This window comes from Pan paniscus, chromosome 13 (genome assembly GCF_029289425.2).
Source record: "Pan paniscus chromosome 13, NHGRI_mPanPan1-v2.0_pri, whole genome shotgun sequence".
Lineage (NCBI taxonomy): Eukaryota > Metazoa > Chordata > Mammalia > Primates > Hominidae > Pan > Pan paniscus.
In genome coordinates this window covers 135,582,853-135,826,645 of record NC_073262.2, presented here as the reverse complement: position 1 = coordinate 135,826,645, position 243,793 = coordinate 135,582,853, and the positions used below count along the sequence as shown (strand labels likewise).

The 243,793-nt window shown below is 48.6% G+C and overlaps 2 protein-coding genes and 1 long non-coding RNA gene across 4 annotated transcripts; all 3 read right to left on the bottom strand.

Annotated features, from left to right (window-relative positions):
- Positions 1-16,219: 16,219 nt before the first annotated feature.
- INPP5D (inositol polyphosphate-5-phosphatase D) lies at positions 16,220-165,187 on the bottom strand. Of its 2 annotated transcripts, none has more exons than XM_003813132.4 (27): positions 164,519-165,187; positions 145,798-145,861; positions 102,754-102,904; positions 99,081-99,252; positions 94,343-94,483; positions 85,096-85,183; positions 78,442-78,522; positions 78,246-78,317; positions 77,093-77,216; positions 66,229-66,335; positions 62,830-62,932; positions 60,730-60,926; positions 60,209-60,326; positions 55,244-55,340; positions 54,481-54,619; positions 54,041-54,149; positions 53,484-53,572; positions 46,681-46,762; positions 41,668-41,757; positions 39,671-39,784; positions 38,260-38,342; positions 34,278-34,365; positions 30,217-30,366; positions 28,695-28,791; positions 25,593-25,874; positions 19,431-20,022; positions 16,220-17,417 (listed from the first exon to the last, which is right to left on the bottom strand). In XM_003813132.4, exons 1-27 carry the CDS (start codon positions 164,650-164,652, stop codon positions 17,415-17,417), a joined length of 3,567 nt encoding a protein of 1,188 aa, XP_003813180.1. In that variant the 5' UTR covers positions 164,653-165,187; the 3' UTR covers positions 16,220-17,414. The 2 variants fall into 2 exon arrangements, with proteins under 2 accessions (XP_003813180.1, XP_008963974.1); XM_008965726.4 differs by having other exon boundaries at positions 99,081-99,255; positions 164,519-165,186.
- Positions 165,188-170,698: 5,511 nt separating this feature from the next.
- Positions 170,699-179,687, bottom strand: LOC134728778 (uncharacterized). Its single transcript, XR_010109578.1, has 3 exons — positions 179,541-179,687; positions 173,420-173,556; positions 170,699-171,093 (listed from the first exon to the last, which is right to left on the bottom strand). It is a non-coding gene; the product is annotated as an uncharacterized LOC134728778 (long non-coding RNA).
- A 10,229-nt stretch (positions 179,688-189,916) lies between these two features.
- On the bottom strand, positions 189,917-192,427 carry NEU2 (neuraminidase 2). Its single transcript, XM_003813133.3, has 2 exons — positions 192,102-192,427; positions 189,917-190,858 (listed from the first exon to the last, which is right to left on the bottom strand). The coding sequence occupies exons 1-2, from the start codon at positions 192,369-192,371 to the stop codon at positions 189,917-189,919; spliced, it is 1,212 nt and encodes a 403-aa protein (XP_003813181.3). The 5' UTR covers positions 192,372-192,427.
- Between the last annotated feature and the right edge of the window lie 51,366 nt (positions 192,428-243,793).

The following is a 243,793-nucleotide window of genomic DNA, read 5'->3' as shown; positions in this document are numbered from 1 at the left end:
GGGGGAGCTCAAATAAAGTAGATCAGAGAGAAATTTCTGATGGCCGGTGACTGAAGAATTCTAAAAACAAAGATTTCTTTAGCTGGGTATGGTAGCATGCCTGTAGTCCTTGCTACTTGGGAGGCTGAGGGAGAAGAATCATTTGACCCCAGGAGTTTGAGGCTGCAGTGAGCTATGATCGCACAACTACCCTCCAGCCTGAGTGACAGTGAGACCCTGTCTTTATTATTATTATTATTATTTGCTTTGAGACAGGGTCTCACTGCCATCCAGACTGGGGGCAGTGGTGTGATCATAGCTCACTGCAACCTCGACCTCCCTGGGCTCAGGTGATCCTCCCAGCTCAGCCTCCTGAGTAGCTGGAACAACAAGCACGTGCCACCATGCTCAGCTAATTTTTTTTTTGTGGTTTTTGTAGAGACAGGGTTTTGCCATGTTGCCCAGGCTTCTCTTGAACTCCTGGGCTCAATTGATATGCCTGTTTTGGCCTCCCAAAGTGCTGGGATTACAGGTGTGAGCCACGGCACACAGCTGACTCTGTCTCTTAAAAAAAAAAGGAAAAGAAAAAGATTTCTAATTGTTGTTTGTAAGTTGTTGACTATGTGGTCTGTGATGAATCATCCATTGCCCCCCACTTTCAGTGAAGTCTGCCTTACACATAGCCTTTCGTTGGTGGTATTTTAGGGAGTAAAGGAATCAGGGCAGGGTCTAGCATGGGACAGAAAACGGTCAGACTAGAAATACGGATGTGAAACTAGAAGCTACTGAAAGACGCATAGCTCCCCCCAAAATCCCCTTTGAGTGGTTGCTCTAGAGATTTAAATATATATATCAGTCTATTTAGAGTTAATATTGTACCATTTTATGTAAAATGTATAAACCTTGGCTGGGCACGGTGGCTCACACTTATAATCCCAGCATTTTGGGAGGCTGAGGCGGGAGGATCACTTGAGGTCAGGAGTTCGAGATCAGCCTGGCCAGCATGGTGAAACCCCATCTGTACTAGAAATACAAAAATTAGCTGGGCATGGTGATGCGTGGCTGTAGTCCCAGCTACTGGGGAGGCTGAGGCAGGAGAATCACTTGAACCAGGGAGGTGGAGGTTGCAGTGAGCCAAGATCATGCCACTGCGCTCCAGGAGCCTGGGCGACAGAGCAAGACTCCATCTCAAAAACAAAAAAACAAAAAAACAACAAAAAATACGTGTAAATCTTGCAATCGTATAGCTCCATTTACCAGTCTCCCCGCTTCAATTGTCGTAAGTATTACATTGGTATCATTCTAAACTCTATAATAAAATGTTATAATCATTTCTTCACACAGTTATATTTTAAAGAAATTAAGAAAATTAAGATAAAAAGTATTTTATATTTACCCATGTATTTACCATTTTCAATCCTTTCCATTCCTTCCTGAAGATCTGAGTTTTCCCCTATTATCATATCCTATCAGCCTGAAGAAATTCCTTTAGGATTGTTTATAGTAGATCTGATAGCAACAAATTCTGTCAGTTTTCTTTAATCTGAAGATGTTTTCACTTCATTCTTAAGGAGATCATCACTGGTACTAGAATTCTGGGTTGACTTTTTAAAATGTCTATTTCTCTCTTGAGATTTATATCATTTTGCTTGTTTCAAGACTATTTTATTGGCTGGGCGCGGTGGCTCACGCCTGTAATCCAGCACTTTGGGAGGTCGAGGCAGGCGGATCATGAGGTCAGGAGATCGAGACCACGGTGAAACCCCGTCTCTACTAAAAATACAAAAAATTAGCCGGGCGTGATGGTGGGCGCCTGTAGTCCCAGCTACTGGGAAAGCTGAGGCAGGAGAATGGCGTGAACCCGAGAGGCGGAGCTTGCAGTGAGCCAAGATTGTGCCACTGCACTCCAGCCTGGGCGACAGAGCGAGACTCCGTCTCAAAAAAAAAAAAAAAAAAAAGAGTATTTTCTTTTATGTCCCTGAGTATAGTTATAGTAGCTGCTTCAACATCTTTGCTAATTCCAGCATCTGGAATGGGGTTGATCATGGCTGTTTGTTTTTTCTCTTGAGATGGGTCACGTTTTGTGGATTCTTGTTATGAAACAATTTTGAATGGTGTTTGGACATTAAGAAAGATTATGGATTTTCAGAATTCTATTGCATTCTTCTGAACATTATTGACTTATTAAGGGCAATTAATCTGGCTCAACACAAATCGCAAATTCTGTCTTCTCTAAGATGTTAAATAATTTGTCCAGTCACACAGTTAATAGATAACTAACTTCAGATAACTTATAGGTGAGACTTTGGCAGGAATTATTTACTTCTCTAAGTTTTCATCTAGGTTTAAAAATTTTGTGCTAAAAATGGGCACTCTCTCAGCTTCCGCTGGGTTCTCGTTGATGTGAAGTCAGTACTTGCAGCCCTGTCTGCAGTCTGTGCTGTTTACTGTCATTGCTCCTTGCTTGCCTCAGGCTTGTGTCTTATAGATCCTGAGTGGCAGTGACTCATTTCAGCGGTGTCAACTTGATTAGATTGAAGGATGCAAAGTATTGTTCCTGGATGTGTCTGTGAGGGTGCTGCCAAAGGAGATTAGCATTTGAGTCAGTGGACTGAAGAGGCAGACCCACACTCACTGTGGGTGGGCACCAATTTAATCAACTGCCAGTACAGCTAGAATAAAGCAGGCAGAGGAGATGGGAGAAGGGGACTTGCTGAGTCTTCCAGTCTTCATCTTTCCCCCATGCTGGATGCTTCCTGCCCTCCAACATCAGACTCCACATTCTTTAGCCTTTGGACTCTTGGACATACACCAGTGGTTTGCCAGGGGCTCTTGGGCCTTCAGCCACAGACTGAAGGCTGCACTGTTGGCTTCCCTACTTTTCAAGTTTTGGGACTTGGACTGGCTTCCTTGTTTCTCCACTTGCAGACGGCTTATCGTGGGACTTCACCTTGTGATCTTGTGAGTCAGCTCTCCCTAATAAACTCCCCTTCATATATACATCTGTCCTATTAGGTCTTTTCCTCTAGAGAACCCTGACTAATGCAGCAGCCCTCCAACAGGGAATGGAGCCTTTTTCTACATCCTTAGATAGATAGAGCAGGGCTAGGGTGGCCAGATAAAATACAGGAAGTCCCGTCAAATTTGAATTTCAGATACAAACCTTGAATTTTCTTAGTATATTTTAGATATAATATTTGGGACTATACTTACACTAAAAATTATTGTTTCTTTGAAATTCAAACTTAACGAGGCATCTTATATTTTATTTTTTATTTTTAAAATTTTTTTTACTATTCATCTCATCAAGAAGCAAGGCATCTTAAATTTCTATTTGCTAAATCTTTGACAGTTGGGCCCTGAAGTATTATTGCTTGTGCTCCTGCTTGTGTCTGGCAAAGTTCATCCCAGAAGCTGCAGCAGCCCCTCTTCCCATGGGGCCCTGGGGGAGTGTTTGCCAGGCTCTTGTTCTGTGCCAAGCACCTGGGGACAGAGTGGAGAGGCCATGCCTTGCCATGGGCCTCGGTGGTCTCTCCTTTTCTTTTGTTACCCAACATAGCCTCTCACAAATACCCTCCCTCTTCCTTCAGCTATCGAAGTGCCGTGCCTCATCCCTATTACCTTCAATAGGGATGGTACCAGGTTCAAGAGGCTGAAGAAGAGATGCAGTGCCGGCAAATGGGACATAGGATTTACTGGGAACTTACATACAGGGATGGTCCATTTGGGCTCAAGACAGAGTGGCAGCAGGCAGACAGGAGAACTGCCACCACTTGCAAAAAGCATGTAGTTTATATAACACCTTCACTTAGCAACTTCTACCTGGCAACCTTCCTTTAACCCAAAACAAAGGGCCTTCATGCTCTCTATGGACCACATTCCACAGGATGTGCTGGGGGCTCAGATGTTCCTCAGAGTTAAGGAATGAATCTTCAGATTGGCCATGCTGGAAACTCCAAACACACATTCAGGTGCGTCTGCCATGCAGGGTTGTTCTCACGGTATGCTTCAGTTATTGCTGTCAGGTGCAGCCACCATGCACAAGAGACATCATCAAGCAGATCAACTCTGGCTCATGGACTCCTCTCGGGCTCACCTACCACTTCATGGATTGTGTGACTCTCCGTTTGGGCTCAAGACAGAGTGTCTGTCCTATTGAGGAGCCTGTGAATGTGTCTGCCCCCTGCCCCCACCCCACCACCCCTGGCCCCCTACTGCTCTAACTTCACCCTACTCACTCTCATTCATGTAACAGTGTACATGTAACTCTATTTTGCTCCTAACCCCTCACCCCTACTGCTATGGTATCTCTGCACATAGGCAAGCTAACTATGGGAGAAATTTAGAGTTTAACCTTAAAGCAAGGATGATAACAGCCACTTCCCAAAACTAGCCCCCAAAGAGATAAGGAGGGTGTGCATACAAGTAACAATATTATGTTAAAAATGTATAAGAGCATTGTGACCTGACCAGGGACAAAGAAGTTTACCCTTGCTGCCACTCAGTTGTCTGTGGTCATAGATCACCTTTTGATCTCAACCCCTCTTTCTCCCCTTTTTCCCTAATATAAAAGGATTCTGAAATTCATATTCGCTATAGATGTTACTTTCTTTTTTTTTTTTTTCTTTGAGACAGAGTCTCCCTCTGTTGCCCAAGCTGGAGGGCAGTGGCATGATCTTGGCTCACTGCAACTTCCACCTCCTAGGTTCAAGCAATTCTTGTGCCTCAGCCTCCCGAGTAGCTGGGGTTACAGGCGTGTGCCACCATGCCCAGCTAATTTTTGTATTTTTAGTAGAGACAGAGTTTCACCATGTTGGCCAGGCTGGTCTTGAACTCCCAACCTCCAGTAATCTGCCCACCTCAGCCTCCCAAATTGCTGGGATTACAGGCATGAGCCACTATGCCTGGCCCAAGATGGTTCTTTAGGGCATTAGTCCATTATCTTCTCTGTTTTGCTGGCTTTCTAAAATAAAGTCTTCTTCCTTGCCCCCATACCTTGTCTCTTGACTTACTGGCTGTTGTGTGGAGAACAGTACAAGCTTTGGCCTTGACTGCATTCCACCACACTGCAGCACACCAGTTCTTTCCCGTTCTTGAACACACCAAGCTGTTTCTCCAGGCCTACACATCTCCTTCTGTCTGGAATGTTTTCTCCTCATTCTTTGACACTGGACCATCCCACATTACAGAACTCCCCCAAGTGAGGTGTCCCTCTTCAGCAATGACTCGCCGAGCACCCAGGAATGTCAACCCAAAGGCACAGAGTAGGCATCAGAGAGGCCAGGGGCCTGCAGGATGGCCGGGCAGTAGAACTCTGTCGGGTGTTGTGACCCATGTCATGTGCAGCAGTCTGCTCTCAGCTGCCTGAAGGCTCTCTGGCCTTGGGAGTTGGCTTTGCTGCATAGGCCAGAAGAGCTAAGGAGTTAACGCCCCTCCCAGAGGCAGCCCTTCACTGTGACTCAGAGTTGGCATGGTAGCACCCAACTTCCTCCTCTTTGGGTTTTTTAGAGACAGGTCTCCCTTTGCCACCCAGGCTGGAGTACAGTGGCACAATAATGTCTCACTACAAGCTTGAACTCCAGGGCTCAAGAGATCCTCCTTCCTCAGCCTCCCAAGTGGCTGGGATTACAGGTACGTGCCACCACACCCAGCTAGTTTTTTTCTTTGTTTTTTTGTAGAGACGGGGTTTCACTATGTTGCCCAGGCTGGTCTTGAACTCTTGGCCTCACAGGATCCTCCTACCTCACCCTCCCAAATTACTGGGATTACGGGCGTGAGCTACCATGCCTGGATCCTGCTTGCTCCTCTTTGCATGGGGTGACACAGGCATGTGTTCCCAACAGTGCCTGCAGGGTAAGCCCAGGTGGCCACAGTGGCTCCCTGCCCATAGAACGTTCTGAAGCAGCTATATTGTCTGGGGTAAATACCTGGGGTTCACTGTCTTGCCAGGAAAATTTAGGACATGGACACACACAAGGAGTTTAGGAGCGGAGGTTTAATAGATAAAAGAGAGACAGAAAGAGAAAGAAAAACAGCTCTCTCTCTAGTGAGAGAGATGGGACTTCCAAGAGGAAAAAGATAGGAGGCTGAGGCAGGAGAATGGCATGAACCCGGGAGGTGGAGCTTGCAGTGAGCCTAGATGGCACAGGTCACTGGGGTATGATGGCTTAGCTTGGGCTCTGAGCTCTGACACTTAGGCAGATAGTGGGGATACAGAAGTCCCCGGTAAGGTTGTCCTTTTAATGAAGAGCAACCCCAAATTATTTTCCTTTCTAACAAAAAGCAGCCTGTAAAATCAAGCTGCAGACATAGACACCAGCTGTTGTGCCAATCATGTTCAAGATGGCAGCTCCATCTTCCCTTATCTCTGTCAGCCACGTGTACAGTAAGGAGCAGACAAGATGGCCGCCAGCCAAGGGGAAAGTTCATTGCATAATAAGATTAGGGTGGGGCAACCAGCATTCCCCTTGCTATGTAAACGTCATACCTGATGGAACCAATCTGTGAGCCCTGTGTAAATCAGGAACTGCCTCCTCAAGCCTGACTATAAAGTCCGGTGCATCCCCCACTAGCCCATCTTTTTTTTTTTTTTTTTGAGATGGAGTCTCCCTCTGTCGCCCAGGCTGGAGTGCCGTGGTAATCCCATCAGTTTGCTGACTCCTTTTTTGGACTCAGCCCGCCTGCACCCAGGTGAAATAAACAGCCTTGTTGCTCACACAAAGCCTATTTGATGGTCTCTTCACACGGACATGTGAGACATTTGGTGCCCTCAAAATCACAAACTATGCTCAACTCACTCTCTACAGTTCTCATAACTTCCAAAATCTATTTTCTTCCTCACACCTGACACATACTTTCTGCTCCCCAGCTCCTTCAGCTATATTCACTCTTTGTTGAGTCTCCCACAATTACCATTGTTCCTGGCCCGGACTTCAATCTGGCCTTCCACGTTATTCCGGATACCACACCTGACCCCTATGACTGTATCTCTCTGATCCACCTGGCATTCATTCCATTTCCCCATATTTCCTTCTTTCCTGTTCCTCACTCTGATCACATTTGGTTTATTGATCACATTTGGTTTATTCCATCAGGCCTAATCGCCACTCACTAGCAAAGGCAGGCTATGCTATAGAATCTTCCACATCTATCATTGAGGCTACCGCTCTGCCTCCCTCCACTACCTCTCAGGAAGCCGAACTCATTGCCTTAATTCGAGCCCTCACTCTTGCAAAGGGACTACACGTCGATATTTATACTGACCCCATATCCTGCACCACCATGATGTTTTATGGGCTGAAAAGTTTCCTCACCACACAAGGGTCCTGCATCATTAACGCCTCTTTAATAAAAACTCTTCTCAAGGCCGCTTTACTTCCAAAGGAAGCTGGAGTCATACACTGCAAAGGCCATCAAAAGGCATCAGATCCCATCGCTCAGGACAATGCTTATGCTGATAAGGTAGCTAAAAAAGCAGCTAGCTTTCAACTTCTATCCCTCACAGCAGTTTTTCTCCTTCTCATCTGGCCACTCCCACCTACTCCCCCACTGAAACTTCCACCTATCAATCTCTTCCCACACAAGGCAAATGGTTCTTGGACCAAGGAAAATATCTCCTTCCAGGCTTACAGGCCCATTCTATTCTATCGTCATTTCATAACCTCTTCCATGTAGGTTACAAGCTGCTAGCCCGCCTCTTAGAACCTCTCATTTCCTTTCCATCGTGGAAATCTATCCTCAAGAAAATCACTTCTCAATGTTCCACCTGCTATTCTACTACTCCTCAAGAATTTCTCAGGCCCCCTCTCTTCCCTACACCTCAAGCTCGGGGATTTGCCCCCGCTCAGGATTAGCAAATTGACTTTACTCACATGCCTCGAGTCAGGAAACTAAAATACCTCTTGGTCTGGGTAGACACTTTCACTGGGTGGGTAGAGGCCTTTCCCACAGGGTCTGAGAAGGCCACCGTTGTTATTTCTTCCCTTCTGTCAGACATAATTCCTCAGTTTGGCCTTCCCACCTCTATACAGTCAGATAATGGACCGGCCTTTACTAGTCAAATCACCTGAGCAGTTTCTCAGGCTCTTGGTATTCAGTGGCACCTGGTTTTACCTCAAACTGCCACCCTTAGGTCTCTCTTTAAGTGGATAGAAGATCTTCAGTGACAAAGTGCACTTCAATACTTTCACCCTGATGAAGTCCTATTCTTTGCTTTTATACTTACTCTTATTCTCGTTCCCGTTCTTATGCCACCTTCCACCTTTCCCCAGCTATCTCCACCACACTATCAATCTCAGTCACTCTCTCCTAGCCGTTTCTAATCCTTCTTTAACAAACAGTTGCTGGCTTTGCATTTCTCTTTCCTCCAAAATCACTGAGGCCTTGATTTACTTACTGCTAAAAAAGAGGACTGTATATTTTTAAATGAAGAGTGTTGTTTTTACCTAAATCAATCTGGCCTGGTATATGACAACATAAAAAAACTCAAGGATAGAGCCCAAAAACTTGCCAACCAAGCAAACAATAACGTTGAACCCCCTTGGACACTCTCTAATTGGACATCCTGAGTACTCCCAATTCTTAGTCCTTTAAACCTATCTTTCTCCTTCTTTTATTCGGACCTTGTGTCTTTCATTTAGTTTCTCAATTCATACAAAACCGCATCCAGTCCAACCAATAATTCTATATGGCAAATGCTCCTTCTAACAACCCTACAATATCACCCCTTACCCCAAAATCTTTCTTCAGTTGAATCTCTCTCACTGTAGGTTCCCACGCCACCCCTAATCCCTCTCGAAGCAGCCCTGAGAAACATCGCCCATTATCTCTCCATACCACCCCCCAAAATTTTCGCCACCCCAACACTTTACCACTATTTTATTTTTCTTATTAATATAAGAAGACAGGAATGTCAGGCCTCTGAGCCCAAGCTAAGCCATCATATCCCCAGTGACCTGCACGTATACATCCAGATGGCCTGAATCAACTGAAGATCCACAGGAGTGAAAACAGCCTTAACTGATGACATTCCACCATTGGGATATGTTTCTGCCCCACCCTAACTGATCAATGTACTCTGTAATCTCCCCCACCCTTAATAAGGTTCTTTATAATCTTCCCCACCCTTAACAAGGTTCTTCATAATTCTCCCCACCCTTGAGAATGTACTTTGTGAGATCCACCCCCTGCCCCCAAAACATTGCTCCAAACTCCACTGCCTATCCCAAAACCTATAAGAACTAATGATAATCCTACCACCCTTTGCTGACTCCCTTTTGGAACCCAGCCCACCTGCACCCAGGTGAAATAAACAGCCTCGTTGCTGGTCTCTTCACACGGACACGTGAGACACTAAGTAATCTCTCTCTTTTTTTTTTAGATGGAGTCTCTCTGTCACCCAGGCTGGAGTGCAGTGGTGCGAACCTGGCTCACCACAACCTCTGCCTCCCAGATTCAGGCAATTCTCCTGCCTCAGCCTCTGGAGTATCTGGGACACAGGCATGTGCCACCACGCCTGGCTAATTTTTCTAATTTTAGTAGAGACGGGGTTTCACCATGTTGTGCAGGCTGGTCTCGAACTCCTGACCTCATGATCCTCCCACCTTGGCCTTCCAAAGTGCTGGGATTACAGGCGTGAGCCACCGCGTCCGGCAGTAATCTCTTCTGTATCAGTTCTTTATGGCTTCTTTCCCTTTCCTGCCTCAAATCCTCACTCCCTTGCTCCTGTAGTGTTTCCTGAGTTATCCCCAAATACTTTCCTTGCACTCAAATCTTTGACTCAGAGTCTGTTTCTGGGGAATCCAAACTAATAAGACAGGTGGAGATTTCCAGATCCCCAAACCAGCCTTCCCAGCAGATCTCAACGTAGGATATGCCCAGAGAGGCCCAAATATGCGGGGGGTAAGGAGGGTGGACAAAGCAGTGAGGAGAAGCAGCAGAGCGGCCACTGTGGTGCAATTGATCAGGAGGGAGGAGGAAACTCTGGAGTTTGACAGGACACAGGATGCGGGGCCCTGGGCTGGCTCTGAGCTCACCAGGGGCTTCTATGTCCTGACAGTGGAGGCTTCCTCACTTCCATGCACCCTGGTGACAGACCCATCTCCTGAGTGTCAGGCCTCTGAGCCCAAGCTAAGCCATCGTATCCCCAGTGACCTGCATGTATACATCCAGATGACCTGAAGCAACTGAAGATCCACAGAAGTGAAAATAGCCTTAACTGATGACATTCCACCATTGTGATTTGTTACTGCCCCACCCTAACTGATCAATGTACTCTGTAATCTCCCCGACCCTTAAGAAGGTTCTTTGTAATTCTCCCCACCCTTGAGAATGTACTTTGTGAGATCCACCCCCTGCCTGCAAACCATTGCTCCAAACTCCACCACCTATCCCAAAACCTCTAAGAACTAATGATAATCCACCACCCTTTGCTGACTCCTTTTTCGGACTCAGCCCGCCTGCACCCAGGTGAAATAAACAGCCATGTTGCTAACACAAAGCCTGTTTGGTGGTCTTTTCACACGGACACGTGAAACACTGAGGTGACCTGCTACATCTTCGCCCCTTGAAATGGAAGGAGCCTAACGGGCCCTGTGATCTTTCTTTGTTTTCTTTTCTTTTTTTTTTTTTCTGAGACAGAGTCTCGCTCTGTTGCCCAGGCTGGAGTGCAGTGATGTGATGTCACTCACTGCAGCCTCTGCCTCCGGGGTTCAAGTGATTCTCCTCCCTCAGCCTCCCAAGTAGCTGGGATTACAGGTGCCCACCACCATGCCCAGCTTATTTTTGTATTTTTTAGTAGAGACGGAGTTTCACCACGTTGGCCAGGCTGGTCACGAATTCCTGACCTCGTGATCCGCCTGCCTCAGACTGCCAAAGTGCTGGGATTACAGGCGTGAGCCAACACACCCAGCCGAGCCCTGTGATATTTCTCCAGATTTGTGCGGGGCACCTCCCTCCTGCTAGCTTCCTGCACGTGTGCATGCATGCGTATTTGTGTGTGTTTGGTGTCAGAATTCGGATCTTCACCTTCTTCAGCAAGGAGTAGCCTTTTCTCAGAACTGCTCTGTGGCAGTTGTCCACTTCTGGGGGTGATTCTGCCATTCTCTCTGCCAGATGGTGACATTTGGGAATGTCTGGGGGTGGGTTCTAGCGTCTAGTGGGCAGAGGCCAGGGATGCTAAGCAGTGCACCAGCCAGCGCCACACCGAAGAATGACCCAGCCCCACATGTCAGTAGTGTCTCGGTCCAGAACCCCTGCCCTGTGGGGAGCAGTTCCGCATGGGTTAGTTCCTCCAGGAATTAGCCTGCAAGATGGAGGCACACTTGTCCCAGGTCCCCCATTGCTTTGTGTGAGTCATCGGTGGTCGGACAGGATTCCGGCGCTGGATTGTAGAAGGCATCCGGGGATGGGGAATGAGTGATGGACCTCACCGGCACATGGGTGCTGGGACTGTGGCTGTGCTTGGTGGCTGTGCTGCTGCAGGTGCCGTGCCGCTCCTGGCAGGCACAGGGCCTTACTTCTCATGTCACAGGTGTCACAAATGGTGTGGCCTGCAGGAGTGACCTGGCCAAGGCCCTGCCGCTTGTCAGATCTGGGGCCAGGACCAGGCCCTGAGTCCAGAAACGAAGGAGTCACCTTGAGAAGGGCTTGTAAATGGTAAAAACTGTGGCCTTGTAGCTGTCGAGGCTGCGGTGGGAACACGGAGAATTACGTTGTCTTTGTGAGAGCATCATGTTGATAACAGTGACATGTATTGAGTGCTTACCTGCAGCCAGGGCTATTTACATTAGCATGCCTTTTAATCCTCACAAGGCCACCCGGGCGCGGTGGCTCACGCCTGTAATCCCAGCACTTTGGGAGGCCGAGGCGGGCGGATCACGAGGTCAGGAGATCGAGACCATCCTGGCTAACAAGGTGAAACCCCATCTCTACTAAAAATACAAAAATTAGCCGGGCGTGGTGGCGGGCACCTGTAGTCTCAGCTACTCGGGAGGCTGAGGCAGGAGAATGGCATGAACCCAGGAGGCGAAGCTTGAAGTGAGCCAAGATTGTGCCACTGCACTCCAGCCTGGGCAACCGAATGAGACTCCGTCTCAAAATAAATAAATAAAATTAAATTAAAAAAATAAAAAAATAAATCCTTACAAGGCCTCCGTGAGGTTGATGTCATTATCATCTCCTTTTTACAGATGGAGAAACTGAAGTTAAGTACTTAGCCATGGTCATATGGCCTGCCAGTCAGTGGCAGGTGGCAGGGCTGGGGGCTGAACCCAAGTGTTCTGACCCCAGAGTCCAAGATCCTCAGCACCAGTCTGGTTATCATTCTGAATACTAACACTAAATCATGAAACATTTCCCAGCTAACCCCGAAAGGAAACTCATCGCCGGGGGCTTTTGTCTGCATACCCCTTACCACCTGGCACTGTAACTGCTGGCCTGTGCATCGGCCTCTTCTGGAAGCTGGGCATGTTGCCTTCTTCTGCACAATGGTCACAGCCTGGCACATTTTTGACGTGTTTAAGCAGTTTGGCTCCCGAGTCTGTGCTCTCAACTACTACCTAAACAGAGTGCTTTTTAAAAATAACAGAAGCAGGACAAACCATTTCTGGGTATGTACTCTAAATAAGGCCTGGAAATTCAATTTATAGCCCGTGCACTAAAACAGGATTCCACATGATACAGAGGACAGCCTCTTCCGCCTGCACCTCCAGCCCTTCCTTCTTCCAAGGCCCTGCCAGGGCTGCGGGTTGGAGCGTTGCCACCTTTCAGCCACAGGAATTTGGCTCCTTCTGGAATCTAACTTTCACTTTTCTGCCTGCTCTGCAGGGCTTGGATGAAGGGGAGGCAAGGCAGGGATGGGTGGGGGGGATGTTTAAATCTGAGGTGGTGCAAGTTCAGGGTGAGCACTGGAGAGTGAGTGTCGGTTACCTTTTGCACCCCCTGAGACTTGCTGGCCTTACCCTATTCTCGACCTTCCTAAATGCTGAGCAAGCACGTCATTGTGTGCTCCGGAGTCCCCAAGGCTCCCCATTCCCTGCAGAATGAGGCAGGACTGCAAGTCATTGACATGGTTAGGGAAGGAGGAAGAAAAAGCGGAAGGAGGGAGAGACAAGTGCAGGAGCCGAGTCTCGCAGGGACAGGTGCGTCCAGAACCGCCGTGGGGGCACAAAGCTGCTTTGTGGTGACTGGATCTGCCTACATGTCCCTGGTGGCCAGAAACACTGCCCAGCACTGCCCCATGAAGTGTTCCTATGCGTCCGCTGGGTCTGCTTCCATTGGCTCAGGTCATCTGAGCAGCTGTGCTCTGTGTAGCTAGAGAATCCACCTGCACCTCTGGCTTCAACTAGTCTTCCTGGCCTCAACTAACCTCGCCTCTCCTTGACCTCAACTAGCTCCTCCTTAGCCTCAAATAGCCTGCCTGGCCTCGTCTAGTTCCTCCTGGCCTCAGTTATCCATGCCTTAGCCTGATCTATCTCCCTGCTCTTCATGGCTTTTCACAGCCTTGACTTGCCCCCTGGATGGCCTGCCTTGTTTATGAATTTGTGCTCTTGCCTTTACCTCTGCTTTGGACGTTCCTGCATCCCCAAAGCTCTTCTATTTGCATCTTTTCCAATGCTGTGCACGGTGCCCTCCCTCACTGCCTTGTCTCGAAGGATGAGGGAACGGGATAACACTCACTGAACCCCTACAGCAGGGCCAGGCGCCGAGCCAGGGGCTTTGCAGAGATGAGCTCAGTGAATCTTCGACAACCACACCAGGTAGCCTTCTTTCCATTGTACAGATGAGGAGATTGAGGCTCAGAAAAGCTAAGAAACCTGTGCAAGATTATAGTTTTAGGAAATAAAAGACATTTAAGCCCCATTCTATCTGTTCACATAGTCCAGGATCCCTCCCACCCATGGCCTCCCTCAATAGAAGCACTGACCCCCACGGCCCAGTGCACGCCATCAACATGTATGGTCAAGTGCATGGAGGAAGAGCATGAGCTGGGTATGCCTGCTGTGAGATTAGTCACTGGTAAGCCTAGTGGTTCGGTCTGCTGTGACCTGAGAGAGAACTCACCAGTGCAGGCCAGCCAGCCTGTCAGAAAATAACAAGAAACTAGATTGCCTATACCTAGACTCAACCTCCCAGTGCGTTCCCTGGGTGGTTCAGATTTCCCAAAATGGGACCTTCGTGGGTGGCAGTGTCTGTGGGGGTGAGACCACACATTTGCATTATAAAGGGTCTCTGTCAGAGTGAAGGCTGGGAGCTGAGTTTGCTGCCTTGCAGAAAGCTTCTGGGCCTTCCCATAGCTGGGTCTCCATGGAAATTTGTTTGCCAAGAGAAAGGAGCTATTTTAAGGACATGCAAAGATGAGAACCTGGTAGGCTGGAACTAGGGAAGGTAGCTGTGGGAGAGAGCTTTTCTGAATGACTCACTAATTTCTCTCCTATCCGGGTGGGGAAAATGGTGTGGAAAAAGAATGGAAATGCAGGAAGGAGGAGGAGCCCGTGGCTGACTCTGTCCCTGCAGGTGGCACTGGCTGCAGGCGCTGCCCTCCAGGCTGTGGGGGGGCAGGGGGGGGCTGCGGTGGAGGCGCTGGGAAGAGCGCTGCTAGAGACTGTCCATCATGAGGGTAACACCTTCCTGTCGGCACAAACTCTGCTGCTCTCAACCAGCCTTCATAGCATCAAGCAGAGAAGGAAAAAAATTACCTCTGAAAAGGAACAGTGACTGTAGCAGCATCTGCAATCTCAGAGGGCGGTGAAATTCATCCTAGGAATGGAGCACTTTGATGAGGAGAGCTGGCTAATTGACCTGCCTTCTTGATTAGGGAGCCTGGTGTAGGTGAATTACTTGGAGGTGAATTACGTAGGTGATAAGGAGGTGGGGATGTCTGGGTTCTCCCTCTGCCAGAAGGGGGAAACTGGGTGTTTGGAACGCCTAGAATTGTCAGGAAAGGAGAGACAGGAGAGAGACCTGGTCAAGGTGGAACCCAGATGATCACGGCAGCAAAAAGCCTAGGGAGAAAGTGGTCCGGGACCTCTCGGGGTGGGTGCAGGGTAGAGAGATGGAAAAGGCAAGGATGAAAATTCTTGCATTCCACAGCGTTTCCTGTTCTGAGCACCAGGTGGGCCTCAGCTGTCCGACCACGTGCAATCAAAGCCAGGTCCTCACAGCAGCCCTGGGTTTGACTGTGGTGGGGGCACTGCATTTGCTTGAGTGACTGGAACCCAGAGCAGGTGAGGGGGAGCATGATGTATGCCCCAAACAGTTGCTCTCCTACCCGTATCTCCTGGGAACCCACAGAAATGCCGGGGAGCGCCTAGACATCCATCCTAAGTGGGCATGGGGCCTTGGGCTTGACATTCTCCCTGTGGGTGAGCAGATGATGGCACTTGTGTAGCAGGCCAGCGCACCCCAGCAGCCAGTGGGTTCCCCAGGGACCATGGGCATCCATGCCTGGGTCCTCAGCTCTGGTGATGGGGGCTGGGAGACTAAAGAATGTCTGGGTGTCTCCAGCTCTCTCTCCACTGTGGCCCTTGGTCTGTTGAGTCAGAGGCTGGGGCCTGGGACTTAGGTCAGGTTCTACATGGACACCAGGCAGTGAGCCTGCAGGGCGGGGACACCTGAGTGGGGGTAGGGAGCCATGGTCCCAGCAGGCACTCAGTCCTGCCCCTGCTGGGCTCCAGGTGCCACTGAGGCGTGGGAGTGAATGGTTTGCTTGGAGGCTGCCAAAGACACGGCTCCAGGCAGGGCCTGGAGCCCAGGCCTGGTGTCTGTGAGCAGAAGCAGAGGCCAGGCAGCCCAAGGTGGGGCAGAGGCACCGTGGAAGTGGCCCCCACTGTGCCTCTGGGCCAGGGTCTACTCCCTGACCTGGGAACCCATGACCTGGGGAGTGTTGACGTGTGTTTTTTTGTCACCGCAGCTTAAGTGGTGAAAACTTATAAAAGCTTGGAGGAACTTGTGGGCTGCAGGACAGCAGGTTTGGAGGGGATGCTCATGGCCTCTGGGTGGCCGCAGGGAGCTTGGAGTGCCAGGAAGATGTGTGGGTGGAAGGAAGGAAGGAGTGCGGTTTACTCCTGTTCCTAGTCCAGGACCAGCTTCAAACTGGCTCTATGGTGTCCCATCTGGTCAGGGCAACACCATCCATCACCACCATGAACCCTTAACTGCCTCAGTTGTGCCCTGTGCAGGCCCTGCCATCTAGAAGGATATCTATGGCTCCGAATGTCAGGAAAAACGCCACACACACAGCTGAGTGAGAAAGGCACAATTTATTGGTTACGCAGACTTCCATCATGGGAATGTGGGGTGCATTCCCTTCTGCGTTCACACACACCGCTGGATTTAGCTCCCTACATTAATTCTGCTATGTTGAAAAAGCAACATAAGGAAAGACATCACCCATCTATTCTCCTAATAACCAAGGAAGCAGAGCTGAAAGCCACAGAGATAGGAAGAAAAGGCTGCACTATTTCAAGAGCCTGGAACCAAGAGGCCCACCCTCCCTGGCAGCCAGGCTGGAGAGCACGGCTTTCGGGAGCAACAGCAAAGACTCTTCTACCAGCACGATGGAATACATGTTGGGGGGCTTGGCTTAACTGTGGCTGGTGATGGCTGCCCACCTCGAGGAGGGCACAGGGAACCTGGCACAAGCCTTGGCATCTCTAGCCCAGGCTGAGGCCAGATCTCTCCACTGGAGAATAGGAGCTGATTTCCTGCTCCTTCCAACCAAAGAACTGAGAAGCCAGGTAGATCCCTGCTCTCAGCCCAGCGATGCCGGAACCCGCGGGACTTTAGCTAAAGCAGCTTGTGTCACTGAAGCTGGACAGAACAGGCTTCTTGTACCCTAAACAAGCTACCCAGACTCTTCAGCTCCTTAAGGCCGAGCGCTTGTCTCACTCCAGGAGGGCACTGGGCTTCTTAATGCTTTCACCCCTCCGAACACACACCGTTTTAAACTGGTGGGTTTGGGCACGTGGTTTTAAGTGGCTAGAGCCTCAGCTCTCGAGGTCATCCTGATATGACGAATGTTCGTAAAGCACTTAGCACAGCACTTGGCACATCATGAGTGTTCGATCCATGTGGCCATTATTATTATTAATATTATTATTATCTATATCTCCACCCTCGAATCGGCGCTGCAGTTCCTTTCTTCAGAATGGCGCCCTCAACAAGGCACTGGGGTCCCAAGTACCAAGAGCGAGCTGGGGACCCAGACTGTTTGTTGCCCGTCTGGTGTGCGTTTTTCTTCCAGCCTCAGCACTTGGTGCTAAGTCTCACAGGCAGTGAACTCTGTGGGCCACACAGAAGCTAGGCCCTTTCCTGAAAACACAAAGCCTTGCATAGGAAGCTGGGCAGGAGGAGCCAGCAGGAGGTCACAGGAGAGGGTCCAGTGGCTTCACGCCGTTCCTCTGGGCTCCCGACTCAGTGGCAGCTCACTGAGGGCTTCACTGTGGGACAAGAACAGAAGGGCTGTCAGGGCTCATTCTCACCAGGCCATGTTGAACTAAGTGGCCCTGGTCCCTGCATGCTGTGGGCTAGGCCAGGCTTCCTTTAACATGTAGCTGAGAAGAGCCAGCACTCACTGTTCTAAGTACTTTACCTGCTTATTTAAAAAAATTGTTTTTTAGAAATGGGGTCTTACTCTGTTGCCTAGTCTGGAGTGCAGTGGTGCAATCATAGCTCACTGCAGCCTTGAATTCTTGGGCTCCAGCTAGCCTCATGCCTCAGCCTCCCCAGTAGCTAGGACTACAGGTGCATAGCACCACACCCAGGTACGTACCATATATATATATACATATATATATATATATAAAATATATACACATATGTAATATGTATAGTATATATATATGAAATGATATGTAATGGATATCAATGTAAATACATAAATATAAATATATAATTTCTATATAGATGATAATACATGGTAATAATACATAATAGCCTACAATGCAATTCTCCTTCTAAGTCTATGAGGCAGGTACTATTAACAGCCCCTTTTTACAGATGGGTAAACTGAGGCTCAAGGCACAGAGCCAGGAAGTGGGAGGGCTGGGATTCAAATCCAACATAGCCTGACTCTGCAGTCTGTTCTCTTTTTTGAGATGGAGTCTCACTCTGTCACCCAGGCTGGAGTGCAGTGTTGCGATCTCGGTTCACTGCAACCTCCGCCTCCTGGGTTCAAGCAATTCTCCTGTCTCAGCCTCCCGAGTAGTTGGGATTACAGGTGGACACCACAATGCCCAGCTAATTTTTGTATTTTTAATAGAGACAGGGTTTCACCATATTGGTTAGGCTGGTCTCAAACTCCTGACCTCAGGTGATCCATCCACCTCGGCCTCCCAAAATGCTGGGATTACAGGCATGAGCCACCACGCCCGGCCTGGAGTCTGTTCTTAATCACTGTTAGTTTTGCTCAAAAAATTTTTTATTTTACATGAAGGAGAGGGAAAGTGTGCTGAATTCTCCAAAATATTGGGAAATTTTCAAGTATGAATGCGACTTAATAATAACAATGAGGCTGGGTGCAGTGGCTCATGCCTGTAATCCCAGAACTTTGGGAGGCCCAGGCAGGCAGATCACCTGAGGTCAGGAGTTCGAGACCAGCCTGGCCAACATGGTGAAATCCCATCTCTACTAAAAATACAAAAATTAGCCAGGCATGGTGGCAGGTGCCTGTAATCCCAGCCACTCGGGAGGCTGAGACAGGAGAATCGCTTGAACCCAGGAGGCGGAGGTTGCAGTGAGCTGAGATCACACCACTGGACTCTAGCCTGGGCAACAAAGAGTGAAACTCCGTTGTTGTTTTTTAATTTTTTTTTTTTTTTTTTTTTTTTGAGACGGAGTCTTGCTTTGTCACCAGGCTGGAGTGCAGTGGCGCAATCTCGGCTCACCACAACCTCTGCCTTCCAGGTTCAAGCGATTCCCCTGCCTCAGCCTCCCAAGTAGCTGGGACTACAGGCGTGTGCCACCATGCCCGGGTAATTTTTTGTATTTTAGTAGAGACGGGGTTTCACCATGTTGGCCAGGATGGTCTCGATCTCCTGACCTCGTGATCCACTGTGCCTGGCGAAACTCAGTTGCAAAACAAATTTATAATAACAATGAGATATAAATGATTTAAGCTCCTTTTCTTTATGGAATCAGTCCTCTGGGACTGACACTAGACTAAGTTTATCCACAGCCCTGACTTTCTTCCTTTTAACAACTGCTGCAGAGGCAATGCAGGGTCAGGGATGTGTGGGACAGGCAGACCTGGGTTCAAATCCTGACTCTCCCTTCTCATGGAGCAGTTCCCAGGACCATCACTCGCATGTGTGCACATGCATGTGTTCACACATGCACGCACATATGCATGCGTGCACACACACATGCACACACATATGCATAGGTACACACATACGCACTCACGCATGCACACACACACAAATGCACACGAACCCACGTGTGGCGCAGCCCACCTGCATGGCAGTCCTGCCTAGAGGCCCTGGTGGCCCCTCCTCCGGCCGGTGCTTGCCGTGATGCGGGAGCTCGGTGTTGTCGCGGTAGTCGCGGCCCTTGGAGTGCTGGAGGTGCAGCACCGCCGGGCTCTTGACTGGCAGCGGCGGCCGCGGCGTCGGGGTGGGCGGGGTCTGCTGGTTGATTTCCGATCTGGAAGGCTTGATGGGCCTCTTGGCCGGCACCGGGGCCTGGGAGCTGACCGGGGTCTTGGGCTTCCCTTGGCTCTTGTCCCCGCCGGCCGCCCTGCCCTCGGCAGAGGATGAGCACGTGAAGGAGCGCAGCCGGGGCGCGGGCACCTGCTTGCCGGGCCCCTCGCCGCGATCAGCCTCCTGGGCTTTGGTGAGCACGATGCTGGGCGACAAGATGCCGGGTTCCGGGCAGGGCGGGGGTTCCTTCCGCGGCATTTTGGGGGATTCCTGGTCCTTCCTGGGAGCAGGCTTAGGGAAGGAACTCAGGGACCCATACAGGGGGTTCTCAAACATCTCGGGCTTCATCAGCGGCAGGTCCTCCTGAGGCAGCGTGTCCCCTGCGTTCTTCCCCAGGTCACTGGGCCTAGAGCCAGGGACAGAGCAGGGAAGACACATGTCCAGGGGAGAAGACATGGGAGCATGGCTGCTTAATGGCTCTGGGTCTTTCTTTGGGGTGATACAAATGTTTCTGAACTAGATAGAGACGTGTAACATTGCAAATTTACTGAATGGCACCAAATTGTTTTGTCTTGTTTTGTTTTAGAGACAGAGTCTCGCTCTGTCACCCAGGCTGGAGTGCAGTGGTGTGATCATGGCTCACTGCTGCCTCAACCTCTTGGGCTCAAGCAGTCCTTCCCCTCAGCCTCCCAAGTAGCTGAGACTACTTGGGAGTAGCTGGGAGTAGCTAGGAGTAGCTGGACATTGCTGGGAGTAGCAATGCCTCCAGGCCTGGCTAATTTTTTAGTTTTGTTTTATTTTGTAGAGATGGGGAGTCTCACTATATTGCCCAGGCTGGTCTTGAACTCTTCGCTTCAAGCAGTCCTCTCACTTTGGCCTCCCAAAGTGCTGGGATTACACGCATAAGCCACTGTGCCCAGCCTAGCAAACTGTTCATTTTGAAATGGTTAATTTTATGTTGAGTGAATTTCACCTCAAGTGAAAAAAAGGAAGAGGAAACAGTACTGTGTTCATCATACGTTGTCCTCAAAGACAGCCTCAGTTCTGGCCTGGGACCTTTTCCACTACAAAACCTGTTCACATCAGAGCATCTGTGAGCAAGGGGCATGGCACTGGAGGATTTGTGGGAGAAATGAAGTGAGAACTTACATGGCACCTCAGTATCAACCCCTCATCCTCATCAGATGAGCCTGCTCTCCACAGCCCCTTCCCACCTCCCCAGTCAACAGGCCTCCTTTCCCGGTTCCTCCCATCCCCACCCCGCAGCCTCTCCTCTGACTCCAGCAATTCTGCTCCGACCCAGCATTTGCATGACCGCTCAGGAAGGCGATCACACCTCCTCCTCAGGAACCACTTGTGCTACTTGAGGGTGAAAGCTCAAGAGGCTCCATCTACCAAACTCATGTGTGAGACACTTTCCCAGGCACAGCAACACAGCCACAAACGAGGACAGAATCTGAGCTCAGGGGGCCCGACATCCCCATTAACACAGTGTCCTTCCCAGCCACATGAAGTCCTCTCCCTGGAAGCCTCTCCTAACTCACAGTGGAAGGAACATGTGGTGGCTGTGGTGCAAGTCAGAGGGAACTTGGACACTTGCGAGTACTGGGGAAGCCAAGGCCGGTAGCTAGAAGAAAGGCCCACTCAACTCATGGGCAGGGGAAGCCTCCTGTGTTGTGACCCAAAGTAGGCAAGTGCTGCCTTTGCTTGTTTGTGTTCTGATTTATCACTGCTCTGACTGGAGGTGATTTCCTGCTGAGCAAACTATGAGAACGAGAAATGGGAACACATTTTACTTCCTGACTAGCAGCAGAATCTCCCAGGGGAGTGTTCTGGGTTCTGCTTTCTACAAAAAAGGAAGCTATCGTGAAGAAATTGTGGATCGCTGGGAACCCACTGAGCTGTTGAGGCTGTTGCGCCTGTTACTGATGGGATGTGCACTGAGAAGCTGCTCACAGGCACTCAACAGTGACTCTTTGGGGAGCAGGTGTGGGCTCAGGGGACAAAGGCGGGATGTCGTCCTCACACAGGTGCCGGTGAGAAGCCAAGGAGCTCCAGGGAGGCTGGCCTCCGGGACACACCAAAGGGAGCCTGACTGTGCACTTGGGGGTGTTGCCCATTAATTTTTGGAAACACCTTAGAGCAGGTGCATACATAGAAATGCTGGGGCCTCAAACAAGGACTTTGGAAAGGCACCCCTCCATGTGCAGCCCTCTTCTGACCCCCGTGTGGACCCTCAAAGGCCGTTGCTGTGAGTTAGTCAAGGGAAGAGGGCACAGGAGGGTGCAACTGGCATGGTCACAAGTTTTCAGATGAAGGAGCAAGAAGTCCTGACCTCTGACCACCCTCTCTCAGGGGCTGAGATGGGAGGAGGGGGCTGACTTCAGAGAACTGGGGGCAGGACCAGGAAGAGCCCTGGGTGCAAGCCCTTTTGTGATTCTAAAGCTCACTCCTCTGGGAAAAGAGCAGCAAGATAGAGACCAGGGAAGCCTTCCCTCTAAGAGGAGGCTTCTGTTGCACTTAGAGAGGGGAAGCTTGGTGGGGCAGGCAGGGAAGACTGGGGAAAACCATGAAAAACTCAAAAGTAAGTCTTATTCCCCTGACCAAAGGTAACAAGAAATTGACTCCTATAGCAGGCCACAGTTGTTGAATAAGGGAACCGATATCTAGGGGACGAGTTGATTCCTGCAGCAAATGACTGTATTTCTCAGATTCAGGAGACGAGTCTCATCTCCAAAGCAGCTAAGCACTGGCCAGGGGCTGAGAAGAGTCCCCTTCCTAATTGCACAGCTTCGATCTGGGGTCACCAGTTGTCCTTGCTTACGCAGGACTGAAGGGTTTCCTGAGATGTGGGACTTTCAGTGCTAAAACTGGGACAGTACTTGGCAAACCGGGAAGGTCAGTCCCTGCACTTGGGTCTGGGTGATGGTGGGGAAACACTGATGGTGCTTGTAACACCCCCTTCCACAGCCTTTGCTCTGGCTGAGCCTGGGACCTGGAGCAGCGGAAAGGGATGAGTCAGGTGTGCGAGCTGCAGGGCTCCAGGCTCCAAGCGCCTCCTTGGTGAGCAGTGAGTTAGAAGCGCACCCTGGGGGCCCCTTGCCCGTGGATGGCAGCCTGTCTGCAGCTGTCACCATGGGGCTGTGGGGAGCATGCTCCCACCAAGCTGTGTGCTCATTGTTATGCACCAAGATCCATTCGCTTTGGGAGCTGAAAAGCATTCACTTACACAAATAATCATGCTCCTTTTTCTTTCTGGTTGCTTAGAGCTCCATTTCCTGGGGTCTCCAAAGAGGTGGCCACACAGGCACCTTGATACCCACTGAATAGTGCCTTTTGTCCTCATATTTCCAGGGCAGGAAACTGAGGCTGTTTCTCCTCCCTCCAAGTTTCTTAGGGAATGACCAGGGTCTGACACCCTATCAACAAACTCTGTACAGAGGCAGAGAGAGAGACAGCTGAGCTGAGCTTCAGGGCTATCCTGTCCTGTCCTTTTCTCTCTCTCTTCCTGACTTCCTCTCATCTATTTATTTATTTATTTATTTTGAGACGGAGTCTTGCTCTGTCACCCAGGCTAAAGTGCAGTGGCATGACCTCAGCTCACTGCAACCTCCGCCTCCCAGGTTCAAGCGATTCTCGTGTCTCAGAGACTCCTGAGTAGCTGGGATTACAGGCGTGGGCCACTACGCCTGGCTGATTTTTGTATTTTTAGTAGAGATGGGGTTTCACCGTGTTGGTCAGGCTGGTCTCAAACTCCTGACCTCAAGTGATCTGCCCACCTTGGCTTCCCAAAGTGCTGGGATTACAGGCGTGAGCCACCGCGCCTGGCCTATCCGTTTCTTAGAGCATATCTCGCATATTTTGAGAAATGAGACTGTCAACAGCTCCTCCATCCAGAGGAAGACCCCAGGTCAGGCCTGAGAAGGGTGGAGCTGGAGGGGGCTGGAGGACAGTGTGATGGAGAACACCCCGCTGCTGGCTCTGCCCCATGTGGCGGACAGCACCCAAGTCCTCATGGAAAAAAGATGAAGAAAAAACCAGTGTTAGAGGAAGAGAGGCTGAGAGTGAACCCCTGAGGTTATGATAAGCCAGCAAAGAGCCTCAAGGGAAGACAGTGCTCATGCTATCTTGCCCATCTTAAATCGTTGGTAATTGGGCCTGCACTTTCACGTCTGTCTGTCATCCTGTGGCTACTAGAAACATGTAGAGCTCCCCACTTGTGTATCCATGAGGTGCCCATGGTTGGCTCTGCTCTGTTCCAGCAGCACCAGAGAGCGTCTGTGCCTTTGGGAAGTGCTGAGCCCGTTCCTCGGCTGCCTAGCCCGGTCTCCTATCTGGCTTCCATTCTTCTGCCTGAACCAGTTCTAGACTCAGATCAGTTTTCTCCACCGTCCGGGGCTTCCCCAGAGTTTCAGGGCCGGGCCTCCTCTCTCTGCAGGCTGGCTGCCCTGCCTTTTACATCCCTAGTTCCAGTTTCTAACTAAGTGTCCCCTACAGGAGAGACTAGGAAGCTGCTTATAGAACGGGGAACCTCATGGTTGAGAAAAAAGAGGGGAACTGGAGGGTGCGAGCAGGCTCTACATGGAAACTCCCACCCTGTTCCACAGGGCCCTCTAGGGAGCGGGAGACGCCCAAAGGTTAACTAGCTCTAGAAACATTTTTTTTCTTTTCTTTTGAGATGGAGTCTCGCTTTGTCGCCCAGGCTGGAGGGCAGTGGTGTGATCTCAGCTCACTGCAACCTCTGCCTCCCGGGTTCAAGTGATTCTCCTGCCTCAGCCTCCCGAGTAGCTGGGACTACAGGTGCGTGCCAGCACATCTAGCTAATTTTTTGTATTTTTAGTAGAGATGGGGTTTTACTATGTTAGCCAGGATGGTCTTGATCTCCTGACCTCGAGATCTGTCTGCCTCAGCCTCCCAAAGTGTTGGGATTACAGGCGTGAACCACCGCACCCGGCCATTTTTTTTTGAGACGGAGTCTCACTCTGTCACCCAGGCTGGAGTGCACTGGTGCAATCTTGGCTCACTGCAACCTCTGCCTCCTGGGTTCAAGCGATTCTCCTGCCTCAGCCTCTTCAGCAGCTGGGATTACAGGCATGCACCACCATACCCGGCATTTTTATGGAGTCTCGTTCTGTTGCCCAGGCTGGAGTGCAGTGGTGCAATCTTGGCTCACTGCAACCTCTGCCTCCTGGGCTCAAGCGATTCTCCTGCCTCAGCTAGGATTACAGGTGTGAGCCACCGTGCCTGGCTAATTTTTGTATTTTCAGTAGAGACGGGGTTTCACCACGTTGGCCAGGCTGGACTCGAACTCTTAACCTCAAGTGATCCACCCACCTCAGCCTCCCAAAGTGCTGGGATTACAGGCGTGAGCCACTGTGCCCGGCCGAAATTTGTTGTTTTTTGAGACGGAGTTTCAGTCTTGTTGCCCAGGCTGGAGTGCAGTGGCGCAATCTCGGCGCACCGCAACCTCCACCTCCTGGGTTCAAACAATTCTCCTGCCTCAGCCTCCTGAGTAGCTGGGATTATAGGCAGGCACCACCACCCCCGGCTAATTTTGTATTTTTAGTAGAGATGGGGTTTTTCCATGTTGGTCAGGCTGGTCTCGAACTCCCGATCTCAGGTGATCCACCCGCTTTGGCCTCCCAAAGTGCTGGGATTACAGGCGTGAGCCGCCATGCCCGGCCCGAAACATGTTTTTTGATATGTATATAGTTTTTATAGGAGGTTCATTTTCTTGGCAATATCTTTACACATTTTTACCCTTTAAAAAGCAATCGAGTTGCACTAACAGGTTAGGACATGGAAGACTCCACATACATGTCAGGGGCCTGCTGTGTTCAGGCCCCAGGGATAAGTCATGAGCCAAGTGGACACAAATTGTGGCCCTTATGAGGCTTCCGTTCTAGGGTGAAAGCCCAAAGCCCAGGGCGCTTTCATAAGGAGGGAGGGAGCCGTCTTAATGAAGAGGATGCTCACCTTGACTCCTGTGTCCTGGCGGGGAGACCCCGGTTTGCTGTTGAGGGTAAAAACTTCTTGGGTGATATGGGCGGCTGGCCGGGAGGTGTCGGGGGACTTTCTCCCCTGCAGGGCCCCAGCGGGGAATCCTTGGGCGGCTGGTCGTAGCTCCAGGCTGTGGGCTGCTGGTCAGGGGACAAGGTCTGCTTCACGTGCAGGGGCATTGGTGGCCCAAAGGGCCCCACTCCCATGTAGTTGGGGTTGATGATTTCAGTGATGCTGGAGCCACTGCACGGAGGGGCCCTGCAGGGAGGACATGGAGTCACATCTCAGGGGTCCCTTCCCTTCTCGGGGTCAGCACCAGCCCAAGGAAAGTGTCCTCTGATAACCCTAGGGCTCTCTCGAGCTCTCCTCAACTCCTTCACCTCTTGGGCAGTGATCCATTCATTCATTCATCTATCCATGCAACACCGTGGTTACTGAGGGCCTCGTAAGCACCCGGCCCCAGGCCGGGAGGAGGGAATATGGCTGTGAGTGAGGCAGCCATGGTCTCTGTTCTTATGGAACTCACTTTTTTTTTTTTTCCACTTAATGAATAGTAAATATATTTTCTTTCTTTTTTTTTTTTTTTCTTTCTTTTTTTTTATTATACTTTAAGTTTTAGGGTACATGTGCACATTTGGAAACCATCATTCTCAGTAAACTATCGCAAGAACAAAAAACCAAACACCGCATATTCTCACTCATAGGTGGGAATTGAACAATGAGATCACATGGAACTCACTTTTGATGGGAGAGAAAAACAAGCTCAGTGACACAGAGACACGGTATTGATGTAGTGCTGAAGTCTGAGAATAACAAGGGGCAGAGATGGGGACTAGTGAAGTGTTGGGACCAACTGGGCATTGGGTGACCCCAGGAGGCCCCATCTGAGGAGGTGGTCTTTCAGCTGAGATAAGAAGATAAGCAGATAAGAGAGAAAGAAGGGGAGAGTGTTCTCGGCAGTGGTAAGAGTACATGCAAAGGCCTCCAGGTGAGAGGGGCTTGGCCTGTTCCTGGATGGTCCGAAGGCTGGTGAGCAGGTGCAGAGGATGGAATGAGAAGCTGGCAAGGCTGGCAGGGCAGAGAGATGGTGGGGGGGGTAGCCTGGGTGGCAGGAAGGAGGGGATTTTCAGGGCAGACTCCAGCAGGGGTTCCTCTGGAACACATCAGCCCACACATTTGTGTGTGCAGCGTCAGCATAGAGACAGCCATGTGCATATTTAGAAAAATGAGTGTGAGGTCACAGAGATCAAGGTTGGAGCCTGGAATGGGGGGCAATCAGCTTAAAGCTATGGAGGGGATGGCCCAGACCCAGGCAAGGTGGCCCCAACAGACACACTGCACGCTGCCACTGTGTCAGGCACCGGCCTCCTGAGAACTGAGTTCTGAGTGTATAGGCTGTCAGGGATACTCCACAGCTCCCATGTGCTCTGCCAGCCTGGTTCCAAGCTGTACCTTGTTCCCATCCACCACTGCCTGCTTCAGAAATAAATGCTCGTTCTTATGCTAGTCAAAATGGAAAAGAATTTGTTTCCCTACACTGATCCTGATTCTGGAACCCAGTAGACACTTCAGAGCCAGGATGCATTTGCTGATGGGATTATCATGGGAGGGAAAGAGGGAAAGGGGATGCTTGTGTGCCCACGGCTGTGAACATCGGAAGCTGGAAGTGGATCAGGGAATGTGCTAGAGATGAGAATTCCTGTGTGCAGCGGGGGTGGCTGGGGTGAGGGCAAGGGTTGGTGGGGATGAGTTGTGGGGAAGGGAGGGAGGAGAGGAACAAGCTGTGTCTGCTGCTGGCATGGTTCTGCCTCCTCGGCTGGTGAGCCGGCAAAGAGACCAGAACTTGATTCTGGATCTCGGAGACCACATCGGTGAGTTAGGGCAGCCCTGCTACCAAGGACGTCTGTATTCTGGTAATACAGACTTTAACATCTGTACTATTCTCAGTTCAGTGTCTGCCAAGAGCAACCAGTGTGCATTTTCCCCCGGTGATTTTTCTCACTAGTGGATAGGGTGGGGTTTGGTGGCCACAGATCCCATGATTGCTGGTGTCCTCTGTCCCACAGGAGACACAGCCACCATTTGTAGACTTGGAATCTCTCCATTGTCTCCGCAGTCACTTCTTCATGCACTAGGCCGCAAGTTCCTAAGTCAGGGACTGCACTGAATTTGCCTTGATTTCTCTAGAACTGGACACATCATAGGGACTCAACAAATGTTAGCTGAGTCAGACTGAACTTTCTGTCACATTAGAATTTCCCCAGCTTTGTCACAGTCACACCAACCTCTCCAGCGGTCAACAGACTCGCAGAAGAGGCAGGAGAGCACCTCTCCTGGGCTGGAGCTTCTTTCTCCTGTGTCCTGGGTTTCTCTGTGCTTCAGTTCACCTTCTCACAGGCCCTGGGTCTGCAGAGCCACGCTAGTGTTTTGTTTTGTTTTTTTTTGAGACAAGGTCTTACTCTGTCGCCTAAGCTGGAGTGCAGTGACACAATCACAGCTCACTGCAGCCTCAGCCTTTTGGGCTGAAGCAATCCTTCCATCTCAGCCTCCTAAGTAGTTAGGACTACTACACCCAGCTAATTATTATTATTATTATTTTTTTTGAGACAGAGTCTCGGTCTGTTGCCCAGGCTGGAGTACAGTGGTGAAATCTCGGCTCACTGCCATCTCTGCCTCCTGGGTTCAAGCAATTCTTGTGCCTCAGCCCCCCCGAGTAGCTGGGATTAGAGGCGTGTGCCACCACCACGCCCAGCTAATTTTTGTATTTTTAGTAGAGATGGGGTTTTACCATGTCGGCCAGGCTAGTCTCAAACTCCTAACCTCAAGCAATCCACCGGCCTTGGCCTCCCAAAGTGCTGAGATTACAGGCATGAACCACCACATTTTTTTTGTAGAGACAGGGTCTCGATATGTTGCTCAGGCTGGTCTCAAACTCCTAGGCTCAAATGATCCTCCAGCCTTGGCCTCCCAAAGTGCCGGGATTATGGGCGTGAACCATCGCACCCGGCCAAACCATGCTAATTTGTCATGAGTCCCTGATATCCACGCCCCCCAACACCCACCCCACGCCCACTTTACCTGCTGGTGACTTCCCACTGCTTCATGGGGTCGTGGCTGGTGAGGCTCTTCAGGGTCTTTGGCCCACTGGATTCATCACGCTCCGTCTTCACAAAGTCTGGAAGGAAAGGGACGGGAAAGAGCATGTGGGGGCCCAGCTTCCAGAGCTTAGGCGAAGGATGGCAAAGGGGTTTCCATTTGCAGGCTGAAGCTGCACAGTGAATAGTGAGTACCTGGAGAGGTGAGTTAAGCAAGATTCTGAGGCCTCCTAAGAGTTCAGTGATTGATTAGTTATGCCTGCAGTGGATCCACAGAGAGGAGAGTTGGGATCCAGAGTTGCCATTTCATGTGACATTTCCAACTTACTGGTCTCAGCAAGGAACAAAACAGGCAAGTATGTTTTGTCAGATTAAAATAAACAGGCCAGGTGCGGTGGCTCATGCCTGTAACCCCAGCACTTTGGGAGGCTGAGGCAGGTGTGTCACTTGAGGTCAGGAGTTCCAAACCAGTCTGGCCAACATGGTGAAACACTGTCTCTACTAAAAATATAAAAATTAGCCAGTGGCGGGCACCTGTAATCCCAGCTACTCGGGAAGGTGGGGCAGGAGAATTGCTTGAACCTGGGAGGCGGAGGTTGCAGTGATCTGAGATTGTGCCACTGCACTCTAGCCTGGGCTACAGAGTAAGACTGTCTCCAAAAAAGAAAGAAAGAAAAAAAAAGGCTGGGTGTGGTGGTCACGTCTGTAATCCTAGCACTTCAGGAGGCAGAGACTGGTGGATCACTTGAGGTCAGGAGTTCCAGAGCAGCCTAGTCAACGTGGTGAAACCCTGTCTCTACTAAAAATATAAAAATTAGCTGGGCATGGTGGTGGGTGCCTGTAGTCCCAGCTACTCTGGAGGCTGAAGATGGAAAATCACTTGAACCCCAGAAGTGGAGGTTGCAGTGAGCTGAGATCGTGCCACTGCACTCCAGCCTGAGCCACAGAGTGAGACTCTATCCCCCACAAAAAAAAAAAGCAGATTAGAAGGTACAGAAACCTGGGTGGGCACCATGAGGGCAGGGTTTAGGCACGTACGAGGGTCTGTTTGTATATGGGAGTGGGCACCATGTGGCCGTGTGGACAAGCAGAGGTCGCCCAAGAAATTCTAAATCTCATCTGCAGCTGTAGCTGTGGTCTTCCCCGGACAGCCTGGAAGGAGCCATTTAACAAGACGTAGGTTCGCTTGGTACACTGGGTCCTTCTTTTAGTGGAGGTGCTAATGGGGGAATGACAAGGCCTAAAGGCTGACAGGTGAGGTTCGGGGCCCTAAAAAATCCACAGGGTCGGGGAGGGTGATCTGGGGGTGCCGGATGTTGGGTTCTGTTGGGACATTTTTGAGTTGAGTGAGGGTTGGGCCAGATTGTCTGAGATCTTTTCCAGTGCTGGATTTCTGCTCTGAGGCCGCAGCAGAGAGCATATTCGACAGCCTTGCTGAGAGAAAGCACGTTCCCGTTCCTAAGTGGGGGGCTGAAGAGGGTGCTGGGGAGGGGCTTGCTGCTTACCATAGAGCTTCTCCCTCGTCTTGCCCTGAGAGGTCTGCAGCTTGATCTCCCCCTGGAAGTGGCCTGTCAGCTCCCCATGGTGGGTGAGAGGCGTGTAGATGGGCAGCTGCGTTTCTGTGGCCTCTAACCGAAGGGCAATGCAGCCCTCGCCTGCAGGGAAAGTGGGAGACAGCTGGGTGAAGACCCTGCCTTTTCATGGCGGAAACACCAAACTCTTGGCCGGAGAGTTGGTCCTTTGAAACTATGGCCCAGGCAAGGGTTATTTAATAAATCCGTCAGAACAACACCGCAGTACTTTGGGGGCAAATGTCTCAAGTCTTAGAACAAAACGTGGATTAGTTGATGTAAAAAAAATTATATTGTAGAGAATGCAGCAGAAAGACAGAATTAAACACTCATCTGATCGCTGTAGGGAATGAAAACTTCCCAAGATTTGATGCAGCATAAGACATGACAGAACAAAACTGGCGGGCAAGAGGACATGCAAGTTTAAAACTTGCACAGAGAAAAAACCAAAAATAAAAAGGAAACGGATTGGGAACAGTATCTGCAGCCAGCTCCCCAGGCAAGAGGGTACTCCATCTGAACTCCACAAGGAACTCCTCAAAACTGAATCTCCAGCAGATGCATGAACAGATAATACAGACTGACGTTTCACACAAAAAGAATTGCAGCTGGTTAATTTTAATAAATGGAAAATAGTTCCACTTTCCTAGCCATCAAAAATGCAAACTAAGGAATCATTAAGTTGCTCTTTCACAGACATGAAGTTAGCATAGATAGGAAGCGAGAAAAATAACACCCAATGCACCGGGCGTGGTGGCTCACGCCTGTAATCCCAGCACTTTGGGAGGCCGAGGCGGGCTGATCACTTGAGGTCAGGAGTTCAAGACCAGCCTGGCCAACATGTTGAAACCCCCTCTCTACGAAAAATTACAAAAATTAGCCAGGGGTGGTGGTGCATGCCTGTAATCACAGCTACTCAGGACGCTGAGGCAGGAGAATCTCTTGAATCTGGGAAGCGGAGGTTGCAGCGAGCCAAGATCGTGCCACTGCACTCTGGCCTCCAAAAACAAAAAACAAAACCACCCAATGCCAGCAAGGATCTGGGGAAGCCTATCCATGGTGAGGTCAGCTGAGACAGCCTTTATGGCAATCAGTTTGGTGTCAAGCGCCAAGAAGCACAAACACTGATTGACACCCTCTGATCCAGCAAACATGGGAACCTGTCCTAATGAGATTACTCAAAGGAATAAAAAATGTAGCTGAAGAATAATAAAAAATGTCCACAAAGAGATTCATCTCAGTGTTACTGATAGCACCAACAAAAACAACTGACAGAGCCTCAATAATAGTACTTTTAAAATGAGGAATACTTTTAAAATGAGGATGCAGTAAGTCCATGGAATATAATGCAGCCATCAAAAGGAACAGTCACAAAGATGGGGCAGGAGAATCATGGAAAATGTGTTTCATCTAATACCAGGTGAGGGAAGCAGAGTATAAAATGATGTTTCTGTGATGTAAGTATGAAAATCTAGGTATGCCTATGTATGAGGCTGGAAATGTGAAACCAAAATAAAAATGATTACTGGAATGAGACTGTTGATGTTTTTCCTTTTTATTTTGATGATATGCTGTTTGTGAGTATGAATATGAAGCGGAAGAAACAAAGGAGGATTACAGTATATTATTTTTAAAGACATGGTCTTGCCGTGTTGCAGAAATACAGGATTTGAATGAGAAAATGAAGCGTGTGTTTTGCGTACTGCCTGTTTCCTGCTAACAAAGCTTCAAACATTTCAGCAGCCATTCAGATGCTCTTGCATCCGTGACGAGGGGATCCCTATTAGGGCCATCACACTCCTCAAGCTCTTCCCACCCCTCCTCCGGCTTGGGGACCCTCTTGCCAGTGCTGCACTGGGAACGGGGAAGAGCTGCCCGGGCTCAGGCCCAAGATCACGTAGTTACCTCCAACAAGCTGCTCAGTAGCTGCATGACCTTCAGGTCTCCCAGCCTCCTTTCCTCACCTCCCCAAGGAGGGGAGCGACAGTGCCCACACCCAGGTGTTGGCAGAGCCTGCACAATGGGAGACTATGCGTGGGGCTTTCATTTGTGTCTGCAGCCTCTTCCTCTTTAGTGACTTCCACCGAGCAGTATTCAAAGGTTTTCCATTTCAAATAAATAAGCACATGGATAAATGTGCTCCCTTGACCCAGGCGCATTCTCCTCTGCCTCCCTCCTCATGCTTTGTTCGCTCCTAAGTGCTAAGGTCTGATGTCACCCCAGCCCTTCCACGGACACTGCGCTCACCAAGTCTGCTGATGGTCTGAGTCTGTCCATCTAAGAGATGCTTGGTCTTTGTGTTGGGTCCCTTGGCCACATTTGCTATTGTAACGACACCCTCTCCTTGACCCAACTCTTGTGATGGTGTCCCCAGCACAACAGCATTCTGGTCTTCCTCATATGCTGTGGCTGTGCCTTGGTCTCCCTTACCCGCGGCACTACATCTAACCCAGTGCAAGAAGTGGAAGCATCATTCATGCAGCCGCTCAGTCCCTGATATGGTTTGGCTGTGTCCCCACCCAAATCTCTTCTTGAATTGTCGTTCCCACAATCCCCATGTGACATCGGAGGGACCAGGTGGAGATAATTGAATCATGGGGGTGGTTTCCCCCGTCCTTTTCTCAATAGTGATAGTGATGGTGATGGTGAGTGAGTTCTCAAGAGATCTGATGGTTTTATAAGGAGCTTCCCCTATCGATGGGCACCCACTTCTCCTTCCTGCCATCATGTGAAAAGGATGTGTTTGCTTCCTCTTCTGCCATGATTGTAAGTTTCCTGAGGCCTCCCCAGCCCTGCAGAACTGTGAGTCAATTACACCTCTTTCCTTTATAAATTACCCGTCTTAAGTATGTCCTTACAGCAGCATGAGAACAGACTAATACAGACCCTTTCCCCAGTCCCAGGCCCAGACAGTTTTCTACTCCATTCCTCTCAATGTCATCCGCTTCTCTCCTTTGTTACTGTCAGTACTTCTATTCTGGCTCACTCATCTGTCATCTTGATCACTGCAGATGCGGATTTCCAAGATGCGAATCTGATCCTGTTACTTCCTTGCTTGAATCTTCAATGGCTCCCTACTGCCCTCGGGATAAGGTATTTGCTCTTAGCTTGGCTTGTAAGGAGAGGCTTGGCCTGGCTCCTGCTTCCTGCCTCTCTCTGTCCCCTCCAGGCTCTCTCTGCCTCTCTCACCCCATGGTCTAGCCACACATGTGGTCTAGCAAGGGTGAGCCTGACTTTGGGCTGGAGCCACAAACAGGCAGAGATGGTACAAAAGCCCCTGTTGTCTCTCTGGCCACGGGCCTCCACAGCCTGCCTGGTCTGGGCACCAGGCGATGCTGAGCAGAAGACCAGAGAGCCCTGAGCTGGTGTTTCCAGCACCCCAAGTCCCACTCAGGGGACCCTGAACGACATCTCAGCCCAAATTGCTCTGGCTGGGGAGAGAGGGTCTTCGGGCAGAGGGTGGCTCCTCGGGGGCAGAAGCAGCAGCCCCTTTGTGCCTGAGCAGGTGTTTTAGAGACTGGGTCAGCACAGGGGAGTCCGCAGCTCCAGACCTGTGAGCTGAGAAGGCTGACTCAGGACACTTGAGAAGCAGAGAAGGGCAGGCAGACCTGGGTTCAAATTAGGGCACAGCCACCACTACCTATATGACTCGGGCAAGTCACTTGATCTTTCTGAGCCTCTGTTTACTCATTGGAGAACAGTAAGGTCTTGTCAAGGTTATATCACATGATACTGGAAAGTGCCTGGCACAGATCTCACACATAGGGAAGGCTCAATACATGGAAGGGGTTGCCACTGCTGGCTGTCCTGCCCAGAAGCCTAGTGGGGAGGGAAGGATGACTTAGTGGTGACGGTCCCACTAGCAGCCCTGGGAGGAGGAAAGGAGAGGCAGGAGCCTATGACCGGAAGTGCCAGGTGAGCTCTCCCTGAAGGCAATGCTACGTCAGAGGCCGCCAGTTCACAGGCAGGTGTGGCACCTGCCCACAGACCCTTACCATAGGATTCGTCGCTGTCAGAGGACTTGATGCTGATGAGGATGTGCTGGTCTAGCAGGTACTCAGGGTCAGAGATAATGGGCTTCAGCTGCAGAGAGAAGGGCACAGGACTGGAGTTGATGGGCAAGGGACAGGTGAGGGGACAGGTGGGTGGACAAGTGGATGAAGATGACGAAAGGTGTTCTTAGTAATCAGATCTAAATCTCTGCTGTCCATACCCAAGAGAGCAGGTGGGGTATAGCTTTCACATACACCCTGTCCAGCAAGGTGGGGGTTAGCTTCCTTCCCTGTCCCCCTCACCTCCACGCTGCACCCCAGGCCTCCTAAACTGAGCTGGCTCCCAGGTCCCAGCAAGAAGGCCTGACCCCAGATGGGCCCCATCCTTTGCCCCCGTTCCTTCCCATCCCTAGGCCAGGGTCATGGAGGAGAAGGCAGGCTGGCGGGGAAGTGGGGCCAGGCACCAGGTCTGGAATGATCCATGCACTCCACCCTGCACCAGGCTCCCCCCACAGAGCACAGAATTTCTCCTTGGCCCCCTCCAGGACTGTGGCTGCATCCCAGCCCTGCCCCTGTCTGGCTTGCCCCTATCTAGGGACGATGCAGCCTCTGTGTCCATCCTGGCAGAGCCCCCAGCTGGGCCTGGAGTGTCCTACCGATTGTTGGGGGTGTGGCTCAGCGAATGACAGACACAGGCTCCCACATTCCATCTGCGAGCAAGTTTCCAGAGCTGGGGAGTGCCAGCTCCCCCAGAGGCCCTGCTGGCCTGGCTGGCAGGGGGTGTTGCTGCTAACAGGCTTTGCACAGCACTGGCCAGTGGGGGCTGTGTCCGGGCAAGTGCAGGGAGGAGCATCACACGCACACTAGCTCCTCGTCTGCTACGAGTTATGACTTTTTCAGATGTGGGGCTGTTTCTCACGATGACTCCCATACAGAAGGGCCAAATAAAAAGGTGATACTTTGTTCTAGGCGATTCCCTCCCTTCCTTTCCAGACACCAAAAGGCTCCTGGTACAGGGCTCTGGGCACCATGTTGGCCAACAGGGCAGACTCACTATATCTCCATTCAGAAAGTTCCAGGCCAGGCGCAGTGGCTCATGCCTATAATCACAGCACTTTGGGAGGCCGAGGTGGGTGGATCACTTGAGGTCAGGAGTTCAAGACCAGCCTGGCCAACATGGTGAAACCCCGTCTCTACTAAAAAATACAAAAATTAGCGAGGCTTGATGGGGTGTGCCTGTCGTCCCAGCTACTCGGGAGGCTGAGACAGGCAAATCGCTTGAACCTCGGAGGCGGAGGTTGCAGTGAGCCGAGATGGCACCACTGCACTCCAGCCTGGGCAACAGAACGAGACTCAGTCTCAAAAAAAAGTTCCAGAACAGATGACTGGAAACTGCAGTGGAGCTCTGGGTACTCCAGGGTTCTACGGCTGCACCAATTATCACTTGGCTCCTGGCATGAGGTGATGTCAGGCTCTAAGCTAGACCCAGGGCCACAGCTGGGGTTCTTGGATGCTGGAGGAAGACCCGGTCCTCCCTGGGATGGAGTGGAAATGGGGTGACAGACATCTGAACAACAAATGTCTCTGTGCGACACCACCACCCTGGCAGGGGGTGGCAGGGAGGAGAACTATCTAGGGGGCCACAGCAGGGATTTACAGGGTGAACAGAGGAGGCTGCCAGGCAACAGGGGTGGGGCGGGGGTCAGGGAGCAGGAGACGGTGAAGGCCCCTGCAGTCCTGTGGGAACAGCAGATGAGGCTGCTTGCCTCACTGGGCAACAGGGAGTCGACCGGATAAAGAGGGGGACTCCAGGATCAGAGAGGCATTCCAGAAAGATCCATCAGCGTTCAGGATGCCTCAGCAAGAGGCAGGAGGAGTGGACCCCCTGGGAGGGGGCAGGGGGACTGAGGGAGGGGACAGAGGCAAGAGGAACAGCAGGACTTGGCGGCTGTGAGGATGTGGGGAGTGGAGGAAGACAGGGGCCCTAGGGGTCCCTGAGCTGGACCAGGGGGTGAACATGTTGTGGAATGGGGTGCTGCTCTCTTTTCCACCTTCACCAAAGGAAGAAACTACTGTTCAGGCCCTGCCTGGAAGCAGCCAGGGAGGAGGAGCAGGAGGACGGGCTTGGGCCGGGTGAGGCAGAAATGTCTCCTTGGAGCCCAGAGCCCCCATGACTCAGGGGCCTGAAGACAGCCCCAGAACAGGGACTTCTGACAGCTCTTCTGGGGCTTCAGTGGGAGACCCCAGTCAGAGCCATGTGAGCTGGCCGCAGCCTCTGAGTCATTTGGAATTGTGCCGCAGCTGGGGGAATCTGGAGTTCAGGCATCAGCCTTTGCTCCGGAGATGACATGGCCTTTTTACATGGCCTGAGAGTTGGTTCCAATCAAAGGTTAATGCCAATGTGGGTCCAGCCCCCTGAAACCTGCCAACATCCTACCCCAGTCTCAGGAGAGAATGGTCCCTCTGCCTGCTTAAGACTGTCCTTTTAAAATTCACCTCGAGTGTCACCTCTGAGGGAATCTCCTAGGGGAGCCTCCAAGACGCCCCACCTCCTGTGATGGATCTGCCTGGCCTGGGACTCCCCTTCATTCCACCCCTCCCTCATGGCGTGAGAAAGAAACTCCACTTCCCACCCAGCATGAACAACTAATAAGCTCATAATAAGCTTGTACTCAAGGACACCCAACATCTCCACTGTCAATTTAGCTCCACAAAAGCAGTTTCAGTAGAAAAACAAATGAACAAAAAAAGAGACAGCGTCTCACTGCGTCACCCAGGCTGGAGTGCAGTGGCATGATCATAGCTTACTGCAGCCTGGATCTCCTAGGCTCAGGTTATCCTCCCGCCTCAGCCTCCAGAGCAGCTAGGACTACAGGCATGCGCCATCATGTCTGGCTAATTTTAAAAAAATGTTTTAGGCTGGATGCGGTGGCTCATACCTCTAATCACTTTGGGAGGCCGAGACCAGTGGATCACTTGAGGTCAGGAGTTGAAACCAGCGTGGCCAACGTGAGGAACCCCATCTCTACTAAAAGTACAAAAATTAGCTGGGTGTGGTGGTGCACATCTGTAGTCCAAGCTACTCAGGAGGGTGAGGCAGGAGAATCGCTTGAACCTGGGAGGTCGAGGTTGCAGTGAGCCGAGATCACGCCACTGCACTCCAGCCTGGGCAACAGAGCAAGACTGTCTCAAAAAAAAAAAAAAAAAAAAAAGAAAGAAAGAAAGAGAAAAAGAAAAAAAAACAAGAGAAAAAAAAGAAAAAAAATTTTTTTGGTAGAGATGGGGTGTCACTATGTTTCCCAGGCTGGTCTTGAACTTCTGGGCTCAAGCAATCCCCCTGCCTTGGCTTCCTAGGTGCTGGGATTATATGTGTGAGCCACCACACCAGGCCAGAAAACCATTTTTTCTATAGCAAAGAAGAATGTGTTCCCACTAAGGTCTGGCTGAGTGTTTCCAATTCCACCTTCTGCTCTCGCAGGGCCACAGACATGTCAAGTACTTCGTGTGTTCACCAGTGTATGATCAGTAGCCAATGGACCCCTCTCTACGCCTCTTTGTACTAGATTCTATGAACCAGCACTGAATAGGAAAACAAGCGTCAAAGAGGGGATCGGGGTCTTGGGGTTGCGTCCTAGGTGTGTTACTGCAACCATGAGGCCATGAGCAAACAGCGCTTGGCCCTGCACCTGAGTTTCCTTCTTTGCAAAATCATGTGGTTAGACGAGCTGACCTCTAGATCCCTTCTGTGATCCTTTAGGGGAACTGAAACCATTTAGGAATAATAAGGCCACATACCCACTGCTGTAAAGTGTGTTATGAACCACCTTGAGCGAGAGCTTGCTCCTAGAGTGGGTCTCTTTCTACATTTGGTCTATGAGATTCCTGCTTCCTCTGGTCAGGCCTGGCCATAGCTCTGCCACTGGCTGGTACTACTGGCCTAGTAAATGCAAATCTCCCTCTGGGGAATGCCTTGCTCTAGAATTACCTTTGGAAGAGTCTCACCAAACTTCACCACCAGCTCCCCCTCACTTCCTTCTTCATTTTCTCCTTCCTGACTCTTGACAAAACCTGTTGGAGGACAAAAAGGCTGGTTTTCAGAAAACAGAGCAAGAACCAGACAGAAAAGACTCCCTGGGGTCACCCCACCCAGACCTAGGAAGATGTGCTCTCTCCCTTTTTTTTTTTTTTTTTTTTTTTTTTTTTATCTCGGGGCCTCAGCATCATTTAGGAGTCAGGCCTGCCGGGGATTCTGTTTTTGTGCAGGGATTGGTCATTTGCCAACATGGTCTAATTATTTTTAGGAAAATCAAAGAGATTCCCCCTCCTTTTCAGTTCCTCTTTGCAACAAACCAGGCAACAAAGAAATCATCACATCACAGGCAAAAAGATTAGGAAACTTGACAGCTCGTCCCACGCCACTCAAGATAGCAGCCTTTTGAAATTCTAATTTAAGCTTCCTAATATGCTGTTTCCATAGAAATGTATGGAACTGTCTTGATAGTTTATTAAAAACACCCGCACAAAAATCCTCATCATTTTTCGAACCGCTTTGACCCTGCTGGGTGAACTGGAGCTTGGGGACTCAGTGGCAAAGGCCGCTCTAGCACCAGGCCTGGGCCCACCTCAGTTGGAGAAGGAGGCAGGGACCAGAGGGGCAGAATTGGCAGCACACGCTTCTTCCTGATTTCTGGAAGCATCCCAGCCAGGCCCTCACAAAATGCCCTTTTGAGGAGGTGATGCCCCCCTTTCCTCCCCTGACCACTGTGCAGACCATCTCAGCGAAGACGGCTGGACACACGCAGCTCTTCCCTAGCCATGAAACAGCTTTAGACAATCTGCCTAGAAATGTCACCCAGAAAGGGTGTTTCCTAAACACAGTTTGTGCTAAATGCTGCTGGCTCAGGGGAGCCTGTCCATCTCCTGCTTGCTTTCAGATGCTGCAGTCCCCCCGAGAAAGACGCTGTGATCTCCAACGAGCAAGAGGGGCCAGGGCAACAACAGGCAGCTACTGCTCAGGCCCTCACACCGGCTCTTTGAGGTCTGGACCTGGGCCCAACACTCTCTGGTTGAGTCAGAGCCCCAGCTTGCAGGGAACCTAGAGTGGGTCACAGTCCGCCCTGAGGGCCAGGGATTGGACCCTGCTTGCCACCTACAAGGGACTGAGGGGTCAGTACATTCATGGCCACCCCTGCCCCTAGGGCTGCACAGGCCACAGGGGGACCCCTCACAATAACTGAGTGTCCCCTTGAGTCATCCACCTGCAGCCCCACTTCTCTGATCTGCTTCGTGAGTCCTTTCCAGGGAGAGAAGATATGGGGCAAAGTGCCAAGTATGAAAGGTGTTTATAAGAAGGCTCCGGGCAGTTCTGCCCAGAAGGTGGCTCAGCAGCCACTTACTCTCCAAGCAGCTCGAGTGGAACTCCAGGTAGAATTTGGTCTGGGACTTGGTCTTCAATGTGGCATAGCACCTGAGAAACTCAATCTGTCCTTGGCTGTCAACAGTCCCGGGACCTGGAACAGGGGAGAACACGGATTCAGTTCCACAATGTGCCTGGAGATGGAGCATTTCAAATTAGTTCTCATGCCACATACTGAGCTCCTTCTCAGGGTCCCAGGAAGGTGGGAGTCTAGTGGGAGGAGAACTAAAGCTACAGCGAAATCCAGCACCCAGCCGAGCATCCTCAACCTCTCTGATGCATCGTGAGCTGGCCAGGGCAGAGTGGGGCAGAAAGATGCAGAGTCCCAGGAGTCCGGACCTCATTTCATCTCTGTCACTAAAGCTATGTGACCTCAGGCAATACCCCCATTATTTCAGGCTCCCAGCTAGTTCCAGCAAAAAGACTTTGTACAATGGCTCGGTTGCTCAATACCCAGATCAATGCTGTTTCTGAGTTCAGATAATGAGTGCTAGCAGCTCTCTCTCCCTTAGGCACAGTTATCCCCACTCCTTACTCTGGACTCCATAAGCTCATTTGTACAGAGTTAACTTGCCTGCTTTTGCAAGCATCCTTAAGCTGCTTTTAAACAAGTGTTCTGTTCTTTCATAGAAATTTTGAGCCACAGAACAGAGACTTGTTCGGAGACCATGAACAAACCTTTCCTTCCTCCATCCCTCACATCCCTCCTTCTTTCCTTTCTCTTTCTAAACCCCACAGTGCCCAGTCCAGGCTTGGCTTAGGTAGATGCCCTGTCAATGCTCAATCCCCGTGATCAGTGTTTTCCAGCATCTGCTGTGTACTGAGCCCCCGTGGAGGGAAGCCCAGCCTGACATGGAGGATGCCCTACCCCGGAATAGAGGAGGAGATGGCAAGGGCAACCCCTTCAAGGCTGCAGGAGCTCAGAGAAAGGAGAGATGGGTGGAAGTCGGGGAAGAGGTCCAGCCTAAGGACTAGGAAGATTCTAGAAAGGCACAGTGGCCAGACTTAGGAAGGAGACACGATGGTGGGTCAAGGCTTGGGTGGAGGAGGGAGGTCACATTTCTGGGGCCATGGATGTTAGATACAATAGGATAGATAAGAGCACCCCAGGAAGACAGTGCTCCGGCCTCACGTATGTCCCCCAGGGCATGAAGGACACAGAGCAAGATGGTCTTTCCTTGTATTTGGGTCCCCTACGCTTGGTCTTCCTAAAGGAGCCCGGTGACTACTGGGCTGACCGCGGAAGCAGAGACTGGGCAGAGACAACATGGCTCCCTGGTCACCTAGGCCAAGGGCTGGATGGGCACATTACAGAGAACACCTGGCCCAGCTGGGATGAGGGTGGCCTGGCAACCAGGGCTGAGCTGGATTATTTGAAAAATTACCTGCAAATCTAAATATTATTTACTGTGGTGTTTCCCAAAACTCAGTCATTTGCATCCCATCTTAATGATTTTTACCATCTCTGCCTGCCACGCACCTGTGCTACTCTTTACTTCATATTTTCTCTAAATAGACTCACTTTTTAAAATTAAGTGTAGCTGAATAAGGTATATCACAATACTAAATGGAAAAGCAATGGTGCTTGCCTTAAACAGAAGACATAAATGTAAAACATGTTAAAATAAAGGCATTACTAATAAATGTTTATTCATGTCCCCCGCCCCCTCCTCCCACCCCACCCAGAGAATTATCTTCAGTGTCTTCAGGCCACACCTTGGTAAACACTGATTTACCCACGTTTTCAGACTAAAATTGAGGCTCAAAAGGCTGACATACTTGCCAAGCACAGCAAGTAAATTCTCTGGACTGCAATTGTGCTGTGGCTGGGACATGAAGAAACTGACTGATATTGTGGACTTGCCTGGAAAAATGAGCCTTCCTCTAATGCAGACCACTGACTGTCACCCGAAGACAAGCTCCCAACACTCCTTGTCATTGAGGAAAACAGAGAAACAGACACCGTCCTTTGCTTACCATTCTTGGAGACAAACTGGGAAGTGACTCCTGCCTCAAATGTGGCAAAGACAGGGCTGTGGTCACTCGTCATGATGTCGCTGGTACTGCCTGCAGGGGAGGGAAGGCATTTTTAAGCAAGGAAGGAGAAGCCCTTCCGGTCAGGCCAAGGATGGCAACCCTAAAGCAGAAAGAAACTTTAGTTATGGAGCCCTCCAGAAGTGCGAAGTTTTGCACCTGTTGTCCTGTTGTCCTTCCACAGCAATGCTTAAAGTGTTCAGTGGAAGACAGTGTGGACACTGCCTCCTCCATGGACAAAAGAAGCCTGTGCTCATTTTTCCTAAAGACCTGAGACTTTCTGAATTGATTAGGGAGTGTGAACCATGGAGATTTTTCTGGTCTAATCATTTTATTTATTTATTTACTTATTTTTGAGACAGAGTCTTGCTCTGTTGCCCAGGCTGGAGTGCAGTGGCACGATCTCGGCTCACTGCAGCCTCCACCTCCCAGGCTCAAGCAATTCTCATGCCTCAGCCACCCGAGTAGCTGGGAGTACAGGTGCGTGCCACCATGCCCAGCTAACTTTTGTGCATTTTGTAGAGATGAGGTTTTGCCATGTTGGCCAGGCTGGTCTTGAACTCCTGACCTCAGGTGATCCACTCGCCTCAGCCTCCCAAGTGCTGGGATTACAGACGTGAGCCACCATGCCTGGCTCACTTTATTTTATTGATGAAGAGCCCCAAACACAGGGTGGGAAGGGGACTTAAGGCCACTCAGCTCATCGGTGGGAGAGACAGGACACCTTTTCCATCCCATGATGCCTCATAGAACCGGGAGAGAGCGGAGGATGCTAAGCGTAGAAAACTCTGTTAAGGAGCTTGGTGCTCGGGTGAGAATGGAGGCAGCAGAGCACTTTGGGAAGGGGCAAGAGGAAGAGGACAGTTCTAGAAAGACAGTTCTTTCAAGATAGCCCGTTGGAGATGCCTGGCAGGAAATGGGCACTCAAGGCTGGAGATGCATCTTTAGATGTGGAGTCTTAGGATTAGGTGGAAGCAGAAGACCTGAGCATGTCTGGGCTTTCACACGAAGGATGAGAAGAGACGAGGATGGAATTCCAGGGCACACCAACCATGAACGGGCGGGCAAAGGAAAAACCGCCAGCAAAGGAGACCAAGAAGGTGATAAAACAGACTTGGCATCCTTTTTAGAAAGCATTTACAAATCAGCAAGAAAAAGATAAACACTCTACCCTTCAACCAACCAAAGGATATGGACAGAAAATTCACCAAAAAATACAGATGGCTAATAAACATGAAAAGAAAAAAATCTCACTTACTAAGGATCACCAGAGAAACACATGGAAACTATGAGACAGAACAGAGAAAGGGACAGGAGAGAAGGATGGGAGTGGGGGCACTGGTTGGTAGTGGAGAAGGAATAGATGGAGTCAAGGGTCCAGGGGCACAGGCTAGGCAGGAAAGAAAGAGGAGGCTACCCCTTCTCTGAGACAGGAGGGAGGAAGATGCGAGGGCATCAGCCTAAAAACTGGACCTGAGGCCAAGCACGGTGGCTCACGCCTGTAATCCCAGCACTCTGGGAGGCCAAGGTGGGTGGATCACTTGAGGCCAGGAGTTCGAGATCAGCCTGGCCAACATGGCAAAACCCCGTCTCTACTAATAACACAAAAATTAGCCGGGCGTGGTGGTGGGCGCCTGTAATCCCAGCTGCTTGGGAGGCTGAGGCGGAGAATCACTTGAACCTGGGAGGCTGACATTGCAGTGAGCCAGGATGGCGCCACTGCACTCCAGCCTGGATAACAAAGCAAGACTGTCTCAAAAAACAAAACAAAACAAAACAAAAAAAACAAAAAACTGGACACAAGCAGGAAGAAATCAGTGAGGTCCAGTGCTATGTGAGGCAGGAGAGGATGGAGGTGGGGAGTCAGGCTGAGCGCAGGGGTACAGGTTTGCTGTGGCAGTGGAGGAGGGGTGTTCCAGGGAGAATTTAATGGGTTGACGAGCAGGGTTTTTTTTTTTTAAGCATTCAGAATATTTCAGATATGTACTGAACATAATAGCAATGGCACTACAGTGTGCCCTTAAGCCTAGGAGGTGGACTGTAAGATGGGTGACCCTCAAAGACCCAGTCCTCCTCCCAGTAACCACACTCTCTGTGGTCCCCTCCCACCATGAGTCTGGGCTTGGTCATGTGACTTTCTTTGGCCAATGGGACCTTAGTAAACATGAGGCCAACAGAGCCTTAAGAAGAACTTCCATTGGTGCCACTCGCATCTGGGAACCCTGAGACCAGGAAGCTAAGAAGCCAGCACTGGCCTGCTGGATGATGAGTACCACCCCTATGCCTGCTGACAGCCAGCCGACCCCAGATCTGATGGGCTCCTGCCTGAGTGTGCCCAGATGACACCAACTAGAGCAGAGGTGAGCAGTCCAAATTCAGCCTAGCACAGAGACTCACGAGCAAATAAATGTTTGCTTTAAGTCACTGAGTTTTAGGACAGTTTTTTATGCAGCAATAGACAGCTGATACGCCTGCTATGTTAATTGTCATGAGAAGACTGAGGCTCCCAGGTCACCCCTGTTTCCTGAGCTCTGGACATTCACTCCCTTTTCTTTTCCAACATCTTGCCTCCCCTCAACCCCAACTCATTAAACGCTTCTACTGAGCCCTCTGGCACTCAATGAAATATCATTAGCAAAATTCCCTGTATCTTTAATCTTCCTGTCACCTCCCAAACCCAGCCCTCCCCGGAAGACACTGCTGCCTCTCTGGTGAGGCTTGTTTTCCTCCCCAACCCTCATATTCCGGGCCCAGAGGTGGGGGCAAAGGGTGTCCTTCCTGCTCCTCATTGCCACTTCCGGACTGATCTCCCTCCTCTTTCTCTAAAGCCTCCACTGTCGAGCAGTTTTGAATGCCAAGTTTAGGTGCAAAACAGTAAGTGGTAATTCTACAAGCCTCCACTATCTCCTGACTCTCGGCAGAGGCTGGCTGAAGCAGACAGATGGTTGAGACAAGAATTGGCAGGATGCACGGAGCTGCAGGATGTGGGAAGGACAGTATTGACAGGGTTGACCCTGCGTGTGGCTGGGAAGGAGTGACAGGCCTGGAGAGTCCGACGGGTGGCAAGGAGGGAATGCACAAGTGAGGAGGCTGCAGGCAGAGGGTAGGACTCAGGCACTTTGAGCTTTGGAAGCTGGAACAATGCCCTGGCCGTGGCTACGAGGGCAGGTTGCCTTCCCACACATCTAAAGGTGTTGTGTGAAGTTTGTCTAGTGACGTCACTTCTGGGAGACAGAGCTCAGTCCTTCAGCAAGGAATGCAGGGTGCGTGTGTTAAACTATTTCAGGGTAGCTGCTCTGGGCTCTTCTGGGCAATAGGAGGAGACATGCACTGGAATGGAAGTCAGTTCAATGTATAGGACCAGAGTTAAATAAGTGAGACCAAATTTGCCAGTCCCCAGAGACAGAGTGGGAGCCACAAAGGTGGCCAGCGGGCAGCATTCCCCCACCCCTCTCCTTGCTCCAAGGACCGGGGTGGCCATCCTTTAGAGGCCATTGTGTGGGAATTCGCAGTGTTTTAAAAATAATACCACTGGGCCTGGCGCAGTGACTTAGGCCTGTAATCCCAGCACCTGGGGAGGCTGAGGCGGGTGGATCACCTGAAGTCAGGAGTTCGAGACCAGCCTGACCAACATGGTGTAACCCCATCTCTACTAAAAATACAAAAAATTAGCCAGGCGTGGTGCTGCGTGCCTGATATCCCAGCTACTCGGGAGTCTGAGGCAGGAGAGTCACTTGAACCTGGCAGGCGGAGGTTGCAGGGAGCCGAGATTTTGCCACTGTACTCCAGCCTGGGCGACTGAGAGAGACTCCGTCTCAATAAATAAATAAATAAATACATACATAATAAAATACCACAATTCTCAGTCAGTGAAGTGTTCAAAGCAACTCTGTTCTGTGGATTTTTAAGGTCTCACTTTGTAAGTAATGGGAACTAATCAGTAGCTTTTCAGAATAAGCATTCAGGCAATTAAGAACTCCTTCAGTGCACCTTCAACTTTGAGGGTCAAGAGTTAACAGTCATTTCTTTCTTTCATTTTTTTCAGAGATGGAATCTACGTTGCCCAGGCTGGTTTTGAACTACTGGGCTCAAACGATCCTCCCACCTCAGCCTATTGAGCAGCTGAGACTATAGGTACGTGGCACACTGCCTGGCTAACAGTTATTTCTTAATTGTTTTGATAACTTATTCCATAATTATTTATTTTAATATTACATGTTATGCCTTTTAAAAATCAATTTAACTCAATTTATGGTTAAACCTCCCCAAATATATATGTGTATATATGTGTACACACTTGTGACATGTATTAGTTTGAGCCATATGAATTTCCAATAACTATTTCTGACCTACAAAAACACTTCCATATGGTTCACACTTAATATGTTCTTTTCAAAAGAAATAAAACTGAATTTTTAAAAAAGTGCTCCAGGTCGGCCGCGGTGGCTCATGCCTGTAATCTCAGCACTTTGGGAGGCCGAGGTGGGCTGATCACCTGAGGTCAGGAGTTTGCAACCAGCCTGGCCAACATGGTGAAACCCCGTCTCTACTAAAAATACAAAAATTAGCCAGGCATGGTGGCAGGAGCCTGTAATCCCAGCTGCTTGGGGAGGCTGTGGCACGAGAATCGCTTGAACCCAGGAGGTGGAAGTTGTGAGATGAGATCATGCCATTGTACTCCAGCCTGGGTGACAGAGTGAGACTCCATCTCAAAAAGAAAAAGAAAAAAAGTGCTCTATAATTCAAATGTCTCCTAAAGCAGGGGATATGGATTAGGTGGCAGCACAAGACAGGCAGAGAAGCATCAACATTTCCAGGTCGCCTGATTAGGGTTACAGTGAATTCCTCCCTTTGACACATCAACAGACTGAAGCCCTTAGATTTTAGGGCAGTCACACCTCCCAGCTTGGTGCCATTCTCTGATCCTGTTCTGCTTTCCCCAGTGTTTGGACTCACCATAAGACTGACACACCACGTGCACCAGGGGATAAGACTTCCAGAGGACTCGGTCACACCAGGAAGGCAAGTTGTACTTCATCTGCAAATCAAAGTCATAGGCTTTATAAAATGCCTCTTATTATTTTTTTAATCAGTAAAAGAACAGATTAACTGGTGGCCTCTGTAATCCTCAAATTCATCGGCTGTTGGCTTTTTATAGAATTTCCCTGTAGGTGGCTTTAAACTTTTTTCACATGGCTCAAGTCCAGACTCCACTGCCATGCCTTCTTCTTTAGAATAAGATAACTCACCTTGCTGTATTCCCTCACCTATCCTCCTGACTACTTCAGTATCCCTTGTATCTTCACCTTCTCTTACTTTCTTTCTGACTCAGATGAACCCCCACCTGTATTTTCAACTCAGTCTCTGCTCACTTTCTGCAGCCACTTACTTTAATAACACACTTCAGCTTCCACTCCCAGTTCTTTTCATCCATCTATCCACCTCTTCGTCTCCCCATCTACCCATCTTTACTCATTCACCCATCCATCCATCCACCTACCCACCTATTCATTCATCCATCCACCCATCCACTTATCTACCTATTCATTCATCTATCCATCCACCCATCCATCCAACCACCTGTCCATTCATCCATCCACCCATCCACCTATTCATCCACTCATCCATCCACCCACCCACCCATCCATCCACCCACCGACCTAGCCATCCATCCATCCACCCATCCACCTATCCATCCATTTATCCATCCCTCCACCCACCCACACATCCATCCATCCATCCATCCATCCATCCATCCATCCACCCACCTACCCATTTGCCTATTCATCCATCCATCTATTCATCCATTCATCCACCTATCCATCCATTCATCCATCCCTCCGCCCACCCACCTAACCTTCACCCATCCATTCATCCACCTATCCATCCATTCATCCATCCCTCCGCCCACCCACCTACCCATTTACCTATCCATCCATCCATCCATCCATCCATCCATCCATCCATCCATCCACCCATCCACCTATCCATCCATTTATCCATCCATCCATCCTTCCCTCCACCCACCCACACATCCATCCATCCACCCACCCATCTACCCATTCTCCTATTCATCCATCCATCTACTCATCCATCCATCCATCCATCCATCCATCCATCCATCCATCTGCCCACCCACCTACCCATTCACCTATCCATCCATCTATCCATCCATCCATCTATTCATCCATTCATCCACCTATCCACCCATCCATCCATCCATTCACCCACCCACACATCCATCCATCTATCCATCCATCCACCCACCCACCCACCTATCCATTCGCCTATTCATCCATCCAACCATCTGTTCATCCATCCATCCATCCATCCATCCACCCATTCTCCTGTTCATCCATCCATCTACTCATCCATCCATCCATCCGCCCACCCACCTACCCATTCACCGATCTGCCCACCCACCTACCCATTCATCCATCCATCCATCCATCCATCTATTCACCCATTCATCCACCTATCCACCCATCCATCCACCTATCCACCCATCCATCCATCCATCCACCCACCCACCCACCTATCCATTCACCTATTCATCCATCCATCCATCTCTTCATCCATCCATCCATCCATCCATCCATCCATCGCACCCATCCACTCATCCATTGACCATTCACACACCCGTCTACCTACTTATCCAATCACTCAAACAGTATCTATTAATACTATATGACAAGCCCTCTCCAGGGCCTCAGGCTGCAATGATGAGCAAGATGTCCATTAGGTGGGATAGACAAGGTAAACTGGCAATAACAACCCTCTTTTATCAATATCCTTATCCCCTCATGTTCTAGCTGTTTCTTCTCTGTCTACAAACATAAAGGAACTCATCCTGAAAGAGCTTATCTCTGTCATCTCCTTCAATTACTTTTCTCTTTTCTTCCTTTTACCAATTTTCTTTCAAGAATGTTCTATTTTCAGGCTGGGCATGGTGGCTCATGCCTGTAATCCCAGCACTTTGGGAGGCCAAAGCGGGTGGATCACCTGAGGTCGGGAGTTCGAGACCACCCTGACCAACATGGTGAAACCCCATCTCTGCTAAAAATACAAAATTATCCGGGCATGGTGGCACATGCCTGTAATCCCAGCTACTCAGGAGGCTGAGGCAGGAGAATCGCTTGAACCCAGAAGGTGGAGGTTGTGGTGTGCTGAGATTGCGCCACTGCACTCCAGCCTGGGCAATAAGAGCAAAACTCCATCTCAAAAAAAAAAACAAAAGTTTTTATTTTCATTCTCTCTACTTCTGAACCATTCACTTTTTAAAAAAAACTTTAGGTACAACTTACATAAAGTGTACTAACCATAAGTGTACAGTCCCATGCATTTTTAGGTTTGTATAAACCCACTTACCCACTACCCAGAGCAAGATATAGAAAACCGCCATCATCCTAAAGCTTCCCTCATAAGCCTTCCTTCTCAATACCAGAGCCTCCTAAAGGTGAGCATTAGTGTGACTAACATCTCCATTGATTAATTTATATGAACATATATAAATGGACTCACTCAGTAGATACTCTTTTATGTTGGACTCCTTCAGCCACTTCGTTGCTTATAAAAGTTCCATTGTTTATAAGTATCACATTTATCTACTCTACTGTTAATGGACATAGGGTTGTTTTCACTTTTGAAGATTACAAACAAGGCTGCCATAAACATTCTTTTTTTTTTTTTTTTTTTTGAGATGGAGTCTCGCCCTGTTGCTGAGGTTGGAGTGCAGTGGCATGGTCTCAGCTCACCACCATCTCCACCTCCCAGGTTCCAGTGATTCTCCTGCCTCAGCCTCCTGAGTAGCTGGGATTACAGGCGCCCACCAGCATGCCCGGCTAATTTTGTATAGAGACGGGTTTCGCGGTGTTGGCCAGACTGGTCTCGAACTCCTGACTTCAGGTGATTCACCTGCTTTGGCCTCCCAAAGCTCTGGGATTATAGGCATGAGCCACCGTGCCCGGCTAAACATTCTTATACCTATTTTTGGTGAACAAATATACAAATTTCTCTTGAACACACACCAAAGCGGAATTACTGAATCATAGAATAGGTGCATTTTTAGTTTTCATTGATTCTGCCAAACAGTTAGTTAAGTCCTTTTTTTTTTTTTTTTTTTGAGACAGGGTCTCACTCTGTTGCCCAGGCTGGAGTGCAGTGGGGCAATCTCAGCTCACTGCAACCTCTGTCTGCCGGATTCAAACAATTCTCCTGACTCAGCCTTCTGAGTAGCTGGGATCACAGGAGTGTGCCACCACACCTGGCTAATTTTTGTATTTTCAGTAGAGATGGGGTTTCACCATGTTGGCCAGGCTGGTCTCAAACTCCTGGCCTCAAATGATTTACCTGCCTCAGCTCCCAAAGTGTTGGGAATACAGGCATGAGCCACTGTGCCCAGCCTAAACAGTTACTTCTTAACATTGCAGTTCTCGGCATCACCTGCCTCTGAGAATTACCCGTGGGGCTCCACAAATAGTCATGTACCACAGTAATGGACTGCATATAGGACAGAGGTCCTACAAAATTATAATGGAGCTGGAAAATCCCCATCACGTAGTGCTGCTGTAGCTGTCATCACGTCACAGCGCAACACATTACTCACATGCTTCTGGGGATGCTGGTGCAAACCAGCCCACTGCACTGCCAGTTGTGTAAAAGCGTAACAGTACAATTCTGTTCAGTACATAATATTTGATAATGATAAACAACTGTCACTCATTTCCGTGTTTACGATATTATTTATCATTAGAGTGTATTCCTACTTATAAGAAAATGTTAACTATAAAATAGCCTCAGGCAGGTCCTTCAGGAGGTAACCAGAAGAAGACATTGTCATCATAGGAGATGACAGCTCCATGTTATTGCCCCGAGGACCTTCCATGGGATGAGATGTGGAGGTGGGTGATAATGTCATTGACCATCCTGAGCCTGTTTCAGCCTAGGCTAATGTGTGCATTTATGGTTTTTTTTTTTTTTTTTTTGAGACGGAGCCTTGCTCCAGGCAGGAGTGCAGTGGCGCCATCTCGGTTCGCTGCAACCTCTGCTTCCTGGGTTCAAGCGATTCTCCTGTCTCAGTCTCCCAAGTAGCTGGGATTACAGGTGCGCACCACCATGCCTAGCTAATATTTTTATTTTTAGTAGAGACAGAGTTTTGCCATGTTGGCCAGGCTGGTCTCGACCTCTTGACCTCAGGTGACTCGCCCACCTCGGTCTCCCAAAATGCTGGGATTACAGGCATAAGCCACGGTGCCCAGCCTACATCTTAATTTTCAACAAAAAAGTCAATGTAAATGAGAGTTTTGAAATTTTAAAACTCGAAAAAAAGCTTATAGATTAAGAATATAAAGAAATAAAATATTTCTGTACAGCTGTACAATGTGTTTGTATTTTAAGCTACATTTTATTACAAAAGCGTCAAAAATTAAATTGTTTATAAATAAAAAGCTTATAAATAAAAAATTACAGTAAGCTAAGGTTAGTTTATTATTGGAAAAAGAAAATTTAAAAAATAAATGTAGGGTAGCCTAAGTGTACAGTGTTTGTAAGGTCTACAGCAGTGCATAGTAATGTCCTAGGCCTTCGCACTCATTCACCACTCACTCACTGACTCACCCAGAGCAACTTCCAAGCCTGCAAGCTTCATTCATGGTAAGTGCCCTATACAGGTGTACCACCTTCTTTTTTTTTTTTTTTTTTGAGACACAGTCTTGCTCTGTCACCCAGGCTGGCGTGCAATGGCGCGATCTCGGCTCACTGCAACTTCCATCTCCCGGGTTCAAGCGATTCTCTTGCCTCAGCCTCCCGAGTAGCTGGGGTTACAGGCGTGTACCGCCATGCATGGCTAATTTTTGTATTTTTAGTAGAGACAAGGTTTCACCGTGTTGGCCAGGCTGGCCTTGAACTCCTAACCTCAAGTGATCCACCCACCTCGGCCTCCCAAAGTGCTGGGATTATAGGCATGAGCCACCGCACGCAGCCCATTTTTTTCTTTTTATACCATATTTTTACTGTACCTTTTTAATGTTTAGATACACAAAAACTTATTGTGTTACAGTTGCCCACAGTATTCAGTAAAGTAACATGCTATACGGGTTTGTAGCCTAGGATCAATAGGCCACACCATCTAACTGAAGTGGGCTTTGTGTATACACACTTCATGAGGTTCCCACAATGACGAAGTCACCTAATGACACGCTTCTCGGAACATATCCCCGTTGTTAAGCGACGCATCGCTATTTTCAGCTGCCTTCTGGGTATTTTCTCTGGGTTCTTCCACTGATGTCATACAATCAATAAGTCTGAAAACAAGTTCTATTTTTTTCCCCTTCAAGCCGGCTCCGCCTTGTGATTTTCCAGTTTTTATCAATGGCAATCAGGTCTCGCAATATATCCGATTTCCCCCTTTCTTTCATTTTCACTGTTTTTTCCCTGATTCGGCCCTAGCTGTTGCTCAGCTGAATGTGCACAACGGCCTCCTCACCAATGCCCCTGCCGCGTCCTCATCCTTTACCGCAATGCCCACCACAATTCTGCACATGCCACTCTGATGCACCAGTGCCCGGCAGAGCTTGCAGTGGCCCCCGGTGGCCTGTCATCCTGGCATCTAGGACCGGCCACTCTCCCATCTCAGGCCCTCCTCTGCCTCAACTTAAACTCACGTCAAAGCAAACCATCCCTCACCAGCCTGCACAGGGATCCCCAAGGACCTGCTCTGACAGTGCCTTTGGGCCAGGTGACCTTATCCACACAGCAGGCAGTGGACCCTGCGGAACGGGGTGTCCCATCCTGGGGGTCCCAGCCTCATGGGTGACAGCAGTCCGGGATCTCCTCCTGTCCTCTCAGTTGTATTCTCTTCCTCTCCTGCTCTGTTCTAAAATCCACCCAGCGCTTGGCCTTCCTCTCCCACTTCCAGTTCTTCACTTTCTCCTGAGCCCAGATGGGGCCCAGAACTCTTTCACATGACACTTTGAACTTGTGCTCCATTGGCCTAGGCTTCTAGTGGGCCTGGGTACCTCACTGTCCCAGCCATTTGACCCTTGAATCCTGCCAGGGGCTGGCTTCCCTGATCCTTCCCTGCCCTGGCATTGTCACATTCTGGCTCTGGCTACAGCTAGTTGCATATCTATCTGTTTTTCCTACTGTGAAGTCCCTGGAAAAGACATCTTTGCTCTCCCATCACCTAGGAGAGTGCCTAACCCATAATAGGCCATCAGGAAATATCTTTGAACAAATGAATACATATTTTATTGCATCTTTCCCCAAAACACTGTTCCTTGGAAAACAAGTGGCCTCATAAGACACTAATTGGTGTTCCATGAATAACTGAGTTTGGCATACAGATTTCCTCATGGAGAACCACAGTGCTCTTGGGCCCATAAAGGCTCTGATAAGTCCTGCAGTGAAGAAACCTGCTTAATGTTAATTCACTCGGCAGTTTAGTAAATATATTTGATCACGGGACTTTAAAAAAATGATCTTCAGAACCCAGTTAAGGAAATAATACTTTAAAATCCTCTCAGCATCTTAGAGTATCTGGACAGAAGGTAAATCACAAGGGTTATTTTCCCAGCTCAAAGCAGTGCACAAGTGTGGCTTCCCATTTACTCTGTAACACAAATCAACATGTGCTTTCTAATTTTTTTCTTTCCTTTTTTTTTTTGCCTAATGGATGAAGACACTTTCTGTTCAACTTTTGGGAACAGACACCAGCGGGGAGGAGATGGAGGGCAGGGAAGGTGTCTATGAAGAGGACTCACCCCTGTCGCCTTCTGCTTGGTGTAGGCGTATTTGTCCCGAGTCAGTCTCTCAAAACGGTAGGTTGGGGCAAACGTGATTTCTTCCTCCTCTGAAACAGAGAGACTTTCGTTTCAATTCTGATTCCCCAGGTTTTGCATCTGGCCAGTTTTCCCTATTCTTCTGGTAGGAAATCGGGGGAAAGGGGACAAAAGGATGGCTGGAAAGGCTCCAAGAGGAGAGGCTGCTGCTTTTTTTTTTTTTTTTTTTTTTTTTTTTGAGACGGAGTCTGTCTTTGTTGGCCAGGCTGGAGTGCAGTGGCGCGATCTCGGCTCACTGCAAGCTCCGCCTCCCTGGTTCACACCATCCTCCTGCCTCAGCCTCCCAAGTAGCTGGGACTACAGGCACCTGCCACCACGCCAAGCTAATTTTTTGTATTTTTTAAAGTAGAGACGGGGTTTCACTGTGTTAGCCAGGATGGTCTCGATCTCCTGATCTCGTGATCCACCCGCCTCGGCCTCCTAAAGTGCTGGGATTACAGGTGTGAGCCACCACTCCCAGCCGGGGCTGCTGCTCTTACCAAAGTGTAGGAAGACCTTCTGCTCCCTCCTCTCTGTGAGCAGCTGGTCGTGGGACAGGAGGTCTGCGTACTGCTGCTGCTTGATTTTCTGGATGATGGTTTCTGCCTCCTGGAACAAGAACATGCCCGGGCCTCTGGTGAGAAGCCCTGCTGATCCAGGCCTGACAAGCTTCGGGGCTGGGGGCGGGCAGCTGGATGACCCGGGCTGCAGAGTGATGGTGGCAGGGTGGCTGTGACAGTTACGGGAACCGGGCGTGAGCACAGGGGAACTGTGAGGAGCGGCTGAGGCTCAGTAATGGAAACAGTGTTGAGCCCCCAAGGGGAGCAGCCGCCTCAGCCCACTTGATTCACGTGTCTCCACGACCACCTGCCCCAAGCTGACTCAAGGGAGCCTCCATCTCATACAGCCCCAGCCCCAGCCCCAGGCGGGCAGCCCTTACCCAGGTAGGCAGATCCACACGGTAGTTAAGATCCCCAAACCAGAAGAGGTGCGTGAAGCGGTGAGTGATGTTAAAGGGACTCAGCTTCTTGTCGCCCAGGGCCAGGAACCGGAGAATGTTCATATAGTTTTGGTTTCGCCTAATGCAAGGAAAAAGCGGCCACCTAGCACGGGGTCACTGGTTCCCCCTCCACTGTGGCAGGAAGTCACTCCTGCCATAGGTGTGGGGCGAGGAGCATAGCAGGTGGGGGGAAGTGAGACTCAGCCCTCCAGCCCTGCTGCAGCTGACCTCCTTAGTGTGCAAATATGGCACAGCCAGGATGCAAAGGGCATTTGAGGCCACACTGGGTGCACAGAGGGCAGGGGCCCAGGAGCAGCAGCATCTGCTCAGCAGAGAATCAGAACAGTGAAGATTCTAGATGGCTGTCTTCATTCCTGGGCCCCAGGTAGGCAAGATCAGCTTGGATTTGTAAGGAGGCCCCGGAGGAGGCTTTCCGCTTTAGAAACAGTGCTAGTTAGCGGTCCATCAGGCTAATGACACAAGGAAATATCTTTTCTGACCTTCAGACAAAATTCCTCCACACGTGAGGTCACTATGGTGCTGCAGTTGCCTTTGATGAGACTGTGCTGGGCCCTGAAAGGCCACAGGACATCCACAAGGTCAAAGGCAGGAGCTGAGCAGGTCCTTCTGGTGCTTAGAGGTGTGAGGCGTGTCTGGGCAGACAGCCCAAATGCACACTCTTGGGGGGAAGGAGTTCCATTACCTGAGTTTCTTTTCACTTCCTGAAGTCAAGTGGCTGTTGACGAACCCTAAGGAGGTTCCATTGAACATGAACGACACCCCCACGGCTCCCTTGTTCCCTAAAAAGAAGAGCAGAAAGAAGAATCAAAATATCAAACAGACACACTTGCCAAGGGGCCAGAAATCACCCGAAGGCAGGGTGAGAGGGGCAGTGAGTGAGGAGCTGGCAAGGGGTGGGCGAAACAGGGTCCTGCAGGGTGGGAGCCGCTGGGCAGAGAGCGGGAGATGAGAAAATGCAGGAGCAGTGCAGATGGCGGCAGCCTCAGGCTTCTCGGCGGGGCAGAGGAAGGCGGCTGCTGCGATCCTCCCCCGGCATCTCTCTCTAAAGTGACCAGGGTGCTAAGCAGGCAGCCAGAAGCCCTGGGAAGATTCAGAAGGTTCCAGCCTGGGTGGGCTGATCTCCCTCCCAGCGAACTCAAGGTTCCTGGGGAGACCAAAAACCCACACTGAGATCATACCTTTTTCTGCCAACGTTCTGATCTATTCTAGGTCAGTGGTTCCCAAAGGGAGTTCCCTGGACCAGCAGCTGCACATCACCTGGGAACTTCATGGAAGGGCAGATTCTCAGCCCCACCCCAGACCTACTGAATCTGAAATCCTGGGATGGGGCCCAGTAATCTGTGTTTGACAAGCCCTCCAGTGTCAGTGGTGGGCAAATGCTGGCTCACTGCCAGCTACAAATGGTTTTACATTTGTAAGTGGTTGGAAACAAATCAAAAGAAAAACAATCTTTTGTCATTCATGAAAATACGAAATTCAAATTTCAGTGTTCGTAAAGAACACGTTACTGGAACACAGCCATGCCTATTGACTTCTGGATTGTCTGTAGCTGCTTTCAGACTACGATGGCAGAGCTGAAGCGTTGTGACAGTTGTGTGGCCCAAAGAGCCTAGAATATTCACCATCTGGCCTTCTATGGAAAACGCTTGTTAACCCCTGCTCTAGGTGATTCTGACACATGCAGGTGAGAACCTGCTCTGTCCAATACAGGCACAGGCCACATGTGACTATCAAACACCTGAAATGTGGCTGGTACAAAATGAGACAGGTTGTGAGTGTAAAATACACATTGGAATTGTGGCCTTGGTAAGAAACACAGACTGTAAAATATCTAATAACCTTTTACATTGAATATCTATTGAAATAATTGTATTTTGGATGTATGAAGTTCAATAAAATCTATTATTGAAATTAATTTCACTTGTTTTCTTTTTAATGTGGCTACTAGAAAATTTGATCTATTGATTGTAATAAATCAAATTGTAATCTATTTTGATCATAAATCTATTTATTTATGATCTATTTGGCTCCCATTTTCTTTTCTTCCTTTCTTTCTTTTTTTTTTTTTTTTTTTTTTTGGAGACGGAGTCTCACTCTGTCTCCCAGGCTGGAGTGCAGTGGCGCGATCTCTGCTCACTGCAACCTCCGTCTCCCAGGTTCAAGCAATTCTCCTGTCTCTGCCTCAGGAGTAGCTGGGACTACAGGCACCCACCACCACACCCAGCTAATTTTTTGTATTTTAGTAGAGACGAGGTTTCACCGTGTTGCCCAGGTTGGTCTCCAACTACTGAGCTCCGGCAATCTGCCTGCCTCAGCCTCCCAAAGTACTAGGATTACAGGCGTGAGCCACGGCACCCGGCCCCATTTTCTTTTGGTTGGACAGCTCTGGATAGGCCATAGGCTGAAGGGACCCCTGGATATCACCTGGCTCAGCCTCGTCAGGACCCAGTGGGGGAGTACACAGGCTTTCTGCCCTCCAGCCCTCTCCGCTGCACCTAGCTCTCCAGCCCTGCCCCTCTGCCCCCAACCTGGGAGGGTGACCTGGAACTGAGCAACTGGTTCCAGTCCCGACAGCCTGGTTTCAATCCCTGCCCACCACTTTCTTATCCCTGGGCCTTGGGCAAGTTATGGATCATCTCCATAGACTCTGTTTCTTCATCTGCGAATGGGAATAATAAGAGTCCCTACCCGAGTGTTTGTATTTTTTTTTCTAATTTGAGACAAAGTCTGTGTCACCCAGGCTGGAGTGCAGTGGCAAAATCATGGCTTTCTGTAGCCTTGACCTCCCAGATTTAAGTGATCCTCCCACCTCAGCCTCCTGAGTAGCTGGGCCCACAGGCATGCACTACTATGCCATTTTTTTTTTTTTTGTAGAAATGGTACCTTCCTATGTTGCCCAGGCTGGTCTCAAACTCCCGGTCTCAGGAGGTCCTCCCACCTCGGCCTCCCAAAGTGTGGGATTATAGGCATGAGCCATCATGCCTAGCAGGGTGTTTATATCAAATGAGATGATACAAAGCATTTAGCACACAGCCTTGCTTAGGGCACACTCTTAGAAAGGCCTTGGTTGTTCTAAGGACTTTTTTTTTTTTTTTTTTGAGATAGAGTCTCGCTCTGTCACCCAGGCTGGAGTGCAGTGGCATGATCTCAGCTCACTGCAACCTCCACCTCTCGGGTTCAAGCGATTCTCCTGCCTCAGCCTCCCAAGCAGCTGGGATTACAGGTGCGCACCACCACATCCAACTAATTTTTGTATTTTTAGTGGAGATGGGATTTCACCATGTTGGCCAGGCTGGTCTTGAACTCTTGACCTCAAGTGATCCACCTGCCTCGGCCTTCCAAAGTGCTGGGATTACAGGCGTGAGCCTACCACGCAGACCAGCATTTGCTGTTTCTGTCCTGTGCTAATTATGGCTGGGAGCCATTTCAGGGGAGTGGAGGAGGGAGGCTGGCCCCAGGGCAGAGAGGAGGGGAAGGAGGGGAAGGAGGGGAAGGTGTGTGTGAGCTGCACAGCCCAGAAGCTGCCCTGCAATGGTCATAAAGCTGGGACTCTGGCCAGGCCTTTCTCCTCACCCCTCAGATGCCAGTCGCACTGCCCTTCTCAGGGAGGCCCCTGACCTCTGCTCTCTGCCCACGCCACACACTCCTTCGCCAGTGCACTCCCTCCCAGGAACTGGCTTCTTTTCCTCCCGTCTGCTCATGCAATGTGTGTCAGGTCCACATGAGCAGAGCTCCTGCCTGCTCAGAAGCTGACCCAGTGCCCAGCCCTGAGGCCAGGATGACCAGGAACTGGTCTGGCTGAGGGGGTGGTTTTATGTGGCCCTAGGAGGTCCAAGCATATTCCGCACAGCGGGGCAGGGGCTGGTGGGAGGGACTGGAAGCCCAGGGAGCGATGGAATCCACACCCGGGGCGGTTGCTGGGCAGCAGGAGGGCGTGGGCGCAGCCAGGACAGCCACGCCAGCCCCATCCTTCTACTGTGGCAGGAAGGAAGGGGGACGAGTGGGGGTGGACGCGGGCAGTTTGCGGTTTGTCAGCAGAAAAGTTGAGAGAGCTTTGCACGTTCGATTGCAGCAATTCTTCTATTTCCTGTTATCTCTGGGACTCTGTCCTGTTCCTGACTCCACTGACTCCAACCACCAAAAACCACTGGCCTCGCCCCTGATGCCAGCCCTGGAGCCCTGTGTGTATACCACCCCACGTGCACACACGGGCACACACACATACACAAACACACAGAGAGGCTCTAGCACTTATGCACATGCACTCGGACACCCACCCTCACATACCTAGACTCTCATAAACACACACTCACAAACACACACACATGGACTCACAGACACTCACACACTCAGATATGGGGTGGTACACTCATACATGGACTCACATACATAGACTCACATAAACACACTCACAAACAGATGCATGGACTCACACACACTCATAGATACGGGGTGGTACACTCACACACAGACTCACATAAACACACACTCACAAACACACATGCATGGACTCACACACACATAGACACTCACACACTCATAGATATGGAGTGGTACACACACACGGACTCACATACATAGACTCACATAAATACACTCACAAACACATGCATGGACACACACACTCATAGATACGGGGTGGTACACTCACACACGGACTCACATATGTAGACTCACATAAACACACACGAATACACATGCATGGACTCACACATACAGACACTCACACACTCATAGATATGGGTGGTACACTCATACACGGACTCACATACATAGACTCACATAGACACACTCAAACACATGCATAGATTCACACACATATAGACACACACTCATAGATATGGGGTGGTACGCTCACACATTGACTCACATAAACACTCTCACAAACACACATCCATAAACTCTCACACACCTACACAGGCTCACACACACATGCACGCTCTCACTCACACAAACTCACATACACAGACCTACTCACACACACATCCTACACAAACACACAGGCTTGCACTCCTACACTTATGAAGACTTCTTGCCCTTGTTACTGCTCTCTGAAGCCAGCAACTCTCCACTGACACCAGCGTTTCCAGATCCAACCTGGTGCACAGGGACCAAGGGCAGGGGCCAGCCACCTCCCACCTGTGCTTGTAAGGAAGGTCTCACTGGAACACAGCCACTCCCATTCGCTTTCTGGGTTGACTATGGCTGCTTTCCCACCAGAAAGGCAGAGAGGAATAGTGTTGAGTGGCCTGCAAAGCCTGAAATATTTACTCTCAGGCCCTTCCCTTTCCTGCAAAAGTTGGCCAATCCCTCTTCTAGGTTCTTGCTTCTTAAAATGGGTCCCACGGGCCGACCAGCAGCGCTCAAGTCGCCTGGGAACCTGTCAGAAACTTGGAACCCTGAGCTCCACCCAAGATCTACTGGGTCAGAACCTGCATTTTAGCTAGATCCCTGGGACTGCTGGTGTAGACCCTGAGTGAGTTTCAGCCAGGGAGACCAATCACCCCTATTTGCTGAGGACTGAGCCGGGATCTGAGGATGTGAGGCTGTTTTTAACCCGGGGAACTACTGGTGGGATCAGGATGATGTGGTCGCTAGAGTTGAGGCAGAGGGTGTGGGAGGAACACAGGGTCCCCGCCCTGCTCACCCAGTGTGTTTGCAATGCCTGTCTTCACGTTGTCAGTACAGATGTGGCTGATCCGGTTCTCGTGCTCAGGCTTGGCCAGCACCACGATGCGGATGTTCCAGAGCGTGTGGATGGCGACCTGGTGGGAGGACAACATTGCAATACTCGGCCCAAGTGTGGGGTGTGAACCAGGGCACAGTGATTCACACCCAGCCCCAGCCGCAGCCCCTGGGTATGGGGTATCCTGTCTGTAATCCCAACCCTTCGGGGGACTCCCAGCGATGCTTGACAGGCGAGACAAAACATCCTAAAGATGAGAACCGGGGCTGACCAAGGGTGGGAAGATAGAGGACTCAGTGGTTTTCAGCAATACCCCACAGATCCCATTTATTTCTGAATACAGATGCATCTCTCAGTGGGGGCCTCCAGACATCCTTGAAAACTGAGAGCTGATAGGCTGAGCCCGCCCTTGCCTCTGAGACAGCCCAGCCGAGCAAAGATTCTATCCCGGCAGCCCACCCAGCGTGCAGCCAGCTGCTCACTGTTTTAAAAGTCACGCTGGTGATTTCTTGCAGGGAGTGTTTGAGGATCTCCAGCCACTCCTTCTCACTCAGGGGGTCCTCTTGGGTGCCGATCACGTAAATGTCATGGGGGATGTAGTCCGCAGAGTCGTCCCGTGTCTTTCCCTGCCCCTTGGAGAGAAACCAGGACGTGATCTTCTTGGGAGGGGGGGCGTTACCTTCAACAGCAAAACCCAACACCAAGTGAGTCAAAGGCACATCGAGTCAAAGCATTAGGAGAATTCAAAACAGAGGGCGGGAGTGTGAGGGAGGTCACGTCGTTACACAAGACCATCCAGGCAGCCCAAAGAAATGCCTGCAATGGAGGCCTGGGCGCCAACCTCACTCAGGATGTCGGTTAGGGCTAGAGCTCCGTTAAGCCTCTTTTTAAACGTAATGTCAAGTTTCAAGGTATAGAAACACCAGAAGATTCCCTGATGTCAGACACTGTCCTGCACTTTGAGGCTACGATAATTGAGACACAGTCCTGTCCCTCAAGGAACTCACATCCTATTCTCAAGACAGCCAAGGGAACTGACAAGTTTTAGACGGCGGGTTCTAACCCATTGTTGGGAGACAACAAAGTCTCCCTTGCAAGACAGATCCCAGCCCAGAGCGGAGGGATGCCTGGGTGTGAGCCAGAGAAACGGGAGAGCATGGAAACTCCTCCGCATTCCCATTTCAAAACTGAGTTGAAGAAGCTCAATCAAGAAATTTTGAATGGTTCTCCCTACAATGCCCTTGAAGGATGAGCAAACTTTGTTCCTCAAAGAGATGAGCTTCTTGCCTTACAGGTGCAAAGAAGCCAAGCATTGGAGTAAATGGACTGTGGCTAAATTCTGCTCCCCCAAGAGGCTCAAAGTGGGTGCCCGAACCCCCGGGCTGGTGGGTCCCCGGCCCTCCTGCGGCATGGCCTCAGCTGGCTCCTTCCATACTCTTCTGTGGGAAGGGCACCCCTGCCCTTGTGTCATGGACATCCCTGACCATGTCCAGAGGGAGGAGATCAGGCAGGCTATTGTCTCTTATTAGAAACACTGAAAGGGACTGAAGGGGACAAGTGACCCCCTGGGGCACTGGCCCGGGCTCTACTCCACGGCTGCTGTGGCCCTGGGACACGAGTGACAAGCTGTCACTTCACTTCCAGGAGGCCCCTGCCAGCCACTGCTCACCCTCTTCCTCCCAGACTCCTCTCAGGACAAGGGTAGGGGACACACGACACCCAGTGAAATTCCAATTTCAGATAAACTGGTAGTTTTTAGAATAAGTTTATCTGGATGTCTTCTATCTAATTTATTTCTACCTGAACACTTACACTAAAAAATTATTTAGTATTATTTATATTTAGTAGAGTGCATGTGTTTAGTATATAAATATACAGTATATATGTTTAATACAAAATATATTTAGCATATATTTAGTATATTATTAGCTGTATGCTTAAACTAAATAATATTACTTAGTATAATTCATATTTAATATAATTACACTTATTTAGCATATGTATATATACTGTATATATTTAGCATATATATATATACTATATATTCAGCATAATGTCTATGAGCATATATATTTAGTATTTATTTGTTTGTAGCTAAACATATACTAAAAAAAATTGTTTCTATGAAGTTAAAATTTAACCGGGCATCCTTTGTCTACGTACCTATCTCTCTGTCTCTCTCCTGATAAATCTGGCAACCCTACTCAGGGTGGACTTCTTTCTGTCAGGCCTGGGGCCCCTTGGTGAGCTGCCTAGGGCTGGCAGGGTTCCCATGAGCCCCTTCACCTAAATGTTCAGACTCTTTCCCTAAAACTTTCCAATTTAGACATACAGAGTAACCCACGCCAGCTGCTCTTGGGGTACGATAGTCCCAAAGCTTGTTTTTCTTACCCATCATCTCAGGAAAAGGGTGGAATTCCTTAGGAAGGAGGTTGTGCGGGTGGGCTGGGGCTTAGGGGCAGGGCCCTGGGGCAGGAAGGAAGGGGACATGGATGTCGTCACTCCACCCCACCTTGAGGATGCCTGAGTCAGGAAAGCAGAAGCAGAGGGGGTGACTGCAGGGAGGGGGCGCGCGGACCCACCCATGTTCCAGGTGCCGATGAAGATGGTGATCATGTCGGGCTCCGGCTGCTCTGAGTGCTTGTTCTTCATCTGCTGCAGGAGCTGGCAGAAGCCTTCTCTCTTCTAGGGATGGAAGGGCAGACAGACTTAGAAAGGCCTCTGCCTCCCTGCACCTTACACTTTGCAAAGGACTTGGTCAGCTTCAAGAAAACTGAGAGGAGCATAAATCAGTGTGAACTTCCAGGACAGCAACCTGGAAACATGCGTCCAAAGTCATAAGCGAGTGGCTTCTGGCCTAGACATTCCCCTGCAAGGGTGTGACTTTAACAAAGTGATCAGGAGCCGCATAGAAGTCCAACCCTGTCACGGCTCTGCAGCACAGGCCTCAGTACAGAAAAAAATCAGAAACAACCTTACTGTCCAGCCTTAGGAGATTCATTAATAATGTATTAGAGGGCCAGGTGTGGTGGCTCATGCCTGTAATCCCAGCACTTTGGGAGGCCGAGGTGGGTAGATCACCTGAGGTCAGGAGTTCGAGACCAGCCTGACCAACATGGTGAAACCCCTGTCTCTACTAAAAATACAAAATTCGCCAAGCGTGGTGGTGCTTGCCTGTAATGCCAGCTACTCGGGAGGCTGAGGCAGAAGAATTGCTTGAACCCAGGAGGTGGAGGTTGCAGTGAGCCAGGATCACATCATTGCACTCCAGCCTGGGTAACAGAGCTAGATTCTGTCTCAAAAAAAAAAGTATTCTAGACCATCCATAAACTAGAATATCATAGTGTTTAACAAGTGTGATCCAGAACTATCTTGCCAACAAGGACAGGTGGCCACAATATATATTTTTAAGCATGAAAAGCTAGTTGACAAATGATATGAATAGCATCATTGCATTTTTAATAAAACATTTGGGCCTGGCACAGTGGCTCATGCTGTAATCCCAGGACTTTGGGAGGCTGAGGCAGAAGGATTGTTTGAGCCCAGGAGTTTGAGACCAGCCTGGGCAACACGGGGGAACCCTGCCTCTACAAAAAATAAAAAAATTAGCCAGGCATGGTGGTGCATGCCTGTAGTCCCTCCCAACTTAGGAGGGTGAGGTGGGAGGATTACTTGAGGCCGGAAAGTTGAGGTTGCAGTGAGCCATGATCTTGCCACTGCACTTCAGCCTGGGCAACTGAACAAGACCCTGTCTCAGAAAAGAAAAGAAACAGAAAAAGAAAGAAAGAAGGGAAGGAAGAAAGAAAGAGAAAATTAAAAAACATCTGGAAGGGGCATAGTCCCAGATTAACTCATGGTATACGAGGGTTTTTATTTTAAACATTTGCTTGTTTGTGTTTGCCACGTCTTCACCAAGGAGAATAGATTACTTATGTAATGAAAGAACATTTAAATTAAAGAAACTAATTAAAAAGAAGAGAGGACATGAAGGCTTTCATAGCCTACTCAATATTTTTCACGTATTTTTCTGGGGTACCCAATGGGGCACCAAGCAGCCTCAGTTGGCCCTCTCTTAGGATGCAATCAATAGAGCAGGCGGACTTTAACAAAGTACACAAATTTCAGGGTGTAACATATGACATGACCAGTGTTTGACTATTTCAACCTGCAAAGACAGAAATTTTACATGATTCAACCTTATAATTGCAAATCTCAGTAAGTCCTCCCTGAAGACACCAGCTCACAAAGATGTCATAATGACCATCTTTACTATAACCTGCCTTGAGTTGGGAGTGGCTCAAGATTCATGGCCTCCGTTTATCCCTGTGCCTCAGTCCTTTTGAGGTCGCAGCAATGGGGCAGAGCTGGTGTTTAAACCTATGCCCAGGTGCTCAGAAAGCATTCCAGCCCAGTGGTCTTTCTCTCCATCTCCCACCACCTGTCTGGGCCCCGTTCTCTTGTTTCTCCCAGACCCTTCCCTATTATTCCTGACAGCTCTGGACACCTTAGACCTCCCACCAGCCCACCCCTGATGCTTTGGAGGTAAAAGTAGGAGCGGAGACCGGGCACTCAGTGGGAAGCTATCACTGTGGGCCTGCACCAGAAGCGCTTGTCCCTTGGCCTTGCTGGGGGTCCCTGATGTGAGATGTCAGCCAGCACCTGATGTGATGGACACCCTTATTGCGCTGCAATCTTTTTTTTTTTTGAGACAGGATCTTGCTCTGTCATCTAGGCTGGAGTGCAGTGGTGTGATCATAGCTCACTGCAGCCTCAAACTCCTGGGTTCAAGCGATCCTCCTACTTCAGCCTCCCAAGTAGCTGAAACTACAGGCTCATGCCACCACACCCAGCTATTTTTTTTTTTTTTTTCGTAGAGATGAGGTCTCACCATCTTGCACAGGCTAGTCTCAAACTCTTGGTCTCGGGCAACCGTCCCGCCTCAGCCTCCCAAAGTTCTGGGATTATGGGCATAAGGCACCCACCGTGCCTGGCCTAATTTTTTTGTTTTGTAGACATGGGGTCTGACTATGCTGTTCAGGCTGGTGCAATCCATTTTTACTGCCTCACACGAGCTGCATGGCAGAGAACAATGAATGAGGTTCACGATGATAGGTTTTGGCCCTGGTTCAAATTTCTGAGATGAGGGGTCAGGTCACAAAGAACCCACTGTGGGGGCACAGAGGCCCAGCCTGGGTTTCCCCAGTGGCCCACAGCACCTCTTACCCCAGGAACCCATCCTGGCAGGGGCATCTCACTTCTGCAGAGTGGGGCAAAGTGTAGAAATGAAAGTCTCTGGGATGGAGCTCCAGTCGAGACTCAGATTTAAATCCAGGGGTGGCTCACACCTATAATACCAGCACTTTGGGTGACAGAGGCGGGAAGATTGCCCAAGCCCAGGAGTTCGAGACCAGCCTGGGAAACACGGCGAGACTCTGTCTCTACAAAATATAAAAAATTATCTGGTGGTGTGTGTCTGTGGTCTCAGCTACTTGTCTCACCTCAGCTGAGGTGGGTGGGGGGATCCCTTGAGCCCAGGAGGTGGAGGCTGCCGTGAGCTGTGATCACGCCACTGCACTAGCCTAGATGGTAAAGCGAGACGCTGTCTCAAGTCAGTCAGTCAATCAATCAATCAATCCAGGAGTGTCCCAAAGATTTCCCAAGTCCAGCCCAGAGAAGCTGAAAGCCTTTCCTCCAGGTGTGGGGCTGAGTTAGATGTGGGTCATAAAGGATGTGGCCTCCAGGCTGGGAGGCAGCTGGGCAAAGTGGGAAGCCTCCCTACTCCTGAGACAGTGATGGCTCAAATCCAGGCCAACCTGGAACGTGGTCCTCAACTTCTCTAAGTTCACCTTTCCCAGGTGTGAAATGGGTTGTTCTGGGAACTGAGTGAGCTAATGATACACTCCCTGGCACACAGCGAGCCTCAAAACGCTTGTGTCCCCTCCCTACCTCACAGCCCATTTTAGAAGTTTGCTGTCACTTACTTTGGAGTCAGCAAAAACATATTCCTTCCGCAGGATCTTCTCCTTCTCTGTTTCCACCAAGATCACCAACTTATTCAGAAATTTCTGTGACTTAATGAGCTGCAGGACTTAAGAGAAAAGAAATTCATTAATTCATTCATCCACTCATTCAACCAATATGGACGGTCTCCATTATGTTCCAGGCACCTGACTATCAACTCCCGTCCCCAAGCTGAGCCCCGAGTTTGTGTCTGGTCTCCCAGCTCCCTCTGCTTCCAGCTGCTCTTCCCAAGAGAGGCTCATGCTTGGGGAGGGTGATGTCTGGAACAAGCAAGAGTTGGCCTGGCCAGAGCAGAGACAGCGTGATCGTCTTTTCATCTTTCTCCCTGCCTCCCTCCTTCCCCTCTCTCTTCTTCCTTCTTCTCTTCTTCCTCCTCTTCTCCCTCCCTCCATTCTTCCTTACTCTTCCTCCTTTCCTTCTTTTGCTTTGCTTTTAATTTATATCTAAATTTAATTTTACATTTTACTGTCATCAAAAATTAAAAGAGTCAAGTTGTTCTATAAGATTTTTGCAAACAACAGTCCTCCACAACCCAACCTCTCTTCAATGTCCAGCATCCTATAGGCAACCAATTTCAACTCTCTTAATGGATTCTTTTGGAATTCTACTCTGTTTCTTAAAAAAAAAAAAAAAGCTTAGATTAATACTTTCCGATGTTTCAGTTTTCATTATGTCCTATTACATTTTTGACTGTCCACTATGGAAGATGAGGGTTGAAATTCCTTTCACACACACAACCTGCTCCCCCAACTTGACTCCCTGCCAATGCATAATTTCAGTCCCCACATCATCCTTCTAACAATTATATCATAATTTTGGCCAGATAAGTACTCAGTGTTTGTTATTCTGATTATCGAAATGCTATTGACAGACCAGCCCTGATTGTTTCTCTTTTTCTAGACAACTTTGTGTTATTCCTGGAGTTAGTAATTGCCATACTTTTTTTTTATTGTTTCTAATTCTTCCCCAGTTTATAACTCTCTTTTCCATGTGACCAACTACTTTCATCAGTTCCTTTGTCCTGAGGGAGCCTTTCCCAGAGCTTCTGGGTCTTCTCTGGACTGGTGACTTCAAGGGCTGAGGCACAGCCTTTACCTTGGGGCCTTACTTCATAATCCAGGAATACGTTTCTCTCTCTCGTATTAAATCCCATTTCTTGGACCCCAGGTCTTCCTCTTCTTGGTTTACACCCTCATTTTGGTAGAGCAACATCTCTAGTGGCTTTCCAAGAAAGGAAGAATCAGTGATACATTTTTAGAGGCCTTGCGTGTCTGAGAATTCGACCCTCACACTTAACTGACAGAACCCTAATTTTGAAATAATTCTCCTCCGGACTCTGGAACCTTGTTCCATCATCTCTAGTTTTCAGGATTGCTGGAGAAACAATGTCATTCTGATTCTCTTGTTCAGAAAAGAGTTAGCACAAGAGGCCCGAGACTGCTGTCCTTAGAAGGGCTTGCTTGAAAGGCTGGCGTTCTGCTGTCATCTGGGAACTTAGATTTCGGGAGGGCTCCCACCACTCCCAGAGCTGATGAGTGGCTTGCTGTGCCTACATTGTTTGTACAAACAATATGGTTTATGCTGAGCACCTGTTTTCCTTTTGGGAGTCTGTAATCTGGGTACCTGCCAGGTAGAGGGTGTCTATGTGACCAGTCCCCAGTTAACAACCACATTTCACACATGTTGTCACACCTCACTGGGGGAGGAGGGAAGTGTGTCCTTTGTGACTCCATAGAAGAGTGGAGCCACTCCTAATGGTGGCTCGCTGTACTTAGAAGGAAGCGTGGGCCAGGCGCGGTGGCTCATGCCTGTAATCCTAGCACTTTGGGAGGCTGAGGCAGGCAGATTGCCTGAGCTCAGGAGTTTGAGACCAGCCTGGGCAACATGGTGAAACCCTGTCTCTACTAAAATACAAAACAAAAAATTAGCCAGGCGTGGTGCCAGGCACCTGTAGTCCCAGCCACTCAGGGGGCTGAGGCAGGAGAATTGCTTGAACCTGGGAGGCGGAGGTTGCAGTGAGCCAAGATCGTGCCACTGCACTCCAGCCTGGCGACAGAGTGAGACTCCATCTCAAATAAAAAAAGAAGGAAGCGTGAACCTGGCACTCTGGCTCAGCAAACCCACACACCTGGCCCCTGCCCAGTCTTGGCCTTGTCTGAGCCACAGCCATCTGGCCATCTCACCAGCCACACTGGCTCCTGTCTTGGAACTGTGCCCAGTGGCCCCTTTCCCTGGTTTGGGCACAGCCAGCATCTTCCTGACGCTCAGGTCTCAGGCTCAGACTCTTAGAAGCTCGTGCCTGGTTTCTTCCAGACTTCATCCTATGCATGTGTCTTTTCCCTCAGCTGATTTTGCTCTATATCCTTTCAATGTAATAAATCACAGCTGTGAATATGATCACCCGCTGGGTCTTGTGGGTTCTCTGAGGGAATCACAGAACCTGGGGGTGGTCTTGTGGGGCCCCTGACACAGGGCGTAATCTATCTTTTGCTCTGAACATTTTTAGGATCTTTTCTTGGAGTCCAGCGTTGTGAGACTTTCCAGGGTTGTGTGGGCCTCCTGTGTTGTGTGAGCACTTGGCCATTTTCAACATGGAGGCAAGTGTTATTCTGTTCTGAGACTCTTTCCTGAATTCTTTAATAAATTTTCTCACTCTGTTTTCTCTTACTGACACTTATTATTTTGATATTGGGCCTCCTGAACTCGTCTTATTTATTTATTTATTTATTTATTTATTTATTTATTTTTTGAGATGGAGTCTCGCTCCATCACCCAGGCTGGAGTGCAGTCGTGGATCTTGGCTCACCGCAACCTCTGCCTCCTGGGTTCAAGCAATTCTCCTGCCTCAGCCTCCTCCCGAGTAGCTGGGATCACAGGCGTGCACCACCACGCCCGTCTAATTTTGTATTTTTAGTAGAGGTGGGGTTTTACCACGTTGGCCAGGCTGGTCTTGAACTCCTGACCTCAAGTGTTCCACCTGCCTTGGCCTCCCAAAGCGCTGGGATCACAGGCGTGAGCCACTGCACCCAGCCCTGATCTGGTCTTTTAAATTGTAAAAATCTTGCCTCTCCTATTTTCCATCACTTTGTCCTTTTGTTTTGCCTTTTCGGAGCTTTTCTAAACTTATCTTTCCACTCTTCCTTTGGGTTCTTATTTTTTTAAATTACTGCTATAATATTTTTTATTGCCCCAGAGCTGTCCTTCCTTTCCCTTTCCCCTTCTTCCCCCTTCTCTCTTCCTCCTCCTCCTTTTTCACTTTCATTTTATTCTCTTACTGTTCCTTTCTAGATATAATTCTGTTATTCCACAGGCCCATTTCTTTTTGTCTATAGAATTTGATCTCTCCAAGGCTGGGTGCAGTGGCTCACGCCTGTAATCCCGGTGTGGCAGGCCAGGTCTCACTAATGCAGGCCTCCGTGACAACTGTTTCAGTACTGACTGAGTCGTTAAGTTAAATATCAAAAGCCAGTGCCCTTATACAAAGGCTGGAATGTAACAAAAGCCCATCAGAAGTTTTGCCTAGGCGAAGGAATTCTTAACAGGACCAGTTTAGGATTTAACAAGTTTATTGGAGGTCTGAAGGAACTCCCCAAACCTCCGTGATTTAGCAGGAGACAAGATAAGGGTAATCACACCAGCACCTGGACCCATTTAGATGAAGTCAATTTACTGAGGCTCCAAAGGAAGGTCTTCAGGACTCAGACCTTAGTTATAAATTAAAAGAAGTTAATCACATATCTTTCAATGAATACACACACGTAGACATACAGCTTAGAAGGTATATAAGCTCTGGAAAACTTTGTATTTTTGAGTTGGTCTGGTGATAATTTCCAGGCCTTCTTCCTGTAACCAGTTACAGAAAATAAAACCTGTCTTCCTCCCCAGTTCATGTGCGTCTTGTTATTGGGCCACAAGAAATAGCAGCCTGACCCTCAGTTTGGTCCAGGAACACCAGCACTTTGGGAGGCCAAGGCAGGCAGACCATCTGAGCTCAGGAGTTTGAGACCAGCCTGGCCAGCATGGTGAAACTTCATTTCTACTAAAAATACAAAAATTAGCCAGGCATGGTGGTGCATGCCTATAGTCCCAGCTACCTGGGAGGCTGAGGCACGAGAATCGCCTGAACCCAGGAGGTGGAGGTTGCTGTGAGCTGAGATCGTGCCATTGCACTCCAGCCTGGGCCACAAGAGTGAAACTCTGTCTCAAAAAAAACAAAAAGAATTTGATCCCCCCAAGTGTTTTGTCTTTGTGTCCCCTGTCTCCTGTCCCCAGCTTCCCTCCAGTGTCTGGTGATCCTTGGCTGTCTGTGTCCAACAGTGAGGTGGGGTCTGTCGAGCAGGGCTTCTCCGCAGGGTGGTCTGATGGGCTGAATCCTGGGGAAACTGCGTGATGGCAACACCTTTCCATCTTTGCCCCTGGGCTGATCAAGTTTCCCAGAGAAGACTTCTAACTCCTGCCTAGGGAGGGTGGGGCTGGCCAGCAGCATCCTGGGAGCTGGGCAGGGAAGAAGGCTGGGGTCTCAGCACTCAGCAAGTGACTGTCCCTTAGTCCTCTGTTTTCAGTAGGCTCTCCTGCCTGCAGCAGGCCTGGCATCTCCCAGCCCTTCACCTTCTCCAAAGAATATCCAATCTTCTGCCAAAGGAGTGAGGAGGAGCCACTGGCTACATGGAGTGGAGTGTGATCTGTTGGGCTGAACTGTCTTTAAATAGACTTCCATCTGACCCTGCTGTGTATAACCCCACCTTCACCCCACTTCTTGGGGTCCCCAAGGCTCTCAGCTCCTGAGCCCTTTGTGGGTTTTGTGTGAGTCAGTGTCTCTGTTTTTTCTTCCACCTGCTTAGGGTTTCGTTTTTTGGTTCCTACAAGTGACTCTCGCTATCCATCTCCTTTCCGGCTTTCAGAATGTTGCTGCTCTCCCATTCTCTCTTTCCCTGTGGGTTTTGCCTTCCGGAAGGGAACTGATGACAGAGCATGCATTTAACCATCACTTTGAGCTGGAAGCCTCCCCAAAGGGAAATGACATCAGCTTCGTCTGCACCTCAGTAAGCATCCCACAGTCCGATTTCTACCACTGCTAACCAAATGCTCTGAGACTTTTCCAGTCTGCTACGATCAGGCCATGTCTCCTTCCCCTGAATTTCCTTGCCATCTGTTTGCAGGACTGTGCGGTTGCCCCCAGGATGTGATATCTTGTTTGATCAGGGTTATTATTCCATCAGAGTCAGTCAGCGCCCCACCTTCCCCACGCCCAGTGAAATAACACTAGAAGTTCCGTTTCCCTCGTCCTGCTACATGGTATCGATCAGCAGGTGCTGGCTGGTCTACCTTTGAAACGTTCCCACCCCGTTCACCTTTTCCCATCTCCAGCTGCCACCGCCTCTTGCCTGGCTGCTATCATGGCCTCCTAATTGGTGTCCCTGTCTCCACTCTTCCTCTCTTCCCATAGTTTATTCTCAGTACAGCAGCCAGAGTTATCTTTTTGAAGTGGAATCACGCCACACCCCCCCAGCTGAAAACCTCCTAATAGTGGCTTGCTGCATTTGGAAGGAAACGTGAGCTGGTACTCTGGCTCAGCAAGCCCACATGCCTGGCCCCTGTCCAGCCTCAGCCTTGTCTGAGTCCTGGCCGCCCAGCCGTCTCACACGCCATACTTGTTCCTGCCTTAGAACTGAGCCCAGTTGCCTCTTTCCCTGGGTTGGGCACAGCCAGCATCTTCCTGACACTCAGGTCTCGGTTCAAATGGCACAGCATGTCCACAGAAAGGCTTTTTCCCATTACTGTCATATTTTTCTATTTAAATCCCCAGGTCTAGAGTTTATCATTCCCTGACACATTCCTGGTTTGTATATTTGTGTGTTTGCTTATTTTCTCCTTTGCCCTGATTTGAATGAAACTTTCCTGAAAGCTAGGATCCCGGCTGGCTGGTTCACCTTCGCATCCCAAAGCCTGGTACCTGCATAGCAGGTGCTCGGAGCATGAATATTTTATGATTTGAACATACAGCAACTGGCTGTTCCTATGTGTAGAAGACCATGATGCCAAAGCTATTCATGAACATGGTGATTAAAATAAGGTAAGGAAGCTCCAACTCTTGCAACCACAGATTCCCTCCAGGCGAGCACCGCTCTGTCATAATAACCATGGCTGGAAACTCACCATGAGCCAGACTCCGCACTAAGGACACACCTTACCCCATTAACTCTCACAACAACCCCTGTAGGAACCCCTGTCTTGTGGAGGCATCATTGAGGCTTTGAGGAGTTAAGTAGCTTACTTGAGATCATACTATTAGCAAGTCATGGAACCAACACATGCATCTGGTTTACCTAGAGCACCCACTCTTGAACCACACTGCCTCTCAGCACCAACTGTAAAGAAGCCACTTAAACATGCATCCATGAGAACTGTATGATCTTACCTGGTTTAGGACACATTTGCTCATTCATGCATAGATTCATTCATTCTTGCCTTCATTCTCTCATTCATGTGTGCATTCATTCATTATTACATTCATTCTTATTCCTGTGTGCGTTCCTTCATTCTTGCATTCATTCACTGATTCATGCATGCATTCTCTCAATATGCATTTACTGATCACTTACTCTATGCTAAGCACTGTTTTGGCTCTGGGATTTAGTGGTTAACAACAACCAAAAAATCCACATCCCAGCCTTTGTGAAGCCCACATTAAAGAGGGGAGACAGAACTGGGATTTATGATGGATGACATTGCAAGTGCCTCAGGCAATTGGCAATCCCTGAGCACGCACTTGCTGAGCCCCAGGGCCCGAGCTGGGGCCTGCAGAGTCCAGGGTGTGTAAAGGAAAGACCTTGCCCTTTTTAGGGGGAGGGAATTTGTGAGCAGTCAGTTGTGCTCTGATGTGACAGGTGTCACCACAGAGAGGAAGTCAGGCTCCACCATCCTGGATTGACGGGAGGACTGGAGCCAGGTGGGCACATTCCCGGAGAGTGGGCTGGCAGTCTGTGGGCACCCATGCTCTTCAGGGCTCACAAACCTGCTCTGAAATAGCCTATTATTATTATTATTATTATTAATTTTTAGAGATGGAGTCTTGCTGTGTTGCTCAGGGTGAACTCAAACTCCTGGCTCCAAGTGATCCTCCCACTTCAGCCTCCCAAGTAGCTAAGAATACAGGTGCGTACCACTGCACCCATGCATAGCCCATTCTTAACTAGAGCTGGATTTTCTTAGGGCCAGTGATCTCTAGTTTAGCTCTTTCACCCATCCCTGATCTGTTTCCACAAAGGAGAATACCCACTTCTCAGCAGCAACAGCTCCAATCCTTACTTGGGCATTCTAGGCTCTGTTCACACCTAGGATGGCGTGCCCAGCTGCTTCTCTCTCCAGAACCACAGCGAGAGATGAGCAACATGTAATGTGTGATTTCACTAACCCCCTGTCCCGTTCCCTGCACACCCCATTCTCTCAGTACCAGTGCCCTCCCCTGCCTCATGCTTGGCAAAATCCTATTCATCCTTCAAATCCCGGTCAGAGCCACATCGGTGGTGTGAAGTCTCCTGCCCTCACTCCCCAAAAGAGCTAACCAGTCCTCCCTCGGGACTAACCTCCCTCCGGAGCACATTCTAATACCTGCCCATGTGCCAGCGTTCCCTTCTCCACAGCAAATCCTTAGAGGAAGTGTTCACGATGAAGGGCTGGCCCATAGAAGATGCTACGCAAATATCTGTTGCATTAAACCGACAAAAGTTCACAGCACTTCTGAGAACCCTGGGAGGTGTTTCTTTCAATCTTAAGTTTTTTAGTAATCAGGTGCTCTGACAATCTTCACTCATCTTAACGTTTCCATCTCCTCTTATCCAAGTTGGGGCCACCCCTCTCTCCTTAACAGATGTATTAGTCTGTTCTCACGCTGCTAATAAAGACATACCCAAGACTAGGTAATTTATAAAGGAAAGAGTTTTAATGGACTCACAGTTCCACATGGCTGGGGAGGCCTCACAATCATAGCAGAAGCAAAGGAGGAGCAAAGTCACGTCTTACATGGCGGCAGGCAAGAGAGCTTGTGCAGGGGAACTACCCTTTATAAAACCATCAGATCTCATGAGATTTATTCACTACCATGAGAACAGCATGGGAAAAACTCATCCCAGTGATTTAATTACCTCCCCACCCGGTCCTTCTCATGACAAGGGGGATTATGGGAGCTACAGTTCAAAATGAGATTTGGGTGGGGACACAGCCAAATCATATCAACAGATAAGAGGAAACCACCACTCTAAGCTCACTTTCCACACAGCCTTTCTGTTCAAATCATCAGTGACTCCCCATTTCTCCTGCCCAACTTGCCACTATACACAGGGGCCACCATGATGCTATGAGCTCCCCTCTGCAGGACTATGACAGCTATGATGTCACCCCCAGCCATTCCCTGAGATCAGCCTCCCTCACGGCTACCCTGGAAGAGTAATAATAATGGTGGTGGTGGTGGTGACAGTCAATCACATTGAGCACTCCCTGGAGGTTGGGCACCAGTTGCTTTGATGTTCACCCACATAAGACTCATGAGAGCCCTGCAAGATGCTGCTACTATCCCTGCTGGACAGAAGAGTAAACTGAGGACCAGAGAAAAGGCACCAGACCCAAGTCACAAGTGGCTGACCTGGGACTCAAGACTGGGCTACTAGCACCCCACTGTGCTATCAGTGGGGTTCAGGATGCACTATTTCAAAATATGGCATCCTAAGCATGTTGAATATTTTAAGCTGAAGGAATTTGAGCAATGGCAGGTGCAGGAAGGACCCTCTGACATTCCTCTAAAGCAGGTTATAGAGCCTTATATGAGAGGAGCCCTCCCTATACCTGGGGGACAGAGCATCCTGTCTCCAAGGACACAGGGACAGCGAGGACTCTGAATGCACAGGCCCTGCCAAGGTCCTCCCAGTTCCCCACACTTAGTGCATACGACTTTATTAAGAACAAAAGATGGCTGAGCACAGTGGTTCATGCCTGTAATCCCAGCACTTTAGGAAGCCAAAGCGGGTGGATCACTTGAGGTCAGGAGTTCAAGACCACGCTGACCAACATGGTGAAACCCTGTCTTTACTAAAAATAAAAAAATAGCTGGGTGTGGTGGTGGTCCTGTAGTCCCAGCTACTCGGGAAACTGAGGCAGGAGAATCACTTGAACCCAGGAGGCGGAGGTTGCAGTGGGCCAAGATCGCGGCACTGCACTCCAGTCTGGGTGATAGAGCGAGACTTTGTCTCAAAAAAAAAAAAAAAAAAAAAGGTGCTGATCATGCCTGAAGAAGCCAGATAAAATACAGGAGACCCAGTTAAATTTGAACTTCAGAAAAACTGTGAATCATTGTTGCATATAAGTATGTCCCAAATATTGCATGGGACATACATATACTATATTGGTTGTTTATCTGAAATTCAAATTTTACTGGGCCTCCTGTATTTTTATCTGCTAATTGTGGCAACCTTAACCATGCCCCTCTAAATGAACTTTGAGACACTAAAGAATAAAAAAAAGTGTTGTAGCCACAGGGACTTGGGGGGCTTCATAGTGGTCTTAAAACCTGACATGGATGCAAACTGTTGTATGAAGGTTGGGATTTATCTGAGGCAAGGGTCTACGCATTGATCAGGTTTCTCGGGGGAACCCATTGGCCACCCAGATGAAGAAAGATGTCCATTTGCCATCAGCCAGAACCAGAGGCTGCTCAGGAAACTCTCATGCTTTCGTCAGCCCTCTGGTCCTTTCTGCTGCTGTTCTCCAGCCCCATGTGGCACTGCACTGGGCATTGCCTACCCCCCTGCCTCCTGACACCCTGCCTGGCCTCCCTGACCTAGGCCCCAGTGCCCATCTCCCAGCGTTTGCACATGCTGCTCTGCTAGCTGGGATGCTCTTCCCTCAGACCCCTGCCCGACTGGTTGCTTCTCAGCCTCGGGGTCTCCGCCAATGTGCCTCTTACTCAGAGGAAACTTCCATGTCTGCCCTTTCTACACTATCCCCTCTTGCCAGTTAACCTCTACCCCATTGCCCTGTTTTGTTTTCTTTGTAGCACTTTTCATAGCTGGATCATCCACTGTATTGACAGATCATCCATCTGATCATTCATCTGTATTGACAGATGTATTTGAGTCTCTATCGGCCACTCAATGCACCAGAATATAAATTCCATGTGGGCAGGGGCCTCATCTGTCCTGCTGGCCCTGGATCCCCTTGTCTTGCCCCACTGCAGCTTCTCTATATGCATTTGTTGTGTGAAGAGCTTCCATTTTATGGATGAGTTGGTTTGATGGTTCTCAGAACCTACTAATAACAGCTGACTCTCAAAGTGGCCACTACATGCTGGGCTCTAGCCTAAAGAGCCTTGAGCATATTATTCACATAATTTTTATCATCCCCATTTTACAGATGAGGAAACTGAGGGCTAGAGAGGTCATGACATGTTCCAGGTCACACAGCTGCTAAGTGGCAGAGCTGGGACGTGAATTTAGGCAGTTTGGTTCCAGAGTCCATGTACTCACAGTTTAGTTTATCCTGTGCTACAGACACTACCCAATTGTCAACAAGACCTCATCTGTGCAAGGCTTTGTGCCCGGCACTGAGAGGTGATAGCATGGATCATACTGGGTCTTGGTGGGGAAGAGAAGAAACACACACACACACACACACACACACACACACACACACACAAAAAAAAAAGCATGAGCGCAGGCGCGCATGCGTGCAGAAGACAGACCTGCAGGACAGGCCTTCTGAGAGGTGAGCTGAGAGGGCAGGAATTCCACAGGCAGGTGAGGGGCAGTGGTTGATAGGCACGAGGGGTCTTACTTTTCTTGTGGCTGTAGAACTTGTCCTCAGAACCATCCTTGGACTTCTTAATGATCAGTTTCCCAGACTCAACGTCGACTTTGAGCTGCATTTTCTGAGGAATCCCCAGAGACTCTGCCTTCACCTTAGAAGAGAAGAGATGTGTCACTCATTGACTTTCTGCCTGGGCTTTTGCAAGGCTTCCCCTGCCCGAACCCGTTGTCTACATGGCTGGGCAACCTCTGGTGTGCGTCCTTCGTGGGGCCACTGGGCTTCTCTTGCCCCAGCGGCGCACGTGCATGTTTCCACAGGCGTCTCCCGGGAATCACAGAGACTCTAGGGGCATCCCCCTCGTCCACTGTGTGTGGGGGAGCCATTCTGCCAACAGGTTTGCTGGTGGAAACAGACGAATTGCTGGAAATGGTTCATTCACTGATGACTTTGACAACACTCATTAATCTGATGTGTCACCTACTTCCAGAAAGGATTTTAGTAATAGATTTAAACTCCCAGGCCTTGTTACAACCACTGATTGAACATTTACTGATAATAATAGAAAAGAAAACCCACAACAGTTGCGTAGGCATGCTCAGAAAATGGAAATTTATCTTAATAGAGGATAATCACCAGGTCTAGAAAGGACTTTGGGGTGGGGAATGTGTGTGTGGCGGAGGGGGTGCGGGTCTCACACTGGATTCCTGAATGTGGGACCAGTGCTGGGGTGAATATACTAGAATCTCTGGGGATTGTAAAGAACGCATTTTAGGTCAAGTCTGGAGATTCTAATCCAGTCATTCTCATGGAAATCACAGGAATCGCACGGTTTTTTTTCTGAATTCCCCACCCCCTTGAGGCAGTACTTTGCAGCCCCGTCTGATGTCACTCATCTCTGCCATTTTGAGAAGGACAAAGTTTACATGGTGCCTGGCCCAATGAGACACTCCTCCCTTGTAGCTTCCCTCTGAAGGGGATTTCCCAGTCGCCTCTGGGTGCCCGTTCTGACGTTGAACCGCCATCACAGCGACAAAGGTCAACTGATTGCCATTCTTGGCTAATGCGCTCCCTGCTCTTCCCCAGCTCAAGCCCCAGTCCCTCTTTCCACAGGAACAAGAACATGTCTCTCTGCCCAGCTGTGGAGCCCAAGCCCAGGCTCTGCTGTCCCATGGCCACTTACCTCAAAGGTGACTGGAGGGATAAGGGAGCGCCGGTGCGGAGACTCAGGACCCTCGTGCAGCAAGGCCTTGACCTGTGGGCGGCAGCGTTAGAGACAGAGGGTCAAGGGGATGCCGAGCCTGTGCATCTGGGCATTCTCCATGCAAAGAGGGGACCAAAGAGGAGACCAAGAGAAGCCGCAGGAGCCCCACACGTACCTTGTCTTCAATAGACGACAACAGGCTTGTCAGTTGGCTGAGCTTGGACACCATGTTGATGGGATTGGCCTCACCAGGAACCTGGGAGAGGAGGGAAAGAGGATCAGGGCAGCATCACTGAACCTGAACCATCGAGAGGCAATGCTCTGGGTTCTCTCTGCACCTCACCCCATTCCAGCCTCCCCGCAGCCCCACAAGTTCTATTATTATCTCCTTCCGGCAGATGAGGACACAGGGATCTCTACAATCTTCTCAGAATTCACATGGCCAAAAAATAGATCTTCATTTCTTCTTCCCTGTAAATCTGCCTCTCCCCCGGTGCTTCTCACCTCACCCACTCCGTTGCTTAAACAAAACTCGAGGACTGTCCTTGCATGTTACCTTTCCTCCCTCCTACACCTGCTGCATGGTGTTCCCATCCTACTTCCAAAATAGACCCAGCCCTGCTGCTTGAAACCCCAGTACAGTTCTTCTCCACATAGAGGAGAAAATGATCCCGACCCCTTCCCTGCCCTCCGAGGTCCTATATGATGCAGCCCCCCACCTCACCCGCCCCACCAAGATCTGAGCCACTCTCATCCTCAACTCATATCTGCCTTGAGCTTCCCTTCTGAGGAATCTCCAGAGACTCAATTTCCCCTGGGAGGGGCACCTCCTCATCATTCAGGTCTCAGCCCCACAAAGAGGTCTTCCCTGACCACCCTGTCTAAAATAGCCACCAGGTCACCTCTATCAAGTTGCCTTGTTTTGTTCCATTTCAATCACCACGAGCTAAAGTTATCTCCTTCCAATATGTGTTCATTGTTTGTCTTCCCTGCTGAATGGAGGCTCCATGAGAATGGAGATCAAGAGGACTGTGTTCAGTACTGCAACACTGGGGCTCAGAACAGTGTCTGGCCAACGAAGATGCTCAGTTAAGTTGTTCAGTACATACAGGGCCCAGAGAGATGAACTAACTTGTCTGAGGTCGCACAGCTAGTAAATGGCAGAGGAAGACATGTATCCTGTCTGCCTGATGCCAAGTACATGGTCTCATGCACTTATTCACAGAAGAAACATTTACAAAGCATCTATTCTATGTTAGACATGTTGCTAGGTGTGGAAATGTAGAGTTAATAAGATACCTTATTAAATTATTAATACCTTATTAAGTTCATAATAAGAGGTGGAATGAGAAAAATCAGACACATGTATGACTAATGTGAACACAAAGCAGAATGGAACCAGGGTTATCACCAGGCAGGTGATGTCCCTTTACCTCACCCCTTGCTCAATATAGCAGCCAGGCTGCACTTGCTTTTGACCTCAATTTTCCACCCAGCTACTTTAGTATACTACTTTTACTATCACCACCTCCATTACCACTGCTGCCTCTGCACAATGATCAATGGCACTGCCGTGATCAATAGGATCCCCTTCAACAGCACCACCAGAGTCATCAGCATGGCCACCACAATCACCACCAACACCACCATCACTACCACCATCTCCACCCCTATCACTCCCACCATGATCATGCCCACCTCCACCATCACCATCACTACTACCACCTCCACCCTCACCATCACCACTACCACCTCCACCCTCACCATCACCATCACCACCACCATCTCTACCCCATCACTCCCACCATGATCATAACCACCTCCACCATCACCATCACCACTACCACCTTCACCCTCACCATCACCATCACTACCACCATCTCCACCCTCACCATCACCACCACCACCTCCACCCTCACCATCACCATCACCACCACCATCTCTACCCCATCACTCCCACCATGATCATAACCACCTCCACCATCACCATCACCACTACCACCTTCACCCTCACCATCACCATCACTACCACCATCTCCACCCTCACCATCACCACCACCACCTCCATCCTCACCATCACCATCACCACCACCATCTCCACCCCTACCAGTCCTATCATGATCATGACCACCTCCACCATCACCATCACTACCACCACCTTCACCCTCACCATCACCATCACCATCACTACCACCATCTCCACCCATCACTCCCACCATGTTCATGACCACCTCCACCCTCACCATCACCACCACCATCTCCACCCCTCCCACTCTTACCATAATCATGACAACCTCCACTATCATCATCACTACCATCATCTCCACCCCTACCACTCCCACCATAATTATGACCACCTCCACCATCACCATCACCATCACTACCACCACCTCCACCCCTACCAGTTCTACCATGATCATGACCACCTCTAACATCACCATCACCATCTCTACCCCTACCAGACCCACCGTGATCATGACCACCTCCACCATCACCATCACTACCACTATCTCCACACCTATTATTTTCCATGATCATGACCACCTCCACCATCGCCATCACTACCACCATCTCCACCCCTACCACTCTCACCATAATCATGACCACCTCCACCATCACCATCACTACCACCATCTCCACCCTCACCATCACCATCACCACCACCATCTCCACTCTCACCATTCCTACCCTGACCATGACCACCTCCACCATCACTACCACCATCTCCTCCCCTATCACTCCCATATGATCATGACCACCTCCACCATCACTACCACCATCTCCTCCCCTATCACTCCCATATGATCATGACCACCTCTACCATCACCATCACCACCACCATCTCCACTCCTACCAGCCCTCCCATGATCATGACCACCTCTGTCATCACCATCACTACCACCCTTAGACACCACACCATTCCCCGTCCCAATAACCGTCACTCCACCATCACAGCAGTTAATAATTGTCAGTGCTTTCTCTAACCACTTTTTGGTCTTTCCCTTGCTTCTTAATAAAGCTTACAATTCTTCTTTAGTTATTGTCAATCAGTAAAGTGGCTTGAAGGGGTGGTGCTAAGACTCAGGCAAGGGAACAACAGAATGGCTGCCTGTTGGTTGAGAAGAAAAGCTGGTCAGGAGATGGGATAGTTCAGGATTCCCTTGTTTTAGGGTTATTTATCTCATAAATAATTGAAACGGTAACACAGATTCAAGCCTCCTCCTTTTCACAGTAGAGGACATTTGGAATGACCTGCCTTCACCCCGGGCAGTCACCATGCAATTGCAGGTCCCCCGCCCCCCACCGGCTCTCTCTTTGGATTTGTGACTTTTGGGAGGGGAGATCTAACAAGATCTTAGAGAACATAAATGAAGTTACTGACAAACAGGGCGTTCGTGCTTGAAAGAAAAAGTATTAGAAAAATGCTGGAGCTTTCCCCATACTTCTGCCTAATGATGATTTGATGAGTTCGTATGATATGCCAAGCACATCTGAAATATATTAAGTCATCTAATCCTCACATGTCTTGATTTTTCTAATCCTTGTTTTGCTGATGGGGGAATAGAGTCAGAGTGGTGAGTTTACAGCTAGTATAGACCTGAGATTTGAATTGGGGGCTAGCCCAGTGGTCCTCAGCTGGTGGCGATTTTGCCCTCCAGGGGACATTTGGCAATGTCTGAGACATTTCCAGTTGTCACAGCTAGGGGATGCTAATGGCATCTCATGGGTAGAGGCCAGGATGTGGAGGACTCCTAGAGTGCACAGGAGTCCTCCACGACAGAGAACAACCCAGTCCCAAATGTCACCAGTGTCGAGGTTGAGGATAGAATTCACAGCTTAGCCTGTTAAAGGGTAGACTGGTCTGACTGCTACCTGAGGGTTTACATCAGCTGACCCAGTTTTTTCACTTTGCTTTTCAGTTGCGCTTTTCAAAAAAAAAAGGAAGTGGGCGCCAAGGCAGGTTAACCATCCAAGGGAGGTTACCGGCTCTCCTTTCTCACACAGGGTGGACCCAGGTCTCCCCCATCCCCCAGGCCAGCCAGCATTTTGATAACATTGCATTTCACACTTCCCAGCAGTCCTCAAGTAACCACACAGGGGTTTGGGTGTCCCCAGCTTGTCTTGCCTACTTAAGGGAAAGGGCCTCATGTTGGTGAGAGTCTAGCAGGGTCAGACGTCTCACGCACCCAGTTTCACTCACTCCTTAACCAAACCCTGCAGAGATATTACTGTCCCCATTTCACAGATGGGGAGACTAAAGATCCAGGAGGGTGAATCAGAATTTGAACTCAGGTGTTTCTGATCCATGGACCAATGTTCTTTCCTCTCCTCAAGGCAGCCTCAACTCCCTCTTGATTTCTGAATTCCTAAAGACAAATCAAGAACAACCTTTTCTGTTTTTCTTCAAGACTCAGGGTCTCATAAAGGGGAGGGGAGTGTGGCAGCACGACCCACCCTCCACCGGGTGGCTGCTCTGTCCTGCCACCAAATGCAGAGACTGGCCTCCACCAGGCAGCACCGTAACTGGGACTGCAGCTGGCCTCTCTCACGAGGCTTTTTCTCGCTTCTAATCTACTTCAAAGACTTGACTGAGTGTTCTTCCACTCAAACTACTTAAGTTCAAGTGTCGGGCAGAGCCCCTGTTTTATCTAGATTTGCTTTTACTTTCTTAGAAATTAACCCATCATTCACTTCAGAGAAAGCAAAAATTTTTTTTTCTGAATTTTGAAAGTTGCACAAGTAAAATACAAATTCGTGTTCTCCGTAGAAAACTTAAACTAACAATGTGGGCAAACTCAAAATCCCCCTTGGCCCAGTCCCCTTCTCCCCAGTCTCATCCCTGAATTGTGGTGACCAGCGTGGCCCTTTGGGTTTAAATCCTTCCCATCTGATTTCCTCGTGGAGACTTCCATCAGAGTTTCTATATCATCCTGCCATTTGCTTTTCCACCTAACAGTAGTCTTGGAGATCTTTCCAGAGCAGTGTTCACACCTTAGAACAGAATTCTGCACCACTGCAGTTCACCAGCTCTCCATGTCTATGTGATTTTCTTTTTTTCTTTTTCCTTTTTTTTTTGTTTTAGATGGAGATGGAGTCTCACTCTGTCACCCAGGCTGGAGTGCAGTGGCGCCATCTCGGCTCACTGCAACGTCCACCTCCCGGGTTCAAGCAATGCTCCTGCCTCAGCCTCCCGAGTAGCTGGGATTACAGGCGCCCACCACCATGCCTGGCTAATTTTTGTATTTTTGGTAGAGACAGCGTTTCACCATGTTGGTCAGGTTGGTCTCGAATTCCCAACCTCAGGTGATCCACCCGCTTCGGCCTCCCAAAGTACTGGGATTACAGGCGTGAACTACCACGCCTGGCCTGTTTATGTGATTTTCAATGTTTTTTTTCTGTTACTCTTTGTGTACTTGTAGTCCCTAAGAAGCTGCCAACATATGGAACTGCGGGCTTGAGGGATGCCTGCAGTTCACATTTTCATACAAATGGCCAAACTGCCGTTCAGAAAACCCATTTCCATTCCCAACAGCAGAGGAGTGAGCCCCTGTGAGCACCTCCTCCACCCCACACCCTAGCCAAGTCCTGACTCAACCATCAACTTGAGCATCAACTCTTTGTCCATCTAATAGGCAAGAAGAGGCTGCCTAGTGTCAAATGTCATTTCCCGGTTACTAACAAGGTGAGGTTGAACACCTTTTCATATCTATACTGGCTATTCCCTGTCCCTCTTCAGTGAACCGCCTTGTTTATAGCCTTTCCGCATTCTAAAAATTGGATTGTTTTTACTTAATTATTTGTAGGAATTTTTAAAAAAATGGCCAGGCATGGTGGCTCCCACCTGTAATCCCAGCACTTCAGAAGGCTGGGGCAGGAAGATGGCCAGAAGTTTGAAACCAACCTGGGCAACACAGTGAGATCTGTCTCTACAAAAAATTTTAAAAGGAGATTGGCATGGTGGCATACACCTGTAATCCCCAGCTATTAGCTGGTGCAAAAGTATTGCAGTTTTAATACATGGGAGGCTCAGGTGGGGTGGATCGCTTGAGCCCCGATGTTTGAGGATGCAGTGAGCTGTGATTGTGCCACTGCACGCCAGCCTGGGCGACAAAGCAAGACCATGTCTCAAATAAAAATAATAATATAAACATGAATACTTTGTCTGTAATCCTTTGTCCCTAAGCTTTGTTGCAGGTATTTTCTTCTGAGATACAGCTTTTGCTTTTTTTTTAAAACTTGTTAAAACTTTATTGATGACACCTTTTGTTATCTGCAATCCTTCGTCCCTAATCTTTGTTGCAGGTATTTTCTCCTAAGATACAGCTTTTGCTTTTTTAAAAAACTTGTTAAAACTTTATTGATGACACCTTTTGTTACACAGACATTTGCTTAATGGGCAACACGACCTTGGCCTCCTGCCAGGCCATGAGCAGGTGCGGGGGTTGGGGGGCACCTTCATCCTGCTCCTCCTGGGACAAGAGGCAGGATCAAGAGTTTAGACATCTCTTTTTCTTTCCTTTCAGTTTCTGATAAGAAATGATGGGAACAGGCCCTGCTTACCCCCTTATTTGGCACAAATAAGTTTTGCTGATGAGTGCATAATTTGAAATCTTTATTCCTCAAATCAAAATCTGGCAGTGGGAGACGGCTTCCTGGAAAGGGCAGGGGCTGAGGCTCCCACCCCCAACCCATGCGTACCTGCTTGCTGTTGCCCAGTGAACACACAATGGGCAGTGCTCCCCTCTTCCTCCTGAGCCCTCAGGACTGGCTAACTCAATCCTCCTCCCTGGTGTATTAATCTCACCTTTTCAACCCCAAGACCCTTTACCTGAGGACGTGGACGGAGGCCCGGGGAGAGCGGCTGGTCAAATAACCTCTGCAGAGACTCCAGGGATGGGAGGGTCCGGATGACTTCTCTGGGGGCAGGGGACAAGGTGAACATCAAGGTTTAGTGGGCACCGGAAAGAGTCTTCCATGGCAGCACGGGCTGTAGCCAGAGATGAGGGCACCCTCGGTCCAGCAGAAGCAGGTAATTCTCCCCAGAAGGACAAGCCCGGGCAAAGATCAAGGCTTGCCAGCACTGGCCCACCCATCCCTTCCCAACCCACAGCGAACTGGAATTGTGTAGTCCTGACTGTATCTGGGTTTTGCTTTAGCCAAACTGCACTCTATAGCCTGTAGAAAATTCAAATCTGAGTGACAAAATGACTTCACTTAGTTATCCATGGTTCCCAACCTTCTGTGTTTATAAAACACACACACACACACACACACACACACACACACACAGGTGTTAACAATGCAAATTTCTGGGCTCCCACCTGATTGAGTCTAGAATCTGCATTTTAAATATTAGGGCTGCCCAGTGCTGGTGATCTGTGGATTCTGATGCAAATCCCCTCCCAGCAGCCCAAATGCAGGCTCAGAGGGATTTTCCCATCGTCACATCCATTGACAACTCCAATCCTCGGGCTTTATGCGCTCTTTGTTCCCAGCTCATCTTTCTCTATTGTTTTAACATAGTGGGGCAGACAATTTTGAGTTCTACTTTTCACTTATTGTTTCATCAAAAACTGTTCATGCTTTTACATATTTAACATTCTAATGATTTGAAAATAGTCTGTCGAGTAAATGTGCTGAAATCGATTGCTAGATATTTGGGTTACTCTGAGATCTTTGTTATATGAATAAAGGCTGCTCTGGGCCAGGCACGGTGGCTCACGCCTGTAATCCCAGCACTTTAGGAGGCTGAGGCAGGCGGATCACGAGGTCAGGAGGTCGAGACCATCCTGGCTAACGTGGTGAAACCCCCGTCTCTACTAAAAATACAAAAAAAAAAAAAAAAAAAATTAGCCAGGTGTGGTGGCGGGCTCCTGTAGTTCCAGCTACTCGGAAGACTGAGGCAGGAGAGTGGTGTGAACCCAGGAGACAGAGCTTGCAGTGAGCCGAGATCGCACCACTGCACTCCAGCCTGGGCGACAGAGCAAGACTCTTGTCTCAAAAATAAAAATAAAAATAAAAATAAAATAAACAAAACCTGCTCTGAACAACTTTGTTCATATAGCTTTTCTAATTTTTAATTACAGAATTAGGATAACCAGAGATTACGGCTCTTGATCATTATTGCCAAACCTGTGAGTACTGATTATATTGTCCAGACCTGATTACCCAATAGCTCCAATGGCTGTACTTCTGTTCTTTCTCTCTCTTTTAAGGGACATAACATTGCACTTCAATATGGATGAATAAATTTGCATATCTTTAATTTCTAATGTCATTGTTTTTCTATTGCTGATTTCTAGTTAATGGCCACTGCATTTCTCTCATTTCTCTTTGTATAAACTTTTTTGTTTTTTCTCCCTTGCCAATTTTCTGTTGGGAATTTTGTTCATATTTTTATATAGTGTTATAAACTTTACATATTGCTTTGCTTTTTTTTTTTTTTTTTAGACAGTCTTACTCTGTTGCCCAGGCTGGAGTGCAGTGGCGTGATCCTGCCTCAGCCTTCTGAGTAGCTGGGATTACAGGCATACACCACCACGCCCAGCTAATTTTTGTATTTTTAGTAGAGACGGGGCTTCGCCATGTCGCAGGCTGGTGTCAAACTCCTGACCTCAGGTGATCCGCCCACCTCAGCTTCCCAAAGTGCTGGGATTACAGGCGTGAGCCACCAGGCCCGGCCTACTTTGCTTTTTATTTAATCTAGGTGCTGTATTTTTTTCTCATTACATTATTAATATAATATAATCTCATTACATTATTAATATAATATAATCTCATTATATTATAATATAATCTCATTATATCATAATAATAAATACTAACATATTATGTGTATGTGTGTGTGTGTGTGTGTGTGTGTGTGTATATATATATATTTTGTGTGTGTGTGATGGAGTTTCGCTCTTGTTGCCCAGGCTGGAGTGCAAGGGCAGTATCTCTTTTTCCTTTGTTAAAATGTTTAATGGGGCCAGGTATGGTGGCTCACATCTGTAATCTCAGCACTCTGGGAGGCCAAGGTGGGTGTCACCTGAGGTCAGGAGTTCAAGACCAACCTGGCCAACATGGTGAAACCTCATCTCTACTAAAAATACAAAAATTAGCCGGGCATAGTGGTGGGCACCTGTAATGACAGCAACTCAGGAGGCTGAGGCAGGAGAATAGCTTGAACCCAGGAGGCAGAAGTTGCAGTGAGCCAAGATCCTGCCACTGCACCCAGCCTGGGGAACAGAGGGAGACGCCACCATCTCATTAAAAAAAAAAAAAAGTTTAATGGAATGATTTTAATGTTTCCCTATCGATTGTAATTAGTTTTACTTTGATTCATATTGCATTACTAAGGAAGTATCCTATTCCTTTTTTTTAAAAATGATTTTTAAAAATTAGAGATGAATTTAAAATGTTATCTATGTAAATGGTTTCCGTTTATCTTTTAATCTACTGCAAAATTACAGTGCTTTCTTTTTGTTGACTCATCTTTGGAGTGACCTCCTAGATAAAGCCTCCATTTTTCATGTCACTAAATTATATTTGCTGGGATGTTACTGAAACAATATGCATTTATATTAATAAGTGAAATCAGAGATAGAGAGTTTTATTTCAGGCTATTATCTTGATTAGCTTTTTGGATTTAAATCATATTTTTCTTGAAGAGAGAATTAGGTGACTTTTTTGTCATTCAGGAATAATCTATACCTTATGCTCACTATTTTTTCCTTGAAAGTTTAAAGGACACTCATGGTACTTTTAATATTTTATATTTTACGTAAACTATGTGTTCCATTTAATTATAACTTGAAGATCTGTAGCTACATAACTGTACACTATTCTTTAGTGACTTCCAAATCTTTAATGCAGATTATTAATTCTCCTTTGACATTTCTCATGTTTAAAACTTTCTTAATTGACAGTTTTTCCTGATGTATCTCTGTTTTTATTTTTACCATCTTGTCCTCCTCGTCTCCTTTCTGGCTGTTGTTATTGCTCAGTTGCTCAGCAGAGATTTCTTAAAGATTCTGTTTTATTCACTGCTGTATTTCCAGCTCCTGGAACAGTGCCTTGCAGGTAGTTGGTACACATTGGATCTTTGTTCATGAATATCGAATAAATCAACATTTCATGTACTTTGCTGGGTCCTGGAAACATCAAGGGGATTAGGACATGACCCATAATGTCTTCAAGAGATTTACAATCTGGACTCAGTTTGTACATTTGACTTGTTATTCTATTTCCTTTTTTTTTTTTTTTAACGCGGTCTCGCTCTGTCATCCAGCCTGGAGCACAGTGGCACCATCTCGGCTCACTGCAACCTCCGTCTCCTGGGTTCAAGTGATTCTCCTACCTCAGCCTCCTGAGTAGCTGGGATTACAGGTGTGCAACACCACATCCAGCTAATTTTTTGTATTTTTAGTGTAGATGGAATTTCACCATGTTGGCCAGGCTGGTCTCGAACTCCTGACCTCAAGTGATCTGCCCACCTTGGCCTCCCAAAGTGTTGGGATTACTGGCATAAGCCCCTAGGCCCAGCCTTCTATTTACTTTTTAATATTAGAGCAGAACTTTTAAAGCTATGGTTTTTCCTCTAAGTGGTGCTTTGGCTGCATCACGTAGTGTTCTGATATGCAGTGGTTTGATTACTCCACTCTGTGCCTCCACACCTACCCCATGTATTATTGTGTCAGTTTCTTTCTTAATTAGCTGTAATTTAGAAGGTGATTTTAAAATGTACAGGTAATTGGGTAGTTGTGGCTAGTTTTGTGACTTATTTCTATTTTCATCACAGTGTGTTATGGGAGTACAGAATGAACACTTTCTGCTTTGAGTATATTCATATTTTGCTGCTCAGTAAGCTGCAGGCTTCTTGTTTTTAAGATCACCAGGACTATAAAATTTCTGAAAAACAATTTTTGGATTCCTTTTGAGTAAGGCATTTGATTGGTACATTTTTAGGAACTTTCTGAAAAAGATGACTTGTGCTCTTGAATGAGCTAGGCTTAGCTTTTCCAGGTCAGTAGCCTTTTTCTTGGAGACATGGCTTCAGAATCTTTATTATACTGTCAAGGAGTTTGAATTTTTAAATATTAAATATATTAAATATAAAATATTAAAATATTAAATATTTAAAAATACTTAACATTTTAAATGTCGACCATTTTAAAGCTATCGGTACTGTTTGTAACAATCTGTTTGTTGAATTTATCTTTTCTTGCCATTTAGAGACATTGTAAGAGATTTAGGCTTGGCACAGTGGCTCACAACTGTAATTCCAGAGCTCTGGGGAGCCAAGGCTTAAACCCAGGAGTTTGAGACCAGCCAGGGCAATATAGTGAAACTCCATCTCTAAGAAAAAAAAAATTGTTTAATTAGCTGGGCATGGTGGTGCATGCCTGTAATCACAGATACTCTGGAGTTAAAGGCAGGAGGATCACTTGAGCCTAGGAGTTCAAGGATGGATAAGCTATGATCCCACTATTGCATTCCAGCCTGAGTGACAGAGTGAGATGCTGTCTCTTTATAAGAAAAAAAAAAAAAAGATGTTTCAGTGTTGCTGTTTGATTGTTGTATTATTTGGATCATTATGGAGCTTCTCAAAACTTAGATTTAGCTCTTTTGTAAGCCTGGAAATTTTTTTTTTAATTGTATACATTAATTGGCAATTTTTTCCTACTTCTTCAAGAACATATCCTGCCAGCTACAGGTAGCACCTCTGAGCTTTGTCTCCAAGGACTGTCCATTTTTACCACACATTTCCTCATCTAGGTTTGCTTAGTCTTTTCATGCTTTTGATATACATGTTTCTGACACTCTACTCTGTTTTGTGATTTAATTTTTGAAATTTGATTGGAAAACTATGGGCTTATTTTATGGCTTCCAATGAAACAGTTATAATGGTAATGAAGTATTTTTGGTTTTGGTTTGTTTATTAAAAATCTTACCCTGCTCTCATGTAATAGATATTGTATTGATATTCAGACCTTTGATCTCTTATTTTAAAATTCCACTTGCAATCTTTTCCATGTCTCCATTTCAGGAGTTACCAAATATTTCCAGTCTCTGGTTCCTTATTCTCTCTCTCTGGAAAAGTTTCTGTCTGCCTCTAGGGAGCCTAACCTGGGGTTGCAAATCTTGCCTGATGCTTTGTACTGCAAAGAGATCTTCACGCCAGACCCGCACGGGGACATCGTCACAACATTTCTGCAGAGGAGGCTCCGGCACTTCTCCTTACTCCTCAGTGCTCAATGTCCTTCTCATTCACACTTGGGTCCAAGCAAATAGACCTGGACATCATTGATGCCATTCTCAACCCCCTCCCAGCTCCTCCTTCTCCATCCCTCCTCTAAATCTTGAGCCTGGCCCTATTCTCCTCTGTCTACACTCTCACCTGCAGTGACCTTACCCCCAGCTTTCAGTGATTCCCCATATGCATCCCCCATGATTCCCCAAATGCATCCCCCACATCCTAGCTTCTTAGCACTAGCTCCATGGCTGGTGACTCCACTCAGATGCCTCATGGCCCCTCAAGCCAAATGTAGCCCAGAACTCTCCTCCCACCACCCTCTCCTTCCTCCTCCTCCTTGACTTTCCCTATCCCAGGAACTGGCATCAGCATCCACTCAGCCCCTCACACTGGGAACCCAGGGGTCACCCTAGATTCATCTTCCCTTCACCCCACATCCAATCAAGCGGCAAATCTGACACCTTTGCCATGCACACGTGTCCCAGGTCACACCAGTTCTCAGCATCTGCACGCCCCCAGCCATTGGGTCATTTACCTAATATCTGTTGAGCCGCATGTGCCAGAGCCTGTGTATAACCGGGGACTCAGCAGGAAGCAAAACAGACACAGACCCCTGCCCCTGCTAGCCACCTTCCTCATGGACTGCCATCCTGTCTCACTTGGACAACCACAGCCACTCCCAGCTGGTCTCCTGCTTTGGGCAGTGCCTCCTAGGATTCATCCTCCACCACTTGAAAATCAGATCATGGCCCAGCCCTGCACAAACTCTGTAGGGCCTCTTAAGCCTTGCGTGATGTGGCTCCTGCCTACAGTGACCAGGTAAAACAGAGGACACCCAGTGAAATTTGAATTTCAGATAAACAATGAATAATCTATTAGCATGAGTATATCCCAATATTACATGGTATATACTTATACTAAAGAAGTTGCTGTTCACCTAAAATTCCACTCTCTGGGCAGCCTGTGCTTTTACTTGTTGACCAGCTTTTACATGTTACACCAGCCTCTCCCCAACCTCTGTTCCTAACACTCACTTGCCACACAGACTTCCTGTTCCTTGAGCAGGCTGTCTTCATTTCTGCCTCAGGACCTTTGTACTTTGTACTTAATGTCCCTCTGCCAAATCACTGCGTGGCAAGACCCCAGTTCTGTCACCTCCTTCACCTCCAAAGGAAGCTGGCACTCTCCCACCCAATGTCTCTTCCTCACATCATCCTGTTTTATCTTACCATGACATTTACTAAAATTACTGTTTGAACTGGGCATGGTGGCTCATGCTGTAATTGCAGCACTTTGGGAGGCCGAGGAAGGCAGATTGCTCGAGCCTAGGAATTGGAGACCAGCCTGGGCAATAAGGCAAAACCCCATCTCTACAAAAAATATAACAATTAGCTGGGTATGGTGGCACATACCTGTAGTCCCAGCTTCTCCATTGGACTCGGGGGAAGCAAGTGAGTGGGGGGACTCAAGGATAGGGGCTGAGAGGTGGGAGGCTCACTTGAGCCCAGGAGGTTGAGGCTGCTTTGAGCTGAGATCTCACCACGGCACTCCAGCCTGAGTGACAGAGCGAGATCCTGTCTCAAAAAAAAAAAAAAAAATTCTTGTTCATCTGGATCCTTAGTCTACTGTTGTGTGCCTCACTGAGATGTTAGATCCAAAAAGGCCTAAAAGAGCAAGAGGCTTGTGCATTGTGTCTGTTGCTACATCCCAGCACCCAGAACTGGGCTCAGAGGAGGCCTCCAATACATGTTTGTTCGATGAACGAATGAATGAAGACCTATTCCAATCAAAGCAGTTTGAAAATTATGGGTTTACAATTTCAGGGATGAGAATCTGCAGGGATTCTGGCAGGAGAAATGGGAAGCATCATTTTGTTCCTTTCTACAATTTCCTAAAATGCCAAGGCTGATCAAGTCTCCAAGCCTGGCTGTCGCCTTACTGATGAAAGCAAAGACGAGTGTGCAAGGGAAATTTAGAGCATGACGGTGTCTTTAATTCTAAATAGAGTCATGGAGCAGCTAGAAGCTGAAGGAAGCTCTCTCCATCGGCACTACGTACCCGAGAAGAAGACAAGTTGGGGAAGCTGGCGCCGCCATAGTGATGAGGTGACTTGGCTCCTGGGAAGTCCAGGTAGTGGTGAGGTGTTAGGGAAATCTAACAATGTGCAGAAGTGTCTGGGGAAGACTGAGGGAAGCCTCGTGGAGAGACTTCAAATATATTTCTTTCTCCACAAGGAAGCAGGGAAGAACAGAATCTCCATTGAAGCAGAACTAAGAGCTTGTTATCAGCCATTGTGAAATGGTGTTTTACAAAAAGAAAGTGCGTATGTGTTTTCCCCTAGTGATAAAGTGATTCATAACAACAGCATCAAATGGAACAAAATCCCTCCATGGGAATCTATAAAAATGATAGCTCCAGGTCCAATTAGCTACAGCTGCATTAGTTGAAAGCCAATTCATTGAAATTAAGCCCAACTGGCCAATTTGGTGAGTGCTTGATTTGTCAAAGAAATTATTTGTTAAATTTACCAAGTGTACTGATCGTGCTTTTAAAAGCCTTTAAAAGGAAAGTCGAATTTGATTACTGATGATAAAAGAGTGTTTTCTGCATATTAACTAAGCTAAGATTGAAACAGCCCCAGAAAAATCAACAAAGGAATCTTGAAACGTCTGTATGTGTAATAAAACACAAAACAGCACAGACTACAAAACGGTTGCCAGTATGAAATCCCATTTTTCCAATCAAAATGTTGACCTTTCTTTTGTTTGTTTGTTTGTTTGTTTATTTGAGACGGAGTCTTGCTCTGTTACCCAGGCTGGAGTGCAGTGGCGAGATCTCGGCTCACCACAACCTCAGCCTCCTAGGTTCAAGTGATTCTCCTGCTTCAGCCTCCAGAGTAGCTGGGATCACAGGTGTGTGCCACCACATCCAGCTAATTTTTTTTTTTTTTTTAGTAGAGACAGGATTTCACCATGTTGGCCAGGCTGGTCTCAAACTGCTGACCTCAGGTGATCCACCTACCTCGGCCTCCCAAAGTGTTGGTATTACAGGCGTGAGCCACCACACCCGGCCTGACCTTTCATTTGTGATGGGATTGTTTTGGCTCCCTGTGGCTTTGTTCAGATGCTCTGGAATGTTTTTTTGTTTTTTTTCTCTTCCAAGCTTTTGGCATTTAAAATATTCTTTGCCAATTCTTTGGATGGCATATTAGCCTTACTTTTGCACTTTTAACAATTAAAATGTAATTAACTTGAAATTAACTTTCATCAATTAAATTTTAAAATGTAAAACCAAAAGAATCTAAAAGAAATCAGAACCTTTACCAGTTGGTCATTCAATGGATCGGACATCAGAAAATTAAAGTTTTGGTGAATCATCTCCCTTTGAAAAATTGACATCACTGGAAATCTTGGGCCATAACCACCCACGCAGAAAATAGACTAACTTTAATGTATTTCCTTTTGATGCTTTTCTGTGCTTGTCAGGTGTAATGGCTGCAGCAAACAGCAAGAGCAGCAGCAAAAATCTAAGAGCTGGATCCTGTGCAAGTGGGAAAGGGCTGGCCATGTCCTCCCACCCCATCCGCTTCCCAGAGCAACTGGCCTCCAATTAACTTTAGTTGTAAAAAGCTGCAGCACACACAAGCTACTGTTCAAATTCCATGATAACAAGACCTCCAAACAACCACAGAGATTTCCAAGCTGTGCTCACCACTCAATTATTGTGAGTGCGGCAGAGGCATTTGTTCAGCCAGGCAGAGGCAGAGGTCGCTCTCATGAGCTGTTTCTCTCACCTGGTGGCCGCCCGCACCTGCCCGCCCCCGTGGGCCAGCCATTACCCATAGAGCTCCTTGCAGAGCAGTGTGGTCAGTTTCTTCAGGTGAGGAAGACTGCTGGACCCCGTCTTCACAAATTCAGAGTCCTGGGCGAGCTGAGTGCTTAAATAATCTTGGATGGCCTTAAGATGCTCTTCTGGAAGCCTAAAGAAAAGAAAAAAGAAACAAACTATGCTTGCCTGTTTCTTTTAGCCACCATCATCAATGGGAACAGCAACCACAATAACAAATCCTCATCCTCAGAGCCTCCAAGGGGACACGGTCCTTCAGGAGAATGTTTGCAAACCTGGACGAAGGTTCCCGTGGTCTCACTGATGGGGTAGATTAGCAGGTCAGAGCAAGAAGAAGTGGCCCAGCAGGAAAAGGTGCCTCTCAATGAGCTCCTTTGGGTGCTGCTGGGAGGAAGTGGTTCTGGCTGGGGGTCTGGGAAATGGTTATACTTTAAAAAGGAGACCAAGGCTGGGCATGGTGGCTCACAACTGTAATCCTAGAACTTTGGGAGGCCAAGGTGGGCGGATCACCTGAGGTTAGGAGTTCAAGAACAGCCTGGGGGGAAACCCCGCCTCTACTAAAAATACAAAAATTAGCCGGGTGTGGTGGTGGGTGCCTGCAATCTCAGCTACTTGGGAGGCTGAGACAGGAGAATCATTTGAACCCGGAAGGCAGAGATTGCAGTGAAAAAAGATCGTGCCATTGCACTCCAGCCTGAGTGACAGAGTGAGACACTGTCTCACACACACACACACACACACACAGACACAAAAGGAGGCCAAAAGCTTTGGAAAGTGTAAGTGGAATTGTTTTCCTACCTTATCTACTTATAAAGATAGGATCTGAGGGCTGGAAGGATGATGGGATCTAGAGATAACAAATGGCTTTAGCTCCCATGTACTTTGCAATTTCACAGCCAAAGGCTACCCAGGGCACTGTGTTCAGAGAGTCTGGATTCATCTCAGGCTCTGTGGGGGGAGTCTGAGTGATTAGCGATGGGGCTGGGGATATGGAATGAGGTAGTGCAAGTGGCCGACTTTGCCGTGTGGAATCTGCTCCAACCCCTTCAGTGTACAGAGTGAATGGGGCTGAAGGCAGGATTTGTTCACTGTGCAGATCAACCCTGGTGGCAGAGGCACAGGCAGAGAGCCCAGGCCAGTCCCACGAGGGGCGCCCCCTAAAGTCGGATCAGCTGTCTGCATTCTATCTTCCAGCACCTTTTGTTCTGGGTAACGCTTGAGTGTTTGTTCCCATAATGATGGAAATTGTAATTATAGCAAGTATTTCCTGAGCACAGCATACCAGACACTATGCTAAGCACTTCATGCTCATTTTCTCCATTAACCCACAAATCAATTTTATGACTCAGATATTATTACTAATTATTCCTGTTTTACAAATCAGAGAACTGAGGCTTAACCATGTTAATTAGCTGTGTGGAAAAAATTATTACAAGCCTTAATTAATTAATTTACTTTTTTGAGACAGGGTCTCACCCTGTCACCTGGGCTGGAGTGCAATGGCAAGATCTCGGCTCACTGCAACCTCCAACTCCCGAGTTCAAGTGATTCTCCTGCCTCAGCCTCCTGGGTAGCTGACACCACAGGCACGTGCCACCAGACCTAGCTAATGTTTGTATTTTTAGTAGAGGTGGAGTTTTACCATGTTGGCCAGGCTGACCTCAGGTGATCCACCGCCTCAGCCTCCCAAAGTGCTGGGATTACAGGTGTGAGCCACCCTGCCCAGCCACCTTAAAGATTTTTGTTCCAGGCTTGATATGTAATCAAATTGAAACTAAAGGCCACAAGGCTTTTCCTGTGGAATCTATGAAAGAATGAAAAGCCGTTGCTCTTAAGATTGGACAGGAATTGCCAGGCATGGTGGGTCACACCTATAATCCCAGCACTTTGGGAGGCAGAGGTGGGCAGATCACCTGAGGTCAGGAGTTCAAGGCCAGCCTGGCCAACATGGTGAAACCCTGTCTCTACTAAAAATACAAAAATTAGCTGGGCGTGGTGGCGTGCGTTTGTAGTCCCAGCTACTCAGGAGGCTGAGGCGGGAGGATTGTTTGAACCCAGGAGGCAGAGGTTGCAGTGAGCCGAGATCGCTCCACTGTGTTCCAGCTTGGGTGACAGAGCGAGACTCCTTCTCAAAAAAAATACTGAACAGGACTGGCTTACCCATTTGACTTGTTAGATTGAGAAGAGAACATTTACATTTAAGTTCTTCTATATTTATTCTGGGTCTTGACATCATAAAAATCCAGTTTCTGCCTGAGTCTGTTTACTCAAAGGGACAAACATCTCTTCTATAGTATTAAAAACAGTGGTCCCCAACCTTTTTGGCACAAGGGACCGGTTTTGTGGAAGACAATTATTCCACGGATGGGTGGTAGGGGGATGGTTTTGGGAGGAAACTGCTCCATCTCAGATCATCAGGCGTTAGTTAGATTCTCCTAAGGGGCGTGCAGCCTAGATCCCTCACGTGCGCAGTTCACAACCGGGTTCACACTCATATGAGAATCTAATGCCACCGCTGATCTGACAGGAGGCGGAGCTCAGGTGGTAATGCTCGCTTGCCCTCCACTCACCTCCTGCTGCCACCCAGTTCCTAATAGTCCACAGGTTGGGGACCCCTGTATTAAAATATGTATCTTAACAGGCCTAATTACTATTGCCTTGTGACTTTGATACCGTGAGTCTGTATTACAGGCAATTCTATTTGTTAAAATGTTTGTGGTAGGCTGGGCACAGTGGCTCATGCCTATAATCCCAGCACTTTGGGAGGTCGAGGCGGGCAGATCACCTCAGGTTGGGAGTTCAAGACTAGCCTGACCAACATGGAAAAACCCCGTCTCTACTAAAAATACAAAATTAGCCGGTTGTGGTGGCGCATGGCTGTAATCCCAGCTACTTGGGAGGCTGAAGCAGGAGAATCACTTGAACCCGGGAAGGGGAGGTTGCAGTGAGCTGAGATCGTGCCATTGCACTCCAGCCTGGGCAACAAGAGCGAAACTCCATCTCAAAAATAAAAGTTTGTTGTAGAAAAGTGTTGACATAAAGATGTAAACTATGTTTATTTGAGAAGGCTAATTTTACTTAGAAATGTGATCATTAACCTACTAACTAAGACCTAACTGATGAGATCTAATTAACTTGCAGGAAAGACTGTGCAAGTTGTCATTTAAAGAAAAATAATCAAAAGGCAGTCCTCTATGTGCAAAGCAACTTGACACGCGAAATAGACTGATTTTAAAACACAATGTGGATTCCCAGTTTTCCTTGACCCTGAGAATGGAGGGCGGCTCTGTGTCGCCGCTTTCCTTGGTCTCCGCACATGCCCCCTTCACTCATTCCCAGCTCCGAACAGAAGTTTTAGGAAGGTTCCACTGCCATGAGAAGCAAAGATAGAAAAAGCAGGGCTCTCTGCCCATGAGCCCTCAGCCCATGCCCCGACCCTAACCCCTCCTGGAAAGCTGCCTGGAAGCTCGGCTTCACGCCCCTGCTGGTCCCACTGAGGCAGAACCCCATAACCAGGATGGAGGGGCTGATGAGGAGGAGATGGAGTTGGCGGGAGGTGTACGAGCCTTAGTAGGAGAGGTCAGCAGGTGGAACCATGGGGCGTCCCCGACTCTTCCCCATCCAGTTTACTGCACTCAGCATCCAAACCTGGGAAGAAATGGAAACCCTGGGGAACTAAACAATGGGCTTGATGTGGAATTTTTTTTTTTTTTTTAGATGCAGTTTTTCTCTTGTTGCCCAGGCTGGAGTGCAGTGGCGCAATTTTGGTTCACTGCAACCTCTGCTTCCCAGGTTCAAGCTATTCTCCTCCCTCAGCCTCCCGAATAGCTGGGATTATAGGCGCCCGCCACCATGCCCAGCTAATTTTTGTATTTTTAGTGGAGAAGGGGTTTTGCCATGTTGGTTAGTCTGGTCTTGAGCTCCTGGATTCAGGTGATCTGCCCACCTTGGCCTCCCAAAGTGCTGGGAATTACAGCTCATTACTGGAATGAGCCACCGTGTCTGGCCTATGTGGAATACTTTTAAAGCATCTGTTATTTAGACACATATATAGAGACAATCAACATAGTAGCAACACTGGATATTCGGCTATTTGATAAATAGCACAAATAATTCAAGGAGAGTGCACAGAACTCAGGCTGGAGAGCCCAGGGAAGAACCAATGGGTATGTCCAGGTGGAAATAGGAACACGCCAAGTATCATAGCAACCCGGTGGCGTATGTGTCCCATCGGCATCTACTTCATATTTTGCCAAGTGAGAGAGTAGGAGGAGGGCAGCCCTGGCAGCCTCAGATGGATCCTTCAAGTTGGAAATGCAGCTTCAGCCCTGTCATTAGGATTTCTTTCGGGGGCAGGGAAGCGTTTCTCACAAAGAAACAAAAAAAAAGTTATATTTACTAAGGCATGGAGATTACCAGGTACTAACTTATTAATTAATGTAGCACATACCCAGTGAGTGCCCACACTATGCCGGGCCGTGCCTGGAGACAGAGTGCTCCCCCACCCCCGTGGAGCACTTTTCCTGTTAAGGCCCATGCCCCTGGCCTTCTTGAAGCCAATGGTGCAAAGGCCTCTGAGGTGCAAGATGACAAGCACTCTTCTCCGGAGACCTCCCCATCTCCTTCTGGTCACCAGGCCCATAACTAGGATCGAAACCCAAGCCATCCAGCCCTGCCCTGGCTGGGCTCACTGCAGATGAAGGCCCAGCTGGACTTGAGTGGGGACTCACCCACTGGTGTCCATGCTTTGCAGTCGCTGGAACAATGTCTCGGAGAGGCTCGGCCGGCTGGTCTCGGTCGCTCGGGGATTCTCGTTTGAAAAAGGAACCTCCTTGGCCTCACAGGAGCTGGCAGTCAGCGGGATGTTTCTTGGGGGCAGCTCGGGTGGAGACACGACACTTTCTACTGGAGAGAACAGCAGGAAGGCCATTGGTGAGGACACTGTGCGCACAACCTGGCCTTCACCACAGCCCCATGGGGTCCAGGCCACGACACCCACGTTATTGATCTCCATCTGCGTCCCCGTGTCCCTCGCTGACTCCTTCCTGGAGGGAGAGCCTCCTGCCACAGGGCCCTGGCTAGTGCAGTGTCTGCCCCACTGTGGCCATCAGCAAACACCTGCCAGGGCCAGAAGGCCTTGCTCCATGGAGGGTCTGGAAGGCCTGCAGGGCTGCTGACCTTGGATGGACTAAGCCCGCAGCAGCAGGCAGGTGAGCAGGATGAGTCTGGCTCTCAGACTTTCAGGGGCTGAGACAGGTGTCTCATGATGGCTGAGCCCTGGACTAGGCAGAGGCCCAGTTCCCAGAATAGGCCAAAACCATGGAAGGGGACCAGGGGTAAGGAGACAGGCAGGAGACAGGCAGGCCTAGCCACACTGCCCCTCTCCCTCTCTCCCTGGTCCCCTCTCTCCAGACTCTGTCCTTCCTTCTCTCCTCCCCCAGACTCTCAGAAACACATAAAAGAAAGCGAGGGGGTTCCCTTCACTCAGAGACATTCAACAAATGACTTGAACTTGGCCTAGGAGGTGGGAGCCCACCCATCGCCGTTAGGAGAAGGTTCATTCTGTACATACACGAATGGAGGGTCCAGAGCTCTGTCTGAGCCTCTTCCCACACAGAGCGGCTGCCCCTGGCCCAACCACAGTGGGCCCCGGGTGACCTCCTCTTTAGAGAACAGGCCCTTCACTTCCTCTGTCTGGGGTTCTGAAGACAACTAGGAGTCTGCTTCGAGCTCCACGGTCTGGCGGTGCCTCAAGAGGCCCTGGGCCCAAACAGACCTCTTGGACTGCGGGGGCCTCATGTCGCATTGCTCTGGTTCAAGCCGACAACTGGGCGACCTCGTTTGGGGAAGTGAAGCCAGCAGTCATGAGACTGAGGTTCTTTTTTCAGCCCTCACAGAAACTTGTCGGGATCTTCCTCCAGACAGCCATGCCCAGAGGGGCCCAACTAGCTGGGATGGGCAGCCCGAGGGGAGTGAGGGTGTTTAGTGTGGAGGGCGTTTCTGCAGAACAGCTTCTCAGCATGGCCCTGGGCGCCTGGGGGCAGCTGTTCAGGTGCAGCCAGGGTGCGGTGCTGGTGAGTGACCTTGGGCTCACAATGGGACAGGTCAGCCCTAGTTCTTCCACAGCCTGACCTTCCTGACTCCAGAGGGCAGTGCTCACTCAGACCAGGGAGGCCAAAAGGGACAGGGCCTGCCTGGGACCCTTTCAGCCTCCATGGAGCTGCGGTCCTTTTGGAAACGAACAGCTGCACAACCATGAAAAGTGTGTTTCCATGAGGGTGGGAGGGAGCAGGGGGCCCTGGTGGCCCACAAGCCAGCCCACAGGTGAGGGAGAAAAAGGATGCCTGCAGCAAGCCCCCAGAACAGGCAGGAGCCAGGCAAGGGTCTCAGCGTCTGTGGACAAATCTCTCCTCTCTTCGGGGAGAGCCTGGGGGACCTGGTAGTCTCCACCTGCTGGAATTCAGGAAGAGCCCTGGCCAACTGAGGGGCCCGGTTAGGTATCTCATGGTTTTCTTTTAGGAAATAAGCCTTTAAAAAAAAAAAAAAAAACTTGTATTTTAAGTTCAGGGGTACCTGTGCAGGTTTGTTACATAAGTAAACTTATGTCATGGGGTTTGTTGTACAGATTATTTCATCATCCTTGTATTAAGCCTAGTACCCAATAGTTATTTCTGATCCTGTCCCTCCTCCCACCCCCTCAGGTAGGCTCCAGTGTGTGCTGTTCCCCTCTTTGTGTCCATGTGTTTTCATCATTTATCTCCCACTTAAGTGAGAACACGTGGTATTTGGTTTTCTGTTCTTGTGTTAGTTTGCTAAGGATAATGACCTCCAGCTCCATCCATGTTCCTGCAAAGGACATGATCTCGTTCTTTTTACTGGCTGCATAGTATTCCATGGTGTATATATACAACATTTTCTTTATCCAGTCATCACTGATGGGCATTTAGGCTGATTCCATGTCTTTGCTATTGCAAATAGTGCTGCAATGAACATACACATATGTGTCTTTGTAACAAAATGATTTCTATTCCCTTAGGTATATTCTCAGTAAATCCTTGAGGGGAAAAGTGGGGCATCCCCAGGTAAGCTCCTTCTCTGCAAGACTTTCTCCATCTGACTCTTGCTCTATTGGTCTTTGTCCCTATGCTGTAAAGGGCACCCTTAGTCTCACACACTTTTTAGGGACTGTATAATTTTTTTTTTTTTTTGAGACAGAGTCTCCCTCTGTTGCCAGGCTGGAGTTCAGTGGTGCGATCTTGGCTCACTGCAACCTCCACCTCCTGGGTTCAAGCGATTCTTCTGCCTCAGCCTCCCAAGTAGCTGGAAATACAGGCGCGTACCACCACACCTGGCTAATTTTTGTATTTTTAGTAGAGACAAGGTTTCGCCATGTTGGCCAGGATGGTCTCGATCTCCTGACCTCGTGATCTGCCCGCCTCTGTTTCCCAAAGTATTGGGATTACAGGCGTGAGCCACTGCACCTGGCTGGGACTGTACATTTTTTTCAACATATTTTTAGGGGTTGTATTTCCCCCTCCCCCTTTTAATGATGACATAAAGAAACACCTTCCTCATCCTTCCAGTTAGGTGCAAGGGTCTCCTCCTTCACTCTCCTCTCAGTGAAATTCAGCAGATTGTAATGATGCTAATGACCGTAGCTGCATTTATGGAGTGCTTACTATGAATATGTACCAGGCTCTGGGTGCTACATTTCTCAACTCATTTGATCCTTGAGATACCATGAGAGGCAGGTACTATCGTTATTCTCTCTCTCTGTCTTTTTAAAGGCTAGTCAAGTGAAGCAGAGGAAGTGCAGTCTTTACTGTCTCTTTCTCTCTCTCTCTTTTTTTTTCTTAGACAAGGTCTCTTTCTGTCACCCAGGCTAGAGTGCAGTGGTGCAATCATGGCTCACTGCAACCTTGAACTCCTGGACTCAAGGGATCCTCCTGCCTCGGCCTCCCGAGTAGCTAGGACTACAGGCCTGAGCCACCATGCCTGAATAAATTTTTTAAAAAGCTTTTTGTAGACACAGGATTGCCTATGTTGCCCAGAAGGGTCTCAAACTCCCGGCCTCAAGCGATCCTCCCACCTCGGCCTCCCAAAGTTCTGGGGTTACAGGCGTGAGCCAGCAAGCCCAGCCTTATTTTACTGTCTCTTTAAAGAGAAGTCTGTGATTCAGAGAGGTCAGGTAATTTCCCCAAGGTCACCTGGCTAATAAGCTGGGGAGGAGGAATTTTAACCCATGTCTGCCTGACCGGAGAGCCTGTGTTCCTAACTTGTCCTTAACCCCCACGCCAACAATCTCCCTCTGATCATAGGACTCACCTAATCTACAAGCACTCAAGGTGGGTGCAGGGCAAGTTCCCAAAAGTACCTCCTGCCGTCCTGTCCCTCCCTCCCTACCTGTGTCCTCCTCAGGGTCGTCGCCTGTGTCCTCTTCCTCCAGCGGCACAGGGTATTGCAGATGGGTCACCAGCCCCATGTTTTCCTTCTTGTAAAACTCGATGAGCTGGTCCAGCTTGGTGAAGAACCTCATGGAGACGCCTTCGGATGCCTGAGGACAGAACATCCAAACAAACGCACATGTTAACCAACTAGAATGTCAGCCAACCACAAAGGCCAACTGCAGCGGAGACCAGCGAGGCGGAGGGACTGACCGCGATCCAGGAAAAGCCTTGGGCTCCTACGCAGGGTGTGTGACCCTCACGCCCACACCTCACATCCTGCAACCAGCAGCTGCCAAGGGCCCTTCTGCAAAAGGCACACAGAGGATCGTTCCTAAGATCTGTTTTTCTTTCCGTTTTTAAAAAACTTTTATTTTTAAAAGTGTTTTTGGGCCAGGCACGGTGGCTCACACCTGTAATCCCAGCACTTTGGGAGGCTGAGGCAGGTGGATCACCTGAGGTCAGGAGTTTGAGACCAGCCTGGCCAACACGATGAAACCCCATCTCTGCTAACAAAAAAAAAGAATACAAAAATTAGCCGGGCATGGTGGCAGGTGCCTGTAATCCCAGCTACTCAGGAGGCTGAGACAGGAGAATCACTTGAACCTGGGAGGCAGAGGTTGCAGTGAAACGAGATTGCGCCACTGCACTCCAGCCTGGGCAACTCAGTCTCGAAATAAAATAAAATAAAATAAAAGTATTTTTATACAAATAGTACATTTATATTATGGCAAAATTAGAAATATGGATTTTTTTAAATAAGAAATTTGTCTGGGTGCGGTGGCTTGTGCCAGTAATCCCAGCACTTTGGGAGGCTGAGGTGGGCACATCACTTGAAGTCAGGAGTTCGAGACCAGTCTAGCCAACATGGTGAAACTCAAACCCAGTCTCTACTAAAAACACAAAAATTAGCCAAGCGTGGTGGTGCGCACCTGTAATTTCAGCTACTTGGGAGGGCCAGGCAAGAGAATTGCTTGAACCTGGGAGGCGGAGGTTGCAGTGAGCCAAGATCACACCACTGCACTCCAGCCTGGGCGACAGAGTGAGACCCTGTCTCAAAAAAAAAAAAAAGAAAAAAAGAAAGAAAGAAAGAAAGAAAGAAATCACCTGTAATCCCACAACCCCAAGATACCTATTTTCCAGTTTAGAATGTGTTTTTCTAGAATTTGTGAGTGTTTTTGGTGGGGAAGTTACTTTTATTTTTTCCTGCACGAAGAACTTTTTTTAAAAAAACACAGGAAAAAATCAATTCCAGCAATTGTTTTGCTTTTATTTTTATTTTATTTTTTTCATTTGTTATAGTTGTTTTTGTCAAAACTCAGTAAATGATCTATCTGGTTTGTATCTGTTGCTGATAGCAGAGGACCTTGGGGGTAATTGTGCTGGCTATTCAAATGCCCTGGGGCAGATCCCCTTCCTGTAAGCCCTGTGGCTCTAGCCGGTAGTTCCAGGTGGTCCCTGAGCAGCCAGCCCCACCCCTACCTCACCCTTTACCTTCTTGCCAGGCCCTGCCCTCAGGGGCAGCTGAACAGGAGCAAGGGATCAGGCTGTTGGTAGGTACAGGAATGAGCCCCAAAGAGGCACCCCCTCTGGGTGGGGCCTCCCTGGCCTGGAGGAGCATAGCGCCCCTGGCAACTGCTAAGTGCCTGTGATTCACCCTGTCCTCATAACAGCCACCATGTCAGTGACTTTCAGATTGTTTATTTTATTTTATTTGAGATGGAGTCTCACTCTGTTGCCCAGGCTGGAGTGCAGTGGCACAGTCTCGGCTCACTGCAGCCTCCACCTCCTGGGTTCAAGCGATTTTCTGGCCTCAGCCTCCCAAGTAGCTGGGATTACAGGTGCCCACCACCACACCCAGCTAATTTTTGTAATTTTAGTAGAGACGGGGTTTCACCATGTTGGCCAAGCTGGTCTCGAAATCCTGACCTCAGGTGATCCACCCACCTCAGCCTCCCAAACTGCTGGGATTACAGGTGTAAGCCACCACACCCAGCAACTTTCAGGTCATTTTAAAATTAGTTGAGAAGGCGCCGTCCTTGGAGTTAGAAGTCAAGGATCTCACTGCTCCTCTGGGGGCTGCCAGCTACCTTCTTTCTGGAGGGAATGGGACCCATCGCCTGTAGGAAACGAGACCCACAGGCAAGTAGAATGGAGGTTGAAAAGCCCACCCTGGTTGGTGAGCGGGTGGCATCTGGCCTGAGCGTGGCTGGGCCAAGCGTTGGCCTTTCCGCCTCCAAGTCAGATATCTACTGGGATTGGGATTGATGTGGGCAGGTGGGAGGGTGCCTGAAGGTCTTCGGGATTACAGGTAAGTGGAATCAGGAGAGATGAGGCAGAATGACCCAGACTGGGATAGATTCAGACATCAGGGAGCAGGGTTAGGACTCAGACCTGTTCCCGAGCCTTTGTGCCTGGGTGGCTAACTCCAAGTCCTAGTGAGGACACGTACGCCTCTTTCACTGACCTGTGATTCAGGGCTGTCCATCTGGGCTCTGTCTCTGTCTCTGTCTCTCTCTTTCCAAGTGTGTTTTTTGTGTGCATTGCACACATATGTAAGTCTATGCGTGTGTGTGTGTGTGTGTGTGTGTGTGTGTGTCTTAAGTTAGTAAATTTATAGAGAGTTTAGCAAAAGGGTGTTCTAAATTCTTTTCAATAAATTCACTTGTTTTCACAAAGCCCCGTGTTAAGCAATCTCTTTCAAACATTGTTGAACCAGAACTATCTCAGCAGCAGCAGCCAGGCCTCTAAAAAGTAACATGAGTAGGTTCAAAAACCAAAGTGAGCAGAATAACAAAAATAATTTGACATGATACAAGATCTATGAACTCAATTCAGTTAAAGCAGTCGTGAAAAGTGTCAGACTGTCAAAAAATGTACAGCTAATAGATGACAAGCCATTAAGAGCGTGGAAAAGGAATATGAAAATACCAAAGAAAGCTGAAGTTGAACGCCTCATGTGTGAATCCAGAAAAGGATTCTCGGCTGGAGGGTATCTGAAGAACGCGTGTTTGAGTGAGCATGTGAGATTTGGGAATTTAAGACGCACCAATGCTAAAACCAAGTAAGACACGTTATTTTATGCACCGCTAAGAAGCTGAACCACAGACTATGTTACACCATTGATTATAGACTTATGTGACTCCAGAGATGTGAAATCTGAAAGGTAAACGTCTTAGACTTGATGACATATGCTGTGTACTAGGAACAGAGCAATTTAAAGGAGTCCCTGTGGACCCACTGAGGCCACCGCGTGTGCCTGGCCCGCTCCCAGAGGCCAGGGAGCCAGGGTCTGGCAAACCAAGGCTGCCGGCTGCCTGGGTTCCCAGGAAGGGAGAGAATGTGGGGTAGAAGCCAAGCCTCATGGATGGCAGACAGGTGGCAAGCTGATAATGGCCGCTGACAAGTGTGCTGAGGAGGGAGCCTTCCTCCACCTCTCCCCCTCCGAGGGGAAAGCACCCAGGAAGAACACAGCAGGTCTACAGGAAGCAGATCCACAGGGACAGACCCCACCTGAGGGAAAACCTGCTGTGTGCAGTGGGCCCGCAGGAAGCACCCTGTGCCCGCAGGCAGTGCAGACAGGAGACGGCAAAGGCGGGGCACCAACCAGGCAAAGGCAGGTGTCCCCGGAGAAAATGTCCAGGAAGGTGTCTTCATAAGGCTTTGCTCTTGGCCCTAAGCTTTGACAAGGAAAACAGAGAACTTACATTCAAAGCACATTCTAGAACAGGAAGAGAAAGAGTCAGAGCCCAAGAAGGGGATCATAGAAGCTACAGAGCCGGCCCAGACAGGGGAGGGGTGGGGAGCGTGGTCTAGACGGGTGGGTGGTGAGGAGCATGGTCTGGCCTCAGTGTGTGCAGTGCAGAGAGGAGCAGCCCACACATGGTGTTGCATTCTGAACCTGGGCCCAGAAAGGTCCTGCATCAGGGTACGATGGCCAAGGGGACAGGGCAGAGTGGCCGGTGGGGGGAGGAGTCTGTTTGAAGGGCAACCGTGCCTGGGTGTGACCTAACAATCCCCACCCAGTCAAAGACAGGAGGGGCTTCCAGGTGGACAGTGTATTGACATCCACAGGCCAGCAGGAGTAGGCGGGTCCTGCTGGGACAGGCCTAGGGGTTCCCACCCACAGCAGGCCAAGTCCATATCCACCCAGCTGTGCGCCCACAGTCGGGACAGGTCTGCTCACGGCTGTGCCATCCCCAGACTGTGCAGCAGGGCCTGGCAATTGGAGCAGCATTTAGTGGTTCCATGGATTTGCCGCCTTGGGTCAGGATGACAGACAAGAGTTGGAGCCAGGAGGAGGGATGGTCAGGGAGAGCCTTCCATGCGTCTGGGACTGGGGATGCAGAGAAACAGTGGCAAGCAGGGGAGCTGCCCTCACTCACATCCCCCAGCACGTTGCTAAAGGTGGTGCCTTTTCAGCAACTGTAAAAGGCAAAATGTGAACAAGGTGTCATGTGCGTTTTTCATGTGCACGATCCAGAGTCCCGGCAGGAGGCAGATGTCTCATTAAACGGGGGAACTTGGGGAGAACATGTAGGGACAGGGCATAGGGATACCAATAAGAGGCAGTACAGCCCCCCCCGAACTCATAGTAGTTACCACCCTGGGAAGATCACAGGCAAGAAGCAGGTGCTGGAACCCAGAGGGGGCTGCCCAGCAGGCGCTGTGGCCTCCCGTGGAGCTACCATGGAGACCTTACAGGATGGGGGCAGGGCAGTAGATCCCCTCCCCCGTCAAAAAACTTTCCTCTCATCTGGCTGCGGCTCCCATTGGCCAAACCCAATGAGAAAGCAGGGGGCAGGGAAGCGAATGAATTGGGGAGCAAATGGAAGATGCTCAGCACGTGAAGGCCACGGTGAAAAGGCGCCCAAGGAGACAGAGGGAAAACAAATGCCTGCGTCCCCCCGTGAAGCGTCCAGGTTCGGATTGGGAGGTTAGCACCAGCCACACTTCTGACCAAGGAGGGGACTGCCCTTGGTTCCTAATGGCCCAGGCTGCCAGACTTCGTTCCCCATTCCACAGCAGCCGCCTTCCTGAAAAGAGTTGTTAAGTCATTTTGAAACAGAGAAGGAAACCATGAAGGCCCAAGTCACCCGGGACATGATCCCCGCAATGGTTACCGGCGGCCCCCAAGTGATGCCCTCGGACACGTGGATTTCTGCCGTGGCAACTCTCCCTTTTCCCTGGCGTGAATGCCTCCGCCCTTTAGCAGGTAGGTAACTAGAGCACAACACAGGAAGCCTGATTTTGAACAAAACCAGGAGCAGCATTGCCTTATTTAAGTAGGCTTGTTAAATTATGACATTTTGACCAGGTATGGTGGCTCACGCCTGTAATCCCAGCAATTTGGGAGGCCGAGGTGGGTGGATCACGAGGTCAGCAGTTCAAGACCAGCTTGGCCAACATGGTGAAACCCCATCTCTACTAAAAATACAAAAATTAGCCAGGTGCAGTGGCAGGCGCCTGTAATCCCAGCTACTCAGGAGGCTGAGGCAGGAGAATCGCTTGAACCCGAGCAGCAGTGGTTTCAGTGAGCCAAGATCGAGCCACTGCACTCCAGCCTGGGCAACAGAGACTCTGTCTCAAAGAAAAAAAAAATTATGAGGTCTCGGTCAGACATGGTGGCACACGCCTGTAATCCCAGCACTTTGAGAGGCCGAGGTGGGCAGATTGCTTGAGCCCAGGAGATAGACACCAGCTTGGGCAACATGATGAAATCTGTCTCTACAAAAAATACAAATATTAGCCAAACGTAGTGGTGCACCCTGTAGTCCCAGCTACTTGGGAGGCTGAGGTGGGAGGATTGCTTGAACCCAGGAGGTGGAGGTTGCAGTGAGCCACAATCGCATCACTGCACTCCAGCCTGGGCAACAGAGCAAGACCCTGTCTCAAAAAGTATCTATATATCTATATCTATATCTATATCTATATCTATCTATCTGTCTATCTACATATATATCTGACATCTCAGGCTCAGAGTAGCCCTCCCTTCAGAGCTTTTAGGATCAGCAGAATGGGCATGAATTCGTGCTCACAGCCAAGAGTTGAGCAGAAAAAACAAACAAACAAAACATGGTAGGAGTTAGTTCAGATTGTGAAACAAAATACTCTTCTCCTGCCTCCCATTATAATTTCTAGGTCTGTGGAAAGTTCTGGGTGACTTCCAGCAGGATCATTTTTACAGAGTCTCTGCAGACATCTCCCCACCAAGCCCAGCTTAGAATCAGCAGCTCACTCTGCGTCATGTCATAGTTGCTGTGCCTGCCTTCCCCACAAGCTCGTAAGTGGTTGAAGGAAAGGAACCCTGCTTGGCTCAGCCTCATAGTCCCCCAAGTCTCCTTGCAGAGAAGTTTGGTTGCAAACATAATGACATAATGGCAGCCCCCACCACTGTGTTGAGGGGCATGTGCATTGCAGAAAATGGACCTCTCCATTGAAGAAAGGTGTTGAGGGAACCAGAGATGTGGATTGCCAAGCTGGGACTTGCACGGAGAGGCACCTTTGTCTGACTGCTTGGCACCTGAGCTCACTCAGGTAGCAATACTCCTGGGGAAGGTACAGGGCAAGGGGAGAGGGGCTGCCTGTGGCCCTGGGGTTCAGGACGAGAAGGGCACCCGGGTCTTTAAAACAAAGAACAGCCGTTGTCCAGACTGCTGGAGGCTCAGGGCTGCACATGCTGAGAAGTGCTGCATTTCCAGAAACAGTTCCTGGGCTGTGACTTTCCAACACCGTCCAGGAAAGTCACACCATCCAGGAAAGTCATTGCACAGGCTCAAGTTTCCCAGCGGGTAATTTTAACTTTAGCACTGTTTGCTGTCTCTAAATGAGGCGTGAAACAGGACTAGGCACAGAGGAAGGCCATGCAGGCAGAGCAGGAGCCCCGGGGTGCTAGGAACGGCCCCCGCAAGGCTCTTCCAGGCTTTGTTTTAAATGGAAGAGCATATAGAATGATTGTGGAGATTTTACCAGTGGCGGGACAGTATTAAGAACTGGGAAACAGGCCAGGCGCGATGGCTTACGCTTGCAATCCCAGCACTTTGGGAGGCTGAGGCGGGTGGATCACCTGAGGTCAGGAGTTCGAAACCAGCCTGGCCAACATGGTGAAACCTCATCTCTACTGAAAATACAAAATTAGATAGGCGCGGTGGCACATGCCTGTAATCCCAGATACTTGGGAGGCTGAGGCAGGAGAATTGCTTGAACCTGGGAGGCAGAGGTTGTGGTGAGCCGAGATTGTGCCATTGCAGTCCAGACGGAGCGAAACTCCGTCTAAAAAAAAAAAGTGGAAACAAACCAAACCAAATACTCTGCTTCAGTTGCTCCCCACACCAAAGCATTTGTTTCAAGTTAGATGAGAAAGCCACTAGAGAGGACGGTGAAAACACCACTCGGCTGTGGTGGAGAGAATGGTGTGGGTTTGCGGGGTGGCTGCTGTTTTTATTACTTCCATTTCCCAGTGGGGAGACTCCCCGCCTGTGGAGGCTGGGAAGTTTCTGAAAGCCACAGAGGGCTCCAGGTCTCGGAGCCCACTGACCCAGGCATCCACACGTCCCAAGGCTGAGTGAGGGTCAGTGTGGAGTCTGACGGTGCAGGCCGAGCCTTTGAGTTCTGGAAGGAGACCTCCTGCCGCGTTTGCCCTGCTCTGAGCCAGCTCATCTGAGGGAAAGGCTGGAAGCAGCCTCCTGTCCAGCTCTTACTAGGGATGGGGGCCACCTCCTCCCGGCCTGGCCTCTCCCCGCTCTGCAACCCCTGAAATGCTTTCCTGTACTTCTCTCCTGCCCTCAGGATGGTCTCAACCTTTAACCACCTCCTCCTCCCCAAATTTAAGAATCATAGGGCCCCACATGGGTGAAGAAGTGGGGAAGAAAGAAAGGTCAGAGCATGGGTGTCTTGGGCCCTTGGGGCCTGGCAGAATTTGAGTTTTGTCTTAAGAGTGGTTCGGAGCTGGCTGGGTGCGGTGGCTCACGCCTGTAATCCCAGCCCTTTGGGAGGCCGAGGCGGGCGGATCACAAGGTCAGGAGATCGAGACCATCCTGGCTAACACAGTGAAACCCCATCTCTACTAAAAATACAAAAATTAGCTGGGCGTGGTGGTGGGCGCCTGTAGTCCCAGCTACTCGGGAGGCTGAGGCAGGAGAATGGCGTGAACCCGGGAGGCGGAGCTTGCAGTGAGCCAAGATGGCGCCACTGTGCTCCATCCAGCCTGGGCGACAGAGCGAGACTCCATCTCAAAAAAAAAAAAAAAAAAAAAAAAAAAGAGTGGTTTGGAGGCACTAAAGGCAATTAAAAGCTGGGGTGTGTGTGATGTGATCAGATTTACATTTTAGAACTATCACCTCGGCTACGGTGTGGACGCTGGGCGTCCAAGCAACCCCACTCTAGTGCTTGAATTAGGGAGATGCAGCAGCAGGAGAGAGGCAAGGATGGAGCTGGAACCAGATTAGCCCATTAAACAGGGCACGGTCGACGAGCGAGAGCCAGCGAGGGTGGCCCTAGATCTCTGGCTGCAGTAACTTGGTTGATGTTGGTGATATTTAATGAGATAGGAAAGGTGGGCAGTGTGGTGGGGCTGGGGGACAGATTTGGGAAGAGCTTTTGAGGCCTCCTTCAGACCCAGGAATCTCTCTTCAGCCACATGGCTTTGAATGGACTCCAAAATGTGTGTTCTTAAAAAAAACAATAATTGAATGTGGCTTTTGTTAATAGAAAAAAAAATACAAACAAAACAAAAACAAAACAATCAGCTCTTCCTCTTCCCTCCCTTCTCTTTTTTTAAAAACATTTTATTGGTTCCTTTCCTTTCCCTTCCTTTGAAGTGTCCAGGGCCAGCAGACCTCGGACCTGGGGCCTGGGAGGTGGTCAGGATGCAGGAGGCTGCAGAGCCAGTGGGGACGAGGGAGCAGCTGGGATAAGGACATGACGAGGGCCTTAGAAGTCTGCACAGCCAGAACCAAGGAGGTGGTGGCGTCAGGGGAGCAGCAGAGCCAGAAGCAGGGTATACACAGGGGAATAAGTAGGTAATCCAAGAAGGGGATTACCCTTCTTGGGGGTAATACATGGGGAAGAAGCAGGAGCCAGGCTTCTCACTGTCAGAGAAAGGAGCTGCAAACACAGAAAGGAGAAAGGTCCCATGGCTGTGGGGCATTGGATTGGAATGGGAAGTGTCTGTGCGAACTCGGGCTTTTAAGATATACAGGTAAATACCGGTCAGGTGCAGTGGCTCACACCTGTATTCCCAGCACTTTGGGAAACCGAGGTGAGTGGATCACCTGAGGTCCCAAGTTCGAGACCAGCCTGGCCAACATGGTGAAATCCTGTCTCTACTAAAAATACAAAAATGAGCCAGGCCTGTAATTTCAGCTACTTGGGAGGCTGAAGCAGGAGAATTGCTGGAACCCAGGAGGCAGAGGTTGCAGTGAGCTGAGATCATACCACTGCACTCCAGCCTAGGCAACAGAGTGAGATTCGGTATTTTTTTTAAAAAAAGATATGTAGATAAATACAGGTGCATGAATGAGTGTATGTGCACACACTATTTCCTCACTGTCTGCTGCGAGAGCCCACAACACTCCAACAGCAATGAGAACACCTGCTGCTCAGATCTTGGCTGCTAAATGTCATCCTCCATGAAAGATGGCCAGTGCTCCTTGAGAAATGGCTGATTCTAGCAGCCTTTGAATCGAGGCCTAGAAGATCTAACAAGTACCTGCAACACCTGTTGCCCCAGAAAGCAAGAAAATGCTAAAATAATGGGGATTTGTCAAACAGATACAGGAGCCAGGAGCCAACTGAAGGAACAGTTGAAAGGTGCATCCAGCACAATTCAAACATCAAAATGAATAATAAAAATAATTATAATCCATCGAATAAAATAGAAATTCATGAGTCTGTACTGACATAAATAAAGGAGAAGGGAAGGCTCCTCCCCACAGTGGAATGCCAATTAATAACTGTCGAAGCAACAACAAAAACAGTCACCATTTGGCAATCATCATAGTAATGACTGATTCAGGCAAGAAACGTCAATACATGCTAAACAAAGTGGGTGAGAGTTTGAGGAAAAATGTTATTACATTGTTCTTTTTTTTTTTTTTTTTCAAGACAGAGTCTCACTCTGTTGTCCAGGCTGGAGTGCAGTGGCATGATCACAGCTCATGGCAGCCTCAACCTCACAGACTCCAGCGATCCTCACACCTCAGCCCCCCAAGTACCTGGGACTATAGGCATGCATCACCACGTTTGGCTAATTTTTTTGTATTTTTTGTAGAGGCGGAATTTTGCCATGTTGCCCAGGCTGGTCTAAAACTCCTGGACTCAGATGATTTGCCCGTCTCGGTCTCCCAAAGTGCTAGGATCACAGGCGTGAGCCACTGCGCCTGGCCTTAAATTGTTATTAAAAGCAAAAACTAGTAACTTTATAATCCTTATTGTAACCTGGCAGCCACCAGCTTAACCAAGTGTCCAGTGTTCAGTCCTGCAGTAACAGCAGAGCGCCATTGTACCCCCTGAGATGGGTGCACAGAGGACACAGCATTGCTGCTATGCACTCCTGCAGAAAACGCAGAATCCGGGCCATGTCGTGTGGAGACACCTGAAAAACCAAAATTGAGGGACAGGGACAGTCTACAAAATTATTAGCCTATTCTATTGAAAAATGCCAAGGTCATGAAAGACAAGAAAAGGCAAGGAACTGTGCCCAATTAAAGGACACCGAAGGGATATGACAATTACATGTAACACATCATCCTGGATTGAGCCTCAGCCCAGAAGGGGGAAATTATATGTGTGTGTGTGCGTGTGTGTGTGTATAAAAGTTATATATAACTTCCATAAATATGTAAATAATAGATGTATATATTGTTATTGAGACTATTAAAAACATTTGAACGAAGGATCTAAGAATTAGATGGTGGTATTTCGTCCATGTTAATTTCCTGATTTTGACGGTTGAATGTGGTTACAAAGGAGAGTCTTTATCACTTAGGAAAAACACATTGATATATTTAGGAACAATGGGGCATTGTCAGCAACTTACTTGTCAATAATTGAGAAAAATGGTAATAGTAATATGAGTGAAATGATGATAAACAGTACGCTAAAACATTAATTGGGTAAAGCAGAGGGTATACAGGAATTCTTTGTACCGTTCTTGAAAATGTTCTATAAGTCAAATTATCTTTTTTTAAAATAACTGTCGAAGCAACAGTTTTTTGTTGTTGTTGTTGTTGTTTTTAAGAGACGGAGTCTCGCTGTGTCGCCCAGGCTGGAGTGCAGTGGTGTGATCTTGGCTCACTGCAACCTCCGCCTCCCGAGTTCAAGCGATTCTCCTACCTCAGCTTCCCAAGTAGCCGGGACTACAGGCATGTGCCACCACACCCAGCTAATTTTTGTATTTTTTAGTAGAGATGCAGTTTCACTACATGTTGGCCAGGCTGGTCTCGAACTCCTGACCTCAGGTGATCCACCTGCCTCAGCTTCCCAAAGTGATGGGATTACAGGCGTCAGCCACTGCACCCAGCCTAAATAACCACTTTTTGAGCTAAACACTGTAATAGTTTGTTGAAAATCAGCCTATGTAACCTAGCTCATGTAATTGGTACGAGTGTGCACACGTGCATGCACACACACACAAAGCAGGGGGAGGTTAGAGAGCATCTTGTTGCTGGGCGCGGTGGCTCATGCCTACAATCTCAGCCCTTTGGGACACTGAGGTGGGAAGATCGCTCGAGCCCAGGAGTTAGAGACCAGCCTGGGCAACATAATGAGAACTCGTCTCTATTAAAAAAAAATAAAAAATAAAAAATTAGGCCAGGCACAGTGGCTCACACCCGTAATCCCAGCACTTTGGGAGGCCGAGGCCAGTGAATCATTTGAGGTCAGGAGTTCAAGACCAGCCTGGTCAACATGCTGAAAACCTGTCTCTACTACAAAAACAAAAAAAATTAGTCAGGCATGGTGGTGTGTACCTGTAATCCCAGCTACTCAGGAGGCTGAGGCATGAGAATCGCTTGAATCTGGGAGGCAGAGGCTGCAGTGAGCAGAGATCATGCCACTGCACTCCAGTCTGGGTGACAGAGTGAGACTCTATCTCAAAAAAAAAAAAAAAAAAAAAAAGCTGAGCATGGTGGCACATGCCTATAGTCTCAGCTACTTGGGAGGCTGAAATGGGAGAATCCCTTGAGCCTGAGAAATGCAGACTGCAGTGAACCTAGATTGTGCTCCTACACTCCAGCCTGGGCAACAGAATGAGACCTTGTCTCAAAAAAAAGATAAAGACTGGTGGGCGCTGTGGCTTCCGCCTGTAATCCCAGCACTTAGGGAGGCTGAGGCGGGTGGTTCATGAGGTCAGGAGTTCGAGACCAGCCTGGCCAACATGGTGAAACCCCATCTCTACTAAAGATACAAAAAAAAAAAAAAATAGCTGGGCGTGGTGGCAGGCGCCTGTAATCCCAGCTACTCGGGAGGCTGAGGCAGGAGAATTGCTTGAACCTGGGAGGCAGAGGTTGCAGTGAGCCGAGATCACGCCATTGTACTCCAGCCTGGGTAACAGGGCGAGATTCCGTCTCAACAACAAAAAAAAAATAAAAAAGAAAGAAAAAAAATCATCTTGCCTAAAAGTGTCTATTTTTATCATACAAAAACATTCCCAGTCTATATACTTCTGAAGGTTTCTGTACAAAAGCTACAAATGCCATGGAAACACCTACGATGCCCAAATAGTTGCAACAATGCTCACGCCAATAATAAAAAGGTCAATTACAGAGAACCAGAGTCACACAGCAGCGCGCATAGACGAGGGTGAGGTGACTGCAGCAGCCCACGACAAGCACTGTGGTGAGTGCAGGCGGTCCCCTTGCTCTTCTTGGCTGTCTCAGCTGAAGCGTGTGCTGTGGGACTGGCCAGAGGGGAGGGGCTGCATTCTCTTCAGCAGCACAAGTGTCTCAGCTGGGGCTGCAGGATGGAGGTGGATGGGCAGTGTGCATTGGCATGGCAAAGCTAGGCTCCTGCAAGTTTCCATCCACAGAAGAGCAAGGCAGGTCTCATTTTGTGACCAGGAGAGGGAGGTACTCTGGCTGGGCAGAGGAATGGGAGTAGATAGGACATAGCTTCTGTTTTCTGCCACAACCCATGGCTTGATTTAGCTTCTGGAATGACTGAGCATCAGACAGAGACTGATGGTGTGCACTCTTTTGTGGGTCTCTGAGTACAAACCAAAGCCTAGCACTGGGCAGGGGGTTGTCCCCTCTCTGCCATGCAGAAGCTACAAGACTGTGGATGGGTAGCTTTAGTGCCTGGCACAGAGCCCTAGGCTGGGACAGTGACCCTGGTGTTCTTGCGGTACCGGGGGAAGTGCCTGTCAGACACCTGCCCATTAGGACCTGGCAAAGGAGGAAGGAACGGTGCCCCGTGCTGCCCTGGGAGGGAGCAGGGAGGGGCTCCTTGAGGGCATCTCAGAAATACTTGTGGAAACTTTCAAGGGGGCAAATTTCTGGTAGTCAGGCTGCAGGGAATTTGAGCTGGCACATCTCACAAAGATGGCCTGATTTTGTGGGTTCCTGGGGCTTGGAAGGCTCTGACCTGCACTTGGGGGGAGAGAAAGGAGGCAACATCGCAAGACCTCATCTCGTTTAAATAAAAAAGAAAGAATGGATGTTGATTGATCATCAGATGTGGAAGGAAGTGGGCCAGATGCGCCCACATATGTGATGTAATTTATATTTTATCTAATAGTGCAGGTGGGTTTGATATCTTCAGCTTACAGATGGGGAAACTGAGTCTTAGAGAGGTTGAGCAGCTTGCCTGAGCGGTCAGAGATGCTGTAAGAAGAGCAGCATCCCAGGGGACATTTCCAGATGAGAGAGATGAGAGAGGGGGTGGAGGTGGTGGGTGGGGGATCCCCGGACTCTCTAGCTGGATGATAGTGAGATCCCGGAGGAGGACAGGCACAGAGCCAGGGGGCTGCCAGCCCAGGGCAGAGAAGGCAGTCAGAGATGCTGTGGCAGACGCAAGCCACTCAGGCTCAGCGGGTGGGTAGGGTGGTGTGAAGCCTGGCATTTGGGGAGTCTACCTCCTGGAGGACAGGAGTTCCGCCCTCCGGGGCTATGGTGGACTGAGAGGTGGGAGGGGGGAAACTGGCACTTGCTATCTCTGGGCAAGGTCCAGCCGCCACTGGCCTCTCCCAGGCATGGTCCCAAACCACATGTCTGGAGACTTGAAAAGGGTAAAAGCCAATGCCAGTCTCGGTCAGAATCTCAGTGTGCAGAAGGGAGTGCCGTGGCGGCGCTGGGGAAGAGGCCCAAGCTTAAGGGAAGGAAAGCGAAGACTGAGCCCAAGCACCCACCCTGTCTCCAACCACCCGCCAGCTGGGGCCAGCAGGGACATCATGACTCCCACCCCAGACACCCGGCTCTTCCCAGCTCCCCGGCGAGCACCAGGTTGTAACCCCTCCCCCAGGCCCTTGCTGTCCAGGGCTGGGGGGCCCTGGCACTAGTGGAGCTGGGTTCTATCTTCTCCCAACTACTTCACTCCAACCAGCCCCAACTTCCTGAAGCTAGGTTCTTCGACATTCCTCTCACCTTGTTTTGGGCAGACTTCCCAGAATCACCTGGCATGGGCTTTGCCCCACTCCCCAGCAGTCTCTGCAAGCCCTTCTAAATCACCCCTTTCTCTGAGTTCATAGCCAACACCCTCTTTGCTGTGAAAGACCTGAGCCTGTTGCCTCAGACAACTGCCTTTGAGCACTGGAGCCACCTTGCCCATGGGGAGATCTAGGAGAAACCTGGGAGGTCTACATTCCCTGTGCCCACCCAAGATAGCCAATAGGGGCCTGGAGTACACATGCAAAAGCCCAGTTTCTTGCCTCCCTGCAGGACAAACTTGGAGGTGTAATTTACACTCCACAGCTCCTTGTGGAATCAGGCCATCCTCCCCAGGCTGGGTCCCTGCCTACCCCCTGCCTACCCACCAGCAGCCCTGCCTACCGCACCCTCTGCTGGGGAAACCCTCATGCCAGGTCAACTCTCAGACATGGGCATCCACTTAGGCCTTATCCCCCATGAGCTGGGATTCCCACTGGGATGTTGAGATCATCAGGTCCCCAAATCTCTGCCATTCACTCCCTAGTATCTGTGCCATGGGAGTCAGGCCCATGCTTTCCTTGAAGATTCAAGCAGCTTAGAAAGTGCTTTGAACCCCTCACATCAAAGGAGCTCAGGATGGAGGGCTGGAAAATTGACAGCTTTGACTGATACTGAAATGACAGCTCTGAAGTCTCTGTTAATGTCACCAGGATCAGAGCAAGGGGACAAGGATGACAATGCTCTCTATCAGCAGGTGCTCTGGGTATTTGGATGGTGGAACCCTCATCTGGGAAACTCAGGTCCACAATTAAGAATCCAGGACGGGATGTGTCCTTGATCACTAGAGTCACAGCTGACAGCTAGAAACTGTGCCTCATACCTGGCATCACAGTGAGCTTTTCAGTTCACTATGGGAAAGGTTTCTGCACTTTCTCCAAGAGCTTAGGTGCACTGGAGAAGCCCAGAGGAGGAGGCAGAAGGGCCCTTCCCTGCTGCAGGGCTTTGCAGCCACGTCCTTCATCACGGGGCCTTGTAGCACCTTGCACTAGAGCGTGATGAATCTGTGTCTCTGCCCCACTGATGTTGGGCTTGGCCACATGACTCTGGCCAAGCCAGTGCAATGTGGGCAAAAGCACCAGTTCTGAGCTGAGGGCTTTAAGGGCACATTGAGTTTCTACTCGCCCTCCTGGGCCCCTGCAATCTGCCATAAGAAAGGATGGCCAGGAAAACTCCAGCCCTTCAGCCTGGCCCAGGAATGAGGATGTTAGGCACAGACCTGGACATGATTAGAAACCTGGAGTCCAGCCTGGTCCAGCTGAGTCCAAGACAGCCCAACTAGATTAGCCAACAACAGCAGACCTGCAGACCCAGGAGTGGAAAATCAATGTTTGCTGTCATTAAGTATTGAGATTTGAGGCTGTTTGTTATGCAGCAAACACTGACAGATACAAGTGTGGTGGGAAAAATAAACTTTCCCCCGGGGTCTTCCTCTTATTGAACCTTCATGACATACTTATCTTCATTAACACATGGGGAAGCTGAGGCTGCGAGAGATAAGGCAACTTGTCCAATGTCACACAACTTGTTTTATCATCAGTATCTGCCAATAGGGACAAATCGTCAAGTTTCACATGCTCATTCCCATAGCGACTGCTCTCTGACCTCCCAGTGGCCACTGTCCCTTCATCTCATCCCCTGTGCAGGCCTTCGGGCCTCTTTGGACCCCACCATCTCTCCAACAAGCCAGAACCCCACTGTGGCCCCCCAGAGCCACTCTCTCCCTGGCACCCTCCACTCGCTGGCAGCCTGTCCTCCTGTGGCCCCTGTCCTCGAAGCTACTCGTCAAGATCAGCCCCACGATCACCTGCTGCCCTGGGCAGGGCTGAAGGAAAGCAGAGCTGGTGGTGCAGCAGCCAGCAGGCGGCCTGCTTGTGGTCACTACCCTCTTACCCTTCCCTTCCCCTTTGGCTCTCTTCCCCCCGGCTCAGCCCCCGGCATCAGGGACCAACACAGACCCAGGCCCTGCCCACAGTCCAGCAAAGGAGCAAGACACAGAACCATAAACAACTAAGAAAATATGACCAGGTGCAGAGGCTTGTGAAGAGAGGACAGTAGCTTGGGAGGGTGTTCCGGGAGACTCAGCCTGGTGGATCAGGGAAGGATTCACCAAAGAAGCTACTCTGCAGCTGAGATGCTCCTACTTCAGGTGAATAGGAGGTGGTGGGGCAAAGAGACAGGGAGCACCCTGGCGGGCGAAGGGAGCAGCACTGGCAAAGCACAAGTGTAGATAGAAATGACGGTTTCCAACCATAGCCAGGTTCTTACAGAGAGCGCAGCTGCTGTCCTACCCAGTTCCCTGGGACCCATTGACCGCCCCCCTGCTCCCATCCCCACTTCTGGGGGCTCTGTTGCTTTGCTGCCAAAGACCTAAGCCTGGTGCCTCAGACGACTGCCCTTGGGCACTGGAATCACCTCACCTATGGGGAAATCCAGGAGAAACCCGGGAGGTCCACATTCCCTATCCCTACCCAAGACAGCCAATGGGGGCCTGGAGTACATGTGCAAAAGCCCAGTTTCTTGCCTCCCTGTGGGACAAATTTGGAGGTGCAATTTATACTCCACAGCTCCTGTGAGATCAGGCCAGAGGTGAGACTTCACCTGAAACCACACCTGGTTTCCCCCTCTTCCCTGTCCTTTGTCCCCCACTCCCTTACTGGTTTCTCCTGGGAGCCCTTCTTTCATGAATTACTGGTACCAAGGCCTAGGATCTGCTTCTGGAAGAACCTGACCTATGGCGGTCAACTCTCAAAATCAATCCTTGCACTTGTCCATCTCAAGCCTGTCCTCAACAGCTGACCAAACGATTCACCGTCAAGTCCTCAACTCAAGCCTCTCAGCACTGGGAAAGAATTTGGACCCCCCAACTTTATATAAGAGCTGATCAGACATGAAAACCTTAGCTTCCTCTTCCTCTTCCTCCCCAACCATGGCCCATGAGGACCATGACCATCCCTCCCTGAGCCTACCCCCCATGGCTTCAGCACACTTCCGACCTCACCTTCTGTTTGCCCTGATCAGTCCCAAATCCTGCTCTTTAGCAGGGCCTCTGTCCCGTGAGTCCCTGAACCAGCTAGAGGGGATACCAGGGTGCCCTAAGTGTGACCGAGCATGCAAAGAAGCCCCAGCATTGCAGATGAAATGCATTGTGCATTTACCTCAGTGTTGGGAATGAATGAAGAAAAGGATGAATATTTTTTGAGTACTCAAACAGCTTCACTTAAGTTTCTGTTAGTCTTCCTATTTTACAGATAAAGAAATGGGGCAAGGCAGGCAGATCACTTGAGGTTAAGAGTTCAAGACCAGCCTGGCCAACATGGTGAAATCCCATCTCTACTAAAAATACAAAAATTAGCCAGGTGTGGTGGTGCGCACCTGTAATCCCAGCTACTTGAGAGGCTGAGGTAGAAGAATCACTTGAACCTGGGAGGCAGAGGTTGCAGTGAGCCAAGATTACACCACTACACTCCAGCCTGGGCGACAGAGCAAGACTATGTCTCAAAAAAAAAAAAAAAAAAAGGCAGGGCACAGTGGCTCACGCCAGTAATCCCAGCACTTTGGGAGGCGGAGGCAGGTAGATCATTTGAGGTCAGGAGTTCGAGACCAGCCTGGCCAACATGGTGAAACCCCGTCTCTACTAAAAACACAAAAATAAGCCAGGCATGGTGGTACATGCCTGTAATCCCAGCTACTTGGGAGGCTGAGGCAGGAGAATTGCTTGAACCCGGGAGGTAGAGGTTGCAGTGAGCCGAGATCATGCCACTGCACTCCAGCCTGGGTGACAGAGCAAGTCTCTGTCTCCAAAAAAAAAAAGAACTACTTTTCTGAGAGAACACCCTAGCACTGGGCAGATCACCCCCTCGGCAGGCAGCCAGGATACAGAAGGGCCAAGTGACTTGCCCTGGAAGTGGCAGAGGCAGGACTTGAACCCAGATCTCAGGTTCCTTCCTCTAAGTTCTACGCTCCTGGACTCTGAAAGATTGCCGTTCTCCAGTCTCTCTGCCTGTGTGTTCTGGTGCCTTTGGCATGAGGCAAGCCTGCCTTGAACTCCATTCCAAGGGCCTAGTTACTGATGCAAAGCCCTCCCGTCTCTCTCAACATCTGTGCTGGATAGAGAAACCCAGGAACATAGACCAGGACAGCCATTGTGGAGAATAATCAGGTACAATTTAGGCAAATTAAATATGAGCATATCCTATGACCCAGCAACTTCACTCCTGGGCATATACCCCAGGGCTCACTTTGACAACCCACCTATATGGGTTGTCATTCTTTGTGCAGCAGAGATTTGCAGGGAACCTGGATGCCCATCACTGGGCACAGTGGACAAGTAGTGTGGTCAAGGCATACATGGGGTGTTTTGCAGCAGCCAGAAGCAAGAGCTTGCTGTGCACGCAGCGGCATGGAAGATCCTTTGGTGAAAAGGGGGAACACAGAATGAAAGCTATGATATGACTTCAGTCAATTTAAAATGCATGCACCCAAGACAACAATAGTGTTTTGTAAGAACATATTCAAATAAAAAGACACCCACTCAAATGGTTTCCTAGGAAGGGGAGTGTTATTCAAAGTGCAATATGGGGACAGAAGGGATTACAACAGTTTGTAAAGACATGGCTTTGTAGTGAGAAGGCGCTGTGGTTTTTTGTTTTTTTTTTTTTTTGAGACGGAGTCTCGCTCTGTCGCCCAGGCTGGAGTGCAGTGGCGCGATCTGGGCTCACTGCAAGCTCCGCTTCCTGGGTTCACGCCATTCTCCTGCCTCAGCCTCCCAAGTAGCTGGGACTACAGGCGCCCGCCACCACGCCCAGCTAATTTTTTTTGCATTTTTAGTAGAGACGGGGTTTCACTGTGTTAGCCAGGATGGTCTCGATCTCCTGACCTTGTGATCTGCCCGCCTTGGCCTCTCAAAGTGCTGGGATTACAGGCGTGAGCCACCGAGGCGCTGTGGTTTTGATCACATAGCCTGACTATGAAAGACCGGTTCTTAGCTCTGCTGTGGCTTCTCTGATTTGAGCTGAATTAATTGCCAAAACATTCTGTGCCTCAGTTTCTTCCTCTCATTCTGGCCCATGGGGAAAATCACGAAATGTGAAACTTGGTATGAGTGAAGCAGGCGAGGTGTGGGACACTAGGGAGAGGCGGGGACTGGGGCCCATGGGGGAAATACCCCTTCAAAGGCAGCAGCTTCCAGTTAGCTCCAGTTACAGCATCATGGGGTAACACAGGCCTTGGGTGCTAGAATTTTAAATTTTTCAGAAGGTAAAAGTCCAGATTCTTAGATGAAATCTCCGATTTTTTAATGTTTGTGACTAAGTTTTAAAACACCATGTCAGCTACGAATGTAAATCTTAGCTCCACGACCAACTAGTTGTGCGATCTAGAGTACAGTATCTAACTCTCTGAGACCGAACCAGTTTCCTTGGCCGTGAATGAAGATTTCAAGACCTACTTGCCCAAGTAGTTTAACAAACTAACAGAGCCCGGGTCATGGCTCCCAGTCAGTGAGAGCCACGGTCATCATGCAGCACCTGCTCTGCTAACTGTGCTAATGGACCAGCAACTCCCATTTCTCAGATAAATAAACTGAAGCTCAGAAGAATGGGCAGTTTGACCCTGATCACACAGTCAAGGAAGCAGACCAGGCAGGTAGAAAAAACATCCTTCCCAAACCTGATCACAAGGAAGAGGTAAAACTGAATTAACTTATAAATAAGTTAATATAATATAATGTAATTATAAATATAATATAAATAAATATAATTTATAATAAATAAATATATTTATATTATATATAATATAAATAAATATATTTATATTATATATAATATAAATAAATATAATTTATAATAAATAAATATATATTATATATAATATAAATAAATATAATTTATAATAAATAAATAAATATTATATATAATATAAATAAATATAATTTATAATAAATAAATATATTTATATATAATATAAATAAATATAATTTATAATAAATAAATATATTTATATTATATATAATATAAATAAATATAATTTATAATAAATAAATATATTTATATTATATATAATACATATTATTTATATAATATGAAATTACTACTTATATAATATGTAATATATAATATCTATTATATGTTATATATTTAATAATAATATAATATATAATTATATATTATAATTATTTAATAATTAATTGATTTTAATAATGTTATATGACATATATGTCATTATTAATTATAATATAATATAATATATGATATATCATTATTAATTTATAAAATAACTTATAAATAAGAGTTTGGGGATTAAAAGAGCTCTAAATAAAAAGAAGTGATTATTAATCTGTCTGACTCCTAACAGGAGTGACAGGAGTCTCTAATAAAGACGTCTACAGTCCTAGAGGCAGGCAGACCCCGCCAGGACTTGGCAGATGTGAGCTGATAACACACATGCCCATGGGGTGCTGGCACTGGCTCCTACAGGCTCAAATCCCAGTTTTCCAGGAACCCCAAGAGCTGGTTGTGAATGCAGCCACTCTGGTGGGAGCTGTGGTTAGAGTGTCTCCACAGTAGAAATAGGCAAACACTACAAATCACGGGCTTATTTTCTTCCCTGGAGAACTGGTTGTCCAAGGTTTACCATGGCATGTGGTCCAGTGACATTGACCCTTTTGGCAAAATCATCCCTTCAGTCCCCAGAGACCAGACCTCCTGATACACCCGCCTTCCCTTCTGCATGGCCCCCATCTCCAGAAAGCAAGTTTGGATCAGGAAGAAACGCAGTTAGCACAAGATGGTGAATGACTCGTTGGGGGCACACGGAGGGGATTACTGTTCAGTGAGGAGCACTTAAAGATGGCAAAGGGCCAGACCACGACAGGAAGCTTCCGCCTTCTTTGAGGGGTAGGTGAGATTGTCTGAAACCAAGAAATGCCAGAAAAGGACAGTAACAGTGTTCTGGGTGGCGAGTGCAGTGACAAAAGTGAGCCCTCCAGCTCCCCAGTGGGGCCCACCCTGCCCTCTGGGGAAAGGAGGCTCTAACAGGAGCAGACAGGTCACACCTGCAAAGGAACTGAAAGTCACTGCTCTGAGGAACTGGGTCCAAACCCCAAGGCAGAAAACAGGCTGTGACGACCCCAGCTTCCGTAGAACCAAGCCTCATCCCAGGGAAGAGAGAGAGCTCTGAGAACCAGGGGTGCCCATGAGTCCATGGGGGATGCTGAGAGGAGAGAGCCAGGACACCTGAGGGCAGGCCAGGGGGAATTCTGATTGTCACCGGGAGTAACGTGGGCTGTTTTGGAGTTTACAGTGTAGTGAGCTTGACGTCCACCCCAGGCAAGAGGCTAGATGAGATTACTAACAGCATGATCTGTGAGGAGAGGCAAAGCAGGTGCTGGACCTGGGAACCAGCAGGAGGTCACTGGGAACACACCAAGTCAACTAAACCTGTTTACCAGTGTGTGGTTGCTGGCCTCACAAGTTGGGTAATTAGTTGCGTCTGATGAATATCATAGCTCAGTGGCCTACAGCAGTCAGGCGGGTGATGTAAATGAGTGGAACAGGCTGCGAGTGAGGTGACAGGGCGAGGTGGGGATGGTGACACATCAAAGAGAACTGCCCCATTGAAAGGGAATGCTTCCACTCTGATATGGTTTGACTGTGTCCCCACCCAAATCTCATCTTGAATTGTAACTCCCACAATTCCCACGTGTCGTGGGAGGAACCCGGTGGGAGGTGATTGAATTATGGCGGCTCTGTTCTCGTGATAGTGAATGAGTCTCACGAGATCTGATGGCTTTAGAAATGGGAGTTAGACTGCACAAGCTCATTCTTCTCTTGTCTGCCACATGAGATGTGCCTTTCACCTCCCGCCATGATTGTGAGGCCTCCCCAGCCACGTGGAACTGTGAGTCTATTAAACCTCTTTCTTTTGTAAGTTGCCCAGTCTTAGGTATGTCTTTATCAGCTGCGTGAAAACAGACTAATACACACCCTACTCCAGCTACATCACCGTGGAATAATCAAGGGTATCAGATCTTCAGATTTTTCAAGGAAAGCTGAAAATCCAGATTATTATGTAGAAATCTCTGAATTTTTAAAAATGCTTGTAACTGGTTCATAATTTTTAAAAGTATGAGTTGGGTGAACAGAACACTAAATCCAACGTACAGGCCACCAGATTGTGATCTTTAATCTGATATCTATAGGTTTCCATAAAGCATTTTATGGGGTTCATTTGTGATTTTGTTGTTGTTGAAGAGCACAGGGAGAGAGATGGGCCTGGCTGAGGCCACACCAGTGTCACTCCAGACATAGGCGTCTGTGCTGTTGGTTCCTCCTTTCATTCACATCAGCAATTCAGATAAGGATCCAGGAGGCAGGCCTTCCAATGTGGGGCTGCCATCCAGCTAGGAGGATGGCACACATGCCAGGTGCTAGAGCCAGGATGAAGCTGACCTCAGTGGTCTGGAGTAACGGGCTGGTGTAGCCATGGGAAGTTTAGGACAAAACAATCTAAAGTTTCAAGTCTCGGCTGGGCACAGTGGCTCACACCTGTAATCCCAGCACTTTGGGAGGCCAAGGTGGGTGAATCACCTGAGGTCAGGAGTTCGAGACTAGCCTGGCCAACATAGCAAAACCTCGCCTCTACTATAAATACAAAAATTAGCCAGACATGGTGACGCACACTTGTAATCCCAGCTACTCCGGAGGCTGAGGCAGAAGAATTGCTTGAACAAGGAGGCGGAGGTTGCAGTGAGCCAAGATCGCACCACTGCCCTCCAGCCTGGACGACAGAGTGAGACTCTGTCTCAAAAATAAATAAATAAATAAATAAAAATAAAGTTCCAAATCTAGCTTAGCAGGAGCACATGTGAAAAAGACGATGGCGTTTTAGTCGATGGCAAATACATTGTGAAGCTGGATCGCTGAATGGGCGCCCCCTGGTGCCACTGCCTGTGAGACTGCACTCGTGGAGGGGCGCCCGGTGGGAGGGTCAGTCCACTCTGCAGGCCTTGGGTTCTGAGACCCCCATTAGGAAGGACAGGCACCAGGTTGAGTGTGTCATGGGAGGTGGATCTGGGATGGCCTGGGGTTAACAGGGGCATGCGGAATGGCTGAAGTAACCCGGAGGGTTTGGCCTGAAGAAACCTCAAGAGAGACCTGCCTGGTTTTTCAAACAGTTGAGGCTTCCATGTATCTCCTGAGGGGAGAACCGGGATCCAGGAGTGGATGTTATAGGAGGCCGATTTCTGCTCTATTCAAGGAACACATTAAAGAAGACCAGAACTATCTAGAGATATACAGGTTGTGGCCTGAGAGTTTCCTGGTGTCTGGCCCTGACCACGCCTCCAGCACCACGTCTCACCAAAGAGGAGCCTCGCAGTGGGTTGAGCTGGCTCAGAAGACCCTGTGGCTCACCACTGGCTAAGTTTTCCAGCTCCCATCCACGGTGCTGGTCCCATTTGGGCACCATTCGGTGAGTGCCCATCTCCCAGCACTCCTGTCGCACTCCTTGTCTTTGACTTGCATCCTCCTCCTGGAGCAGAAACATCCTTGGAAATCGGAAGTGAGACAACCAAGGCCGGGTGCGGTGGCTCATCCCTGTGATCCCAGCACTTTGGGAGGCTGAGGCAGGTGGATCACTTAAGGTCAGGAGTTCGAAATCAGCCTGGCCAACATGGTGAAACCCTGTATTTTAAATCTACTTAAAATACAAAATTTAGCCAGGCATGGTGGCACATGCCTGTCATCCCAGCTACTCAGGAGGCTGAGGTGGGAGAATTGCTCGAACCTGGGAGGTGCAGGTTGCAGTGACCGAGATCGCGCCACTGCACTCCAGCCTAGGCGACAGAGTGAGACTCTGTCTCAGAAAAAAAAAAAGAAATGAGACAACCAAAAGCACCATGCCACTGATCTGCAGCATTGCACGGCGGGTCCCAGCCAGCAAAAAACAGTTCAGAACAACTCCCCTGTCCCTAAATGAGTTGCATTGGAAGGAACAGACAGTCTGCCATTATTTGCACAAAACAAGATCATTTACCTAGGGAAGCCAAAAGAATAAATTCAGAAACTATTAAAATGAATAAGAGAATTCAGACAGATATTTAAGAGTACCCTACCGAAACTATCACTTTCCTAGATACCCACAAAACCTAACCAGAAAATGTCATGATGGAAAAGGAAGATTCTGTTTGCAAAGGTAATTAAAGCTACATCACACTCAGTAACAGAGCAGGTTTAAGAACTATATGGAGAAAGCAGAAAAAAGATATAAAAGAAAAGCTGAATAAATGGAGAGAGAAACCATGATCTCAAATTGAAGGACTTGATGTTATAAGAACATAAGTTATTTATAAGTTAACCTATTAATTACATGTAATTGCACAAAATTCCAACTGGGATTTTTTCAGAGAACTTGACAAGCTGATTTTAAAATTCACCTGGAAAAGAAAATGCATGGCAAGCAAGGACTAATGAGAATAATAAATGGGAACTTAGTCTGCCAGATAAGGAAACACACAAGAAAGCCACCGTGATTAAACCTATGCAGCTGGGTCAAGAGTAGATTAATCTATCAATGGAACAGGAGGAGGCGTTTCAAATCAGATTAGGACTATGGGGGAAATTAGCACATGATATAATGGCATTGTGAATCAATGGGAAAAGGATGGGCTATTCAATACGGTGTTGGCTATCCATTTGGACGGTGAAGTTATAGTCCCTATTTTATACCAAACATAAAAATAAATAAAGAGCTAAACATAAAAACACATTAAAAATTGTTAGAAGAAAATAGTATTTTCCCTAAATAAATAATATTGGGATGGGTGATTCACGAAACTCAGAATCCGTAAATGAAAACATTTGACTACCTAATGGTTTTAAACTTCCACGTGACAAAACGCACCATAAACAATGTTTAAACACATTGCAGGCTGGAGAAAATATTTTCATATAACTTACCCCCAAAATTAATATACAAAACATATAAAGGGTTTTTAAAATCAGAAATATTTTTAAAAAGGAAAAAATGGAAAAAGAATATAAATAGGCAATTGACAGGAAAAGAAACACAAATGGTGAATGCATATATGAAAATAGGCTCAGTGTCATTTCTTTTGAGATGGGATCTCGCTCTGTCACCCAGGCTGGAGTGCAGTGGTATGATCTCGGCTCGCTGCAACCTCCGCCTCCCAGGTTCAAGTGATTCTCCTGCCTCAGCCTCCTGAGTAGCTGGGGTTACAGGCATGCGCCACCACGCCTGGCTAATTTTTGTATTTTTAGTAGAGTTGGCATTTCACCATGTTGGCCAGGCTGGTCTCGAACTTCTGACCTCTGGTGATCCGCCCACCTCTGCCTCCCAAAGTGCTGGGATTATAGGCATGAACCACCACGCCTGGGTCATTAGTGTCATTTCTAATGACAGAAATGCAAAATAAAATATTGCGATCACATATTTCACTCATTGTCTGCTGAAAATTACAGGCACTGGTAATGTCCAGAATTGAGATGCGTGAGCATCATGAGGACCAAGAGACACTGGGTGAGAAGGTCACTCGGAAGAGCCCCGGGCAAAGCAGTTTGGCAGTATTTTACAATCATATACGCATTCCTTCAACCCAGTAATAGTTTTTGTTGGAGAAAGCTTGTATGCACAGTCACAAGCAAGCCTTGCTTATTGTAGCATCTGTCTTTTGTAGTGAGAACAACAAAAAAGAAAATCATCTATGTATCCATCCATTATCGTTCAACTGTTAAAAAGCACAAAAGATGCATGAATGAACTTGGATCCATCTCACGGACAGATTGCTAAGGGAAGAAAGCAAATCGCAGAACAGTGTATATGGTATTATCCTATTTACAAAAACAAATATAAATATATAAAACATATGAAAACAGTATCTGAGAAACTGTCAACAGTGGGACTAGGGTGGGGGATTTGCAGGCCATTAGGGTTACCAATAGGAGAAGGGGATCTCTATTTCCTATGTATTTCCTTTGGTACTGTTTTAATTTTTTTTGACCAAGCTGAGATATAACTTTTAAATGTAAAAAAAAAATTGTTTTAAAAGTTCTATCTCCATTTTGGGAAGCCGAGGTGGGAGGATTGCTTGAGCCCAGGAGTTGTTTTTTTTTTTTTTTTTTTTTTTTTTTGAGACAGTTTCAATCTTGTTGCCTAGGCTGGAGTCCAATGGCTTGGCTCACTGCAACCTCTGCCTCCCAGGTTCAGGCGATTCTCCTGCCTCAGCCTCCCAAGTAGCTGGGATTACAGGTGCCCACCACCACCCCCTCCAGCTAATTTTTGTATTTTTAGTAGAGATGGGGTTTTACCATGTTGGCCAGGCTGGTCTCGAACTCCTGAGCTCAGGTGATCCACCCGCCTCGGTCTCCCAAAGTGCTGGGATTACAGGCGTGGGCCACTGCGCCTGGCCAAGCCCAGAAGTTTAAGAACAGCCTGGGCAACACAGTGAGACCCTATCTCTAAAATACAAGTTCTATCTCAACACTCTTATGTATGTGCAATCTTGTGTATATAATCTATCCCTTAAACAAAAACCAAAAACTATCCTACAACAATATCACCCTGCAACTTTTTTATTAATGTTTGAAATCTTTCCAACTCATTACACACAGCTCTACTTTAATTTTTTAAGCAGCTGCATAGTCTTCCATTGGCTGGACCACAGTGTATTTAAGCAGTTCCCTCTTCATCATGGTTAGGTTGAATGCTAACCTAGGCAACATGAGGTTGTTTGTTAGGATTCTTCTTTGACCCCTATTTGAAATAATGCTGCAGTGGGTGTCCTCGTATATATGTCTTTGTCCATGTGACTTGTTGGACAAATTAGGGGTGGGAGAACATTCCTCACTGCACCCAGACATTACGGATGTTGATAGACATTGGCAATTTGCCCTCCAGAGCATTTGTCGGCATTTGCACTCCCTCCCGTGGTGAGTGAGACTGACTGCCATTCCCCCCACCCACACATGGTCTTCAAACCCTAATGTGCTTCAGGATCACCTGGGGATCTTGTTCAAATGCTGATTCTGAATTCCCGGGTCTGGGGCCTGATTGTCCACATTTCCAACAAGCTCCCAGGTGATGCTGATCTGCTGGCCTGTGGACCAGACTCTGAGCAGCAAGGTTCTAGAGCAATGATGCCCAGTGAAAATGTAATGTGAGCCTTATATACAATTTTAAATTTTCTAGCAGCCAGATTTTAGAATTTTTTTTTTTTTTTTTTTTGTGATGGAGTCTTGCTCTATTGCCCAAGCTGGAGTGCAGTGGGGCAATCTCAGCTCACTGCAACCTCTACCTGCCGGGATCAAGCATTTCTCCTGCCTCACCCTCCGGAGTAGCTGGTACTACAGGCATGCACCACTAAGCCCGGCTAATTTTTGTAATTTTAGTAGAGACGGGGTTTCACCATGTTGGTCAGTCTGGTCTCGAACTCCTGACCTCAAGTGATCTGCCTGCCTTGGCCTCCCAAAGTGCTGGGATTACAAGCATGAGCCACCGTACCCAGCCTAGGAGTTTTTAAACATCGGGATAAAATCAATTTGATGAATGTATTTTATTTAACCCAATATATCCAAAATATTAAGATTTCAATGTGCAATAAAATTATGAGATATAGGACATTCTCTTTTTTGGGGGGGGAGGGGGTATATTCTAAGTGCTCTGTGACCCCATGTGGCCTGTGGCTGCAGCACTGGCCAGCACAGCTGTAGAGAATCTCTTGGGCTCTACCAGGCAGGGGACCACGGCAACATCTGTTTCTCAGACTCCAGGGAGAAGCACAGGGAAAACGGGCCAGGAGGCAGAAGAAGCGTGCTCAGGAGGCATGCATAGCATGTTCTTCTGCCAAGGGAGTGTGGCCTGAAGCCACCACTGGGCAGGTGGCAGGAGAGAGCCAGTGGTGGGACCAGCTCTGGACGTCATCACATTATTATTGACAAATTTTTGCAAATCTTTTCACCCCAAAATTGAAGACTGTCCATCTCTACCATCTCTAACAAATGCCTCATTGAACACTTGATGAGCTTAACATAAAGTCTTTTTTTTTTTTTTTTTTTGGAGACAGTGTCTCACTCTGTCGCCCAGACTGGGGTGTGCAGTGACGTGATCTCAGCTCACTGCAACCTCAGCCTCCCGAGTTCAAGCGATTCTCGTGCCTTAGCCTCCTAAGTAGCTGGGATTATAGGCACTCGCCACCATGCCTGGCTAATTTTTGAATTAGACAGAGACAGAGTTTCACCATGTTGGCCAGGCTGGTCTTGAACTCCTGACCTCAAATGATCTGCCTGCCTCAGCCTCCCAAAGTGCTGAAATTACAGGCATGAGCCACCGCACCTGGCCTTACCATAAAGTCTTGAAGACCATTTTTAAGATGTCAAATATATTCCAGACTCTAAAGTTACCTTTTAGAGAAACATATTTACACTGATAGTTTCCCAAGAAGGAAGGCTTATTTCCATGTCAGGGGATTTTACTTCTGTTTTGTATTTTCGATTTGAACTTCCTCACCCTCACTACTGCCCTAAGAGAAAAAGCAGAAATTATCAATATTAATCTGCCGTAATCCTTCTCTGTCCAAAAAAAGAAAAGAAAGATTAGACAAGAGAGGAATGCAGTGGCCCGTCAGACCATGTGAAGGAGACCCTGACTTCACAAAGCCCTCAGGTTGAAGTCTGCTTATTGTTCCATTTCTCTCAAGACACATTCTTTAATTTCTCTTTCTGTTTCTTCCTGGGTAACCATTTTTATCTTAGAGTCAAGATTCTTTCACCCATGCCTTTTTCATCCAGCGGAAATCTACTAAGCCCTGTCAGGGGCAACGTGTCAGGTGGGGCTGAGGAATGAAGATGGCTGTAGGGGTGCTGGGGGCTGGGGTGGGAGCACCCCTGGCTACGTGGGAGCCACTGACAGTGATGGGCCTGGGGCTCCTTGGCCTGTCTCAAGATGGAAGAAGGGACGGGAGATTGAGGGATAAAGGGATGCTGTTGGGAGCATCCAAGGCCTCCTCCACCTCCCACGTTCAATGTTTGCCTTTGAAATAGCCGTTTCCTTCTGCCACATGCAATTAAGGAAGCTCGTCCCCTTGCTATTTCCATTTCCCCTTTCCTTCTCACCCCAAGCAAAGGTCCTGTATTTACATGCAGCTCCATTTAAACTCCTCCCCTTCGAGAACTTAACCACACATCTTTTGGCACCGCACACCCGTATAGATGGCATTCATCATTGCACAGGCTCATCAATGCTAAAAACCTGCCCTAATCATTATGTTTCAAAAGCCCTAGTGGTTCCACTGGGCCCAGGAACGCAAGCAATCTCCATTTTCCCCATTGCCCAGAGCCTATGAGGGATATTTTTATCCTTAATTACATATCCCTGAGATGCTCTTCTTTCCAGCTTGCTTCTTTTCTTTTCATAAAACTCTTGAGGTACTCTGGGGAAGACAGAAGTGACAGCTGGCAGACAAGCCCAGAGTCCCCAGCCCTGGGAGCAGCCTGGAGAGAAGCTGCCCGAGGGGGCAGAGCCTGGGACAGCTCCCTGATAAGCCTGGCAGCTCGGGCCCCCAGTCACTCCGGCCGCCCACCTGCCTCATCCCAGACCCAGCGGCAACCTTGCAGAGCTGATTATGAAACATTGGCCCTGAACGCCTACATCTTGGGAGGCTTTGCTAATCTTGTAGAATGAATCAGATAATTTCGGAACAGGAAAGCTTTGGGGGTCTCCACTCTCCTTCCCTCCTTGGCCTTTCCCGCTTCGTTTGTATTGCAAATTTACTCCTTCATTCAATCATGTAGCAAATGTTTACTGAGCACCTACTCTGTGCCAGGCATCCTTCTGGTGCTACAGAGATAGTGGAGAGCAAGATGGACAAGGTCTTGGCTCTCGTGAGTCTTACATCCTCGTGGTGGAGACAGATAATAAATGAGTGAGTCAATACAGAATCAAGATAGTTGCTGCGGTAGAAAAAATAACGGCCTCCGCCTCCCAAGCCCTCCTTATCCCTGGAACCTGTGGCTGTTATGTACCATGGCCTGAGGGAGATAAGGTTGCTCATGTGCTGGCCTCGAGGTTGGGAGAGGATCCTGAATTATTCAGCTGTTCCCAATCTACATTCAAGAGTCCTCATAAGAGGAAGAGGGAGTCAGAGAGTCAGAGCCCTAGAAACGGCATTATGAGAAAGACCTGACGGGCCATTACTGGTTCTGAAGACAGAGGAATGGGCCATGAGCCAAGGAATGCAGGTGACCCCTAGAAACCAGAAAAGGCAAGAACAGGGCTTTTCCCCTGAAGCCTCTGGAAGGAGCTCAGCTCTGCCAACACCTTGACCTGAGCCCAGTGAGAGCTTCTGGACTTCTGGCCTGCACAACTGCAAGATAATAAATTGTGTTGTTTTAAACCCCTCTGTTTGCTGAAATTTGTTATAGTGGCAATGGAGACAAATCCCCTTGCAGACAGCGATAAGGGCTATGAAGAAAAAACAGGAGTGCAATAAGGAGTGGCTATGGGACAGGGCATGATATTAGATGGGAAGACCTGGGAAAAGGCCTTGGAGGAATCCTGTTGGCCAGTCAGCCACATAGTGACCTGAGGGACGGAGTCCCAAGCACAAGGCAGGGCAGGTGCCAAGACCCTGGGGCAGGAAGGTGTTTAGTGTCATAAGAGTAAGTATCTCCCCAGCGCCTTCGTCAGGGGAGAAAGCAGTTCTATCGTCTGGTTTCCCAAGCAGCCAGTGGTATCTTTCTTGTAGACTTCCAAGTTACTTCTTTTTTTTTTTTTTTTTTTTTTTTGAGACAGAGTTTTGCTCTTGTCACCCAGGCCAGAGTGTTGTGGCGCGATCTCAGCTCACTACAGCCTCTGCCTCCCAGGTTACAGCAATTCTCCTTCCCTCAGCCTCCTGGGTAGCTGGGATTACAGGTGTGCACCATCACACCCGGCTATTTTTGTATTTTTAGTAGAGATGGGGTTTTGCCATGTTGGCCAGGCTGGTCTCGAACTCCTGACCTCAGGTGATCCGCCTGCCTTGGCCTCCCAAAGTGCTGGGATTACAGGCATGAGCCACCGTGCCCGACCCCGAGTGACTTTGAATCTGCTTGTTGGAATGTCCGTTTTCTCTCTTTAAAGGCTGGGACTATGTTCTCGTGTTCTGTCCTTGTGTCTGTGTGAGGGCGCTGAGAACTCTTTTTAGGGTCTTCATAGCATATATTTGTGAGATGTTTGGATTTTGGAAAACACATTTCTCCATTTCAAGATTTCAGATCCTTTTTCCTGCCAGTCATGAAGGGCATAAATATGGGGGAGAGATGGGTTGGGCATCCTGATGGCCACCAGCCTGGCAGGGTCTCTTGACTCAGACAGCCAGGAAGAGCAGAAATGAGAGAAGTACTCTTCCATGGCGAATCTCTTTATAAAAATCACTAACTGCTCGTGTATGGATTAATTCAACATTTGAGAGAGAAATCTGGATTTTCCTCTCCTGGGGTTGCTCAAAATGAAATACAGTGTGCTAAGAACAGGGCAGACTAAAATTAACCTCAGAGGTTTTGTGGGCACTGAGTGGTCAATAGAAGCCTCTTCTCAAGCCAGGTCCAGCTGGGCCTTTCATTCAGGGGATGGCGACGCATCCTCTGTCCTGTGCCCAAGGGCAGACACTCGGGGGACTGAGACCCTCACCCTTGTTCTCAAGGCCTCCACAGCTCACTGGGGGAGACAGACACCGGGTCGCCTACCACCCCACAATGCGAGGATGTGGACGCTGAGCGGGGGGATTGTTTGGAAGCACAGAAGAGGGACTGGGCCCCTCTCAGATGGTTCTTTGGAAGGCATGGCTGGGCCATTCATTTCCTCCCACTTGAGGGGAGCTCCTTGCACTGTAGAAGTTTCCTGAGATGCTTCTCCCTCAAGATGTAAAAATCTGGGGTTCAGAGGCTAATCTTGAAAACTGCTTGTCATTGGTCTCTAGACCGAACATCCTATGAAGGAGGGACTTTGAGGGTGGCTGTTGTTCAGTTCCCAATTAATATTCACTGAATAAATGAATGAGCTGTCGGGAATCTCTAAGCTGTCATTCTGACCCTCAAGGAATATAGTCAGGACATACGGCTATAACGCTCACTGGACTTGGCTTAAAAGTAGAGTCATCTTGGGTCTCATTCAGGAAGGATCATGGCTCAAATACTGCAAAGCCCTTAGCTGGTTCCATAGCTGGGGAACCTCCAGTGGTTGGAGAAACAAAGGCCAGTAGCCTTTGTGTGAAGCTCACCCTCCAGCCCAGCGCCCCAGGCTGCAGGGCACAGAGCCACAGCATGGCTCCAATGACATCCCTCTTCTGTCACAAGTTTTATGAAACAGGCAAACAGTGTTATCTCATCTGAGCCTTTGTTTCCTTGAATTTAAAAATGGGAATAGTGATCATAGCAACAATAGCAGTAAACCCTCCCCCAGGATTAAAGAACACGGATGAACTGCCTAGCTCCTGACAGGGGCTCAACGAAAGGGAACCAGGCCAGAAAGGGATGATAAGATAGGCCCCAGGTGGGAGTTGTGGGGCCTCCCGCTGGTCCCTCCCGTGTCCTCAAGGCTCTCTCTTGTCACCTGGTGGGACCCCAGGCATCCACCCTCGCCCTCACCCCGCCTCTGTCTTCCTCAGTTATCCAAAGCAGCAGTGACGTATGCCCAGTGAGCAGGCACAGGACAACCCCTGACCCTTAAGGGATATAGTCGGGACATATGGCTGTAACGCTGTCACAGTTCTTAGTTCTCAGAGGGTCCCAAGGCAGACAGGGTCTAGGGGCCCTACTTGGTGCCTCTGTCCTCCATGACCCTCGCGCCTGGGCCCCGATCCAGGGCCAGTCAGGATTTCCAGGCACTTGTCCTCCTCTTCAAGGCCCCTTTGGACAGCCTTGCTGCCAATCCCAGGACTCCTGAGTTTTTTGTGTCCCAAAGTCTCAGCCCTTTCTCCTTCCCCTGTGCCTGGTGTCCCCAGCTCTTGGCCAGTCATGGGCCGGGGCCTCTGCCCGGTGACCCCGTGTTGGTGTCAGCGAGCTGACTGGCCTCTGTGCGTCCTCGCCATTTTAAAACAGTCATCCATGGAGTCACGTGTCAGACATGAGCTGCATGTTTACATAAACCATCTCTTTTAGTCCTCAAAATCTCCACAGGAGAGAAGTACTGCTGGCCCCCACTGTTTCTGAGGAGGAAACAGAAGCTTGAGAGAAGAAACTGCTTCCCCGAGGGAACTAGGACATTACACCACCCTGAAGACCCGAGGAAGAGCCTTCTCTGGAAACGCGGCTGCAGGAACTTGTCTCGGGACATCTCGGGAAGCATCGGCAGCCTCACGTGGACGTCAAAAGGCAAGGCCTTTATGACCCAGGAGTGAAAATCCCAGGAAGAGGAGAAAGATGAACAGACAACAGGGCCAGTGAAACATGAAGATCAGCTAGGCAAGGCAGGCTTGCAACAAAATGAGAACCTCGGCCGGGCCGGTGGCTCATGCCTGTAATCCCAGCACTTTGGGAGGCTGAGGCGGGCAGATCACAAGGTCAGAAGTTTGAGACCAGCCTGGCCAACATGATGAAACTCCGTCTCTACTAAAAATACAAAAAATTAGTGGGGGGTGGTGGTGCATGGCTGTAATCCCAGCTACTTGGGAGGCTGAGGCAGGAGAATCGCTTGAACCCAGGAGGCAGAGTTTGCAGTGAGCCGAGATCTTGCCATTGCACTCCAGCATGGGGGCCAGAGCGAGACACTGTCTCAAGAAAAAAAAAATGAGGAGCTCAATTCAATGCTGAAATGAGGATCCACTTTGGAGGGAGCTACAGCAGAACTGAGTCCAGAAAAGAGAACCCGTCTCGAATGCAGAGGAAGTTGACCAAGGCATGAAAAGCAAGTCAATAGATAACGGCGGATCCTGTGGAGGACAAATTTAAGATTGATAACTACAGCAAGGGTGAGATAAATCATAATTTTAAGTGAAACCTGTAGCACTTCCTATCTTCTTAATGGTGGCAGAAGAGTTAATTCATTCAATAAGTATTTATCAAGCACTCACTACATGCTAGGAATAGTTCTAGTATAGATGATAAATAAGTCAATATAAAAATGTATATTTTAAAATACCTCAGGGCTGGGCACGGTGGCTCACACCTGTAATCCCAGCACTTTGGGAGGCTGAGGCGGGCAGATCACAAGGTCAAGAGGTCGAGACCATCCTGGGCAACATGGTGAAACCCTGTCTCTACTAAAAACACAAAAATTAGCTGGGTGTGGTGGCATGTGCCTGTAGTCCCAGCTACTCGGGAGGCTGAGGCAGGAGAATCACTTCAACCCGGGAGGCAGGGGTTGCAGTGAGCTGAGCCGAGATTGTGCCACTGCACTCCAGCCTGGTGACAGAGTGAGACTCCGTCTCAAATAAATAAATAAATAAATAAATAAAATATAAAATCAGGTAGTCACAAGTGCCACAAAGAAAAGAAAGGAGGGTAAGGGGTTAAAGAGCAACAGGTGAAGGGTGGGGTGACTATTTTTCTGGGGTGATCAAGTGAGGCCTCTCAGAAAGACTTTCTTCTATTTGGCAAACCCGAAGTGGCCTCTTGCAAATCTGACAGACACAATTAGACCCGGAACCTGATCTCGAAGGGCAAAGTCAAGATGAGAAGTGAAACCATTCTGCAATAAGCAAGAAATCATGCCTCCCCAGTGCACAGACATTGTTAAAATACTGATTGATTTTTGTGCTTTTTCTGGTCAGGGTTAGAGAAAGAGATGTTGAGCCTAAGGATGTCTGACAGGAACATAAGTCATTAGGAATGTCTGGGACAGGGCTGGAGCAGGTCCCAGAAACACGACACAGGCTAAGGAGAAGGAAGACCCAGAGACTGTGTTGTCAGACCGTAGCTCATGGGCATTTGGTGCAGTGAAACTCGATATTCAATTTGAAATTTTCACTTTTCTGCTTTGAAACTCCCCTGGGATAGTTTAAACCTTTGTAAGTTAGGACACTTTTAGCTGTTAGAGAACCCTAACTCAACTAACTTGAGCAAAAAGGAATTAATTAACTCACAAAACAGAAAATCTAGAGGCAGGGCAGATCCCAGTTTGCTTCATTCTGTTCAGCAAATTCAAGGGCATCATCCAGGACCCAGGTTCACTTCTCCTTTCCGTGTGTTGGCCTCACTCGCCAGCTACTTCTCCTCATGGTTCCAAGGCAGCAGCAGAGACCCAGCTATCACATCCTATGGCAGCTTCCAAAGGCAGGAAAGAGGCTATCTTGGCTGGGTGCGGTGGCTCACGCCTGTAATCCCAGCACTTTGGAAGGCCAAGGCGAGCAGATTACCTGAGGTCAGGAGTTTGAGACCAGCCTGGCCAACATAGTGAAGCCCCATCTCTTCTAAAAATACAAAAATTAGCCCGGCATGGTGGCAGGTGCCTGTAATCCCAGCTACTTGGGAGGCTGAGGCAGGAGAATCACTTGAACCCAGGAGGCAGAGGTTGTGGTGAGCCGAGATCATGCCATTGCACTCCACCCTGGGCAACAAGAGTGAAACTCTGTCTCAAAAAGGAAAGAAAGAAAGAAAGAAAGAAAGAAAGAAAGAAAGAAAGAAAGAAAGAAAGAAAGAAAGAAAGAAAGAGGCTATCTTATCCCTATGTCTGTTTTTAAGACAAACAGACCTTTACGAGAAGCCCACAAAGCCCTTCTCTTCACATCTCGTCGGTTACACTTGCATCCCATTCCCCAGTCTAAACTTATCGGCTACATGGTGCATGTTGATGTTAGTTCTAGACCGCCTTGGGTAACAAAGACAGGAAACAGGCCCATGATCTGGGGCAAGGTGAACCAGAAGGCTCTGGAACATGGAGAAACAAGGACAAAATGGCCAGTGGGGATGGGGAGAAAATAAAGACAGTCATTTGGAGGTAGAGATGACAAATGGCATGGATACTCTTTCCAGAATTCTCTGACAGACTGGGGAAGGGATTAGGGATCTTGCAGCCACACAAGAGGGAGGGGCTGCTCAGTCACAAGGGCATGTGTACCCCAGGGGGCTAGAAAACGGGGGGAGGCTTGGCTTTCTCAGGGGATTAGAAGAAAGATGCCAGAAGAGCTGGAATAAAAACTTACTCAAAGACCTAACAGAAGAAAGGTCTTTTGTGTCAAAGAACAGAGTTTGCAAAGTGAACAAGCCGAACACATTGCAGGTACTATCAATGAAAGGAAAATGACGACACTGGAAAAGAATTCCCACCGGCTTCAGAGTAGAAAAAAAGAAAAAAATGGGTCCCCTCTATAGGAACCAGCACAAGTTTGGCCTTGGATTTTGTACTCGGAACTATTCATAACGCTACATTCTTTTTTTTTTTCTTTGAGACAGTCTTGCTCTGTCACCCAGCTGGAGTGCAGTGGTGAGACCTCAGCTCACTGCAGCCTCTGCCTCTCAGGTTCAAGCGATCCTCCCGCCTCAGCCTCCGGAGTAGCTGTGACTACAGGCATGCACCACCACACCCGACTAAGTTTTGCATTTTTAGTAGAGACAGGGTTTCACCATGTTGCCCAGGCTAGTCCCAAACTCCTGACCTCAGGTGATCCACCTGCCTCAGCCTCCCAAAGTGCTGGGATTACAGGCGTGAGCCACTGCACCCAGCCTGTAACACTACATTCTTGAAGGTAGTGCTGTACCTCGTATAGGATTTTGAGCGAACAGTTGGTTCCAAGAATTTTATATCTATCAAATTACTCTTGAATGTGTAGACAACTAAAGATGTTTTGAGATATTCAGAGGCTTGGAAAATAGATCTGTCCATATTCTGCAGTAGACAGAAAAACCAATTCAAAATGCAGGCTTCTAGAAGGTGAGTGTCAGAGCATAAAGGAATCCCTCCACCAGCACGGACCCCCTTGGGGCCCATTGTCCTTGGCATGGCTGTGGAGCCCACACAGGGCAGCCCTGGCCGTGCTAGGCTTCTGTGCCCTGAACCTTCTCTGTGCCCCTTGTTGTGCAACTTCAGGAAGTGTGTTAGAGCCACATCCTTTGCCCGGCGGCTCAGACGGAATCTTTACTTCACTCAGTGACCACTCAGAACAATAACAGCTGCCACTCGCTTCCTGAGCTTAATAACAATGGCTCAACCGTTCACCTCCCGGATGCTTGTGACGGAACAGCTTTTAGAAAGTTGTTTTGTTTTCCCTCTCCAAAAGCCATGTCGCCCAGAGATACGTGACAGCCACTGTCAGGGACCAGGGACTTGAGTCACAAGTGTCTCTTCTTTAGAACTCACCGGAATGGCTCAGACCACTGGATTTTTTCTTCCAAATCGGGAAAGAATAATGAAAGGGTCTATGAGATAGATATTTTCTAACTCTTCATCTAAACTTGCATGAAAACCTGGGAGTGTGGCTGGGCGTGGTGGCTCACGCCTGTAATCCCAACACTTTGGGAGGCTGAGGCGGGTGGATCACTTGAGCCCAGGCGTTTGAGACCAGCCTGGGCAACATAGTGAAACCCTATCTCTACAGAAAAATACAAAATTTAGCTGGGCATAGTGGTGCACACCTGTAATCTCAGCTACTCAGGAGACTGAGGTGGGAGAATTGCTTGAGCCTGGGAGCAGAGGTTGCAGTGAGCCGAGATCACGCCACTGCACTCCAGCCTGGTCTACAGAACAAGACCCTGTCTCAAAAACAAAACAAAACAAAACAGAAAAACACCTGGGGGTGCTCCCATCTTGACTGAAACAATCAATATCCTAGATACAATCTCAACCTCAAGAAAAGACAGGAAGTTCACAGAGAACATTGACGTGATAGGGGATTATGGGTAGTTCTAATTTTCTGCTTTATTCCTCTTGGTGGGAGGGATGTTAGAAAGGACACAAGGGCCAAAAGGTTGTAGGGTGGAGCCGAAGGGCCTCTTTTGCTTCAACTGTGGCCCTAGGTTTGAGACAGCCATTTATGCGACACGTCTGAGGCCACTCCAGGCCTCCCTGGCCACCCTGGAGCTGGCCCATGAGGGCGGCTTGCAGGACCTCAGACTCTTCCTTACTTTCCCAAAGAGGGGCCATTTCAAAGGCAGCAGCAGCCTCCCAGCTCAGTCTGCAGCGAGCAGCTCAAGATAGGCACCGCTTCTCTTAGGGGAGAGTCACTTCCCTTTCCAAGTCAAGAAAGGAGTTTTGGCTTTACAAGAAACCCACTCTCTTGGTGTGGGACAGTCAGGCCTGCGGGACTGAGCCGTTCTGCCTTCATCTGGCCTCACACAGGGCTCAGAGCACTGCCCCAACCCTCCCCCAACCAGGAAAAACAGTGCAAGCTGAGTCCAGAAGGTTCTCAGGGTTTGAGTGGCACAGCAGCTGTTGAACAGCTGCTTAACAGTTCCAGAGTGTACTCAGGTCCCTGAAGACATGAAGCCCATAGCCCAAAGAGCAGAGCTGAGGGAGATGGAGTTCCAAAATTTACCCCTCCTTCCCCACCACTCCCAGCACTGCCTAGAATGCTCTAAAGCACCTCCAGCTCCCTGCTGTCTCCACCCTCCTCCCCAGCAGCTTCCTTGTGCTGGGAGGTATGTGTGTGATCTCTACTTTCCAGCAGTTTCTTGGCAGTCCTTGCCCAAGGCCACATCGCTGACCAAATTGGACTTGAACCCAGATCCCAGCCGGGAATGGAGTCTGCTTTCATTCTAGGGGCACCTCACTGATTTACCACAAGGGACAGATGCCACCTGGGATCAAATATTATCTATAACCATGTGAAGGGCAAGAGGCCAAGCTCTCTGAGAGGCCACATTGCCCTGTCTCCCTGTCCCTCTGGGCAGAGTCCTGGGCTCATCCTTCCCCAGGGGACTCCAGACAGGCTTGGAAACACCTTCTGGGTTGGAAGGAAGAAAGCTTAGCCGGGGAGGCCGGGAGGCCTGGCTGTGAGTTCCAACTTCCGCAGTTCTCAGCAACACTCATATTTAGAACGAGGGGGTTGGATGAAGTTACAGTTTGCATCCTGCCCTCCCATCTCGGATTTTTTTTAAGTCTGTGAAAGATGGAGCGAGAGAAAAGAGTCCCCCAGGTGAGGCAGTTCCTCTCCCTGATTGATACAGGGCTGTCATGGGCTATGACACGTGGGCCAACTCCATGAAGTTAGTCTGCAAAGAACAAAGATGAGATCTTTGGTGTTGACAAGAGAACAGAAGTCCCCAGGAAAAGAGCTAAAGTTACTAAACTAAGAAACAATGAAAGCCTTTCGGTGCTTCACTTGGCAAAATTTCAGGCCAGATTCTTATTTTGGGGAGCCTCGTATTCTGGTGGCACTGAACAGGCTCAGGTGTCAGGAATGAGTTATTTAGAAACTGTGGCTAAGCTCAGAAAAGACTGTGAGGTTTTGCCTCAACATGAAAAGAGGAACTTGAGTTAAAATAGGCAGAGATCAATAACTGCTAAAGCTTCCCCGAAGGGCTCTGAGTCTGCTTAATTGGGCATGAGTGTGCACTTGGTCCTCAGTGGACGTCTGCTGTCATTTACTCTTGGAGGTAGATTTTCATAGGTGAGTCCACCTAGGAGAATCCTATGAGAATTCCCCTTTAATTCACCTTGAAGGAAAACCTCTTCAGACCACCTAGGTCCACAGCTCCCTGTACCATGTCAGCTACTGCAGAGGTCACAGACCTAGTGCCGGGGTCAGGAGCAGATATGTCCAGCAGAGCCACCCATCTTCTCTGAAAGCTGCCCGCCCACTGTCCTGGCTGAGCGGAGACCTTAAGGAGCCACGCTGCACCCACGACTCTGTCCCCATCTCCGAGAGGCAGAGGGGGGTACCTGCTCCAAGACAGCCGATTCATACACAGACTGGCAGCCCCTGAGTGGCTCATGCGGAGAAAGCCGTGGAGGCTGAACCATCAGACTCCTTCTTAGGACTGGGGACTGAGAAGGAAGGCTGCTGGCTGGGAAGAGCGGCCCCACAGAGAAGAGCTGATCCACGGGAGAAGCTGCGTGCAGACCCCATGCTCTTCTGGTTCCAAGGCCCTAGGGCGGCCTTCTCCTTCCTGGCTCTGCACATCTCCACAAAGGCCGCCCACCCCTTACGCCTTACAGAGTCAGCCAAGGCGAGTTTCTGTTCCCTGCACCACCACCACCCCCTGCCCAGTAGCCTGATGAGGCCCCGGATTTCATCAGCAGTTCCCAGGGTCACAAGACGTCACAGTAGCAAGAGTATGATGGTGACAGAGAGGGGCAAACCGGAGACGCAGTCTACACATTTACAGGCGGCGGGTGCCGACTCTACTAGAAGCCACAGAGTCATGTCTTTTCCAGTCATACTTAAAGTTTTCTTCACTTTGAAGGAAGAGAAGAAACCACAAAGGGAAAAAAGATCAAAAGCATCGACCACTTTTAACTTAAGAGAGTGTGCCGACTCCTCTCAGCAAACCACCTATCACAGATGCCAACTCTGCCAGAAAAGCTCATGCCCTCCTAGACTTGAAAAAAATGGTAGAGGTCATTGAGGCCAACTGCCTGCCCCAGACAGGGCTCCCCTCCGCTGCTCACATCCCACACATGGTGAAGAGCCCATGTCAGAGACAGACATTCCCATGGCAAATAGCTGCCAAGCACTGGAAAGGACCTTCTTGTACTAGGTGTGCCAACATCTGCTCCTGGTGACTGCTAAGAACCAGGCCAAACCTGCGGGCGCCCTAGGCCGGTGGAAAGCCTTCAGCAGATGTGCCTTAGAGGCTGCAGTGGACACAGGGGCAGGAGGATGAGGCAGCCGGCAGCAATGCCAGCCTAACTACGCAGGGAGTGGTTCTGCTTGAGCCTAAACTCGCATCTCCTAAGGAGGCCTCGCAGCAAACGCCCCTGGACCGGGCTGCATCACACATGCCCCTTGGGCCTCTCTCAATCACATCGCTCCTCGAAGCAATTCCTTCCATCCTCATAATCTGTCTTCCTGAGGGGCGTTCTGCTCACCACGCTCTCCCTCTTGACAACTTCTGGAGGATTTTTGCCCCCAGGGACTTGCCTGTGGTCTCCCCGCACCTTGAGTCCAGCTCCCTGTCTACTACTGCATCCTAGTTCGCACAAAATGAATCATTCCCTTCAAGCTTTGAAACTGAAGAGTGTACCCTGCCTCTCCCCTCCCACTTCCACTTTCTTTTCAACCAAACTCCTCCAACGCCGTCATTGCTCTTCCATGACATGATATCCAAACCTTTGTCGACCCCGGCTACTCTGCTTGGGACATGGATGCACTGCTGTGCCTCTTACTCTAGTCCCTGAGAACTGAGCATCTCTCTCTCTTTCTCTCTCTCTCACGCACACACACACACACACACACACACACACACCCGGGATGTGGAAACTTTGTCTCCTTCCTTCTTGCCACCTCCACGTGCTCTTCATGCAGCCAGATAACAATAGCTTTCCTGGCTTCCACACACTCAGTTGTCACATTTTGTGGCGAAACAAAGCCTTTAGTAAACCGTGCTTAGGGTGGCCTTCCCGGGCTTGGACGGGTGCAGCTGATTTTTGTTTTTAAATTTAACTGCAGCCCGGCGGGGTGGCTCATGCCTATAATCCCAGAACTTTGGGAGGCCGAGGTGGGCAGATCATTCGCTGTCAGGAGTTTAAGACCAGCCTGGCCAACATGGAGAAACCCCATCTGTACCAAAAATACAAAAATCAGCCGGGCATGGTGGCGGGCACCTATAATCCCAGCTACTAGGGAGACTGAGGCAGGGGAATCACTTGAACCTGGGAGGTGGAGGTTGCAGGGAGCTGACATGGCGCCACTGCACTCCAGCCTGGGTGACAAGAGTGAAACTCTGTCTCAAAAATAAAAAATATTAAAAAATGAACTGCAAGTTTTGCACATTTTGACTTTGCTTGGTGAAATCAGATGCAGTGAGCACCAGCCTCGGACAGAACAGAGTTCTACAAATGGAAAGGCACTGTTTTGTGCTAGTCTCGCAGCCCCTCAGAAAACACGGTCTGTTCTCCTGTAAGTTCACCTCCCTTCTCTCCCTCCTGAGCCACTTCCTCTCTCTCCTTTGAGAGACTGAAGACAACAGTCGGCCAAGCCACAGCCCCTCCTTTCCCTTCATCTCTGGACAGTCTGCTTCACCTTCGTTTCCTCTTCATACCCATGGACCACAAATAGCCTGCGGCATGCAACTCCGTCATGTCACAGAGCAGGGTCACTTGGAGGGCCCCAGTTTACCAGCTAAGCCACCCCACGGACACCTGGGAGGAAGCCAGGCTCAGCCAGGCCTTCACGTCCGGCTACCTGCGCGTGCGCTTTCTTCCTCATCGTTTACACCCTTTCTCTGCCAGTATCGGCTGAAGTCAGGTTCAGATTTCTAGGTTTATAAAGGACTCACCTGAACAGTGAATTTATCGTCTTCATTGGGCAGAATTCTGTAAGTGTAAACGCAATTCCGATACCTGAAATAGATCAAAGACTTTATTAGAACCCATGCAGGAAGACCCGGTTTCCTCTTAACTGAAAAGACAAGACTTCCTGACACAGCTTGAGGAATCTGGACACAAAGTCTCTGAATTTCAGAGCTGACCGTTCTCTTAAGATGGAGGTGAGTCCTGACGTCCAGCAATCGTGGGCTGAGGCACTCTTATTCCCCCACTGCTTCTGCACTCAGGGAGCACCAGGAAAAGGTGGGGGGGGTGTCATTTAGGTGGGGACCCGGCAGCTACAGGGTCTGATCTAAAGGAGTCTGCCACATGGAGGGGCTTTCTTAACCTCTCGGCTGCCAAGAAGATAGAGCAAGAGTGGGTGTTTGCAGGCCAAGCACGGTGGCTCACGCCTGTAATCCCAGCACTTTGGGAGGCTGAGATGGGTGGATCACAAGGTCAAGAGATTGAGACCATCCTGGCCAACATGGTGAAATCCCATCTCTACTAAAAATACAAAAATTAGCTGGGCGTGGTGGTGCACGCCTGTAGTCCCAGCTACTTGGGAGGCTGAGACAGAAGAATCACTTGAACCCAGGAGGCGGAGGTTGCAGTGAGCCTAGAATATGCCACTTCACTCCAGCCTGGCGACAGAGCGAGACTCCGTCTCAAAACAAAACAAAAAAACAACAAAAAAGAGGGGGTGTTTGAAGAAGAAACACGACTCCAGTGGGCCCAAGCAGAGCGGCCTATGGTGAATGGAAAGCCAGGCACAGCCACAGAGGGGCCACCTGTCAGGGGCAGGGATCACTCAGCACCTCGTTCCCGCTGAGCTCCCTGCCACCCCCAAATGGCTTCATCCTCTTGGACACTATGCCCCGTGGATTATCTCCCAGGGGTTGGCCACCAGCCTTGCTGAGACCTGGATTTGCCCCAGCAGCTGGAGAGCAAGTCTTGGGGTTGTTTCTAACAAGAAGGTCCTAGGAATCCCAGATTCTCTTCTCTTTCTAGAAGCTCTACCTTCCTTTGGCACAGTCATCTCTAATGTGAGGAGGAGATGGTACTTTTCACTTTCCTAAAACCTGTGAGAGGAAAAGGGGGCTGTCAAGTGCTAGCACCTTGGGAGAGGGGCACACTGGGGTGGCCCTCAGCCTGCTGAAACCCTGGCAGCAGCTAACACCCATGGAATCCATCGGCTGCTGAGGCCAGAAGGCTGTCAGGAGATCGAGGGAAAGCTATTTGGATCTTAGGCTCTTACTTAAAGCTGCTGGTCTGTTCTCACCCACCATAATCTTGCCCCATTTTGCTACTTAAGATTCTCCTGAGCCCGGAAGGCTCGCCTGGCCCGTAGAGCCCTGTAGACAGGACCAGCCTCTGTAATGAAGCCAGTGCCTCAGTGTAGAAGCTCCACACACTCACCCCCTCAGGTACAGGCACTCCACTGAGCATTTACAAATGTTATTGGTATGTTTTGTTTAACTAGATTTTTTTTTTTTTTGAGACGGAGTCTCACTCTGTCACTCAGGCTGGAGTGCAGTGGCACGATCTCGGCTCACTGCAACCTCTGCCTCCCAGGTTCAAGCAATTCTCCTGCCTCAGCCTCTCAAGTAACTGGGATTACAAGCTCCTGCCATCACACTTGGCTAATTTTTGTATTTTTAGTAGAGAGGGTTTTTTTTTTTTTTTTTTTTTTTTTTGAGACAGAGTTTTGCTCTTGTTGCCCAGGCTGGAGTGCAATGGCACGCAATCTTGGCTCACGGCAAACTCTGCCTCCCAGGTTCAAGCAATTATCCTGCCTCAGCCTCTCAAGTAGCTGGGATTACAGGCATGTGCCACCACACCCAGCTAATTTTGTATTTTTAGTAGAGATGGGGTTTCTCCATATTGGTCAGGCTGGTCTCGACTCCTGACCTCAGGTGATCCACCCACCTCGGCCTCCCAAAGTGCTGGGATTACAGGCATGAGCCACTTCACTTGACCCTGTTTAACTAGATTTTTTAAAATATATACTAACTTTAAAAAATGAAAACCATACAGAAAGATATAAAATAAAAAATAAACATCTCCTTCCCCACTCCCATGAGCCCCTCTTCTTAGATTTCCTATTCCTGTTTGTAAGTAAGTTCAGAAATTTTAAACATACCCACAAGATTATATATGCATATCTTTTTAGATGCCAATAATATCATACTATATATACCGTTTTCTGAAATTTGTTTTTTTCACCAAAAAAGATCATAGAGGTCTTCTCAAGCCAAGTGAGAGATGGTTTATTACTATTTTCATCATGTTTCACCATGTGCTGTACACGTGTTGACGTTTATTAGTGATTGTAGATAAATCACTAGAAGGTGACAGCTGGCTAAATGACCTGGAGATCTGCTATTTTGATAGAGACTACCAACTGTCTTCCAGTGAAGTTGTGGCCTTTTTTTTCTCCTACTAACCGGATATGAATGTGTCTATTTCCCCACACCCTGCCAACTGGCTGTTATCAGACCTTTTAATCTTTGCAAATCTGAGAGGTGAGAATGATAACTTGCTTTAATTTGCCTTTCTTTATGAGAAAAGTCCTTCAGCATGTTCTCATGTTTAGTTATCTGTATTTCTTTTTCTGTGAATTCCCTTTTGTGTCTTTGACTCGCTTATTTTGGTATCATTTTTTGCTTAGTTATGAATAAGACTCTGATATATGCTACAATATATTTTGGAGTTATTTTTAACAGGTTGTTTTTAAAGCTGTGTAGATGTTTTACAATTTTATGTGGCTAATTTTACAATATTTTATTTTATGGCTTTTGCATCATGGGTACTTAAAAAGAATTTTGAGTAATTTCACTTCCACATGTCTCTTCACTTCACATAGAAAAGGTGATTTTTCTGTCTTTCTCCCATGGCTGTAGTCCCCATCCTTCTGCTCCCTGTCCTACCTCCAGAGCCTGAATTGATACAATCGTCTTGCATCAGAGACAGCAAGGATGAATCTCTAGTCCAGTGACACTACATCTCCCAGGGACACCTCTGGGACACAGAGAACCACTGGCCTCAATCCCCCTTGCAGAGCCTGCCAGACAAATGTGGAGATAGCTCAACTCTGCTGTGCTCTTATTTTTCAATGCTCTCTTCCCTTGGCACTTCCTCCTGTAGGTATGCAAATGAGGTGAGGGGTGAGAACAGCCTCTTATTTGGCTGAGGGCAGCTGACTTGTGGAAGAGCTCCAGCCAGCCCAAACATCAGCCTGTAGACAGAGAGAAAGAACATAGTCACGAAGGGAGAGTCAGAGGCAGGCGCACAGAACAGGAAAGCCTTTTTGGTTCAATCAAGTGTGGCAGACAAACCTTTATGGCTTTTTCAAAGATGTTCTAGAAACACTGAAACAAAGAAACAGCTCCATGTTACCAAAACAGATCAGAATTCAAAAGCTAGTATAACAGGAAGAAGATACTTCCCCCTTAGACAGTAACATCTCAGCAGATGTTAATGACCCTGCATAGCCAATGCACAGGGCTGGACATTCTGACCCCCAGGGCTGAATCAGTTTCAACCTTCAAGGGAAAACATACAGCACCACCCCACACACACCCCATCAGCCCCGCCACACGCAAGTCGTTGGGTGAGCAGTAGTACCAAACTGTATTCCATGGGTGTGGGGACTCTGCCAAGCGGTGGAGGAAGGTGCTCACTTGGCCTGCCACCCCACCAGCAGTTTGTACTTCACTCTGGTCCTATATACACACACACACACATATACATGTGCACACACAACATATGCATACATGTGTATACATGTAACATGCCTGCATGCATATGTGTATGTACACATGCACACACACACACAATATCTTGCATGCAAAATGTTTAAAGCAAAGATTCTACAACTAAATAGTGTTTGGCAATTGCTGCCCTGGAACATAACCTGGAAAACATGCTCACTGCTCTTTGGGGGCAGTGGGTCCCGCCCAGCCCTTCCCCAGCTCTTTGTGGTGATTTGGTTAACACCTTGTTACGCTAACACTGGCTCTCAGCTGAGACTCCTCCCAGTGACTGGATGGCCTTTCAGAGTAATCAGATCAGGATTATTCCCATTGGAGATCTGGGTTAGGATAGCACTGGGCCCAACAGTACTTCCTTCTGCTAACAAATGAGATTTGTTCCATTCCCAAATGAAGGGGGGCTTACAGCCAATTTCCCATGTGACTCCCACAGGTGCTGGGTGATGACAGGTGCCCACCCTGTGCGGAATGTGGAGGCAAAGAAGAGGCAGGAAGGTGCTTCTCAGTAGAAGAGCATTTCTGGACCAGGTCAACCCTGATGTAGTACGAGAAGTTCTACTCTAATATGGGAGGACAAGCCCGTGGAAGTAGGAAGAAACATCATCGTGTTTGATTCTTTCAGATAAATCTTAGCATTTCTGTATGGCCATTCCTAGCCAAATGAACACTGACAGCCAGACCCAGGAACATCTTCACCATGGACAGACCCACAGAGAGACAGAGAATCCAACTATAAAATTCAAGAACCTCTTTGTGTTCCTATCTTGCTTTGCTGATCTGCTCCTGTAATTGCTTTTAAATCCTTTTGTGACTCTTGTTACGTATCATTTCTAATTTCTAATGTTTTTGTCTGTGTTTTTGCACTTTCTTAAGACTTGTGTTTCTGCAGATTTCTGGACAAGATGGGGTAGGAGAACGGGGGCTGGAAACCCTGCGTTCAAAAAAAAACACACACAAAAAACTATTTGCACCAATGTAGAAGGACAAGAAAATGTGTGGCAACCTTGGGAAACAAACTGTTCACCATTCGCCACTCCAAACCTTGAAGAATCACAGCCAGAGAGAAAGCTAAAGTTGATGAATGAAAAGAGGCCATTTCTTGCTAACCTGGACCCCTCCAGAAGGGAGAAAGCATTAACAGGTGGCTCAGCTGGCCAGGAGGTGAGAGATGGAGGTGAGGCTGACCGAGTATTATTGGGAGCTGGCTGAGCACCCCCACAACAGCTTGAGGGTCCAGCGGGCTATTCCTCGTCTGACAGCTACTCAAAGACAAGACCCAGGTATGAGGCGCCCCCTCTCCACCCTTGGAGGGAGCCCATCCTCTGTGTGTCTCACCGCACCCTCATCTCTGGCCCCACCACCGGCTGGATCTTGAATTGTCATCTCCCATCCAGTGCCAGTCGTTTTAACCCACTCCCATCTCTGAACAAATCTGATCCAATTGTTCTCGACAGTTCTTTGTCAGAAAAGAAAAATCACCTGACCTATGAAAACATGTCACCATCCAGAAAAGGGCATTTTCCTAAGGACTCCAGGGAGTTACTTCCATCTTAAATAGAATCACTGATAAAAATAAATTCTGGACAAGTCTGATTTGTGAACTCAGGAAGATTCGAGAGACCACTGCATATCAGAAATTGGAGGGATTGATTGTGAAAATTGAGCAAACTGAGATAAAGGAAACTGACCGTTAGGGAACAGCCGGGACGTTTAGAGTCAGAATTTAACACACAACAGAGGCAGGAAATAGCAGCTATGGATTGGAGAAAGTGAACAAGGAAAAAGACACACTCAAGAAAGTGGTACTAGAGGAAAAGACAAAGATTTAAAAAAGAGAGGGAAGAAGAGAAATACAGAAGCTGATCTCAGTCCTACAGATGCAACAGGGCTTCCTGAAAAGACAGAGATTTTTTTTTTTTTTTTTTTGAGATTGAGTTTCGCTCTTGTCGCCCAGGCTGGAGTGCAATGGCTCGATCTCGGCTCACTGCAACCTCTGCCTCCCGGGTTCAAGCTGTTCTCCTGCCTCAGCCTCCGGAGTAGCTGGGATTACAGGCACCCGCCACCATGTTCGGCTAATGTTTGTACTTTTAGTAGAGATGGGGTTTCACCATGTTGGCCAGGCTGGTCTTGAACTCCTGACCTCAGGTGATCCGCCTGCTTCAGCCTCCCAAAGTGCTGGGATTACAGGCGTGAGCCACTGTGTCCCAAAGTGCTGGGATTACAGGCGTGAGCCACTGTGTCCGGTCCAGAGATCATTTTTTAGAATATAAAAACAAAAAGCAGAAGAGATTAACCAACCTAAGAGCCTGTCACTTGAAAAGTAGGAGATTAAATGGACAAACCTGTGACAAACAGAATCAAGGAAAGAAACAAATGCGAGTGAGCTGGACAGCCTCTCCCTGCCTCCCCTCCCCCAGCGAGACCCACTCTCTACCCTTTTCCACCTGCCCCGTGCAGCCAGCAAATCTCCGGGGGCTGCTTTACCCAGGTTTGGCTGAAGCGAGGCACCAGCAGGGTGAGTGAAGGGGGGATGGGCTGATTTGTTCCACTGACCCCACCCTGCCTGCTGCAGATTTGCAGGGACAGAACTCCACCTCTGGAGTCTCCTAGCTGCAGCCCTGCCAGGTTCTGGTGACACAGCTCTGGCCACTGCCTCTTCAGTTCAGGGGTGGGAATGGATCCTGAGGGTGCCAGCCACTGGCTGCCTTGCCATTCCTGTCTTTATCACTCCTGTTGAACATGCCATCTATTTCCTGCCAGGACCCTGGGCACCACAAACAGTTAGAAATGAGAAAATGAAGACGGCCACAATAAAAGAGAAAACTTACAGTTATACAAAACTATGCATGATTGTTTGCCAGAAATTTTGAAAATCTCAACAAATAGATTGTTCTCTGAAAATTACGTATAACTTAACAGAAGTGACATGGGAGGAAATAGAAAACAAGACCAATTCAACACTAAAGAATAAATTGAAGTAATTATTAAAGAATTATCTGTATAAATGGCATTGAGAAGAAGTGGCTTTACCAACTTTTTTTTAAGTATTTCAAAAATCAGATAATAATTATGCTACATAAATGCCTCCAGAATATTTTGTAAAATATACATGACTCTTAAAACCATAACATAACCAAAATCAGGTAAATCAACCTCAACTATGAATACATATATAAAAACCCTAAATAAGTTTCAGAGTACAATAAAAAGTATTGTATCAAGAATAGTTCATTGTAATCATGCAAAATGGTTTAACATATATATATATAAACCAAATATAAATATATAAAATTATTTTACCAGTAAATGAAATAAGGGGTATAATATAATCATCACAATAGATATTAAAAAGGCATTTGATAAAAATTAAATACTCAGTCCTTCAGAACTCTTTCTAAAACTAGAAGAAGACTGCTTCTTCTTGGACATGACAAACAGCAACAATTACCTTTTATCAAGTGGTAACTAGGTGACAGAGGCTATCCCATGCCCTTCCCAGGTGGTCCATAGCGATTCTCACAGTATGTCTCCTTGAGGTGGATGTTTTCTTTTTCCAGTATTCCCCACTGTAGTGTTTTAGAAATACTGGCCCATGCAATAAGTTATGAAATCTGAATAAGTGTCATAAGTATTTGGAAAGTACACCACAAAACAATGGTAATTTGTAGATGACATGAGAGTCAAACATGAGAGTCAAACAAGAAAATCCCAGAGAAGCAACCAAAAAACAATTTGAAATAATGAGGAGTGAGAAAAGTGACAGAATAAAAGATGAATTTATAAAATCTAAAACTTCCCTGTATGTTATCAGTTATAATGAAATGTAGGGGAAAATGGATTCACAATAGTAATAAGAGTATAAGATAATCAGAAGAAATTATAACAATAAATATGCAGGATCTATATGAAGAAAATTACAAAATTTAAAATAACAGGGACAACCATATTTGTTAAGACTGAATATTAGCAAAATGTCAATTTATACCAGCTATATTATGGATTTTGTACAATTCCAATCAAAGTCCCAATAGTAGTTTTCTCCAACTTGGCAATATTATTAGCTGGTTCACCTGGAAGAATAGATATGAAAATCACCTAAAATAAAATATTTTATAAAATTAGGTGGTATAATTGTTATGATATTGGTGAAAGAAAAGCAGATATACATGGAACAGAGTACAAACACAAAGAAAGATATATGACTTAAAATATGATAAAAGAGGAACCCCAAAAGGTAAAGGAATGTTATTCAGTAAGAGGTTTTGGGAAAGATGATTAGTTGAGAAAAATACACACAAATCTTTTTTTTTTTTTTCCTTTTTTTGAGGCAAAGACTCACTCTGTGGCCCAGGCTGGGGTGTAGAGAGTCACAATCTTGGCTCACTGCAACCTCTGCCTCCTGGGTTCAAACAATTCTCCCACCTCAGCCTCCCAGGTAGCTGGAACTATAGGCACACGCCACCACGCCAAGCTAATTTTTATTTTTATTTTTTTGTATTTTTAGTAGAGACAGGATTTCACTATATTAGCCAGGATGGTCTTGATCTCCTGATCTCTGGTGATCCGGCCGCCTCGGCCTCCCAAAGTCCTGCAATTACAGGTGTGAGCCACTGTGCCCAGCCTAAATCTGTATCCTGCATCATTTATTAAATTAATTCCAGAGAGATTAAATGGTTCAATGTAAAACAAACAAACAAAAACCAAAGTAAAAAACCCATAACTGCTTCATTTGTTTTTACCAAGTACTGTGCTAAAAACATGATACATATTTTCCATCCAATCTGCCCCACAACATTACCACATAGGTATTCTTAGCACTGGTTTTCGAAAGGGGAACCAGGGCCCAGTGGAATTAAATAAACTGCTGGATCCTGGCCAGGTGTGGTGGCTCACGCCTGTAATCCCAGCACTTTGGGAGGCCAAGGCGAGCGGACCACAAGGTCAGGAGTTTGAAAGCAGCCTGGCCAATATGGTGAGACCCCGTCTCTACTAAAAAATACAAAAATTAGCTGGGCATGGTGGCGGGAGCCTGTAATCCCAGCTACTCGGGAGACTGAGGCAGAAGAATCACTTGAACCGGGGAGGCAGAAGTTTGCAGTGAGCCAAGATCACACCATTGCACTCCAGCCTGGGCGACAGACTGAGACTCCATCTTGAAAAAAAAAAAAAACCTGCTGAATCCTTAGCCCAAGTCTATTAGCTCCAAAGTCTCTGTCATAACCCACCTGCCTTGTACAAGAAGAAACAAGTGAATTTCTGTGTGCAGAGGGATTCTCTGCATTGAAAAGCGAAGGGAGAAAAAAGGAAAAGACTGAGAGACTTCACTATATAAAAATTTACAGTCCCTGAATGTCAAAAAAAAATCATAAAACTTAAAGGAAACTCACAATGAAAATATTTGCAACAAGTGTGATATAAACTTGTGCAAGTAGATAACAGAAAAACTATAGCTTCGATAGAAAAATGGCAAAGAGAATTGAACAGACCATTCACGAAAGAGGGATTATGAGGGTCAATAACTCTATCAAATAAGCTCAACGTGACCACAATCAAATGAAAATCAAAATGAACATTCACCACCTTCACCTTGCAATGTATTGTGTTTTGAAATGAAAATATTCAGAATAGGAAGGTTAGAATTAGGCGAGCACTCTCTTGTACAGCTTACTGGTGCATATATGGAAAAAAATTTCTGGAAAGCAATGTATCATTCTGTATCAAGAGCCTTAAAAACATTCCTGTCCCTCGATCTAGTAATTCCACTCCTCGGAATCTATAACCAGACATGTTTATAACATTTCTCCAAAAGACCTTCATCAGCCATATTTATAACAACAAAATGCTGTTGATAACTTAAATATCTGATAATAGAAGAATCATTTCATGAAGTGTGGCACATCATGTAATAGAATCCTGTACATCCATTAAATATGATCATTAGGAAGAAAACCTAACTAAATGGGAAAATGCTAATGCTGCTAGAAATCTCAGACTAAAATTAAAATATGATATTTAGGAAGAAATTCTAACTAAATGGGAAAATGCTAATGCTGCTAGAAATCTCAGACTAAAATTATACATATACATGTAATACATGTATATACAAAATGGAAATTACATACATATAGGGAGGTAGAGAGAAGAAGAAGATACACCAGTGAATTAACAATGGTTATTCTAGTGTCTCAGTGATGGGGTTGTTACTTTTCTGCTTTTTGCTTTGTACTTTCTGTGCTTTGTATAAATACCATTTTCTAAAGTGACTCTAAAGAACAGGACATTGCTGTTTATCAGATCTATTTGTTTCTCCATTGCCACTGACAGCTGTGTGGTCCAGCAAGCCTCTCTGCTCCGGGGAGGTCCCAAATGATCTCTTGGGGACAGCCCTCCGTGGGGTTGTTTACAATAAGTATTGAACCCAAACTGTTAGGGGCCTGCACTTGTTAATATCGTGTTTTCCTAATGAAAGGGGACAATGGGAGCCTGAAGTGAGCAGGGAAGAGAATCTGGTCCCCACGTGCTGCCGCACCTGTCAAGCCTGAGTACCCCCGTCATGGAACATGCTGTGCTCCTTCCATCATCCTCAGCCCCAGGACTTCAGTCCCCTCTGCACCCACCCCCTCAATTGGAGCCTAGTGGTCTTCAGATGCCTGCCTTTCTTCCTGATGTCATGTTCATTGCCCCTGGTTTCACTCTGTGTGCCTCTGTGCCCCCATCCCTTCCTCCTGCCGGCTTCCAGGCTCCCAGCCCTGTCCCCAGCAGCCTCCGTCACAGGGGCATCACTCAGTCCTCTTCCTGCTTCCATCTCTCTGAGTGCTTCCTCCAAGGAGGCCTCAAGTGACAACTCAGCATCCCCCGGAGGACTCCAGGAAGTTTCCTAAGCAATCCTCTGCCCCCATTCTCCTCTCTCCTCTGTATGGAATGTTCTTCACAGATGGGTCCTGTACTCCTCTGCTTCTGAGATGTCACTAGTCACTTTTAGCTCATAAAGACTAATTGCCAGCATGATTTTTTTTTTTAGACGGATTCTAGCTCTGTCGCCCAGGCTGGAGTGCAATGGCACCATCTTGGCTCACTGCAACCTCCACCTCCTGGGTTCAAGCAATTCTCCTGCCTCAGCCTCCCAAGTAGCTGGGATTACAGGCACCCGCCACCATGCCCAGCTAAATTTTTTGTATTTTTAGTAGATACAGGGTTTCACTGTGTTGGCCAGGCTGGTCTCAAACTCCTGACCTCATGATCCTCCTGCCTCGGCCTCCCAAAGTACTGGGATTACAGGTGTGAGCCACCACACCTGATCACCAGCATGATTTTTTTTTTTTTTTTTTTGAGACAGAGTTTCACTCTTGTTGCCCAGGCTGGAGTGCAAGGGCGCCATCTCGGCTCACCACAACCTCTGCCTCCCAAGTTCAAGCAATTCTCCTGCCTCAGCCTCTCGAGTAGCTGGGATTACAGGCATGTGCCACCATCGCAGGCTAATTTTGTATTTTTAGTAAAGATGGGGTTTCTCCATGCTGGTCAGGCTGGTCTTGAACTCCCGACCTCAGGTGATCCACCCACCTCGGCCTCCCAAAGTGCTGGGATTACAGGCATGAGCCACCTTGCCCAGCACCAGCATGATTTTTATGTGTGCAAAGCATTCGGTGGGTGCTTACCACATGCCTGGCCTTGGGCTGTAAATGTCACTCACATCTTTCCATTTTATCCTCTCGATAACCCAAGGAAACAAGGAAAAGACAAACAACCCTGTTTTCTAAATGTGCAAAGGATCTGAATTGACTTTTCTCCAAATACAAATGGCCATTAACCATGAGAAAAGACGTTTGGCATCATTAGCCATTAGAGAAATGCAAATTAAAACCACAATAAGACATCACTTCACACCCACTAGGATGGCTATAATAAAAAAGATAATAACAAGTGCTGGTAGGGAAGTGGAGACATTGGAACCCTCAGATGTTGCTGGTAGGAATGCAAAATGGTGGATCCACCAAGGAAAACAGTTTAGCTGTTCCTCAAAGTGTTAGACTTAAATGACCCAGCAATTCTGCTCCTAGATATAGACCCAAGAATATTGAAAATATATGTTTGCACAAAACCTTGTATATGAATGTTCATCGCAGCATTATTCATTATAGCCCAAAAGTGGAAACAACCCAAATGCCTGTCAACTGATGAATGGATAAACAAAATGTGGTTCTTTCAATACAGTGGCTCATTAGTCAGCCCTGGAGAGGAATGATTCATGCCACAACACAGATGAAGCTTGACAGCATTGTGCTCAGTGAAAGAAGCTGGCCCCAAAGTCCACATGTTGTATGTTTCCAGTTATGAAACATCTGGAAAAGATAAATCCATAGACAAAAAGTCGTTTAGTTGCTGCCAGGGTTTGGGTGGAGAGAGAATAGGGAGTGACTGCTGTGGGTACAGGGTTTCTTTTCTTTTCGAGGCATTGAGAATGTCCTGGAATCAGACAGTGGTGTTGGTTTCACAACATTGTGAATGCACTAAAAGCACGATAAAGAATTGTATACCAGGGCCAGGTGCAGTGGCTCACGCCTGTAATCCCAGCACTTTGGGAGGCCTAGGCGGGTGGATCACCTGAGGTCAGGAGTTCGAGACCAGCCTAGCCAACATGGTGAAACCTCGTCTCTACTAAAAATACAAAAATTAGCTGGGTGTGGTGGGAGGCACCTGTAATCCCAGCTATTTGGGAAGCTGAGGCAGAGGATTGCTTGAATTCAGGAGGCGGAGGTTACAGTGAGCCAAGAACACATCATTGCATTCCAGCCTGGGCAACAAGGGTGAGACTCTGTCTCAAAAAGAAAAAAAAAAAAATTAGCCAGGCATGGTGGCATGCGCCTGTAATCCCAGCTACTCAGGAGCCTGAGGCAGGAGAATCACTTCAACCCGGGAGACAGAGGTTGCAGTGCGCCGAGATCATGCCACTGCACTCCAGCCTGGGCAACAGAGCAAGACTGTCTTGGAAAAAAAAAATTAAGAATTGTACACCATAGAAAGGGTGACTGTATGGAATATGAATTATACCTCAATTTGAAAAAATAACCCAACGAGTGGGCTTTGGCCTTGTCATCCTCATTCCACCTGTGAAGATGCTGGGTTGACACAGGAAGGTTAGCATTTTGCAAATGCAGCCCAGCAGAGCCAGCAGACCACAGAGCCTTGCTTCTCAGGAGTGCACAACATGGCACGAATTATAGAGGGAAGAGCAGAGCTCCTCTCACTCTATGTCTGGGGTGGGGAGAAAGGCCTGGCTGTGAGGACCACATGTCATCATGACGCAAGGGTTCATGTGCAGGGAGATGGCACCAATTGATTGAGAGGTGCTGATGTGAGGCTGCATGCAGCGGCTCACACTTGTAATGCCAGCATTTCGGGAGGCCAAGGTGGGAGAACCACCTGACTCCAGGAGTTGGGGGCCAGCCTGGGCAACATAGCAAAACCCTGTCTCTACATAAAAAAGATTAGCCAGGCTTGGTGACTTGCACCTGGAATACCAGCCACTCGGAAAACTGAGGCAGGAGGATCGCTTGATCAAGCAAGGCTGCAGTGAGCCATGATTGTGCCACTGCACTCCAGCCTGGGCAACAGCGAGAGACCCTGTCTCAAAAATAAAAAATAAAAATAATTTTTAAAAAAAGGCCAGGTGCGGTGGCTCACACCTGTAATCCCAGCACTTTGGGAGGCCGAGGCAGGTGGATCACGAGGTCAGGAGTTCGAGACCAGCCTAGCCAACATGGTGAAACCCCATCGCTACTAAAAATACAAAAATTAGCCAGGTATGGTGGTGGGTACCTGCAATCCCAGCTACTCAGGAGGCTGAGGCAGAAGAATTGCTTGAATCCTGGAGGTGGAGGTTGCAGTGAGCCAAGATCACGCTACGGCACTTCAGCCTGGGCGACAGAGCGAGACTCTGTCTCAAAAAAAAAAAAAAGAAAGAAAGAAAGAAAGAAAAAGGCTAGGTGCAGTGGCTCATGCCTGTAATCTCAGCACTTTGGGAGGCTGAAGAGCCCAGATCACCTGAGGATAATACAAAAAAAAAAATTAGCCCGGTGTGGTGGCAGGCACCTGTAATCCCAGCTGCCTGGGGGGCTGAAGTAGGAGAATTGCTTAATCCTGGGAGGCGGAGTTTGCAGTGAACCAAGATTGCACCACTGCACTCCAGCCTGGGCGACAGAGCAAGACTCTGTCAAAAAAAAAACCCAAGAAGTGCTGATTGTGTTCATGAATTTATGAATTTAACCTACCAGGTAGACAAACATGCAAAGCGTCAAAGCTGGAGCCTAATCTCTGGACCCGAAAGGACTTTTCTGGGGGGCTGAGCGTAGGCACAGAAAACCTGGAGACTCCATTTTAACATGCTTGCTCGGCATCACTTCACATGGAAGATACAGTTAGTGAGTGAAATACACAGGCCTTCCAGGGCACATACCCCTTCCTGGTCTCGCATGCAGAGAGAAAACCCAGCACAGTCAGCCTTGCATAAAGCCCCTTGGCCTGCTTTCTGGTGTGAGCCAGATGTCAGTAGCTCTGGCTACGGCCTGGGCCAGCATTTTTTCCCACTGACTGTCAATATCAGATATGAAAAATAGTGCCTTATTGCATTTGCACAAAAATAATTAACAGTGTCTATTTTACTGAAGCTTCTAAAGGGAGACTTAGCCACCTGCTCACACCACAGCTTTCCAACTCTGTTGGACTCTCTGAGGTTAGGAGTTTCGCCCTCCCAAGTCCCTTCTCTGCGGCTCCATCATGAGAAGTTCCCTCTCCAGGCTCTGCCCCGCCCCACACAGGCCACCTTATGGTCTCTGTTTCTCGCTTCCAGGAAGATCATGCATGCAATCCTGGCCCTGTTATTTGTTAGTCCTGTAAACTAGGCCTGTTCCATAAACCGCTCTGCACCTCGGTTTCCCCATCTGTAAAGTGGAGATAATAGGACCTCCTTTGAAGGTCTTCGTGGACATCAAATGAGTCAATATAAGCCTAGAATGGTGCCTGGCACAGAGCTCTTTGGAAGTTGCCTGCTGTTATTAGGCGGAGCAGGTTGGTAACAACCTTCTGCCGGTGAAGCCAGGTCTGTCCGGTGCACTGTCTACACTGCCCCTGGGAAGGGGTAAGCAAGACCCTGCCATGGTGCCTGGGTGGCCTGTGGAAGGCCACATGTGGAGGGAAACCAAAACCACACTGTCAGCTGTGGCCAGACCAGGCATTGGGTTCTGAGCCAAAGGCAGCCACGTGCCTTCGCCTCCCCCATGAGGGAAGCCCCCTCTCTCTGGAGTGGTTGGCTGGGAACGCCGCCCTCCTGCGCAACTCCAGGCTGGATGGCAGACAGCTGAGCCGGCCACTCTAGGCCTGATCCCGGGCCCCAGCTGCTCCTGCAGAGAGGGCAGCCTATATACTGACGTTGGGCCTTTAATCAGCTTTGCCTGTGCAGATTGCACAAGGGGATGCCGGCTCGGCCGACCCATGGACCCTTGCATTGACTGACCCCATTCCCAAGGCATCTCTTCTTTGCAGCATAAGGCCCTGCCAGGTGTGCTGGCCCCTGCATGGCAGGAGAGGGCATGAGCCTGACAGCTCTTAATGTCTCCCACCCACGATGTACCCAACGTCCCCTCGAGGCACCCACAGACTCCCCCCGGAGCAGGGCCAACTCTGCCGGGGAATTTGAGTGGGGACCAGGGGGGGACAACATAGGCCCTACTTAGAAGAGCCCCTGGCTGAAAGACGGCAGAGTTGGACCCAAACCAGGCAGCCACCTGCTGGAGTCTTCCCACTGCAATTGTCTGTGCCCCGAGATGGAGCCCAGGCTCCCTGTCAAGCAGGGCTTTCCAAGCTGCTGAGGTGAGATCAAAGCTTTCCTGCCCAGTGGTAGGTGACGGGGCTGACCTCTCTCGAGGAAATGCAGGGTTTGCTGGGTGTGGGCAGAATGTGCACTCCTAAGTCACGTGGGTGGCACTGAACTGTAGCCCTGTCTTTTGATGTCCAACCCCCGCTCAAGTCCATTTACATAGTCAAATCCTGTTCTCTTTCCTGAGCACAAAGGCCCCTCCCTGGTGAGGCTGCTCTCGGTTCCTGAGACTCCAGGCACACTTGCCCAAACCATCAGGTGGAGACTCCGGCCGTTGTCCCCTTGCCCACCAGAGGGGGCCTGGGAGGGAGTGCTGCTGGGGCCCAGGCAGGATGAGGTCAGGGCACCTGGGGGATCTGAGGGGCAATGGGGCAGGTATACTTTTCCCATGGACTTTGCTAGGGCAGGAGGGTGAGTGTGTGGCTTCCTTCTGCAGTCACTTCTAGAGCAGGGTGGCTCCAGGCTTCCAGGGCTAGGGGGCAAAGCCTGCTACTTATGCAGCCGCAGAAAACCCGGCTGCCCTGCACACCCCTCAGCCTGGGACTGCCTGCCTCTGCCATCTCCGTCAGGCCACGGCGACTCTGCAGGGAACACAGAAAACTAAGGGTGGTAGGGTTTGTTTTTCAAGAAGTTCAATCTCTTTGCTTTAAATGACTGGCTTTTTTTTTCTTTTTTAATGCCCTTCCTGCCTCTTTTGGTGTCAAGGGCCGCTTTCTTTCAAGAAATGAGGTGTTGGAAGATGACAGTTTGTTATCATTCATTTAATTAGTTTTTAGTTTTAAAATCTCCATAATTGGCAAAATCCAGGGTGGCAGCCATATGAAGCCTGCAGATGTATGGAAAGTCTGCAGGTCCATAGCAACCCACGACCTACAGTGGAGCCTGACCCTGCAGGAAGGGAAGCTTCCCACCCTGAGCAGAGGAGAAAGGGAAACCCTGAGCCCAGGGTTTGTCTGGCCAAGGGGTGGGGCTCCTGGTGTTTGCAGCCCAGCAGCCTCAGGATAGGAGGCTGACGAGGCTTCAGCTAAGAGGATAGTGGACATCTGTAGGCACCACAGGTCCCTCTCTAAGGAGCAGACACTGCACACCCATCATGACTCTGAGAGAACTCAGTGCAGACAAGGGTTCAGAGAGAAGAGGTAGAGGAAGGAATACGAGAACTGGCCTGGATCCCAGCAGTTTTGACCCCAGCCAGCATGGTGGACAAAGGCCTCAGGCTCTCTGCACTCTGTCTACCCCCTGAAAAGGCAGGGCTGTTGCACCAGAGCTTCTCCAAGGCCTCTCCAGCTCTGACTCTGGCTCAGGTTAATCCTAGACGTTAAGATGCTCATGGCTTGGAGTCAGAGAGACCCACTCCCCATGTCTGTAACCTGAGCAACCACAAAGCAAGCCCTGGTCAAAGGGCTGTGGCGAAGGTTAATGAGACGGGGCCCTGGAAGCCCTCGGCTCAGCCAACACCAAACAGCCAGGACAAGATCCCACTGGGCCAGGAGAGAAATCCAAGTAATCCACATGGGCCAGGTGGAGTCAGACTGGGCTTGTGAGAGGCCTAAGAGAATCTTCCTGCTCCTTCTAAGGCCCCGGCAGCAGCAGGTCCCCACTGGGGAAGTCCAGGCAGCCTGGGCCTGCGTTCCTTCCCCTGAGGCATGAGAGAGGGGGCACAGGAAACCAGTCTTTGGAGGTGGGGCTGCAGACTGTCAGCACAGGCCAGCGACCAGCTGTGAGCCTGGCTTGGTTTCCAGTGCCCCAGCTGACCCTGTAAACACTGTGGCTCCCCTTGCTTCTTTCTCCAGCCCCGCAAGGCTACACGCCTGCCCCGCTGGACTGGGAGCAGGAGAGGTTGGGCCACAGGCTGCTGGTCTCAGCTGCAGCCTCTGGGGGCAGATGGCCGTGGCTTTGACTGTTATCACTCACTTAACCTGCCAGGGCCTCAGATTTCTCATCTGCAAAGTGGGGCTTTTAACAGGACCTTCAATTTAAGTTGTGGTGAGGATGAAATGGGCTAACAAATGCTTAGCACGGCAGGTCCCAGCTGTGACTCAGTATTCAAAACAGGTCTGGGTTCATCACCCAATTCCCCTCCTGCCCTGAGAAGGGCAAGGCCCTGGCTGCTCGGGGGAACATTTCTGCCAGCCCAGGGATGCTACTTGAGATGTTCAGGTGGACACACATTTCCCTGACTACACTCCGGCACTGCCTGAGGCCCCGGCAAAATGATTAGACCAAGAGCTGCAGGGCAAGGCCCCCCTATGATTAGACCAAGAGCTGCAGGGCAAGGGCCTCCTTCAGACACTGGACAGGAAGGGGGTTTTAGAAAGGAACCTTCAGCAAGTGGCTGGTTCCTCCATTGTTAGCACAGCTGGTACATTCAGTAACATCCCCAACCGGGCAGTGGGAGGAGTTGATGGTGACAGAGACCCAAATTGAGGGGGTGGGGGGTGGGCAGAGGTCACAGCCGAGTGCTCAGGAGAGAGAAGAGGCTGCTCGCTGGTGGTAATGGTGACTTCCTCTGCTCTCAGGCCCCTGAAAGCAGCTTCTGACTGAACGGAAAGTCCTTTCTTGATTAAACTCACCCCATATTCTTGGCTCGCCAAACAACAGCTTCCTCCAGGGGCCCGAAGCCTGGGTGCTCCAGGAAGGGTCCCCCTTGCCACCTTTGCTCTTCTCAGGGTTTCTGAGCTGGGCATCTTTGAGCTGATCTCTAACACACCCACCTCCACAGAGCCCTCAGCTTCCTCCTGGCTCAAAAAGCCCAAACTCCCTTCTCTCGGTCCCCAGACTCCAAGGAAGCCACAAGGTCCACACAGCTCATGGGAAGCTGGGGTGTAAGATCAGGCCTCAGAGTGGTTCTGACAGCTCCAAGGCTGCAAAACCTGCCACGAGACCAGCTCTCTGAACTCCAAGGACAAGGTCCATGACAGGGTGGCGGGGAAGTGTGCATGTCAGATCACTCTGTCCTGTGACATAAGAACAACCCATCCCAAAGCTAGGCCCCCTCTAAGCCCCTCTGTCATATCTGTGCCCGGGGAGGGAGTAGGTTGTACTCACAGCACGCAGAGCGCGTATGCCCGGGAGATGGACTCGCTGGCACGCACGAGGAAGCTCCCGTCCTTGCCCGTCCTGGAAAGCAGCTCCTCCGCCTTGGAGCGGGTGATGTTGCCGTGGTTCCAGCAGGGGACCATGGTGGGCGTGGGCTTCCTCGGCCGGGCCGGCGGGCACCCCCAGGACCCACACACCACCGAGGGGAGCGGAGGCCCCTCCACTGCAACCTGCCGCCTGTTGCCTCTTGGTGGCCTCGGCTGCTGCCACCAGCTTAACTGACTGACTTCCTGTTTCAGGCGCTCAGCGAGGGAAAGGAAACTGAGCTGCGGAGAACTTCCTCATTACAGAAACCAAGCAAGAGAGAGAGAGAGAGAGAGAGAGAGAGAGAGGGGGGCCCTGGCCGTCCACCGTCCCCTACACCCTGCCACGGCTGCCGCGGCTCTCTCGCCGGCCCTCTCCTTCCTGGCAACCAGTCGCAGCCTACAATTGAAGTGTCCAGTGGCAGCTGAAGTCCCCCTGGGTGGAATGACCGGCTCTGGAGACGTCAGGAGAGTTGTGGCCACTTCTGAAGAAGCATGGCCTAGCAGGCATGGGTGGGCCAGAGGAGTGGTTCTTCTGCGGCCGTGCTGACACCCACGTGGGATGCCATGCCCTAGACAGGCCCCCGAGCCTTCTGCTCTCCCCCAGGGCTTTTCAACACCCACCCTGAACCTCCAAAACACCCAAGGGGGCACAGCTTCTCAACTGGGACTACGGCCTGCCCAGGACAGAGCAAACTTGAGGGGGAGGGGACAGTCGAGCCCCACCCCTCCCCTTTAGAGACTCCCAGCGGCCTGGGTGCTGGGAGACCTTGGCCGCCACCAGCCGAGGGCGCCAAGGTCCAAGTGATGGCTCTGTGACCCCATTATCCTCATTCCCAGGGACGGGTGGGTGCTGCACGGGCAGCACAGCTCTGATCCCTGCAGTCCAGCTTGGAGACACACAAAGGGAGCTTGGAGGGGATGTGGACCGTTTACAGCGGGAACATAGGCTGGGTTTTTCCCTGGGCTTCTCCAGGATGCTGGGGAAACAAGCTTGGAGAGGAGAACCCCAAAGCCCCACAGAGCAGGCTGGCCGCTTGGCCAAGGACAACACTGGGTGCTGAGTCCTGCATCTCAGCAGTCGGGGTGGCCGGTCGGACTGCACCGCCTCCAAGACTGGGCACGGCCACATTTGCCCACCACTCAAAGAGGAGCTGCCTCTCCAGGGACCGCCATCCAGGACCAGTCATTTCTGAGGGCTCTGCGGTGGACACCCATCCCTCAGCCCCCAGACCTGGGCACCCTCCGTCCTTGGGTCAGGCCCACCAAGGCCGAAGGGGCACGTGTTGACCCACTGCACAAAGAGTGCCCCCACCGTCCCACATCCAGGCCTTGGCCTCCAGGACATGACAACAGACTCCCTCCAGGAAGGGGCACCAGTCAGGCAGCGCCACCACATTCAAGCTGTGGGAACCTGGTCAAGTTTCTTCTCTCTCTCGGCCTTGGTTTCTTCTTGTCTAACTTGAAGGACGTAGCTCGTAAAAGAGCTCACATGTGCCCAGGGGCTCAACATGTGTCACGCTGATGGTTGTCCCAGAACAGGGACCCCAGCACCTCCCCGCTGAGCAGCACACACGGCAGGCGAGTCTGTAGGGCAGACAAAGCACTCCCAGTCAAGGACCTCTGGCCAGGCTGGGAGCCAGGCGTGGGGATAGAGTGGTGATGGGAACTGGCCTCCACGCTCCGGCCCTTCCGGAGCTCGCCACCTCTGCAGCAGCCCAGTGTGGAGGCCTCTCATTCGCCACCCACGCCTCCACTCAGCACCTGTCCACCCCCTCCTTATGGGGTCATCTCCTATGCTCCCATTGTGCACCTTCGCACCCTTCTCACTTCCCTGCTGGCCTCCACCAGCATCCATGAAGTCTCGGACCACGCCACCAGGAGGATCCATTTGCAATACTGGTCCCTTTACACCTCCACCCACTCATCTCTAGAGACCCCTACCATGCCAAGACTGCCCTACTAAGAGAGCTTCCCCCAAACCCCCAGCCCCCCACCTCTCACACCTCTATTCCCACGGTCCTTGCCATTCCACAGAGTGAGATCCCCTGGCACACACGCCACACAGGCACTCTTCCCTCATTTTTAAGGCCCATGCCAACTTTGCTTCCTTTTCCACCCAATTGCCTGATCTATCCAGCATGGTCAGCTGGCTTGTCCCCCACCCTTCTGCCCTCCACATTCAGGAAATCCCAGTATCTAGATCAGAGCTGCCCTTTTGGTGGGTGGATTTTTTTTTTGTAGGTCTCCAGTCAATATAAATAATTTTAACATATTACAAAATTCACGAACTCATGTGAGGGATAGTGATTTATCAACGAAGACTTCAAATAATGGCTAGAGAGTGGCCAGGCACAGTGGCTCACACCTGTAATCCCAGCACTTTGGGAGGCTGAGGGGAGTGGATCACCTGAGGTCAGGAGTTTGAGACCAGCCTGGCAAACATGGTGAAACCCTGTCTCTACTAAAAAAAAAAAAAAAAAAAAAAAATCAGGTGGGTGTGGTACGTGCCTATAATCGCAGCTACAGCTACTTTGGAGGCTGAGCAGGATAATCACTTGAACCCAGGAGGCGAAGATTGCAGTGAGTCGAGATCGCGCCACTGCACTCCAGCCTGGGCGGCAGAGCGACACAGTTAAAAAAAAAAAATTACTGTTCCAAATTTAATAGCATAAAGGTAGAACCACATATCTTCCAGCCATATTCTCTTGAATGTGTTAGGCCATAATCACTGCATTCCTACCTTGAGATCCCATTTGATGATGACTGCACCCCGGCCCTCCACATACAAGAGCAGTCTCACTCTCCAGGGATGTCTGCCTGCATCTGGCTTGGCAGGATCAATGTGGAGAGCTCAGCATCACCACATGGATGGGAGGTGGGAGACGATGCTGATGGGAAGAGCCCGTGGGTGTATCGGTGCTGTGGAGCAACGTCCTCGAAAGACGTTGGAGGAGGCGGCTGCCTGACAGTGGACAGGAGCCTCCAGAAGGGATAAGGGACTGCCAGCTGCTGCTGGCAGGGGTGAGGAGGGCCTAGACCACCTGCCACTATCCTTGCTGTCCTCAATGCTCGGGGCCACTCAAAGGAGGAACCTGCTCCCCAGGCTGTGCCCAGGAGTCACACCCAGCCATAGGGCCCCAGAGCGATTGCACAGTGTGAGTCTACGCATTCCTTGGAGTGTCTGGTCAACCTCACCCATGGGGCAGAGGCTTGGAAAGCAGCTGAGGGGAAGAAGTGGGGTCAGACTCACTCATGTGATCCTGGGTCCAGACTGGGGCACCTGCCCAAAGGCACTGCCAGCCCTGGCAAGCCCCAGGCCCCATCAGGGGACTTGAACAATTTCTGGGAAAGCTGGGCAGTGAGAAGCATCAGGGTGGTCTGGCAGGCACCTGGTCATGGGCACTCAGCCAACTCTAGAAGCTCCGGGAAGAACAGACAGGCTTCAGTGTTGAAGAGGAGGGCTGACATGGCAGGGCCAAGGCATTGGAGCGATTCTGCTTTGGCAACCTTGAGTGAGGGCGGGTCACAGGAAGGTTTGAGTCTCAGGACAGGGTCAGGGCAGGCTGGGAGAGAGGGACAATGGAGACACCAAGCTTCTTGTCCAGTGGTCCTTCCACCATGGACAAGAAACAGAAAGAATTTCAGGGTCTGAGAAGGGACTGAGCCAGGAGAGGGGAGGCAGAGGTCAATATATTCTGTATATATATATATATATATATATATATATGTGTGTGTGTGTGTGTGTGTGTGTGTGTGTATACACACACACATTGCATTATATATATAGTGTGTATATATATACACACACATTATATATATAATATATATTTACTATATAATGTTAACAGATATACAATATATCTAAGCATTTGTCACTGTACTTCCCTTCCCCTCCTGTGTTCATCGAAGCCCTTTACTATGCCCCAGGGGTCCCACTACCCCCAGCCTGGGTGGATGGATAGATATCACTCATGGCTTGGGGTGCAGGGGCTGAAAGTGTTCACTCACTGAGTGCTAAAAGCAAAGGGAGCAGTGATGGTTAATTTTATGTCAACTTGGCTGGGCCTCAGGACCCAGATATTTGGTTGGCATTATTCTGGATGTCTCTCTGAAAGTATTTTTTAGATGACATGAACATTTAAATCAGTAGACTTTGAGTAAAGCAATTCCTGTGTGTAAGCCTCATCCAATAAGCTGAAGGTCTTAGTAGAAAAAGACTGACTTCCTCCAAAGAGTAAACTTGCCAGTAGATTGCCTATGGACTCGAGCCACAGCATCAACTCTTCCCTGGGTCTCCAGCCTGCCAGCCCACTCTACAGATTTTGCACTTGCCAGCCTTGACCATCCTATGAGCCAATTCCATATCTATCTATCTATCTATCTATCTGTCTATCTATCTATCTATCATCTGTGTATCTCTCTAGCCATCCACCTATCCACCTATCTAGCCATCTATCTATCTATCCATCTATTTATCTATCTCGCCATCTATCTAGCCATCCATCTATCTATCCATCTAGCCACTATCTATCTAGTCATCTATGTATCTAGCCATCCATCTATCTATGCAGCCATTTATCTAGCTATCTATCTAACCATCCATCCATCTATCTATCTAGCCATCTACCTATCCATCTATCTAGTCACTATCTAGCCATCTATCTATCTATCTATCTAGCCATCCATCTGTCTAGCCATCTGTCTAACTATTATCTATCTATTGATCTATAAATCTATCAATCTGCCTATCTATTTAGTCATCTATCTATCTAGTCATCTATTTATCCATATATCTATCTAGCCATCTGTCTATCTATCTAGCCATCTATCTATTTAGCTATCTATCTATCTGTCTATCTATCCATCCATCTATGTAGCTATCCATCTATCTATGTAGCCATCTATCTCCCTATCTATCTAGCCATCTATCTCCCTATCTATCTAATCTATCTACTTATCTATCTGCTTCTCTGAAGAACCCTGATTAATAGAAGGGCAAATACTTGACCGGGAAGTTAGAAAGTTGCTCACTTGCCTGGCGTAATCAATAGTGAACTTCCCTCATCTTCAGACCTGATAATAAGACATCCTTTGCTGGAGAAGGGAGCAGTCACTCACAGGGAGCCTCCTGGGATCAAGCACCACTGTTCCCCTCCTGGGATGAAGCACCACTGTTCCCCTCCCAAGGAGCCCAGGGCAGGTGGGTCAGCCCCCAGGCTCCTGCTTCCTGCCACTGAGGAAGACCAGCCGGGAAAACCAGTCAAAAGCAGGAGCCAGCACCTTATTCACAGTTTGTTAAGAAGGATGGATGCTCTCCTGTGTTCTGAGAATCTACCCTGCCCACATCGGCCCCTCTCAAATCAAAGGCCAAGGTCACTTACTGAGATGGTGGAAGAGGAAGGCAAGTCCCAGCCCCTGACTAGGATGAAGGGAGACCGTCCCACTGGAGACGTCTAGCAGAGCTGGAGCACTCCCAAACTAGCAGATCATGATCCCTTATTGTCTGCCAGAAAAGAATTTCTTCCCTCCCAACTCTCTCTCTCCCCACCCAGCCTTCTCTCTCTCTCTCTCTCTCTCTCTCTCCTCTCTCTCTCTCTGTCCATCCCTCTCTCTCCACAGTTGTTTTTGGAGCTCTGTCAAGATACCAGGCTCCACCAGCCTGCCTTTCCATTTCCAGTTCCATTTCTGCTACCGGCATCTTGACGTTTCCAGATCCACCCAGGCCCCTGCAGGCACAAATTTCATTCAGATTTGCAGAGCTAGTGGCCGCAGTCCTCTGAATTCCTGACAGATTTTGCCAGAGACCATCCATCTATGTGGCCCCACGGCTTCCTGGGGCTTGGTGCATCCCCAACAATGGGAAGGCGACGTCTCAAATCATGGCACCCTCCACCCCTTCCCTGTTCTGCTCCTCTGATAAGCTCCATTTTAGTGCTGCAAATCAGACTCTGAATTAGACACACAGGAACAAGGCTGGGGTCCAAATCTCAGCTTTACCATGACTATGTAGCATCTCTGGATTGGTTTGCATCTTTGTAAAGGGATAGTGACACCCTGTTGAAGAATGTCTGTGAAATTATGTAATGTGTCTGGCACCAGGTAGGTCCTCACGATGAGGCGGGTCTCCCAGGCGGCCCCCTGACCAGCTCCTGAAGGGCAGAGCTTCGGTGGGCTCCTGGGGGCTCCAGCGGGCAGCTGGCATCAGTGACCTTCGCCACTGGTTTAACCCAATTCTAGAAGAGAACTCTTTACCTGCGACTACAAAGAACCTGATCGGGTCCGGGTCTGCGCCTTGTGACTCCCGGCCACCAGGTGGCGCTGCACTCTGGCCTCCCCCTGGGACCAGAGCTGGGAACATCGCTGACAGGCACAGGGGCGATCCCCAAGGAGTCCAAGGGCCCATGGAGTCCATAATTGTGCTCAAGGACATCTGTGAATACCGAAGGCCTGGCAGCGAGCATCTCCTGTTTCACTGAAGATGCCGGAAAATCAAATGAGCTTGAAAGAAAACAAGGAGAATTAGGATTGACTTTGGGAAGAATTGGGTAAGAGGAAACCATGTCCAAAAAGCCAACATATGTCTCTTGTCAAGATTCTTAAGGACAGAGGGAAATATTCGTAATACAACGTTTAGTGAAAAAACAAATTAAGGCCGGGCACAGTGTCTCACACCTGTAATCCCAGCACTTTGGGAGGCCGAGGTGAACAGATCTCCTGAAGTCAGGAGTTCAAGAACAGCCTGGCCAACATAGCAAAACCCTACTAAAAATCCAAAAATTAGCCAGGTATGGTGACAGCCACCCGAAGTCCCAGCTACTTGGGAGGCTGAGGAAGGAGAATCGCTTGAATCCAGGTGGCGGAGGTTGCAGCGAGCTGAGATCGCACCACTGCACTCCAGCCTGTGCGACAGTGAGACTCCATCTCAAAACAAACAAATCAAGAAACCAAATAGGAATATATTACAATTCCAACTATGGAAAAAGCTCTATCCTGGAAAGACACTGGAGGTGAACAGGGTTGAGTTAGGCGGCATATCCACGAGCAATTTTTTTTCTTCCATCTACTTTTTCAGCTTTCCTTTACTGCCCACATAAAAAAATTAAATAAAAAGAGAACTCCAGCTAAAGGTAGTGTGTGTAAAATCCTGCTGGAAGCATTTTGTTTTGTGTGGATGGCTGGTTGTATCCTGGGAGACTCTTCCCCATCATTCCTCTCAGGATTCCTAAGAAAGAGACCAACTTTTCTCTCCTTAACCTTTTTTTTTTTTACATTGAAAAGTAACATGTGCACATAGTAACATGTTATTTAACATTCTCAAAAGGGTTTACAATAAAAAGTAAGTTTTCCTGCCAGCCCAGACCCCAGATCCATTTCTCCAGGGCCAGTTTCAGTGTTTTCTATGCATATACAACCCGATTTTTGCAGGGCCCCCCTTTTTAAATACTCTATTATGTGTCTTTCATTTTTCACTTCAGATTTCTGGACATTTTGTGCAGCTAGTTTATATCTACCACATTCTTTTAAAGATACCTACTATTCTATATCATAACATGGTGCATTTTACCAGTTTCCTCTCCCTGGACACATAGATTCCAGGGTTTTTTTGGTTTTGTTTTTGTTTTTGAGATGGGGTCTGGCTCAGCTTCCCAGGCTGGAGTGCAGTGGTGAGATCTTGGCTCACTGTAACCTCCACCTCCCAGGCTCAAGCGATTCTCGTACCTCAGCCTCCTGAGTAGCTGGGACTACAGGCATGTGCCACCATGCCCAGCTATTTTTTGTATTTTTAGTAGAGATGGGGTTTCATCATGTTGGCCAGGCTGGTCTCAAACTCCTGACCTCAAGGGATCCGCCCACCTCAGCCTCCCAAAGATTCCAGTTTTTAGTTAGTCTATCTGCAAGAAAAATCCCTAGAAGAGGAATGAGCGTTCAACGGTTGTGTGCATTTTTAGTTTTGATTAGTTATGCCGTATTGTCTTCCAAAGTGGTTGCACCAATTTACATACCTACTGTTGGTGATAACTGGGGTTTAATATTTTCTAAAACTCAGAGGGGCAATTCTGGAGTGTCCTACTTTAAGAAAGTGACATGGATGAAAATCCTACTTATGAAACAGGTTTTTAAAAAACAAGCCCTGGGGACTTTTATTTCAAAGGAATTCTTGATGTTCATTACAATATTGATTTAAGAATGAGCTCTCTCCTTGCGTTTGAACTTTTAGGAAAATGTATAAATACATTCCCTTTCTAGAAAGCTGTCTAGATCTGTTTCTTGCACTGAACATGAAGGGGCCAAGCCCATGGCCTCTTGGTAGCTTTGTTGCAGTTAAGCCTACACCTGGATGTGAAGCAAGGAAGGCCTGCGATCCCCACCCCCACCACTGCGATTGCCCCACCCCACCCCTATGGAGTGTCCTTGTTGCCACAGCAACCACCCCTTTCCTGGCTCTCCGCCCCCAGAGTCAGATTTTACAAATTCTAGGAACAGCAACTCTCAGCAACACTCCCCTGAGCCAGACCCTGAGCCCGGCCATCGCCAGCATCCGCCGGTCTACCACGGCCACCACGCCCCAGGCCCCGGAGCCTCCTCCAACCTCCGTTCTGGCCTCGAGCACTTCCCAGGCATGAATCATGACCGCCTCCCTTGGCAGGCCCACTACCATGCTTCCTAAATGCAGTTCCTGCCAACAGCCACTCTTTCCGTGGCAATTACGTGGCAGCTTCTTCCCAGCTCCACGTTCTGTTCCTCTTCCTCTCTGCTTCTTCAGCCAGTAGTTCTCTGAACTAATGTGCCAAAACAAACAAACAAACAAACAAAAACACCCCACCTGGTTGGTCCCAGCTTCATTTCCATCAGAATCTGCTTCCCAGCATGGTCTTCCTCCTGCCCCCTCCTCCTACTTGGCCGGACTGGGTCTCAGGAAGCCCCGGGTTTTCTTGACTGCATCCTCGCCAGCTCCTAAAACTGTGGGGAAACATCTCTGAAATGGCTCCCCACTCTTGCCCTTCCAGCAACTATCCCTGCCACCACCCCTACCTGGAAGCATCACCTCTTCCCTGGACCATCCCAGCCTTGCAGGCTACCCGAAGCAGGCGTCTTTCTCTGACGCTCCGCCACTCCGTGGCATATCCCCCCCACTCCTTTATCCCCCCCACCCTGCCCCGCCCCCGCCCTAGCCTGCACAACCTGCCTGCTCTTCTCTTAGAGCCTTTTCCTATCACTACTTGCACTATTTCGTGTGCACCTCTCTTCTCCTCTCATTAGATTCTCACCTCTGGGAGAATGCAGATCTGTCTTGCTCATTGCATGCTGCAGCAGCATCCGGCTCATGCTGCCAGGCAGTACGCACCTGTCTTTGTCAGCTCAGGCTGCCATAACTAAGTACCATAGACTGGATGGCTTCAGCAACAGGCATTTATCTTTCATAAGTCTGGAGGCTGGAAGCCCAAGATCAAAGTGCCAGCATGGTCATGCTCTGAGGAGGGCTCTCGCCCTGACTTGCAGGTGGCCACCTTCTCACCTTGTCCTCCTGTGGCCTTCCCTCCTCTCCTCCTCTTTTTCTATGGCCACCAACCCTGTCAGGTTAGGACTCCATCCTTATGACCTCATTTAACTTTAATTACCTCCTAAAAGCCCGATCTCCAAATACAGTTACACTGGGGGTCAGGGTTTCAGTATATGAATTTCAGGGGGCGGGACATAACCCCCCTAAAGTACCCAGTACCAGTCCATAGCAGTACCCAATAAACATGTGTTGAATTAATAAAAATGGCCAATATCTATCTACCAGCTAACCATGTGGAAGCACTGCTATGCTCTCCACACGAGTTGCCTCGCTCAATCCTCATGGACAACGCACAAAGGGAAATCCTATTATTATGTCTATTTTACTGGCAGGGAAATTGAGACCAGAGAGGTTAAATAATTTGCCTGCAAGTTAGTGGCAGACCTGAGAATCTAGCTTACATCTGCTTGATCCCAAAACCTCTGTATACGCTACACACCTTAAGTTAAATGAGCTGGAACTTCTGCGCTGGGCTCTGCAATGCATAGGGCCTAGAGCCTCCGGCCTGCTCACCTATACTCTCCCCTGCATCCTCTCCTGTCTGGAAGCCTCCTGGGCTCCCACTGTTACTTTTACACAGACCATTATTGGAATTAGCACAGATAAAGAAATTACTGGGTCTAAGCCCAAGGGGCTGGTCCCCAGCACACAGGAGTGTCAGATGACCATTTTCAGGGTCCTTGGAGATGTGTGTGGCATGGACATTTAGAGGAAATTCCGTCTGGAACAGAAGCATGGGTCTCATCCTACCTTCTGGGTTTTTACTGTGAACTCAAAGATGGCTTGATGAAGCTGGGTGCAGTGGCTCATGCCTATAATCCCAACACTTTGGGAGGCTGAGGCGGGCGATCACTTGAGGTCAGGAGTTTCAGACCAGTTTGGCCAACATGGAGAAACCCCGTCTCTACTAAAAATATAAAAATTAGCCGGGCATTGTAGCAGTTGCCTGCAATCCCAGCTACTCAGGAGGCTGAGGCAGAAGGATTGCTTGAACCCAAGACGCAGAAGTTGCAGTAAGCTAAGCTCATGCCACTGCACTCTAGCTTGTGCGACACAGCGAGACTCCATCTCAACAAAACAATACAAAACAAGACAAAACAGAACAAAAGGATGGCTTGAAGCACACTTGCTGGAGGTGTGGGAGAGGGAACCAGGGCCTGGGTGGTGGTTAAACCTGTCAAACTGCACATCCCACCCCACCCAGAGGTGATTGGTCTCATTGCAATTGTGACCTAGTTAATCTCCCACATCTTCAGTTCCAGTTCTTCAGTTTGCAATCCAGACTGCAAAGAACTGTGGAGGTTCACCCTAAAGCCTCCCATTCATCCCGTGACTCCCCTGCTGAGTGATTCCAACAGCTGCTTACGGCCTGTAGGACAAAGTGTGAAATCCTTGACAGTACTTACAAGACTGGAATCTGACCATTTCCTGACTTTTTCTTATTTCCATCCCACCCCTGAGAACTTGGCAGGAGTCCTTACTCCATACCTGGATCCCGCACCTCCTGCCAACTCTACCCATTGTAGCTGCAGCCCAGGGAGCGCCAGCAACTCAAACCTTAGCCTCCCAATCACACTCCAGCCCTCGGGCTGTAATTGCTTCTCCTTTCATCTCTGGCCAGCCCCAAGCCCTGCCCTGACCACCTCCTGTTCCCTCCTCTCCATCACACACATCTCCACAACCTTTGTCCTCTCCATGCCCCTCAACTCCCTCACAGTTCCTTCTTCTCCCACCACGCCCAGCCAAAGGGGCTGCTGATGTGGCCAGAGAAATGCCTCTGCCAGGCAGCGCAGCCCAGGACAAAACCCAGCTTCCCACTAGCATGGAGACCAGAGCCTTCCAGCCTCTCCCCTGCCTTCTCCGTTGGCTGCGGCACCAAAGCCTGCATTTTTCCAGTGGACCCCGCTTCCCTACCTCACCTCCCCACGCTCCTCAGGCTAGCTCACTTCCAGAAGCCACCAAACATTAAAGCCCCTCACTATTCTGCCCACAGATGCTAGATGGATCTCCCAGGCTGCTTTCCAATGTGTCCACACCCGCCTCCATCCCATTGTCCCCGGGGGCTCCTCCAGATTCTCCCCTCCTGTGGCTGGGACTGGCTCCCACAGCCACCCCCACACCTCTGGATTTTCTCCCTCTCCTCCCCACCCACTCCTTCCCCTCATCCTATAAGCGAGCTTAAGATTTTTCCATGTTATAAAATAAAAACTTAAAAAATCCTCCCTGACAAAGGTTCTCAGTCTTGGCTGAAAGTCTGAAAGGCCCCACCCCAGACCAATTAAATAAAAATCTCTAAGGTGGGGCCAGGACCTCCCCAGAAGAGTGCCTTGGGTGGCCAAGACTGAGAGCCACAGCTCCCTGCCCTTTCTTCTTGTCTGGGTATCACCTGGGTGATTTTGGAATAAATTGTCCTCACTCAGCCTCCTACAGCAGCCTTGTCCCCACCCCCAACCCTCCCACCAAAACCTTTTGCAGCAGCTCCTTTCTCCCAGCACCCTATCATCATCATGACCCCTCTACAGTGAGCGACCCTGCAGGCCTCTCCCTCCCTCTCCAAATCCTTCCTGTTGCTCCCCCAAGTTCTACACCTTCCTCCCTGAGCCCCCTTCTTCCCAGGCTTTTGTCCTTGGTCATCCCTTTTGTCTCCTCCATACTCCCCCAGAGCATTTTCCTCACTTGTGGCTTCCAAATCTGTATTTCCGGTCCTGACCTCCTTCAGATCCACACTTCCTGCTGCCTGTGAGGACACCCTATAGACACTTAAAAGCTCTGTCATCTGAATTTTCTATCTTTACACCGAAAACCTGTTCTTCCACACACATCGCCTATCTAGATTGCTGTCACCAAACTGGCTTCTCCCAAGCCAGAAACCACCAACATCTTCATCCCCGCCCCCTCTCTCACCACCCACATCTGATGGATCATGGAGTTCTGGAGCTCCTTGGAATCCATTCCCTTGGCGGCGGCAGCCCCACAGTCCCAGCCTTCTTTGTTGCCTGGACTATTTCGAGGGGGCCTTTGCTAGCCCATCCTCCTCCCGCCTCCTCCTCCAGGACACCCCACTCGCATCTCTGACTCTGTCCCTGCATGCCTACCAGGTATCTCTTTCTAAAATGCAAATCTGAGCCTGCCACTTCTTTAGGTTACATCGCCTGTGGTGTCCCCCGCCCTAGGATGAAATGCAAGCTCCGTGGCAGGTCACACCAAGCTCTTCCAGCCCCACATCTCATTTGCCTTTCCTGGTCTCCTCCTCCCTCTCCCACACTCACTCTGGGCTCCAGTATGACTGAATTGGCACCTTACATATGTCTACTCATTCATTGATTCAACAGATATTGACTAAGAATCTACCATGAATCCAGACCCTGTCCTAGACCCCAGAGATGCAGGAGGGAACAAAACCCCCTGCCCTCCTGGAGCTTATACTCTATGTTGGGTCTTCTTGCCCTCCACTGAGATTCTTGTCCAGGGTTTAACTCCTCCCCAGCCAGAGCTCGCCTCAGTTCTCTGTGGCCAGACGGGGAAAAGGGCAGACTCTAGAGCCTGATCTCCTGGCCTGGTCACTTACCAGCTTGTAAGATCATGGGCAAGTGGCTTAATCTTTCTCTGCCTCAGCCTCTTTCTTTGTGAAATGAGGGTGATAATAGTAACCTGACTTAACAGGTTGTTGTAAGGATTCAATAATAAGGATTCAACACTTGTAAATGGCTTAGACCAATGCCTGGCACATAGGTAGCTCTCAGTAAACATTTTTTTTTTTTCTTTTTTCTGAGACAAGGTCTCACTCTTTCACCCAAGCTAGAGTGCAGTGGTATGATCACAGCTCAATGCAGCCTTGCTCTGGGGATCAAGTGATCTTCCCAGTTCAGCCTCCGAAGTAGCTAGGACTACAGGCAGATGCCACCATGCCTGACTAATTTTTTAATTTTTTGTAGAGATGGTGCCTCACTATGTTGCTTAGGCTGGCCTCAAACTCTTGGGTTCAAGCAATCCCCCTGCCTTAGCCTCCGAAAGTGTTGCAATTACAGGCGTGAACCACTATGCCCACCCAACGTTCACTTTTGTCTTATTTCCTTAGCACAGTACATAACACATAACGGATACTCAATACATGTGTTCTGATTGGAATAATGAAGAAAAAAAGCATAAGTAATTAGTGCATTAGAAGTTAGTTAGTCATTGAAAACCAAATGGCTCTGATATTATAAGACCGCACTTGGAATGTCACTTAAAGATCTAGAAAGAAAGAAAATGCTCCACATGTGGAAGAAACATGGCTCAGACAACAACCACTATCTGGACATCTCCTGACCTAGAGCCTCCTTGGACAGCCTGTCTGTCCTCCTCCTTGGAGGGCCTGACTATTCAACCAGTGCCTTTTGTGTGTGAAGGAAAAGGAAAGGAAGTGACAGTCATTGGGATCTTTCACTGGGACCCTTGAGCTTCTGGTCCAGGGAGTTAGTGGGGAAGGCCCTGCCGAGGCTGGTACCATCCTGACCAGGACTGTGGGACTTTGAGCAAGCCACCCAGCCTCCCCAGTCCTCTGTTTCAATGCTTGTCAAATGAATGAAGCTAGGCCAGGTAACACCCAGGGCCCTCTGACCTCTGTGATTCTAGAACTTTTTGTGTGTGTGTGTCCACCTCTGGTCTTATATCTAGATTATAAACAACATCAGGGAGAAAGCAGGGACCATAAGTTGTGAATTAAAGAACAAATGCATTATTTAGTCAATTTTTCTGGGAGCTCAGTTGTTTAAAAGTATAAAAGAGGAAAGCCATTTCAGGGCATTTCAAATCATAATTGAACGTTTTTCTTTACACTGGCAAGCGCCCATTTCAAGAGATATCAAATATTCATCTTTGACACGATCATTCCTTTTAGAGGATTCAATTCACAGAAATAATCACAGATAAGGGCCAAGATTTACCCACAGAGATGTTCATCTCAGTGTTATTTATAACAAAGAATATAGAAGTAACTTCTGTTTCTAATACTAAAGGAATGCATAAGTAATTCACAGCATGTCTCTTTGACATATTTTCTTTTGCTAGAGAATAACCTGGAGGAAATGCTTGTGATATAATGTCAAGTTGGGGGATCAAAAGCATGATCCTAGATCAATTTTGCAGCAGGTTCATCTGCAAAATGGAGTAAAAAAAATGTGCAGCATGATCTCAGTTTTGAAGAAAAAGGAAAATTCACAGATAAGACCAGAAGAAAATGTGCCTCTGGTTAGTAAAATTATGGGTGATTTTTCCCCCTCTAGTTCTTTGTACTTCCAAATGTTTGGCATCTATTACTTTGAAGCCCTCTTCTAAAAACAGTACAAAAATGGAACTTGAAAAAGCAATACCTTGCCAAAAGTACAGTCAGCTTTCTCACCTCTTCTCCGAGCAGCACATTTAAATACTGGATTCCTTCCTTTCTTCTTCACTCGCTGGGCATGAGATGTGGATGGCAGTGTGGCCCCAGCACCGACTCCTCACGATGCAGACACGGGGGCCTTTGAGACTGAGCTCTTCAGCAATTCCCGGCTTGGTGCAAATCGCTCCCTCCTAGGCTGTCAACAAGGGAGGATGATTCTGTATCTCAGCTCTTGACATCCTTTCAGTTCAGACACCTCAGGCTGGCAAGTCCGCAGGCCAGAGCTGGCAGCCTGAGCTCCCTTCTCCCCCTCGAATCTGATGAGGAGATGAGGGAAGGGCAGGGAAGGCGGCACAGTGCCCAGTGGTTCAGGTCACAGGCTCCAGAGACAGGCCGAGCAGGATTCCACATCCCAGAACCTGGAAACCCTTTGTACTTCTTGGATGTTCAGACAGAGACGAAGGAGGTGCCCAGAACAGTTGCGGGAATGTTCCTCTGAGATCAGAAAAGCAGTTGCCTCCTAGGCCTGCGTCTAATCAGCTGTGTGGTTTGGAGGACATCACTGTACGGGACCCCTTTCCGTTCCTGCCAAATGAGTAGGTCAGACTTAACAGACTTCAAGATCACGTCCATCTCTGTAGGGCTAATGTTTCATGTCTTGCTACTGCCACCTGCGGCCTTAGCTCTAAGAATCGACAAGGTTGTTAGTCTTCGTGCAGCCATGTTGAAGCCAGTTAATCTCAGCTGTGCAGACAGCGGGTCTCTCCTGGGCAGGGCAGATTCTCCCCATCAGCACCGCCGGGTTTAAGAGACCACCGTGCCTGCTCTCCCCACAGAGCAGGCTCTGAGCCTTCCATGGCAACCACCCTGGAGCTGCTCCAAGGCCCCTCTTTCCTTTCCCAAGCCACACATGCTTTTAGCAGGGGCCTTGTGGACTTCAGGTTCCCACCACCATCACCTCCCACCCCAGGTATCTGATGCAGAGGAGGGTCTCTCCTGGTGGGAATTGCAGACCATTTCTGGGAGGTGACAGGTACCAGGGTTAGGCCAGGAGGATCTGCTCAGGAGGCAGGGCCTTTCATGGAATGATTTGACAAGAAGGGCTGGCCCCTCTGGGAGAAGAAGACAGGAGCAGAAACTCAGCATGTGTGTGCTGTATTTGTGGTGTGTGTCTACATATGTGTGCATGTGTGTCTACATATGTGTGCATGTGTGTCTACATATGTGTGCATGTGTGTCTACATATGTGTGCATGTGTGTGGCTTTGGCATGATTAAAATTTTTGAAGTAGGAGGCAGAATTTGACATGGTTGTGTGAGCCTCGCCAACAGACGACTCTTACAGCTTTTAAATTTACTGTCTTGACAAATTTCAGGCAGTTTTCACTGTCGGGAGACAGTTGGCCCAGTGGCTGACTTCATGTCCTTTGGTCTCCATGCACCTGGCACACATGCTTGCTATAGGAACGAACCAGGCAGTGGGCTGGCCAAGGGCAGAGCGGGTGGCCCTGAGATGGGAGGCCCAGAAGGCTGCCAAAGTTCATCGTGTAGCTTCATGACTTTGGAATCATTTCAAAATCCATTGGCAGCCTTTCTATTAGGTTATGCCCCTTAGAAATGTTTACACTGAGGCAAGAGAATTATTTGAACCTGGGGAGCGGAGGTTGCAGTGAGCCGAGATCACGCCACTGCACTCTAGCCTGTGCTAGACGTGCAGGACGTCTAGCCTGTGCTAGACGTGCTAGACTCTAGCCTGTGCTCGACGTGCAAGACTGTGCTAGACACAGCAAGACTCCGTCTTAAAAAAAATGTCTTTTTACATTACAGAATGACCAAAGAGGAACAAGACTTACCTTCTAAGTGCCCCCTGATGGTGTAGTTCATTGCAAGGATGTGTGACAGAGAAAGAGTGCTGGCCAAGCCGGGGCCTGGGATAGATCACAACTAATTGGTCCATGGGGACAGGGAGACAGGGCAGTGAAGAAGAGACCCACAGAAATGAGTGGGCTACAAACCCACTGGCACCAAGGGAAGGTTCACGGAGACCCATGGACTGTTTTTCCAGGCCCAAAGAATATTTTCTTTGAATCGTTTAGTCCAAGTTAGAAGGGCATGCCTAGCCGCTCATCCTCTCTGCTCCATCAACAGGAGCTGTGGGCAGAGAGAAAAGCCTGTGCAAGAAGGAGCTCTGCCAACCTCACTCGCAGCCGAGATCATCAACCACCCTCATCTGGGGTCCCAGTTTCCAAGGCCGAAATTCCATCAGCAGCTACTGGTATAAGTGAGACCACCAGAGTAGTCAGGGTGGTCTTGGGGAACTGGGAGGAGCTTCCTACATCTTGAACAAAGTAGTGGGTAGGTTTAGCTCTACTCCAGGGTTTCTCCAAGTCTGCAAACTTTTGCAGGCATCAGAATCATCTAGCGGCTTGTTAAAACACAGATTGCTGGGCCCCCAGCCTCAGGGTTTCAGATTCGGTAGGTCTGTAGAATTTGATAGGACTCAAGAATTTGCATTTTTTGACAGGTGCAATAGCATGAGCCTGTTGTCCCAACTACTTGGGAGGCTGAGGTGGGAGGATTGCTTGAGTCCAGGTGTTCAAGGATAGCCTGGGCAACATAGCAAAATGATGTACATAAAAAAAAAAATTGCATGTCTCACAACTTCCCAGAAGTTGAAGGCAGAAACCCACGGAGTGGGCTCCGAGTTCAGTGAAAAGCAGGAGGCTGAAGTCCCTGGGTCGGGCAGCTGGCTGGACCTGGTCAGGTCCCGGTGTCCCTGACTATGGCTCCTCGAGGGGAACAATCAGGCTGTGTTATCTCTCTTTGCCGAGGCCTCTGCTAAATGTCACCTCCCCAGGAGGCTGTCCTCGAGCAGCCCCACTCACTCCCGACCACATCGCTCCCTGGACATTCTCTTTATCGCTCATCAGTACAGACGTTGCATTTCCTACTTAGTTGTTTATTGTCCACCCTATCCCATAAAGTGAATTTCTTGAGGGCAGTGGCTCTGTCCTGTCACCATTGAATCCCGCCTCCTAGAATGACATCCGGCCCGTTGCTGATGCTCAGTCTGCATGCGTTGTATAACAGGGAATTTCCCATCCTTTGGAGGCAAACTGAACTCTTGGTGCTCCTAGCAGGTGATACAGAAAAGGTGGCCTTGACTATGTCATTGACCCTGGTCAGTTCCCCAGGTCCTCAATGGATTCGTTTTGCAAAGTCTCAGCAATAGGTGTGGCAACAGGCTAGAACACAGCTTGTTGCTCCCAGGACCTCCCAGTCATTTCCCATGAGCCATCAGATGCCTGGAACCAACAAAAAGAGGAAATGAGTGGAGACATGGTGGAAATGATGATGCTTGTCCTGGGGGGTCCCTAATGGTGACAAGAGCTCAGTTCCTCAGCACTGATAGTGCTCTGACCTCTGGTGTCTGGATAGCAGGCATCTGGCTCCCAATGTCTCTCTCTTTGGGGATGTCCCTGGTCCTCAGGAAGCCCACCCTGACTGGGGGATCTCAGACTCTAGAGACGTCCATAGGGTGCAGGCAGGGCTCCATGGGTGCTTCTATAGGGCCAGTTATTGGAAGGCTGGCCACTATTTGACCACGAATGGAAGGACCCAGATGGCACTGAAGATTGTTTTTTGTTTTTTGTTCTTCAATTTTGAGATGGAGCTTCACTCTTGTTGCCCAGGCTGAAGTGTAATCACGAGAGCGTGATCTCGGCTCACTGCAACCTCCGACTCCCAGGTTCAAGTGATTCTCCTGCCTCAGCCTCCCGGGTAGCTGGGATTACATGTGCCTGCCACACCATCTGGCTAATTTTTTGTATTTTTAGTAGAGACTGGGTTTCACCATGTCGGCCAGGCTGGTCTCGAACTCTTGACCTCAGGAGATCCACCCACCTCGGCCTCCCAAAGTGCTGGGATTATAGGCGTGAGCCACCGCGACCGGCCGGCACTGAGGATTCTTAAGACACCAAGCAGCTCAGCCTTGTGTTCAGTAGACTATGAAGGGCCTGGGTGTTTACCCTCCTGCCCACAGTAGTAATTATTGGGAAACGGCCCATGTCCCTGTGGGGCAGCTGGCGGGACTGTAAGGTCGTCATGGTAACACAGCCTTTCCATCCTCTCTAGAGAGCAGGTCTGTCCTTCCCCTGGGGATTTGGAGAGATGCAGTCCTCTCAGACATGGAAGGTCTGGATTCCCTGGGTGGGATGGGTGATTTTGCAGTCGGGGGAAAGGCCATGACAACAGGGGTGGCCCAGCTTATGGATGCCAGTGTTCCTCTGTCATTTACCTTGAGCCATCAGATGTTGGGATTGACCAAAGAGAGGACTTAAAGAAAGATATGACAAACGTGGCCTCTTTTCCATCTTCCTTTTCCTTCATGTATTCCCCCTAGTCTGTCCAGAAGGATCTGTGGTATTTTGGGCCACTGTGACCCTCAGGAATCCTGGGATGTATTGGCAGGCCCAGAGCTGACCACAGTGTCACTGCCTTCTTCACTCACCTCCTCAGCACACACTTCTCAGGTGCGCATGCAAGAATAGCAAGAAGAGCCAGGCTGTATTCGTTTTCTGCTGCCACTATAAAAAATGGCCACAAACGTGGTGACTTAAAACTACATACATTTGTTCTCTACAGTCCTAAAGGGCAGAAGTCCTGAGTCTGTTTCACTGGGCTAAAGTCAAGGTGTCTGCAGGGCTGCATTCCCACTGAGGCACCAAGGGAAACTTCCTTGCCTTCTCTGGCTCTAGAGCTGCATTCCCCGGCTAGTGGCCCCTCCCTCCATCTGCAAAGCCCAAAGCCGAGGATCTCACTTCAGTGCTCACAAGGCCTTCTTCTGTATTGAATCTCTCTCTGCTTCCTTCTTACAAAGACCCTTTGATTACATTTATGTCCCACCTGGATAATCCAGAATAATCTCACCATCTCAAGAGTAAGTGAATCATATCTGCAAAATTCCTTTTGCTATATAAAGTAACATCCAGAGTTTCCAAGGATTAGGATGTGGACATCTTTGTGGGCAGTGGGGGCCATTATTCAGCCAGCCACACAGGCCTTGTCAGGGCCTTGGCTCTCTTCCCCTTTGACAGGTATGCCAACTGCCATGCCCCCTCCCCAGCCTTGGAATCCCTTCCCCAGTGGCTTCCCAGGGCTGGTCTCTCAGGCACCAGAAGTCCAGGTCCCTCCCACTGTCCCAGCCCGGCCACAAAACAAACCTGGAGAGGCACCTGTGACCCGCCCTGCCAGGAAGGCCATAGGGCCATAGAAGGTGAGATGAAAGATGGAGTCTAAAGGGGATGGCTGCACCAGGGCAGCTGCTCAGAGGTGAGGTGAACAGTAGCAGCCCTGCCTCAGATATCTACAAGAACCAGGGCCATGTGGGCTCCCCACACCTGGAGCTCCAGTTCTTCCTGGTCTGTGTTGAGGGGAGAGTGTGGATGAGGCCCGGGCTCCACTAATCCCTGCTGTGTCTGCACCCCGGTTGTGGGGTTGCCAGGTGGAACGTTGAACAAGGCTGGTCCACCAACCCCAAAGTTGGACTGGATGATGGACATCCAGTGTACATGCATGTGTGTACACACACACCCCTACACCCCAACACCCAGATGTCCCAGGCAGTGGCGTTGGGCTCAAAGTTGACCAGAGTAGTCCCGGACAAGGTGCCACAGCCTGGACGTGGAGCTCTGTGTAGCAGATTTGAAGGCCACCTTCCTGGGCTCAGAGACTGAACTACTTCTTCCGTCATTTACACATCGGCAGTCTGAGGCTGAAGCACACATTCTTTGTGGTTGCTTATTTATTTGTTTAGAGGTGGTTTTTAAGGGAAGGTCCCGGGAAGGGAGGACCTTCTGGAACTGTGTGTATCAATCTGTGTACGTGTGTGTCTCTAAGGATACAAATTTATTATAGTAAAAATTCTGTTTTACTAAATGTATCCTGGATTGGATCCTAGAACAGGGGGAAAAAAAGGACATTAGTGGAAAAACTGGTGAAATCAGAATAAAGTCTAGAGTTTAGTAAATAACCATGTACCAATGTTAATCTCTTCGTTTTAACAAATGTACCACAGTTATGTAAGATGTCAACATCACGGGAAACTGGGTGTGGAGTATACAGGAACGTTCTGTACTATCTTTGTAACTTCTATGTAAATCTAAAATTGTTCTGAAATAAAGCATTTATTTAAAAATTCAGTTTCAGCAGGGCATGGTGGCTCATACCTGTAATTGCAGCACTTTGGGAGGCTGAGGGAGGAGAATGACTTGAGCTCGGGAGTTTGAGGCTAGCCTGGGCAACATAGTAAGACCCCATCTCTACAATTTTTTTTTTTTTTAATTAGTGAGGCATGGTGGTACGTGCTTGTAGTCCCAGCTACTTGGGAGGCTGAGGCGAGATCGTTTGAGCCTAGCAGGGGGAGGCTTCAGTGAGCTGTGATTGTGCCACTGCACTCCAACCTAGGCAACAGAGCAAGACCTGGTCTCCAAAAAAAAAAAAAAGGCCAGGCGCAGTGGCTCATGCCTCTAATCCCAGCACTTTGGGCGGTCAAGGCGGGTGGGTCACCTGAGGTCAGGAGTTCGAGACCAGCCTGGCCAACATGGTGAAACCCCATCTCCACTAAAAATACAAAAATTAGTCAGGTGGTGCACAACTGTAATCCTAGCTACTTGGGAGACTCAGGTAGCAGAATTGCTTGAACTGCCTCCAGGAGGCGGTGATTACAGTGAGACGAGATCGTGCCAGAGTCAGACTCCATCTCAAAAAAAAAAAAAATCAATTTTAAACCCAATATTGAAATTCAGTTGAAACCCAATTTCAGTTTTAAAACCCAACATACAACATTGCTTTGGGAGTTAAACTAGCAAATCTGCTCTTTTGTTCAATTTTTATTTTTTATTGAGGTGTAACATATATGCAGTAGGGCACACAAATCTTTTGTTTTGTTTTGTTTTGCTTTGTTTTTGTTTTTAGACAGAGTCTCGCTCTGTTGCCCAGGCTGGAGTGCAATGGCGCGATCTCGGCTCACTGCAATCTCTGCCTGCTGGGTTCAAGTGATTCTCCTGCCTCAGCCTCCTGACTAGCTGGGATTACAGGCGCACGCTACCAGGCCTGGCTACTTTTTGTATTTTTAGTAGAGACAACGTTTCACCATGTTGGTCAGGCTGGTCTCAAACTCCTGACCTCGTGATCCACCTACCTCGGCCTCCCAAAGTGCTGGGATTACAGGTGTAAGCCACCGAGCCCGGCGGCACACAAATCTTTTGTGTACAGCACATCAAATTTTTACACACGAAATCATCCACATAACCAGCCCCAGATCAAGCAATAGAACACCCAGCAGCCTCCCTCTTGCTGTGTCCCAGTCAACAGCTCCCCTCCACCAGGAGCAGCCACTATCCTGACTGATAGACCATAGTTTAGTTTTGTCTGTCCTTGAACTTCATATAAATAGAATAATAAGGTGTGTACTCATTCGAGTCTGATATCCTTCACTCGTCATGATGTCTGACAACCATCCATGCTAGTGTGGAGAGCAGTAGTCCACTCTTTCACTGTTGTGTATTATAATATTCTACTTCATGAATATGCCCTTCTTTTTTTTCTTTTTTTTTTTTTGAGATGGAATTTCACTCTTGTTGCCCAGGCTGGAGTGCAATGGCGCAATCTCAGCTCACTGCAAACTCCACCTCCCAGGTTCAAGCAATTCTCCTGCCTCAGCCTCCCTAGTGGCTGGGATTACAGGCACCTGCCACCACGCCTGGCTAATTTTTTGTATTTTTTAGTAAAGGTGGGGTTTCACCATGTTGGCCAGGCTGGTCTCGAACTCCTGACCTCAGGTGATCTACCAGCCTCAGCCTCCCAAAGGATTACAGGCATGAGCCACCACGCCCAGCCCCTAATTTACTTATTTATTTTACTTTCTATTGACATTTGGGTTGTTTCCAGTTTAGGACTCTTGTGAATGACGCTGCTATAAACAATCTTCTATGTGTCTTCGGCAGCTATGAACATTCATTTCTCTTGGATATGTGCTCCAGAGTAGAACTGCTGGGTCATGGAGTATTTACATGTTTTGTTTTGGTGGATTCCACCAAATCGCTTGCCAAAGTGGTTGTGTCAGTTACTTTCTGCCAGAAATATACTAGAGTTCCAGTGGCTCCACATCCTTGCTGATATTTGCTGTTGTTAATCTTTTAAATGTGGGCATTCTAGTAGATAAGTCTCTCACAGTTTTATTTTGCATTCCTCTGATGACTAATGATGTTGAGCAATTTAGTAGCCTTTAGAATATTCTCCTTTGTGAAGTGCAAGAGGATATATCCACATCCCAGAATCTGTGAATGGGACTTTATTTGGAAGAAGTGTCTTTGCAAATATAATTAAGTTCAGGATCTTGGGAAATAAGATCCTCCTGGGCCGGGTGCAGCGGCTCATGCTTGTAATCCCTGCACTTTGGGAGGCCGAGGCCAGTGGATCACTTGAGGCCAGAAGTTCGACACCAGCCTGGCCAACATGGTGAAACCCTGTCTCTACTAAAAACACAAAAATTAGCTGGGCATCATGGTGCATGCCTGTAATCCCAGCTACTTGGGAGGCTGAAGCGGGAAAATCGCTTGAACCCAAGAGGCAAAGGTTGCAGTGAGTTGAGATGGTGACACTGCACTCTAGCCTGGGCAACAGAGCAAGACTCTGTCTCAAAAAAAAAATCACCCCGAATTATGTGAGTGGGCCCTAAATCCAGTCAGTGACAAGTGTCCTTATAAACATAGAAGAGAAGACACAGGAGGAGGAGGAGATGTGGCCACGTGAGGATCGAGGCAGGGACTGGAGTGATGCGATCACAAGCCAAGGACCAGCGAGCGTTGCTGGGAGCCGGCAGAAGCTGGAAGAAGCAGGGAAGGCCCCCCTCACCAGGGTCTCCAGAGGGCACAGAGCCTCTCAGACATGTTGATTTCAGGCTTCTGGCCTCCAGAAAGAACGGTGAGAGAACAAATTTCTGTTGCTTTAAGCCACCAAGATTAAGGTAATTTGTTCCAGCAGCCTTAAGACACTAATACAATGACTTAAGCTCACTTAATTCTCCCAGACCGTCGTGCCTTACTCCCTGCAAAGCTATTCTCCATGCTGTCTGCCCCAAAGCATTGGCAAGGACACATACACAAATACACACACATGAACAAACATGCACACAGACACACATAGACACACGAACACACAGGCACACACAGATGCACATGGACACACACAAACACATATGCACATGCAGACACACATGGACACACATGAACACACATGCACACACAGACACACACACACAAACACGCACATGCAGACACACACGGACACACATGAACACATGTGCACACACACAAATACATGCACATGCAGACACACACGGACACGCATGAACACACATGCACACAGTCACACATAGACACATGAACACACATGCACACACAGACACAAAAACATGCACACAAGACTCACACTGACATACATGAACACATGCATGCAGACACATCGGCACACACAAACACATGGATGCACATGAACACACATGCACATGCATATACACACTGAACACAGATGAACACACATGCGCACACAAGCACACATGGACACACTTGAACATGCATGCATATTTATGCACACACTAGCACACATGAATGCACATGCATGTGCAGACACACATGGACATGCAGGATCACACATGAACACACATGCGAACACAAGGCACACATGGACACACACGAACACATACACATGCAGGCTCACACGAAGACACATAAACACATGCAAACACACAGGCACACATGACACACGAACACACATGAACGCACATGCACATGCAGACACACGGACACATGAACACAAACACGTATGCATGGACACACACGAACACACATGCACACAGAGACACATATAGACACACACGAACACACATGCACATGCCGACACACACAGATACACACACATCTCTGCTAATTTACACCATGGTCTTCCATCTCAGTTCTTCCCCAGGAACATAATGAATGGTTCCCAAGAAGGAAGGCGTTGAACTAGAAATTTCTCAAGACCTACACAAAGCTGGGGGTAGGGGACAGGCAGACAAGGTGACAGCTGCGCTGCAGGACCCTCCACGCCTTCCCTATGGAGGGGCTATGGGAAGCCAGGCACTTTTGGTTTCTGGGCTGAAAATAGAACCTTTTGGGAAGACTGGAATCACGCAGGAGGAAAAGAGCAAGAGGTGCACCTCTCTCCACACACGGGCGCCGAAGGGAGCCCAGAGTGGCCCCCACGTCCAGGGGCCACGGGAAGGAGAGGCAGCCACAGAGCCTCCGAGCTGGGTGTGCAGGTGAAAGGCAGGCCCTTGTGGTGGGCACCACAGGCTCACTGAGGCAGGTACTCAGCTGGGAAGGCCTGCTTCAGGGTGAACATGAGAAAGACAATCTCCTCGTAATCATTGGCTTCATACAGACACCCAAACAAGGGGGACCCATCAGGGCCGGTGCCCATGCTCTGGAGGTCTGAGTAGGCACAGCTGCCCTTAGCCAGCAGTACCGGCTCTGACCAGGCCTCAGGGGCTGGAGGTCGCGGGTTGAGGTAGGCACCCAGGTCGGCCCTCTGCCAGGAGTGTGTGGGGTGAGTGTAGAGCAGCCACTGGGCTGGGGAGCCAGGCCCCGAGCGGGGGCTGGGGAAGCTGATGACGCTCCCCTGGCAGCCCTGGGGCGGCGGCTCCACCAGCTTCTTCACCAGCTGAGACTCCTGGAAATCAAACCCGTCATTGGTGCTCTGGGCCTGGACCCTGGCTTGGAGGTGGCTTCTCGCATTGAGGGTCACCACCCTCTGCTCCCCAGTCTCGACTTCGGCCACCTGGCACTCCAGGGTGTCCTGGGCCACAAAATGCCCTCGCACCCACGTGTGCCCATGGTCATGGCTGAGGAAGCAGAAGGCAGAGGGGCTTGGCCTTTGGATGGGGTGAAGTTTCCGGTAGGCGTAGGCGGGCACCACCAGGCTCCGGGCCCTGTCATGAAGCTGCAAACAATGCCCCGGGCCCACTGCAAAGGTGGACCACTCCCGGTAGGCTGGGCCGATGGCCGCATCAGTGAGGTCTCTGGGGGAGCTCCAGGTCCTCCCGTGGTCAGTGCTGGTGACTTGGCACAGCCGCGTCACATTGGCCCTGGTCTGCAGCTGCTGTTGCTCCGTGACTTGCCCAGGGATGGCAATGAAGAAGAGGAAGAGGGTCTCCGTCTGCGCGTCATACAAGGGGCATGGGTTCATGGACCGGTGGCCATCCAGCCGGGCCTGGGCCACCACCTCCTGAGCTTGCCACTGAGTGGGGAGAGAGAAAGAAGAAGGCAGCCTTGAAACAGCTGGGGATGGTGCCAGGAGCTGCATGAGTGGGAGGGGTGGGCACGGGTGTGTCTCCCGGGTTAGAGTCAAAAGTCATCGAGGAGAACTCTCCACCCAACACTCATATCCTCCTTGCAACGTTTCCCCAGAGCTGCGGGGCCCAGGGTGCCACCTCACCCCTCCAAGGCAGCCACACTCGGCTGAGTGATTCTGTTCCTTCTATTGCCATCAATAGGCATTTACAGAACACCCACCTGCCAGACCACAAGATATGAAGATGACTCGTGCATGAGCCATTCCCAACTTCATCCTGGTTCCTCCACTTCCCACCCCAGTCCAGCTCACCATCCTTGAATAGCAAAGCCCTGGCGGAAGATGCAATAACCTGACCAGTACAAGACAGAATGTGACGGTCACCTCTCACCTTCTACACTCCATATCCTACTCGTGTAGCCAAGGAGGAGTCACATTGAGCTTCCAGAATCCCCAAGTCTATGTCACATGTGCTGTCTGTCCCCATTTATTAACAGCTACCCCCATTGGGCAATTCTAAGCACAGACAAAGCACCAAAAGTCTAACATCCACGGTCTCGTCTAGTGCCTCAATCCCCGGGGAACAGGTGTTAGTAGCTCCATTATTACAGTGAGCAAGAGACTGCGACAGGGAGGAGGAGTTGCCTAGGCCACACCTCTGGTCAGTGGCGGAACCAGGACTTGAACCCAGGTCCATCTGCTTCAAATCCCATGCTTTGAACAGCTGTGTAGTAATGACTACAAAGGAATGATAATAATATTAAACTCTTCAAATATGAGCAGCCAGCCTTGGGTGCTGTCATCAGGATTAATTATTTAATCTATAAAATGGGACTTTAGGACACAAGCCATCACCCCACCCCAAGTCCCCAAGTTAATTTTACTCAAAGGACACAACCCTCCATTACGCAACACTGAACTATTCCTCCGTGAGGTCATCAAGGATGCTGGGCAACTCATTCACTCTTTCACGAAAACAGATGGGAGGCCAGCTGGACTAATTCACAGTGAACCCAGAGGTCCAGGGGACCACTGGGGCACTTTCTCTGCTCTATCTCTCCTCCGGAGTACAGCCATTGAGGGATAAAGTTGTCCCTGTATTTCTTGAGATCCAGGACTGGCCCCTGATCACAGCAGCAAAGGGTGTGGCAGAGCCCTGGGGAGCCAGTGCAGACACCTCCTGCCTCACCTGAACCTGGTGGGTGGGTGCATCGTAGTCTCCTCTGCGCAGGACAATCAGCTCCGCGTGCTCATCCTTCTTGCTTGCCCGCTGTTCCGCGAAGGCCAGCAGGGTCTGCTGCCCAGGCAGGTAGAGCAGGGCAGGGATTCTGTAGGCATGGGCTCCCGACTGGAACACGCTCTCCTTCTGCAGGACAGGGAGGGACGCCATGGGGCTGGGGGTGGACAGGAAGAGAAGATGTGTCACCTGCAGCCACACCTGAGAAGGGCCCAGAGTCATTCACCAAGACAGGTAGTGCTCACCCCCCTGGCTGAGTGGACCAAAGTCAGGGCGGCCTGTCCTCTTCCCGCGTGGGGTTCATTCTCCTTTCCTACATCTCAAGACCCTGCTTCTTAATTCTGCCTTTGCCTCGGTGGATATCGGGAGGGGGTATTGCAAAAACGTGTTTTGGATTCGATTTTTATTCTAAGTTAACAATGCTCCTTACAACAGATTTTTGATAACCTCCAGCTGCTTTTGCCAAACCCAGCCCATCAATCCAGGGGCAAACCTCAGGAGGACAGCAGTGCAGGCCGGGTGGCATTCGGCAGCTGCCCAAATGCCAGAAAGTGACACATGGGAGCTTTTTATAACTCCAGAGCCCTAGAAAGTTGTTTCAAAGAAAAGGAAAAAGAAAAAGCGTGGCTTCTAAGGCTCTGCTCCCCAGGCTGCCTGAGGCTGAGGCCCGTCTGCCCCCGCTGCGTGGGCTCCCCCTGAGGCAGCGAGGGGGCGGCGCTGCAGTGGGAAAGGAAGAGACAGGGGCTCCTGACAGCTAACCCAGGCTGGGGGCGTGGGGTGCTCCAGAGGTCTAAGAAAATAACAATTAAAAATAAGTCTTCAGCTAAAAAGGGTAGGGAGGGGACAGAGGTAACTTGGGGACAGTGGGTGACAGTGATTTTCAGGCTAAGCTGCCTAGGTCCCTTTAGGAGGTTGCATCCCCCAGCTCTGGGGAGTGTTGGCTGCAGGGCCCTGGCCTGGGGAGGATGGCCCAGTTGTTCCCAGATGAAGAATCTGCCCCAGGTCATACCCAAGAAGGGCTGCTTGATGATTGGTCGACTCAGAGCCTAGAGACCCTCTTCCTGACCTCCTGACCAGGAACAGTGCGGCTCCGAAGCTCCCTCCGGGCGGCTGGGCCTTCCCTGAGACTGCATTACAGCCGCCTCTTTCTCTGCTGCTCCTCCCTTTCCCCCAGAGGCTCTTGCCTGACGTGGGTCTCCATGTCAGAGCCAGCGTCCTGGGCACCCCGTCTGAGACACAGCCTTTGCAGAGGGCAAGCGGACAAGAGGCCAGCAAGAAGGGCAAGGTTTGCCTTTGTGCACCCTTTTGTACTGCTCTCATTTTTCTACCACATGCATGCGTTATTTGAAACTTAGCTTCTTTGAGAAATAAATGTAATCTATCAGTCTTTCATTCAACCACAGTGAACGTTAATATTAGGACAATGTGAGAAAATAAAACTTAGAAGGGCAAAAGCTGCACAAGGAAAAGATGTGCTATTCCCTAAACTTCGGTGGGAGATTCATGGCTTGGTGATAAAATCTAGACCTGCAAATTATAATCCAAGGAAACAGGCCTTGATATATATCAGGAGGCCTATGCTGAAACGTTGTTAGAAAATGTCAGCAGGAAAGAATCAAATATGATAACAAGTAAAAATGAAAATGGAGAACTATGCAGTTTCACAGTGTTCTCTCGAAAATTGATCAAGGATTTATTTAAGCTCCATAGAGTGGGCTCTGGAAAGTGTCCTTGATGGAAATTCAGCAGAGTTGGTATAATTCAGTTTAAAATGTTTGTATTTAAAATATCCTCAAGGCCAAAATTTCTGTAGGGATTACAATGGCTGGCCTTCTCTACACAATGTAGGAGGAAAGGAGAGAAGAAGGTTAGCTGAGGAAATCTTTTTTTTTTTTTTTTTTTAGATGGAGTTTTGCTCTTGTTGCCCAGGCTGGAGTGCAATGGCGCGATCTCGGCTCACTGCAACCTCCGCCTCCCGGGTTCAAGTGCTTCTCCTGCCTCAACCTCCCGATTACAGGCATGCACCACCATGCCCAGCTACTTTTGTATTTTTAGTGGAGACGGGGTTTCTCCATGTTAGTCAGGCAGGTCTCAAACTCCTGACCTCAGGTCCCAAAGTGCTGGGATTACAGGCATGAGCCACCACGCCCAGCCAGCTGAGGACATCTATAAAGACATTCTAGAGGGAAAACAAGACAGAGACGTCTTCGGGAGGAATCGCAAGGCAAGACACACACCGGGCCTTTGGGGTTGAGTAGGGGTCCAGCCTAAGGCCTAGGAAACGGGCTGATGGGCTCCATGAGGTGAGTGTGACCAGAACTGGTGGCTCATGCCTTAGAGAGAAGATGGGGCAAGGGAGAGAACAGAGGCTTCAGGCTAGAACTAGGGAGCGAAGCCACTGGCTGGCCCACCCTCAAGAAGAGAACCACTCTCAATGCTTACAATTGAGATACGTGACCAGGCACAGTGGCTCACGCCTGTAATCCCAGCAGTTGGAGAGGCAGAGGCAGGTGGATTGCTAGAGTCCAGAAGTTCCAGACCAGCCTGGGCAACATGGCAAAACCCCATCTCTACAAAAAATACAAACATTAGCCAGTCATGGTGACACATGTCTGTAGTTCCAGCTACTCGGGAGGCTGAGGTGGAAGGATTGCTTGAGCCTGAGAGGTGAAGGTTGCAGTCAGCTGAGATAGCACAACTGCACTCCAGCCTGGGCAACAGAGTGAGACCCTGTCTCAAAACAAAAAATAAAATAAAATAGAGATACAATTCACATATTATAAAATGTACCTTTTAGAAGTGGGTGCAGCGGCTCACGCCTGGAATCCCAGCACGTTGGGAGGCCGAGGCGGGTGGATCACCTAAGCTCAGGAGTTTGAGAAGTGTATGATTCAGTGGTTTTTTAGTATTTTCATAAAGTTATACAGCCATCACCACTATCCAATTCCAGAATATTTTCACCACCCCAAAAGAAATCCCATACCTGTGAGCAATCACTCCCTTGTCAATGAAAACAGTCAAACTCTGTAAAATATTTGAAGAGATTTATACTATACTATACTATACTATACTATACTATTTATACTATTTGGCTATAAAAGAGATTTATAGCCAAATATGAGTAACAAATGGCTCGTGACACAGCCCCAGGAGATCCTATGTGCCCAACGTGGTCAGAGTACAGCTTGGTTTTATACATTTTAGGGGGACTTAAGACATAAATCAATACATGTAGGATGTACATTGGTTCCGTCTGGAAAGGCGGGACAACTTGAGGTGGGAGTAGGGAAGGCAGTTTCCAGATCATAGGTAGATTCCAAAAATTTTCTGATTGGCAATTGGTCAAAAGAGTTTATCTAAAGACCTGGAATCAGTAGAAAGGAATGTCTGGGTTAAGATGAGCGGTTAGCCGGGCGCAGTGGCTCACGCCTGTAATCCCAGCACTATGGGAGGCTGAGGAGGGCGGATCATGAGGTCAGGAGATCGAGACCATCCTGGCTAAAACGGTGAAACCCCGTCTCTACTAAAAATACAAAAATTAGGTGGGCGTGGTGGTGGGCGCCTGTAGTCCCAGCTACTCGGGAGGCTGAGGCAGGAGAATGGCATGAACCCGGGAGGCGGATCTTGCATTGAGCCGAGATTGCGCCACTGCACTCCAGCCTGGGCGACAGAGGGAGACTCCGTCTCAAAAAAAAAAAAAAAAAAAAAACATGAGCTGTTGTGGAGACCAAGGTCTCATCACGCAGAGGAGGCCTCCAGGTGGCAGGCTTCAGAGCTCTTCACAGACCTAAAAAGATGCCAGAGTCTTAGCTAATTCTCTCCTGAATCAGGAAAAGGCCTGGAAAGGGAAGGGGATTCTCTACAGAATGAAGATGTTTCCTCACAAGAGACAGCTTTGCAGGGCCATTTCAAAATAAGTCAAAAAAATACATCTGGGGGTAAAATACTTTAATTTCATTCAGGACCTGCTATCTGTCCTGATGCTATACTAGAGTTAGTGTGGAATTTGGTGTCTTATTGCTACAAAAAGTCTGTTTCATCAGCCTTAAGATCTGTTTTAGCCAGGTGCGGTGGCTCACGCCTGTAATCCCAACACTTTGGGAGGCCGAGGCAGGTGGATCATCTGAGGTCAGGAGTTCAAGACCAGACTGGACAACATGAAAGAATCCCTGTCTCTACTAAAAATACAAAAATTACTCAGGCATGGTGGCACATGCCTGTAATCCCAGCTACTTGGGAGGCTGAGGCAGGAGAATTGCTTGAACCTGGGAGGCGGAGGTTGCAGTGAGCACTCCAGCCTGGGTGATAGAGCGAGACTCCGCCTCAAAAAAAAAAAAAGATTTGTTTTAATGTTAATGCTGGTCAGCTGTATCTGAATTCCAAAAGGAGGAAGGTGGGAGACACTTCTGACCTCTGACCCCGACTCCCCATCATGGTCTGAACTAGTTTTTCAGGTTAACTTGGGAATGCCCTTGGCTGAGGAAGGGTCCATTCAGTTGGTTGAGGGGGCTTAGCATTTTACTTCTGATTTACACTCCATTACCCAGTCCCCTCAGCCCCTGGCAACCACTCATCTATGTCCTGTCTCTCAGGATTTGCCTATTCTGGTCATTTCATGTAAATGCAGTCATATGCTATGCGGCCCGTGGACTGGCATCTTCCACCAAGCACCATGTTTCCAAGATTCGTGCAGGTTGTAGCATGTGTCAGTACCTCATTCCTTTTCATGGCTCAGTAATATTTGATTGCATGGCTACACCACAGCTATGGTTTGAATGCTTGTATCCTCTTCAAAATTCATGTCAAGACTTAATTCCCAAAGCAATAGTATTAAGAGGTAGGACCAGGCCGTGAGGATGGAAGAGACTAGAACCTTTATGAAAGAATTTGGAGAAGTGGTTTGTCCCCCTCCACCATGTGAGGACACAGTGTTCGTCCCCTCCAGGGGATGCAGCAACAAGACACTGTTAGATATGAGTTCTAAATTTCTTTTCAAAGAATTAATATGTCAGTATGTTCAATTCTTTGCCTTCTACTTTTAAACTTAACTTCCTCACAAAGCAACCTTTTTCGATTACCTTTCCACCCTGACTCATTCCGATTACCTGCTACCTGCTCTGCCCTGATTCCCGCCAAAGCACTTATCCCATCATTCCCTTTAAATTGGCCAATAGGAATTAGTTTAGCCTGTGCGGTCTAACCCTACCCAATAGGGGAACGACACAGCAGTAGGGGCCACGTGAGTCAGGGATAAGAACGCCTTCCCCTCCCTTGTCCAAGTGAGTGCTCACCATTGCTCCATCTGTAAGAGCACACCCTTCTATAGAAGTAACTTGTCTTGCTGAGAATTAAAAAGAAAATTTTATGTTCAAGTGCTATTCCTTTTGTGGCACCAAAACTTTATATATAACAGCACCATCTTGGAAGCAGAGACCGAGCCTTCACCAGATATTGAACCTGCTGGTGTCTTGATCTTGGACTTTCCAGCCTCCAGAGAAATAAATTTCTATTATTTATAAATTACTCAGTCTGTGGTATTTTGTTACAGCAACACAAATAGACTAAGTCACTTTTTTTTTTTTTTTTTTTTTTGAGACAGAGTCTTGCTCTGTCTCCCAGGCTGGAGTGAAATGGTGTGATCTTGGCTCACTGCAACGTCCACCTCCCGGGTTCAAGTGATTCTCCTGCCTCAGCCTCCTGAGTAGCTGGGATTACATATGCACACCACCATGCCTGGCTAATAAGTCACATTTTATTTATGAATTCATCAACGGATGGGCATTTGGGCTGTTTCTGGTGTTTTGGGCTATTTTGCCTAACGCTGTTATGAACACTAGTGTACAAGTTTTTGTGCAGATATATGCCTCCAGTTTTCTGGGGTATCTGCCTAGGAGTGGAATTGCTGGGTCATACAGTCATTTTGTCTTTACCTTTTTGAGGATCTGCCGAATTATCTTCCACAGCAGCTATACCACTCCACATTTTCACAGGAAATGTGCGAGGGTTCCAATTGCTCCACATCCTCATCAACACTTGTTATTATGTCCTTTTAGTTATTTTGATTCCAGCCTTCCTAGTGGGTGTGAAGTGGCATCTCACTGTGGCTTTTGATTTGCATTTCCTGATGACTAAGGAGGCTAAGCATCTTTGCATGTGCTTCTTGGCCATAGGAGTTGGATTTTAGCCTGGAGGCAATGGGAAGATTTCAAACATTTTTAGACAAGGGAGCGACCCAAACTGATTTATTTTTAGTAAGTGCCCCTTTTGGTTTCAGGGGGAATAGCACAGAAGGTGAGTGTGTTGCAGTTTTCCAGGTGAGATCAAACAAAAACCTGGTTGAAGCAGAGACAGTGGTGACTGGGAGGGTCCTGGTTCTTAGAGAGCAGAGGAATCAACATGATCAGGAAAGCAAACCGGGGGAGGCTTTGGGAACACATGAGGTTAAAGTATTTGGAACTGATTTCCATAGTGTCTGTGACTGTGTTCCAGATTCCTCCTTTAGATTCTAATCTCTCTTTTTTTTTTTTTGAGACGGAGTTTTGCTCTTGTTGCCCAGGCTGGAGTGCAATGGCACCATCTTGGCTCACTGTAACATCTGCCTCCAGGGTCCAAGCCATCCTCTTGCCTCAGCCTCCCAAATAGCTGGGATTACAGGCTCCTGCCACCATGCCTGGCTAATTTTGTATTTTTAGTAGAGACAAAGTTTCACCATGTTGGTGGGGCAGATCTCGAACTCCTGACCTCAGGTGGTCTGCCACCTCAGCCTCCCAAAGTGTTGGGATTACAGGCATGAGCCACCATACCCGGCCTAGATTCTAATCTCTTTGAGGGTGGGGACAAAGTTATTATTTCTTGCAGCAAGTATTTACTGTGTTCCTACCATGTTCCCGGCATGGATCTAGGAACTTGGGTTACATCATCAATAAACCAGACCAAGATCCTTGCTCTCATGGAATTTGCATTCTTCGGGGGATGGAAGGGTTACGATTGTTGCCAAACACCTAGCTAGGGCTTGCTAGGACCAGAACCTGTACAAGCACTTTACAGGGATCACCTCTTTTGCCCTCACTAACCCTGGACTCTGTAAGACCTGGAAGATGTGGAGTGATGCTCCTTATGGAAGAGATGACAGTGTGGAGGCAGAAAACTGGGGACTCCTCCTCGCCCCAACCTCTATGCAATCTGCTGGTCTTTCAAGTGTTTGTCTTATGTGTATGTCGAGACAAAGCCGGGCACTGGAGGTTGGGCAGAAAAACAGGACCCCAGGGTCAGCTTGAGGGCTCTTATCTCTCATCCTCAGCAATGCCTCAGCCCTGGCCCCAACTCACACTCATCCACATCAATCCCCAGGTGTCCTCATAAGAATAATACCAGGCCGGGCACAATGACTCACACCTGTAATTCCAGCACTTTGGGAGGCTGAGGCTGGCAGATCACCGGAGGTCAGAAGTTCAAGACCAGCCTGGCCAACATGGTGAAACCTCTTCTGTATTAAAAATATGAAAATCAGCTGAGCATGGTGGCAGGCACCTGTAATTCCACCTGCTCGGGAGGCTGAGGCAGGAGAATCACTTGAACCCAGGAGACGGAGGTTGCAATGAGCCAAGATCATGCCACTGCACTCCAGCCTGGGTGACAGAGCGAGACTCTGCCTCAAATAATAATAATAATAATACCAAACACTTATAAGACTTATATGGCCTTACAAAGTGCTAGACACTCTTTCGGTGCTCTCCAATATTTTCTTAAAATGTTTATAAATTGTATTTACAAATTTTATTATTGACAATACAATTGACAAATATTGATTCATCTAACCCTTGCAACACCCTACCAAGTAGCTGTTGTAATTATTCCTTTGTACAAATGAGGAAACCGAGCTCACCTAACCTTCAAGTGGCAGAGCTGGGACTAAAGACGCTTCTAAGCCCACGCAGCACTCCCTCCAAGAGAAGTCCTGAAAATGCCTGCACCTCATTAAATTCCATGCCAGGCTTTAGCACGTCTTATAAACAGCTGGCTCACCTTGACCCAGCCCCCTGGCTCCAAACATTGGCAGCTGCTCTAGCCTGATATAGTGGGAAGAGAACTGAATTAGGAGTCCAGAAATGTGGATTCTGGTCCTAGGTCCACTCCTAATAGTTTGTGCACCTTTGGCAAGAATCTACCTTCCTGGGTTCAGCTGCCGCATCTGGTGGGAAGGGAGCTGTGTGAGGTGCCTGCCCAGGCCCCTTGCATTGCTAGGGGCTGAGCCTAAATGAGGATTAAGGGGGTGTGGGTGGGGAAGGAGCTGGAAGCTGAATCCCCCTGGGTGGGGTGGGCAAGGGTCTCAGCAAAACCCAGCCTCACACTCGAGTAGCCAGACAATGTCAGAGGTGACACTATCAGGTTGAATTCTGAGAAATTGCCATTTTGTAGGTTAAAATAGCCAAACAGGAGCAATTTCATAGGATCCCACTAAGGCTACCAGTGGCTGGTGCTGCTCTGGCCTTGCCGGTACCAAACCCAGAGCCAAGCGTCTCACACATGAAATCTCACTTCTCCCACGCAGCCCCTTCACATCCTATCACAGATGCGGGGAAACAGAGAAGTGGGTCAGAGAGGCTTCCCCAGGAGCGCACAGCCAGTTGGTGGTGGATGAGTGGATCTGAGCCTGGATCTGCCAGATTCCAGAACCCAACCACTGGGGTTTCCTGCCATGAGCCCCACAGCTGGGATTCTGATGTCTGAACATTCTGTGAAGTCCCTGACAAAAGACAACATTGGGGGACCCCTGTCCGCCTTCTCTCCATGTCTTGTTGGGAACACAACCTCGTGAGCACCTTGCAACGCCTGGGGCCTCCCCGCCGGCATTCACCTTGCCCGCTGCAGGGAGATGCTTGGCATTTCACAGATCTGTATGGAGTACCTTCCAGTGCGGGAAACAGATAAGCAGGGAAGCCCTGGTCCCTGCCTCCGGGATTCCACAACAACCAAAGGGAGTCAACAGTTGTGGGGAGTGGGGAAGTGGTGCCCTGGGTGGCTTTTCCCAGAGGAAAAGCCTTTGTTCTTGGCTGAGTTTGGGGTGGGACTTGACCTGCTGGTTCCCACATCAGAATAATGCCATCTCTCCCAACAGCAGGCAGCTCTGCCTCTGGTCAGCTCACCGCACTGGCAGAGCAATCCTGGAGGTAGCAAGCCCCACGCATGGTCAGCCTCTCTCCCCAAGAAAAACCCATTTCCAGTGGGTTCCACAAGTCCGCTTGGCCCCGTGCTTTGCTAGAATTCCCAGGCCAAACTGAGAGCTGCGGTGTTGACCCCAAGCTGGTCCAGGACTGTGGGGCCTCCTCTTGGGAATTCAAACCAGCGGTGACTTTAGGACAGAATCAGGGAGTGTTCCTGAGCCGGCTGAACTTACTGAACTGAGCCTTCTGCACACGGTCCCATCCAACATGACCGCTGGACAGCCCAAGAACCAAGCAGGGTGCAATCCCAGTGGGTGTGGAGGGGCCGTGACTGTCATGCTCTTTAAAATGGCCCTTGTCAAGGCATTTCCAAGCATCGCACCCCGCTTCAGAATTATCCAGCAGGAACAACAACTCTTGTTTATATCAACAAAGGAACTGTGTGAGTGAATTTAGAGATAAGCCGTACCTCCAGGAGTGTCTCAAGCCAGATCGAGATCAGGGCCCGGTTGTGAAGTCAGGGTGTGCGTCCAGAAGTGGTTGGAGCCCAGCTTCTAGAAGCGCCGTGACTCCTGCATTGCCCTGGACTCTCCTCGAGTCTCAGCGCCTCCTCTATCAGGTCCATGCCCTATATACACCTAAGGGAGTCCCCAGTATCTGCCTCCCACTCATCTGGCCAAGCACGTTCCAGGAACGATGGCAGCATGTAGGCCCAGCCCTGGCCCAATTAGGATGCGAGGGCTCATTAGTCAGGAGGAAGTCTGTCCAGCTCTCCACACAGGCAGGCCTGAATCAAAGGATGAGCCATGAGCCATTTCAGTTAATGTCGCTCTTCAAGTGGATGCACTGAGCAAAATGTGTGCTCAGCAGGATGGACTTCCCAGGGCCCGGGAGAGTCTGGAAAGCTCAGGGGTGAGGAGCCAGGCAGGACTTGGCTGCTCTTCTGGTTCGGCCACATACTACCTGGGTGAGTGGGGCCACTTTTCTGGCCTTTTGGGATCTCAGTTTCCTCCTCTGAAAAATGAAGGTAAAAATATCATAATAGAGCCTGGCGCAGTGGCTCACGCCTGTAATCCCAGCACTTTGTGGGGCAGAGGAAGGCAGATCATGAGGTCAGGAGTTCGAGACCAGCCTGGCCAATATGGTGAAACCCTATCTCTACTAAAAATATAAAAAATAAGCCCAGTGTGGTGGCGGGCGCCTGTAGTCCCAGCTACTCAGGAGGCTGAGGCAGGAGAATCGCTTGAACCCCGGAGACGGAGCTTGCAGTGAGCCGAGATCACACCACTGCACTCCAGCCTGGGCAACAGAGTGAGACTCCATCTCAAAAAAAAAAAAAAAATCATAATAGATCCTAAGCTGCATGAGAGCAGAGATTCTGAATGCTTTGTTTACTACTGCAACCCAGTATCTAGAACAGTTTCTGATACATCACTGTGGCCTGATAAACACTCATTAGTGAAAGGATGAATGTTACCTTTCCAGGCAGGGCAGATGTGAATCTCTCTACCCAGCATCTGGCCCATGGTAGGGACCCATCAGATTTAGCACCGGGCAGCGAATCCTTTTCTTCTCTATGCACCACAACCATGCCCAAGGCTCCCTGGGCCACGAGCTTATCCCCATAAGGATGAGTCATTTGCTGGCATGCAGCCAGAAGATATCCACCACCTCACTGCAGGTCACCACCAGACAGTGTGCATGAGGCTGCAGAAGCTGGAAAGATGGAACGGCGGTCACATTTAGCTCAGGGTAGGCTTTTTGTCTTAGTCTTGAGCCACGGATGCGGGAGGCCCTGTCCTTTGTTCCCCTCCCCTCCACTGGATGAAGTCCTTTCACAGGGTCTGTGGTTGGCTGTTCAGCTCCCAATGGTTCCCATGGCTCAGAGCCAACTGTGTCCACCACACCTCAGCCCCTCTTTTCCTGGAAGGTCAGCTCTCCCTGACTGCCCCCAGGTCGGAGGAACCTCCTGGATGGCCTTTTCTGGGTCCTCTTGCTCCTGTTCTGGTCTACCCTCTCCCCAGTTCTGAGACAGATGGTCATGTAAGTCTGACCTTGGAATTTTCAAAAGTCCCTCCCAAAGGCCAGTCCCTATCGGGGGTCCTCAGCAAATCCAGACTGCCCAGCCAGACTCATACCCCACAGGAGGTCAGGGAATCACCTTAACATTGATGCCTTTAGATACAGCCACAGAAGAGGTATTCTAAAGATGGGTGAAGTGTAAGGGACTAGGCAGGCGTGGTGGCTCACACCTGTAATCTCAGAACTTTGGGAGGCCGAGGCAGGTGGATCACTTGAGATCAGGAGTTTGAGACCAGCCTGGCCAACATGGTGAAACCCCACCTCTACTAAAAACACAAATATTAGCCAGATGTGGCAGCACACACCTGTAGTTCCAGCTACTCAGGAGGCTGAGGCATGATAATCGCTTGAATCAAGGAGGCAGAGGTTGCAGTGAGTGGAGATCGTGCCACTGCACTCAGCCTGGGCGACAGGGTAAGACCCTGTCTCAAAAATAAAAAATAATAAATAAATAAATAAATAGTCATTATTTTAAAAATACCAGTGAGTAATATAATGAAAGCCTTTAAAATGTGGTTTAAGGGAGCCCATGAACTTTAACCTGGCCTGGTCACTTAGTACAAACATATGATTTCAAAAGGACCTGAAAAGCTTGTACAAAGAAGCTTGATTCGGCATGCAAATTTAATGTATATTTGACTCCCAAGGATCAACTGATTGAATGTTCAAACATAGTCACTGAACACACCCTGTGTAGCCAGCACCATGCTGACTGGAGAGGAGCAGGAGAGAAAGATCCTGGGCCAAGTCCCAGAGCTCCAAGTGCTTCCTATTTACATGGCAGGAAAGACCAACACGCAAGAAACAGAGGCCAGTGAAGGCAGGTTTGGAGTGGACTGTGACAGTGACAGTGGGAAGTGGAGAGAACAGGTGCAGTCAGGAAGACTTCCTGGAGGAAGAGGTAAGACCTGGGCTAGACCAGGAAGAAAAGTGAAATGTAAGAAGCAGAGGAGAACATTTCAGTGGAGAGCACAGGGCCCAGCACACAGTGGGTGCTCTGTTGGATTCCGAGGAAGGGAAGGGAGAGGTGTGGAGAAAAATCCCTGTGGTCAGGGGACGGTGCCTAGCTTTCCAGGATCATCATTACTTTAATCTGTTTTCTTTTTGATGGCTTTTATGATTTTTTCTTTCTCCTTGATGTTCTGCAGTTCCATTATGGGCTGTTCAGGTGTGAATTCACTTTCATTCACCCAGCCTAGGACTCAGCACAGTTTTTCAACCCAGAATTCAGGTCTTTCTCCAAACCTAGAAAAATCCTCAGTCATTGTTTCTTTGAATGTAACCTCTCCTTGAGTTTTTAAAATTTATTCTGTAGATTTTGTTTTTGCTTCTTTCATATTTTCCATGTCTTTACCTGCTGGTGCTTCATTCTGGGTAATTTTCTCAGATATCTCTTCCAAATCACTAAATCTCACTAAATCTTTTATTATTATTATTATTATTATACTTTAAGTTCTAGGGTACATGTGCACAACGTGCAGGTTTGTTACATATGTATACATGTGCCATGTTGGTGTGCTGCACCCATTAACTTGTCATTTACATTAAGTGTATCTCCTAATGCTATCCTTCCCCCCTCCCCCTACCCCACGACAGGCCCTGGTGTGTGATGTTCCCCTTCCTGTGTCCAAGTGTTCTCATTGTTCAATTCCCACCTATGAGTGAGAACATGCAGTGTTTGGTTTTTTGCCCTTGTGATAGTTTGCTGAGAATGATGGTTTCCAGCTTTATCCATGTCCCTACAAAGGACATGAACTCATCCTTTTTTATGGCTGCATAGTATTGCATGGTGTATATGTGCCACATTTTCTTAATCCAGTCTATCATTGATGGACATTTGGGTTGGTTCCCAGTCTTTGCTATTGTGAATAGTGCCACAATAAACATACATGTGCATGATGGGACGTATCTCAAAATAATAAGAGCTATTTATGACAAACCCACAGCCAATATCACACTGAATGGGCAAAAACTGGAAGCATTCCCTTTAAATCTCACTAAATCTAAAGTCATCTCTATTTAATATTTTATACATATATTTGAGATGGAGTCTCACTCTGTCACCCAGGCTGGAGTGCAGTGGCACAATCTTGGCTCACTGCAACCTCCGCCTCCTGGGTTCAAGCGATTCTCCTGCCTCAGCCTCCCAAGTAGCTGGGATTACAGGCACCCACCACCATGCCCAGCTAATTTTTTTATATTTTTAGTAGAGACAGGGTTTCACCATGTTGGCCAGGCTGGTTTTGAACTCCTGACCTCAAGTGATCCACCTGTCTTGGCCTCCAAAAGTGCTAGGATTGCAGGCATGAGCCACTGTGCCCGGCCTACATCAATATTTTTTATTTCTACAACTTCTACCTTAAAAAATAATAATTTTCTTTTCTTATTTGATAGATTGTATCCCTTTATCTCATTAAGCACTTTAAGTGTATTTATTTCTAACAGTTTTACATACATTAATTTATTTAGTTCTAACAGCAACTCTATGAAACAGGTGCTGTTTATCACCCCAATTTTGCAAAGCAGAAAATGAGGCAAAACATGATTATGTAACTATTCCAAGGTCACACAATTAGTGATTTGTTGATTGGGATTTAAAAGCAGAAACAAAGGCATTTGAGCTGTTATGGGCTAAATTGTGTAATCTCAAAATTCATACGTTGAAATCTTCACCCCCAGTACTTCAGAATGTGACTATATTTGAAGATAGAGCCTTTATTCATGTATTTATTTATTTATTTATTTAGAGATGGAGTCTCGCTCTGTTGCATAGGCTGGAGTGCAATGATGCAATCTTGGCTCACTGCAACCTCCACCTCCCGGTTTCAAGCAATTCCCCAGCCTCAGCCTCCTGAGTAGCTGGGATTACAGATGTGTGCCACCACATCCAGCTAATTTTGTATTTTTAGTAGAGACGGGGTTTCATCATGTTGGTAAGGCTGGTCTCGAACTCCTGACCTCAGGTGATCCACCTGCCTCAGCCTCCCAAAGTTCTGGGATTACAAGCGTGAGGCACTGTGCCTGGCCAATGGGGCCTTTAAAGAGGTAATTAAAGTAAAATATGGTCATATGGGTGGGCCCTAATCCAATAAGATTGGTGTCCTTATAAGAAGAGAAAATTAGGACACAAAAGCGTGTGCACACACAGAGGAATGACAGAACACAGAGAGAAAGCCACCATGTGCAAGCCAAGGAGAGAGGTCTCTGAAAAACAAATCTGCTGATACCTTGATCTTGAACTTTCAGCCTCTAGAACTGTAAGAAGTTTCTGTTGCTTAAGACTCTCAGTCTGTGGTAATTTGTCATAGCAGCCCTAGCAAACAAATACACTTACCTTCTTCACACACAAACATTTCTAACCTTTTCCTCCATCCAAGGTCAAGTACTTATGAATGCCAAGCTTGCTAAAACTTGTTATCATCTGACTGAGGCCAGGAGAGACTTAATGGTTGTACTTTGAAATCCCAAGAAGGTAATTATGTCACACACCCACTTCTGAAATGAAACTCATACTTAGTTTTTAAGGTCTTTTTAAATATTGTTCTATTGTTTCTATTTTCTCATGTGTCAACTCTCCCATTTTTGTGGGATATATTTCTTTGTGTTGGACTTTCTCAAATGTTTTACAATTTGGTATTATCATGTTTAATAATTTATATTCTTCATATTGGTCTTCCTTAAGACCGATATGTTTTATAATTTCTGCCTATGAGCTCATCTTCAATGGGAATTATCCTTTCAGTGTGGTGGTGGAATTGTTCCTACCAGTGACCCAGATTGCAGCGACATCCCCCTAGTTGCCTCTGCATAAGTCTTAAGGGGTCACAAATTCTCAAATTTTTTTCTCCATTTCCATCTTGGGATTTTTGTACATCATGAGTACATGTGTGGATCCAGCTTGTTCTCCACATTCTTGTGGGTAATTCTTTTTCTATCCATGGCCTGGGACATTTTTTTACTTCTGATCTATAATCAACCTCTTCAAGCTTCCTGCTGTGTTCAAGTTCAGAGGCTTTGATTCTTGTTTCCCCATAACCATTAATTTATAACAAACACCATAAGGAATGTATGCTACAGTCCCTAAAGTACTCAGCTCACCGAGGTAAATATAGAATTATCTCTTCATTTGTGGCACCTGAACATGTACTTTTCTTGTTTTGAATTGAATTGCATATTTACATTACAAAAAATATATATGCAGCATTTCTGTATGTTCCAGAAAATTTATGGGATCTCGGGAAAGCTATTTAACCCCTTTAGATCTGGCTTCCTCATCCTAAGACTGTAGGGATGATTAAACATGTTAATCCTTGTAAAGCACTTAGAACAGTGCCTGGTTCACAAGTACTCAGTAGGTGTTTTCATAAGTATTCCTGCTTCTGTTCAGTTCTTTTTCTTAACCAGGCCTGGTCCATCATCTTTATATATTTAAATTTTACTTTTCAAATAACCAAAACAATAACAATTAAAACATTTAGATTCTTCTCCTCTTCCCACCCCTTAAAGCAAACTTAACATGAGAAGGTATTTTATCATCTTAAAAAAAAGTCTTATAATGAATTAAACTCATTATATTAATTATTCAATTCCTACAAATGCAAAATTATGAAAATTCCTTTGAAACAATTGGCTTATGACTACTAAGCTCATTAATGATCTATCAAAATTATCACTCAGAAAAGCATCACAAAAGCTTCGGGTCAAGGACACCCCAGGCCCTGAAAGGGATTTCTCAGTACCATCCCAGAATATTTCTATAGCACAACAGCCGACAGCCATTAAAAACAGTGAAGAACTTCAAAGTGTGCTAAATTGGAAAACCACCAAAACAGTAATACAGAACAGAACATACATGTTGAGATCCTGCCTAAGTAAAACAAAGGATATAGGTGTGTGTGTGTGTGTGTGTGTGTATGCACACAGACATGCATGGGAGAGAGAGAGAGAAGGAGAGAGAGGCAGGGAGGTAGAGATTATGTATATATAGAACATTTCTGGAAGAACACTCATAAAACTGTTAACATAGGTTATATAAAATGTTTTTGAGCAAGAAAGTGACAAGATCAGATCTGTGTCAGCAGATTCACATGGATACTGAGTGGGATGGGGTGCTGAGGGCTGGAAGCAATTGGGAGAGACTGAAGCCAAGAGACCCATTTAAAGGACATTGCAATTGTCAGGTAGGAGTTGATGGGGGCCTGTTCTGAGGCAGTGAGATAGAGCAAAGGACAAAAAAGGAAATTAGATTCACTTTAGAAAGCCACCCAATTGCAGTCCCAGGGCCTAGCACAGTACCTACTGGTACTAGGTGCTCAATAGGAAAGAAATGGTCTCCTGCGTGAAAGACTTATAATTTTAATTTTCAAAGTCATCCCACTGGGCGCCTGGACATGACAACCCCACTGGCCCCTTCACCCTCTTCTCATGAGTTCATTCCCTCAGCCCTGGGCCTGGGGAGCTGGGTTGTGGGGACAGGTCCACAGGCAGGTGAGTCCAGGGCTCAGGCCTCTACCTGTGCCCCTTGCTGGCCCTGCCCACCCAGGAGGTCCCTGCTGCATCCCCATGGTCCCACTCAGATCTATTCCTACACACACACACACACACACAAACACACACCCGCTACAAACACTTACATTTAGGAATTGCTTAAAATATATATTTTTAATGAGTGAAACAATGGCAGAGAGTGAGCAGAAGGATGAGGGTCTCATAAGTGTGACATCTGATGATAGGTTGCAGGAAACAGCCGAAATTCCCAGAAGACAGAGCACTCAGCGGACACCTCTTCAACCTCGGCATGCAGGAAGGCTCTGTTGGAAGGCTTTGGTGGCAAGGGACAGAGAGGGGAAAGAGGGAGTTAATGCACTTATTCTAATATCTCTTGAGCCTAATGCGGGATCTGGTTTATAGTGCCCTGCTCAAATGTTTGTTGAATGAATGAAGGAAAGGTTGAATAAATGGGTGGATGGCTGGGTGGATGGCTGGATGGATATATGGGTAAATGGATGAGTGGATGGATGGATGGTGGATGGATAGATGGATGGGTGGATGGGTGGATGGATGGGTGGATGGATATATGGGTAAGTGGATGAGTGGATGGATGGATGGTGGATGGATAGATGGATGGGTGGATGGGTGGATGGATGGGTGGATGACTGGATGGGTGGATGGGTGGATGGGTGGATGGATGAATGGGTGGGTGGATGGGTGGATGAGTAGATGGATGGGTAGATGGATGTGTGGATAAGTGGGTGGATGTGTGGATGAGTGGGTGGATGAATGGATGAGTAGGTGGGTGGGTGGATTGGTGGGTGGATGGGTGGGTGGATGGATGGATAGATGGTGGGTGGATGGATGGATGGGTGAAGGGATGGATGGTGGATGGATGGATGGTGGATAGATGGATGGGTGGATAGATGGATGGGTGGATGGGTGGATAGATGGATGGGTGGATGGGTGGATAGATGGATGGGTGGATGGATGAATGGGTGGGTGGATGGGTAGTTGAGTAGATGGATGGGTAGATGAATGGGTGGATGAGTGGGTGGATGAATGGATGAGTAGATGGTTGGGTGGATGGACGGATGGATGGATGGATGGTGGATGGATGGGTGGATGGGTGGATGGATGGATGGCGGATGGGTGGATGGATGGGTGGATGATGGATGGATGGATGGATGGAAGGGTGGATGGATGGATGGGTGGGTGGATGGAAGTGTGGATGGGTGGATGGGTTGATGATGGATGGATGGATGGGTGGATGATGGATGGATGGATGGATGGATTGTAGATGATGGTTGGATGGATGGACAGGTGGATAGATGGATGGGTGGATAGGTGGGTGGATGGGTGGATGGATGGGTGGATGATGGATGGATGAATGGATGGATGGATGGAAGGGTGGATGGATGGATGGGTGGGTGGATGGATGGATGGATGGATAGATGGTGGGTGGATGGAAGGATGGGTGAAGGGATGGATGGTGGATGGATGGATGGTGGAAGGATGGATGGGTGGATAGATGGATGGGTGGATGGGTGGATAGATGGATGGGTGGATAGGCGGATAGATGGGTGGGTGGATGGATGGATGGGTGGATGGGTGGGTGGATGGATGGATGGGTGGATGGATGGGTGGATGGGTGGATGGATGGGTGAGAGAATGGATGGGTGGATGGGTGGATAGATGGATGCATGGGTGGATGGATGGGTGGATAGATGGGTGGGTGAATGGATGAATGGGTGGGTGGATGGGTGGATGATTAGATGGATGGGTAGATGGGTGGGTGGATGAGTGGGTGCATGAATAGATGAGTAGATGGTTGGGTGGATGGATGGGTGGGTGGATGGATGGATGGGTGGTTGGATGGATGGTGGATGGATGGATGGGTGGATAGATGCATGGGTGGATGGGTGGATGGGTGGGTGGATGGGTGGATGATGGATGATGGGTGGATGGTGGATGGATGGATGGATGGATGGGTGGATGGATGGGTGGATGGGTGGATGGGTGGATGATGGATGGATGGGTGAATGGATGGTGGATGGATGGATGGATGGATGGATGGATGGATGGGTGGGTGGATGGGTGGATGGATGGGTGGATGGGTGGACGGATGGGTGAGAGAATAGATGAGAGACTACTTCAATCTGGGTTTCAGGGACAAAACTGAAACCCATGTTTTGTGGCAATCAGATGGCTGTGGGAACTTTCAAAGATGGCCCTCAGGGACCCCCACCCCTGGTATTGTGCCCTGTGTAATCCCCTACCTTTGAGTGTAGGCTGTGCCTGATGACTTCCTTCTAACGAGTAGAATATGCCAGAAGTGATGGAATATCACATCCTTGAGTATATTACAAAAGACTGACCTACCTCTTCCCAGACTCTCTCCATAGCCCTCTCTGATGAAATGAGCTGCCAGGGCAGAGAGGCCCACGTGGCAAAGGACTGATAGTGGCCACAGCTGACAGCTGAGAGGGGCTGAGGCCTTCATCCTACAGCCCTAAGAAACTGAATCCTGCCAACACCAGCAGCTTGGAAGTGGATCCCCCCTAGTGGAGCCATGAGATGAGACCTCAGCCCCTCCAACACTTGGATGGCAACTTATGAGAAACCCTGAGCAGAGAACCCAGCCAAGCAGTGCCCAGACTTCAGTGCCACAGAAACTGAGATGACAAATGAGTGTTATTTCAAGCCGCACACTTTGAGTTAATTTGTTTCCAGAACAGATAGCTAAAACAAATGCTGATTTGAGTTTTATATAAAGATGGATGATGTAGCAATTAAACTTGGCAAATGATGGTAGTGGTTTTGATACTAGTTGGCTTGGGTTTGAATCCTGGATCCCCAACTTACTAGCTGTGGGGCTTTGAGCAAGATGATCGATTTCTTGAGCCTCTGTTTCTGCATCTTTAAAATGGGCATGATTCTCTGGTCATAGTGACAACACAAGGATTACATAGATTATGTAATGTACTTAGCCCAGTGCCTGTCATGTAGTAAGCACTGGATTAAAGGAAGCTATTAGAGGGAATAATAATAATAATAATAATAATAATAATGGAGCAAGATGCCTTACAAAGCAGTGAGTGTTCCATGCCTGGAAGTGATTGAGTTAAGGCCAGATGGCCATGGCAGGAAGTGACTAGAACCCTGGAGGACCCCAAAGCCTCTCCCAAATCTCAGATTTGAGGGCTGTGCAGCTGGCTTGGCCAATGCTTGGGGTTGGTGGGCCAGCTGTGCCACGGGCCCCTCTTGGTGTGACCATCAGCATTATCTTGCACTGGGCGGGCGGCGGGTATTCCAGCCATGCCCAGCCTTCCCCTCAGAGAGCCCTTCCCTCCTGCACCACTTTTGTGTCAGGTATGTGGCTGCCACCCTGGCTCAACCCATGGGGCCCAGGAAGGTAAACACCCAGCCGGGAAGTGATCGTTATGGGCTCGTGGCCAGCTATGGGCCAAGGCAGGTCTAAAGGTCGGGAATGCTTCCCAGTGAAGCTTTTCCAGGACAGGACGAAGTTTTTGGCTGTGGGCTCTCCGGGACAGAGTGGAGTGCCTGTGGATTTAGCCGGGGACACACCAGCCTGCTCGCAGGTGCCTGGACAGGACAGGGGACGAGGGAGGAACACTCTCTGAAGAAGCCCAACTCCTATGAGCTCCTCTCTGGCAGGTGAGAGAATGGTTTTGGTATTTTTTAAAAAAATAAAATGAGATAAAACAAGAGAAGGAACAGAGGCTACCGCTAGGACAGGTAGGAGAGGAGATTACCACCCATCCATTCACTGAGGAGGAGCCCCCAAGAGAAACAGCAGCCCTGGATTCCACCCGAGGGATCCTGTCTGGTCTCGGCTTCAGCACTGCCCCTCCTGGCACTCAGTTTCACCATCTGGGAATCAGGATAAGGACTCCTTCCAGGCGCTCTTCCATTATGGCTGTGGGGTAAGTGAGATCAAAAACAGGAATGGCTGCATAATTGCAGGGCCCTGTGCAATATAAAAATGCAGGGCCCCTTGTTAACATAGTAAGACTTTCAAAAGGACAACAACACAGCATTAAAGCAAGCCGGGGCACGTTCTAAGAACAGGGCCCTGTGACTGCACAGGCCCCACACCCAAAACGCCAGTCCTGATAATGAGCGTATATGTAAACGGAAGTGCCTGATTCTTGTGTGCCATGGCACAAATCTCAGGGTCAGGAAGTGCACTTGGGAAACAGAAGTCATAGTCGCGAAGTGACAGCCTACTGCGCTTTAGCCCCCCCAGCACTGCCCCCTCCGCTCAGGGGCCCCTTTCAGAAAGACAGAAGGCCCTACCCCTCAGAACCTTCCCGATTTTTGCATCTGGCTGGCCTCAAGCCACAGCACGGTGTGACTGAAATGTGTGGGGACACAGTTTTCTTGGATGTGAAAGTGGTAGGTTCTTATTGTCTATCTTGATTTAAAATTTGGGACAGTCACACAGTCTCTGGCTGTGTAGAGGTGGGACTTGTGTTTCCTGTGCTCGTGACGGCTCTGCTATGTTCCATTGATTGTCAGTGTATTTCTGCTTTTTGGGAAAATCCTTAATGCAATAAGGCCACTGGTGGGAATGTTCCAGCTTGGACACTTGCCATGTGTCTCTGTCCTCCCTGCCCCTTCTCTCTTTCTCTCTCTCTCTCTCTCTTTTTCCATTTAGGCTTCCCCTTTGCCCATGTCTCAGGCTGCCCCTTGGCACTGCTTAGCTCTGAGGAAGTAGAAGCCAGGGTCCCCTTGGGGGTCAAGCTTTCTGGTCCATGAAGGGAGACCACAGACCACCTCCCTCCACTGCACTCTCCTCCCACATCCCTTTCTGGAGCCCAAATTGTCATGGGAACCCCTCCCAGGGAGGGGATCCCCACAGGAAAGCCAGGGGTTGATCCAATGACAGTGTGAGTAACATTCCACAGCTTTCTGCCCCAGTGGGGCTGGGGACACAGATGAGGCTAGACATGGGGGAAGATGAATTGCTTTAAGAAGAGCTGACGCATGCCTGTAGTCTCAGCCACTCAGGAGGCAGAGGCAGGAAGGCTGCTTGAGCCCAGAAGTCATGCAGTGAGCTATGATCATATCACTGCATTCCAACCTGGGCAACCTGGCAAGACTCTGTCTCTGTTCCTTTTTTTTTTTTTTTTTTTTTTTTCATTGCTTTAAGAACTTCCCTTGGCCTGTGGGAGACCGGAAGCTTGTACCAGTAACAAAATAGCCCAGATGTTGTGGGGCCACCCAGAGCCTCTCAGAGGAGACCAAACCTAACCACCCAAGCCTGCTGGCTCTACCAGGGGCACAGGAGCTGCTGTTTGTCCCAAGAAGCTGGTGAGCCACCAGCACCAAGTCGGACATCCCGTCTCCCAAGATGACATCCCTTCCCCATCTACATGGGCCCATTGCTTCCCGAGTAAGGAGTCAGCTCTGATGCTCTGAAGTCACCCCCCAGCACAACCCCAATGGCAAAAATTCCTTTATTCCTTCATAGATAATTGCTGTGCACAGTGTATGTGTGAGGCTTTGAAGTGGGGCTGCGGACACAGATGGGACAATGGTGGCCCTCAGGCTAGTGGAGATGAAGCGATGCTGTGTCCCACACCCCCGAGGCCAGGCCAGAAACCCCGCTTGGTGAAAAGAGCATGACAGCCCTCTCACCCCAACAACGGTGATAGGATCCTGAGGCTGAGAGGCACCGTGGCCCAGCGGAGCAGGGGGTTCCATCTCTGAGCCTGGATGGGCTGCCTCTTTTCAGACCCCCCTTCTCCCCGCACCTAAGCCCCCTCTGCTACCATGATGGTGTCTTCAGGAGGCTGCTGGGCCTCAGGAAAAATTCCTTGCCTTGGCCTGGGACCACCTCTCCCCACCTTGGGAGAGGTCAGACCAGGGGGTGGAATTCTGCCTCCAGACTGGAGGACCCACCCCAGAAGGCTGAGGACTTCAGCCTTACTCCTCCTCCCTTTGTTTGGCAGCCATCCTGGAGGCCAGGGCCGTGGGAGACCACATGGGGTCTGAGCACTGAGGAGGGGCCATTTGCTGGAGCACCCTCTGTGGGCTGCTTTTGGGAAACTAGCTCAGGTGGTTGATTAAGGACCTGGGAGCCTGGGTGAGGCCATCTCGCAATCTTCCTGCCTCAACTCACTTTGCCTGTGGACAAGGAAAAAAAAATCACACGTTCAAATGAGGAGGATGGGCACCATCAAAGGGATGGGTGATCAGCAAGGCCTGCATGGAGGAGGTGGCTTCTGAGCTGGCCATCGTTCAACAATCTTCCACCACTTATTAATGATTTTCCAGGAGGGGGAGAAGAACTGGGGGTGTGGTTTGATGTATTATAAAGCAAGACTCTCTACCCTGAAAATAAGGTAGTAATTCTTTTCACACTCACTCAAAATGAATGCTCCAGGTTCTTTAAATAGCATACACTCACAGATAGCACATTCCAGGTGAAGGGACAGCAGGGTTTTAGCAAAAGGGAGGGAGCCCTGCAGGTACGGGTTGGCCCAGTGGAGGCAGAGACAGGGGAGGCATGAGGTCTGTTTAAAAGATGCCAGCTGGGCGTGCTGGCTCACACCTGTAATCCCAGCACTTTGGGAGGCTGAGGCGCATGGATTACCAGAGGTCAGAAGTTCAAGACCAGTCTGGTCAACATAGTGAAACCCCATCTCTACTAAAAATACAAAAATTGGCATGGTGGTGGACCCCTGTAATCCCAGCTACTCAGGAGGCTGAGGCAGGAGAATGGCTTGAACCCAGGAGGCAGAGGTTGCAGTGAGCCAAGATCACGCCATTGCACTACAGGCAAGGTGACAAGAGGAAGACTCCAATTCAAAAAAAGAGAGACAGGACAGGTGGAGTGGAGGGAAGGTGGAGGGGATGGCCCAACCCAAGATGCCAGGACCCCAGAGGTCCACAGAGATGAGAGTGGGGGTCTGGATGGCCAGCGTGCCCCATGGGAAATTCATCCCTCACTTCTGCACCCTGCACCTGGTGGCTGTGCCTCAGTTGTCTTCACTTTGGGCTGGAGCTTCATGCACCAGCACCATGTCTCCCAAAGCTAGAAGCTCTGACCTCCAATCATCCAGGAGTTTTACTTTTTTTTTTTCTGTAGAGATGGGTTCTCACCATCTTGCCCAGGCTCATCCCAAACTCTCACACTCCAGCAATCCTCCCACCTTGGCCTCCCAAAGTGCTGGGATTAGAAGAGTGAGCCACTGCACCTGGCCCCAAGTTGCTGATGAGTTTAACAATGGATATATGAACCGGGTGCAGTGGTGTGTCCTGTAGTCCCAGCTACTCTGGAGGCTGAGGTGGGAGGATCGCAAATTCAGATCCAGCCTGGGCAAAATAGCAAGACCCCTATCTCTAAAAATAAATAGATCAATAAAAAGGAGTTTGGGGCAGCAACATGTATAGAAGTGGAGGCCATTATGTCAAATGAGATAAACCAAGCATAGAAAGACAAATATCTCATGTTCTCACTCATATGTGGGAGCTAAAACTGTGAAGTGGGTCTCATGATGACAGACAGTAGACTGCTGGTTACTGGAGGCCAGGAAGTGGAGCAGGGATGCAGGGATGAAGGAGTGAAAAAGAATAAAGATACTTATTGTCACTGAACTGCACACTTAAAAATTATGAAGATGGGCCAGGTGTGGTGGCTCACACCTGTAATCCCAGCATTTTGGGAGGCCAAGGTGGGCAGATCACTTGAGGCCAGGAGTTCAAGACCAGCCTGGCCAACATGGCGAAACCCTGTCTCTACTAAATATACAAAAATTAACTGGGCGTGGTGGCACCTGTAATCCCAGCTACTCGCGAGGCTGAGGCAGGAGAATCACTTGAACCAGGGAGGTGGAGGTTGCAGTGAGCCGAGATCAAACCAGTGCACTAAGCCTGGGCCACAGAGCAAGACTCCGTCTCAAAAAAGAAAAAAAAAAAGATGCAGATGGTAAAGTTTTTTAAAAAAAGGAGAAAGAAATATCTATTGAAAAACTGAAAAGAAACAGAGGTGCCAATTCACTATTAGTTAATGAGTATGTTTCCTACCAGAGACAAATCCTTCAAAATATAGGCTCTGCAGAAGGGCGAGCAACTTGGACAGTGCCCTTCAAGGGATGAGAGAAGCTTGGGAACCACAGAGGCAGTGACAGGGGATATGGAAGGCAAGCTGGGCCTAAGGCCCTTGACCCCCAGGTCCCGCCCCAAAGTGGCCAGGGTCAGTCCCAAGGTGCTGACTTTTGGAGTGTTGCTCTATCTTATGTACAAGTTAGTGCGACCTGCTTGTATCAGTCTTTCAGGCTACATGACAGTGAACTCCATGAAGGCCAAATCCCTGGAGAGTACCTCATGCAGCCCATCAACAAGCAATTGCTGGGTGCAATTGCTCTCTGGGCCCAAAGTGAAAAGATGGCAAAACTGCCTGCTCCTCTCCCAAGCTCTCCACCATCATTTCAGGCCCCCGCAGCTGCCTCCATACCCTTTACCGCAATCCACATAAGCAGATCAAGAAAACTCAATTTCCTACTCTCAGCTGATACACTCAGTGTTGCTGAGCCAAAATAGATTCCTATTAAATCCCACCAATGGGGTGAAAAATTTCCAAGTATTTGAAGTTTTTAGAACCCTCACATATGGGTTTTATTTTTCAGGATGCTCCCAAGTAATAAATCCACTCATGAGAGTGAGGACAAAGATCAAGACAGTTTTGCTCTCATCTGAGTGAGAAAAACATTCCTTGGTGGATTCTTGAGCGTTGGAGGAAAGCCTTCCTTTCTGCCAAGTTCCTTTTTAGGAAATTAGCTTTGGACTTTAAAATGATTTTAAAGTTGTTTCTGGATTGAAAAGGGCATCTGGCGCCTGGACAACTTTTCCTGGTGCCTGAGATATCAGAACAGTCACTTGCAACTTTCTACAGTTTTCTGTCCTCTTTGGAAGCATTCCTAAATCAAGAGCAAAGTCATTCGCCATTGGCCACCTTGGGTTCCAAGTCAAGGGTAAGAAATGGAGCTCAGGGTCATAATGAAGTCGTTTGGATACTCAATCTAAAATCAACAGGCTCATCTAGGCTGTGTTTGGGAAAACATTATTATAGCTAATTTGTGTATTCATTGGAGAAATATCACAGAAAATGCCAAAATTAAGTAGCATGCATAGACTGCCAGCATCTTCTCATGTGAGCAGTGCTAGGGTCCTGCCAGGTTAAAAGCCCCCGGTGTGCATCCTCCTCCCTTTCTCAGCCTTCACTAGGCACCAGTTTGCGCTGCTCTTCTCTGTGAGTTGTCCCCACTGCAGACCCACGATCAGCCTGAGCAGGGCTCAGACACAGAGCTACCTGGCGGGCCAAAGTGTTCTTCCTAGAAACCTAGGCTGGGCCATTATCTACCTTTGCTCCCCCTCCAAATTCTCTGTGATCTTTAAAGCTGTTTTCTTGAGAAATGCTATTTGCTTTAAAAGTTAGAATTGTGTTTATTTATTTATTTATTTATTTATTTATTTATTTATTTGAGACAGGGTCTTGCTCTGTTGCTCAGGCTGGAGTGCAGTGGTGGGATCATGGCTCATTGCACCCTTGACCTCTCAGGCTCAAGCGATCCTCCCATCTCAGCCTCCCAAGTAGCTGAGACCACAGATGTGTGCCATCACGCCTGGCTAATTTTTGTATTTTTTGTGGAAATGGGGTTTCGCCATGTTGACCAGGCTGGTCTTGAACTCTTGGACTGAAGCGATCAGCCCGCCTCAGGCCCCAAAGGGCTGGGATTGTATACAAGCATGAGCTACCATGCCTGGCCCAACATGTTTTAAATTAAAGGTGGTGAGAAACAGTTTAGAAATCATGTTCTTAAGCACTTTGCTGGAGCTGGGCTGCGTGGGTTTGAATCCTGCCTCCACCACCTGCTAGCTGTGTGACCTCGGATGAGTCGGTTAACCTCTCTGACCCACCATGCTCCATGTCCTCCTCTCTAAAAGTGAAAGAAATAGGACAAGTACAGTAAAGATCATACAGGATCGCCATGAGTGTTCAATGAGATGGTGCACAGAAAGCTCTTGGCCCTTGCAAAATTTTAGCTATTATTTTCCTGATATGCCATGAGAAAGAAAAAGGATCACTTTTTCCAATACAACAGTTAACTTTCAGCAGCATTTATCAGTGAATTTATGAGTGCACATAGTTAGAGGATTGAGCACTAAACATGAATGTGTACACAAGAACCCTCAAATATCAAGAGAATCAGCTGTCTGGGAAGATTTCACCAAACCAGCTCCTCGTGCTCTGTGCTTGGCTAAGTTGGAGGTGCCCCCTTCTTTTGATGATGCCATTCAAGCTTACCTGTCATCAGCCCAGAAGCCTCTACAACCCCCAAATCTCCCTTGAGGCACTTGCATATTAGACCCAATGATGACTTCCCTCCAGTGAATAATATTGCTTGAGAAGTGAAGGCATTTTTCCCAGCAAAACCCTGATGCTCCAATTTTTTTTAAAAATGGCTTGGTAAATGCTGGTGTGGAAAGAGTTTTGGGGAACTCAATAATGGTGAACCCAATAGAGCCAGAGCTCCATCACTAAGAAGAGTGTGTTAGCTTTCAATTGCTGCTGTCAAAAATTACCACAAACTGTGGCTTAAAACAGTGCAGGCCAGGCGCAGTGGCTCACACCTGTAATCCCAGATTTTGGGAGGCCAAGGTGGGCGGCTCACTTGAGGTCAAGAGTTCAAGACCAGCTTGACAAACACTACAAAACCCCGTCTCTACAAAAAATACAAAAATTAGCCAGATGTGGTGGCAGGTGCCTGTAATTCCAGCTACTTGGGAGGCTGAGGCAGGAGAATCGCTTGAACCCAGGAGGCAGAGGTTGCGGTGGGCTGAGATCGTGCCACTGAACCCCAGCCTGGGTGGCAGAGCAAGACTCTGTCTCAAAAAACCAAAATAAAACAAATCAAAAAACAATGCAAATCTTACAATTCTAGAAGACAAGAAGCCCAACATGGCTCTCACTGGGCTAAATCTATGCTGCTGGCAGGACTGTTTCCTTCTGATGGCTCTGGGAGAGGATGTTTCCTGCCTTTTCCAGCCTCCAGAGGCTGCCCAAACTACTTTGCTTGTGGTCTCTTCCTCCATCCTCAAATCCAGCAGCATAGCATCTTCAAACCTCTCTCTGACTCTTCTGCCTTCCTCTTATAAGGAGCCTTGTGAATATACTGCGTGCACCTGAGTAATCTGGGATAATCTCCCCATCTCAAGATGCTGAACTTTTTGCCACAGAAGGTGGCCTTGTAAGCACGTGGGCATCCACGCTGGAAGGAGTGGTCCTGTGGGTCAGGAGAGCCTCACCTTCCCAGCTGAGAATCTGGGCAGAAGTGTTTGGTAGGGTGGCTGCTTCCTGCTGGTGCTCAGGGCCTGTGTTTTGGGGGTGTAGAGACAGCCCCGAGGGCACTGCTCCCCCACTGCACTCTCCATGTGGGAACACATCTGCGGAGCGGCCTGCCAGCTCCAGCCCTCCTGATTGTAACCATGGGGCACTCAGAGCCCCATAGCTGCTCAGACTGGGAACTTACCAGTCAGTATCCCAGAAATGGCACATTGGGGGCATCCATGTGTTGGTGCTGATCCATGCTAATGGTTGCCCGCAGAATCCATCGAGGACAACGAGACCCAATCTAGGTTGGAAGGGAAAGTGTGCTGTGATAGGTTAGCAATGTCTGTCCTGACGAAGGAGTAGAGAAAGGTGGTCTGTGTGTATCTGATCTGCCATTCACACTAGGAAGAAAGTCTTTTTTTGTTGTTGTTGTTTAAATTTAGGGGGCACGAGTGCAGTTTTGTTACATGGATATATTGCACAGTGGCAAAGTCTGGGCTTTTGGTGTAACCATCACCCAAATTTTGTACATTCTATCCATTAAGCAATTTCTCACTCCTCACCCCGCTCCCAGCCTCCCATCCTTCGGAGTCCTCAATGTCTGTCAGTCCATACTCAACATCCATGTGTACACATTATTTAGCTCCCACTTATAAGGAAGAAGGTGCAGTATTTGACTTTCTGTTTCTGAGTTATTTCACTGAAGATAATGGCTTCCAGTTCCACCCATGTTGCGCAAAAGACATGATTTCATTCTTTTTATGGCTGCATAGTATTTCATTGTGTCTATAGACCACATTTTCTGTATCCAGTTATCCATGGATGGATTCCACATCTCTGTTATTGTGAATAGCACTGTGATGAACACGCAAGTGCAGGTATCTTTTTGATATCATGATCTCTTTTCCTTTGGGTAGATATCCAGTAGTGGGATTACTGGATCGAATGGTAGTTCTATTTTAGGTCCTTTGAGAAATCCTCATACTGTTTTCCATAGAGGTTGTGCTAATTTACATTCCCATCAGCCATGTATATGTGTCTGGGTAGGGAGGAAGTTTTTATGAGCAGTCAGGTCCTTGGGAACCCAGGGGGACAAGCTGTGCCTTATTTGTGTGACTCTGAGCAGGTGCACTGGTGGAGGCTCTGCATCTTCATCTTTAAAATGAGAGACACTGATCAAGTCCTTCCTAGACCGCTGAGGGGATGACGGGGTCGCAAAGGGGAAGGAGTGCTACTTGCCACCTCTCACAAACTGCCTGCATCTGTGGGTCAGAGGTCCAAGTGCCCTGGCCCTGAGATGGTCCTTGTTTTGGTCACCCCTACTGTGGTGAGCAGTCTTGGACATCCTTCCACCTGGAACAGGCCTGAACCTGCTTCCCCAACAGGCCCTGTTCTGCCTGGAGAGGACTCATCCACTCGTGTGGGGGAAGGGAGCAGGGAAAGGCTGGAAGAAAGTGACCAGGCTAGAGAGACCCCATGTGAAAGGGGCATGCGGTAGCCGACCCAGTCCTGGGAGCAGGTATCGGGGAGGCAGAGCCTCTGGGATGGGACTCAGAGTCATGGTCTGGGTTCTGGGGGTTGGAGGCAGCTGTCAGTGGCACCCTAGGCACATTCACGGGTGAAAGCTGACAGCCCAGCACCCAGCATGCAGCTCACTCAAAGTCAATGAACCAGCGACTCTAGGATCAGGGGAAGGGGCCAGGAGAAAGCCTTTGCCTCAACCAAATGTCCACGCAGCCCCGAAGAAAGGCCCCCAGCAGGATGAGGAAGGGAAATTGAGGCAAAGCCGAGCCTGATCCTCAGCGATGGGGGGTGAGGGGAGAGGGAGCAGGGGGAAGGGGAGGGAAGGTAGGGGCCAGTAAGGGCAGGTAAGGCATTTGGGCTGCTTCCTAAACGCCTTCAGGAGTGTTGTGAGCATGGGTGTGACGTGATGCACTATGTGTTTTTCCACAAAGGACCAGGTTTGGGTGTTTTCTGGGGTTCCCAGCAGTTACCTCATCTTTCTGCCCTGATGGCCTTGACAAGCACTCCACACTAGAATCTAGACAGGAAGAGGACCCTGGAGGGCAGTGCAGATTCCAGGGGGCTGAAGGGCAGCTCCCAGCCCAGATCAGCCTGGAGTCAAGGCCAAGAAGTGCTGCTGCTGCGACCAGGGGATGGGGAAGGGCTGGAGCAGGCCGTGAGAGGGCTGCAGCTGTCCCAATGACATGCTCAGGTGTGCGGGTGCAGGTGAAAAGCAGGGAGCTTGGGAGGGGTCATTGGGAAGCAGAGCAGAGGGAGGAGTCCCCAGAAGAAGGGAAGGGGTGGGAGAAGCCGGACAGGCGCCTGCAGGGCTGCAGGGTCAGGGGCTTCTGGAGAGTTCCTCTCTCCAGCCTCCAGCTTTCTCAAGGACCTTGGGTACAAGGACAGAGGGGCGGGTGAGGTGGGAGGCTGGGGGAACTAGAGAAGTTATGACATGATCGTGACAGAGATCAAGGGGGTGCTTGCTGCAGAAATGAAGTCGGCTTGCTGGTCTGTCTTGCAGAGTGACTGAATCACTGTGACATCTGTCTGCCCTCACCCAGGCAAGGAGGTCAGAAAACTCCAACATGCATTAAATGCTGGGTCTGTTGGTTAAAAAGGCAATTCAGGGGCCACACAACAAGGGCCAAGTTGGAGCAACAAGCTCGGGCCAGGGGCACAACCACCAATATCGGGTACATGTGATCTGAACACCTGCAGTGTGTGCCAAGTTCTGGAACATCCGAGATCCCCATGGCTGGGACTCAGGGCGCCTCCTGGATGGCCTCAGCTTGGCACTTTTATGTTGTATTGTGACCATCTGGCCTGCTGGGCTGGGCCTTTGCGTCTTTGTTTCTCCAGGGCCTGGCCCTGGGCAGGTGGATTTTCAGTGAACATTTGCTAGAAGAGAAAGGAGCCGATGGATGAACAGACGTCTCCATGGACTTCAGTGGGGGTGGTAGGGCAGGGTGGTATGTGTGTGGAGTGGTTTCTCAGGCCAGCCCAGGAACAAATGGGACTGAGTCCTCCAGGAAAGAGCCTTAGAGGATATTAGCAAGGAGGGGGAAGGGGAAGGTGCAGGCAGGGCTGCTCCAGGCAGATACCCGAGGGTCCATCTAAGCTGCAAACCATTGCCAGAACCTAGTCAGGAGACGTTTGAAGAGAAAAGCCAAGAGAGGGAGAAGGAGAATTCAGGAAGGATCAGAAATAGGCTGGGATCGACATCAGAGGGAAAGAGCACCCCGCGCTGCTGTGGGTCTGGGAGCAGAGGCCAGTGGCCTGGAGACTGGGCAGCCCCACCTGGGGCAGCCACCAGGTAGTCCCAGAGGCCTTCCTTGGGGTGGGGAGGCCCCAAACACTCGCCAGAGCTGTCTTGTATGCACCAGGAATGCTCCACCACCTCCCGGGAGGGTTTGGGTTATTCACGATTAACTCACATGGATTCCTGGGCATGGGCAATCACGTGTCAGCTAAACAGTACTGCAGGAAGCTTAGGGGGCCGAGACCCTCTTGGGATTTGGTGAAAGGTGTGCACCCTCCCCCTGGACCTGAACAAACACACACTCTGCACCCCCTTTCCAGAGATGTGCAGACTCGCTGAGGTCAGTGTAAGAAGGGTCCAGGCTCCTCAGAGTCCCCCAGGGGGCTTGTCACAGTGACGCCTGGGCCCCACCCTCCAGGCCTCCAGGTAAACCCAAGAATCTGTATTTCATTAAAGTTCACAAATGCTGTTGCTGCCACTCACAGTGGACCAGGCTGACATGAAGAGAGGAGGGAAGGCTTAGCTCCGAACAGAAACATGCTCTGGTGTCTGGCTCACCGAGGTCATTTCAATCTAGTGTTTCCTGAACGTCAATCAATTGCTTTCTACATTTACAATATTCTGTGTGTGTGTGACAGGGTCTCTCTCTGTTGCCCAAGCTGGAGTGCAGTGGTGTGATCATAACTCACTGCAACCTCCTGGGCTCCAGGAATTCTCCCACCTCAGCCTTCCAAGTAGCTGGGACTACAAGCGTGCACCACCGCCCCTGGCTAATTTTTTATTTTTTGTAGAGACAGGGTCTTGCTATGTTGCCCAGGCTGGTCTCGAACTCCTGGCCTGAAGTGACCCTCCTGCCTTGGCCTCCCAAAGTGCTGGGATTACAGGCATGAGCCACCACGTCTGGCCACATTTACAATTTTTAACATGTCCATGTACTGCCTGTCTTATTAATATTTTCTACAGATTGCCTTTAAATTAAATTTCTTACTTCATTTATTTTCATCCTAAGCTTTAATATCTGTGAAATCATAGGTTTGATGTGCTAACTGGGTTTTTTTCTAGAATAAGTAAAATATTAAACTACTGATTTTTTGAACGTTTGACTCATGTCCCTCCTAAAATTACCTCACAGTCACCGGTTCAACTCCCATGCAGCTGGAAGGAGGACAGGAGGATCTAGGGTTTACCCAAATCCTGTGACTATTTTAGATGAGAGACGGATGGAAAAAACCACAGCCCCCAATGTCCCTGACATTACTGCTCACTTTCTTTTTTTTATTTTTTTATTATTATTTTTTAAGACAGAGTCTCTCTCTGTTGCCCAGGCTGGAGTGCAATGGTTCAGGGCAACCTCCGTCTCCCGGGTTCAAGCAATTCTCCTGACTCAGCCTCCCAAGTAGCTGCAATTACAGGTGCACGCCACCACACCTGGCTGATTTTTGTATTTTTAGTAGAGACAGGGTTTCACCATGTTGGCCAGGCTGGTCTCAAACTCCTGACCTCAGGTGATCCACCCGCCTCGGCCTCCCAAAGTAGCTGGGATTACAGGCGCACGCCACCACACCTGGCTAACTTTTGTATTTTTAATAGAGTCGGGGTTTCGCACGTTGGCCAGGCTACTGCTCGTTTTTAAAAACACACCTGCCTCTTGAAAAACTCACTCACCCAAGCCAGCATAGAAATCCTGGCCTTTCTGCCCCATGGCCCACACGACCTCATCACCTTCTGCCTCCCTGTCGCCTTCCGTTCTCGCTGGCTATTCCCACTCTCCTCTCTGCCCCCTACCAAGGCCCCAGCACCCTCTACATGCCTGAATCCCTCCAGCCCACTCCTGGGCTCACATCCTCAGGAAACCTTCCTCAGGTCTGAGCCACCTCCCCCTACCTATGGGCCCGTGAGGAGACTCACAGGCTCACATGAGGATGTGCAAAGGTGCTTTCAATGCTTCTAGCACTGCACACTTGAGAGAAGCTTCCAGAAGGGAGAGGCTTATGTTGGGGGTGATGAGAGATGTTAGGAGTTGCCTCCTGCCTGCTCTGCTGGGCCTGAGCGAGAGGTCTGTCTCATGCCTGGGAACCTGCCACGGTTGCACTCAATGCCACTCCAATCCTCATCTCCGGAAGGGGGAATCTGGTTGGTTCAGCCCAGCCTCTGGGTTGATTCCTCCTGGGCCAAAGCTCCACCCTGCTCTGGTCAGCTGTGGCCAGCGGGATGGGGGGAAGTGGCACTCAGGGTGCCCCCTCCAGGGCTGAGGACAAGGCAGCTCCCAAGGAAGGGGCTCGGGAACAGGAAGGTGGGATGGCTGCCTCTGGTACAACACTGGTTCACGGCGCCGTTTCAAGAAATCAGGTTAAACTGAGACTTTCCCAACCAGAAATCCAAGTGTTCCCTTCATTCCTTCTCCAGTTGTTATGGGCTAAATGTTTGTCTCCCCCTAGAATTCAGCCGTTGACACCCTAAACCCCCGTGTGATGGTATTGGAGATGGGGCCTCTGGGAGGCATTTAGGTTTTTTTGTTGTTTTGTTTTTTTTTTTTTTTTTGAGACAGAGTCTCGCTCTGTCGCCCGGGCTGGAGTGCAGTGGCGCGATCTCGGCTCACTGCAAGCTCCGCCTCCCAGGTTCACGCCATTCTCCTGCCTCAGCCTCCTGAGTAGCTGGGACTACAGGCGCCCGCTACCACGCCCGGCTAATTTTTTGTATTTTTTTTAGTAGAGACGGGGTTTCACCGTGTTAGCCAGGATGGTCTCTATCTCCTGACCTCGTGATCCACCTGCCTCGGCCTCCCAAAGTGCTGGGATTGGGATTACAGGCGTGAGCCACCTCGCCTGGCGGCATTTAGGTTTAAACCAGGCCATGAGGGTGGGGCCCCATGATGGAATCAGTACCCTCATAAAAAGAGGAAGAGGCTGGGCACGGTGGCTCACACCTGCAATCCCAGCACTTTGGGAGGCCAAAGCAGGAGGATCGCTTGAGCCCAGGAGTTCAAGATCAGCCTGGCAACATGGCAAAACCCCATCTCTACAAAAGATACAAAAAAATTAGCCAAGCATGGCAATGTATGCCTATAGTCCCAGCTACTCAGGAGACTGAGGCGGGAAGATCGCTTGAGTCCGGGTGGTGGAGGTTGCAGTGAGCTATGATGGCACCACTGCCCTCCAGCCTGGGTGAAAGGCCCAGTGAGGACATAGAGAGAAGGCAGCCTCTGCAAGCCAGGATGGGGCCCTCACCAGAGCCTGGCCATGCTGGACACCTGGTCTTGGACTTACAGTTCCAAAACTGTTGTAAAATGCATTTCTGTTCTTTACACCACCTAGTCTACAGGATTTTGTTATGGCAGTGTTAGCAGACTAAGACACCAATATTAGTGTTGTCATTTTTAGCCAAGCTTTTTATAAATCTCCCTGACTATGAGTTAATAAAGGAGTTCACAGCAACCCCGACATGCAAATGACCCAATGACTAGAATTCAACAAAGACCCAGTGTGTCATGCCGGCCCCTGCACATAAACATCCCCACTGGGCTTTGGAAATGATGTTCACCACTTTTACGTAGCGTCTGCCTTGCGCTGGGCCTGGGAGCTCAGCAGCCCTGGCCCTCCTCCCTCTGGCTGGGGTGGCAGACCTTGCCCACAGGCGGGAGCTTGCCAAGGGTGGAGGCTCGCTGAGCCGCTCATCCTAGAAGGTGCAGTCCTTGTCCCCAGCTCTCTCCCTCTGGCTCATGCCCTGTCTGATGGCAGGGAAATGTGAGAGACACAGTCACACATGGCAGCAGCTGCTGGACTTCACTTGAATAAAATAGGCGCCCCTCTCCTCTCCCACCTGGCTTAGAGTGGCTGCTGTCACCAGCATGTCCAGAGGGGGCAGGACTCAGCAGTTCCACCCACCAGTCCCCGACACAATGCAGCATAGATGTCATTTACTGGGTCAGAGACAAGGGGAGGGCTCTGACAAACACTCGATTTTTTTTTAACTCTATATCCAATTTTTATATTGAACATTATATACATTTTACAACCGTTGATTCTTTATACACCAAAAAGTAAAAACTATTTTAAAAAGCGGATCATTCACTTAGTTGCAAATAATAAAAAGAGCAGCCTGGGAGGATTGCCATGGTGAGTGTCTGCCATGCCCATCATCTAATCTCATTTAATCCCTGCAGTATCACTGCTCAGATGTGGGAAGCTTCCAGAAGGGAAAGAGGCCAGAGGAGAGGCAAGTTCAGGTTTGGAAAGATGGGGGATGTTAGAAAATTCCCTTCTGCCTGCTCTTCGGGGGTCCCAAACCAGGAGACCCTGTCTGTCTTATGACCAGAGGCCTAGCACAGTGTGGCACGCAGTTATGCTCATTGTATGAGCGGGCAGAACCCACCCACTGAGGACTCCATATTGAACCTCATACCGTGAACTAGGAATGCAGCATCACCCTACAGATAGGACCAGAGGATCCTGGGGTGTGTCGAGTGCCCAGGGAGACCTGGCCCGGAGTCCTGCTATGACATGCTGGGAGGGAACACCTTCCTAGGGGTGTTAGACATCAGAAGAAGAGAGACGACTGGCCTGGCACCTACAGGGCTGCACAAGAAGCAGGAGACACCCACCCATCCACCACCACAGCCACTGTGGGAAAGACACCTGCCACTGCTTTGAGCCCCTGCCCCCAAACTGCCCAGGGCCCCCTATGTAGAAGGCTTCACCCAGCATGGAGGGAGAGCTTTACTGAGCGGACTGTAGCCCCCCTATGGCATGAGCCGGCTGGTGAGTGCCAGGGCTTAATTCCCCAGAGAGAGCCAGGCTTGCCTTGTCCTGGCCTCTGGCTCTGTCTCTGGCTGCGCTGTCCCTGGTCTTTGCTCTTTGACTGGGGCAGCCATGCTTCCTAAGCACATGCGCCAGGCTCCACCTCGCAGGCAGTCTCTCCACCTCCCCTGTGCTGATACCAGCCATACCTTTCTTCTGGGACCTGGAAGAGCCTGGTTTGAATCCCACCTCAGCCACTTACCAGCTGTGTGATCCTGGACAAGTTACTGAGTGTCTCTGAGCCTCAGATTCAATAGTAGCCACCCTACTCCCACCCCATCCCCTGGGGTTGTTGTGAAGATCAAATGAGCTCAATGGAAAGGGCCTATCTCAGCGCTGAAACTCCCACTGCGGTTTCCTCTGGGAAGAGGGGGAAGAGCATCACTGCCCAGGGCAGTTCCTCTCCAGGAGGGTTTGTCTCCACCACCACCTTCTGGCCTGGGTCCCTGCTGCTCTTCTCGGCCCTGTGACCTCCTGCTCAGAAACCATGGGGTAGGGAGGGGCTGCAGGTGGCAGAAGCCACCCCCTGTCCTATCAGGGCACGTTTCCCAAATGTGGCTGAGGACTTGTAGCGAAGCTTGCCAGGATCACCCGCGGCCACCTGTGGGTGGACCTGCTGGTAGCGCTCGGTGACGCCAGGCAGAGGCGTGGGCTATTCAACATACAGAGCACAGGGAAGGTGCAGCCATCTAAACAGAGCCATCAGCTAACACCCCCGAGCAGGAGAGATTCCAACAGAGGAAAAGGACAGAGGGTGGGCCCTGGAGAGCAGAGGGCACGAGACAGCAGCAGGGTGGCGGGAAGCAGTGGGGAGGCCAGGTCGCCAGAGCCTTGCCTGAAGCCCTAGGGGACGGCAGACATCAGAGAGAAGAGGGAGAATGTGGGATGCTTCGCCAGAGCCCTTTCTGAGGGAGAATAGGGAGTCGATTGGTGCCATCAGCAGAAATCTACGGTGGATATTTCTGTGTTCTAGAAATCTCCACTGTAGGCCCAAGGAGGGTGCATATTCCCAAAGGTGCCTGGGGGTTCTGGCTTGGATGCCAGCTTCACTTCACTTTGACAGTTTCACTGCAGAGGCCTGTGTCACCTCAGGACCCTGCCCTGGTCTCCACACCACCCTGTCCCTCCAACCCCTGTGAGGCGTGCTGCCCCTTAGCGATTCCTGAAAGCAACAACAACGACAAGGGCAGGTTCCTTTTCCAGAGAAAAGAGAATTCTCACGGTGTGTACCCCAGTCTCAGCCCCAGCAGCAGCGTCTGAGAATGTGTTAGAAAAGCAGGTTCCCAGGGCCCGGGTCGGACCTCCTGAATTAGAAGCTCTGGGCCCAGCAATCTGTGCATGAACCCTCCTGGTGATCCCCAGGCCAGTGCCAGAGTGAGAACCACTGCCACACGGCACTGAGAGCAAACCACCTACAAGGACGCAGTGCTCAACTATGAGGGTGCACTGAGGAAGGACGCCAGGCACAAGAGAGAACGTTCAGAATGATTCTAGTTCCATAAACTGTTAGAAGTCAGAGGTCACCCTTGGGGGCAGGGAGCAGTGACTTCGAGTGGGCGTTAGGACGCTTTCTGAAGTGGCAATAAAGTTCTCCTTCTGCATCTGGGTTGAGTCTGTAAACATCCAGCAATCTGTACACTTAATATGGGCTCTTTATGTATCCTGCTAAAATTAAAAAAAATCTTTTAACCATAAGAAAGGGTAAACGATGCCAGGCGCTGTGGCTCACACCTCTAATCCCAGCACTTTGGGAGGCTGAGGCGGACAGATCACCTGAGGTTAGGAGTTCGAGCCCAGCCTGGCCAATATGGTGAAATCTCGCCTCTACTGAAAACACAAAAATGAGCCAGGCGTGGCGGTGCGCTTGGCTGTCTTTTTGTGTGAAACCATCAAGTTATACTTTGTAGGTGATATGCAAATGCTACACTATTTTACAAAGGGACTTGGACATTCATGGATTTCAGTATCTATGGGGGTCCTGGAACCAATCCCCCCACGGATACCAAGGGAAGACGATATTTAACAAGCCCTTAAACATGTGAGAATCACTGCGTGCAGCGGCCTCTCTCATAAGAGCCCTCGGTAGAAATCCCTGCAGCCTTAGCACTAACACATTTCCCAGCAGTTGGTCAGTTGCTGTTGTTGTTGTTGTTTGTGTTGTTGTTGTTGTCTTGAGACAAAGTCTCACTCTGTCACCCAGGCTGGAGTGCAGCGGCACAGTCTCAGCTCATTGCAACCTCTGCCTCCTGGGTTCAAGCGATTCTCGTGCCTCAGCCTCCCGAGTAGCTGGAATTACAGATGTGTGCTACCACACCCGGCTAATTTTTGTATTTTTAGTAAAGATGGGGTTTTGCCACGTTGGCCAGGCTGGAATTGGTCAGTTTTTATACCTGAATGGAGTAGAATGAGTCACTGACACATTTCTCCTTTTCATGTTGACTGCCAGGAAGCTTAGGGAAGTTTGAGCCCATCCACACTAGAGTCTTTGTAATACAAATTTCTTAACCTTATCCCCAATTCAGTTTTACGCTCACAACCTTTTATTCTTTCTTCTGTCCTCTTTTGGATTTATGCTGTGTTGGATAAGTGATATATACACATATCCATATATGTATTATAGTGTATGTATTATATGTGTATATACATACAATATATTATACATATACACAATATGCATGTGTATTATATGTATACATATATTATACATATACATATATGTATATGAATACATATAATACATATACATATTGTGCATATGTATATGTATAATATATTGTATGTATATACACATATAATACATACACTATAATACATATATACACTATAATACATATATACAGTATACATACGTATATATACTGTATATATATACAGTATACATATATGTATTATACATATCTGTGTAGTTATACATATATGTATTGTACATATAATACATATGTATGTATTATATGCGTGTATATATCCATGTATGTATATAATACATATGTATGTATGTATTATATGCGTGTATATATCCATATATGTATATGTGTATGTATTATATTTGTGGATGGAATAGTATCTTCTATGTTAATTTGTATAATAATGCATAAATAAAACAGCTCCCACATACTGAGTGCCAGCAGTGTGCAACCTCACATCAGTCCCAGGAGTTGGATAACATTTGTCCTCCCTGCAAGACACTGGAGCAACAGGAGGCCCCAAGGGGAACCCACATGCCCAATGCATTCAGCCAGCGAAGGGCCGAACGGGGATGACAAGCCATGCCTGGCTGGCTCCACTCCCCGTTCCCAACACCCACAGCTTCCCCGGTGTCATATGGCAAGCTGTGGGAACCACCAAATTCTTTCTCAAAATATTCTGTGATTTGAAGAAAATATTTAATGCTTTAATTCCTTTGGAGTTTACTTAGGAAATTTATTATGAAGGCTTAAGTTGACATTTTTCCCCAACTGTTAACCAGTGTTCAAAACTTCTATTGATATCCCTCTATTTTTTTAATATCTTTTTTTTTTTTTTTGAGACAAAGTCTCGCTCCGTTACCCAGGCTGAAGTGGGGTGGTGCAAACTCGGCTCACTGCAACCTCCGCCTCCCGGGTTCAAGTGATTCTCCTGTCTCAGCCCCCTGAGTAGCTGAGATTACAGGCAACCACTACCACGCCCAGCTACTTTTTGTATTTTTAGTACAGATGGGGTTTCACCATGTTGGCCAGTCTGGTCTTGAACTCCTTACCTCAAGTGATCCACCCAATTCGGCCTCCCAAAGTGCTGGGATTACAGGCATGAGCCACCGGACCTAGCCTAATATCAATTTTATTGGGATAAATTTACATTTCACACAGTTTACCCATTTATGGTGTACAACTCAGTGTTTTTAGTATATTCACAAAACTGTGCCATTTTAGAACATTTTCTCACCTTCCCAAAAGAAATCCCATCCCCATTTGCAGTCACTCACTCTGCGTCTCCCACAACCCACCCAGTCCTGGGCAACCATTCATCTGCTTTCAGTCTCTGTGGAGTCTCCGGTTCTGGACGTTTCATATAAATGCAATCATACAATATGTGGTCCTCCCTGACTGGCTTCTTTCACTTAGCAAAATGTCTTCAAGCCTCCTTCATGTTGTAGCATGTATGAAGAATTTCTTCTATAGCTTAATAATCTTTCACTGTAAGGATAGATCACCTTTTAATTACCCATTCATCGGCTGACAGACGTTCTTGGTGTTTTCACTTTTTGCCAGTTATGACTCATGCTTCTATAAACACGTGTGTACATCTTTGTGTGTGGATGTATGTTTTCATGTCTCTTGGGAACAGGCTTAGGAAGAGAATTGTTGAGTCATATGGTAACTCAATGTTTAATCTTTTGAGAAACTATCAGACAATTTTCCAAAGTGCCCCAACCATTTTACATTCCCATCTGCAGTGCATGAGGATTCCAATTTCCCCACATCCTCACCAGCACTTATTATCATCCATCTTTCTTTTAACAGCCACCCTAGTGAGTGCCAAGTGATATCTCATTTTGGCTTTTATTTGCATTTCTGATGGCTAATGATGTTGAGCATCTTTTCATGTATTTATTGGCCATTTGTATGTCTTTTGGAGACATGCCAATTCATATATATGGGCAAAGGATCTGAAAATATACATATATATGTGTGTATCTATACGGGCAAATATATATATATATTTATTTATATATATATTTGCCCGTATAGATACACACATATATATGTATATTTTTGAATACATATATTTATATATTTATGTGTGTGTGTGTGTGTATATATATATATATATATATTTCAGGCAGGGTCTCGCTCTATCACCCAGGCTGGAGTGCAATAGCATAATCTGGGCTCACTGCAACCTCTGCCTCCTGGGTTGAAGCCATCCTCCCACCTCAGCCTCCTGAATAGCTGCAACTACAGGTGTGTGCCACCACATCCAGCTAATTTTTGTATTTTTTGTAGAGAGGGGGTTTTGCCATGTTGCCCAGGCTAGTCTCAAAGTCCTGGGCTCAAGTGATCCTCCTGCCTCAGCCTCCCAAAGTGCTGGGATTACAGATGTGAGCCACTGTTCCCAGCCCCATATTTTAATTGGGTTATTTTTTATTATTGAGTTGTATGAGTTCTTTATATACTCTAGGTACAAGATTCTTATCAGGTGTATGATTTGCAAATATTTTCTCCTATTCTGTGAGAATTTTCTTTTCTTCTTCTTTTTTTTAAATTTTGTTTTGTTTCGGACAGTCTCATCCAGGCTGGAGTGCAGTGGCACAATCTCAGGTCACTGTAACCTCTGTCTCCCAGGCTTGAGTGATCCTCCCACTTCAGTCTCCCAAGTAGCTGGTATTACAGGTGTGCACCACCACGCTTAGCTAATTTTTGTATTTGCAGTGGAGACGGCGTTTCACCATGTCGACCAGGCTAGTCTTGAACTCCTGACTTCAAGTGATACATCAGCCTCGGCACCCCAAAGTGCTGAGATTACAGGCATGAGCTACCACCATGCCCAGCCAAGAATTTTCTTGGTGGTGCACTTGGAAGCACAAAAGTTTTAAAGTTTGATGACGTCCAATTTATTTTCTTTTGTTGCTTGTGCAGTTGGTGTCATATGTAGGAAACCATTACCTATGCCAATGTCAAGAAGATTTAGTTTTCTTCTAAGGGTTTTATGGTTTTACCCCTTACAACTAGGTTTTTTATTTATTTTGAGTTAATCTTTGTATATGATGTGAGGCAGGAATCCAAATTCATTCTTTGGCCTGTGTCTACCCAGTTGTCCCAGCACTATTTGTTGAAGACGACTATCCTTTTCTCATTGAATGGTCTTAGCACCTGTCAAAACTCATTTGACCATAGATGTATGAGTTTATTTATGGATACCCAATTCTATTCTCTTGACCTATATGCCTATCCTGTGCCAGTACCACACTGTCTTGATTACTGTTGCTTTGTAGTAGGTTTTTAAATCAGGAAGTGTGAGTCCAACTCTGTTCTTTGATTGTTTTGGCATGAGTCTCTTGAATTCCCAGATTAATTTTATGATCAGCTTATCAAGTTCTGCAAACAAGCCACCTGGGATTTTAATCAAGTCGTGTTGAATATGGAGATCAATTTGGGGATTATTGCCATCTTAACAATATTAATTCTTCTGATCCATGAAAATAGGATATCGTTCTACTTATTTAGGTCTTCTTTAATTTTTTTCAATAATGTTTTGTAGTTTCAGCGTCTAAATGTTGCCCTTCTTTTGTTAAATGTATTCCTAAGTACTTTATTCTTTTTGATGATATTGTGTATTGGTTTTTTAAATTTTAATTTATGGTTTATTCCTTCCTGCTATACAAAAATACAATTAATTTGTGTATATTGATCTTGTATTCTGAAACTTTGCTGAACTTGTTTATTAGTTCCAATAGTTTTCTGGGGTTTTTTGTTTTTTTTTACTGGATTCCTTAGAATTTTCTATATACAAGATTATGTTATCTGCAAATAGAGATCATTTTATGTCTTCCTTTCCAATCTGAATGACATTTTTTTCTCTTGGCTAAGGGTCTTATAACCTCCATTATAATTTTGAATAGTAGTGGTGAGAGTGGGCATTCTTATCTTCTTCCTGATCTTAAGAGAAAGTATGGAGTCTTTCACAATTAAATATGGCATTTGCTGTGTAGTTTTCATAGATGCCCTTCATCAGGTTTGAGAAAATTTTCTTCTATACCTGGTTTGTTGAATGTTTTTATTATGAAGGGTTGTTGAATTTTGTCAAATACTATTTGATGTCATATGCCTAATAAGATGATCATGTTTTTGTCCCTTGTTTCATTCGTATGGTATATTACACTAATTGATTTTTGCATGTTAAACCAACCTTGCATTCCTGGGATAAATTCTACTTGGTCATAGTATATAATTCTTTTCATATATTGCTGGGTTCAGTTTGGTAGTATTTTGTTGAGGACATTTTCTTCTCTATTAATAAGAGATGTTGGACTATAATTTTCGTTTCTTGTGACTTTTATCTGGTTTAGTAGCCCTTCCATTTTTTATGTTTGTGAGGCCTCTTCTATAAAATAACATTTTTAGAGATAAGAATTTATTTTTGGGCTAGCCATTCTGTTTCACTGATCAACTACTTTGTACCAATACCACATTCCTTTTATTATTGTAACATTTAATGATATTTGGGAGAAGAAGGCTCTCTTTATTATCTATATTGCTCAAAAAGTTTGAGCTAATTTTGGCTGTTTATCCTGCAGATGAATTTCATAATCATTTTGTCAAAACAGTCTGATCAGTTTTTTCATTGGAATGGCACTAAAACTATAAATATTAACTTGTATTAAATATTAACTGATATATTTTTAATATTCCATTTTCCCATCCAAGAAAAACTCATGCTTCTCTAAATATGCAAGCTTCCTTTCATCTCTCAAGTTGTTCCTTTATATAGGTTGTTTGTATTTATTAATACAATTATCCTGTGTTTTCTGGCTTTGTTACTATAATACTATAATTAGAATCTCTCCACTTTCTAACTTGTTTTTGTTGACATACAGTGAGTCTATCTTATTCAGGACCTAGGCTGAATTATTTGTAATTCTGGGAGTTTCAGTTGGTTCTTTGGAGTTTTCTAGGTATACAAGTCATGTCACCTACAAATTATGATTACTTTAGCTTTCTTCCTGATAACTTATTTGTTTTATGTCTCATTATGCTGATCAAAACTTCTGGAAACATGTTAATAATGATGACAGCAAGAACCATACTTTTATTGGGAGCATCTCTGATTTTTCACCATTACCATGTTTAAATGTACACAGTCTCTTCTTTACCATGGTGAATTTTCCTTCTAGTCTCATCTTTAAAGCTTTTTGCTGGCTTTTTAAAACTTTGTCAACTGACCTACCAATGTGCTATATTGTATTAAGACTTTCTAATGATTATGAAATTGCCTCAATTTTTTTAAGTTAAATCACTCTGAAAACACTTTGATAAAGAAATTAAAACATCTCATTTAACTGTTCATCCTTATTCCATACCTAATTCTTTGGGAAACCACAGTTTTTGAAAGTATACATATAAAACAGCTTTATTTTTCCCCATCATGGCCTCTAACTTCTCTCTGTCTAGACTCATTTCTCTGCTGCATAGCAGGGGTCTTGGAGGTTTGTTGTCCAGATCCCATAACTTCCCTGTCTCCTTTAGTTTTTAGAATAGACTCATTTCTGTGTTTAAGGTTCTGTGCTAGTCATTTTTTCTCAAAAGACATATTTAATTTTTGAATACATAATACTCTGGCATAGTTTTGTTTGCTTGTTTGTTTGTTTTTGAGGCAGAGTCTCACTCTGTTGCCCAGGCTAGAGTGTAGTGGCACGATCTCAGCTCACGGCAACTCCGCCTCCCAGGTTCAAGCAATTCTCCTGCCTCAGCCTCCTGAGTAGCTGGGATTACAGGTGTGCACCACCATTCCTGGCTAATTTTTGTATTTTTAGTAGAGACAGGGTTTCACTATGTTGGCCAGGCTGGTCTTGAACTCCTGACCTCAAGTGATCCACCCACCTCTGGCTCCCAAAGTGCTGGGATTACAGGCATGAGCCACTGCACCTGGCCGACATAGCTTTAAGAACCAAAAATGTATTAAAAGGTACATTCTTCCTCCCAGCCCTACTCCCCAACTATCCAGGCTCCCTCATCTAATTTAATCTTATTTCAGATATATGTGGGTTTGTGTGTGTATAACCACTGATAATAATTTTGATACTAATTTCTTGTAACTCCTTCCAGAAGTTTTTAGCCACATTTGAATAAATTTGAATACATTTCTCTCTTTATGCTGATAGAAACATACAAAATATACTCTTCTATTCTTGCTTTTTTTCTGGATTTTTCCCAGCATCCTTTCCTGATCAGTACTGTACATGGAACTTCCTCTTTTTTGCTTTTACAACTGCATCATCTCCCATTTGTGAAAATGTTTAGAATTTTCTCATCTGTGGGGCCAGTTTCTGATCAAAAGACACCCCGGTTGCTTCCAATTGCTTGCCCTTGAACAAAGCTGCCATGAGTCACTGGCTCCAGGATGATGCTGGAGTGAGTCACCTGCACCCAGGACACTCCCTACAGAGCAGGCAGATCCAGGGGCCAAATTCCTGCAGGGGAGATGGCTGGGTCAAAGCGTATTTGCTTTTTTATTTTGACAAGCATTGCCAAACTGCCACGTAGGGCTGGAATCCATGTAAACTCCCACCAGCAGGGATGGCGGCTGCCTGCTGCCCTTGGCTGCACCAATTACTCTTCAAACTTTTGAGTTTTTGCCAACATAGCAAGTGAAAAAAGACATCTCAGTGTGGTTTGGATTTTCTTTCCTCTTATGAGGCACAGGGTTGAAAATCCTTTCACAAGATTTTAAGGCTGATTTGTTTCAACTTTCTGTGCGCTGTTTATAGCCTTTGCACATTTCAGCCATGTTACAATTTTCCAAAGTTCAATCTCATAGTGTTCAAAGCTCTTCTTGCAGACAGTTTGGGGAGTGGCAAGGAGCTGGCCTGGAGCCACTCTCCCCACCTCCCCTCCTCCCCCAGTGGTGGGGGAGGGAGCAGGGATCAGCCAGCTAAGGCACCTCTACTCGAACAGCTGCACACAGCGGTAGGAGGCATCCCTCTGGGGTCTTTGAGATTGTCACTCACACACACACACACAGGAGATCATCCCTTCCAGAAGGGTGACCACATCTCCCTCTGGCCCTGGGGGCATATGCCTGCTTGCAATCCCTTCTCCAGCTTGGGCCTCCTATTGCTTGGCCCAGTGGCCATCTGGGCAGTCCCCAACCCCTACCGCTTGCTGACATTTGGGTTCCAAGGACTCTCAGGGAGCTCCAGGGTCTTCTTGTAAAGGGCTGCTCCAAAGGCCATGGAGAACAAAGATAAGGCTGAAGGGGTTCATTTTCTTCAAGGACACACAAGCCACAATCCCTTTGAGCCCCATGGAACAAAGTCTTCCAGCAGGTCCCTACCTTCAGAAATCCTCCAGCCCAAAGTCAGCTCCATTCCCATGGGCAGCATATTCCCATATCTCAGCACCATAACCCTAGGCTCTCAGAACCCTTTCCCAGGAGACTCTGGAATGGGCCCATGGGTTCCACAGCCCTACGAGCTTCCACCTGGGAGTCTCTCCTTCCTGCAGGGAGCTCTCGGCCTTTCCAGGGCTTCTTTGGAGCCAGCTTCCTCTTTGCATGGGCTACAGCACCCCCAGAGGGCCAAGCTTCTCCCTTCTTCTTCCTCTTCTTTTATCTGAGAGTGGGGACTACCATAGGAGGCACACCTCCCTCAGTGATCCCTCAGGTTGCCGGCAGACCCAAGCTACAGCAGAAATTTGTTTGGCCTTAGCAGCAATTCCAGAACATCAGAAAAAGTCCTGCTCTGGCCAGGCACGGTGTCTCATGCCTGTAATCTCAGCACTTTGGGAGGCTGAGGCAGGTGGATCACTTGAGGTCAGGAGTTCAAGACCAGCCTGGACAACATGGTGAAACCTCATCTCTACCAAAAATATAAAAAATTAGCCAGGCGTGGCAGCGCGTGCCTGTAATCCCAGCTACTTGGGAGGCTGAGGCAGGAGAATCGCTTGAACCTGGTAGGCAGACGTTGCAGTGAGCCAAGGTCATGCCACTGCACTCCAGCCTGGGCAACAGAGTGAGACTCTGTCTCAAAAAAAAAGAAAGAAAGAGTCCTGCTCTGTGTCTTACAATGCCTCCAACACTTGATTTATGCTTCTTGCTGTATATGTTTCCCCTCTAATTTTGTCTTTTGACTTATAAACTGTGTATATAATTTTTAAAGATATTTAATTGACAAATGTGGGATATGTTCAAGGTATACAATGTGATGATGTGATCGATATACACATCATGTAGTGATTATCACAGTCAAATTAACACATCCATCACCACCTGTGCTATATGTTAGATCCCCAGAACTTGTTCATCTTATAATTGAAAGGTTTTACCCTTTGACCCACATCTCCCCTTTGCCAAGGACCCCCAGCCCTTGGCAAACATTGCTCTACTCCCTGCTTCTAAGAGTTTGACTTTTTAGATTCCACATATAAAACCATGCAGTATTTTTCTTTCTGTGTATGGTTTATTTCACTTAACCATATACAGAAAGCTCAACCAAGCTCATCCATGCTGTTGCAAATGGCAGGATTTTCTCCTTTTTTATGGCTGAATGATATTCCACCACATATATGTACCACAATTTCTTTATCCATTTATCTGTAGATGGACATCTGGGTTGATTCCACATCTTGGTTATCATGAATAATGAACATGGGGGTGTAGATACCTCTTCAAGATGCTCATTTTATTTCCTTTGGATTTATTTCCAGAAGTGGGGTTGCTGGGTCACATGGTAGTTCTATTTTTAACCTCTTGAGGAACCTCCATACTGTTTTCCATAATAGCTGTTCCAATTTACATTCCTACCACCAGCACACAAGGGTGCCCTTTTCCCACATCTTCGCTCACCAACACTTGCTCTGTCTTATCTTTCTTATAACTGCCATGCTGACAGGTGTGAGATGGTATCTCATTGTTTTGTCTTTTTCTATTGATCAGTGATCTTGAGCATTTTTTCATGTATCTGTTTTCCATTTGTATGTCTTCTTTTTTTAAGAATTTTAAAGCAAAAGTCAATCTTCAGCAATGCTTCAACATTTTACTTTTTATTAGCATATTTAGTGGAAGAGTCTGCTGGTCCTGCCATAAACTGAATTCTTTTTTTTTTTGGACGGAGTCTCACTCTTGTTGCCCAGGCTGGGGGGCAATGGTGTGATCTGGGCTCACTGCAACCTCTGCCTCCCAGATTCAAGTGATTCTCCTGCCTCAGCCTCCCAAGTAGCTGGAATTACAGGTGCCCGCCACCACACCTGGCTAATTTTTGGGTTTTTGTTTTGTTTTTGTTTTTGTTTTTGTTTTGAGACGGACGGAGTGTCTCTGTCACCTAGGCTGGAGTGCAGTGACACAATCTCTGCTCACTGCAAGCTCCACCTCCTGGGTTCATGCCATTCTCCTGCCTTAGCCTCTCAAGTAGCTGGGACTACAGGTACTCGCTGCCAAGCCCAGCTAATTTTTTTGTATTTTTATTAGAGACAGGGTTTCACCATGTTAGCCAGGATGGTCTCGATCTGCTGACCTTGTGATCCGCCCGCCTCGGCCTCCCAAAGTGCTGGAATTACAGGTGTGAGCCACTGCGCCCAGCCTAATTTTTGTATTTTTAGTAGAGATGGGGTTTTGCCTTTTTGGCCAGGCTGGTCTTGAACTCCTGACCTCAGGTGATCTGCCCGCCTCGGCCTCTCAAAGTGCTGAGATTACAGGTGTGAACCATGGCACCCAGCCCATAAACTGAATTCTTAATGTTGCCTTCTAGTGCAGAGGTAGCATCTTCCTGTGGTATGATTGCATTGGGATTTTAATGGGAAGTTGGGAACTGGGATTAACTCAAGCTGTTATCTCATCTAACAGTTTGCTCAGGTCTTCCGACAATATAAAACAAATTCCAGAGCTCCCTATACATGGCAGAAGGAGAAAGGGAAGGAGAACACGGCCAGGTATCAGGTGATGGGGGAAGATTCTAGTCCTGGCAGTTGAAGCTCTGTGACCCCAGAAAGCCCCTCTCCTTCAGCAAATGGCATTGTGGCTGGAGAGATGGCTGGGGGATCCTGAGAGCTGTCCCCAATCTCCCCGTCCACTGTCAATTCCTTATTTCATTTCCTAATTTGCCTGCTTTTCGTTCATTCAACCTCTTACACTGAGAACCCACTATGTGCAGATATGCAGATCTCCAAATCATTAACTTCTCAATCTTATGCTCCCAGCCCTTTGGTTCCTTGAAGAGCTGGGTTTAGAATTCCATCATCCGCAGCTTTTTTGTAAATATAAAATAAAACGTTTAACTTTTTAGAAGTTCCATTGTCTGAAATTTCCCTGCCCTGCCTAATGCCTGCCAAGCCTGCAGGCTTCTTCCCCAGAGTCCTCCCGGCTTCTCCTTCCTCCATCACCCACACCGATGGCTCATTTGTGCTTCGCTTGCTGCAGTTCATGCAGCTCACGGTTCCTCTTCTCCATCACGCTGTCATTGGCCTTTCTTGCTGGCCGGAATGTCTAGCTTGTTCTTTCCTCTCTGGCTCTGCCCCTTCCCTGGAAGGCTGTCTTCACGTCACAGGTTATAGATACAAATCCATAACCTACAACTCTCTGGCATCGGACTTCCATCCTGTAAAAAACAAATTGTCTCAAACTCTATGCCACTCTCTTCTTCCTAGGTTTAAAGTTAATTTCAGGCTGCGCATAATGGTTTACACCAGTAATTCCAGCACTTTGGGAGGCTGAGGAAGGATGATTGCTTAAGGCCAGGAGTTCCAGACCAGCCTGGTAACATAACAAGACATCCACCCCTACAAAAAAAAAAAAAAATTGAAAATTAACCAGGCATGGTGGTGTGTGCCTGTAGTCCTCGATACTGGGGAGGCTGAGGAAGGAGGATTGCTCGAGTCTAGGAATTCAAGGCTGCAGTGAGCAATGATGGAGCTACTGCACTCCAGCCTGGGTGACAGAGTGAGACCTTGTCTGAAAAAATTAATTTCAGTGATTTCTGTCCCAGCATCAGGAAAGGGCATGCTCTTCACATTTGACGTACCGCTTCTCTTGCACGTGATGTTTGTCAGAGTTTCTAATCCACTTCCCACTTTCGCATGAACATTCCAGCCTGGAGGATGTAAAACTGAGCAGCAAGGAGTGGGAAGAGGTGGCCCTGGGGTGGAGAGGCCCGGACTCGGGGCCCAGCTGGACCATGGCAGCCACGTGGGCTTAAGAACGTTCCTTAATCTCACCGGGTTTCAGCATTCTCGTCTCTAAAAGAGATGTTGTTTGTATTAGAAATTACGATTGTTAAACTGGTATTCAATGAGTTGTTCCTGTAGTTCATACTTAACCTTCCAGGTTAGTCCCAACCCTACATGAGACCGAGACCGGGGCACAGTGGGCCATTTCCAAGTCCAGCTTCTCTCCCTCTGAGCTCAGACTGGCTTCCCCCGCACATTCTTGCTTCCTCTCCTAGCGTGTTAATGAGTTCTGCAGCCTTAAGGAAAGCCAGGGGCCATCCTTACCTTTCTCCCTCTTGAGCCAAGGCTCCCTGGCTTCCCTCCTGCAGGCCTCTGCTCAGACAGGCACACCTGACCTCTCAGTTAACCCTGCACCCCCACCCCGACCTGCTTCAGGTATTTCCATCCTCAGGAGGGTCTCCATTCACCCCTCAGGCACCAAACTGCTGCTTTCTGCCTTCTGCCCTGGTCTTGGTCCTAAAAGGTCCCCTCCTCCTTCCCTCACCGCTCGGGGACCCTCCTCTCTACTTCCCGAAGCCGACACCCCCAAGTGGCCACGGCGTAGTAGGGGCTCCCCCCACCCCTAGAAAGTACAGAACTTTCTAGGCTTCCCGGCCTTGCTCCAAGTTTCCCTTCTCCAGCCCCTTTCCTGTTACTGCCCCTCCCCACTGCTGGCTCCCCAATTTCTGAATTTCCACTTAAGATTTTTCCAGGATCTTTCTCTCGCCCTCACCTTTGTTCACGCTCAGAACACCAAAATGCCCCAGTGGGCAGCCATCCCCAGGGCAGGGTGACAGCTGTCTCCCTGTGTGATTGATTGGCTTCTCCACCTTTTCCACAACTGTCAAGGGTTCCATTAGAGATCCATGCCATGCAGGTCTTCCTCGGACACAGAGCGTCTTCTGGGGCCACTGTCCCAGCTCCTTCCCTTGCAGGGGCTTTTCTGCCAAGCCAGAAACTTCATCTGTGTCTCCTTCCTCTGTCTAAATCCTCCTGTCTCACTCTCCCCACTTTGATCCAGGAAGAAAAAAGGCCCAAGGCCGCCGGGCGCAGTGGCTCAAGCCTGTAATCCCAGCACTTTGGGAGGCTGAGGCGGGCGGATCACCTGAGGTCAGGAGTTCAAGACCAGCCTGACTAACATGGTGAAACACTGTCTCTACTAAAAATACAAAAATTAGCCAGGTGTGGTAGCGGGCACCTATAATCCCAGCTATGCAGGAGGCAGAGGCAGGAGAATCGCTTGAACCTGGGAGGTGGAGGTTGCAGTTAGCTGAGATCGTGCCACTGCACTCCAGCTTGGGTGACAAGATCAAAATTCCGTCTCAAAAAACAGGCCCAAGACAAACCTGTGCTTCCTACCTGGGAAGAGGCTAAGGTACCAATTCAAGGACCAGGAAGGAATGTGGAAATGATGTAGGTGATCTGGGATCAGCCAGTCCCTCTCTTAGGGGTGCTGGGGGCACCTTTTGCCTCAATAAGCCCCATCTTCCTGCCCCCTTGATGGTAGGTTCAAGCCCTTCTTGTCACAGCAAAGGTGCCACCATGCTGTCCCCCTGTCTCAGGCCACACTTCCTGGCCACCTGCCCCACCTGGACC

Excerpts from the sequence above, each read along its gene's own strand:
- INPP5D (XM_008965726.4), bottom strand. The coding sequence starts at position 164,652 with ATGGTCCCCTGCTGGAACCACGGCAACATCACCCGCTCCAAGGCGGAG. Across the intron at positions 145,862-164,518 it reads GCATACGCGCTCTGCGTGCT|GTATCGGAATTGCGTTTACA; the intron begins GTGAGTACAACC and ends GATCTATTTCAG. Across the intron at positions 60,927-62,829 it reads CATCGGCACCTGGAACATGG|GTAACGCCCCCCCTCCCAAG; the intron begins GTGGGTCCGCGC and ends TTGCTGTTGAAG.
- NEU2 (XM_003813133.3), bottom strand. The coding sequence starts at position 192,371 with ATGACTCTGGGCCCTTCTCAGGTGTGGCTGCAGGTGACACATCTTCTC. Across the intron at positions 190,859-192,101 it reads CACCCACCCACCAGGTTCAG|TGGCAAGCTCAGGAGGTGGT; the intron begins GTGAGGCAGGAG and ends CTCCCCACTCAG.